This window comes from Pangasianodon hypophthalmus, chromosome 11, assembly GCF_027358585.1.
Source record: "Pangasianodon hypophthalmus isolate fPanHyp1 chromosome 11, fPanHyp1.pri, whole genome shotgun sequence".
Taxonomy (NCBI): Eukaryota; Metazoa; Chordata; class Actinopteri; order Siluriformes; family Pangasiidae; genus Pangasianodon; species Pangasianodon hypophthalmus.
Genome location: NC_069720.1, coordinates 7974999 through 8233881, shown reverse-complemented (window position 1 = coordinate 8233881; position 258883 = coordinate 7974999). Strand labels below are relative to the sequence as shown.

The window sequence follows — 258883 nt, the reverse complement described above, 5'->3', positions numbered from 1 at the left end:
AAGGCACACGTGGGAGAGCAAGTTAAAATAAAAACAAAGCACAAACAAACAAAACAGCAACAACAGCAACAAAATACATGTCAATATGAGAATAAAATACATACAATTATCCTTAGCAAAAAATACATGGAGATGAGCACAGGTTCAGAAAACAGTCTATATGAAGATTAATCTCAATAATTGTTTTATAGTCTACTATCTGAATACCACTACTACTACTACTACTACTACTACTATTATTATTATTATTATTATTATTATTATTATTATTAATAATAATAATAATAATAAACAAACATACAGAGGAAGAAAACTAATATCGGATTTCCGACTGAAAACGTGCTTGAAATATAAAAATCTACCTGTTGCATCGATGCCACTGAACTGCGCGCACACACACACACACACACACACATGAGCATAGAGCCACACAAGGACCCGTCAGCAAAGCCGTCATGAAGGAAGGAAGAAGGTGGGATACACACGTCTGATCGAGTTCCCTTTTCCCCCGACATTTGCCTTTCCTGGTGTTCACACGTCATCGCGTTTATTCGCTGATTTAAACGACAAAAGGCTGTTTTTTCTCTCTCTCTCCCCGCATATCGCCCATCTCTGATCGCACTGATAATCTCGCTTGCGTTTGCACAAGCCGCTCCTTCTGCACCATGTGAGATGAAAAAGCTCCGGCTTTCACGCCAGCGCCGCTTCTTAAAGGCCCGGCAATTTCACCCCGCGTGACGTCATCGCCACGCAAGCGCCTTTAAAATAAACAAATAAATGAAATAAAACCTTCGCGCACCTTCATAGCAAGAGACCCTGCGGGGTGGGAGGGGGCATGTCTGAAAGGCAAGAAAGGGGGAAAGGGGTTCATTCAAAGCTGATATGGGATTCAAACTCATACCCAGTCTCTTTTTTTTAAAAAAAAAAAGGCATTATGATTTCATCACTGTTAAAAAAAAATACTGTACATGTACTGTATATTCGAAGATTTCCACTTACCAAAAAACAGTTTATACCTAAGTCTCACCTTTTCGTTCTTCATCCGGATGTACAGATGTACCCAAGGACTGCTGCTGTAATCATAAAGACTATGATGAACATCCTGTCAACACTCCTAAGAAGAAAAGATGGGGTTTCTGTTGAATTCCTCTCAGTGTTGCTTTCTCCCGTTTTCTCACCGCTATCATTTTTTTTTTACAAAAAATGCATGAGAAGACTAGGAGTTGTACTAAGTGGATTCAGAGAATGTTTTCTGGTTGTTGGTTTTTGAGCCGCAGCCGTTCCGTCCTTTTGAAATCTGCCTGTACCTGTCTCAACCAGGAGGATCCTTGCCACTCGCACACATTTACTGATCCAAAGCAAAATCACCAGGTTTCTGTAAAGCTGTCTCTTGTAAAAGTGCTAAACAAATTGAATTGAACTGAAAACATTTCAATTCAGTTCAATTTTATTTATATAGCACTTTTAACAATGGACATTGTCATAAAGCAGCTTCACAGAAATCCAGATATAGATTGAAATTTATCCCTAATTCAAAAGCCGATGGCGAGGAAAAACTCCCTAAGGGAGAGACCTTGAGAGGAAACAGACTTAAAAGGGAACCCTTCCTCTTCTGGGTGACACTGGATAGTGTGACTATGAGTCATTACTCTTCCACAACTGTATACTATAGAGTCAAGCAGTGCTAAATGTGCTGAAAGGAAAACATTCGAAAATATAGCCAACACAATTTAAGGTTAGCATTGGAGTGGGGTCAGCACTTGCACTGTTTCTTATTATTCATTCGTAAACAATCAGATACACATCACCCTCGTTCCTTCTCTCATTCTTCTCCGTACAACAGCGGTCCTAAAGGTCCAAATATGCACCTTAAATGTGTAGGTCTGCAGATTAAGGGACAAAAGGCTACCTTTGAAGATAGTACCCCAGTGAAAGTACTCGTCTTGTACCCTGAAATGCACAATTTAATACATCTTTTTCCTAAGAGTTCACTCTGCGATCACAGATACGATTTAGGGTCAGTTTCAATAAGACTGTGCTCAAAGTATGTATAATAACACAGAATGTATTACTCAAAAGTTAACATATCAGGTATTTTATTTACAGACAAACACACACTATATTATTATAGCTAAAACAGACAGCGTACTGCTGTCCTACCTAGATTAACATTATCCAAAGAGATTGTAAATATTATCCAAAGAGATACTGAGCAGGTCTCACTCAAGGGCCCAACAGTGCCTCTCTGGCCTGCAGGGGTTTTTAAGTCAAATCACTAGATCGAAACTTACGCTGTAAAAAAATTACTGTCAAATTTACTGGCAGCAGAGTAAAGTACCAGTAAAGTACGGTATAATTACAGCAAATAATTATAAAACATATTTATAGTAAACTACAGTAACATATTTACAGATAATTACTGTGTGTTTTAGTGTATCACTGCATGTGTCCAGTAATAAACAATAAATTTAAAATAAATTTTTTAATGAATATATTATCCAGTACATTTGGTTGACAGTTTTATCCAAAGTGACTTACAAATGAGAAAGGATACAACTGAGCAGTTGAAGGTTAAGGGTGCTGCTGTTGGACCCAACCATGGCAGCTTAGCGGTGCTGGGATTTGAACTGACGACCCGCTTACCTATAGCTCAAAACCTTAATCACTGCGCCGCCACCACTTCCCCTTAACTAGCTTGCACTGATTCAAACACCTCTACCATTGAACTGAATTGCACTAAATGACAAAATTCAGTGCTTTATGTTAGCAAGTGTTTACTAGTATATAACTCAAAGAGGGTTTGTGCTAGTCTAAAATAGCCACTAAAATAAAAGACACAAAAAATCCACTAATTTTTAGATGTCTACACACAGAGAATCTTTACCATTCTCACCCCTGCTTAAAGCATTATGTATCCCACGACTACAGTTTCTGATATTTTACTGTAAACATATTGCACAATTGTAAATAGTGAAATCCTGAAGCAGTATTCTGCTGTAAAATACATACTGTAAATTTACAGCAGTTTATTTTTTACAGTGTACTGCCCCAGAAGCCTGATTTACTGTATAATTTAGGAAAACACATGTACTGGCAGGATTACATTCTTCTGGAGAGGTATAAATTCTTATAAGTATATATGTTTCATAATTAAACCTGTGTCTTTGGTTTTGGTAGCACATTTCTCAACCTGTTAAGACATAAGAGGTAGTGCAGGAGGTGCCTGGGTGATTATTTTTGATATGCATTTGATTATGTAGTAGATATCCTCGTAGGTACATGGTATAAAGCAAATTACCATCATAAGGAAACAATGTTTGAAGTGCCAAAGGTTTTTTGCTAAGTTTTGCTAGGGACTGGAGCCGAGCAATTTAATGCCCTTTGTTACTGAAGGAGGGTGGTACACAGTTGGGGGCAAATTGTTGCCCTCCTGTGGACCCAAAATACATTACATTTATGCATTGTGTGTAGATCTAACCTCTGCCCTAACCTCTTTGCCCTTACACAACTCATAGCACACACACACACACACACGCCACCGGGCGTATACCCCCCACTCCCGCTCAAAGACACACGCACGCACACGCAAGCACACACACACATGCACCAGCCCTGACTAAAACCCCCCATTTACATTGACTCACTAACTAAATTACACGCAGCTAGCACACTCAATCACCTGCTTGTTGTGGGCGTCTGCCGCCCCTCGACCACCCACCCCCACCCCACTTCCTGTTTCCCCCTTTCCTTTGGCAATGTGCGGTAACCATGACAACAAGTATCAGGGAGCCATAAGTACAGAGAAATGTTTTGTCTGAGGCTGTCAGGATATCCCGTGTAAGCAAACAGGGATGCGAGCTGTGGCCTAAAAAAAGCAATAAATGAAAAAAGGAAATAAATAGCAAACCTTTACTAGTGCAAGGTTAACGTTGCTGCAGGTACGAAAACGGAGACAACAGAAGATGAGGCGTGTTAACGTTCATATTTAGAGAGGAAATTACAACTGCTGTCAATTTGAAGCCATGCAGCACAGACCAAGTGAAGCGACAATTAAGGCAGAATAGTCATGTTCCTAAGCAACAGAGGCCTGTCACATTGACGGCTAATCATCCGAGCAATCCCTTGTTGGACTTTTTAGTCAAACCAAATGCCTCTGTAGAGAGGTTTGTTTGTTTATTTCTGTGCATGTCTTTCATACCCAGGATTCTCTGCGTCTAAGGTGACGCTTGTTGCTTCTCTTTTTCCACGTGTTTTGTGTGCAAAATTTGGGTTTCGTGATGATTCATAATACTGAGTTCCTCTAAACAAAAAACAAAACAAAACAGAAATTAGAGAAAATTTTAATTTAACAGAACTCTGTGTCATATCTGTGTCAGATGTCAGATGCGATCCTCAGCTGTCATGACTATTTATATCCAGTGACATAACAGTGTCATTTTACCATTTCTGGCAATTGCTATGACATAATGTAGCTATCATGGTGCTATTTTTGACAGATGTACTGTAATTAGCTATGCTAGTACAATTATAGTGCAATATGTTATGTCACATATTGAAAGCCTGCAGTGGTGCTGTAGTCAGCATGAAGGACCTGTCATGAAATATGTAATAGATTACTAGATGCAAGATAGTCTGTCATGCCATCAAACGTCACATTATCACTGGATATAAACAATTAATGATGGCACATGACCACTGGCATGATGTGTTTTTGATATGGTCATGATGCAGGGTTTAAAAAAAAAAAAAAAAAAAAAACACTCAACACCCAACCTCCCATAATCAACCCAGCCCCAGCACAACAAGCCCCTAAAACTCATATCCAACTTGGTTAATAATTATTATAAATATTACGAATTAACGGAAATTATTAGCAATTATTATAAATCTCAGCGATTCATTCAAATAAAATCGGTCAAAATATTTTAGACAGCTATCAATAACTAGAGCATATATCAAAACCTGAAACTGCTTCATTGTGAACTAAGAGTATGCAGGTAAACAAACTGCCCAGTAATGCCAGGCTAAGGGCACGATCAATTAGCAGTCTATACTCCTGGGTTTAATAATGCTATTGTATATCTTCTGAACATCTTATACTGTATCTCGAAAGCCTTGGGCATGCTGGCCAATGCGGAGCCGAGTCCTTCCAGTCTCTCTTAGTTTAGAACAAAGGTGCTATTGAATGCAGCAGGGCAGTTAAGAGCACCCAAATGGAGCTCAAGTGGGTTCTGGCCTTCTTGACTGAATAGCCAATGAGTATTCAAATCTCTCAATTCATTCTCTCCCTCGGTCTATCTGTCTCTGCCCCATTACATTTTAAAAATGTACCATCACTGGCAGCTGCTAAAAGCTTGGGCGTGGAGTAGGAGGAATATTAGGCAACAAAAAAGGCGAAGCTGTTGTCTTTAGGATCCTCCTGGTTGAGAAAGGTATGGGCAGATTTCAAAAGGGCAGAACATTAAGGACCAAACGGCTGCTGCTCAAAACCCAACAACCAGAAAACATTCTCTGAATCCACTTAGCACAACTCCTAGTCTTCTCACACATTTTTGTAAAACTACAGCTCCACGTCCATGTTCCAAGCCTGCTATTACAGTAAATTACAACTAAGTCTAGATTCTTCGAACAGGGATAATTGGAAGGCCATTATCCAGCACTCATGGCCAAACACAGAGCTTTCTTTCCTGCTTTTAATGTGTTAGTTCTGTGCTCTTTACATTTATTTTTTTTGGATTTAAAGAAAAAACAACATGCTTGCTGTAAAAAAAAACAAAAAACAAAAAAAAACGTACGACGTGCAAAAAGGCTGCAGGAACAGCTCCAGCCACCCCACAGCCACCTCTCCATCATTGCTTGTTAGTTTCATTTAGGCTTTTCCAGAACATGCAGCATGTCTCATGAGAGAAACACCAATCAGTCGGATTCTCCCCCCCTCAGCAAACTCAGCTGAACCAGTGGATAAGGATGTGGCATTAATAACAAAATGTCATAATGGGGAGAAATAGAACACATAATTGCTCAAAGAATTGCTTGCAATTTTAAATTTTGGTTGGGGGGAAATATGTGCCTTCCATATGATGACCTCCTTTAAATAAGCAGATGCAATTAAACGGAAAATGCTCATAATGGTTGCAAAATCCATATTCAACACTGCAGGGTGTACTTAGTGGTATGAATATGTTTGATTATAATAGTGCAAATGGATTCCTGAACAGCTCTCATTATATCTCCAAGGATTACTGAGGTCTGAGGTCTTACCAGAGTCAGAGCATCAGTATTATTTACAGCAATCATTTGGAACCTTGACTTTTCCAGCAAGCAAGCGAGAACGACAAGCATGATCCCAGAGACAGGGCCTTGAACCTGTAATGAAATGTCACACTGTGTGTTTTCAGAATGAAAAGGAAACAAGATGTCTACTGATTACAAGTCCGATGTACTGATGTGGATGGATATTTTGATGGGAAAACAATCTGGCATGTTTGCATGAAAACTGGACATCTGGATAAATAACATCTTGGTCACATTGATTTTACCATTCCACTAAACGCATCAAAACTGAAATAAAAGGCTAAAGGAGTTATAATTTCAGTGCACTTAGCCTTTTTCCCCACAAGATTCATGCAGGCACAGAATTTCAGCACAAAAGAGAACTTCGAGTTGTAATTACATAAATAGCCTTTCAAAAGGTTCAGCCATTTTCAGAATTGTCTTTTTCAGCATTCTTAAATTTGTTTTTTTTTAAACCAAACTCGTCATTACACCTTTTTTTTTTCCTTTCTTTTTTTACATCGGTATATTGGTGAAATTGGTTTATTAGTAACCAATTTCAAATGTATCACGAAGAACCAAAAAGCACATAGAAAAATGATTGAGAAAGCAGTCGGAAAGCATTGTTATTTTATCATAGATTATATGATCGTATACAGTATACGATGTGTTGAGGTCAGTTTCTCTGTCTATAAAAGGCTTAACTTAATAAATGAAGTTCAATTTCAGTCTTTTGGGGTATTTTTAAGGATTTTTCTAATCAAGCAGAGCACAAAACCCCAGCAGGCGTTCTCAGGTTCCACTTGTGCTCAGCCTCTGCATGTAAAAGGCTAACTGAGGACATCTGAGACGCCTGGCCATCTGGGTGAAACACTCGATGCTCCTGGATGCTGATCGAAGACCGGCTCTGTTGTTTCTGCCCGAATAGATGAGGTTATAAAGAGGCTGACCTTAGAACAGTGACTGGGAAACTGCCCCATCAGCCTGAAATTTAGTTTGGGGAAGGTTTTCCTCCTGGGTAATTCTCTTTAATGAATTTAATTTCTTTGTGCTAGAATGCATGGAACCAGCAGCACGGTGTTCATGTGGCTTTTCTGCCTCTATTCGGAACCTATATTTTCTGTCATTGTCGTCATGGTTACTATGAATGAATTAATGACATATTTGGTGTCATATCTTTGTGTGTATTCTAAAACCTCGTCTGAAATACATTGTATTGTCTGCACTGATTTCCCTTTCCCAAACACCAGGATGCTACATATTCTGTGATCAAACTCTCCCTACATGGTGTATAGAATTGCTAATAATACTTTCACACTAAACCTACTTATCCAAGAGCATTATTATATTCATTTCACACAGAATTATGTTCAAATTCAAGTGTCTCATTCCAGATATCACAATCATACATCTAACAGACACACATAATATATTTTTATATATTGTGTGACTATTGTGATTTTCACACTACACTGATGTGAACGCGTGAAACAATATAAGGTCATCTAGCGATTCACTGAGAAGTGAGGAGTTTCTAAGTTTATGAGGAAAAAAGGTCATTACATGTTGGTTGAAAGGGAGACTAGTGTGTGTGTGTGTGAAAGCTGTAATTATGAGGATGAGGACACAGCAGCTGTGCTGATACACTTCTGCTTTCAATGAATCACAATGAAGAATACAGTGACATTAAGTGTCGAATGCCACATGAGCGGCAGGAACACAACTGCCTTCTGCTTAATCACAATGCTGATATTCTGCCAGCAATGGATGGAAGTAATGCTAGATGCAGGATTTGTAGGCTATAAATGTGTTCAAATAATGGTTTTCTATTCTAGTTTCTATAAACACCCCAAAATCACGCGCATAAATACAAGAAGAAAGAATACTCCACATTTTCTTTATTCGGTCTACTGACAATCATAGTCTTTCAATCAATTATTATTATTCTTTTTAAAGCCTGGGATAGATAAAGTCATATGTACCTTTACGTTTAAGTACACATTTTATACTCATGATCAAAGAAGACACCTATTAGCTAAATATCCTAACTAGATTTTCCTATAAACTAGCAATACTGCTATTTTGCCAGCAATGGAGATGAAGTTAATGCAAGGCGCAATATATATAGCTTGTGCAAACAAAAAATCTAACAATAACCATTGTCGGGAAGATCAGATTAAACCGACAGTAGATGAATTATTATTCTTAAAGCCGTGTTCAGGGATCATCAGGGTCTACATTCATCTTAAGCACACAATTACAAGAGTAAACCTATAACAACTAACTAACCAACATTATTAGCCAAACTGATTTTTTTTGAGTCTACTGTCAGACAGCAGTATTATAGCTCTTAATATGGTTTATGAATATTATTAAATTTAATTAATTTTAATTAAGATCTCATACATGCATTAAATATTGGCCTGTTCCATATTTTAGGTTCAGTAAAACCCTTAACAAGCACTGAAAGGAAATAAATAAGAGACAAAAATAACATCCTGCCTTATTAAGCTATTATTCCTGAAAGTCTTGATCAGGGATTTGTTGTTAGGGGTTTATTTATTAAGGTGTATGTACTTTACACATCATGGGAACACAAGGGGTGTGACGTATTCACATATGTGAATTTATATGTAATAATGTAATAATTCATCTCTCAGAATGGTTTTGGCAGATGCATATTTTAAAAAAAAAACACAGGAAACCCTCTCGGACATGGGAGGACACGTGAAACTCCACACAGACAGTGACCCGAGCGCCAGAATCAACCAGGGAGCGTGGAGCTGTGAGATATTTTTGTTAGCCAAAATATCATGCTTTTAATTCCACCGTCAGAAACCAATACATGAAGAGCTTTTAATGTGGTAAAGGTTATTGACTGTTGGTTCTTGCCTTTTTATGAAAGCGATTAATTTGAAGACAGCAGTAACCTGTGAATACATCCAGATTATGGCTTGTTTCATATTTCAGTTATAGGAGACAAAGTAAAACCTTAGCCATAATCACTGGAAGAAAAAAACAAGCAGTCATAATGTATAGACCAATTATTGTGCCTAAAGTCATGGCCATGGATCATTTATAAAGCCATATGTACTTGCAGTTTGAACACTCATTGATGTGTGAAAAGTTAACCTATGATCTCCCAAAAATTTCCTAATTTATTAAGCATATATTTTTATTGATGATGAAAGAGCACATCTACGACTTTTCACAAAAATATCACACATTTATGGGTCCACTGTTGGAAACCAACAGTATATGGACTGATTTAACATGGTTCTGTAGGTCAGTGTTGTTTAGCTATTGCTATGCTATAAACATTATTAGTTTGAAAATGGCAGTAAATGCAATAATAAAGATCTGCATCATAAAATCCTAAAAATTACCACTGAAAGAAAAAAACTCTGGACTTGACCATTTAGGTCAAATCTGACAATCAATGTTTTGACTAATTCGTCTTCTTCTTATAGTAGTAGACAGTTCGATTTTATGATCAGAGTATAGTGCACCTGTTAATTCTAGCCAAAATATCACAAGGTGGATTCAACAGGTTGGAAATGAACAGTCTGTTACAACAGTGACTGTTGTTAAAGTGGCTCTTTAGGTCACTGGCAATTGGTTCTTACCTTCCTAAGAACGCTATTAATTTGAAGATGGCAGTATGCGCTTAAGGCCCTTCCTTCAATGATAGTAAGACTACCACTTTGTTTTCTAATTACCGCTTTAATTGGGGTCTAAATAGAAGCCATAAGCCTCACTGTGCCACAACATTTTGGAAATGGCCTCCCACACAGCCTAATGCTCCCTTAACCCTCTAGCTTTAGTGCACGCTGAAAGTGGGTTAGCAATGAAAAGCAGATGTGTGTTGCGGGCCTGACCTTGGTTGCCATGGGTACGAGGGACAGGCTCGTATTCAACCGCCCGCCCGAGTCCTTGCTAATTGCTGTCGCTATGGCAACGAAGCACCTGATGTAACACTAGGAAAGGGCAATAACCTTACAACAGTCCATTTATTTATAGGGAGCTATTTTGCACTGTGCCTCTCACTCAGAACTGGGAAAACGGACTTGAGAGGCGGATCTGACATATTTAATACCAGTGATGGCAAAAAAAAAAATGACATTCTTAAGTGTGCATTAGACTGATGGGTACCATTGTTCGAACTGAACGAGCATCAAAAGGTGCCTTTCGCCTATTTTCTATAACTAGCACCTTCATATGGCAGTGATGACTGTCTTTATCATGCACAGAATAACAGCTGCTGAAGATATGTGACGATGGAAAAGGAAAGACAAAAAATTAACTCTTTAATTCCATTGGTTTAATACATTAAAAAAAAAAACAAAGAAGCCACAAAAAATCTACCCCAAATAGTTACATGAAGTGTGATACGTCATACTGTGTAAAGGAAATGAGCAATGTGTTCAGCTCCTCTGCTCAGACTGCAGGCTCAGCTGTCGATGCTTTCGGCACAGACGGACTGGATTACTGGGGTTTACATCCTCCGAGCTTTACGAGGCCGACAGCCATTGTGTGGAACCGGCGTGTTGTCGGTGATGGACACGATCTCCAGTCCTCCCATGGTTAACCCTTTAATGGCAGACTGAACACAGAAACAGAAAAGATTGAACCACCCACTAAACGTTTACAGTAACACAATGCTTTTCATGTTGTAATACGCCACAACCTTGCTACTTTATTTACTATCTAGCAGGGCCAGGCCGAATTAGTTGAATACTGGAATATTCATTTGTGATGCTGTTTTTCATTTCTCAATGTAGCATTTGGAAGTTTCATCTTTACCTTCCTACCCCCTAATGAAATTTAATATGTGGGACACCCAAACACAGATAACTTCCGGGTCATATGTCCTAAATCTCTTTATAACGAAACCTATTAATGTGTGTCTCTGCATCATAGTCAATCTAATATAACATTTTTATTATTATTTTTTTTTTACACCAGATCAAAGGTATTATTGCATTGCATGCTATTTTTTTTAAGTTCCCTGAAAGTATACAAGCTATTCTTGTTATACACATTTTTATTTTAACCACAACTTATGTGTCTTATCAGATGCAGTATCTTGGCTTATTATTTGTTTAGACTCATTTGTTATTGACTTTCTGTTTTGTGCGATAGTTTAGTAATAGTAATAGTTTTCATATACATGGTTGATTTCAGTTTATTTGCACCATCACCATTTTACACTATTAATATACTGTTACTACTTACTTGATATATTTTCAACTGTAGAAATGAACATGAAAAATTAGCTTGATTAAGACACAAATATTATTCAGGTACTCAACAAGTATTTACGGTCTGCAAAATCCTGTTCAGGCCACTGGACACTTATTTCTTTCTCAAATTTGTTGAAAGAACTTTAGATGGATGAGGCAAAGTTCCAGACTCCTTCTAGAGTATGGCTGTAAATTTAAATCACTACAAATAATCAGTGTTAAATAATAAATAGTTTTTTTGCCCAAGAAATTGGTACGTTGGCTTAAGAACATCTACAGACCTTTACTCTCATAAAAGATAAGTTTGTGTGCCTTTGAATCTCTCTTGTGATCACAAACAAAAAAATTTCTACATACACTTTTTTTTTTTTTCACCATTTAATAGAAAATTTCCCTTTTAATTAAAAAAAAACATGCACTGTTTTAACACAATTTTCCTTAAACACCAATCTAATCAGTATCAGACATCCGAGAAGAATTAACCATTTAAAAAGCCTTTTCCTTGAATGCAGGATTACATTAACATAACAGAATAATTTTTTCCTTGAATCTTTGTGTGCAGGATTACATTAGAATCACAGAAAGATGAAAAAATGTCCCTAATGGCCGTTATTCTCTATACCCATGGTTCTCAATGCGGGGACCGAGGACCCCCCAGGGGTCTGTGATGTATGAGGGTGAATCACATGATATTACCATCAACTAGTATCAATGCTGTTATGGTTATTATTTAATTATCACAGCTGCAAGCCATAGTTGTATGAAAGAGGTTAGTCTCAACTCCAAAACAAGCATAAATAACCTTAACTTCACTCTAACTGCAATTTTAAAATTTAAACCAGCAAATGATGTTAATATGATACACAGTGTTTCAAATCTAGATGAGTGTAAATGTGCAGGAATAAAAAGCTCTAATGGTGCAACTAGATGAATATGATGGTATATGTCTGCCATCAGACATGGCTATCATATTCATCTAGTGGTGATAAGGGGCATGGATGGTAAAAGACAGTAAAAGAACAGTGGCTACTTTAAATATGCCGGAATGGATGGGATTTGGTCAGTTTGAGAGTTAAAGGCCTTGGTCCTGAGACCAACCGGAGTGTTGATGCCTGTTGTGCCATCACTGCCTTGCCAGAAATTGCCATCATATATTACTCAGAGCTACTCTTAGGGTGTGTAATGAATGTAAATAGACATTAAATTGATGTCAAAAAACTCGACAAAACAATTTTAAATGTATGTTCTCTTGTGGCTGACATGGTGGTGCATTGGTTAACATTACACCTTACTGCTATAGAGTCTCTGGTTCAATCCTGATCTTGGGTTACTCTCTGTTCAGTGCATGTTCTCCCCATGTCTGCATGGGTTTCCTCCGGTTTCTCCGGTATCCTCAAACATGCTAAAAACCTTTCCTGTTGATTGGCGACTCTAAATTAGCCCTTTGTGTGAATACTGTCCCATCCCAGGTGTATTCCTGCCTCAGACCTTATGTTCCTGCGATATGCTCCGGATCCACCGTAACCCTAACCAAGACAAAACGGTTAACGAAGCTGAATGAATGAACGTTCATTCACTGGTTGATGTCAAGCATCATCCTTTCTACATTTTACCTACCAGATAACCATCATCACACTATCCAAACCCCCTGAGGTTCGATTCCATATTAGCCATTGCTGTAGGCCCCACACTGGCATGTCCAGACTAACATTAGCTTTAAAACATTGCGATTCTAGACGCTTCTTGAATATTCTAGGGTGAAAAAAAGGGAGGCATGGAGGTCTTAAAAGCCTGCAGTTGCCTGCGGCTCTGAAGGAGCTCATTATATTCTCGCCCTGCCTTAATGTCCACCCCCCAGCTTACACTCGACAGCCAGTGAACCTGCTGCGGGCAATCAGGTCGACGGTCAGGCTCATATTATTTATTGGAAAATTAGCATTCATAAAAACCGCTTTCCCTTACAGGGCACGAGGGTAAAAAAAGAAAGAGACAGGCATTGATGTCATGGACAGATTATGCTAAACAAAACAAGATTTTGGTTGATAAAACACATTAGATGAACAGTGTTAGCCTCAGCTGCACAATGCATCGAAACATGTTGAATTGAGATGCTGGTACAATTGAGTCAACGAGTCTCTCTTTGCAAGTATAATCTTAGAATATTCAATTGTCAATCTCTGCACAACGGTTTATGTGACTCAAAATACACTAAAGTTACTTTATTATCACCTCTACTTATTCCATTTTTGCCAACTGTCTTTACATCAGGCAATTTTCTAGATTGGTCCCATTGCTATTCTTCTCCCCACAACAAACAAACCGGTCAGTATAAAGCTTTAGGGGTATTTTCAGGTATATTTTAGAAGGGGGTGAAAGCAACAAATATTAGTTGATTAAAGTGTATTTATAAATGTGCACATGAAGTAAAAATGAATCTGATCAAAATGCTAGGGAATAAGAAAAACAAGTGACATTTGATTTCATAAATCAAGACAATTTGATTAAATCAGAGCAGAATTTTATAAAATATGAGTTGTGATTATCATCATTATTTTATCCTTCATTTAATCATTTAAACCACAAAATTACCCTTAACATTCAGGCTGGACAATATGCACAGTATTCTTTTTTTTTTTTTTAAAGATGTGAATTAAAACAGTGTAATTTTATAATGTCATTTCTATTACCTTTGTGTCATTTTATCATTTTGGTCTGCCTTGTTTATCATTTAATGTTGGTACATCTTGTTACTTCCTCCACCTTTCTGTTACTTTTGACTCTACCAGCTACTTTAAATTGTAAGAGATTGTGTGGACTGAATGCTGATCGATCGGTGTGCAGAAGAAATATGGTTAGTTGAGCATTGCTGAATATAAACATTATTATCCAGGCCAACTGATGAACAAGGCAGAAGTAACAAAAACTACCTGAGGCAAATGATTAACAAGGTGGACGGATACTTATATGATAAAATAATGCAGAGATAACAGAAATAACTCAAATGATAAATGATGATCAACTCATAATTCTAAGAACATCTTTCTTTTTTTTTTTTTTAAATTAAAGATTACTTCCATCCTTCTGCCTGACTTCTAGTTTTGTATTTTGAATGCTAAATGCTGATGGACAGAAAGTGGTGATAAATGATGATCAAAGCTCATATTTTATAAAAATCTGCACTGTTTTAATCAAATTTATTAAATCAAATGGCTGTTTACTCATTCATTTAATTCACTTACATTTTGATTAGCTTGATTTTTACTTCTCACTGTATTTGTCATTCATTTTTTATTATTTTTTGTTATTTTCACACCTCCTAGCATTTTTAGTCCAGTGCTAGGCAACTTACACTGAACAATAAAGAGTCGATAGATATTTATCAAGTTTTGTGACAACAGCTTAGTGCTAAATGTGTGAAATGCCAGATGAAATCTGATTGGCGGATGGTAGCCCTGAAGTACACCAAACGTGAGTTCAATCAGACTTACGGTTACTGAGAAACAGCTATTTAAACTTAACTCCGCCCCTATTGATCACCAAACTTTGCAGCCCTCCTCAGAATCTTGTAGTGAAAATGCCTTTTCAAGTTCCACAGTCAGTCCTAAATTAGAGCTGTTTGAGTAAACCAAGCTCTGTCCCACTGGGATTGATTGGCCTGTGGCGGCCATACTGTTTATTCAGAGCCCATAAATAGGACAGTTATGTAGCTATAGTTGACAATGTCTACTATGTTTCTATCATTCAACACCTTAGTATATAGTCAGCACAGGAAACATGTCAGTAATAAATCTCTAATAGGTGGCTTTGTATCATGCTAATTGGTATTTCGACTTCCAGACCACTTAATTTTCAGTTAATTCCTTTCAGCACCACCAACAAAAACACTCACTGCATTTAATTATGCATCCTAAATATTTTTAACAGCTGAGAACTCTACTAATGCACAAACATCTTTAACCAAATCAAATAAAGTCAACCGAGTCAACTCATTTAACGATAAAATTGAAGACAAAAACAAATGAGCATCTACAGTATGAAGAAGGATGTAATGACATTCGTCATTACACAGCGATGCTCACCTTTGGTTCCTTTTCAGGAACTCATTTTGGAACACAATCCTGTTGCATGAGCAGACAAGCTTTTTTCCATACACTACAGAATTCACCCTGCTGTCACTGTCACAAGCCAACTCCACTGGCAGCTACACATGCCCAAGCAATGGTTCACAGATGGTGGTACGCTTTGGATCAGGGGAATTTCACTTTTTTCCCTGTCTAAAACCTTCAGTTTCCCCATCATCCTAATACATCCCTAAGTCTCTGGATCTGAAACAGGGGTCTTCACGATTTTCACGATTAATTTGGTTAATTCGAATCAATGTTTTAACGTGATTTTCAAAATGTTCTAATCGAGATTGTATAATATATATAAATACACACACACAGTCTTCTTAACTTGATAAACGCCTCCTATAGCCTGCGCTACACACATTTATTTATTTAAAAAAAACCACCAAGATAAACAGGGAGCACTTTGCCAAGGACTGAACTCATATATATCACTCAAATATCACTTCAGAGATATGGAATTGGTACAGGTTTGAAAAGTCAGATGCACAAATTTATGTAAAAATATAATGCTGCATTATATCCTAAGCGGTAATTCGCCCAGCAGAATTACGTCATTTCGGCACGTTCAACAGGCGAAGTGGGAAAATTGACGCACCCATGTTCATATTTTGTAAGCAACAATCTAGGCAGCTAACTCGGATACGTGATGTATATTTTCTTTCTCAAACAGCGAACTGTTTAGTCAGTATTTTATATTTAACAAACAAATATGTCTGTATGTTGATTAATCTCAATCTAATACTTGTATATACAGTATAACCCATTTAAAGGGAAGTAGTTTTACTTTGTTTATTTCTGATGCTGTGTGCAGCCATGATGATTTGACGTCACTCTGTAAACGGGGAAGGAACTCGGATTTGAGAAGAATACCCCAAGCTGATTTCTCAGTTGCCGTGGCATTTCATGTCACAAAAGACATGGTCCCCCATTTACTCTGCTGAGAAAGAAGGGTTAACTAAGTTGTGCAAAAATTGTAAAAGTGCCATCGATAGCAAATAGTGCAAACAATGATTTTCTTTCCTTAAATCCTTTCCTTAAATATTCTTTATTTAAAAGAGCCATTGTTTGTACTATTTGCTATAGATGGTGCTGTTACTATTTTGCACATTTAAATTTTCTGAAGTCCATTCTAATAAATAAAAATCTTTGAAAAATTATGCAATTTATTTATAATTGCATTATGTAAGAACAAAAAAATCAAATAGTAATCGAGAATGGTTAAAATTTAGTTGAAGTTGAAAAATATTGAGATTTTTTTGCAATATCGCCCAGCCCTATCGATACCCATCCGACATTTTTTATTAAAATCTGCTAAGTACTAAAATCTTTTTAACTGAAGCACAACAATACAGGCTGAAATCAATACACCTTTTTTAAACTCACTTAAGGTCTTTCACACAAAATCCCACACACTGCAAATATATAATAATAAAAGTATAAATATAAATATAATAATAATAAATCCTAACAAAAATACAAATCAAGTCTCTTTATATGTAAACATTTCCAGTTAAAAAAAAAAAAAAAAAATCTTTTCTAAATCCAATTCCAATATTTGTTACAGGACCATTCCATTACAATTTCATTTGTTACAGGAGCAAATTGAAGTCATTCTTTTTTCTCAAGTATCTGACATTTTTTGCTGGTATCAGACTGAAACTAATCCTGGGTATTGGATCAGTGCCACCTCTAACTAAAACCAGGATCGTCTGCTCATTTGAGTGAATTCTCCACAACCCATGTTGGGGGGAAAAAAAGGGTAACGTTTTATAAAGTATTGAATTATTGAATTAGTATTGAATTGGAGATGTTTGTGCACAGATGATGTCATCAGATTAAGTGAAAAACATACTCAGGTGAAATGTGAACAGCCAAAAATGTTAGCTTCAACTATTAGACTGGAACAGATGAGTGGTGTTACACTGAGTTTCAGTAAAAAAAAAAAAAAAAAAAAAACACACACACAACAATAAGTAGAATATGCAGAACTCCACTGCCAACAAGTGTAGTCATTCTTGTTACTAATTTGTATGTCAGAAATACCTTTAAAATATATTTTAAACAGGAATAGCTTCTATTGAAGAAAAACTATTTCAGACATTTGACCTTGCTGTGACCTTGACCCTGTTTGGATCAATTCCAAAATGCAGTCAGTTCATATGCTGATTACAATGATCATTCCATGTAAATCCTACAAACATTCAACCATTAGTTCTTGAGAGATCACACTAATGAGAATCTCGGAGGGACGGGCGGATGGACAGACAACCAGAAAACATAATGCACAAAATCAGCAAGGCAAAGTTGGAATGAAAGGGAGGAGTAACTGGTGATGAAAAATGGAAGGATATCTGTAGTTTGGTGCAGATCTTACGTTACAAAAATCTTACGTTTTTGTAAAACAGCAGCGGCTTTTTTGGATAACATTTTTAATCTTACTCACACAGGTATGTAAAGACATTTAGGTAACACCAAAAGCAGAGCATTATTTAAAAAAAAATTAATGCAATGTAATAAGCTTCCACTCAGTGTTGGTACTCATTTTAAACACATTATTATTGGCTCAGGTCAAATCTAATTGATGACTCCTGCTCTAGAAGATTAATTACTGAGGTCAACCAGTGGATCCTTACGCTTTGATTTAACAGTCAGTTCTGAAAACCTGTTATGTTGCCATGATTTCTGCAATTAATTTATTCCGATTATAGTGATGTTCTGCTTTACCCTCAGAAACATGTTTTTGACCTTACAATTGGCAGGTATTTGAAAAAGTAATTTTAATGGAAATTAGTTACTGGCAACAAAATTCGAAAACATTATCTGATGTTGGACATCAACAACAGAGCCAGAAACGCACTTGTGGTTAATACTGACTCATGCACACTGTGAATGCCAACCGCAGCAAAACACACCCGACTGATAAAAACAGCCATGAACTGATCCAGAAGAACATGAATAATTTCTAAGTGCTTCTAAAAGGTTCATTCAATATGAACACAAGTACTTTAATTTAAAGGGGTCAGGTCACTTTAAGCCTGAAAGTCATTGCATCATTCCAGTTTTGCAGACCTGTTGAAAACATTATCGTCCAAATATCTGTCAAGCTAATACCCAGCAATGTACATTTAGTTTCTTTCTCCTCGTTCCCTCTGTTTAATCATTCGTTTTACCCAATACCCCCCCCCCCCCCCCCCCACCTCTCCACAAATCCGTGCCACTCAGATAAAGCATCCAACTACTACAGAGCTCTCCTTCCATTTTCAAGGCCATAACTGATGTATATGCCATGTCTTAGCTGATGCTGTGTTGCTGCGGCTGCTTCATGGTTTCTTTTCTTCTTCTATCCAACAAATGAAACCAGTTTTCACTCACCATGTCCTTCAATTCTCGAGCAACTGGTACCATGCTGGTGTGCTAGACAGTATGATGCTTATTTCTGCACCTTGGTTCTGTCCCTTATAGTCCAATTGCTTTTGGTTTTAAGCTTAAGTTTGATACATACAAGGTTATTCTTATTTTTCTACACTCACTTCATATGCTAGGTGTCCTTTCAAATGTAGGTATATACATGATGTCCAAAAAAGTCAGGAATCAAGGAGACTGACACTACATATGCTTAATTTTGTATTTCTTATTTACAACATATAGCTCTACGTGTTCACCCTTACACTCTATGCATTTTCTCAGCCGCTGTATCATGTTTGTTGCTCAATATATTTGCATTAAATCAACATATTCCCATTGGCTCCTGATTTTTCAGACACCATGCAGACTATAATTTCTCCTCTCGCTTCAACCACTTGTTAATAGTGGTTTGCCATTTTCATATAATTAAAATCAACATCTATTTTTTCTTCCCCACAAAAAAAATTAACACCGTTCCCACATTAACACAGTTAATTTGCAAATTACATTTAACCAAACTGTGCGTTTATAGAAATATATATAGAAACGTCATTAAAAGAACCATACTTATTATTTGGGTAACTGTGTCGAAAATAACTGCGGTAAAAAGTTAACAGTTAAGCTAACTGTTAAGCCAAGTATTTACACACAGCAGGAGCAGCAGCAGCAAAGAAAACAACAACTAATAATAGCAAACTGCTATCAAAGGTGAAGGTAAAAAATAAAAATCACATAAAAATATGCATGTTCATTCAACTTTTTAGTGTACTATTTAAACAAATTGTCAGAGTACTAAAATAAAGATTACATTAACTTTTTAAAATTTAGGCCATGGCTGTTTTACATTAATTAACCTGACTCACAAGCAAAGCATAGACTCTGATGAACAAGGGATAATTAAGCGCACGTGTCTCAGTGCTCGCATAACTGAAGTGCTCACATGCAACAGATTCTCTGCAATGCTCCATGCCTGTGAATATGTTTGTGTGTGTAATTTTTTTGCCCATTTTTAATGACCACACTTACTGATACTGCTTTGTGTGCTCAGGTCAGCAAAAGACGACAAAACTGCGGATAGTTTTTAATTTTTTTAAAAAATTTTTATTTATTTTTATGTTCACATAACCTAGGCTAATTAAGAAGACAGGAGATGAGTTTGTGTGTAGGTTAGGTATGATACCTGACTACCGCAACAGCACACTATGCCCCGCCCTCTCAAGCGCTCAACTGACACGTTTCTAGAACAATTTCATCTACGCTAGGTATGATAAATGTAGTATTAATTTATGCTAGGGTTAGGGTTCACATCAACCAACATGTTTAAAAGTTATTCATATGTTGGAATACTAGTTAGTGTCTTGCTATAATTTGCATGAAATAAATCTGATTTATTTACTTTTTTGTAAAACTGGTGGTAAACAAGTTTTTACCATCACTGGGGGCTGTTACCGTGGTAACTCAGTTAACCATCGCTAGGCACAGCCCTATATTTATTGAGTTATATGAAAATTACATATTATATATACACACACACACAGTTAACCTGTTCATACACATCTCAATAAAATCCAGAATTAGCAATACTCACCAAGCGCCCTGGACCAAGTCCTTTGACTAGGACACGCGCAAACGTCACCCCCCTTCGCCTGTGCCTTCTGTTACAAGGAAACAATCACAAAGTAAGGCACTTGTTCTATTAAAGGCTAATAAATGACAGGAGCAAAACAAAACCATAGGGGGTGTGTTGTGAGGGCTTGGGGAAAAAGACTGATTTAGACAATGCTGCTTGTGTCTGCACAGTAAATGAAGGGCTGGGAGAATAAAGTCATGCAGTTATTATCTGTGGAGCTGCAGTGCGGGGTTCTCATTAACTCCCCCACCGCAGACGCTGATGAAATTACGATCACACCACAGAGGTAGCTTAGAAGGTGAAGGATAAGTATAACTGAATGATATTTCTGTCCATCGGCCTAATTGTCTGATTTATGAGTGCATTAACTCAATGTACAGGAAATTTCTCAATAGAAAAAAACATGCACATTTGAAAAAGTTGTCTGAGGTACTTCTGTCTGAGGAAAATCATACCGCCAATAATAGATGGAGAAACACATCCTCTCAGAAGGAGGCAAAAGAGGAAAACAAGCCTTAATCAGAAAGTCCAGTGCCATTGCTGCATAATATATTGTTGGAGAATTGTTATTTATACCACAGAGCTGTTTAGTTCTCAGTTCTGATTGGTCAGAAGGTGTTGATTGATTTTTTTTTGTAACAGAAGCTTTGACAACAGTAGTTTATATTAATGTACTCAATCTAATATATTATTGCTTATATAGTAACAACTTACACAGGGACTTGTATGGCAGATGCACCATATATAGGGATTAAAAAAAAAAAACTTGTGTAATTGTTGATATGGTGATGTATTCTGTGAGGAGACGTTTATTTAGCGTTTACGTTAGAAGCCTCCAGTGTCAGCACTTTGTAACAGTTACACAGTAAAAGTCTCCAGGAGAGGATTTTACACTTTACACTTTCTCTGTAAAATTTCAACCTACATTATTGTCTTATTAGAAAGAAATAAAGAGAGGCTGGGACTAGTGAGGGATCGACGATTTATAGCTGCTATAATTTCATAAGTGATGGAACAGGAACTTGTTTTGCACAATGTTCCACAACATTAAATATATCTACAATATGACAAACATAAGGACGTGTCTTTTTTTTTTGTAACAAAACAAAAAAAATTATTAATGTTGGTATATAGTTGTGGTATAAGAGGAATAAAAAATGTTTGGATTATTTTCCTTCTATTATTCCTCGTGCTTTTTATACTTCTTACTGTTATTCACCTAACGTTTTTTTTGGGGGGGAATTTATTCAGCTTCAGCTTAAAATGCTCTGTATAAACTGCATTCCAAACATATTTCCAGCAAGAATAGAGGAATTTGTTTTTTGACCAATTTTAGAAATACTAAAACACACACATATATATATTTTATTTGATAGTTTCCCTTTTGAAATAAATGAACAGAATATCAGTCAGTTTGAACTCCAGCTGCCACTGGTGATGTCCACATGAGCTCCACATCTGACCAATCAGCAGCTCTGCTTTACACTCACACACAGCACAGATACATGCTGTAGGACCCCTTCTCTCACCCATTCCTTCCTCTTCATTATTCTCCCCACTTTCTCACTTTGTTTTTTTTTTTCTCTTTTTCTCCCTACCTGCTTATTTCACAGGATTTCTTTCTGATTTTCCTCATTTTTCTCCTATTCTACTTCTTTCTCATTCTCTCTCTTCCTTTTTCTCTCTTTCCACCTTCAACAGTCTCTTTTCTCATTTTCTTTTCTCCTTTGTTTCTCTCCCCCCCTTCTACCATGACCTTTACTCTTTTATTTATTTATTTATTTACTTATTTATTTTTTGCATAATGCAAAGAATACTGTATCTGCTATACAGAGAATCATAATCAATATATGCTAATTACATCTACATTATGCAAGCCTATACAACACCCAGTGTGATTTTAATGCAGTGTTTGGCTAATAACTAACCATAAATAAATAATTCAGATAAACTGTGTGAATTTTTTTTTTTTATTTAAGTCTTGAGTAACTTTAAATAGCATATGGCCTCGATACATTGCTAAAAGGAACAGTGGTGCCATCCAGTGGACAGCATACATATTTAAAGTCACTTACATGTTATAAAAAATGTGTTCTTTTTTATTAAATCCTTTAGTGGAATTAATCAGAATGGTCAAAGTGTAAAAACTTAAAGAAACTTAAAAAAATTCACTATAAACTAAATGCACTATTACTTTTCAATATGCAAATGTAGAAAGTGCTACACCTGACCTACAAGAAGATTTTTTTTTCTGTCGTCTAATGAGTTTTTTTTATTTGTGGAACATCCACACTAACCAGTTTAAACAAACCTGGCTGACTAAGAAAGCAGACATTTACACAAATTCTCAGCAAATATACAAGTCTACATCTGCTGTTCTCCTTAATCAGCTCAGTAGCTGCACAATATATGACATTATATTTTATTATACATACAATTATTTGTGTATTAATAGTTAATTTACAGGGAATCTTTGTCTGAACTGCGTGCTGGTTTAGTTGACAGTTAAATAAAGGTTTTAGGTGTGTTCTCTCCAATGTCATTTCCTCTGATCCACTATTCTACGCTGATAAGATCATTCAGTTGTTTTGTATTTTATCCCTGCATTGTACTTCATCTCCTATTGCATGATCAATCTACCACGGGGGTAAAGTGTTTCCTCTCTGAATCTTCTTTGTGATATATATTATATATGATATCTATCGTATTTCGCTCTTTTCCCGTTGTCTTCATCAGCCTGAAAAGCTCTCTGACCTGCCTGTGATTTTGCACTTGATTTGCACATTGTGCTAATTAAAGTGGATGCCAACTGCGGTTTAGGAAACGAGATCAAACTAACAGGGGTAATTTCATCTTGATTGAACAAATCTTACCGCAGCAGCTGAGATGCCGGTGGTCTGGGCAGCAATGGGAGTGGACTTTTTTACATTACGGAAGCCCTCTGTCCCACACGAGGTTCTGGCCAAGGACTGACCCTCACTGTCCGTCACCTGGATGTGAGTGCTGCAGAAAAGAAGGAGAATTTGATCAGAGGTCCTCTTTCAGACCCTGGCTTCAGCTGCCTGATTCTCTAGATCTATCATACACTTATCCAGGTTCCATTTATTAATTCAGCAGATGCTTTCATCCAAAGCGTTTTAGAAACAGAGACAAGGATGCAGCTGAGCAGTTGTGGGTTGAGGGTCTTGCTCAGCTCTGGGATTTGAACTTACACTCTTCTGATTATCCTCGATCTCACATTCAACAGGAGAGCGAAGGTTTCGGGTACATATTAAGATTAAATTATTTTCATCTTTTATACACATGTTGCTCTTAGCCTTTATAGACACACAGTTTTCTCTTATCTTGCCTTAGAATGTTTAAAAGACAACCTCGGATAAGATCATTAAACCTATTTCTGGACATTATTACTCATTTCAAGCATGTAGTTTTCTTATTCTACTGGCAGATAATTTTGCTTCTTTTTAGAAATAAATGTTTGAAATAGGTTTAATAATCTTATATTTGGTTTATTGTAATCTTATAATAGGAAATATTAGATAAATGTGACTATATTCAAGGTGTTTCCAAGATGACTTTTCCACTTGATGTCATTTTTTGCAGTGATTGGGTTGTAATTCTGTACATCATACATTGTTAAACGTTATCACGCCCCAACTTCTTAAGACACAAAACACACAAAAAACTGACTAGTTACATTCAGTAGCTTCGAAAAACAAAACACTGCTCTGCCAGTAATACTACCCATTGTGCAGTATGTGGTTTAGGACACAGCCGTGAATTCTATCTGAATGTGCGCACTAGCAGCCAGGAGATTAATATGCAAAGTTGAGAACGACGCACAACCCATGTTACAAAATGTTTTTCAGGCAGCACGCACGAGCATTTTTCCACCAAAGAGGGACCATTTTCAAAATCTTACATCCTGTAAATCTGAAAGATAATATCCTTTTTTGTCATTAATCTAACATTAAAATGCTTAAACTTTTGTCAGGCTCGAAATGGACAATGATTTTTGACTACATCTCCACATTTTGTTTTTACGAGCAAATCAAATCCCGGTGTATAAAGTATAATTATTCCCAGCCAAGTAATCCATGCAGTTTCAATAGGAAGAGGAAGTACGTCTCATTGTGGAAGAAAAAGTCTCAAACATCATGTAGCATATTTTAAAAGGTGGTACCTAGATGTTACCAGCTATTGTGTTTTGCAAGGTCATTTATACTGGTATTACAGTACATCATAATACATCTAAACCTGAACAAGTTTGCAAATTTCAGTGGAAAATTCAGTGGAGTCACACATGGCCAAATCCTTATGTGCTGAAAATGCAGTAACTTACTTGTTATAGGTGGCTTTAATGTGAACTATTGGTAATTCTTCAAACTTTTTGCCGCCCCATCTTAAACCACTGTCCTGGCCCGGAAAAGGAGGATAAACACTGAGGGGGGGAAAAAAAAGAAAGAATATGACACTAAACTGTGATTATTTAGGCATGCTAGGAAAAATTATGCACATTGTACTATATTGTTAAAATTAGACATGTCTATCATTTATAAATTAACATGAATTATTTCTTTAAGCTCTTTATACACATTCCATGCAGTCTGTAAGTAACTGGTCATTTCTGACACTGAAATTAAATAAGTCCAACATGCATCTTTACACCTAATCTTATTTAACCAAGTAAAGTTAAAAGTAGTTAGCAACAAAAATGCTCCCACCCCCTAAACATGTCATTCTGCAAATTTCTGTATAGTTGGCTATAGGGGTTATAAAGATATTTATCATTAAACATTGCTTATGATATCACTAATATTCCAAAAAAAAATAAATCAGCTTGTCGTGTTTCTGAGAGACGACAAAGCACAAAGCCCTCTTTCCTGAAAACTTACATGTTGTGGAAAACCTAAAGAAGAGTTTTACCTCTCTGACTGTCACAAAGTTAGGACACTGGAGTGTCCTTTCAAAAATAAAGCTAAATAAATGTCTTCTTAATGAAAACGTCACCATATTAACCATCATACACATTTTAAAAATCTGTTTATGTGGAGCAATACAAGTTAGTCAACAACACTCTGACCAATCAGACTTGAGAACTGATATTTAATTAATAATAACAACATAATACCACCCACTATTTGTCTTTATAACCATTTCCACCCTCTTTTACATCCTCAGAACAGCGTTTGGATCCTTCGAGCCATTCTACCTTTTGTAATTTCTAATGTAGTGTCACTGTGGGAACATTAGGAGTCAAAGAAGGTAACTCTGCACTGGTTTCATGACCTACCTGAACTCTTTGGAGCTTTTTGGAGAAGTCGCGCTGGATGTGAGCTCTTGTGATTGAGCTTCAGCTTCTTGTAATCGGACAGAACTTGAGTAAAGTGTGCGCACAACATTTCCTCCTCTGCATTAGAAACAAGCAGACAATTAATACTGAACAGTTCATTGTTGTTGACCAGTTAAAATCTGGCCTTAATGCTAAACATGAGAATATAGAGCTTATATATCAGTCTGTACAGGATTTCACAGAGGTTTTTTTGATTGTCGTGGCCAAAAATGCTTGATTTTGCTGCGGCTTTTTTCAAAATTTGTGGTGCAACTTGCGGAGTTGCTTTTTTTTTTTTTTTTTTTTTTTTTTTGCAGAAAGCTACTTGAATTGGGGAAACTGCAATTGCATGAAATTGTTCTGGTCTTTTGCAGTGATGATTGTTGGTAAATGAGACCTTTTAACTTTACTCATGTTTGACGCACATGAATCATAGATGACTTTGGCTGAATGTGTGTTGTGATGACGTCAAATGATGAGTCTTGGCTCAAATCTGCAGTAATTCTGAAAAATCGCAAGCACCTCCGAATATTGCAGAGTTTGCTTGATTTTGTGTTAATTTCTGCGATCGCAAAATCCTGGAGGGACTGATATATTACGAGAATGTGCGTCATGGTGGCAAAGAGGGTGGCGCTGCCACCTCACAGCTCCAGAGTCCCTGGTTTGATCCTGAGATGTTAGCAACTCTCCTGCACGGGATGCAGCTCTCCAGCTTACTATCACAGCTACTGGTAATACAAGATGAGACAGCAGACTGACTTCAGAAAACCTTCTTCATGTAACACGTTTTTGATACGCAAGTCGTGTCGACTTAGTAAATATGCAAATTAATTTATGAGGTCATCTGGTGACTTGTAGCTTTTGAGCATGCAGTTGATACTTACCCCTGAAAGAAGTTGCCTACACTGGCTGCAGAGGTTCTCTTACTATCTACTCAGCTTTTAAAGTAATTCTCATAAACACTTTTGCCAGTTAAATTATTATTTTACTGTTTTATTAACCAAGTACGTGGAATACTGCACTGCTACGTTAAGTTAATTCAAGTCATTTCACATCACTGCATGTTTAGTTTTCTAACAACAGACATGCCATTATCCAACTAGCAGTTTATAGGATGCTAGTTAGCCGAACACACACACACACACACACACACACAACTTACGTTGTTCTTCCCGATAAATTCAAAGGCTCAAGAAGCTGCTGACATGCCCCTCTTACGAACGACAATAACGCAGAATTTACTTTATACATTTTGCTTTTACGCCATTTACTGACTATCTTAAAACTAGCCACGACTGACAGCACACTTTAGCTTTCCCTAGCCGTTTTCCGATAAATCCCGCCTCCCTTCTTATGATTGGCTAGTATGCTCCTGCTTTCTGGACAAGGATTGGCTAGTATCAGGTATTTTGAGGAAGTCTGTGTGTAATAACCAATCATGGGCGAGTAGACGGGGTTTGTCAGAATTCGGGTTGGAAATAACAGAACGGCATGACATTGCGGGGTCGCGTGTATCTGGAATGTTCCATTCTTTAAAATCAGAGGGGTGGTCGTTATGCCAGGTCACGAACTTTACTATTATTTGCAAACGCAGGCACCAAGTACACTTTAATTTTACACTGTAATACATTAGGCGCTGTTATGTTCTATAAACACTGTAAACAGCCTTTAATATATTAGCTTAAAACTACATTGTATCATTAGTCTCACCCACCATCTCCATAATTGTTAGCCCACACATCCCTAAACGCTCGCTCAGCGTTGCATTGTGGGTACTTTCAAAAATGGCGGCGCCCTGTTGGAGGTATGCTTGGAGACCGTTATGGCAAATTACCTCAGGACCAGGGAGGTTAAAAGCTGCAGTGCGATATGTTTGTTCCAGCGCTCAGAAAGTCAAGACCGCAAGTCCACCGCCGCCCTGGGCTCTACACGGCGCCGTGTGCTTGCAGAGACTTCCGGTCATCTCTCAGGACCCGAGCCCGGTGGAGGAGAAGTTCATGGAGCTCATGCGCCAGGTCATCTTCAAAAAAACAAACAAACAAAAAAAAACAGTTTAGAGTGACAGCATGAGCAGCTTGATATTTTCTACAGTGTGGCTGCTGTGCAACTGTTTACATTTTGGCTAAATCCCCACATTCAGCCCTAGATTGCACTGTATAAGGCGTGATTGTTATTGTTATTTATATATTATAGTGCAGTGATGTAGTTAAAAGGATGCTGAATCCCACGTGACTTCTTCTTTGACCTTAGTTGGGTAGTGCACATTTAAGTATGAAGCCATTTGGGATTCAGCTTTTCAGCTCAAGCACCTAAATCCTGAAGAATACATCACTGTGTAATGAATAATGGAATCACATTTAGTCCATTTTTGCTACAATACAGATATCAGGACTCTTACTATTAGTTCATACGCAATATTTAGTATTGTAGTAACAATAGAAAGCAGACTTCAGTTGACACTAGAGACTTGATAGTGGTGAGATTGTCCACAAACGCTGCTCACGTTGTACATCACGCTTTTTTCCTTCAATTTAAAAGGGCATTTTCCAGGGATTTGACATGTATATATTTATACATGTCTAAAAAAAGTTTAAAAGCCCTTCAGCAACATTGTATAGCTCTGTCCAGACTTCAACCTGCTGTAGCTCTTTGTTGTAAAAAAGTTTTAACCTTGTGCTGTGGGTCTTGTTGTAGATGGAGCTGGAGAGAAGCCTACTCTCGGACCACGAGCTGCGGCTGTTGGAGGACGCCGAGCGCATGAGCCGCAAACAGGATGCCGATTATGATTCGGATGATGAAGAGGGCTACGGAGGTCAAGAGATCGTCACAGCACAGGATCTGGAGGACACATGGGAACAGAAACTCAAGCTATTCCAACCTGCTCTGAGAATGAAAGGTGTGGAGACTCTCTAATGAAATTAAAGGGATGTATTCTATTCAATATATAATTCAGAGTAGCAATGAAATAGGCATGCACTGATGTAATGGCAAATATCTGCTGAAATCTGATACTAATCCACTTACTTTTCACTTTAATAACTGCACAAGCTAGACTGAGCTTTCTGAGATTTGTCCACTCCTATGCAGTGAGAAAACACTGTTTGCTGTTATTCTCTTTCAGCCACCGATGAACCTAATGAAAGACAAAAATGAAAAGTTCAGAATTTTCCTCGTACTCCAAATGTCTTTAAACAGCCAAAAAGTTTCTTGTCTGAAGTTTGCTTTCATTTTGCGCTTTACATTTGCAGCATTTGATAGATGCCCTTAATAGGGAACAGAGTACAAGTCGAGTTTTTTCCCCTCCTTTTTATTTAAAGTATAGATTTATTGCTCAATACGTGTTTAGTGAAGTGGTGGACTTTCAGTCTTTTGAAGACAGACAGTGAATCGACTCTTCAGACAGCCTGCGGAACTTCATTCCTCTGCTTTGGTGCCAGAACAGAGAAGTAGTTTTAGTTCTGCAATGTACTTTTGTCTTGGAAGTAATGGCTCACTGATGCTATTTGTACTTAAACAATTTGATAAAATATCATAAACTAAAATGCAGATCAAATTAATATCAAATCTTTTTGTGTACATATATAATATTTTACACAAATACACACACACACACATATATATATATATATATATATATATATATATATATATATATATATATATATATATATATATATATATATACAGTACTGTGCAAAAGTCTTAGGCATCCAATTTTTTTTTAGTACAAACTTTGTTATAGAGTTTTATTTTATGACTTCTACATTATTGATTCAGTACAAAAACATTTAGATTTCCAAACATTATTTTTCTAGCACAAAATTAAATGTTACAGAAAAGTGTTTGTATGTCAGTAAAGAAAGCAGCATATTACATAAGAGACACTTTTCAGACAAAAAACATAATGAAGGCTGCTGAGTTTTGCTGCAAAAATAAGAAGCAAGTGCGACAGTCAAAGTCTCCAGAAGAACTGTGGCTGATTCTGCAAGATGCTCAGTAACACTTACAGCTCATTTCCTTATAAAACTGCACAAACGGTACCTGAGACTACTATTTTTTTTTTTTTTTTTAAAGCAAAGGGTCGTCACACCAAATATTGACTTTGTTTCATTTATTGTTGTTTACTGCTCTTTATAGTATTTTTTAAATGTAGAAATATTTAATTTCATTATTTTTGAAAGCATCTTTGCTCTACAGCATTTCTTTGCATGTGCCTAAGACTTTTGCACAGTACTATGCGTGTGTGTGTGTGTGTGTGTGTGTGTGTGTAAATACATACATAGATAACTGGCAATTATATATTATCTATCAGTGGATACTGATCCAGCAGTCCAAGCCAGTTTCTGCTTGACATGATTCGTAGGATGGGTCTCCCCAACGAGGATTAAATGATTAAATTAAGTTTAGAGCTAATGAAGTATTTGTTGATTTGATTTTTATTTTTTAGTGCTGGACTCTAGACAACAACAGACATTTTGTGTCTCAGGTCAGGTTAGGAGAGTCTAATATAGGAGAGTCTAATATAAATTTTCAAGTAGTTTTCAAATAGGTTTATGCTATATTGATTTTTCCTGTTCATGCTTTTCCATTTTAAAATATTGCAATGTTTTATTTCCGTTTTAAGGAGAGTAGGAAAGGAGTAATAATATTACCAGCTCGGGAACTGTGGCAGTTGCAAAAGCTCATGTGGATGGTGGATTTTTAAGTGATTCTGTAGTAATGTGCCACAAACAGTTAAAAAAAAAAAACCTAACACATTTTTAATAATAAAGACAGTGAACAAGCATTTCCAGCATTTTATGCTTAAGAGGACTATGGGAGGGTGTAATAATGCTGCGTTCGTGTTGCCTTGTAAGTGGTAATTTGCGGGTTGTAACAATGTCAGTTCCCACCATTTTGCAACATTTTGGACTTAAAATGCCTTTACAGCATCAACAGTGGACAATAGCATTAGCTTCAACAGCAGACAATAGCATCAATAGTGTTAGCAACAAGCTTGCCAGTGGACAATAGCACGTAGCTTAGCAACAAGTGTTATTGATGATGCAAAACAGTGATTAGTATGGTCAGCGTTATAGATTTAGCCATGTATTGTGTCTGTATATGAACTGATCTAAAGCCAATACTGCTATAAACTAATTTAAAAGTTTACACTGTTCACAGGGTGTGCAGCCATGTTGATTTGATGTCACTCTGTAAACAGGAAAGGAACTGGTAGTGGAAAAGACTTCCCCAAGTTGATGAGTAGATATTTCAAATGTGACGGGTGTTTTTGGTGACTTTTACTGGTTGTAGGCCGGGAATTACAAGTTGCAACCTCGCCTCGAACACAGCAGTATATTTTTAGCTGTGTAGTCAGGAACTGCTGGATGGCAGTGGCAAAAACTCACCTGTATGATGGAATTTTTTTAGATGATTACTGCAAACAGTAAAAAAAATAGCAGTATATTTTCAACATAATCCTTTTAAAAATCAGTTTTCTAATGTCCACATGGCTGACATTTTTCACTGTTGAGCTTCTGTTGCTCAAAGTGTTTAAACTGAGAGCATGTGAGAGCAAAAAAAAAAACCCCAGCGTATGTAATCACTTTATAATTATCATTTCCATCAACATTATTTGTAAAGTGTTAGATTTGACAGTTTGTTGTGGGCCTATTTCATATCTTTAGTTCAAAAATTGTATCCTTTTTTTTTTTTTTTCCTCTTTCGGCTGAAAACCAAAAGTAACGTTTTTGACTATTTTTCCCTAATAAATATAGTTAACTGATGTTACTATATACTCGACTCAAGGTAGCTAAGTCAGAGATACAATAATAGATTTCCCAAGATAGAAAGTGAAGGTGCCTCACAAGTCCAGTCCAGTCCATCAATTCGCTCATCTCCCGTTTTGCTGGGGAGAAAAAGACTGCTCTTTTGGTGTATTTGAGTGATAACTCATGCTAGTGTACTCCAATATTAAATTGTAGTGCTTCTAAGCAAAAAGCATAAAGGTCTGGAAATATAATATAATTAGAGTGATATTGTAGCAATGTAAAATCATGTAGAGGCGATTAAATTATCATATCGCACAAGCATACTGGAGTCTTTCACCTTTCTTACATTAATAGAGGTGTCTAAATAACATAAATCATGCCGTGCAGCCCAGGCCTTAGTTAATCCATAAGCAGTGTGTGTCCTGATAAAATAGCTATGCTGTAATTGTTTTCTTCCTGATATAATTTGAACTACAACAGTGATATCACGGGCCACAGATGGTTTTGGTCTTCTTCCCACACTGCAGCCATTTAGAGGATAAATATTAGCGAGCACAACTCGCGCTAAGTGTGTCATACTGAGTCAGTGATCTCCAAACATTTTGTAGCTTCTGACACCACAGATGTGAGCTCGGCTGAGCGCTGCCTGGGAGACAGCGTGGTGCTGCTGGTGAAGCAGGATGTTGGCTCTCAGAAGGTTTGGCTTCTGCCTCAGTTGCCGTGGGAGGCGGGAGAGACGCTGAGGCAGACCGCAGAGCGTGCCCTCGCCAGTCTGCCAGGTAATGTGCCCACTTCCCTTTACACCGTGTGTGCGCGCCAAGAGGAGGATTTAACTCGGTCATTTTGATATGAACTTTATAATGGGTTTTACTCATTCCAAGAGCAAAATAACACCCAGATAAAATATTCAGACGAGAGTACAAATATTTGTGCTGGATATAAAAAGAAGGCAAAAAAATGATCCGATACAAGTGAGCTGCTTTGTAATGGCAGTGAAGACTAACCAGGTGCACAAGGGATCCAGTTGTAGGTGGTTAATCATACTAACACAGTTTTCTCTGATTCTGTAATACATGCATCATTAATTTTTTTTAAGGAATTAACATATTTTCCAGACTATAAGTCGCTCCTGTGTACACATGACACACTCTACTAAATTCCGTCAGGTTATGGAAACTAATCAGAGCTGCTTCTTTATATAACTGGCACAACTACCTGCTAATTACACAATATTTATATGCACATTTTACACTTCAGCCATGTAAATACTTTCTGTTGGCCTGATACAACAGTAACCTCTTTACTGGCAGCAGATGATGTGTAGGAGATAATGCACCTACACATGGAAACTGTTTTGCTGTGTGATAATTAAGTGCATGATTTCATTGTGTTTTTCATTTTAATGTATGTGTTTACTGAGTGTGTAATAGATACATGGATTTCAATTTATGTATCAAGTTTTAAATGATAAAAATAAGCCAAGCACAACTTTAGACTAATGCTAAAATTATAACATGTAGCAATTTGCCAGTTTATTTGTTAGCTTGTTGCTACATTCATTGGCATAACTCACTTTGCAGGTACGATTACTGACTAGTTGATGTTGGAGAAAAACATACATTATGAATTCACTTTTTATTGCCCAGATTTCGACCTATAAACAGCTTTACTCACTATTTCATTTGGAACCAAAAATGAAATGGCATCAGATCTCAATGATTTCCGGGCAAGTTCTACTCCTGAAGTCTACGTCTATGTTGACTTGATCCCTCATCCCTCCAAAGGGTCATTTAACCAACTTCACTTGCGCTAATTAGAGCTAATAGAGGAATGGACCAACCCATAAGATGGCATCGGGATTCTGCCAAGGGGAAGTGGTGAGGGCACGTTGACAAGGGCGTGTTAAAGAGTACTGAAACAATGCCTATGCGTTTGTGTTATCACTTGCACTAACAAGAGAGCTGTGTGTATCATCCCAAATCACTTATTAGAGCAATAAACAGTATGTAAAAATTGTGGGCACCAGCTGGTTTATTTATTAATTATTCGTTTGGGATGTAGCCAGTGTGTTGGTTGTGCTGTATGCTGATTGACTCTGCTGATCCAGTCTCAGTGAGTTAGTAAAAAAGCATCTTGTGTCACAGTTGATTGTGGTTTTTGTTAATTTCAGCCACTGGAAAAAAATTACAATGACATTTAAAGGAATACAGATTACAGATTTCACATTTTTTCCAAATTCTCCTTACTGTCTAATAACCACTATATATACATATATTATATATATTTTCAAAACAATACCATGCGTTTATCAAGACTACTCTGTGTGTATAAGTGTTTATTGTTTAGCTGTATAAGCTGCGTAAGTATAGGGGGAAATTTTGAAATAATGTTAAATACAATAATTAGTGCTTTTGTTTGTTTCTGCACTTAGGCACAAAATTGAACGCAACCTTCCTTGGCAATGCCCCATGTGGATTTTACAAATACAAATTCCCCGAAAGCATCCAGACCGAGAACAGAATAGGAGCCAAGGTGTTTTTCTTCAAAGCCGTGCTCTCTGGTAGCGACAATCTGCCACTGGAGAAAGACACCTTCGCGTGGGTGAGAAAGGATGAGCTCCAGGATTATCTCAAGCCGGAATACCTGAAGCAGGTCAAGCGATTTATTTTAAATCTGTGACATGCTGAGACACTGGACCCCATGTAGAAATGTCATACATATTTATGTAAGACGCTTGCTCTGACTCGGTGTAGTGGGATTGTCACAAATCAGATGCCTCGTCTGCTGATCAGAAATAAAATGTTCATTTTTTTTGCAGCTCCATTTTCACGCTATAATCAGTTATGGCTCTGTGACCAAGCCTGACACACCTGACTAAATAAATCCAGATTTCCAGATGAGTTGATTAAATGAATCAGGTGTGATGGACAGTGTGTGTTGGAGTGAAGCGGGGGTCTTGATCTTGATTGAATTCTGTTCCAGTTCCATAACCACAGATGAAACAGAAGAATAACTTTTCACATTATACATGTATATTAAAGATAATAATCCGGTCTTTTCTAAAGTTCGAAATATGTTCGCTTGTATTTCTTTGTCATGTATTGAAAAATAAATTGAATGTCATCATTCTTTTATAGTAAAAAGCCACATGAAGTTGACTCTCAACCTTCAGTTGTTCTGTCCCGTTGACTCAGTCCATCTTTTTAGATTTTATAGTGATATGTTTTATGTCATTTTTGTGTCACTGATCATCAATATTAATAATACTGATGGAAATAGAGCCCCTGTAACCTTTCCATGCTTGGGCGGTTCTCTTAATGCCAGGTGTGGATGGATGGAAGTCATGTAATGCTGACTCAAATCAATTATCTCTTTGAAATTTCTTTTTGAAAAAAAAAAATTTCACATTGTTACTCTCAGCTCAAACCTTAAACATCATTTCTGTAATGCAAATGTGAATACTTAAATGATTTGTCATGTTAAACATGCTGGATGTCACTGTGGTTGAATTCTGGAAAACAGTAAAAGAAAAAAAAAACGGATTTGGGTCATAGCGGGGTTTTTCTGCCTATAACGTACATTATTACTTGCTATAAACACATACACTATATGGCCAAAAGTTTGTGGACACCTCACCATCCCACCCGTATATCGGCCTTCCCCAAACTGTCACCACAAAGATGGAAGCGCACAACTGTATAGGATGTCTTTGTATGCTGTAGCATTACAATTTCCCTTGACTGGAACTACGCAGCCCAAACATGTTCCAGCATGACAGTGCCCCTGTGCACAAAGCGAGGGCCATGAGGATTGCCAAGGCTGGTGTGGAAGAACTTGAGTGGCCTGCACCGATGCTTTTCTGCTCAGCATGGTTGTGAAGAGTGGTTGAGTATTTGAGTTTCCTGTAGCCTTCCTGCCAGTTCAGTCTGGCCATTCTCCTGATGTCTCTCATAAACAAGGTGTGTCCACATCACTCACTAGATGTTTTTTGCAGCATTCTGCATAAACTCTAGAGACACTGGTGAGTGAAAATCCCTGGTAGATCAGCATTTTCTGAAAATACTCAGACCAGCCTGCCTGTCTAGCACCAACAACCATACCGTGGTCACTGAGATTCCAGTACACTGGGGTAGACACCTAAAGTAACAACAACCTTGTCTAAATATTTATAGACTTGTGTGTGTATGTGTGTGTGTGTGTGTGTGTATGTATATATATATATATATATATATATATATATATCTCCTACGCAGGGTCAAGCGGGAGCCTGGAGCGTATCCCAGGGAACTCGGGGTGCAAAGTGCGGGACACCCTGCACAGGGTGCCAACCCACTGCAGGGCACAATCACACACACATTCACATACATTTAGACTACGGACAATTTGAAATGCTAATCAGTCTACAGCACATGTCTTTGGACTGGGAGAGGAAACAGGAATACCCTAAGGAAACCCCTGAAGCATGGGGAGAACATGTGAACTCCGTGCACACAGGGCGGAGGCGGGGTTCGAACTCCCAATCCCGGAGGTGCGAAGCTAACCACTAAGCCACCGTGTCCCCCAGAATGGAATCTTTAAATGCATTATTTTCTCTTTTCACTTTTGGGGCTAACCAGAATCTAAAATGTTATAACTTTACTCATGGTTGAGATACACATAAAAGAAGAACATATAGTTGTCAAAGTTGTCAAAGTTTTCACCATATAAAGGGTTTTACCAGGCTGCCACACAAATGTTCATGTTGGAAAAATAATGCTTTGTATTATTGAAATTCTAAGCCCTTTCCCTCTAAGGAATAGGCAGATGTTCTTGAACATGCCACTGATTTACTGACCAACTTCCTCTACAAAACCCCACAGGGAGGCAGTAGTGAGTCGCAGAATTGAGGAAAGGCAGTATGAGGACATAAGAGTGATGTTCTGTTTTCCTTACCACCCAGACGGTAAATTCCTCCCTCATCAAACACCTACAGAACATGCTTTTAATATAGCTCACTCCAGAGCATCAAACACTCAATAGCTTTTGTGCTGAATGTGCACAAACAGGGATTAGTGAAACGATGACTTATTGGACAATTCGATTGTGTAGGTGTCAGAAAATTGGAGCTTGACATATTTTAGTCAGCATTTCGGGACAGGCTGTTCTAGTATATATTAACTATACGTTTTCAAAACCACACACAAACAATAAAACAGTATGGTGATGATTTGTGACGGCCTTTGTGTGTGTGCATGTGTGTGTGTGTGACAGATAAGTTTGATATATCACCTGTGTGTACGAACATCTTTCCGAACTCCAATATCTCCATTTTCCACTGAGGTTTTTTTCACTCATAAATTACCAAAACCACGACAGAGCAGACAGTCGACAGCAGACAAACACACCAGAGTGCACTCAGGGTTTAATGCAGCCGTATTCAAGAATTAAATAAACACGTCCAAGGTCAAAGACTTAGTCAATAAAATCAACTGCAGGCTAGTGTAAGAATTCCGGAGGAGGAGGTAGGGCAGAACAATTCTTGATGAAAATAGGAATATGAAATTTTTGGCTTTGAAGTGATCATGATTCTTTAACCAATTTTATATTTATTAAATTCTTACATTAACAGATTGTGGTAGCTACATTTTCCTAGCAGATGTTTATGAATGATGGCTCATCTACATTTTGCATGAATTACTGATTTACTGGCACATTTGTACTGCGATATCCTAAATCCAGAGCACAAATAACCACCATGTGCAGTCATGACTCACTCACCACATGAATTCATTTCATACTTTTAGTTGTTGTTTGTCTACAGGAATTTAATATTCAGTACATAATATTAAACATTTAGTTAGGACAAATCTGTTCGTTCTCACTACAAGCATTTATTTTTATTGAGGCACAACAATCTGGCGTTGCTTCTCCACTTTTTCTTTTGTAGACTCACCAACCTTCAGCTGCATGCGTGTAGTCACGTGGTACAACGTCTACGGTTGTTGGTCATAGCAAATAAGAAGGAATAGATGGATGCTTTTATGAAATCAAACTGCATTGAGAAACGAATCGAGATGATGAATTTAATACGATTTTTGTGTCAAGTACCAGGTAGAGGTAAAATTAAAGGTACTGTGAATCTCAGAAGTTTTGTGGTTTTCTTTCTGAAATGTCCAAAGTTTAAATGATTTGTTCCACGTTCCAGTTCCACGTTGTACTTGATTTCACTCCGGGGCCCTGACACACAAAACTGACGGTGACCCTTAGTTTTTGCGATTGTGAGTCCCACACCACTGGCACTAATTGTCCATGTCAGTGCACTTTGGCACCAACTGAATCAGCATCACAGGCCAGTGATGAGAAAGTATCTGACCATGTGGTTAGCTGAATGAGGGGTAGGTGGGCTAGTTTGTTTGGTTTGTACTTCCCAAATCACATACTACTTCACTAAATACTGTCATAACTAGTAAATATACCTATGGTCACTATAGGTACTGATACTGGTAAACCTTAGGTGGTGTTCTATTTTGACATACTAGTGCTGTAGTATGTGATTTGAGAAGTAGACTTTGTCCTTTAGGGAAATTGGGCCTTCTACCTTTCTTTTTTACATTATGAATACAGACTAATACCACCTCCTGGTATGGAGTAATTATTTTTTTTCCTGACTGGTACAGATCGTACATTATCAGCTGAAATCTTTGTGAAGCTCCTGTTGCTTAACTGATGACCCGCTGTTGTCTTCTGTGGTGAGGCAACAGGAAGTCATCTGTCAGCCATGTATAGACCTAGTTCATTATGGTTCTGTGTTAGCATCAGGAAAGTTCGACTTTCAGAACTACCAGGGAGCCACTGTTGGACTCTTAAACAAGGACCCTGAACTGCTTAGTTCTCTTCTTGGTTATTCGCCAAATGAGTTGCCAAACTGCAGCATTTTGAATTTAATCAAACATTTAAGGTAAGATCAGCATTAAACAAGCTACAAGAATTCATAACTTCTGCCAAGGACTCATAAATTTAGCCAAGGACTCATAATTTTTGTAATCTTAAATACAAAGCATGCATTCAGTACAGTACAGTGTAAACATGTTTTCCAGAGGCATACAGAAAACTTTGCTGGCATGCAAGTTTAATTAGAAAGCTGAAACAGAAATAAAAAAAAATATGAAAATAACATATGACATAAAATGTATTTGTCAGCCTTTTTTCTACATTAAGATCATTCAGGCAAAAAGTTTAGAAAATGCTAAACAGACAGAGAGGATAGGTGTATCACACTTTGACTTTATTGTGGCTTTATTAAAAAAAAAGCTCTATATCAGTGGCAGTACAGCTTCCATTAACAATTCTTAAGTGAATAAAGTTCATCCTCAGGTTGACATTCATTGGGGCCCCCATTTGATGGAGGGTACAAGCATTTGCTTGTTTGCATGCCCTCTAGCTGGCTCAATGGCTTGCTATTCTTGTACACTGTATGTTGCATTGAAACCTCACCCCTGTGCCGGAGCACAGAGGTTGTCTTCGTCCTTTCCTAAGTAAGATCAGACCTGCACTAGATGAACAGCCAGCTATAAGAACACGCCTTATCTTATATATGTCTCTGGTTTTATCCACACAGCTTCTCCATCTTCTCCTTGTCCACCCATTTTGCTGTTTCCCTTCAATTGGGAAGAGCTTAGCATTGCCCTTGTTTGAAGTAAATGCAGTTTTTCATTTTTACATGAATTCCTTTCTAGGGCATGTTGTTAGAGAAGACATTGACAATCTGATACAAAATGGGAACATCAGTGTGGTGTATTTCTTGGATAATGGTAATTTCTTAGATAAAAAATTTTCCTCGCTGTGGCAGTAATAGCCACTGTATGGTCAAAAGGTTATGGGCACCTGAGTATCACATCCATATGTGCTTTTTGAACATCCCATTCCAGATTTAGTCTCCCCCTTTGCTGTTATAATAACCTCCACTCTTCTGGGAAGGCTTTCCACTAGATTTGGAGCATGGCTGTGAGCACTTGCTTATTCAGCCACAAGAGCATTAGTGAGGTCAGGCACTGACTTTGGGTGAGGAGGCCTGGGGTGCAGTCAGTGTTCCAGTTCAACCCAAAGGTTTTCAGTTAGGTTGAGGTCAGGGCTCTGTGCAAGCCACTCAAGTTCTTCCACTCCAACCTTGGCAAATCATGTCTTCATGGATTTCACTTTGTGCACAGGGGCATTGTCATGCTGGAACATGTTTGGACTAGAGCCCTTTGTTCCAGTGAAGAGAAACTGTAATGTTACAGCATACAAAAAAGTCAATTGTATATACATATTATCTATTATCTATAAAATTGTCTGCTTCCAACTTTGTGGCAACAGTTTGGGGAAGAACCACATACAGGTGTGATAGTCAGGTGTCCACAAACTATATTTGGCCATATAGTGTATGTTCCATATCCTGTCCATCACAGCAACACTAACCCAACATGGATGTCTGTGGCTCATGTATGTAGAAATGGGCAGTTACAGCTTTGCTCCGAGTGTGTTTAGCTGTCCTGAAACATAGCATGACCAGCAGTTCATAGCATGACCTCCCCAGATGGTAGCTGTCATGAGATAGGAAAGAGCTAGCTAGTGGGTGGGAACTGTCAAACTGGGCAAAATAGGGTAAAAATCCAACAAAGTGATCTGGATTCTAAATGTGATTTGTATATTTTTAATATGAACTTATTTAGCTATTTTATGAAATAATTTTCATAGCGTACATAAGCTTCCCTTAATTTCTGGAAACATTAATGTCAGAACTCCAAATTTCAGACACCAACCATGTCCACGTCAATCATCTGCCAATTTATGTTGAAGGAAAATTATATACATTTATTTCTTGACCAAATTATCACATTAAAGCACACTGCTAATAATATCTTTTATAAGCCAGACTGGCCCAGTAATGGATGTCTCAGGCCAGTCTGTGCTCCACAGGAAGCCATCCTTCCCATCTAATAAGACCACAGCCAACTGTACCCTCATGGTTTCCTGGTCACAGATGGCTGTAGCATTACACACAGCAGGTTTATGACTGGCCCCTCTCGGTTTGTAGAGACAAAGCAGCTCTGTGTGGTTTGCATGCAACTATGATAAATTCTTCAATCGATTTCCATCTTTACAATCTGCTGTACTAGGAAGGTATAAGATCTTTATCAGTGGTGCTTATGAGCTTTGTAAGGATCTTTGATATTACCACAATAGATTTCTGATATTTAATGTAATTCAATGTATGGAATTACTTAGTGATACTAAATTAGATTAAACTCGATATACTCAATAAACTTAACTGCCAACTTATTAGTTACAGCTACCATACAGTTCATTTTGTAGGTGTACAATTGTTTACTTTTGCTATACACATTTTTCAGCCCCTTCTAGCCCATCCATCAATGGAAAAAGAGCACCATATAGTTGACATATATGTGTCTTTCATGTGACCTGACCAAGATTCATTTATAAGGAGTAAAGAAATCACTTCTATACCAAAAATGTCCTTGAGACCAAGACCACATCTTACATTCATCCATCTAGTCAGTGTCACAGGCTATCTGGAGGCAATCCCGGGAACCCTGGGTGTAAGGTGTAAGGAAATATACCTTGGATGGGACGCCAGTCAACTGCAAGTCACCATGCACACATTCACACCAATTTAGCGGAAATTTAGTGTCACCATGTCCATCTATGAAATCAATCAAGTTGTTTATATAGAGAAAAACTGTACAGTCTATCGTTGTTTGTAGCACTATGTTAGAGATGTAAGCACTATGTTCTTCCACCTGAATCCCATTTCACATTAAATTCAATGACGGCCTCAGCTCATAAACACGGTAAAGCCTGAAAGCTTACATTCTAATTGAGGGGTAAACCAGGGCCTTATAGGTCTTAAGAGACAAGTAAACGGGGCCTGGAATGTAATAAATGGGCTATGAGGATGCACCGTCCTGCACTTTAAAAACCACAGGTGCTGAAATCAGCAGGATGAGATCAAGTGGGGCTACTGAGAGACTACAGTTATTAGCTGACTGGTAACCCAATCCACCTTCATCCTTACGTTCCTTGCAATAGTGTCGGAATACAATGTGTTTTCTCATAACATCATTATCCATTCAGTGTATTATAAACACAACAGGAACATAATCAGGTTCTCGGTTCATATCAGAGCCTTGATTCATTTAAAAATCATCCCAAATTACAATATGCTTATATCCCAAATGCTGTATATTTCATATTGTATATTATTGTACTTTTTATCTTTTGTGTATATAGTTTTTTAATGATCAAAATTGGTGTTTTGGTGATGGTGTTGGCTCTAAAACGGCTCATAGGTGTTCATTTGGGTTGAGATCTGGTGACAGTGAAGGCCACAACATATGACTTATATCATTTTCATCCTTATGAAAGCATTCATTGACTTCTTGTGCCCTGAGGATGGGAGTGGAGTCATCCTGAAAAAGACCACTCCCACCAAGATATAACTGTTTCATCATAGGATAAAGGTGATCAGTTAGAATAACTTTGTATTGAATTGCATGACACTTCCTTCTGGACCCACTTCACTTCTGGATCCACTCCAACTTTGGAAATGGATATAAATACAGGGTGTCCCAAAAGTCTCCATTTATAGGGGAAATTCACACTTTCTAGCAAAATGTCTTCCAAAATTTTTCGTACTTAGTTACGAATACCTTTGACCAAACAAGAACGTATCGAAATCATTCTCATGGCTGGATCGGCAAGATGTCACAAGGTTGCGATGGACATGCAATTACATTCATAACACCAGATGTGTTAACATGAGTTCATCATGATTGGGAGAGACAACTCTGTGTGTGTGTGTCTTCAAAGAAGTGGCAGTAATGTAGAGGATGTTTTGTAAATGAAATGTTACATTTTGCTAAAATGTGTTAATTACCCCTATGTACGGAGACTTTGGACACCCTGTAGATCCAAATGAAGCCAATAAAATGCCCGCACAGCATAACAGATCCAATGGGTTTAATTTGTCACCCTTCTGTGTATTGTTAAAAGCGTAGTATTAGTGTTGGGTTCAAGACCACCTTAGTCAGGACCGAGTCAAGGCCAAGACCATAACCACTGGAGTTGTAGTATGTTTATTGTATTATGCTGGTTGTAGAATCTTCCTAACCTGGCATGAAATTTCTCTTGAATTAACTAAAATAACCATCGAGTTTGGTATTATTATATTATACAGTAAGTACACAGGACATACATGTTATATGTTAAGCATAGGCCATTCTTCTAGCAAGCGCTGCAGTGTAATCTTAACTTATATCATTGCACATGTGCAAACTAAATGAAATATATGAGTTTGCTAATTATACAAAATATCTTTTTTTTTTAAAGAAATACAACAGCATATGTAAAGATTTGCAAATCAAACCACAGTTCCTTTGATTTAAGCACACATCAGGTAAATAAAATGCATTCAAAGCTAGAATTTAGAATAGTTTTGGCTCATACAACTTTCTGAGACCAAATACAGCTGTGCATTACGAGTACTTGTGCGATATTATTTTGAACATAAGAAGATGAAGTATTTTGAAACATAGTCACTTGAAATGTCTAGGCACTATACAGTATAATGTTTAGAGTCTTCTTAGGTCAAGACCAAGACAAGGCCAAATAAAGTTTCGCCCTAGTTTATGACGAGACCGAGACTATTGATTTGTGGTCTCAAGACCAGTCTCAAAACCAAGACTGTCTCGAGTACCACAATACTACAGAGCTTTATACAAAATGAATTGAACTGGATACTTTTATGTTATCTCCATGTCACTCCGGATCATGTAATGAGAAATCAATTAAATATAATAGCAACAGATAATGTCTTTTGAGTTTTTCCTTCAATAAAGTCAGCTCCAGAATTATTAGCACCCTTCATGAAAATGGCAGAAAATGAATAACACTAGCAGTGGGTGATATAAGCTGTACAGGTTTAACACAATAATTTTTTTCCTTAGCCTTTCCTGTTTATGTCTAACATGGTTGGAATCACATGGTTGGAAACAAACTGTTTTATACATTAGAATTTTTTTTAAAACATGGCACCAAATAATTCTAAAAGTCACAACCTGCCTCTTAAAGAAACATTCCATTAAAACTCCGGGAATGTGGAAAGGAAGCAGGCACTGAAGTGCTAGTCTCAGATTGTTAACCTTTGTTAAAGGTTAGAAATTCTTCCAAATGAAAAATGAGCTGTATATTTTTTAAAAATATTGATTCAGTCTAGGAGCATTGCCCTTTTATCCCAATGAGGCTTTTCTAGTCATTCAGCAAATACTTTGCGGAAATACTTGTTTGGTCTCCATCATGGATTTATGGTTACAAATGGTGCAGGGCTACCAGACACACCATAAGGGGATTGAAGACAGATGACAACTTTACAAACTCAAACTTTTAGCAGTCAAGATATACGTTTTCAAATTTTCCTTTCTGGCTGTTACACAGCATCTGTATTTCTGAATTCAATAAGCATAATTGTGTTGTAAATAATTGTGGCGTTCCATTACGCCCCTATCACAAATATATTAAATTAGTGGTTTTGTCCTTCTAACCTTAAATACTTATTGATTAACCTATGTCTTCAACCTGAAACGCAGATCATTTTAAATTGTAGCTATTTTACATATATCAAACATTTATCAGTGTTGTTTAGCATTCAAGATGAGGTCTACAAACCCTAGTTTGATGTCTGAACTTCACATATTTCTATTTTTAGATGTGAGCGTTCAGTTTTATTGCTTCATACACAGCTATATTTAGGACAGTGCTGCTCACATAGTGATGTCAGAAGAGATATTATTGTCTCACACAAAAGTGTCAGTGCTATAAAGAGAGCCATTAAGGCAACATGTTGCACAATTCTAAGTAAATAAATAAATAAATCCGAAGAGAAGCAGGGTTGACTACTTGAGGACAAAGCTGGAAGTGTCACTGGGTGCTATTACCCGTTATATTAGAAGCCCCACAGGTCTGCTCTGCTCTTGCCGTGCTTTTGTGAGTTAAAAAGTCCATCAAAAAGCCATTACAGCTGCAGGGAAGCAAGATGAGTATAACGCTCTTGGCAAAAAAGGGCCGGCAGAAATTGTCCCATCTATCATAATTACACTTATTGCACACTGTGAGGGGCCAGGGACCGAGCCCCTTGGCTGACCTGGTGCAGGTTACATGGAAGCTGAAATCTCTGGGAGGTGTAGAGGCTAAGAGGAATTAGACATGTTTTAGAGTATCTGTGTTAGAAAAGTTGTATTAAATGAGTTATAATGGCTTTGGGGATGCTTCCTTTTGTTTGTGAGAATGTACTGTTTGTTCACTACAACACTCTCCCCTCCAACGATCCCTTTGCAACTATTAAAGCAAGGGTCATCACCTGGCAGACTGCAGTCTGGATACAGACCCAGAAAAGTATCTCAACAGATGGAAAAGAGTACTTGGAAAATCCTGCAGCAGAGCCGATGAATGGATGAAAAAAAAGAGACTCTAATTTTCGAGCTATGTTGCATCACATGCGTTTATGTACATTTTTTTTGCTGAAGGCGGCTCATCAGACCAGAGACTATCTACAGGGGTAGATACATTTGGTCAGAAAAGCTAGCGTTTTCACAGACTTTCCATTTTACTTACTCTCTGTGGTTTGATTAGTGAACTGACAACATGGCTTGTTTACAGAAAGCTTGTTTACAGAAAGGTCACGATGAAAACGTGATATTTAAAGATGACTGGACAAAGAAGTATGAGTTTATTCTCCCAGTGTGATATTCTTTGATGCTAGTCAAAAGTGGTAATGTGACGCACTACTACACAACAAAACAAAAACTTCAAATTGTCTTATTTATAGCAGTATATAGGGTATATAATGGTTAAGCACTAAAAATTAACTGTTGTCACCATCCAGTCATGTTAAACAAGTCAAGCAAGGAATTCTATGTAACTGGATCTTTACAAATTTGAGTTGGATCCGAGAATCTCATGACTCACAGACTAGGTCATGTCCCAATCCTTCTTGTTTTTTTTTTTTTTTTTGGTATAAAATTTTAAAGGCAATTTGGACATAAAGTTTAGTTTTATAAATGTGTGTTATCCCCAGCGTGGATGTTGTAGTCATAACAAAAAGCGTGATACATTGTGCTTCCCTTTGCGTCTGACAGTGAGAAAATGTCCTCAGCGTGAGTCACAGTGGGTAGTGGGCTCAGGATGTGACTGATGTAGATGTCAGCACTGTGCCATGAATCCCTCATGATCCATGGCTTCTTCACCTGCTGCCATCTGTACATCCCCTCACCCGGGGCCGCCCCAACTGAGGGATGCCAAGCATCCATGAAGACGGTTATTATTAATGACGACCACGCACCATGCTTGAAAACATGGAGATGAAATAGTGTGTGAAATCCACACCTGTTTGCAGTAGCAGAGGCGCTGTGGCTCCTTCCCCAGGACAACCTGACCCTGGAGTTTGCCAGGAGGTCAGATTTTATTGGTGAACACAGAGAGATGGGAGTCTAGGCATCAATCTTTGAGCTGACAGCTGGAGAGAACTAGTGTGGGAATATGACTGATGAGAACAACGGTCTGAGTGTCTATCGCTTGAAATAAGATTAGAAGGCTTGATTCAAAACACTTCTCAAAATAGTTTACCTGATGCTAGTCTTTTCAGGTGAAAAAACACACAGCAGTGTTACAGCATTTCACAGCTTTAAAGGAATGATTTGCTGAAAATGAAAATCTACATAATTTCCCGCCTACCCCAAACGTTTTAATTAGCCGAGACACGTTTGGTGTCTGATATTGCTTTAATTTTGCCCTGGAGCTGTTAGTGTAATAAGGAGAAGGAAGAGAAGAAGGAAGAGAAGTCTATCTCAAACAAATATATGGAATATATGTAAATATATGTAAATATCATGTACACGCAGTATGACTTAATAGCTATAATTTAAAAAACATCCATACATTAGCCTCATATTTCCAGTTCCATGACAAAAGATGCTAAGTAGTCAAATATTGTCATTCAGTAAAAACAATAAACATTTGACCAAATTTGGATTTTTTTCCCTCTTAACTATCTTTTTATACAACAGTTAGTTCTGGTTCACTAATCTGATTGGATGATTGGCGTTCCAAGTGTGCTTATATTTAGTATAATCGCACTGGGACGTTTCACTGTGTGTGTCACTCCACTTGTGTGTGTTCAACACGTGACATTCCAATTCTAGCAACCGTCCCACTGAAACCGTTACTATAGTAGAGTTAGGAACGTCATCAGTGGACATGGCAAACGATACATTATTCATGAATATAACTTATAAATTCATGAATATAACTTACATAATATAACTGAATATAACTTCTGAAAAGAAGAAGTCAGTTTCACTAGCTACACCTTTAACGGGAATGTACATTTCAATTTGGGGGCAACCGCTAGTGGAGCAAAAATAAACAAAACATTGGGCCATATTGTGTCCGAAATGTCAGTTACTCAATATTAATTTCTCGTTTATAGAACTGTTGTATAAAAGCAATATTGCACTTGCAATTGTCCAGTTATACTGAATATTGGCACGGCTGTGATATTTAGTATAACCGCACTCTTGCTCATGTGATATTGCTTAATTAGAACATTATTACTGTCTTGGAATATTAGAACTATCTTTGTTTCTGTACAGAATAAAACTATTAGAGATGTCCTGTTATAGGAAGATAATTACTGATGGAGTCTGAAGTGTTCCTGTTACCACTCAGAAGTTGCTTCCTATAATACCACATCCCAAAGTGTTTTATTTCTCTTATACCAGAGCGATTTGCCAGCAATTACAAATTTTTATTTATTAATGTACACGCCATGCTTTTAACGATTTATAGTTACTTTTAATGTTGTAGAACATCCACAAACCAAGTTAGTTCCTGTGAGCACTTATGTTATATCAGCAATAAGCAGTCGTTCTTTCATGTCTCTTTTTTTCTTTCTCTTGGAGTTAATAAGACAGAAAACTTCCGGAAGTTGCAAAGTCCCCCATGATGAAGACTCTTCCATGGTTACATGGTTACCTAAAAAATATATTCAGATTTATAAATGTGTGTGACATCGCCATCATTGATGCAGAAGTGTTTACTAAAGTCCACGGAATATCACTCTTCTTTTTGACAGAGAGAAATTCTCCTACGTTTGAGTGGCACTGGGCTTGAGCTGTGACTGATTTAACTCTAATCCTTCATTTCTCTGGTTCTCCTTCTGCCTCTTAACATTCTTCCATGGCAATGATTAAACATACCCACATCTGTCAGCACAATCTGTTTGTTCTTTCTCAGTGTAGGGAATAGAGGCTCATTTTTGGATCATATTTTTAAAAAGAGAGAAATATAATCATATTATGGAAAGTGATGGTCTTTCACAGCCTCAGAAAGGATGAAAAAAGGAATAAAATAATGATTTAATTCTCCTTTCAAATGAGCAGGCTATTAACAAAGGTATCACATAATCAACAGTGTGACAGTGGATATTAATAAAAGTTTTTTTTTTTCTTTAAAGCCTTCGTAGGCTCACAAATGTTAATGCATTTTCCTGGGCAGGGTGATATTACGGGCACTTCATGGATCATTAGACATCAAAGCACATAATGTTTCTAACCTTAAGCTGTGCAATATTGCAATATTTCATGGGAGAGGATTCATTTTAATGATGCAAAACTGGAGGCTGTGGGCGAAGATGACTAAATTGAACTTTGCTTCTCTGAAGGTATGGGATAATATACTGCATTATTAGACTTACGGACTTGTCATGACACATGGTAGTTAAGGTCATTTTCAAGGGCAGTTTAAGGCCTATTGTTATTATTATTATTATTATTATTATTATTATTATTAGTAGTAGTAGTAGTAGAAGTGGATAGTACTGGGTCCACCCTGGGTAAATTCAAGAGCAGAATTAACACATAATCTTTGTCTATTCTCCTTGTTGTGTCCTCAATTTCATTCGCTAATGTTGTTTTTCTCTCTTTCCCCCAATCTTGTACTCATTAGAAAGGCTTTGTGAGTCAATAGATTTAGTGATTGCCTATATTGGGTGGTACAAGTGTCCTTAAGACTACTGCCTCCAGACTACCAGCTACCATCAAAATCTCACAAAATGCTGTGGAGGTAAAAGATCTGCTCCAATATGCTGACAAAGCGATGTACAAAAACAGCCTCTTGACACCCAGTGTTATGAAGTGTGTATTAAGGAAAGATCACCACATAAGAGGGGAATGATTTCTGATGACAATAAAACATTTGAGTTGGTGCCTGTGTGTTATATTTTCCCCCAAAACACTTTTCACCTTGTCAAAGGAAAGGAATACACTACTGTATCCAATTGACCACTGGATGGGGGACTGGGTTTTATATGAACACCAGTAAAATCAGAAAAAGAGGGATATAGAAGGATATAAAAGGACAGAACTGAAACACACACTCTTAGAGAAAGTAAAAGGTCACATCTACAACTCTATAGGGGTTCTTTGGTTTGACCCATTAAAGATCTACAGTACACTAGAGTGCTCCAAACAGTACTCCTTCAGAAAGTTGTGAACACTTAACTGTCCAAAGGAAACTTGAAGTACCAATTATTCTCTGAGTGTATGAACGAGTGAAGCAGGGAACATGTTAGCAATCATAGATTTTTAGAATGCTTTTATCCTGAATATTAAAAACGTCCTGAATAAAGGACTGAATAATGGCGTTCAGGCTTAGTGCATAACAGAATAATATTAGAATAAAATTATGGTATTGGAGAGGGAGCTTATCTAGTTTGAGAATTATAATAACATGTTATTCATTAAATTAAACCTTATTGTTAGTAATCGTTATTAGTCCCATGTAAACGTAAATCTCTTCTTCAAAGGAGACCTGGCAAAAAGGTACACTATAGAATTTCTGTAATTTCTACAATAAAATGTGTTCAAACCAATTTAATATGTTAATACTGTGTTTTACTGTTCAGTGCAGCTTGTTTGGCATTGTGGAAAAATATTTACTGATTACACTGTATCAAAGAACCTTATTATATACATAGCTAAGTATATAATACTGTTGTGGCTGTAATGTAATACCACAATAAAACATGCAGTACCATTAATTTTATTATAAATCTAGGCACCAAAAACATTTGCCTGAAACAGCAAAGGAACCACATCTGGCTAGATTTTACATTTTTCATTTTGTCCCCACATTATTTTGTCATCCTAAGTTTTGCACAACTTCAGTTATTTTAGCACAACAGGATAAATCCAAACAGTTTAAAGCTAGGTAATGTAAACCTAGCTAGGTAATCCTAAAAACTAAAGTAGTAAGTTATATAAACTCATATAACTTACTACTTCTTGTTTTTTCCATGTGGTATTCAGGACTTTGACCCATTGATTATGTCACATTTCTTATTACTCTCATTCATTTTAGCAGTTTTCTTATTGTGCAATTTGAAATGATTTTTTTTTGTGAACTGAATGAAATGATTGTGTAATGTATAGAAGTGGGATGCAGGATGTGTTTTATTAAAGGCAACCCATTAAACATGGTCAGAAATCTAAGTAGAGGTCAAGGCGAAGGCAGACAACGACAAACTAGAATGATCCATAATCGTAAGATGGAGAAAACGGGTGAGGGTTAAACCCTGGAAATGCTATACATGGACCAAGAAACTCAAACACTAAGGAATTATGACTAAATCACATGAATGCACAGTAAGACATAGTGTAGAGACAAAGATACACAACAACAGGGTATACTGTACACAGACAAACTAATCAGTGAGCTAACACAGAACAGTGGATACAGTAGACTAATACACCAATGACTGGACAGGGGTTATTTAAACTTGTGCTATTGACCATGTTGATTTTCCATGAGTCTTATCCCTTCCATTGATGACACTCCATTGGCTTTGATCTAATACGGATCCTCAGGTTTTACACGAACCTGTGAAGTCTGTATCAGCTCAAGTGCACGCTGTCATTAAAACAAAAAAAGGGACATACCAAATACTAGGAAATTCTGTAATTCATGTTAATATTTCTAACATTCTACTCATCCCAAGTTATTGCTTATAATATAATTTGTAATGAAAAATGTAAATATTATTTATAGTAACTACCTGACTGTCAATAAACTGCACAACCATTTCTATCAAAACATGTACAGTTCATTGATTCAAATCCCATAGACTTTACACTAATTTCAAATTCGTTAAGCACAACACAGTCAGAACGTTTGTAGGTCAATCCAAATTCTTCCTAATGCAGAGTCTTCATAAAACTGCTTTGCAAATAACAGTATAAACCAATGACTAAGCTGCTGAGTGGAAAGAACAGGCCAATTAACTTTGCAGTACAAAATGCAAGGATGAGTAAAGACTCTTCAATTTGTACTGGACCTTAAAATAAAGTTTAATGCTCTGTGACACACTGAATTAACTAATATAGTGTATGAACAAGTTGATGCATTCACATTAAAAAAAAGCAAGATGTAATCAAGAAAAAAAGGCAAAAAATGTAGCTGCCATTAGTGTATGAAAAACATGCAAACAAATAAATTTAAATTAATATGTGTTTGCAAAGCACAATGCTGCTGTCACTTATTGTATCCTGTTAAATAATAATTAATGAAGCAGTTAATGAAAGTGTCACAGGTTCCTTTTCATTCTCAGTTCCTCCGCCTCTTCTGTATTGGCACTGTAATTATTGTCTTAACGTTCCAGACGGACTATTTTTACCTCACAATAATTCCATGGGATATTTTCACTTGCTCAAGAATTTCACTTAAATGTCAAAGTCTGCCGAATTCATCTGGCGCTCACACCAGCTATGTTGAGTAAAACTCTAAAGGCTTTTCTGAGTGTCAGTTTGACATCACCTTGTGTCCCTGTTAGACGTCTGAAATGACACCAGTGTACCATGATGAAGGACATTATGCAAATGCTAAATTCCCATAACCGAAGCATGTCATTGTTGAGTGTCATTGCTGCGGAAGTGTTCGTTATTACTCATGAATCCAAATGAGTCGTCCATATCACTGCATGAATGATCAAATTATGGATATCTTGTGGATATTTAATCTATCTTAGATTGAAAGAGTATTCTTTACTTTGTCCTTGCCAGGGAGCAACCTTATTTCCTCTCATAACTCAAGCTTTCTATGCATACAATAACAGAGTACAGTAGAAGGACAGGAATCTTATAACCTCATCATCTCTGGCATTTATTTGGTCCCAATGCAGAAATTTGAACCAGTGACCTTGCAGTTATAGGTCTGAGGTTCCACTGACATCATGTTGGCTAAATGTTATTAAAACACAGAGCTGATGAAATTCTGATTGCTCAGGGCTCAGAGGGTGTTGCCGAATTTTCCAGTGCTGGCTGTAATTCAAATCACAGGTTTATATTAATGTGCATTTTCTAAAAACGGACTTGCGTAGCAGACATGTCACACAATCTAAGTTTAGTAATGTTGTTGTTCCTCTTTCAGCTGCTACCGTTTTGGGTCACCGCAGTGGATCATGGTCCGAGTATTTTATCAGGCACAGTTTTTACACTGGATGCCCTTCCTGACACAACCCTCCCCAATTTTATCCAGGCTTGGGACTGGCACTGATAGCACACTGTTGTTGGTTCCCTGGCCGGGAATCAAACCTGGGCCGAGGTGCTGAGAGCGCTGTGGCCTAGCCACTAGTCCTCCAGGGACCCGATCTAAGGCTAATAATAACCAAATTAAAAAACATGTTGTGATTAAACCATGAAAAACATCTAATTGTTGATATGATGAAGCTTTCTGTAAGGAGTCCCAGATGCCAGCTCTTTGTAACAGTCAGTAAGTTTTCCGCCACAGGAAAGTCTTCAGGATAGAGGACAGAGTTTCTCGCCACAGGAAAGTCTTCAGGATAGAGGACCGGGTTTCTCGCCACAGGAAAGTCTTCAGGATAGAGGACAGAGTTTCTCGCCACAGGAAAGTCTTCAGGACAGAGGACCGAGTTTCTCACCACAGGAAAGTCTTCAGGACAGAGGACAGAGTTTCTCACCCCAGGAAAGTCTTCAGGACAGAGGACCGAGTTTCTCGCTACAGGAAAGTCTTCAGGACAGAGGACCGAGTTTCTCGCTACAGGAAAGTCTTCAGGACAGAGGACCAAGTTTTTTGCCACAGGAAAGTCTTCAGGACAGAGGACCAAGTTTCTCGGGAACATGACAAACTGCATTTTTTGGTATTATTAACTTGAAGAAGGGAAACTATAGAGTTTGGTGAGGGAATGACCATTGATAACTGCTACATTGTATGTGATATGAGGAACTAACTTATCACAGGACAATCCAAAACATTAAACATAAATATAAATGGTTAAAAAGGATGACATCTCATTCATTGCCAAATGTCAGTGGTATAAGAGGAATAAAACATTATGGCAAGTGCTGTTATTAGAAAGGTTGGTAAATGTAACTCTGCTTTGCACATCACACTGTAGTTAATTATTTTCCTATAACAGCACACCCTGTTGTGTTTTATTTCTTACTTGCTGTCTTTAATTGGTGAATGTCTCCAAATTGCAAAAATCTCTGAATATAAATGAATCGATTACGAGATGAAAATCCAAAAACCCAACAGGCTGTGGCAGAAGAAAACGGTGTGTACATTTGGAGAAAACTATATAATTCCTTTTCATGACTGATATAAAAAGTCTACACACTCCTGTTAAAATGGCAGGTTTTTGCACTGAAAAAAATGAAACGGAGAAACATTTTAGGGAAAGATAGGAAAAATGAAAAAGGTAATAAAAAGTTACCTGATTGCATAAGTGTGCACACCCTTTTATAATAGGGGACGTGGCTGTGTTCAGAATGAACCAATCACATTTATTCTCATGTTCAAAAGTAATTATCCTACAGCTGTCATCAATGAAATTATTCTGATTAATCCTAAATAAAGACCAGCTGTTTCTGTAGGGTTTTCTTAACAGCCTGGTTTCATCTGACTGCTGAAGCCATGGTCTGCAAAGAATTTACAAAGCATGTACGGTATCTCACTCGTTGAAAGATATCAATCAGGAGAGGGGTATAAATGAATTTCCAAAACATTTGATATACTATGGAACACCATGAAGGCCATCATCATCAAGTGGAGAAAATAGAGCACCACAGTGACATCACCAAGAACAGGACATCCTTCCAAAATTTATAAAATGACAAGACAAAAACTTACCACGGATGCTGCCAAGAGACCAACGGCAACATTAAAGATGCTGCAGGAATATCTAACAAGTAGTGATTACTCTCTGCATGTGACAACAATCTCTCATATTCTTCACATGTCTGGGCTATGGGGTGGGGTGGGGTGGGGTGGGGTTGGGTGGCGGAAGCCTTTTCTCACAAAACAATATCCAAGCCCAACTAAATCACCCTAAACCATGTGGCAAAATGTGTTATGGTCTGAAGATACCAATTCCAAAAGATATAATTCTTCCATAATTCCAAAAGGCATGTTTGGCACAAAAAAAAGCACATCACCAAAAGAACAGCATACCCACGGTGAAGCATGGTGGTGGCATAGGAATTTCACTTTTCAGCATGACAATAACTCAAAGCATACATCCAAATCAACAAAGGAATGGCTTAACCAAAAGAAGATCAATGTCTTTGGATGGCCTTGCCAGAGCAAAAAACCTGAATCCAACTCAAAATCTGTGGGTGACCTGAAGCAGGCTGTGCACAGGAGATGCACAATTTGACAGATCTAGATTGTTTCTACAAGAAAGAGTGGGAAAATATTGCCAAGTCATGATGTGCCAGACTCTTACCCAAAAAGACTGAGTGGTGTAATAAAATCAACAGGTGCTTCAACAAAGTATTAGCTTAAGGGTGTGCACACTTATGCAACTATGTTATTGTAAATTTTTTTTTTAATTTTCTGATTGTTTTTCACTTTATTTGCAATGTGAGATTACTTTGCAATTTCACATTAAAGGTGAGAAAAGTTCGGACCTGATTTAACTTACTTCCATTTTTTTACTTCACAAAAACCTGCCATTTTTTGTGTGTAGAATTTTTATATCCACTGTATGTAGGCTCAGGTTCAAACCTGAGTAAAAAAACACCAGAGGAGATCCCATCAGCCCATATAAAGCAAGTCTAGAATTATTGGCACCCTTCATGAATAATAAGCAAAAATGAATCTAATATGATTAGCTTAAACATAAGGCATGTGAATAGTGCAAATTTTATGCACTGTAAAACTACAGTTTCAAAATGATCAACAACTCTGTAATTAATAGTGGGCGATGTGTCCCCTGGAAAGAATAACAGCACCTAGCTTCTTTCCGTAAAGTTTCTAACACAGTTGGAGATGTGTAGCGGGATCCTGACCCTTCTCCAAGCAGAATATTTCGAACTTCTCTTTATTCTTAGGCTTTTTGCCTCTCAAAAATTAACCAGGGTGAAGAGGGTAAATCCAAAGACTGATATAACCCCTGCAAAAAAAAAAAAAAAAGTTGCAAACTAATAAATCTCAAGGTCCCTTCAGTTTTCTGAAATGAGCCTAGTGCTCAGAGATTTCATATCCTGATATCTGTCCCTGTCATTACTGAATATAAACTCCAGGGCTGTCTATGTGGCTGTCAGCTGTAACATTAAATTCACAGTGTTTAGGTTTTATCTATACCTAAAATTTTTACTTTTACTGGTTTTATTGCATTAATTTGGTAACTTTAGTAGTCCAATGCTGCTGATAGCCTGCTAGCATAAGTGGAGTGTATGATAGTGGCCTGGGAAACCATATACATAGTGAAATATATTACTAAACACTATTATATAAAATACATAATATTTATAGTTCTGGAATACATAAATATATGAAATATATTTCTCTTTTGTGTCTCAACCACATGTAAAGATATAGATTTTAAAATCTATTTAACCCCAAAAGAGAAAATCTCATTTAGAGATTCAGTTCCAGCTTTCATTTCACAAACGTCAGTTTGACAGACCTGACATTTGACAGCTAGAATCTGATTACAAACTGTAATGATTAGGCTTATATTTGTTCTGGCATGTAGGTTATTGTTAATGTTGCTTTATGACAACTGTGTAACATTATGACAGCAGTTTTACCCAGCCTGGCTTTACAGCAGAATAGCCTAGGTAAGATTAAAAAGTAAATAAATAAAAAACACATAGTTCCATTTTGTTTTATGAAATAGTTGTGGTTTCGTAAAGTTGTAAAGTTGTAATGTCGTAAAGTATGATTTTTAGTCGCCAGGAATCAACCACAACGACATCCAACAGGTTTTCCCAGACCACCATACATACGTTAGCAGCTCTCATTTACATTTTTAACAGATCGCTACTCTGTGAAACCACTTTATTTGATTTCCTTCACGGTTTCAGTATTATTGTCAGTGATCACTGCTATAAGGGTCATTTCCTGCTAGCATTGCACTGCTGTTGTTTTTGTTGTCACTGCTGTCATTGTTATGCTTTGGCAAAACTACAGTATGTAAAACCAGCTATCCTAATGAAGCCACTCTGAACAATTGTGGTGGCCGTGCTATTCCTTTAAAAATGTCCAGCATTAACCATGTGACCCCCCAGCTGCTACTCCACCCTTTTTCCATAATAGTAGTTAATATAACATATGTCTTTTGGGAGATAATGCATGTGCACTTGCTGAGCCCCATGGTTTTCCACCATAGAAGTCTTCTTAACCATCTGATATGCAAATAAGCAAATCTGTATATTTCAGATTTTTAGGTTTATTTCCTGTACAAAATGCTACACAGTAATTCAGGCATTGCGTCTGCCATTTGTTCATAATGTTCTTTCCCCATTTGTTTTCTCATAAAAGGAGGCGGGGTCTTAATGAATACATTTTTCTGACATGTAACGACTAAGATCCATCAGAACAGCAAAAGTGTCAGAGCCTCACAAAAAAGTCTCCGAATGAAAGAAAACAAATGGCAAACCAGGTTTAGACATGAGAAGGTCTTACGATTGTTTAAAGAATTTGGGAAGTTTTATTTTCAAATTTTTGTACAAGCTTTGGAAATTTTAAGCAGAATATTTGTAAAAATTCACTGGATATTCTGCTTAATGAGACAGAAGTTCAGATATTTATCATACACACATTTGGCAGCATTTCTAAGACAAATCTCTCTTAATATAATAATTAATTAATATAAAAAATAATATAAGTGATTATATCTTTAACCATGTAATCTGGAATCAGTCCAGGATTATATTTCATGAATAATCTACTCAACACAGGATCCTGATCAGTGTATATGGGCTTTTGTTATCTGGAGCAGACATAAAGTCAAATAATTCAGAGAGCAATAATCTGAATTCCAATTTTGTCCTACGCTAGATTGATTCTCCAGTGCCAGTAAGGATGTGCGTGCTGTGAATGAGCAATTTCCATTCACCCACTATGTTCTAGCCAAAACAGAGAGAATTGGTGTATTTTATGTGATTAGCTGAAAACCACACTGAAGCTCTGAAATTGGGTGGTTATAGGTTTCAGCATATACAGAGAATTAATGGCATTACTACCTTTTAGATCCTCTTTCTGTGGTCGATGTTACAATCTTTGTATTGTTCAATTTTTATAGAATCCTGAACGCTGAATGCTTAGCACTTTCCTAAGCTTTATGACAAACTCACCAGGTGGCTAAGCTGTTTTTAAAATCACAAGGGTCCATTACCAGAAATGTATCCCATCCTAATGTCATTATAACTTCAGCAAACATATTTCATGATGTTAACTTGTTAAAATTGTTGGACAGCATATAAAGGTGCTGCAGACAAGGACTGGGCCTTGGGATAGACGCATCGTCAGAGGCTGGCTGACCATCTTGACTATCATGAATGACCACTAATTGCTAAAGAGCAAGAAAATACATTTATAATCTGTTTAAGCGTCAACTTAAAACACTGACTCAGCACTTTGAAGTGCATTATTCTGGCCGTGCCATGTTAGACAGGGAAAAATAAACAAGCAGCAAATAGATTTCACAAGATAATCTGATAAAGTCTCGTCCTTCCTGACATGCTCAATAAATCGAAATGCAAAATACTCCGAATTGTACATTTGATTAGACTGGAAAAGTGCTGACGAGGGTAGTTTTAACCCATTATCAGTTGGTGTGGCCACCACAGAGAACAGCTCACAAGGCAAAGCAATTAGTGTTAGAATTCAGCTTGTAATCAAGTTCAGACAGGGGCAAGGTTTTCATTTCTCGCTGCTCAGGGTGGCAGGGAGCTTATGGGAACTGGGTGATTTGTCTCTTGGCCCTTGTCTGCCCAGATTTAGCGCACTGTTGGGTGTTTTTCAACACATCATGTGCTCGACCTCTTGGGTCACATTCTGACAAGGCAATTCAGTGCTAATTATCTGCCTCACCGTTCGCCTCGCCTATGGTCTATTTCTCTCTTTCTCCCTACAGTCCTGGATTAATTCTAAATTTCCTTCCAAGTCTTAGGTTGGGTGTTGTAGGATTGGTTGTATTATTTGTTGTATCATGGTTTTATGAAGCAGTTTTTTTCCCCAACAAATTTAAATTGTCTAAGTGTTTTTTAAAAAAACCCTGGATGCCTGTTAATAATGTTTACAGGTAGTCCTAAAACCTAATCATTCTCCCATGATTTAAATTTATAAGCTGGAATAGAGATAACTAATTCACCTCCTCTTCTAACAAAAGTAATCCACGTTATTATATTACAGTGATTAAAGTGCATTAACAAGGCTTTATTCTTAGTACCGTAGATGACTCAGCTGTGGAAAAAAGGCTCTGTCTCTGGCGAGGGTGCTGGATCTGGAAACTGAGCTTGTATTTATAGCGTTCCCATGTACCCTTACAGCGTAATTTCCACCCTCAGGCTCCTACGCCATGTGATGTCTCATTAGTGTACTACTTCCCACACACTCATGGTGTTTCTCCTGTAGTGTGCCACTGATACAGGTTGTGAGAGGTCGTAAGTATTGTCAGAAGTCGAAATGCTATTTTGCAGTGCTCACATTTTTCAAGCCGCAGTTCCTAACGATTGCTTAATCCATTAGGGAGGGAATTAAAGCTGTGTTTCCTAAATGACCTTTAATTTTCATAAAGAAAGCATTTAAGATCTTAAATCGTTCTCATTGGTTGTGTAGTGCTCTAGGAAACGGCTTGCTGCACCGTAATAAAAGGGTGTTATATTGAGAGTGTCGTATTCATTGATGTAGCGTAATAGGCAACTATTAAGCAATGAATATTATTCCATAACGAGACACTGCGTTATAAGGAGTTCTCTAAACAGTTTGGCTAATTAGACATGCATGTGATGCATGCAGTGGTGCTCTCAGCACCACGTTTGTTAATTGAATCTTTTATAATTGATGCTCAATTAAGAGGTTTTTACTCTCTTCCTGTGTAAACATTGTTTTCTCCAATAAAGAGTGCAGGTGGTCAGTGGGGTTGAAGCAGGAGGGAATAAACGAGCCTCAGGAACTTGGCAAGGCCTCAAAGTGTGCGTGAGAGAGAGTGAGTGTATGAATGTGTGTGAAATAGAAAGAAAGAAAGAAAGAAAGAAAAAGAAAATGGGAGAGAAGGAATAAATTCTGACCATGTGGAAGTCACACCTAAGGCCAAACCCAGCAGATGATGTGTGTGAAGCTAAGTTTGACCCTCTTTAGCCTTGATGTTGTTTTGTTTTCCACTTACTATAGCAATCAACAAAAGTTTCTGACCCATGGGTCAAGTCATCTGCCATTATGATGCACACACACACACACACACACACTGGTGGCTCATAATTACTGTTGAAGTGGATTTGATCCCTTTGTGCCTTGCAATTAGTACCAACAAGTTTCATTCTCTGGAGAAAAGCATGTCTCGTTGTAAAAGGCCACGTAATGCATTTAGATTAACGAAGAGCTTTGAAAAATAGATCAGGTTGTTTATGGATTAAAATGAATACTGATAACAGTAAGCTGCATCCAAATAACTCTGGATTGAAACATTATTGAAGAAATGAGAATTATTTGGAGAAATAATTATAGGTACAACTTTTGTGCCTTTTGTATGTATTTTTTTTTTCATATGTATACCTAGAAAGGTCTATTTAGTGTAGCAAAACCCCAGAGACACTCCACCCCAGAGACAAGCAATGGTACAGTTTATTTCTCTTTTTTCTGAGAGTGTACAATTATTTGCTACGCAGGATTTCAAATAGGGATTTCAATTTTGTTTATAATTTATATATTGCAACCAGACAACAATCAGCAGAAAATAGTCTGAAGTTTTGCCATGACCTTTCCAATCTCCAGACGTAAGTTAAACTAGGCAGTGTTTGAGACTTGGCAGTTATAACAGATATTTTAGGAAGGACAGGCAAATATTGGAAAGTTAGAACTGAGAGGTTAGGAATAAAGATAGATGCAAACTTTTGAAAACCATCAATGGTGTGGATCTAACCTACCTCAATGCTTATTTTTTTCTCATTAGATGTGGTAAATGTGGCAGAGTTGACTGCTGTCCTTGGAGTTGTCCAGACTGAAAGACTGGGAGTGAATAAATGGGAGATGCTTTGCCAGTTCGATCTGACTGTATAAAGTTTTGATAACAGATTTGAGATCCAGAGAGAGATCTGCCTGAAGGAGGAATTAAGCACCAGCCTTGGGTGTCTGACTCATCCCTACATCTAAAAATGCTTTTAACTGATAACTAGATGGAAGTAGAATACATGGTTAGTTTCTAATGTACTGTTTCCTGTATTGTATATACATTTGTATGACACTTGGTTTTCTCTGGAGTAAGCCTCAAATCAATTTCAAAGCCCTACACAATATTCTAAAGCCAGGTTTACACTCTATGATTTTTTCAGGCAAAAATCACATGCATTGTAAAAGATTTCTCTGGTCATGAGTTGAAATCGGTGGTATTTGAACACATTAATGTGACACGCTCACGGGCAGCTGATTTAGTGCCATTGCAACCAAAGATAGCCAATGACAAAGTTCGGGCAGTGTCAAAATTTTTTCATTAAAATCTCAGAGTGTGACCACATTTACATTTACATTTATGGCATTTGGCAGACGTCCTTATCCAGAGCGACTTACAAAAGTGCTTTGAAGTCTATCAAAAATTGAAAAAATACATTCTGATACTGGCTCACTAGGTCACAAACTAGGAATACCATCAGTCCAAAAACTCTGTTGGAGAGGTAATAGACAAGCGCTCAGACAATCCTTTCTTTTTTCTTTTTTTTTTTTTTTTTGTAAGTGCTAACTTAAGTACTGCTACAACGCTTGTCTAAAAGGAGGATGACCTAGGATTACGTGCAACTCATGGAACAGCAACAAATACGGTCGTTGCAATGGCAAAACATAAACAAAACAGACTACACAGAATGTTTCTATGTATATGACCTCATTTTCTGCACAAACCTGGATTGTGCTGATTGATGACGTAAACAGGAGGTAGTAATTTTCTTTAATCGCAGATCTTATCGTTAGAGGATCTTCAAAATATGATCTGACATGGAGAACACATTTTATCGAACCGTCTGTTATAGAATACTGATGGGGTTTTATTGGGATCATCTTGTGTAGAGTAACAAGTAATAATCTTAAATGACTGCTGTAATTGTGTCTAAAAGTGGCTTAAATCAGGAGACTCAAACAATGTACAGTTTAAGTTTGTCATAGTATGTAACATAGTTTAGGTAACAATATATACAGCTTGCTCAGGAATTTATTGATATTTAATGCACCATTCCGAATGCACATCGGAAATTGGACTTTCTGGAACTAGCACTTTTTCTTAATTCAGATATAAGTAGTGTAAAAATAGTTGAAATAGACCTTTTCATGCCCATTCCTTTTTGGCCAATACCTACAGAGCATCCCTGTGACAAAACCCTGCAGAAATCACATATTTAGCAAAGGAAGAATGTAGGTCTTAATGCAGAAATATGATAATCATCTCTCGGCTGGCTCAGCATCCTTGCTTCTTAATATCTCCCTGAGCAGATGATGTATTTGAAACGGGCTGCTCCCTGACACCTAAATGACAGAGGGTTATTTCTGTCTACTCAGCATTTCCTCCATCCTAATCCCACTCAGCTGCTTGACACTGATGAACTGCGGTTTGCCTGTGTGCGCTAATCTCTGCCAAGGTTCTGACCTTACTTGCATATAGTATAGAGTTCTAATTGAACTCCAGGGTTGTTGCTGTGAAGGAGATTTTCTCCTCAATTTTCTCTGGAGGTGCAGCCTATGTGCTGTAATGGAGGAAGGCAGACGGTGAGGACTTACCACAAGCCTGGAGATAATATACAGTTATACCATAAAAATGAAAAAGTACAAAGGAAATCCTTCTGCACAGACATGGCGCCAGTGGCTGTCATGACTTTATTTCCCATTGCTTCTAATAATGTTTCTGCTTTATAGCTCCATTTTCCTCCTGCGTCTTTCTTTACACATAGGGTTATACTGACTTTTTAGCAACTTTTTACCAATTGTATTAGCAGTTTGGTTTTGAGTAAATGGGTAGGGTAGTATCTTTCAATCCCAGCCCTGATGACCCCATTTCCTGTGCTAATACAGGAGCTTCATCTAATAAGGTTATTACCAAGATGAGATATTATAGATAGGTCGAACCCCAAAATGAACAGTGGATAGCATCATGAAGCCTGGGAATATCTCACATCAGTGTAGAACAAAGTAGTCGGTAGTTTGCATGCCATCTTTGGTTAAGAAGACATCTTCAGAGCCCGACTCAGTGTGGCATGCTTTTGAGGTCTTACAAAACTCCTCCTGATTTACAAGTCTGGTACTGTGGTTTTTGCCTCAGTATAACTGGAAACTCTTTGTGTGCCTTTTTTTTTTAAATGAAAATTTAAATTACACACTAAAATAGTTTTAGTGCATACTAGTGCTTGACTCTTGGGTCCTGACACACCAAGAGGCACCATTTTTGCAGCATTTCCTCTCCAGTGGCACAAGTAAGCCCTTGTCAGCTCCCATTTGTTCGAGTAGATCACTTCCTGGGTTCCAAAAAGAATACAGTCTACCACCCCTATTAGTAGAAAGTTATTTCCTTTCACACAGTGGGAGCATGTACATGCATGAGCTGTGCGTTCTAATGCTTTTCACAGAAGATGAGGCAGTTATTAGTTGATTCCAGTCTCTAGGTCGTCTCTTTGACACCAGCTTTGCATGCCAGGGAATAATTTTTATTCTTTACTTAATATTATATATAGTAGATTTTTATTAATATAGTGTATATATATATTAAGTAAATATGTTATTTACTTCATCCTACCCAAAATAGGTTTTCTGGTGCTCTTAAGTGGTTGCTTCCTCTATTTTTGTTCAGTGTTATTGATTTAGTCATTATGTCACATTTCCCTGCCAAATCAAAGGAGCATTCTGCTTTTATGGTCGTGACTTACCCCAACAGCCAAATGCTTCAGTGCCTAATTTCTCAAGTCTGAGGCAGTAAGTGTGGAAGACTTGGATGCTGTCCTTGGAACTGTTCAGACTGAAAAGCTGGGAGTGAATGAAAGGTGGAAATGTAGCCTTCACCAGCACAACCTGTCTGTATTAAGTTTTGATCACAGATTTGAGATCCAGAGAGAGATCTGTCTGAGGGAGGAATTAAGCACCAGCCTTGGGCTTCTGACTCATCCAGAGTTATGCAATATCCAGCACTGATGACGCTGAAGAGAGTGCTCAATGCAGGAAGATAAAAAATATGGCCTCCCTTGATTAAGAGGAAGTATGTTCCTGTTCATAGTGATGAAGATTATTGGGTAAAGAGTTTGTTGCTGCATACATAATTGTCTCGATAGCAGCAGATATAAAAGTACAGTATACACATAGGGTTATACTGACTAATGACAAAGGGACATTGCTTCATAGAGTCCAGTCTCTCTTAGCTGTGTACTGTATTCATATGTCAGTATTCAGATTCAACCTTTAACATTTACTCTAATGAATATGCTTAACCTTTTCTATAATGTTGCACAGATACTGGATAAATAATCTCACATGGAATATCGTTCCTAATCGATATTAGACAAGAGTTTATCTTGATCTTATTTTGAGTTTATCTTTTTATCATTGTTTTTATTGTTATTATTATTGTCTGTTAATCGTATGTCTGCAGCAACATGTAGTCCACAACAATTTTCCTCTCCAGGACAATAAAGTATACGACTACTACTACTACTACTACTACTACACCAGCAGTGTCAACACCTAAATCTTCTGATATTAAAAAAAAATGTCTTCCTATTATTGCTGCGGCTCCTGCAATTTCCACCCAAATGGGAAAGTAAAAGAAAATTCAAAATTGAGTGAAAACAATTAACTGACAACTTGAAGTCCCTTTCTCTGTTTGACACCCAATTTGATTAAAAAGAACCTGACAGTGCCAGCTTAAAGACTGCTGATTCAAATGCCATCTCTGATAAAGGAAAAGGATCTGGTCTTGTTTCGGTTGGACAAAGTCCTAGTTTCATCAAACTTGATAAAACCATGATTGGGTTTTGCATTTCTAGTCAAAAATAAAAAAAGATTATGTAGACATAGAAATGAAAACAGTTAGGAAATGATGAATATGAATTTAAAGATAATATACTGTAAATTGCTAATAATGCTTTCTATGAAGGCAATATAATGACCTATGAATACATTCATAGCGTGTTATAATAATTTTATAAGACATTTTACACAATGTAAAAATTACTTATGAAAAAAGCATTACATTGTAGAACAATAGTTATAATGCATATACTGTATAAGTAGTGTTCATAACACATAATATCACCAATACCAAAGAAACCTTTAACAAATAATTCAAAGAGACAAAGAAAGAAAGAAAGAAAGAAAGAACAAAATAAAAAAAGAAAAAAGTGTTGAATGTTGGGGCATATAGCCCTAATAAGAGGCATTTGTTGGTGTAGAGGAATTTAGCAGTGAGAGAAATATTTGTAAATGTGGGCTTATTTACAGTTGAAGCAGGAATTTTGAATGTGGGGGCATTTAAGTGTATGGAATATTTGCAGTTGTGGGGGTATTTATGAATTTGGGGGATTTTAACTGTGGTTGATGGTTATATGATGGCTAAAAATGTGTGGGCATTTGATGATGACAGTGGTATAAGTGCATGTTGGGCATTTAGCTGGGGAGAGGGCTTGTGGGTGTGCAAGCATTTAGCTGTTTGGGGGTATTTGTGGGTCTGAGAATATTTAGTTGAGGTGGAAGGTGGGGGTCTTGGTGGAAAGGTTTGATGTAGAAACATACCATACCTGTCAGAGAGGATTCCAAGTCAAACTCCTTTAGGAAGAAAAAAAAACCCTTAAGGATCCATTTTTCTGGAAGTGTAATTACAAAGTAATAAGTCTTAATATAATGACTGAAAACTGAATAAGAGCCAGTAATATCTGCTTTTATGCACTGGCTGTTTTGTATTTAAATCACATTAATAGTATGTTTAGATGAACAAATATTGTTCCAGCACTCACCTGGGATAAATTCACATACTTAAAATTTCTTTTGATTTCATTTAATTTGAATGTATTTATTTCTGTGAAGCTGCTTTGTGATAATGTCCACTGTTAAAAGCACTATACAAATAAAATTGAATTGAATTGAATTGAATGTTCTGTCTCAACTGAATAAATTCTTGACCTACTTGAGTTCAGCAGCATGTTGTCCGGTTCATTGCTAACAGTACTGTATATACGTACATATATCTGTAAAGTTTCCAGAATGGGATTGAGGCTTTCATCTGTCTCCTCTACCTGCCCTACTGGCCCGTGAGTTACACTGAAAGTGCATGTGTGGAAATAGAGTAGTGGAAAATAACACTCATATAACCTTCCTCCTAACACAAGCGTATCCGATGATCTTTGGAAACCTCTTTGAAAGCATTCTGTCTGTGGCATAGTAAGGCTTTTCTGCAAACTGAACACAGTATTTATTTTAGGTTTCTTTTTTAACAAATGAACAAACTTGTTCTGAATGCTTCAACGGTTTCTACTGCAAATGAATGACCGCTTGCTGGATGTATTGATTAAGAGAACATGGTGATTCTTGTAAATCAGAGAGTCAGTTGGTCGCAGCTCGCGTTTTAAACCCAGAACACGTCCTAGCCCTCATTTCAAGGGCGATCTTATACCCACTTTGATCAGCTTATCTCAGAGTGGAATATAGGTGGAACATTTGCACCTCTCTTTTCAATTGGCTGAAGTGGCACAAATTGTGGTTGGTTTAAAAGCTGAGAGAAATTGAGAAAGACTCTCCAGCTGCACTTAGTCAGGATCTTCTCATGGTACTTTGTTGTCTTTCCTCTGTGGCTTTCTGCAGGGCATGGTTTGAGAGAGACATAACAAATGAAGTCTGGCGTTCTCAGTTGTGACAAGTACTGTAAGTGACCTTTAGCTGTCACAAACGGTTCAAGTGCTGATCCTCTACAATCCTGCTGTCTCAAATGATAGGACTCAAGATGTAGTTACATTTTCAGAGGTTTTTATCTTTTTCAAATTTCAAAATTTTCATGTTACAGATGTCAAAATATTCATACTTAGAGCCATAATAACAATCACATTTTCAATTAGCCCCACATTCTGAGTTATTATATTTTTCACCAAAGAAAAAAAAATGCTATTTCTTTCTTCATTCTGTATTTTAAATCTCTGATTTTTTTTGGGGGAAAAAACCCAGATATGAAATGATGTACTCAAAAACAGATGGCTTAACAATTAGTGAAGTGAGGTGAAGTGTAGCCAAGTATGGTGACCCATACTCAGAATTTGTGCTCTGCATTTAACCCATCCAAGTGCACACACACAGTAGTGAACACACACACACAGCCAGAGCAGTGGGCAGCCTTTTTTTTTTTTTTTTTTTTTGCTGCAGTGCCCGGGGATCAATTGAGGGTTCGATGCCTTGCTCAAGGGTCTCACCTCAGTCGTGGTATTGAAGGTGGGAGAGAGCGCTGGTCATTCACTCCCCCCACCTACAATCCCTGCCGGACCTGAGACTCAAACCCACGACCTTCAGGTTCACCTGCGGGTTACAAGTCCGAGACTCTAACCATTAGGCCAATTAGTACAATATAGTAAATAATATAGCATTTAATAATATAGTAAATAATTTGATTAGTGGATGAACATCTAAAAAAAGTTTTAAAAAATCCAATAGAGGAGTCTATATTTGCCAAAATTATCAGATTTTTAGTGAATCTCATTTGTTCGTTTCTCAAGGGGAGAAGAATGACAATTTTGGAAAGTTTAGCAACAGAGCCTGAGGAGATGACCAAGAGTAAAATACATATTTTTGCAATACAGGCCAACAGAATAAACATATCCATACTAGCTGATCAAAAGTATCTTCTAGTTGATTATTAAGAAAATATAGTTTAGAGCACTATATTTCAAACCATAAAAATTTCTTGACTTACAGAATGGCCCCCAGTGTCACCCAGAGTTGTTTTTGTGTGTGTGTGTGTGTGTGTGTGAAGCAATCATAAGCCAGAGTCCACAATACATGACAAAAATCATGGCGACATTGAGGCTTGACACACACAAACCTTAGGAACAAATGGCAAGATGTGTATTAATATGTAGAACAAACATACATAGGTAGGAAGGCATGACACTTGCTTTGTCTTAAATCATTCTCTATACGCTGTATTCTTAGACCATACACTACCCTCTTGGGAAAAAAAAGTGCTTCTCAAGTGTCCTTTGGATAGTTAAGTGTATAGGGCTCTACTTGGGGGGCTCCTTAGAATCCTTTTTAAGGATGATTTTTAACAAAATGGAAACAAAAAATGATCACACAGTACCTCGTGTTATTGAAATGCACCAGAACAGCTTCCCCAGAAGCAAGTGCCTATTTAAAAAACAGATTTTGTACATAATGTGCATCTGCGCTGAAGCAGCATTCTCACTTGGCAAAAAAAAATTCTATCTCCCTCGAGGTGGTTCTAGTATTTCATTTGGGTATGAATAGCATCACTATGTTTCTTGGTGTGATCAGGCTGCTTGGACAAAAAGTACATGATTTGAGATTTAGCAAACATCTCTGATCATGATGAGTTCATCTCTTTCCATTCTATAATTAAGAGTCGTCGTGAATAACACAATTGCCAGAAAAACTGAAACATTGGGATAGCTAGCAAAGAAAACTAGGATGTGAATTTAGTGGGGCAGGAGAACATTGTCTCAAACAAAATTAAGTTGAGGCTATTAACACTTGACTTATGCTATAGGCTAATAATGAATTTCTAATGAATTTTAAGAGTAGCCCTGTAATAGGCAGTTGAGACTCATCCAGCATGGAGTCATACAGCATACGGTTTAGCAGCGTGTTTTGAACAGTTATAACAAAGTACTTTTGGTCAAATGTGTTTGATACAGCATGTGTGTTTCCTGAAGGAATGATATCATTAACCAGGGTTGCCAGGTTTCAGCAATGGGCCTTTATTAGTGCTTGTTGCAGTTCCCATTTTGACCACTAGGTGCAATAATAAATGTATAGAGCTAAATGGGGCACTGGGGCAATAATTGTGCAACATCTAGAAATGCAAGACTACCAATGCAACATCGGTCTTTTTTTTTTTTTAAAACATTGATCATCCTAAAGAGGTAATTAATATTTCAACTGAAATGTATGCAGTTGTTTATGAGGAGTTTATGAAGATTAATATCTGGCGAACTGCTGATCTGCCCCACCTTCCCTATGTACTTATGTACTTGTCACAGTGACCACAACCAACAGAAAACACTTGAGGCCAACACGAGACATTGCCATATCTGTGCTTCCTCTCCTCCAACATAAGCCTGCGAGCATTCAGTGCATTCTGTACTTCCTGGCACTGAAACCAGCAGCCTCCGGCAGCGAGCCCTACGCCTACTCCCAGAAAGCACTGCTCTCTAAACCGCTGTGTGGGAGCGGATATGTGAAGCTGCTACTGAGCAGCCCCATATCTGCTGCCAGACCTCCCCGTAGCACTTTTATTAAAACAATGGTTAACATCAACAAAAATGAATATTCTAAGCATAAGATACTGCAATACTGCGATCTCTAACAAGAAGCATTACATAAGAGCCCGCACTTCTCTAAGTTTAGTAAAAAGCCTACACAAGCTCTTGCTTACAACTCGCTGTTTCTGAGAATGTATGCAATGAAATGAAAACCCTGAATGGCTGATAAAAAAATATTTGTATTTTTTTTCTTTGTGAAAGATCTGCTTCTCTCTGGAGCTCATTTCAGTTATGTGAAGTCCCAGACCTCTGTGCGAACAAGAGAACTGTTACATAATTACTTATCAGACAGACTGGGATGATGAATTGAATATCTCCACTCTTCTTTCCCCTCGGACTCATTCCACACCTAGTTCTGATTAATCCATTTTTAATTAAGAATGACACATTGAAAATCTGGATTTTTCATCCAACACTGCACTTCCTTCTCTCTCTCTCTCTCTCTCTCTCTCTTTCTCTCTCTGTAAAATGGGTCACCAGCTGGAAGGGCACAAATAAAGAAAAAAAAAGCACAAATAAAGCATAAAGACACTCAGTTGTAATTTTGTTTCCTGCAGCCTTCTTTTTCCAGTGCTTCTGTAATAGCGCTCTCAGATCATCAGGTGTCATTGCAGCATGACTCAGACTCAGACTCAGGGAGTTGCAGCTCTTCAGTGCTCAGTAATGTTCCAGGTGTCTTGAGCCCCAAAGGTGACTTACTGCAATTTTTGGGACACACAACATCTGTTTTCAAGAACTTTTGATATATCCTCAAACACAATTTGAGTTTGAGTCAACTCACTGCTCCCTTATTGGATGCTGTAACTATTATTTGATATCGAATCGTGAATGGAACATTTCAAAAACTGAGGGATGCGACAGCTGAACGCACATTTCTTTTCTTTTATCTCCAGTGATAAACATTAATACAAGCTTCTCTGCTAAAATGGACTTTTCTTTCCAACAGCATGAAAACAAAGTCAGATTTGTTTATGCTGATAAAAGCTACTTTCAATTGTGCTTAAAAAGTGCATTTAAGTGCACTTAATATGAATCATTATAAAAGCATATCATTTCAGTGTCATTTCACACATCTTTAAGTATGTACATAATGTATTATTTTGGAACAGATAGTAATTACAACTTAAACATATTTAAGCTATACTTAGGTAATGCTGAAATATATCTTAAATACTTTTAGTTGTGCTTTTTTAAGAACTTAAATTGTACTTAAATTGAATTATGTAATTTTAAAACACTACACTACTGCACTCCTCATGTAGGGAATAAAACACAACAGGGCATATTGTTATAGGAAAATAATGTCAGGATGGTGCGATGCCATCCAAAGTAATGTGGTGCAATCTGAAGCAATTTGCTAAAGATTTTGCAATTTTGTATTATCCTGAAATGATCTGAATCATTATTAAATGATTACTTTTTAATCCGTTTATTATTAGGCTTAAACTACACTGAGAGTCCCTGCGCATTAGCTGTTACTATAGAAACGATACTGGATTAGAATGATTATATAAATATAAACCAGTGATTTGCCTTGTGCTGGAAACAGGCGTAGGCCATTCTGTCCCAGCGATTTGGAGAAAAACCTAAACTGCACCCAGTGGCTCACTTCTCCAAAAAACTCTCCACAGAGGAACAGAACTATGATATCAGGCAGTTATATCAACCGGGAGCTACTGGCAGTCAAGCTGGCCCTCGAGGAATGGCGCCACTGGCTTGAGGGGGCCACTCATCCTTTCACTATCTTTACTGACCACCAAAATCTTGAGTATCTCAAGATGGCTAAACGTCTTAACCTGCATTAACCCCAGGCTTGTTGGTCATTGTTTTTTGCCCGGTTTCCGTTCACCCTCTCCTTTAGACCCGGTTCCAATACTAAGACAGACACCTTGTTCTGCATGCAGCCAGTCCTCGTGAAAATAACAAAGAGCTCATTCTTTCCCCCTGTTGCTTCATGGGGTCAGTCACCTGGGAACTGGACCCCTCCTCAGCAAGTTCCCCGTTCGTGCCGTCCGGACAAGCTGTTCGTACCTGCCAACCTGCAAGCAAAACTTATGCAATGGGCACAGACCTCTGTAGCCACAGGGCACCCTGGGACTCAGCACACATATCACTTGCTACGGGACAAGTACTGGTAGCCCAGTATGTTGGGGGATGTGCACCTAACTGTCTCTTCCTGTTTTGCCTGCACCCAAACTAAGATCCCAAGAAACTTACCAGCTGGTAAGCTCCTGCCTTTAGGCCTGTACCACAGAGACTATGGTCCCACATCGCTGTGGACTTCTTCACTGACCTCCCAGAACCCCAGGGCCATACCGTCATCCTAGTCATTATCGACAGATTCGCTAAATTGTTACACCTCATTCCGCTGCCTGGCCTGCCCACAGCCTTTGTTTAACCACATGTTCAGGTACTTCGGGATTCCGGAAAATATTGTCAGTGACTGACGCACTCAGTTTACCTCTCGGGTTTGGTCCAGCTTTATGGACAACCTGGGAGTGACTGTCAGCTTAACTTCAGGGCTGGGGGGCTCTGTCAAGTCAACTCCGCCTGTGAACTCAGTTCCCCGGAATACACTGCGGCCTACAGACATGGGCGTCTCTGACTACGCTACCCAGAATCCAGCACCACTGACACGTTTACAATCACCGGATCGAGCACACTCAGCTGTTTCCAAGCTCACATGCACACATAAAAAGGTCTCACAATCAGTTTGCGTATCTGCCTCTGACGATTACCAATTGGGCCTGACCCACCCCTGGCTATTGACCTTGATGATGCCTTTTATTTTGGAATTGCCTGCCTGCCTGTTACGCTCATCTGCATCCGTCCCACCTCTCAATTGTGACAGACGCACAGACCAATAATGCAGGAAATGAGTTTTAATAGACACACAGGAGACAGTTATGTGCTTTGAGGAATGTTCAGTGTAAATTCCTATGTCTAATTAAAATATCTGTCTCATATTTCATTGAAAGGGTGGGATTAATTTGGTTTTGAATGAAAGCAAGTATAGGCCAGTTTGAAAGCTGAAAATTCCATTTAACAAAGAAAAAGTGCAAAAAAACCTGGTTGCAAGGATTTACAAAAAAAAATCAATAGGCCTATTTCTTTTGTTGTCTGACATTGGGATACGGCAACTTACCTCAAAATACCTCCTAAAATAATAAAACAAAAGTTCTATTTATATCACTGTTTACAGATATGCTTTTAGTTATTTATTAATGTATACTTCTATTGGTACATTTTAATATTTTATAAAATGTATTCACTGAAGTATATTATAGTATATCATAGTTATAATTGTATTGTTAGATACCTTAATTATTCAGCTATAATTTAATCATACTTTTGTGTAATTGTGTGTTAATATATTAGGGGAAAAAATCATTGAATTTCACTACTTTAAATTAGGGAATCATTTAAAAATTATTTGAAAAATACATACAGTAAAAGAATATTCTAGGTGTATTTGGGTGTTAAAATATATTGAATGTATTGTATGTATCGAAAATATACAATTCAGGTATAGCTTACTTTTAACCTAAACATATTTCTTTTCACAAGGAACGATATATAGAAATAATAGAACATGTTATAATAATCTGATTCTGTCTGTTTTTACTTTTTGTAATTGATGTCCCCAGACATATCTTATTTAAGTCTGTATAATCCATGGCTTGGACAAATATCACAGTCATTAATTAAGTAAGGCATTTTTCATGTAAAGTCGCATGTTAAAGTTCATCCCTTTCCGCATCCCACCGGAAAGGGATAACCCAAATAAACCGAAATGCCATTATTTATTAAAAAGTAATAAATAAATAAATAAATGGACAGATCTCACACAAACAGTTTCAAAAAGATTGGTTGTGTGCAGAACACTGTCATTCCAACCAGCGATGGGAAAAACATATTGTGATGCACTGCTTGATGTTCACATCAAACCACATTCTATATATATTCTGCATTTGTATGTAGGAGTATGACAGGTAGCTGAACACTAAGAGAAAAGTTCATTTAAGAACACTGAGAAGCTCTCAATGTCTCTGTGGAAAAGGGAATTAGATATTCACAGTGATATTTTCTTAATCTGAATTCTCTTTTAACATGGCTGCTAGTGATTTATTAGATAATACAATTTTTAGACTATATAAATGAAAAATACGAGCATGTACCATGGTCTCAGTCATCAAAAGAGACCGATCCAAAGAGAGATAGTCTTGGCCTGCATAAAGGATCAAATATCTTTTGAAAATGCTTTTAAAGTTAAAATCTAAATGTTTTGGACAAAAAACACTTTTGCTTTTGGACAAAAATCCTCCATTGGCTGTGCTAGTAAAGAAGGTAAATAGGCTGTAGGACATAAAACCAGTGGATATTCAAAATGGTTGATGATGTAATGGTTGTTGTCAAGGCGTGACTTTCAATCCATGACCTTCCGAAGTTCAGTGAGTGTAAATGAGCTCTTTTTCCTTAACTTTCCTCAGCAGTGCAAACAGAGATGTCATTAACGGTATGTCCATTGAAGTGTCTCACCACTGGAATGGAGAAATCCTTCATTCTAATGGTACAAAGGTGCTCGACAACACAATCAGTCAGTCTTCTTTTGGTTTCTCCAGTGTACAGCTGATTGCATCTCTTGTAGAAGAGACAATAAACAACTCCTGCTGTGATGCATGGCAGTGGCGTAGCCAGGAATTCATTTCAGGGGGATTAGGAAATATGCTAAATAAAATCACTGGGTGATCTGTAAAATTAAATTGATTGGTGTGACATGCTCATGCATTTGTGGTGCTGGTGTTCAGAAATTAGCCAAGATTAATCCAGTGCTGCTGAAAACTTAGTTCACTTTTTCACTCACTGGGGAAGTACTGTACAAAAGTATAAAGTCATGTGTAATTAGTGTTGGAATCAGAATCATGCCAAGTGCACTAGTGTATACAAGGTTGTTGAGCTCTTGTTGTGCTTACAAACTACTGACTGCAGCAAGTAAGGCAAGGACATAGACAACACTGGTAATATATCACGTTTGCTATCAACAGAAGCAGATACTAAATACAACTATTGCACTGTAAGTAAAAAAGAAGAACATTGCAAAGATAAATATTGCACAGAAATGTTATTGCATTGGAGTCATATTCCAATGACACGTTACACAGGACACATTAAAGTTTCTCATGTCCTCTCGATTAATGCTCATGCCTACCACATCTGTTTGTCACACTGAAATTTCTTCAAAATACACTACTGATTTAGAAACCTTCAATTTTATTTTTTGACTTCTTCTTTGTTATATTTGATGTATGTGGAAGACCTTTCGTATGTAGTTAAACAAAAATGGGCAAAAAATGCACGATCCTGATTGGTTAATCCTGCTTATCATCATAGCAGCTGGTAGTTAATAAATCTGATTAAACAAACTACAAATGTGTTCATTTGATGTCTGGATGATTAAATATAGAGGAATCAAAAAGATGTCTTCAATGACCATTTATAAAATTCATTTGACATGTACAGATATACGGTATATAATTAGCTGTACTCTTTGAGTGTCATATTAACCAGCCACAAATAGGCATTTGGAACAGAAATATTTCAGGTGGGTTAAAACCTAAATTTCCCCCTAGCTAACCTTCTGATGCATTAGGAGTGATGATTAATTTAAAAAAAAAAAACAGGCCTGTGATTAGGACCTATGATTTTGGTGGCTGTGTTAATATATTCGTAAGTGGAACATCTTGAACAGCTATATGCAGAAGAGAAACAGCCTTTAGGATTATGAAGTTAAAGTTATAAGACACTGTTTAATTAGTAGGATGATAAGTGAGCAATTCATAGGAATTCTCCCTATGAATTGTTTTTAGGTTACTGCATCCACTATCTCAATAGTGGACCAATGGTTACATAAAAAAAAACATGCATTTGCTCACTTTCCTGGGAGAAGTCATCGGTTTCAATGCAAATGTGTTTCAGTCTCAGTAGCTGTGAATAAGGAAAGTAATTTTTGCAGTGCTTTGGATGGGAAGAGCAGTACAGTAAGTAAGAACTGGAGTCTGTAGATGTATAATAGATGGAGCCTTTCAAAGAGGAATCTTCTGAATTCACATACATGTCCAAAAGGCTTATGTTTGAGCCAGTGTGTGTTATGCTACATGTATATGCCAGGGCTGGGTGAAATGTGGAGAAGGAAGAAATGAACAGCTGGAGATCTTCAAGTGAGCATGTAACAATGCCAAAAATGTCATCAGTATACCTAAGGAAAAGTATTAGTACATAGTTATAGATTGGTGTTCCTAATAAAGTAGCTGGTGAGTTTACATACATGTAGATGGGTGTCCAAAGGAAACACTGGTGGCTTTTTTGTATTGTGGGAATCATTTCGTTGTTGTGGTTTGGTTCCACTTGTTCCCTTAGTTCCCAAAGTTCTCCTGTCTGATCACCTTTACGCTATGACAAAGCATTCTATCATGATGGGAGTGGTCTCATCCAGGATAACCTCACCCTCACACACAGGATACAGGGGCTCACTGAATGGTTTGGAGAGGATGATAATAATATAAATGACATGTTATGGCCTTCACAGTCACCAGATCTCAACCCAATTGGGATCTCCCAATATGGGAGATTTTGGACAGCCATTTTAGACACCATCATCAAAACATCAACTGAGGGAATGTCTTTTGGAAGAATGGTGGTCTTCTTCCAGATGCTTGTAGAATCCATGCCAATGTTCACTGAAGCAGTTTTTTTCCCTTTAATTTGTCATTACTCCATCTGTATACAATAGTGGCTTTCTGGCATGGGATTTACAACCTTACTCCAAAAGCTTAAGTAAAGTCAGTAGAATTTTATAGCCTCAAGAGCTATAAACTAGAATATCCAAATAAAATAAAAGGAAAAGAGATGTTGATAGTCTGTAAGAGTGTGAATACATTATTTACTAAACATCAGCAATGATTAACTGTTAACATATTGCTTAGAAAGAATAGATTGGCTGACTGATGACAATCACCAGACTGGATGTATAGATTTGTTGACTGTTTGTAGATGTTCTACATTGGACCATCCAAATAGTGTTGCCCAAATCCTTAAAATGCAAGTGACACTAGGTGTGTGATTCTTTTGCAATGAGGAATGAGAACTCTACCATGTAAAGGCACAGGATCTAGTTACAGAGTTTCAGCAAGAACCTGAGATCAGTGATATATTGTTGTGGGGCTTTGTGTATTGTTATTGCTTACCATTTCTGAGTTATGTCCCCCTTTATATATTATGAACGATCTATAGTATACAAATGTACAAAAAAGCTGAGATCAGTGTTATGTTGTTGAGTGCCTTTGTGCATTGTAATAAAAAGTGTTTGCAGAAAAAAATACATGCCATAATAATTGACTGAACAATAAAAATTAAACTGATAACCAGTGATTGTAATGAAACCCTACCTAGCAAAGGAGTAAACAAAATAAAAGAAAACAGAACTAAATATTGATTTATTTAGCTCCATTTTAAATTATCTACAATATAAAGGCATAATATTGTGTTAACTCAGTGTATAACAAGGAAATCTGACATCAAATTCACTTTAAGCTTAGTTAGTGACACCCATAAAGACACTGTCCACTTTATTAGGAACACCTGTGCACCTGCTCGTTCATGCAATTATACAATCAGTTAATCAGATGGCAGCAGCATAATTAATTAACCATTTAATTATGACAGGAGCTTTAGTTGATGTTCACCTTAAACATTAGAAGGGGGAAAATGTGATCTCCGTGACTCTGACTGTGGCATGGTTGTTGGTGCCAGACGGGTTGGTCTGAGCATTTCAGAAACCGCTGATCTCCTGGGATTTTCACACACAACAGATACTCAGAATGGTGCAAGAAAAAAATATCCAGTTCATGGCAGTTCTGCAGACAGAAATGCCATGTTGATTAGAAAGGTCGGAGGAGAATGGCCAGGCTGTTGGAGCTGAGGAAGTCTACAGTAACTCAAATAACCATTCTTTACATCTGTGGTGGGCTGAAAAGCAACTCAGTATGGACATGTTGAAGCTTAAGGCTGCACAGGCTTACTGAAACTGGGCATTTGAAGATTGCAAAAAACGTCCTCTTTTTTCACGGTGTAGAAATTGCATACACCCTGTAATTGGCTACATACAGAGGAACAGAAAATGTTATTTTAATCACTTACCCCATATTTCCAGTCTCAGCTTGACCCTGTTGTCTCATAAAGTTTGGCTAATTGAGTACGGTACTATGCCGTCAGCATTCAGGCTTTAACAAGTTTCTGTTTCTTGTACGTTTCTTGTAATTTCCCTGAGGTGTTTTGTTGCTTCAGGTATGTAAAGAAGAACTCAGACATGTCCAAATACTATCCTTTGCTGTTCACAGACGCAACACCCAAATGGCAGTGTGTGCACCATGTGTTTTGCACTAAAACATCTGCAGTTGTTTACTCCCTCTTATTGGTAGTGGCTGCATGAGTAAATATGTGGGTGGAACCTGGTCACTGGGGGAAAGATATATGTCCATAATCATCCAGTCTACACAATGGCAGAATGCGGCCTGTTGCAAAATGCAATTCCTGGAAAAAAGTTTTCATCTATGCACATTGGCTTAAATCCATTACTATAATAGTAACACTTATAGGTAGGTATAAAACAATTATAGTGAAAATGTAACTGTATACAATATACCTGTTCATGTTGATGGTTAAAAAACCAAATAAACTATTTAACTCCTCATATTATTATTTTTAAAACATCCATATTGGCTTATGATTGCATTCCCTTACAGTAAGGTAATATAAAGCATTTTACTGAGTATGGTAAAAATCAACAAATGTCACAAGGGTTTATGAATTCAGTCAGGTTACGAATCGTGCACATGGGCAACACCATCGGGAGCGTTAGTCAAGTTAATGGAGGGTGCCAAATAAGCAGCAAGGGATTCTTCCAAGTGAGAACAGTACCTCCAGGCCATGTTGTTAGCAGCTGCCGTGTCATGCATGCGTACCTTACTGCCCATGTTTGGCAGGTGTGATATACTGCAGCCAGGACCAAGCTATCACTGTGTGCCTAAAGGCTTGGTTGAATAAGGCCTGAATATTTCACAATGGTCATAACTCCGATTCAACCTGGTGGGGGGGCGTGTACTCTGGATTCCAAACCTCTCTACAGAACAAAGAAGGTGTCAGTAGGTTGAGAACAAAAATATTGACACTACTGATTCTGACACGCTTGCTTTTCAAGACCAGGACTGATACAAAGCTACTATGTTTTCTTTACGGAATAGGAAGTGAGGTTTCCTGCAGAATTGTCCCTAAAATAGCACTTTTACCTCCGTCTCCAGTAGTGCAATGTCGTTCTCAGCAAGCTGGCGCACTGGCTGATACAGTCCTCGCTATTTTCACGTTCTTATCAAGAGATTGCATCAGCCTACCTGCTAGTTTGTGATTGGCATTTTTAAATCGACATGTACACCAGGTATTGCTGCATTGGAAGAAGTGCTGCAAAGTCGAATTGAAGATGCATTCAAGCTTTCCATAAAAATGTAAAGAAAACAGGACGGTTCAGGGTTCTAGGCTTTCTGGGTCTGGTTTTATGTCAAACTCAAAAGCAAGATGTCTTTTTTTCCACTGTGGCCTGCCATTGTGTGGTCTGGTGCTCACAATTCTAATGCTCACACACCTTCTACCACTGTGCTAAGTGACCTAAAAGAGACGATGTAGCTGTGCTCAGGTCTAAGATCAAATCTTTGTAATGGAACAAATGCTTTGCTTTGATCAGTTACTTTTGACCAGATATAGAAAAGTAGATTGTAACCTTCACAGATTTCTTTAGCAGTTATCAGATCTTTGAATACTGATTAAAAGAGTATCAGCTAATTCCAGCTACCAACATATAGTTAAGGCAGCACAATTAATCATATTTTAATCATGACCATGGATTTTGGCTTTTTTAATGAATTGGTGATTTTAGTTAAAGTTATATAGTTGGGTTGGCTAGTGGTTTATCACATGCTTCCCAATTGTGTTTATATTTAGCATTCTAAAGAAGACTCATTTTAATGTTGTCTGTTCAGCGAATATTGTACCTTTTGTCTTTTGACTGTAGGACCGTTTACTGTAGTTATTAAAATCTCACCATCTGGCACTGCCCAGAAGAGGATGGGTTCCCTTTTGAGTCTGGTTTCTCTCAAGGGCACTTCTTTATTCCATCTCAGGGAGTTTATTCTTTCCCACTGTTGCCTCTGGCTTGATCATTAGGGACTGTTAGGGATTTCTGTAAAGCTGCTTTGTGTCAAAGTTGTATACAAATAAAATAAAATAAAATAAATTACATTTTACTGAATATGACCTATAGCCAGTCTGCTTTTGAGTCACAGATTTATCCATGTAAAAGCCATACAAGGTTATAATATATAACATGAAAGTTATTAGTAGCTGTAATTCAATACTGAACATTAATAATCCTGATCATCATTTCAGCCTCTTATTGGGTGGTACCTGTTTGATATATAGTAAAAGAGAGCCATGAAAAGTCGAAATATCTTTCATAATACTGTGTAAGCATTATACAGTGTGCAGTTATCAATCTTGAAATTTGTCATGTAGCTTTTGACAGCTTTGGATTCCCTTCTGCACAGATTTTGCAGCTCCACTGTAAGTTAGAGTGTGACTATCCTAAAAGCAGCAAATGTATTCATGATGATTTATTTATAGGCTGGATAGACAACCTCGGTGTCAGTCCGACAGGCCCAACTTGTGGATTGCAGAAAAGGACTGGGAAAAAAATCCCACTGTGTGTAGGAGTCTGCAAGACACCATGCTGGCTACAATTTTATTGTCAAGCTACAATGGAAATTCTTCTATTTTAATATAGCACTTGGATTTTTTTTTTCTTTCTCCCTGCCTCACACAACAAACTCTCTAATCCCCCAAATACCCAATTAACAATTACAAACATGTAACATCTACAGTATTCAGTTCAGGGACATAGGAAAAACATATGGAATAGGCAACATGAGAATATACACAAACACACACAGACACCATTTAAATTTTACATGCATATTAAATATAATCAATTCTTACTGAACACACTATCCATAAATACCAAAACAGGAATCAGTACAGTGCCCACATGTATTTCCTTATTCAAACATAAAAAACATGCTCATATAGCCAGAGCAAAACTTAATCAATCCCAAAACATACATAGCACAGAAACAACGTTAATAATCAATATTAAACCTGATATACTGTATGTGTATAGACTGTGATCCAGGACTGCAATAGAGGATCACTAGCAAAAGTACCTAAATTAGCCTAACTTGGTCAGTGATACTAGAGAGATTTTATTTTAATGAATCAATTTTTGTAACATCTACGTTGCATGAGAACATTGGGAAGCTTTTCTATAATAAACTATAATATATTGAAATAATATATCTAAACTATTGAGCCTACTAATTGAGATGTGTGTATACACTATACGGCCAAAAGTATGTGGACCCCTGACCATGACACCCATATGTGGTTCTTCCCCAAAGTTTGAAGCGCAGAATTGTATAAGGATGTCTTTATATGCTGTAGCTTTACAACTTCGCTTTACGGGAACCAGGAGCCTCACCCAAACATGTGCCAGCATGACAATGCTCCTGTGCATAAAATGATCCATTAAAACATGTTTGGAGTGGAAGAAACTGAGTGTCCTGCACAGAGCCCTAACCTCAACCATAATGAACACCACTGGGATGAACTAGAATGCAGTCTGCGCCCTAGATGTCCTCACCCAACATCAGTACCCGACATGACTAATGCTCTTGTGGCTGAATGAGCACAAATCCTCACAGCCACGCTCCAAAATCTAGTGGAAAGCCTTCCCAGAAGAGTGGAGGTTATTATAACAACAAAGGGGGACTAAATCTGGAATGGGATGTTCAAAAAGTACAAAACAGTGGATGGTCAGGTGTCTACAAACTTTTGGCCATATAGTGCATATTGAGATGTGATTAAAGGTAAATTTGTTAATTTATTCATTTTTATTTTTATTTCAAATATAGCAAGCATACAATACACAATATTTAGGGGACATGATGGGACATGCAGGGTATTGTCAGCGGCTGGTCCACCTACCTATGTTTAGGACAATGCTGCATTATTTGATGTAAAATGAATGACCACATGAAGACATTACTGTTTTGTCTGTATTGCATTGAAATTTCTATTACTAAGATTTGTTTAAAATGAGAAAGGTTTCATTAAGTCTGCATGAATTGCATAGGAGTAACTGGACTTTCCAGGATAGGATATGCAGTGTGAGGTTCGAGTTGAGGTGGCATTTGGAGTGGCAGTTAGGTTGACCCTGATTACTCTCATCATGATGAATTCACTGTTATAGACAGGGTTGCACCAAATATTAAACCTTGTTTAAAATGATCAAGACTGCATTAAAGCGTCATTTAATCCTGGTGTTAATTAACTTTCAGAAATTAAGGTGCCAAATTGTCCTTGTCCTTGTTGCTGGGGTTATGCCATCAAAAGTACATCTTTTGTAAGTTTAGTATGTATCCTATACCATCCCTACGTCCATTCTCTGTGCCACTTATCCTACACAGGGTTGTGGGGGAGCCTGGAGCCTATCCCAGAGGACTTGGGGCACAAGTTGGGGGACACCCTAGACAGGGTGCCAACCCATTACAGGGCACAATCGCACACACACACACACTACGGACAATTTAGAGATGTCAGTCAGCCTACAACACATGTCTTTGGACTGGGGGAGGAAACTGGAGTACCAGAAGGAAACCCCCGAAGCACGTGGAGAACATGCAAACTCTGAGCATCCAGAGCGGAGGTGGGAATCAAAACCCAACCCCACAGGTGTAAAGCAGCAGTGCTAACCACTAAGCCACCGTGCTCCCCATATCTTATAACTTTAACAATAAAGTTACGTAATTGGACCATAACAACCTATGTACATTTAAAGCTTTACTCTAAAAGTCAATTAAAGGTACACCACATGCATCTTCCTAGGTAAAAGATACACACTTTGGCTACAAAAGATACCCTTGGTGGGAAAAGTACAGTTTGGTACCTTTAATTGGACAGCACATTTAGATTGACTTTAATCCTGTTGCTCAATTACTTTAAACCAAAGTTTGAAACATTCCATATATAACTTTAATAAAGAAGATAGAATTACAAAGACAAACTATTCAATTATTAAAAAGAAACAACCCAAATTTCAAAAATATTAAATATCCACATTTTTTGGTTTATATTTGAGGAAAGAAGACAGGGCAGGAGAAAGGTAGGACATCTAGCTGCTTGCAAACGTACAGTAGACGACAGCTGTGCACAAGGATAATGAAATTTAGTTAATGTTATTAGGTATGTATAAAGCAGAGCACCTTTCTGGGAAGTGCTGGTACGCAAAAGAAGAAGTGCCAGTACTCTATACTCAAATCCATTCATCCTACTTTATCAAACTGTCCTACCACAGCATGCATTTACAGTATAGGTCTTCTTAAAACAACACCACTACATCAGAAAATGCCTTCAGCATTAATATATATATATATATATATATATATATATATATATTAATGCTGAAGCATGAATTTATGCAATAGTGCAGTTGTGAAGTGTTTATGTGCAGAAACCCTTTTAGGACAATTGTTGGACCACTGGCCCTCTTCAAGCACTGCTTCAAACTCAAGTTTAAATAAATACATGGAAAGGTTTTTATGCTAGAAAAAAACCCAGGACAAATTATTAAATTGAATTTTACTCTTATTGATTTCAGGAGTAAAAATGTTGCTTTAATAAATCAGAGATTTTAATCAGAGGTTATGATCAATGATTTGTTAAGCCATTTTTAAAACTAAATGATGCAACAGAATCTGAACTGAAATGAAAGTAAATACTTGATTATCTCTGAACTCTGTTTAGTCTGTGCTTGTTGGTGGGCAGTAAATCATAAATATTCTTTGTTCCTGTGTGAAATTATAACTTATAAACACAGCAGGTGTTGATTCAACAAGAGATTTTATGCTTCGGTGCTGACTTTAGACCCTCACAACATCAGTCGTGATCTCTCTCTCTCGCTCTCTTCCTCCCTTTCTCTCCATCCAAATTCTAACTCTCACTCTCTCTCTCCACCCTGTCTCTCTTTCTCTCTCTCTCCACCCTGTCTCTCTCTCCCTCCTTTCCTCTCCCTCCATCTCTCTCTCCACCCCGTCTCTCTCTCTCTCTTTTCCTCCTTTCCTCTCCTTCCATCTCTCTCTGTTCCTCCTTTCCTCTCCCTCCATCTCTCTCCACCCCATCTCTCTCTCTCCCTCCTTTCCTCTCCCTCCATCTCTCTCTCTCTCTCCAGCCTGCCTCTCTCTCCACCCCGTCTCTCTCTCTCTTCTCCTTTCCTCTCCGTCCATCTGTCTCCACTCTCTCTCCGTTCATCTTTTCCTCTCCCTCCATCTCTCTCTTTCTCCACCCCATCTCTCTCTCTCTTTCTCTCTCCACCCTGTCTCTTTCTCTCTCCACCCCCGTCTCTCTCTCTCTCTTTTCCTCCTTTCTTCTCCCTCCATCTCTCTCTCTCCACCTCATCTCTCTCTTTTTTCCTCCTTTCCTCTCCCTCCATCTCTCTCTCCCTCTCTCTCTCTCTCTCCACCTCATCTCTCTCTCCCTCTCCACCCCCGTCTCTCTCTCTCTCTCTCTTTTCCTCCTTTCCTCTCCCTCCATCTCTCTCTCTCTCTCTCTCTCTCCACCTCATCTCTCTCTCCCTCTCCACCCCCGTCTCTCTCTCTCTCTCTCTCTCTCTCTCTCTCTCTGGCCAGGAGGTGGGTCTTCATGCTCTTGCTTGCTGTCAGTACTCTCAGCATCACTGCGCTCCTCAGCCTCCTCCTGTCATGGACTGTGGAGAGAAAAGCCGGTGCTATTCTTTCACCTTGTCTTCATAACGGAATACTTTCCAAAAGACATTAAGGATTTTTTTCCCTCACTAATCTTTCTCACCCCATCTCAGCATGTACACAGGCGCTCTTATGTAGCCCAAACCGCATTCAGACACGCCGCACATTTTCCCTTATTTTTTGTTTTCCCCCGGATTCGTTAACTCGGTTTTGGACCATGGATGTTGGGCTGTGTTTCGTGGCGCTTTTGAGGATTTTGCTCTTCTCCAGCGTCTTTCACGGCTGTGTGTTCTCGGTGCTCGACTGCCCGCCGGCCTGCACCTGTTCCTCCACCGACATTCACTGCAATAAATCGGACGGGGGGAATTTCTTCCCTCTGCTCGCTCTGCAGGACAGCAGCAACGGCAGCAGCGGCGGCGGAGACATCGAAGACCTGTTCAGAAACATCACCACCATGTAATTATGCTTTCCTTATAATCTCATTTACATCGAAATTCTCATTTTCAGCGCCAACCATAACTAACTCCACTGGCGTTATAGGTTCCTCTGGCGCGCGTGCGAACTTCTCTTCCGTCCTTTTTCTGACAGGTTGGTCACTATAGCAACACATTTAGCTTCCCGCTGTGGGCTACAACAACGAGAATTACTTACATAAAGTAGTTTTATATTTTATTTATGATGAAATACTGATTTTTTTTCAGTGAAATATTAGTTTAAATAACAGTTAAACCGTCAGGGAGTTTTGGTGGGTTATTGACACCGTGTAGCCTGGCGGTGTCGAGGGGAAGAAAATTAGCAGCATCACTATTCGCTAGCATCTGCTTAAGCCAAGCTTGAAAAAAAGTAGCGCCATCATAACAACTGATTTATTACATAAACAACAACTACCTGTTCAACATAAGTGTAATTGGGTAGCCTAATATTTTACCAATACATCCTATAATGGTTGCTAGGTTAAATATCTCATAATTCAGCGTCTAAACTGAACAGTTTGACACAAAAACAGAATTTTGTGTTAATAATAATGAACGCTACGTGCCATTAGTTCCTTTCTTTTTTCTCTCTCTCTCTCTCCACTGCGGAAAAATACTCATCCCTTCTGAGAGCTAACCCCGAGTGATTTCACGGGCTGAATCCCAAATGTCTCTCTGTCGCACATATCATGCACTAGGTATGATGTAGAAACCATTATTACATACCCTTCTTAGTGCACTCAGATAGAGAGGTAGGAGCTGTTTGAGACAGAAGTGTTGCTACTAGAAGAGAGGCTGTGAGAAATGATCTATTTGTCTGTCTGTGTGTCTATCTGTCTATCTATCTATCTATCTATCTATCTATCTATCTATCTATCTATCTATCTCACATTTGATTTAATGTGTTAATTCAGCAGTAATTGCTGCTCAAAGGTCTGGGGCATGCTGGGAATAGTAGGTGTTAAATGAACACTGGGCTTTTGCTGTGTACTCCCACTTAACCACAGCATGCTGATCCATTATCTTTGCTTTCACTTAGGTCTCATGTCAATGTGACTGAAACAATAGGCAGGTTGCACATTTTTACCCCTTTTTTTAAATTATTATTATTATTATTATTGTTACTACTACTTTTTGCATGTGCATCAATCCAGGACACAAAACAGACATTCTATGCCTCCAATATTCAACAAAAATTAGATTAATTTAGGTTTTTTTATGCTAAAAGCAGCACAATGACATCCACACATCCCCGAATATCCCCCTAGAATTATCAAATAGGCATTAAATCTTTACAATGTGCTGAAATAGCCTGACGTTGTAATGCTCTTTTATTAGTTAGTCTCTATTTTAATGGTAACCCATAACTCCTGTATGCAGCCTTTTATATATTTTATTCCACTAACGCAGCAGAACCCATCTGCTGAAAATATGTGCTTTGAGATGGTTAAAATGCACTGTATTACATAATGTTCGTTGTCTGTAGGTAGACTTTGCTTTCGTTCCAATCAGCAACAAGTCCCATATCTCCAGCAAGAGAGCAGAAAGCAGCAGTTTACGCTGCTGATGTATTCAGGACTCTCAGCTGCATTTCAATTTGCATGCTGTCTCGGAGGATTGTAGCCAACATTAGAAGACAAGGAATGCAAACATACATACAGGTCTAGTTTGAGACATGGCAAGTCTGAATAGTGTTTTTACCAAGAATACGTGGTAATAAGTCATGTTGTTGGTGTAGGTTGAATGATGATGATTTTGGTTAAACGTGCAGCTTCAGTGCAGTTCCACATGAGAAAAAAGGATTCTGAGTGTATTCTGTTAGGATGTCTACCTGTAACATATGCATAGACATAAATGCTGACTCTCTTTATTAGGGTTTTTCCAAGAGTACTTTTCAAATAAGCAGAACATTTTGGTCAGTCAGCAATACCATGTAGCATAATGATATTTTATGTTTTTTGTTTTTGTCCTTCTATCCAATGTGGTAGAGGATCCCCAAATGGCTCTCCCCAAATGGCTCCCTGTTGGACATATTGTCAGCTATATATGGTATAGAAGCCATTATTTCATACCTGAGGTAATGCACTTAAATAAGGTGCTCTGAGCCATTTGAGAATCATTTTTTAGACATAGCCATAATGCACGGCAGGGGTCAAAACAAAAGGATGACAGGAAGTCATAATCACCATCACAGCAGGTAGGAAAAGGTCAAATCTAATGTGATGAACTAAAAATAGGAGAATTAGTAAATTAAGGAAGTAAAACTAAGAGGAAAAAAAACAAGGCCTTGGTAAAGACAAACTTGCAACTTTTTAAAATCCATCTTACAGCCGCAGTAACTGTACTTGTGTTATTACAGCAATACTAAGAGATATTTAGAGAATTCCTACATCCAGTAAAGATAAGTGATAGCTATGGTCTGTCATGACCGTACACAATACAATATACCATTCACAGTACAGTATATGTACATGAACATTCATTGCAACTTCATAAAATACACTTATCATCTGTAGAAGTTCAATATTAAACAACAAAATGTAAATCCTTCCATAAGCTTCATTTAAAATTTTGGGAATGGTTCACTGTATCATTAAGGGTAAAAACTGTGGTCCAACTGGTCACAAAGGCATTAAGAGTGGGAATCTATGGCCTACAGATACTACACAATGCCACTCATTTCAGAGTTAGAGAGTGGTTTACTGAAGCCTGTTATTCTTTAGCCAGAGAAGTGCCACTAGCTAACTAACTATGGCTTTGAATGCACACAGTGATGTGTGGAAACACAGACAATTCTTAAAAGTGCTATACAAATAAAATTGAATTGAATTGAACAACATAACTAATGGTGCATTCAAGCCATATCAGAAAGATCGTATTTATGAGTTGAATGCACATGAACGCTACCACAAAGTCATAATTACGAGTGGAAACGGGATTTTCTTTGAGCTCAGAGTTTACGAGTTGGGGGCGTGTCAGTAAGAAAACATGGTGGAATCGATGTTTTCGATGAATGTCTGTAGTTGATGGTAAATTGGTTGAAAGTGAATGGGTGTTTAGCAGTGACATGTCTTTGTCAGGCTTTTTTATTTACAATAAAACAAGCTAACTGCCTGCACAACATACGAGAGCATTGTACAATTACGATATAACGCGTAATGACAAAGTTTACAGTGGCTTCATAAATTGATTAAAAATCACTCCTGATGCACAGTCTTTGTTCTTAATTTTCTAGATGTACAGTTAAAAAACCTTGCTGTATTTTTTGTAGTTAACTTAGAGAAGATACACTGCCATCTTGCTCCGACCAAAGTGACTTGAACACACCTGACGTCGTAATTACGACTTCCCAACTCGTAAATACGAACTTCCCAGGAGGACTTGAACGTATAGTAATTCCCAAAAATGTCAACCAGATGTTGTTACATTTCTTTAAGAGACACAAACATGGCAGACTATATAAATTTCTATAATATATAATATTATTACTATATGATATGACTATATAATTTCAAAATTGCTGGTACAGAAATAAGAAAGAGCGGGAAGCAAACAGGAAGACGCCACTTGTATGTAGCTCCTGAAATTTGGTTTAAGGCAGGACTTAAATTCACTGTTAATAGAAAACTGGATTGAAAGAGTTGGTGTTAAAGAGTATTTTCCTAATCCAACATGGCTAATTCAAGATATAATCCTCACCAGACCAGCTTTGATTGTGCACATTACACATTAAGTGCCTTTGGGTTGAAAATTGAGCTCCAACTTTACTCTCCAGGCATGTAAACATAAATGATGTTAGTGCTGTTGCTTGTTAGCCATATAATTAATCTGGGTGCTCCAGTACTATCCACTAGCATTCCTGATTCATTATTGCAAATTATTATCAAAGTAACAGTAATCTATTTATCATAAAAAGCCACTAGAATGGGTATGCTGAGCATTTGGATGGCAAATGGGAAACTGATTCACCTTTCAGCACAGACAATGTTCACTAAGTTCAAAACAATCTACTCTAATGTTAAGAATAACACCAAAGCTGTGCTCCTGTGTGGATGTCTTTCCCTGAGCGGTTTGATGAATGTCTTGACAAATCACCAAAATGGCTCCCGAGTAATTTAGGCCTTTTAATATGAACATGTCAAAGGAACATTGAAAATCTGTGTGTTATTAATCATCTTTTAATAAATGGCCACATTCTCCTGGGTTAGAATCGGAGCTTGCCTGTAATTTCAACACCATGGACAGCTCCCCCATACAAAGACTGTCTATCTATCTATCTATCTATCTATCTATCTATCTGAATTGTGCGTTGCTGTACAGTATTTCAAGATGAAAGTGATGTACTTGTGACTTGTGAACACACTTTGTTTGGACTACCATGCTGTATTTGAGAATAAAGAGCGATGTGTTAGAATTATAGAGTCTGGCGTGTTGGCACGGCTGAGTGCATTCGTACGCAACAGCCGGCGAGTTATAAAACAATTTGTAAAACTGCAAGTATGTCACATCCCCAGATGTCTACACTTTCGCCTATTCATGTGTTAATTCATCATGTGCCTCTTTAGACATTGAAATGTGGGAAGAAATAAAACTTTAAGAATACTCCTGTCGGAAAATAAATTTTTTATGCTAATTCTTCAGTCCCAAATTATATCTCATTGTTGCAATATCTTGCATGCGGTGCTTAACAATCTATAGAACCAAAGCTCACCAGTTATTGACACCAACCAAAATATGGCTGCTGTCATGATCCAGATCGAAGAAGACACATCCAAACATATAATTTTACTTTATACTTATAGGAAATAACACACACATTTTCCTATCTTTAAACCCAAATCTCAATACTATTTTCTTATCCCTATTAAACTCCCAGGACAACCTGGTGGACTTATATTCCCCAAGCTACAAACCTTTATTATTAGTTTCACTGTCACTTGTAGTAATTACTAAATAATATGCTTAACATGAATAGCTAAATAAATTGATTAAATTTTATTTATATAGCACTTTTAACAATGCACATTGCCACAAAGCAGCTTCTACAGAAATCCGGATGTAGATTTAGTATTTTCAGGTCAGAGTTTAAGGGGTTAATCTCCTATTCAATTTAGGAGGCAAGCACAGTCAAATTCAAAAAGAAAGTCAGGCCCAAGTGCAGTAATTACTGCTCTTGCTGCTGCCTGTAGAAGTAAAAGTTTGTTCAAGTCAATCTTTGTGTTATCTTGCTAACTAGGTCAGGGCTGCCATCTGAGAATTAGGAGGAGCACTGGGGCTCAACTCCCTGGCAAGCCAAGCTGCAGCGAAAACTGTCTGTGCATGTGACCCTGCTTATCCCATGTACCATCACACACACACACACACACACACACACACACACATACACAAACACACATACACACAGACACCCACACACATCTGTAGAGTGCTGGTAGAAGTTGCCTTCATGAGCTCGGCCTTGCACCATTTTCAGTTATAATGACTGAAGTAACAGCGTGGCTGGTGGAAGCTGCTCCTACATCACTATGAAAGACCTTCTATGAGCCATCTGCAGAGGCTCCACTTTTACTCAGGAATATAAATGAAGAACCTTCTTAGGCAACAATCAAAAGACACATTGATAACCTGTGTGGAGGGGAAGCAACCACAATCTGAGAGGGAAGGGGTTACGGTCACAGAATGAGGCTGGCAGGTTTGAAGTAATGTCACTGTGTTTCAAATGAATGTCATTATATACATACAGTGGATATAAAAAATCTACACACACCGTTTTGTGATGTAAATCATGAAACCAAGCTAAATCATGTCAGATCTTTTTCCACCTTTAATGTGATACAGCGAGCAACAAATTTCAAGTGAAAAAAAATGAAAAGAAAGGAAAAGAAAAATAAATTACAGTAACCTGGTTGCGTAAGTGTGCACACTCTTTTATAATGGAGCATGTGACTGTGTTGAGAATGAACCAATCACATTCAAACTCATGTTCAAAAATAATTATTATACACCTGTCATCAATGAAGTGATTCTGATTAATCCTAAATAAAGTTCAGCTGTTTCCGTAGGACTTTTTTTAACATCTTCGTGGTTTTATCCAACTGCTGAAGCCGTGATCCGCAAAGAGCTCACAAAGCGTGTACAGGATGTTACTGTCTAAAGGTGTCGATCAGGAGAGGGGTACAAAAGAATTTCCAAAACATTAGACGCCCTGACAAAGTTGACGAAAAGACAAGAAGAAAACACAGGGACCTACTGCAACATTAAAGGATCTGCGGGAATATCTGGCAGGTGTTGGTCATTCCCTGCATGTGACAAGAATCTCTAATATTCTTCACATATCTGGGCTAAGGGGTAGGGTGGCTAAACAGAAGCTGAGTCTCATGGAGAAAAATCCAAGCCTGCTAAAAACCCCAAACCATGTGGCAAATTGTCTTATGGTGTGATGAGACCAAGGTAGAACTTTTTGGGCATAATTCTAAAAGATACGTTTGGCGCAAAACCAAGACAACTTATCTCCCAAAGAACATCATATTCATGCTAAAGCACGGTGATGGCGGCATCATGTTATGGGGCTGCTTCTCTTCAGCTGGATCTAGTCAAGATAGAAGGAATCACGGATAGCTCCAAATACCAGTCTATTTTGGCACAAAACCTGCAGGACTCTGTTAGACAGCTGAAGATGAAGAGAATTTTCACCTTATAGCATGATAATGACCCAAAGCACAAATCCAAGTCGACAAAGGAATAGCTTCAGAAGAAGAAGATCAATGTTTTGGAATGGCCCAGTGTAAACTCTATCGAAAACCTGTGGAATGACTTAAAGAAGGCTGTGCATGGGAGATCCACTCACAATTTGATTGGTTTGGAGCATTTTTATAAGGAAGAGTGAAATAAAATTGCTGAAGCAAGATGTGCTACGTTGGTAGACTCTTACACAAAAAGATTGAGCACTGAATTACAAGCAAAAGGTGCTTTAACAAAGTATCATTAAAGGATATTTACACTTGTGCAACACAGTTATTGTCATTTTCTTTTCTTTTTTTTTTCCCTAAAACGTGTTTTGTCTTGATGTTTTTCACTTGAATTTTGTTGGTTGCTAAAAGGGTGAAAAAAGATCTGGCAAGATTTATCTTGGTTTTTGTTTTTTTTTAACACAAAAATCAAAAACAACCTGCAATTTTAACACTGGTGTGTAGACTTTTTAGATCTGCTATATGTGCAGTACAACAGAATGCTTTCATTGCATATCCCTTGGAATGAGTAAGCCACTGGAGCCGCTTCTGCTATCTGGGATTCCGAGGATTTGGACTCTCAAACGTCCATTCAAGAGTATAGAAAAAAAGTGTCCACATTAGCAATATCTTATTCAGGAAGTAAATCTCTTCATGTAGCATATTGATATATATTGTGGACTACAAATAGGTGTGATGGGCCACTTTTTATTTACACATTCTAGTTAGGTTAGCCTTGAGACTTCTAAGCCACCCCAAAGTAATAATCCCTTGGTGAGGGTTATTGCAAGACTGGGTGGGTGTACAAAAAAGCACAAACTGTCAGTGCATAAGAAAACACATTAATCTGTTCCAAATGAATTTGCAAAATGTTACATAAGCTGAGGAGCTTTTATTTTTATCCACACAGTGTCTTGTGTTAACTCCCCACAATATACACAGCACAATATCCTCTATTAACTGCAATTTCAGTATCCAATTGGCTTAAATATAAGTTAAAAAGCCTTCAAATTTAACTTAAAAGGTCACTTTTAGTCAACTTAGTCAATACAAAAAAAGAGAGATGATACCTGAGGAAAGATCAGCATGCTGGAATGTTACATGCAGTCTTATACGTGTCTAGGTATAAAAAAAGAAGATACATCCCCCTTATTCTTGCTTACAGTCTAGACAGTTTGGTCAGCTAGGTCAACACACATGCCCCCCACCAGAGGTTTCCTGTGTGCCATACGTACTTCTCTAATTGCTCACAGAGAAAAGGAGCAGTATGCTCACGTTCCAGGGTGAGGGTCATCACATGGCTTCAGTGGCATAGAGGTAGCATGTGTTGCCTTCTACAAATAGGCAAGGAAGATTAAAGGGGCAATTTGTCATTTTTTGCCATGCAGCGTAAGCTTCTGCTTACATTTTCTGACCCAGAAACAGACGCTATGCCAGATATAACAGAACTGAGCTCAGCCTGTTTTCCTTAAAAAGACAATTCTTGAGGTGTATGGAGTTTCAACAGAGGTGTGTGTTTGTGTGTGTGTAGGGGGGAGCAATTGCAATTCGCCTCATAAGAAGCTGAATATTACAGATTGCCCCTTTAACTATGGGCCTCTTTTTAAATATACTGGAAGTGTTTATGGATTGCCGTGTGCTAATAATAGGAAGGTTGTAAGTTTAAATACCAGGACTGCTCAAGAGCCACTGTGACGCTGGATGTATTCATTCTTCATGCATGGTCAGGATCATGGTAGATCCAGAGCCTATCCCAGAAACACGAGGCAGGTACACATCCAGGATGGAACGCTGCTTCATTGCAGGGCAACATGCACACACATTCACACACATTCAGAGCTAGGGGCAATTTAGAGTACGCAATCCACTTACCATCATGTTTCTGTGAGATGGGGAGGAAACTGGAAGAACCCAGAAGAAATCCACATGGATGTGGGAACAATATGCCAAGCTATCAGATGTCCATGACAATATTGCAATGTTGCACCACTGTTTCAACAATAACAACAACATCAAAAACACTGGTGTTAGTAATTCATAGCTCAAATTTTTTACAATTTACTACATGAGGTTACAGAAGTGGTAAAATAGTGTCAAGTAACGGCATGTTTTTTAAAGAGATCAATGTGAATACTTTATGACCCCTGAACACATGGTTGATTTCAAAGGGCCCTTAGGTGCTGTCTACCAGATTACAGGTGCATAATGACATCCCCGCCATGTTGCATTACCTCTATCGCGGCAAATTAGGTTTCAAAAGAACAGGGAGGTGCATCGCTGGCACTGATAGCATGTAACAGCATGCACAACGCAGCATGCACTCACAATTAGGAGCAACTGCGTGTTGCCTGAGCAGCACCTTTCAGTATCGATTTTTTTTTGTTGTTGTCTTGTTGTTCTGAATAATTCCGGCAACATAAGAAGAGTATAGGCAGTGAACGGGAATAGGTATTATGCTGGCTTTTGACAGTTAAAATGGAAATATGTGTGCAAAACATCTGACAAAAAGGTCACATCATGAAATAATCATCGCTTAATTGTTTATGCGTGGAGTGAGAGGGAGAGAGGAGCCGGGAGATTAATATTACATTAAAGTTTTTCTTTGTGGGCTTGTTTTTCAGGTGGAAATGACCAGAAAGGCATTATCATTTACGTATATGATTAACTCACATCCAAACAACAATTAAATCCTAAATGAAAGCCATGAGGGCTTTTTTTTAAACTTACATTATAGGTTTGTCACAAGACTTGCACAAAGACATAGTGTGTGTATGTGTATGTGTGTTGTGTTGAAGAGAATGGGAAAATAAAGCTTTTGATTTGTTTTTCCTGGCACATTATAAAATAGGAAAGACTTTTTTAAAATAAAAATATTTAAAAAATTAAAATATTGACTATAGATTTTAATTTTTAGAATTTTTTTTTAGAATATTTTTGGAATTAAAAAAAAAAAAGAAAGTATTTTAAAATGTTTCTCCTTGTTCTATCACACAAAGTTTAGAAATCAAATATTCATGAATCCAAATATAAAGAAATGTCAGCATGAACAGAGTCGACCTGGAAGTAGGATATTCTACAGGCTATTATCTGATTAAGATGCGTACACGGGAAGCTCATCCTGTTTCATAAAAGATATGATAAAACTCATACTCAGTAATTGCTGAAAGCCAATTAGGATTCAAGTTTGTTCATAGGTTTTGGCCCCAAAATGAATCAGAAATTATGAGAAACAAGCAGAAGTATGAGATATGATCATATTTGAATTATATATATATTGTTTTAAAGCCAAAAGACATGTATGTTATGTATAATAGTAATAAATAAGGTATTTGTATTACAGATGTGTTTGCTCCTGCATCATTTTTGTGAGCCACTGGAGCCCCCTTTCAAGCGAACTTTTCCCCCCACCATAAAATATTGAACTCTTCCAATCCATGAACAAAATTCCTTTGATCTTCCTTTTCTAGGTCATGTAAAAGACAAGTGTGATGTAAACTCCTTATGCCAACACATTTATAATTAGGTTCAATTTAATTAATATTTTCTCTAATTTGCTCTCATTGCTGGCAACACATAATTTTTTTAAAACTAATCACTCAAGGGCTGTAATTTAAAAAATGCAGTCGATAGTCTATTATGAAACGCTCCCTGAGCGGGCTGAGCACCTTCCTCCTCTTCCTCCTCCTCCTACTCCTCCTCCTTCTGGGGAAGTGTGTTCTTGCATGTAGCAGCCCACACTGTGCATGTGCGTAGGTGCTGAGACCATGAAATGAAATGTCAGACCATTTGGAGTAGAATAGCTTTACTAGATATAATAGATAATAGTGTTAAATGCAAAAAAAAAGTTTGGATTTCTATTAGACATTCTTAAAAAGGTTTCCTTTTTTTAATGTTATATATGGAAAATAATATGTTTTGCTTCCTTTCCTGTACTCGAGATGAATATATTATTGTCAAGTGTATAATACAGGACTAATGGATAACTGGATGATAGTTGTATTTTGTAGATTTAATGCTTTCCTTTGATTTGCATTTCAGGAAAGTGAACATTCGACCTCACAGACCGAATCTTAAAGTCGTCATGTACATAATTTCTATAATAACAGTGCTCAACTGATGAGGGTGAAACAGCTGTACAACTTGTTCAAAATGCCATCTCCGAATTTCTCATGGATGATATAAATATGCTAATCCATTATTGCCTTTACTCCAATCCTAGGTACTCAGGTGCTGCTGCAGTGTATTGGGAACTCTCTTCAACCTTTCATTTATTTCCCCCAGGCAAGCTTTTTGCTAGCTAGATAAGCCAGGCTGTTTTTTTTCCACAGACATTTGAATGTCACTGCATATGTGAATAATGCTTTTTTAGTGTTTGCTTATAGACCTTGAGCCATGTTAAAATGAAGAAATTGTCTTAGGGCACTTTTTCACCTGTTAGTCTATTTTCCTAGTCTGAATCAAAGCGCAGTTGATACTGGACTGGAAACATACACATAAAAATGCCTTTTAGTCATTGCTTACTTCATTGCAGTCAGGACTAAATCATGTTCTCCCTACAATTGAACTGCACTATACTCTATAAATCTGCATCCCTCTTAAAGTCATCATTTCCATAATCTCTATTGATGCTGCCATTGATGAGTACAACACCAATGTACAGCTTGTTCAAAATCCCATCTCCAAATTTCTTGTGAATGATATAAATAAAAAAGGTTTTCCAGATTTGCAGCATGCTAGGGGTCCCATAAGGTTCTTGAAAGAACCCTACAATGGAGTTTTTCTCTGTCAGGTGTGACTGGAAATAGAGTATTTTTGACGCTAAGAAGCTCTTAGAAGCTAACGATCAAAAACTACCAATCTAAAGAGCCCTTTTTTTTCCCTGAAAAGGTATAGGATTTGGAAGCGTTCCAAGACCACCTTTTGCAAGCCGTCTCAGGAGGGTTGTCTTTGGTCTTTACTTGAGTGTGATAGATATGTACGAAGAAGGTAAATGCCCCAGGGTTCAGGGTCTCTGCAAAGGCAGGGTCCCTGAAAAGGTAAAAAAAAAAACTTCTCTGTTCCAGATTCCAGATTCCATATTCCTCTGACATTCCCAAGCCAACCATGAGATACAGTCAGGTCTATAAGTATTTGGACAGTGACACGATTTTTGTAATTTTGCCTCTGTACACCACCACAATGGATTTGAAATGAAGTAATCAAGATGTGAATGAAGTGTAGACTCTCAGCTTTAATTCAAGGGGTTTAACAGAAATATTGCATTAACCGTTTAGGCATTACAGCCATTTTTGTTGCAGAATCTCTCCATTTTCACAGGCGCAAATGTAATTGGACAAACTAACAGTCATAAATATTAGGATTATTTTTAATACTTGGATGCAAATCCTTTGCAGTGAATGACTGTCTGAAATAGGGAAGCCATAGACATCACCAAATGCTGAGTTTCCTCCCTGGAGATGTTTTGCCAGGCCTTTACTGCAGCCGCCTTCAGTTGCTGCTTGTTTGTAGGTCTTTCTGCCTTCAGTTTTGTCTTCAGTAACTGAAAAGCATGCTCAATTGGGTTGAGGTCATCGGACATTTAAGAACATTTAATTTCTTTGCCTTGAGAAGTCCTTGGGTTGCTTTCGCGGTATGTTTTGGGTCATTATCCAGCTGTACTGTGAAGCGCCGTCCTATTTTGCAGCATTTAACTGAATCTGAGCAGAAACTATAGCTCTATATGCTTCAGAATTCGGCCTGAAACATATTTTCCATCCTACTTCTATCAGCAGTCACATCATGGTGTCCTTGTAAAGTGCCCAAACTATCTGAACTTGCTCTTCTCAATTCTACTCTACTCAACATTGAGTGGTAAAACTTCCCAGTCTCTAATAATAAAGACAGCTCTAGGTAATACTTTAGTTAAAGGCTGCATTTATAAGGCTGCATGACCTATATCAGGGTGTCCTCACAACTGACATAAAGCCTACATAGACATTTATAAAAGCTTATTCCAAGCTGTCATAAAGGTTGCTTTTGTCAATTCTGATCTCTCTCTCTCTCTCTCTCTCTCTCTCAATTCTGATCTCTCTCTCTCTTTTTTTTTTACATTTTTTTTTTATTGACGAAAGACTTTGTATTCTGACATGTATTGGATTGTTATGACAGCTGATTTGGTACTATGATATGTCAGATTCATCATGGTAATGACCACATTCAAAACCACACCCACTTTAATTTAGTGTGTCAGAACAAATACCCAGAACTCTTTCATTATTATGTCATGGTATTGTCATATTGTCATTTTCTTATTGTCATTGTCATTAAACCACTTTAAAAACCCATATAAATTGACAAATGAATTTCACTTTGCTTAAGGGCCAAAAAAAAAATATATATATACAGCTTATAATAGTAAAAATTCAACTCAAGTTACTTGAGTAAGGGAAAATAAATGTCTGAGCAACTCTGTCATTAGGGTGTCATGACATTGTCATAGATGTTCATTTAAAAAAAAATCATATGAAACAGTCAAATGAAATTACTAGAAGTACACTGAGTGATAAAGACGGTTGTCATAATGTCCTAAAGTAAGTGTCATAACAAAACCTTATGTCACTTTATGTCAACTTGACATAAAAATTAACAAAATTAGTCATTATGATAGTGGATGTCTGTTGGAATAAGAGTTTATACACGTTTCTAAGTTGTCTTAAACACCACTGAGATCCATTTAGCAAGTTCACATTTAATTAATGCTAACTCCTTCCTGCTAGCTTTCCTTTGTTGTTAATAAAAGATTTTTCAAGTGTGCCTTTAATGCACCTTGTTTAAAGTCAGAAGGTGTATATAATGAATGCTGTCCTCCCACCATTAGTACCAAAGGCTACTAGAGTTCTCTCTGTCACATGAGTTTAAGCATTTCCTCCTTCACACTGTATATCAGCTTGCGAGGTAGTCACTGGTGTGCAAATGATGAGCCACTGCATGTTTGCATAAGGATTCCAGATGGGAAGTGCTTTAACCACACTCTACTCCCTAACCCTTCACAGATCTGCATGCTATATAGGCTTTTTGGACTTGTGCCAGTGCAATATGAGCATTTATTTAATTAAAAACTTCCAACGCCGCACAGGGCCCGTTTTGTAGGAGATCTAACATGAAAATGTGCAGCACAACAGAAGGACGGGTAACAGGGCTGAATGTGATTGTTTGTCATGTACAAAAAACGCTGTACACAGCTTGTCTCTCTTCTTTTCTTGCCGTGAGGAGACAAAATGGGTTTTTTGCTCCATAGGTTTAATCACAGGAATGGATTCTGTTGAAATATTTGAGAGATTGGAGTCATAGTGTTCTAGGACTAATACGTGGACACACCAGTGATGTTTGGTCATGCTATTGAATGGGAGAGACAAAAATTGTACTAGCTATCAGTAACTCAGTGTTACTATTATGAAACCATTATGGTTCAGCCTTTTAGCATTGTGTCTCATCATAGGCATAAAAACTAACAGAAAAACACCCATTGAAAGATATACAGGCAGCACCATTTGTGATAGATATATATTTTTTAAATCAAGTGTTTCAAGTCCCTAATAATGTCATGTCTCTCCTGAATAGTAAACATGCGAAACACAAAACTGCACTTGCTGTTAGTCAGCTTTTACGCACACAACACAGTACTGTTGTTTGTTCCTTTGTGTAATTTCCTATTTTGAATCTGACAATGTTTGCTTTTTCGTATTTTGAATCTGATGTTTTCTTTTTCGCATTTTGATTCTGACAGTGTTTGATTCTTCGTATTTTGATTCTGACAATGTTTGCTTGGTAATTATGCTTGCAGTGTAATTACCTGACATGACTGCCACTGATAGGCTGTGCAAATCTACAGTCTGTGCTAGAAAGAAATCAGCCCCAGCATCTATTTCATGCCATTCTGTGTATTTTTACTTATGGCCATTGGTGGTCTTGTTCTTAGTCCTGCAAAAGTTAAAATAATCCACTTTAAGCCATTTGTCAGCAGCAAATAATAAATAGGGGGTATGTTTTTATCTATTGTTCTCCTTTCAACAAAGAGAGGGCTTTGCCCTGCTAGCTCATTTATACCAGATGGTCATGGGATACGCTTTTGCAACCCATATTAAAGATTTTTCTATAAGCCTATCTTAAATGGTCATGGATCCACTTGACCAATTCTAATTTGTCATACATAAGCAGGCTTAATATAGTGTTATTTATTCCTTTGAAAACTGATGTGCCTTGCAGGCATCTCTTGTTTACACTGCAAAAATCTTAAATCTGCTGATCTACACTCTAAATTCAAGGCCAGGCGCGCCCAGCATTATAAAGAGTGCACTATGCGGCATGAGATCAAAAGGGATTCTTGCCTTGACTGCTCAGTTGGTGAACGTTGACAGGGCTCCAGTAGCTAACAACAGCTCGGGAAGACAAACAAATTTCTCGCTGACTGTTGCTGCTGGAATTATTTAACCTCTGAGAAGGTGCTGATGTAAATTACAAGCTGCCTATGACTCTCTGATACCTTGCATTTCCTTAGGACAATTTAAAGCCATTACGTTGATAGAAGGTGGATGACTCTCAGAGGTAGGGCATAACAAAGTACAATTACTTTGCTACTGAATTTAAGTCTGGTTTTGTCTGTAGTAATGAGTAATTCTGCTCACTGTAATCTGCTGCTACGTACACTTTGTACTTATCAAGACAGTTTGCATTGTGGCAGCTAACTCTTAGCGCTTCAATTAATGTGCATTGTCAAAATTACAGTTGAGGTCAAAAGTTTACATCCCCCTTTCAGAATCTGCAAAATGTTTATTATTTTACCAAAATAAGAGGGATCATACAAAATGCATGTTATTGTTTATTTAGTGCTGACCTGAATAAGATATTTCACATAAAAGATGTTTACATATAGTCCACAAGAGAAAATAATAGTTGAATTTATAAAAATGACCCTGTTCAAAAGTTTACATCCCCTTGATTCTTAATACTGTGTTGTTACCTGAATGATCCACAGCTGTGTTTTTTTGTTTACTGATAGTTGTTCAAGAGTGCCGTGTTTGTCCTGAACAGTTAAACTGCCCGCTGTTCTTCAGAAAAATCCTTCAGGTCCCACAAATTCTTTGGTTTTCCAGCATTTTTTGTGTTTTTGAACCCTTTCCTACAATGACTGTATGATTTTGAGATCCATCTTTTCACACTGAGGACAACTGAGGGACTCATATGCAACTATTACAGAAGGTTCAAACGCTCACTGATGCTCCAGAAGGAAAAACCATGCATTAAGAGCCGGGGGGTGAAAACTTTTTGAATTTGAAGATCAGGGTAAATTTAACTTATTTTGTCTTCTGGGAAACATGTAACTATATTCTGTAGCCTCTGAAGGGCAGTACTAAATGAAAAAATACGATATTTAGGCAAAATAAGAAAAATGTACACATCTCCATTCTGTTCAAAAGTTTTGACCCCCCCAGCTCTTTTTAAAGAAGCACTAATTTACCATCAGTAACTAAAATCAGTGTGATTCGAGGCAGATGTTTTCTGTGCATTTCTTGTACTTTTAGTTTCAGGCTTTAAGTTAATTTAACTTGAAGTTTTACTTCAACTTTTACCAAAGGATTTATTAGATGAGTAATTACACTTTTATTCGAGTAAAGAATTTCGGTACTTTACCACCTCTGGTGCCTCCATAAATGATTTGAAAACTGATATTTAATTTACCGGCAGGAGCAGGTTTGGAAACAGACGCTCGCCTCCGTTTCTGGCATGTGATGTCACATCAACTCATTTTAATTTTGGACAGAAGGTGGGCGCGGAAGGAGGTGAAAAGTACAATGCAGAATGCAGATACAGTTCAGAATGGGCTTCTGTGTGCCTACATTTAACGTGCCAATCCAAGCCACAGCTAAGGAGCATTCATAAGCACAGCAGGGAGGCTTAGGTTGATTCCTCACACTGCTGATTACTGATATATGAGAAAAAAATGAGAATGTGCCCCTCAAAGAGCTTGAACGCAAGGTAAAGTGCCTGCATATGTTGGCTTTGATGACCACGCCAGCAGCAGTTTGGATTGTGAATACTTCATGCAGAGAAAAGCTCTTTCTAGAGAGTGCAGTGAGGCCCAGTGGTCATCCGTTATGCTCTTTGTGCTCTGGAAGGCTTTCGTGTTTACATGAATAAGTCAGTGTCTCTACGTGTAATCATATCTCGGTCATTACTCTCTCTGGGAGTCATAGGGGTTTAGTCTCTGTCTGTGAGTGCTGGACCACAACGTTGTCAAATGAATTTACACAGGAGGAGCCTTTGTTTAAAAAAAAAAAAAAGTTGTGAGGCTTTGCTGAGGTGCAAATTAATAGATTTGTCAGCTTCCTCTTATATCACAGAGCGAGAAAACCATAGCTAAGCAGAGTACATCTAAGCAATGAAGTAATATTTTTAATTTTAGCTCCAATTTCCATGGATATGATTCTGTGATATGATACGCCCTGATTTGGGATGACACCATACATGATAGGACTGTCAGCTAAGATATATTACCCATTACTCAAAACATAGACACCGAAAAGTTCAAAGCGAGTTTTCATTATCGTGTTGCAATTAGGTGTGACGTCGCACAGTATGAATGAATTAAAATTTTTAATCAGAGCTAAGTGGCAGAAACATCACACTGATGAAAATACGCAGGCCTGTCTTATAAAACAGTCCATTCACGTGTATATAAGGGTCCTGATAAGCTCAACAAATGTAAACTTACAGACTGAGGCTTATGCAACCACGGACTGAGGGAGTAATGGCCGTGATATCGTTACAGCTGGAGTCTTTGACTTATTCATGTAAACATGAAAGCTTTCTAGAGCACAAAGAACATAACAGGTGACCACTGGGCCTCACTATGCTTTCAGTAAAGAGCTTTTCTTGGCATGAAGTATTCACAAACCAATGTCTACTTCCTTGGACTTTCAGGAAATCAAAATCTGGTTCCAGAGGACCAGATGGGATATTAAATTTGGACAGGCAATCAGTGTAGGTGTCAGACTCCAGTCCAGGTGTCACAGCACTGCAAACTTGGAGGAGGACTTGTGGGCTATCTTTGAGTAATGTTTCTGAGTAGCACCCTGTACACAAAAGTAGTTTTATGACTGTAATGTGCACTTACACTCAATAAAGCAAGGTTTTCTCTGCTAGCCTGTCAAGTAAGCTTATATTAGCCATCTAACTAGCATTGGTGGTGAAGATTATAAAGATTTTTGACTATCACTTTCCTTCAGAAATCCTCAACGTATTCTAACTTGCTGGCTTACAATAAGGTGGAAATACATGTGCATACAGTACTGTGAAGGGGGAAAGGAAACTGACAAGTAGAGAGTTCCAGACATCTTGAAGAACTTTCTAGAGTTCTTCTGTTTCTGCAGATAAAATCCCAGACAGTCTATCATAAGTGTGGTCCATTACTTAATAAAGTATAAAATGTTCTCTCTAACTTTGAAATTTTGGGGAAAAAATAGTGTTTGGAAATATTTTTTTTCTTTCCTACTGACACGATAAAGCAGCAGGCATAAAATAGACCCAAGAATTTTGACTGAGAAGAAAGCGTACAACAAAGTCTCCAATCTGACACTACAAATAATTTCTTTTCTTTAAATAATTTAGATTATGTTAAAAAAAATTCTGGTAATTCATCTGTAGCCACAGTTTTTGAAAAGAGAACAAATTCACAAATGTGACAAAATATAATGGAAATTCGTGGCCTTGGTTGACCAACCATTCTCTGTTGTTGAGGATGTTGGATTTCGTAGGCTAACAGAGCATATTGAGCTATGCTTTTTCAACCAAGGTAAAGAGTGCTTTATATTGCCATTTTTACTGTCAAAAAAAAAAAAAAAAAAATTTCATTCATTAAAAATTACTTTTCGGTTTTGGTTTTTGGCCCAGAGTATCTTGGGATTCAGTTTCAGCCAGGAATTTCATCCCTTCTTTAAAGCTCTTACATACTGGAGGCTATAGTCAAAAGCATTTCTGATAGACTGCAACTTTCAATATATGAACTTTTGCCAAAGCATGCCTTCATGACATGACCAGAGCTTCTCCGATTTCCATATAAAGACTCAATGACAGGGTCACAATTCCATATATAATTCAGTTCATCAGCTAATTACTGAGAGCTGAATTTACTGTGTTAGAAGGTGCAAATCACAAATTTCTGTAGAGCTGTGGCACTGCTGGATCTGAGATTAACACTCCTGGTCTACAGTTAGCTATTTCTGGCAGACGTGTCATCACAACTCATAGCTCTGCATATCATATATTTACCAAGTATTTACTTAGGCTCATAAGACAAATGACTAAAATAGGCATTTCATTTCTTATTAGCGAATTCAGTGCACAAGCAGTCAGTGAAGGTGTTGTGTTTGCTTTGTTTTATTCTGGCTGCAGGTGCTAATTTGACAAATGCAATATATAACCTTGCTCCATATACAACCACACTACATAACTAACTGCATTATCATGCTGGAGGAATTCTTTTCACTTCTTCTGAGCTTCATTTCTAATTAAAAAATGTGGATTGCTGTAGATTGATCCTTTAATCCATCAGCTTTTTGCTCAATAGCTCACTACTCAATTGATTCACTCCTACTACTTCAGCCTCATCACCACCATTCTGAGTGATCTGCAGTCAGGTCCATAAGTATTTGGACAGTGACACATTTTTTTTTAATTTTGCCTCTGTACACCACCACAATGGATTTGAAATGAAGCAGTCAAGATGTGATTGAAGTGTAGACTTTCAGCTTTAATTCAAGGGGTTTAACAAAAATATTGCATTAACCATTTAGGAATTACAGCCATTTTTTTACAGACTCCCTCCAAAAGTAATTGGCTCAAAAGTAATTGGACAATTGACTAATAAGCAGTTTCAATGCCAGCTGTGGCCTGTTTCCTCATTATTTCATGACAGATTAAGGAGATGAAAGGTCTGGAATTGATTCCAAGCGTTGAATTTGCATTTGGTAGCTGTTCATGGGAACTCTCAATATACGATCCAAAGATGCAAGTGAAGGCGGCCATTATTAGGATGAAAAATCAAAACAGACCTATCAGAGAGACAGCAGAAACTTTAAGAGTGGCCTAATCAACAATTTGGTACATTCTTAAAAAGAAGGAATGCACTGGCAAGCTCAGCAACACCAAAAGAATTCCTTCCTTGTTGAAGAAAAACCCCTTCACATCGTCTAGCCAAGTCAAGAACACTCTGTAGGAGGTAGGCGTATCATTGTCAAAGGCTACAATCAATAGACACCTTCATGAATGTAAATACAGACGGTTTACCTCAAGATGCAAACCACTGGTAACACTCAAGAACAGGAAGACCAGATTAGACTTTGCTGAAAAAAAAAAAAAGCCTGACCAGTTCTGATGCAAGATTAAATTGATTTTTTTTCCTTGCCACCGTCGCCCTGCTTGCTCATCAGAGACGGCACACACACACACTTCACTTTACTTTTGTTTGTGTAAAGCTGCTTTGAGACAATGACCTTTGTAAAAAGCGCTATACAAATAAAAATGAATTGAATTGAATTGAATTAAATTGTACCAGAATGGTTGGAAGAGAAGTGAATGGAGAAGGAAAGGAAGGGCTCATGTTCCAAAGCATACCACATCATCTGTCAAACATGTGGAGGCAGTGTTATGGCATGGGCATGTATGGCTGCCAATGGAACTGGGTCACTGGTGTTTATTGATGATGTGACTGCTAATAGAAGTAGCAGGATGAATTCTGAAGCATTCATCCTGCTCAGAGTATATACTTTCTGCTCAGAGTCTGATAGGACGGTGCTTCACAGTACAGCTGGATAATGACCCAAAACATACCGCGAAAGCAACCCAAGGACTTCTCAAGGCAAAGAAATTAAATGTTCTTAAATGTCCGATGACCTCAACCCAATTGAGCATGCTTTTCAGTTACTGAAGACAAAACTGAAAGCAGAAAGACCTACAAACAAGCAGCAACTGAAGATGGCTGCAGTAAAGGCCTGGCAAAACATCTCCAGGGAGGAAACTCAGCATCTGGTGATGTCTATGGCTTCCCTATTTCAAGCAGTCATTGACTGCAAAGGATTTGCATCCAAGTATTAAAAATAATCCCAATATTTATGATTGATAGTTTGTCCAATTACTTTTGAGTGTTATTATTGTACCAGTTTGACCCCCACAACAAATCTAGTCATACCTAGAGCTATTATTGTAATGAAAGAGTAAATAGGCCACATCAGAGGACTTGTGAAAGGAATCTGTGCCTTTATGAATTGAGGAGTTAATTTTCCAGAAGTGCAGTTATGTTAATGTTCATAGCAGGGCTATTTCTTTGATGAAGTTGGACCCAAGTATTTGGATCAATTATCCATTATTAAATTGAAATATTGATTAGTACATGCATGTGCATGTGTATTCACATATGAAAGGGGTGTTCCTGGACATATGTGAATGTCTGCTATGCAATTTATGGAACTGAGCTAACCTTGTTACAGTTTTCTTTCTCTATAGCCAACCAAAGGAAATTGTGAATTACTCCAATGCTTTTAGATGACAACCTCACCTTCACGGATAATACAGAAAGCATTTTTAAGAAGGCCAGCCAGAGGTTGATTTAATTAGGAAGCATAAAGTTTTTGGTGTGTCAAAGTATAAACAAAAAGGTTTATATCAGCCTTGTGGAATGCATCTTTTTTTTATTATTATACTCAGGTTTTGAAACCTAAATATCAAAAACAAAGGCACACTTTACCAGAAAGATTTATAGGCATGGAGCAAAAGCAGTTTGATTTAATGTTCAAGGCTTGTACTAATGCAAGACCCAAGACACCCCTGTCATTCTGAATTTGATCTCACCCTAAAATATAGCCCTCACATAGGTGATGTTTTGGCTGCCTATACTTGATAAGAAAAAAATTACAAGGTCCTTTGATCATAATATCATGAAATTCTTTGCTATTCATGTTTTATCTAACTGTATACAATTTGTGCTGTCTGTTTATATGGTTTTCCGCAGTAAGACCAAACATAAATTTCCAGCATAGCTGAACAGTGGATGTCTTTGAAACAGCTGGCTTGGTGCCTTGCTGCCTTCACTATCTCATAAGTCAGTATCCTAGAAGGCAGTGTTTTGTGAGTTGTAAAGGTACTTGAAAGGAAATGTTTAAAACATGCTTCGAAGGCATCGAGGCATCACAACATTGCCAGGATACTTATGCTAATGTTGCCAACCATAAAAGTTATACTAGATGAAATAGAATACTGTGGGGGATAATAGAACAAAGAGTCCATCTCATCAAAAACCAGACATTAATACATAACTAATTACACATTTATTAGTACACAAATATATCCCTCTACTTGATGGGCTGGATTATGGGATATGGGATATGTTTCTGCCTTCGATTACAGTCTGTGGGCAGCGTTTTGGACACACTCAGTAAAGTCTCTCTTCTATTCTCCTTCATTCATCATTCATTTTCAGTAAACCATTTATCCTGGTCAGGGTCACAGTGAATCCGGAGCTTATCCCGGGATCACAGGGTGCCAGGTGGGAATAAACTGAAACGGATGCAGGTCCATTGCAGGGCACTATGAACACACACATTCACACACTCATTCACACCTAGGAGCAATTCAGAGTCACCAATTCATTTACTGCATGTTTTTGTGAGGTTGGAGGAAACTGGAGAACCCGGAGGAAAGTGGGGGAAAACGTGAAACGGCACACAAACGGTAAACCGAGCTCAGGATCGAACCGGGGACTCTAGAGCTCTGATGCCGTCCTTTATTCTATTCTATTCTATTCTATTTATTTGCTGATACCATGCCTATCTTTGGAAAGATGCTAGTGGAGAAAGCACTTAGCAATGACTGATTTGTCTGCCAAGAGCATTATAACACAACAGCCATGCTGCATGACTTTATTTAATAATTATTCCTTGTCTAATTTGAATCCACCAACGTAGCAGAAAGAGAAGAGTTTCTGTAAGAAGGCAACATGAAATTAACAAGGTAGTTTTAGCCTTTGGTGTCTTTAGTATTCATGAATATACAACATATATCTAACCCTAGTTAGATTTGCCATGGCACGTTTAAATATATTTAAATTCATTAGTAAAGCAATGGTATGTGTTTTGCTGTCCTAAAGCAGCAAATCACATGACCACTTATTCCAGATTATTTCAACTAAATTTCTCCAAACCACCACAATGTGATAAAGCAGTGAGCAGGAACCAAGGATCCAAGTGCTGGTTTTATTTCTGGAAATCCAAACAGTGAGATCTTTTCTTAAAACCATGAGCCAAAATCTAAAATAATAATAATAAAAAAAAAAAAAACCAGAGTACAGATCAGGAAACCTGAATGACAGGATACACAAGAAACTGCTAAAAGGGTATGGCTCAATGGTTCAATTTGTGTTAGTATTCAGATACTTATATGCAGATATGACATGCATAAAATGTTAAAAATCATGAGAAAGTCTAGCATGCTGATAGTGTTTAATAGTTAGATTACTTCCTGTCGTGGAAACAGCATTTTGTCTGGACATGCTTAACAGGAAGAACTGAAATGATTGCAAAGCCGATCAGATTTGTTTAATGGAATACTTTTTCAAATTCATCCATTATAACAAGATTTATTATAAGCCGTTATCTTATAAGGTGTTATAAGGTGTTGTTCTCAGAATAACTAATACATATTTTTTAACATGTCATATCCGTAGATATAAGAAACCTAGATGTATGTAAGTACAGCACGTCAAAGGTGCTGCCCTCATGGTAGGACTGATTTTCCAGATTGTCCCACTGAGTTAAACTGAATATTTTTGCAACACTATGCAGCAATTGAACGTAAGAATCATTAACACCTCAAAGCAAGGGAAAAGGGATTACTCTCACAGGAGAAAGCTCAGAGAATGTGTTTTTTATTTTATCAGGGACTTACGAAGGGGTTAAGGCAGACTGGTGAGGCAGGATTTACAGCTTATTACTGTTTAATACTGTTTTGCTTCTCTTTAGTTCAAACACAGCTCTTAACTAATGTTCTGTGGTAGGTCATGTGAGGATCGGTAAGATTACTTTAGTTATTAGATTTGTAGTCTTAGGTAATCTTGTTATTGCTAATTCCTGTTATATGGATTTAAAAGCTCTAGCCTGATTAAATATTATTAGGCTATTATTATACTTGTTTTTATGAATGTGTAGTAGAATTAAAAGAATCCTTAGCAGTAAAACACTTGCTCAGGGCAGGTTTTGGTTTATGATAACCTACATCTCACTACAACTCAAAGTTTACAGTAATCAAATTATTAGCAGTGCATTTACATCACCTGCAGTATGCAAAATGTATGACATTTGTATTGAAGCACATTTTGTAAATGATAATAATAAAAAAATAAATAATAATAAAAAAGTTGTGCATAACGTGAGTTACAGCAGATTTTATCACAGTGTTGCTGCATCTCTCAATATACTTGCGCTTATGAGTAATTCTCACCCCTGTTAATGAACGTAGTTAGCAAAAACAGCTAATCTAGATTTCCTACCAGCACTGGCAAATGGCTGCAAGCAGAAGAAAGGTTAATAATTCTAACATTTCTTTATTATAAGAAAAGTGCTAACTTCCCTATATGTGAACTCACAGATGATTGGCTAATGTCACTCTGACTGACAGGAGAAAGAGTACTGCCATCCCTTCCACCCAGAGAGCATGGCCGATTTTTGCTGTCTTGGATTTCCGGCCACCGATAGCTGTCGCATCATCAAACAACAATTTTAATAATCTTAATCAATTCTTAAAATTCTTCTTCTTAACCTCTTTTATTAAGTGTGTGTACACTGTCCCAATCTACATACTCTTTTAAGACTAGCATCTAGATCCATCCTATGTAAATCTCATTACGATCAGACTTCCTGATTTCTGATCCTGTTATAGTGTTGCTGAGCTTTCTGTGTTGTGTTCTATAAATGCTCTTTTCATTTATAGTTGTGACAAAGGTACTATGGTAAAGTAGGCTGAACATATTGTATATCCTTACTCTTGTGGGATAAAGAGGTGCAAGTGAGATGTCACGTTGTGTTTTGTAGTTGTCTCCAGCTTCCAAGCCTTGTTATTCTGTACCGGTAATTCTCATCTGACACTACCATCAGGGTACGGGAGTGAAGACTAAATACACAAAGAGACCCGTGAGGCCTCAGCTCTATGATCTAGATCTCAGATCGACTATCAAGACAGCTGATTAAATCATTTCCTCCACAAAGAGTGAGGCTGGGAACATCGCCAGCTGCAGGCCACCTTGTATTGCTGGCCACAGACTATACATTGCAAAACATAGGACTGTTAGGAGCTATCGAGGCCTGCTGTGTTTTCTTGGCAGCCTTTATCATTTTTTAACTTATTATGCAATGTTACAGAGATATTATGAATTATGATTTTCCCGAACAGAAAGCTGACCATGACAAAAAATATTTTAGCGCTTGCCTTTCTGGGCGGAAGACCCTTCAGGTATTTGCATTAAGAAGGACTGTGGGGTATGCAGAATGTGGAAAATGTACCTGCAAACATTAATTAGATGTGTGACCTATTGAGCTCTCTTACTCAACTCACAATGTGACTGCTGCCTGAAGTTTCAAACAACAAAAAATTTCGGAACAATTTGTTGCCTCTGAATTAAAGTGAGCATATTTGCAAACTCTATCATTCACAATAATATATTTACAATAATAGAGATACTTAGCTGTTATTTTCTGTTGGTTTCTAATAAGTAACTCTGAGCATCACTGAAAATGATGATCTAAGCAATCTTACTGCAGGGGACTAGAATTAACACTATAATTAATACTGTTTGTATACATGCACATACATATACACATTTACATTTGGCAGACGCACTTATCCAGAGCACCTTCCAGTTATCTCATTTTTACACAACTGAGCAGTTGAGGGCCTTGCTCAAGGGCCCAGCAGTGGCAGCTTTGCAGTACTGGGACTTGAGCTCTCAACCTTCCAATCAGAAGTCCAGTGGCGCTACCACTGAGCTACCACTTTCCCCATACTATAATTGCTACTGTACAGGTAATGCAAGTCATTACCTTTTTTTCTATAGAAGTTGGTAATATTTTGGTACCTAGCAGTTAATCACATGAATGCAATTCATCAATCATGAATCATATAAATTTGATCACCAAACAACCATTGACAGCACTTTGGATATGGGTTTAGACAATAGGCCTGCAACAAACAATATTTCTAATCGAATAATCTGTCAACATTAAAAAAAATATTCCTTGTTCCAATAATAATAATCCCACACATTCAATGGATCTCTTTATCTGTTGTTCTTCTTTCGGCTGCTCCTGTTATGGCTCGCCATAGCGGATCACTGGTCTGCATATTTCATTTGGCACAGTGTTTACGCCGGATGCCCTTCCAGACGCAACCCTCCCCAATTTTATGTGGGCTTGGGACTGGCGCTGGGAGTGCACTGTCATGTGCAACCCCAGTGGCTGGGGTTAACCACTAGTCAACCAGGAACCCCAATGGATCTCTTTATATAAACTGTACTAAATCACGTCTTACACATAGACATTACCATACCAGTTGAAATTAAACGATTAAATGAATTATGAAATTCCCACACTAGTACATACAGTAGTATAGTTTACTACAATCTCAAAAGCCGCTTCCATGAAACATTATGCAATATGAGGCTAATGTCAACCAGTTAGTCTATAAAGTAGGACGTTCATTTTAAAAGTTTATGCACCACTTGGTTTGTTTACACATTTAACTTGGTTAGTTAGTCTTATTGCAGCTCTAGACAGGAGATAAGTCAGTAAAATAGAGAATGAGAGAGTGATTTTGAGTTACTGAACAATGTCATGCTGTCTTTTTATCATCACATGCACCTAGTGGAGATAATGGAAAACTCCTGTTCTCTATTTATTATTTTTTTCGTCTTTCACTCTGTCGCTTTTTTTTTTAGAAATAGATTTGGACAGGCGGTAAAGCACAAAATACTAAGGAGAACCACACAAATTGCGAGATAAGAAACAGAGGTCAAACAATATGGAAGAATTCACAGTATCATAACTGTACAAGCCAATATAACGTTTTAGTATATAACAGGATCGGCTTATAACTTCACATTTTTCAAAGAGGAAAAATACAAGAAAATACAAGAAAGGCATCATGACGTGAGCCACATTCAGGTCCATAATTTATTGCCTTGTGACCAAACTCTATGAATGTTGCAAAATCTGACACAAGCATTCTTTGTACTTTACTATTGTGAGATAAATGTGTGTGGTGCTTCACAGGTAAGGCTTCCACACAGAGTGACTCATAAATGATTAAAAAATGCATGACTTGACTATCCTAACACTGCCGTAGTAGTGCAGGTGCTGATTATTTGGTTAGATAAATTGTTAGAACATGCATGTAACGATTTGGAAAAACACAATGTGACGCATATTAAGAACAACAGGATCAACACATACTCGTAACAACAGACACTAAGGAACTGAAGGAGGGGGAAGACAGAACCTATATAGGAAACCTACTTAAAGAGAACACAAGACAGGTTTGCACAAGCACAGGAAATCAGGAGGAAGGTCATAAATACGTGGGATTCACAAGTGTCCATGGTGAATGTAACATTATAAGGAGTGTAACGCAATGGCATTATCTACATCTGTATCTGTTTAGTGCTCCACATACCCGTACCTGCATACGTATTATGATTTACACCAAAGTGGTATACAGGTTTTTTTGCCCTCAGAAATACAGGAAACATTGGAAAACACAGGGGAAAAAACGACAGCAGTATAAATGCCACTATTGTCAGCACGGACTATGAATTCTGTTTGTACCTACCTACAATATTCTCTAACAAATTTAGTTTTTTCTATTTCCCAAAGTTTAAACAAACTAATGGCTTAAATTAAACTGCCGCATCCCTGACCAGGCAGTTACTAAGGATGAATGAAGCAACAATGTAAATACAATGCACTGCTCCTCACATTCATGGTTTTTGTTGCATGAGCTTCATATCTGACTGCTTGCTCGCAAGTGCAATAAAATGAAAACCGCCTCCTTGCATGTCCTATAACACCTCAGTACCAACGCACACCTCTATTCTATTAACCAGATGGTCAATGAACCTTTCTGGTGAGATATAAAAAAATTTTTTATTGTTTAGAACATATTGTCTATTCATTTTGAGTAATTAGAATTTGAATGTATGATATACTTCAATGGTTTATCATAGTGTAAATACATTTTTTAAATTTCTGTCTTGTATAAAAATTTGGTGACGATAAGTTTGAATGCAATATCTGTACAAATTTGCGCTAATCATGAATGTGCAGATGTGTATAGTGTAATCTACATGTATTAGTATGAATCATGCGGAGAACAGCCTCCCTAGAGCACTGCCTATCAGATTACCAATGTGGCACATAACCTCTGTTTGTTTTTTGGGTGGAAAATGAAAAAGTGTCTCAAAACATGACTACAAGAACAGATGGAAGGCAGATGTAATTTCATGAAGTAATTCTTAAGAAATTATTCATTTGTCAGACATGTTTGTGCAGCTTGGTTTTATGTACTTACATTAAGGGTAGAAAAGAAATGATAAGAATAGATCAAGTTACGTGCCAGAAAAGAAACAGTAAGGATGGTTCCGGAGGAATTTGGAACTATATTATCATCTGAATCATGGCAGTTTGGCCTTCAGACTTTGGGCCACACCTATCGTATGCTTAGACCAAACCAAATAAATGAAGCCAAACTAGGTGTTAAGGAAGAAAGTGATTCTGACTTCAAAGTGTCAGCTAGTGTTGCAAGCCAGATGTTTAGCATTTGCTAGAGAGTCTGGTATGTTTCAGATTAGCTTGTTTAATCACCATTATCTGCTTCAAACAAAACTCTTTAATAACCTTTAAAGATGGGATTCTGTGAACCTTGTTTCAGTCCAGTGACTAAAAAAACCTTTCCAAAAAAATGTTGATGGTGCCACAGGGTTCAAAAGTTGAAGTGAAGTGAATTATATACGAAGTGCATATACATTGAAGTGCATATACGTGGAAGAGCAGAGAGCCAAGATTCTGAAGCTTGTGGCCAGAAAAGTGTAGAAAAGATATCAGACACTCTGTGTACATCGAGAAGATTACAGATAGAAAAGCAATCACACTAAAGGAAAAACATGAGCTGCAATACACAGACAGTATTGATTTTCATCTGTGATGTGAGGACATAAAAAAAGCAGACCCGAAAAAAGCGAAACCTTCATTGCATTGCTCTTACTTCACTTTGTCTCTTCAACAATAAGCAGTTTTGCTTATTTTTCAATTAAATGCTGACTTTGCATCAGAAGTGAATGTAATTCTGCACTGCATTATATTTCACTTTCATCAGTGCAGTCGTCCCACACCAAAATGCAATCACTGTCCAATCACAGCCATACGTTGTACTTGGGGTGTGGTTGTAATCAGAGAATGGGAGAAGTGCCTTTTCCAGGATGCATTACCCCTCCATATAAAAGAAAGGCTTTATTGTTCCTTCAGTCAGACTACATTGATTGTTGAACCCTTAATCACCAAGTTTGTTTTTCAGAATTACCATTAAAACCTGATAAAAGTGTTAATATTAGTAAAAATACAGTTTACAGCAAGTCCTAGGAGGTATGCTATCAAATTTCTTAGACTTACTTTCAGTAAAGAGTAGTTTTTAGCTCTGCAACATCCTTTTATCCATTTTATAGATAACAGAATGTCATACATGCCAGAAACCACAATCTGAAACCTTGTAGCTTGACTGCATAAATAACGAAGCAAACTTCAGAGTTCAACACATATTTGGGCTGCTTTACTGCATTTGGGGTTAAGGAAAGATTGTTTAAATGTCATGGTTTGCTCACACTATTGCTTTAATGATAAAAATCATGAAGGTATATTGCATTAGATAGTGTTTCAGGACTGAGCAATGGGAAAATTAAAAAACCTGCTTTAGGAACAGGTACTGAGTCCTTCTGTGTTTCACAGAGCAGTGTTTCTATTTTAAAACCTTGGCTCTTATAGTAGCAAAAGTTAAATGAAAAATGTCAAACACTTCACAATACTTGTCTGCTAAGTGACACTGAAGTTTCCAGACTAAATTCATCCAGTCCCCAAAGCATCCGGGAATTTCTCTCCCTGGAAGAGCGCCGCACAATGCCAGGCTTCAGATTGAAAAGAACGTAGATCAATGCCAGCAGAGCACTTCGCAGACAGTTTGTTCTTATTAAATGTTCTCCCATCAAGTTATATGTACCTGAGCCATAGATCATTTAAACAAAGTCGTTAATCATGTTCAGACGTGAGTATTGGAAAAGATAATGGTACAAACAATCATGAAGTTAAGTGTAAACTAGAAGACGTACTTTTCCACAATCATAGCTGAGATAAGGCACTCTTGGATTTGGTGTGGTCTTTTTTTTCACCCCTTGTGTTTTTTATTCCTATTGTGAGCAAGCCAACATGGAGGTTAGTGCAGCAGCAGCTTGTGACCGTAGATTTTGGTGTTTCAGGACAATGTTCATAACGACATAGCCTCAAACAAAATTAAGTCGAGAGGCTATCACACTTATGCTAAAACTAGTATCTAGTGAATATTTAGAGTAACCCCATAATAGGCAGTTGAGAGTCAACAGCATACAGTCATTTGGCATACAGTCTAGCAGCTTGTCTCGAACTGTTTTAGATGCTCAACTGCGTTACACGTTTAACTATGTCCCTGTTGCCCTTGTCACAGTGTGTGAGATAAACACAGAAGAGGTAATATCATGAATCAGGATTGCCAGGTTCCAGCCTCTCAACAACCACACAAAAGAACACTCGAAAAAGGGACTTTGAATGGGAAACAAGGTCACCGTGGTGCACACGCATTTCTTATGTACGGACATTATCCATGCTGTACTCCCCTTTTTCCTCTCTCTATCTTTGCAATATATCTTACAATAGAAATGGTTACAGTGTCTATAAAAAGTATTCACCCCCTTGGATGTTTTACCCTTTTATTGATTTTATAAATCAGTCATGGTCAATATAATTTGGCTTTTTTGACAAAAAAAATTCAAAAAAAACCTCTTTAATGTTAAAGTGAAAACAGGTTTCTACAAAGTAATATCAGTTAAATAAATATATGTAATGTGAAATAAGTGATTGCATAAATATTCAGCCCCTTTAAAAAGACTGACCTAATTCAACAGAGTTCCAGCCAAGTGGTGCTAGTAGTCTCACAGTTAGTGAAATGGGGATCACCTGAGTGCAGTGAATGTGTCTCAAGTGATTGTGGTATAAAGACACCTGTGTCTGGAAGGTCGAGTCGCTGGTTAATCAGTACTCCTGGCTACCATTACACCATAAAGACAAAAGAACACTCCAGGCAACTCAGAGAAAAGGTTATTGAAAAGTGTAAGTCAGGGGATGGATACAAAAAAGGCACTGAACATCCCCCAGAGTTCAGTTAAATCCATCATCAAGAAATGGAAGGAATATGGCACATGTCTAAATCTGCCTAGATCAGGCCATCCTGACAAACTGAGTGACCGTGCAAGAAGGAGACTAGTGAGAGAGGCCACCAAGACACCTACGACTACTCTGAAGGAGTTACAAGCTTCAGCAGCTGAGAAGGGAGAGACTGTGCATACAACAACTGTTGCCCGGGTTCTTCACCAGTCAAAGCTTTATGGGAGAGTGGCAAAGAGAAAGCCATTGTTGAAGAAAACTCATATTAAATCTCGACTAGAGTTCACCAGAAGGCATGTGGGAGACTCCATGGTCAAGTGGAAGAAAGTTCTTTGGTCTGATGAGACCAAAATGGTGCTTTTTGGCCATCAGACAAGATGCTATGTTTGGCGGACACCAAACACTGCACATCACCACAAACACACCATCCCTACTGTGAAGCACGGTGGTGGCAGCATCATGCCGTGGGGACGCTTCTCGGCAGCTGGCCCTGAAAGGCTTATAAAGGTAGAGGGCAAAATGAATACGGCAAAATATAGGGAAATCCTGGAGGATAATCTTATTCAGTCTGCAAGAGAACTATGGCTTGGGAGAAGATTTATTTTCCAGCAAGACAGTACTTTGTAGAAACCTGTTTTCAGTTTGACAGTAAAGAGTTTTTTTTTTTTGTAATTTTTTTTGTCAAAAAAGCCAAATTATATTGACCATGACTGATTTATAAAATCAATAAAAGGGTAAAACATCCAAGTGGGTGAATACTTTTTATAGACACTTACACTTTGCCTTTGTTTGTGGAAATCTGTTAGATTTAATTCACATTATTTGCTATAAAACATTGGCAGCTGTGGAGTATTTTTTAAACTAGTCCGATTTGTTGTAAAAACTGTGACCTGGGCACCAGTTCTGTCTGCTACTCCTTTTCCACTAAAAATGTTCATAGAGTGAGCATGGGGCTGAATGATTCTTGCCCCAGTGGACTTCTGTTAGCACTTGTTGCGATTCCCATTTTGACCACTGCTATAATAATTCTTTGGATCTGGATGGTGTGCTGAGTACGCTGAACCATGATTGCACAATACTAGAAGAGTATCAGTGGATCCTTGGCTTATATCTGTCAAATAGCAACATTAAAAAAAGGCTGGTCACTCAAAAGAGGTAGTTAGTATTTCAACTGAATTCAAATGTATGGATTTGTGAATGAGGACTGTATGACTGGCTGATATATATGGTGGGGGTCTGGCTCAGTGGACTAGCTACCACTGGGTTAGCGAAAGCATTTCTAGCTTGAAAGCACATGAAGTACAAATGCAGCTTTATTTGTACTTCCCACACTGTCTTACAGGTATAGTTACATCCTGAGTTAAGCTCATGCTAATCTCATTTTAAGGTTCAGGGAACAGTTGAATATTTATCATGATATTCCTGTTTTGTGATGGACTGACCTTTTCTTCCCAACTCAGATCTCCGGAGCATCTCTGATGAGCTGCATGCACTACTGTGTGTTGTTAAAAAGGGCCAGGCAATCAACTGCAATTTGGTTTTAAGGCAGGCGGCTTAGTGTACTGCTGAGCTCATATTAGAGTAAGCCCGCCATCAAGGCTCTTTGGGGAAATTACAGGCCTAAGGAGGCTGTCTGAAACCGAGGGCCAGTAAAGCACGGTGGCCTCTCCTGTATTACATTAACCGCAGTGCAACTCATTTGTAAAGTGTCACCCTCTTCCCTGCTGTAAACAGAAACATTAAAATCTGCCAGATCCACTGCGCTGGAGTCTGCTTTCAGGAGCTCGTAGGCTTGCCAAGGAGTGGATGAGCACAGCAGTGTGCACGTGCATGCAACTGAGAAGGTTTTTATTCGGTATGTGGAGTCCGTCTGTCAGCAGAATATGTGATCTCTCCGTAGGAAAGGCTCCTGCTTCTGCCTAGGTTGTGTTTGTTTTAGCTGGAATGGAACGTCAAGCCATTTTATGTCCTCTACCATTCACTGGATCTAGCAGAGCATTTTGAAAGCTGTCGTTTGTACAGAATAAGAATCAATGCAATCATTTTACTGCAGTTGATAACATATAGCATTTGTTGTTGCTTTGATTGTGACCTTAGTGTTCACAGTGTGCCTGGGAAACTGATTGATTTGCTCTAATTACTCGTGTGGTTGTGTGGTTTGCCAGCAATCACTCCCTTAGGCTGTCTACTTCACCCAGGAAGAATTGCAGCTGTTGTTCTCTATTCTGTATATATATATATTTCACAGGTGTTCCAGAGGCTTTTATTTTTGCATTATTCAAAACCACAGGGACCATCCACTGGAGAAATGCACCAAGCATCGATGGAACATGCAGACACAAATATTTCCATCCCCTGCTGAATAAATTGGTGTCGATGGCATTCAGTTCTTTTTTTCTCTGTTCCTTTTGCAGACACATAGAGAACTGGACAGGACTGCAGATCCTGAAGGACGTTGACATGGAGCTGTACACGGGACTACAGCGGCTGTGAGTACACCACTAGCTGAATTCAAATGCACTAGTACAACATGTTCAGTCCTTGTATACTTACTATTACAAAATCGTACTTAATTTTGTTTTCACACTTGAATACCGTGTGATTACAGCCAAGTAGTCATGTCTGTACCCAAGACTGATTGTTATGCTTCTGTCTTGTGTCATTTCGTGTAATTTGTACTTTAATTGGACAATGTTTGCTTAGTCTATCTACTTTGAGTTTCTCCTCCAAAGGCATTTTTGGGGAAAAAAAGAGTGATAGTGTAAATAATCCACCTCATTCACAGTCATAACACCAGTGGCTGTATTTCACAAAAAAATTTCAGCCCAAATACACACCAAAACTAGGTGGTGTTTCACTCTGTGTAATCAGATGACTAGACTCTCACTGATAGGCTGCATGAATCTACAGTCTTTGCTAGAACGAAATCAGCCCCACTTCTTTCATACCATTCTGTGGATTTTTCTTACAATCATTGGAGGTAATATTGCGCTTGTTTCCACAAAAGTCCAAAATAATCCACTTTCAGACATTTGTTAACAGCAAATAATCTGATGTGGATGCCTAATAACTTTATAATTATGTTATGATAATTATTTTATCTTTGAAACAAGCATTTTGTTCTGTGCTTGTCTGTCGAAGATGCTGGCTTATATACAAAATTGATCATTATTCCTTTTTTGTTCTTAAATGGTGTTCATCTAGAAGTCGTTCAGTTTCCTCTCAAGATACCCGCCACTGTGAAACAGGAAATAATATGGCAGGGTGAACCAATCACATTATTCGACTTCCAGCCCTTTCTTTTGAAGTGAACCCCATGCCTCTGTTGAGAGATTGCTATTCTGGACAGCATCCGGGTTTGAAAACAGCTTTCACACTCAACCAAGCATACCGAACCCGCAGTGCAAATGGCATAGCATCCAGAAATAGCTCAATTGTGGAAAAACTCTAATGGCTTTTAAAAACTGATTGGACTCATTCTATCTGCCCTCAGTTACAGAAGTTAAGGGCTGATTAAGGCTGAATGGGTTATGTACTGAATTAAGAAATGCCAAGGTCTTATTAATCAGACCATTTAGAACAGTGGTTCTTAAAGTGGGGTCTGAGGACCCTCAGGGGTCCGCCTTTTTCTAGTTTGTTACAATGGTCGAAATCATAGCCAATTATTATCAAAGTCCTTATAGCTGTTAGCTTGTTTTTAATAGGTTATGTCCAAATGAATCACTCAAAAACAAGCCTGTAAATAATAACATGGACATAATGTGAATAGAAAGCTCTCTTTGAGAAATGAGCTTCATAACTGAATAGTTGGATTATGTTCATAAAGTAAATGTTGATGGGGAATTGATTTTATAGTTAAATGGGTTCCTGGCTGCAAAACGTTTGAGAACCCCTTATTTAGAAAATAACTAGTATATGTAAACCTAAAGCCAAACATTATGACGACTTTAACATACCAGACATCAAAGGTATTTTCTATAGATCTGCTGCAGAGCCATCCTATCCCTCCACTTAATCCCACAACCACTCTCATGCTGGCCGTCAACTCCTCCCACTTCCTCCTCATCGTTTCCCTTTTTTCTCTTGTTCTGTCTTCACCCCAAAAACGGTGCAGTCCTCTGCTTTCTTGTTAATCCCTCACAAGAAAGAACAAGTGAAGGATCCCCGCTCCAATTTGCATTTTTCTCATTAGCGTTGCACTCTTCTCCTGCCCCTGTTGGGCTCTCCTAGTGCATCCTACGCCATGGGGGTGACTCACACTTCTGCTTCTGAGTCAACCGCCAAACCCACTTGAGGTCACTGCATCATCTTCCTTTGTGCCTAATATTCTCCAAGCTCTCATTAGATAATACCAAGACAGACAGAGATGTGATTATTTCTGTATTAGGACAGGTTGTGACAGTATAGTTTTCTGTTACAGCCCAGCCTGATCGATCCATTTCTGACTGGTGGAAATTTGGTACAGACCACTAAAAAAAATAAAGCTGCTCTGACAAATGAGATCCTCACAAGGTCTTATACTGTATGTCGTGGCACGTCTGTAATGGGAACATTCTTAAGAGGCCTTCGAAGCTTTTAAAGTCAACCAAAACTAATTTTGAAGACTAATTTTCTTCGATAAATTGCTTGATATGGTGGATCCACAAAAAATGTAATTAGAACAACAGAAAAAGGTACAGATTCTAGAACAACAGAACAAAGGTACTGAAAATTCAGATTCAGAAATGAAAATGCCACCAACCCTTCACACCCTGGTAATAACAGGAAGAGACAATGTTGTGCATTTCCAACATTTGCATCCTGGGAAATAGTAGGCGCTTATAATTTATGACATCATAACACATGCTTGTCATGCACTCAATACCAATTTCTAATGAGATTCCTGCACCTTAACCAGGATTTACCTTCTTGTTTGCAAAGTCTTCTCCTTCATCTTATCTACCATGTGCTACACAAGTGGACAAATGTTATAAGACATTACAGCCGAGGTAATAAGGGTAATCCTGTAATGACTACCGATCACTTGTTAAGTGTAGTCAATTTCTGCATGATCTTTCTGTAATGAAAGCACTGGCATGACTGCCAATTCATCGCTCTCCAGGAGCCACTATTCATTGCAGCTGCAGCAGGAAATCATCAAGGTGAAATTGTGGCCCCTGATGATACCATTATTCTAATGATTCCCTGAAAATCAGCCTGGCAGCTCCTAATGAACTGGTGGCATTCTCATTTCTGAACGTTTAACCTGCAGTACCCTCTGCAAATGATCAATAACAGAGGGCTTCGGATGAAACAATGGAAAGGACAGCTGTGTTGACGGGTGATATGGGCATGAAAAACATGAATAATCTATCTGTGTCCTTTTATCTTTGGTAATCTAATTGAAACCTGTTTACACATCTTATTTGATATGAATATGAAGTTCTTTCTTTGATGCCAGTTGTGTTTATATTCCCCAGGACTATCACGAACTGCAATCTACGAACGATTCAAGCGCGTGCATTTGCACAAAACCCTCACCTCCGTTACATGTGAGTATTATCTCAAATTTGCTTTTGATTTTAGATTAATGCAAGCATGACTACATTTTGGTTAGTAATTTAAATCAAGCAGAGCTGGATTGGACATAGTGGCAATTCATTTGGTCAGTCACATTCTAACTGGTTCTCTGGCTCATGTCTATGCGCCAAGTGGGCGGAAACAGCCTCCGTTATAAGCAATCGGACAGGCTGAGTTGGAGTAGCTCATCAGCATTTAATGAATGGGATAAAAGTCATTTAGAGGCTGTCTTCACTTGAGTCACAAATGGAGCAGATGGACATGCTAATTGTGGAGTCGTTAAGGACGAGGATGGGAGCTTCATCAATGCAGATTTAAAGGGACTCTGAAATGCCAGGGACTGAAGTTGCACGCTTAAAGTGCACAAAAGTGTCAGAGTCACAGTTAATGGGCGCCAATGCAGACAATAAGGATCATTAAAATGTTACGCTTTGAACTATGTGAACTTTTTAGCTCCACATTGACTCTAAGAAAATTACAGCCAGAGTCACAGTTAATCTATTGTACTAAATGACACAATGCTTTTCCTGTTTGTGATTGTGATAACACATTTAACTTTGATATGTTTGACCACAATAGACCTTTTATTAACACATATGCGCTTAGTGCTTAATTTACTGCTAATTTAGCTTTAAACTGTAATGATTGAGCCCACTGGCAGTGCATTAGACTTTCAATCAATCCAACAATCAGCGGTTTTAACTCTGCTTGCGCACACCTTCATGGATCGGCGGATTAGTCGATTGTGTTTCAATAACAATTTTTAGCCTTCATGTCCACTCAGGATTCTTCTTGTACTTGAGTCGTTTGGTGTCCAAAGCCTGATAATTGCTGCTCTGTCATGGATGTTTTTGATTCCCCAGCTCCTTCCAAAACCCTTCCATTTCCTTCAAAATGGACAAAACATCTTACATTTGTATATTTCAATTATATACATTACATTAAATACAATTATTGTTCTGTGGTGTATTTAATATATTTACATTTTTGCCTATGTTTTTTTTTTCTTTATTTTGAACTTGCTAGGTGTAAGTTTTGACTTTAAAAAGATATAATTCCAAATTACGGAAAAGATTTTTTTAAATAAATCACAATTCTAAATACAAATCTCAAAATTTCAAAACTCAAAAATAAAAACTTTATGTAAATTAGGCCAAAGGATTCCCAGGGATAAGTAGATGCGTTCAGAGTGGTCAGACTCAGAGTGGTTTTGGTCACAGTTGTGCATCTAATTTTTGTTATGCTCTACTGAAATAGCTAAAAAAAAAAGCAGTTTTAAAAAATTAATGAATGATGAATGGTGAAATAGCAATTCCAAATAAGCATCTAAATTTTACTGTTAGCTGCTAATAATTGCCAGCAAGCTAACTTTAATATAGCCTAACTAGCTAAATAGTTATGTTGGGCAAATACTAAATATGTTGGGCTAAATAGTTACGTTGGGCATATACTCAGAGTCATTGCTGATGCTCAACCAACATAGAAAACTAACTATGTAAGTAGAACCTAAAAAGTGTCTGCTTTTCCCTGGGAATCCTCCAAAAAAATCTGATTTGATTTTATAAACCTAAAAAACATAATCCATAATTTAAAATTTTGTTGTTTTAAAAAACAAATCTTACCCCTGGTAAGTTCAAAACAAAGAAAATAAACATTTCCAAAAATGTAAATTTATGAAATACATCACAGAAAAAAAGTCTTATTTAATGTCATGTATATAATATAAATATATAAAATTCATATTTAAATAGTTCTGTCAGCTTCTAAGCTGCTTACTTCCACCTCACACTAAAGCAGGATAAATCTGAAGGGCCCGTTGTCATAGGGGAAGAGGAAAGGTCAGGTCCTGCTGGGGGGACTGAAAAGTCTGTCCCTCATTAACTCAGTCCCGGCCTACGTAATGCTTTGTCTGAAAATGTCACTTTAGAGAAACTACTTTCAATGTCACCTCGTTCAGTCAGGGCCAATTATAAAGTGTTTACCCCCACCTGACTCAGCCGCCCTACTCCCGCACGACATTGTTCCTCACGAGAACGATTTCCAAGCAATTTCACTGAATTTAGATTAGGTTTTAAAGTATGATGATATCTACAGTATACAATGAGGGGAAAAAAATCTACTTGGCATTGTTGCTGTTGCACTGACAGTGACATGTAGTAATGAGTTTAATACGCTATGACACCTGCCATAACAAAATCAGAGACTCAGGGCACAAAACTACAAACCATCACCACTGCCCTGTGTTACTAAAGGTTTTAGTAACACCTGTGTTACCCTGTGTTACAGGTAAAAACCTGTGCAGTCTTTATAATACCTGGAAAAAATACGCATACTGATTCACTAAGGGGTCTATGGAGGATAATTTTTCACATGAACAAAATTACATGTCTATTTCACAATCAGTCTCATGTTCAAAATTAATTATCATGCAGCTGTCACCAGTGAAGGGGTTCTGATGTCCCCCGAATAAAGATCAGCTGTTTCTATAGGATTTTCCCGACATCTTCTTGGTTTTATCTGACCGCTGAAGCCATGGTCCTCAAAGAGCTCACAAAGCATGTATAAGATCTCAGTGTTGAAAGGTATTGATCAGGAGAGGGGTATAAAAGAATTTCCAAATCATTAGATGTACCAAGGAACACTGTGAAGCCCGTCATTAACAAGTGGAGAAAATGGGACATCACAGTGACATTACTAAGAACAGGATGTTCCCCCAAAACTGATGAAAATCCAAGAAGAATACTTATCATGAAGGCTGCAAAGAGGCCTATGGGAACATTCCAGGGGCTGCAGGAATATCTGGGAAGTGCTGGTCACTCCATGCATGTGACAACAATCTCTCGTTTTTTTTTCACATGTCTGGGCTATGGGGTAGGGTGGCTAGTTGGTAGCCCTTTCTCACGAAAAAAAAAAAAAACAAGAAAAAAACATCTAAGCCTGCCTTAATCACCTTGAACCATGTGGCAAAATGTGTTATGGTCCCATGAGACCAAGGTAGAACATTTTGGGCATAGTTCTAAAAGATAAGTTTGGCACAAAACCAAGACATCTTATCACCCAAAGAAGAAGATATACCAATCTAATTTGGCACAAAAGCTGCAGGTCTCTGTTAGACAACAAAGGAATGGCTTCAGAAGAAGAAGATCAACGTTTTGGAATGGCCCAGTCAGAGCCCAGATCTAAATCGAAAACCTGTGAATGACTTGAAGAGCTCGAAGGCTGTGCACAGGAGATACCCCTCGCAATTTGATAGATCTGGAGCGTTTTGTAAGGAAGAGTGGAATAAAATTGCTAAATCAAGATGTGCTAAGTTAGAAGACTCAAAAAGACTGAGTGCTGTATAACAAGTAGAAGATGCTTCAACAAAGTATTAGTTAAGGGGAGTGCACAGTTGTGCAACTGGGTTTTTCCTTTTTTCCCCTCTAAAACGCTTCTGTTTGTTTTTCACTTGAATTTTGTTGGTTGCTATATCACATTAAATGAGGGAATCTGATATGATTTATCTTGGTTTCAATTTTAACAGGGGTGTGTAGACGTTTTATATCCACTGTAGATTAAATTAACACCTACGGTGTAATTTACTAAACGTAAACGTCACTATGGGAGAGCGATTACATGCACAATTTAATAAAACAGAAGGGCAGGTGCTAAGTTTCAGCCAATTGCAGACCAAATTATACCATATGCTATATCTTCATAATAAGAAACTTTATTTTGAGCTACTAAGGTATAATTTTGATAATCACAGATTCTCAGAATGATGACATTTGCATCTCTGACAACAACGAGCATTCAAAGAGAGGCTGTAAAGGTTTTCATTCACATATATCTTATTAGCAGAATAGTATCTGAGTATTTCTAAACTGAATATCCTGCTAAAAAAGTTTTTTTGTTACAAAGGAGTGATCATGCAGTATCACATGTCAACTGTGTATACTGTAAGTTAACTGTAACTTATTTTGTTATGTGGAAATGCAGCAACTAACAGCCAAAATGCTAATAACTTTCTGTATCTCCTTTAATGAGAGTGAAGTAGACCTTATAATGTGAAAGTGTGTGATATTAGAACTCTTGAACACAACCCAACTATCTGGTTTGTGTCAGAGGAAATGTGGTCATTTTAGGCCAGTGGTCAGAGAGTAAATTAACACAGCGACAGCTATTGAGTCCCTTTTTATGGCACTGCAGTGATCGTTCTGCACATCAATAGAAGAAATACTAAGGATGTGAGAGAATGTAACTGTAATATTTTTGGCTCACATCAACCTGAACTGTATGAGGTGCTAAATCTGCAGGGGAAAAGGTTTCAATGACCTTATTTTCTGCTCCTAAGTGTTTTTGACAGACTCCAGACACCATCTGGGATGCTCTGTGTATCGTCCAGTGACAACGGAAGCAAAACAGCTTGGGTTTTCAGTGTGTCCAATTTATAATTGATGCATGGGGTTTATTTAAGCAGATTTGACCAATTATTTTACTTCTGAAGTTCTGGGAATGGGTCAAAAAGGAGAGTAAAATAGTTTGACATTTGTGAAAATATAGAAGGTCTGGTGGTTAATGGCTAGAAAATTGACTCTGTTTTTATCTTCTTTAAATGCCACTGATGGTTTCTTTTACACTCGAGACCTTCTTACTACAGACTTGCTGTCCGTTCAAATTGTTGTTGTTTGAACTGGTTTCATGTCAGGCCTCCGGCAGACAGTTAAAGCAGAAGAAAGCAAGTGTGTTCTAGGCCGTCATCAAAAGACCCCAGTGTGTAAACACACAGTCTGTGTTTAGCCGCTGCAGGGTGATGGGCTAATAGCTGCAACTGCAGGAGCAGGATACAGTGACCGCTCTCCCACAGGAGGACGTGTCACCCTGCTGTGACAGTGTACTTGGATCAATAGCAGCTTTTACACGTGTTACACCCATTCGCTGAACCATGCATGAGCCTCTGGGGATATGCTTATTCCCTGTAGCTGATAAACTCGGAGACGTCTACGCGCAGGGAATCCCCTGTAAATTTGCTTCTCCTTCTTTGTCATGTCGAGGCGACACATTCCTGCTTTTTTTCTGGTTTGAAAGCTTTCAGCACGCTTAGCTGCTGACTGAACAGTGACAGTCGTGCTGTAATTGACAGATGAGTCAATCCCTCCAGATCCCATTCTGCTGGTGGCAGCGTCGGCTGAAACAACAATGCGCCGTTTGAAGGTCTAGATGAGATGAAGGCGGGTTGCCTTTGACAGACGGCCGCTGGAGCTCTGTGTACACAGCTTGGAGAAGGTGACGGCAAGAATACTGCGGCTCAACTCTGAGACTGGGAGATAGATTTTCTCAGACCTTGGGGAGTTGCTTGCAAAGATGTCTTCCATTCACACCTTGTCTGATCACCACTGAGGTGGGCCTTGTTCCAGCCTGCTCATCAGACTCTGGCTGGGAGTCGATTTTTTGTGGCGCGGGGAGCGACGCGCCTCCTGCTTGCATCCTGTGTGCTTTTTCTTCTTTCTGTCGATATTGGACATCTCTCTTTCCATTTTGGTCTAAGCACAAGAACTTTGTCAGCACCCTAAGGGGAAACTCGACCTTCCAGTAATTACCTTGATTGAGTACATGAGTCTAGCACAGGCAGTTGTTTACCCATTTTTGCCAGTTGTTCTCAGCATACTGTCCCCAGTCATGCATTAACAAAACCAGTCTGGGATAAAAATAACATTCTCTAGTGTATTATGACCAATTGACACTGCAAGTGTTTATGAATTGCCTTATACCTATGTCACAGCATAGATAGACTTCCATGTTAACCAATGTTTTAATTCATAACAATGTACATTCAAATCACACAACCACATTTTCTATGCGATGTGATTCCAAGTATAAATTGATTCTCCGCATATCCTAGCTTGTTAGGGAGCTGGGGTCAGGGTGCGGGGGCCCAACAGTGGTAGTGCTTGGTGGTGCTGGGAATTGAACTCTGAGCAGTTGGCCAGAACCTTAACTATATCCTTAAACAATGATCACCAATAATCTCCCACAATGCCACGATTGTGTTTGTCCCATAATGATATTTATTGCACCAACACGCGGAACCAGAATAAATATCTCCCTCTAATGTTCCATCCAGTTTGTTGTACGTGTGGGAAATTAAAATTTCTGATGAATCAGCGTTCCTGGTTGTTCCATAAAACTATCACACAATGCTCATTAGCTTGTAAAATGTTGCCTTAGATAATAATACAGCTGCTACGGTCCTGAGCAATATTTGATCATTTAGCCCCTTCATCTGTGTGGCACTGTCATGGCTAAAGTAGGCTTAATTGCAAGAAATCCTAACACTGAAGTGCACTGTTGTTCTGTTCCTGTCTATAGTACTTGCAGAATTCGATGTGGATTGTATGGATGAAAGACTGACACTATCTATATCTGTGTAGTGCTTCAAGTATAAGTATCTGTATGTGTATTTGGATTTAAATCCAAAGTGGGTGTGGCTTAAACCTTTTTTTTTTTTTTTTTTAATTAAATATGAACCCTAGCACTATGCCCTCGGAAACACTGGAAAAACCCCAGAGATAGAAATACCAGCACTCTCAGCAGTTCCTCAACCTCAGCTACATTACTCCAGTTTTATAGCATAATTAGTGCATTAGAGACGTGCATAGGCCTGTTTTTTTATCCTGTTCACCAAGTTATTATTTTTGTTCGTACCTGGCCATGATATTTCGGTTGGTCCTATTTCCCGAAATATAAACAAACGAGTAGCCTAATTTAAACCACCTTGATCCCAAACATGCAGGTATAAGGATGCTGTAAGTGCATCACACAGCACCGTATGTTCATGGTAATGAATCTTTCTTTGTCCCATGAGCTAACTATCATTAAATCAGCTACAAGACACACAGTATTGCCAATTATGCAAAAGATCATCAAAGCTCTATGAGTGGAAACTCAATTGTTGCTTCCATAAGGACCTTCAGCCCTTGAGGATGTATGGTATAACTGGGATTCAGATAACTCAGTGGACATGTATGTTTATCTGTCATGTATTGCCCTTTGTAATTGCCTGTCTGAATATAATTTTGAATGCAGCACCATGATTTTTCCTCCACATGAAAATCCTTTCCCTCAGTATGCTGGCTTCATCTGTTAGTGCCTTTTGTGAGTGTTTACCCAGTAATCAGGTTTCCTATTAAAGCAACAATCAAGGATTTCATTTGAATGCAGCAGTTGCCCTGGTGGTTCATTTCACGTTTTATTGATGTCCAAAAAACTGGGGGAAAAACCACTACTGTTTAAGCTAAAATTAGTGTAGAGTAGGTATAATTTGTAAATGAGGCATATAAGGTGCCTGTTTTTTTCAGGAATCAGGCAGGATTTAAACTAAGTAAACTAAAATTGCTTAATAAATTTCTGCTTATTGTTGATTAGGGATTGCACTGCTATAGGATTGTTACATCTTTAAGCATCTGTGCCATTCTGTGGAATCTTAAGTATTTTCTCAATCAGGGAAACTGATCATGCGTGTTGAATTCTTGAATCTGATTGGTTAGTAGATTAATTTTCTATAGCATCTGGATAAAAAGGATGATATGTTCTACATTTATAAATTAAAATTGCAATCATTAGCAAATTACTGTGGTCTAAGAGGAATAAAACCCTTTGGGATGTGCTTTTATTGGAAAATAATCAACTCTGGGCTGGTAACAGTAACTCTGCTTTGTGTCTGGCTGCATCACACCACGGTGTCGTTGCTTATTTTCCTATAACAGCACACCCTGTTCTGTTTTATTCCTTACCTGATCTGTGCATCTTATAATTAAATCTAATTCAGCATTCTTCTGTTTTAGAAGAGACCCATAATATTTTAAGAGTCAGAGTGACATCTGCTCGGGTCTGCTGTGCTTGTGGAGACTCTGATGAGCTCTTGAGACATTTCAGCCAACACCACGGAGGCAGTGCCAGAGACATGGAGGAGGCAAATCTTTGTCCTGTGCAATATCACAAGCACATGCTGCACATATACGGTCAGCTTCCTGTATCCTCTTCTCATGAGAGCTCTTTTCTTAAACCAAGCTAGGATAAAAACATAAAAGACTTGCACTACTTAACAGAGTGTGATATTTCTGTCCATCAACAAAAAGAAAAAAATTTGAGTGAACATTCCTTTCTTCAGAGAACTAAAATAGCCTGTTGTTACAGCCATATAAGAGCATACCTCCATAGGAGAATATGATTAGCTCTTCTTGACCCATGCTCAGGTTCCTTTGGATCCTTGGCTGGTGCCTTTCATTGGGTGAGAGCATCAAGAGCAGCTCTGTAAGGTCAAGATAGCCCGCTGGTTTGAATTTTGCACGGGAGTGCTGCTTTTCTCTCAAAAGAGAGAACTCTGCCAGTCCCTGCTGCCATCTGCCCTCCTCTTCCAGTTCATCAGAACAGCTCAAGATGGCAGGCCCAGGTGCCAGGGCATAGCAGCTCGGCAGATGACAGTTTTGAGATGCTGCTGAGAGGTGCTGGCCCTCCTCCAGATTGAGCTCACGGTAACAGCTCTTCCTTCATTATTGCCCTCTCACACCTTCGTTGTGCATGGTGTCAATCTCTTTGAGCTTTGGTCTTGCAATCAATGCCTTTGATGGTGCAGACTAAAAAAGCAATGGGAAATAACAATTCAGCTGCAGATTCTCGCCCCTAGGACCACATGCGACCAAGAGCTAAGGGCTTCTGTTATTGGTGCAGCAATATTAACAGATGAGAGGTTGAATTGATCCGTGAGTTTAATATGGAGGAGCCAGTGGAGTGACGACCTGCTGGGAGAGACCAGCTGGAGGAACAGTACCTTAGATGATCCTTCATTTACCCAGACTCTCAAAGCTACAGATCATTCATGTTTAAAATATTTTTATTCTTTGTTCCCTCCAGGGTTCCATTATCCCACTACCACCGTCCACCACCACCAGCACTGCCACTTTCTATCTTTTTAAACATCTCTTGCCAGGATTATATCTCAAAGCGTGATGTCCGACGTCCTAAATTCATCTCTTTCAACCGTTTTGCAATCATTGAAAGCCAGTTCCATCAAAGCTAGGCAATCAGACGAACAAGCATTTGAATAGCGAGTTGCTTGTCGGTGTGCCCTTTGGAAAATGCTCCCCATTTCTTGCCATTTTCCAGCAGAAAGAGCAAAATTATATCTACCATATGTGACTTCATTTATCATAGATTGCTCGAGCTGCGATAAAGCAAAACTATTCCAACAGACATCCTATGTGCATCCTGTAAAATAATAATTGGGTGTAATAAAGAGCACGGTCATTCAGTTCAACAGATAAGCATGGTCAATCAGTTCTAACACTGAACAGAGTACATCATCAGAAAACATTCCTAGAAAATAATTTTCTGTTATCATACTTTCAACGTCAATATTAAATCCTTTTAGGGGCATTCATTTGAGTGCACACACTCCTCAATGTGAAAATTGTCACTACAGTGGTTCTGTAAGAAACATGGATCTGAAAATCTGTAATGAACACGTGGCAGGCGAGTGTTATCGCATCATAAAAAATAAGATCCAATCATGTTCCAGTATGCCCCGGTTTACCAGGGGCAGGATGTGAGTGTGGCAGGTCAGGGGCATTTCTAATTAGCATAGTCATAGAATATAGATTTCTTAACACTGTAGGCACTTCCTTAACTTTATCTGTTTTTCTTTTCTGAAACCGTGACATCAAGCAATCAAGTATTATTCAATTTAAAAAACAGAACAAATGTTATGGTTTTGTGGACAGGAAAATAACACAGATTTAGTTATTGGAATCTTGTTCCTGCACTGCAGAAACGTTTTATTATTTGACTCCTATAGATCGATTTGCACTTAATATATCCTTAAATGCCTGAATTATAATAATAATATTCAATAATTTATTCAAGCTTCCAAATGCAGTTACTCAGGTCTTTTTGAGGCCGTAATAATCTGCCCTTCCCTACTCATTTTTATAATAGCTGATTTGCACCAAATACATACAGTATTTTCATTTGAACTAGCAATAGAGAGAGATATGGTAAATTTGCAAGAACTACAAAGAAAGAGAAGAAGAAAGACCAAATATGAGAGCACTATTTGTCTCACCCTTTAATAGCCCATCAGTGCAGATCAGCCTGTGCTCGACATCAAAATACTGTTTTCCTTCTTCTTTCTGGTATGATGGCAAACCTTTTAGGACTTTGTGTGTTGTTTTTAAATTTAAAGCAGATATCTGCAGGTATGAATAATAGACAGCTGTATGACTCAGCCTGGGTGCATTGAGAGGCAAAGGAGCATCAGTGGGATGGGAGGCGCCACACCTGCACCAAAGCGCCTTTTCAAACTTAGCTCTAGCCATTCTGAAGAAATCTTTTCAGCCCTTGAACCATAGATAGGCAATTATTCTGCAGCTTTATGTTTACCTTTTTCCAAGGTTATCTGGTAAGATTTTTTTTTGTGCTGTTATGTAATGACAGAAAGACGACGTTTAGTCAGTGGTTCAGTGTGGGCAGTTTCACTCTGGCTGATTCATGGCACAGTCACATCCTTTTGGAGAATTGTTTGAAGAGGCTTTATACATAATTCTCTGCCTGATCAAGTATGAATGGGCAGAAGGATGCATTTGCGTCTCACGTTGTCGGAAAGGGGTGAAACAATCTGAACCGCAATTTGAAATGGTTCATTCAAAGGTTAAGTTCAAAGAGATCTTTTCAGACGAATTTCTCATTCATGATGAAAATTTCAAGTGCCTGAGTACATCCTAACTTGAACCAGCGCCAAGCTGTTGAACTGTAGTAGCAACTCTAAATCACTTGGCAGTAATTTTTTTTATCCACAAACTGATTCACTAATGAGTTTTGTTACACCTGTGCAAGTACAGATGGAACAAGATTATTTTTCTCAATGTGTCCTTATTATAGTACTTATTATATAAGGAATAAGACGTGATGGGACGTGCTGTTGTAGGAAAATAATCAAGAGGGTGGTCCGATGCCACCCAATGTGAAGTGGAGTTACTGTTAGCATACAAAAGGTGATTATTTTGCTATACTGCAGCAATTTGCCAATGATAGCAATTTTTAATTGGTCAATAAACAAAACACAGCACGATTTTTAATCATTTAAAGTTACACTGTCACAATTTTCCCTTCTCGGGGCATGGCTTGGTCAAATGCTTTCATGGAATTTTGTTTTGGCTTAATGTCATGTGTTTTTGTTTACATTGCCATGTGCTCTTGTTTCTGTTCTAGTCTTGTCTCCGCCCCTATTCCCTCATTGGTGTGTTACCCAACTGTGTCCATCTTTACTGTGTTAAACCCTTAATTAGTACTTTTTTATGCATTTCTAACATTATGCCCGAGCCTTGTTTTCCAGTGTCTTGTTTCTTAGCTCCGCAACTTCTTGGTTTGTCTCTTGCTTGTTTTCGCGATTTATGAATATGAATTATCTTGTTTTGATGTTGCCTACCTGTGCTCTGATCCAGACTATGAATTTCAACGATGACATTACACTAAATAAAACACGCATCGAGATTTCGTACGGTAGCTACAGTACATTTAATGTTGCGGAAAATTCACAAGACGAGTTAGTTCCAAGTTAGTACAAGTTAATCTCTTACATTATAACAGCTATAAACAGTTACTCCCTCCCTCCCAAATGTTAAATAAATGTCTCCTTACAGAAAGCTTCACCACATCAACGAATATAATTTTTTTATTGATAAATAACGTTTTTAATCTGTTTGTTATTAGACTTAGATTTTGTGGAGGTCTGCTATACAGGTGTATGAACTGTTACTATGGAAATGATAAACATATTAGAACAAATGCATTAATATAAACTTGTGATTTGAATTACTGTCAGAGTAGAAAATTATTCAGTACCTTCTGACCAATCACATTCGAGAATTAAATAGCACTGTGGTATAAAGTATAATATTATACAGTACTGTACAAAAGTGTTAGGCGCTCTAATTTTTTTTTAATGACTTCTGCATCATAGGGTCACAGTAGCAAATAGTACTTTTCTAACCAAAATAAAATGTTACAGCAAAATATTTGTATTTCAGTAAAGAAACATATTACATAGACCACGTTTCAGACAAAAAAATGGCTGTCAGGTTTTACCTGCAAGAACAGAAGCAAATGTTGAGACGAAAAAACTTATCAGCCAATGTCCTTATAAAACTATACAAAATGTACCTGAGACTACTGATGCATTTTTAAAGACAAAGGGTTGTCACACCAGATATTGACTTTGTTTAGTTGTTTATTGTTCTTTAATATTGAAATTAATATTCAATTTCATTATTTTTGGAGGCATCTTTGCTTTTCAGCATTTCTAAGACCTTACAGCAGGCCTAAGACTTTTGCACTGTACTGTATATATTATATCTCTAGCACACATAAAGACTGAATAATATAGTAGTCAGTTAGTTAAAATGGGACAGCACAGATGGCGCAAGGAGTGGTATTGCATCAGGTTATTGAAATACACAGTGTAGCCGCCACGGCTCTTACTGTGGCACCGAGCACGGTCTCAGTTCTTTTTTTCTCCCTATTTGGCATGCAAATGCAGGGCTAGTCATTGTCCTTAGCATGGATCAAAAGGACTCTTCTCTAATACTTCTAAGACCTTATTAGTATGCATGGCCGAATAAACAACTATTAAGCACTAATAGATTGCAGCATATCTAACGTCTATTTGTTTGAATAATAACTGTTAGATAATGCAGCTCATAATGAAGATGTGGGTTCTCACTTATCAAGTCTAAGTGCAATCTGACATGCTTTCCTGGAGAATCTTCCTTTAAAGTGACAGTTTAATTTTTCCAGTGTTCTATGAGTTCTCTAATAGTTGATCTTGGTAGCTATGGTACATTCAGAGCTGTCCTTACATATGCGTTTTGTAGTAAATTGCCATTTTTATGTGGTTTATTGTTGCATGCCTAATGTATCGATCTACTGTGTGCAGTGGGAGGAAACAATCATTCAGACACTTTTGTTTGTGTTATTTAATATACTTCCAGTCCATATATTCACTTCAGTTCATTTACACACATAATGTCCTTTGACTTTGTACTTATGAAAAAAGTATGTATTCATAAGCATAATCAATGATATATTTAAAAAACAAAATTGATAGGGAAAAAAGTGTTCCAACACTGTATTAAATACAGGGTGTTCAAAAAGTCAGGAACCAATGGGAATATGCTAAGCAAAATCCAAAAAAAAAAATATATATATATATATATATATATATATATATATATATATATATATATATATATATATATATGATATAGCGGCTTAGAAAATGCGTAGAGCGTAAGGGTGAACATGGAGAGCATGTATTAAATAATAAATACAAAATTAAGTATATGTAGTTTTACTTTCATTGGTTCCTGACTTTTCAGACATGTTTATCTATACAAACCTAATAAACATTCAGGTAGCAGACGATGGAGATGAAGGAGATGAAGGGGAAGCTTCCAAAAGTTCTCAGGAACAACATTATTGAACAACAGTCGAATAGAAAAAGCTACAGAGCCATAGCAAAGACCTTAAACGTCCCTGCCATTACACCTGGTTTAATAATATTCAGGTGGAAATTTCGTGGAAGCCACACAAGATTTCACAACATGCTCTCAGACTAATGATAACAAAGCTAAGAGAGAAGCCAACAGCCACTTGAAAAGAGTTGCAGGACAACTTGAAAGCAGCAGGAACAAGAGTTATAGAGAGAACAATAAGCAATGAACTGCACCACAATCATGTCGTTCCTACACCTAACACAAAACTCGTCTGCTAAAAAAAAAAGCACAGACAAATCATTTAGACAAATCAGAACTCTTTTGGAACAATATACTTCAGATTAAACAAAAACAGACGTCTTTGGCAATAATTCAGCTCAGTGAAAAAAAGGTTGAGTGAATGATCCCAAGAGCACCATACCCATAGTGAAGAGGTGGGAACATCATGATATGGGGCAGCTTCTCTGCAAACAGTACTGGAATATTACACATCATCCAAGGAAACATGAATGGAGAGATGTACCAGGACATAGTGGAGATTTTAATCTTATTGGCCAAGAATTTGAAACTAGGGAGAAGATGAACGATTTAACAAGACAATGACCCCAAACATACAGCCAAAATAACTCAAGACCTTCCATGGCCTAATCTCCTGACTTGAATCCCATTGAAAATTTATGGAGGATTTTTAAATTGCAAGTCCAACAGCGGACCCCTGGTCATCTTGGGGAATTGAAGAGGATTTGCCAGACGGAATGGCCAAAATTAAACCACAATACTGCAAAAAAGTTAATTACTTTTTCCAGTAATTAATGTCTGGAAGCTGTAATGGCTAATAACAACTTTGGAATAAAGTAATGTTGTTAATTTGTTGTGTCCAAATACTTTTTCTCTTTTATATAATACTATATTTAAAAATGTCTTAATACTTCTTTCCCCTCACTATATTGAGGTATGTGTTCACTTTTTAAACACGAGCATTGCTCATTTTTAATCACACTGCATATATTTATCCAAGACAGAAGAATATACAGTATGAATTAAAAATTCATGATATCAGTAATATAGTAGCAAGTGTCATTTTCTTGGAGCACCAGTCACCCTGGATTTTTGCCCTGTAATTTTCTTTGCTGGAGTGAAGTAAATGTCTGGCAGTTAATCCAATGATTAATGGAACGGGTTGAACGGATATATGATGGAGCGGATGGAGTTGTACAAATGTTACCTTAGCTAGCTAAATTTCTGCAGTACATAAACAAAAGTCCAGTGTGACTTTTCCTCCAGAGTTCCTCCATTTTGTTTTTTACACACTGAAATCTACTCTTGTTTTCTAGATTAACTGCTATCATAAGAAGATCTTTTACTTCTTGTGTCCTTTCCCTTTCAAGTGAATTGGATTTCTACCTGGTCTGACCCTTGTTTAATTTCCTGATTCTGTATACTTACTGTATACATACTATATATAGTCAGAGCTGTTTATGCTTTCTTAGACACCTAGCAAGACACATCTGTGGCATTGTCATGATTTAAACTTCCAATCTCTTGACTTTAGGGTGCCAGGAGTGTCATTTCCTATGCTCTGGTCTGCTGGGGTAGTGCAATAAAAATGATGGAGGCTAACGGGTTAGATAAACTCATCAATAAGGCAAGTTTCAGAAGTGGTGGTGGAGTTGAAAATGGTGTCCAGATTGATAACAGATAACATATTACAGATAATATCTCCACCACCTCCAGGGCATACTTGTCAGTTTGTGGAGTACCTTTTAGTAAAGATGATAGGAAGGAGTGCAGGAGGAAGTCATTCCTGCTGACAGCTATCAGACTGTACAACTGTACTGAAGCTAGACTTGGACAATATCAGGATCAGTGGGTTTGTAGACAGTCCAGGGTTGTTAGCCAGTAAGCGAGAGTGGCAAGGAAAATCCCTAAGATGACATTAGGAAGAAACCTTGAGTCGAACCAGACTCTCAAGCAGAGGGTTTATCCTGGGCCGCATCAACATTTTTGTGAGCCATAATGCAAGGCCATTCATTTTTCTTTTTTTTGACATATTTCCTATTTAGTCGATTAACACCAATACCTTAGGCTCTGAAAGTACAATAGGAAACAGGAAAAGCTAACAGAAACTATTCAACTTTATGCAATATTAAGTCTAGGCCATAACATTTATTAAACTGTTTAAAGTTTAAACTGTTTTAAGATAGTGAAAATATCTAATATTAAGAAAGACATTTAAGCACTTACACAGGTATCTCTTTGTTAAGAACATACAGTACATGTCCTTAGTCTCCCGCATTCACTCTACACTGGCCAAAACATTTCAGGAATTCAATTCGTTGATTCACACTAAAGGCCAATGCTTGACGTGTTTCTGAATGTTTTTAGATGCCGATCTGCAGATAGGCAACCATTTTAACCAGAGTTTCAGCACTGAGAGATGCGAGCCGACACTACGGGGCAGGTGTGAAATCTAGAAAATGTTGAGTAGAAGTAGAAAGTACTCTGGGCTTTTTCAGTATTATTTTTGCAATTTTTGTGCAGGCTGACACTGGATAGTGGAATTATAAATCATGACAGTATAGAGGTGTAGAAGAGTAAAGGCAAATGGTAGTAAGTCTATTGAAAGGATGTTCAGGATGAGCATATTGTGCATAAGATTCTTGAGATGAGCAGAGGGCAGTCTTTATGATTAGAGCAGCAGCTCATATGTACAAATGTAAGGTATGTAGACGTATCTGCTGAAGCAAAAGTGAGACTTGGGCATAGATAGTTTTTGGTAAATGCAATCTTCCCAAAAGGATATCCATGAGAGATTATCCACAACAGCAGAAGGTGAGTCACAATCACTGAAAGTTCCAAGCAGAAATAAAGCATTAGAACTGTGCAATTCTTCAGCATTTATTCTATGTTCTGTCCAACCATCCATCCATCTGTCCATCCATCCATTCACCTACCCAACCATCCATCCATTCATCCATCCATTCATCCATCCACCTACCCAGAAGCATCCAATAATGCACTCCTGCCATGCTATGTGATTCCTATAATTAGCACTGAATCAACAGATGTCCCTAGCTGACACATTTAGCTGTGAGTAAAGAGTAATACCAAAGCATTGCCTCTTCTGAGTCAGTAAAGCAAACAGCTGCCATACAGAAACATTCACTCTGACTTCCTATAGCTCTCCTATAGCACATGGGGATTAATGACTCCCTGTGTTCTGCTCCACACCAGTGGTCCATAATGAGGCAATGATTACAAAAATGAAGCATATTTTTGTGCCTACTCAAGCTCCATATTAAAGCTGTTGTCTTGAGTGTTCCAATAGCTGCGGCAAATTACCATGCACTGAATCTGTTCTACAAAATGACTAAAACGGCCTCTCTACAATTATTACTAATATTTCTTTTTCTAAATTAGTTCTCTGTGTTGAATGGTGAATTTACTGCAAATCATAACGTTAGCCGCTGTAATAAGCCTAATTATTTTTGAACCTCTCAATGCCTAAATGTGCCATAATTAGAAATCCAAGAGCAAGAGAAACAGGTTGGTAGCATTTAGACTCGGAGACCTCTGACCTGATTATCCTATTATCACTCTGTCACATTGTCAGTTTTTCAATTTCAATATTCACCGGGTCCCTAACTTCACACTGGTTCTTCACATCAGATAGCAAATTAATTTATTTCCTAATTTATTAACTTCCATCTAGCAAATTATTCTTTTTCTTTTTTTGCTGACATTTTTCTTCACAGTGGTGAGAGGTGACCTTTTTAAAGAGCATCTCCTTAAATATGTTGGTGGTTTTGACAAATAAACCGAAAACGAGACAAGACTGAAGATTTTTCACGTTTTGTCTAAATGCTCGGTGGGACACTCGAGCACTCCACCTTAAAGGAAATTCTGTAAATACCATGGGCTTCACATCTGTCGCAACCATGTTTCTTCTCTCAGCCCTATAAATAAAATATTCATGTCACCAGGCAATTGTCTGATTACAGTGCTGATGTTTCCTTCACTTGGCTGAGCTGCTAGCTTGAGGCTCAGGAATACACTGCAGATGATTCTCGCTGCTTAGTCACCTGCTTTGCTCTGACGGACTGGCCTTGATCTCTGAAAGGTGTTGATTCAGTGAACCTACAAAAATAAACTGTTCACGATGGCTACCTGTGCACATTGTGGGTGTGATGAGTTGACAGGATAGAAAGGAAAACTGACTGCTTGATAGCTCTGCTGTTAGAAATGGCTTTGTTTTATATTATGATGTTGCCATATATAATATATATATATAGCTAGGATGCATATATGTATGACTTTGAGGCTGAAGATGTCACCCCAACGTCAGAATAATCCCACCATCACAAGTGACCACTTGTTAATGCAGTGCTGCTAAATACAGCTTGAACATTTCCCTTCAGCAGGTTCCAGAAAAGAGAAAAATCAATTTCATGTTGGGATTTATGTAACATGGTTTGATAACCCCTGTCAGAAATTCTTGAGTCAATAGCAAGCATCAGAATACAAAAAAAGGTACAGCCCAGACTTCCCGAGGAGTGAGAAAGTGTGTGTGTGTGTGAGTGTGTGTGTGTGTATGTGTAGGGGGTGATGACACCAGAGACCAGCGCAGAGCCAAGCAAACTCCTCCCACTGCATCAGCTTGCATCGGCTGAGCTTGTTGCTATGGTGACGGGTCTCAGCAGTGAGCCGTGCTTGTTATAAAACTCATAAGAGTTCCCAACGACCCTGAAAATGAGCCGGTCATGTAGTCAAAATAGGCTGTCTAAAGGCAGCCTTGCCGCCTCTTCCTTCCTCAACCTTCCTGGTACTATACAGAACCACTTCCGATATGATGAACTAATATTTACACATGCGTAACCCAACCCACTGCTTCTGGATTGACTGTCAGCATCAGAGAGCCATTTCAGTGGAATAAAGAATCAGTGGAATCCAGAATAAGTTTGGATTTAGCGTTTGTAAGTGCAGGCCAACATGACTAAGAACAATTAGCTTCATGTGCTGGATTTAATAGGATTAATTGCATAATTGCATGTTGCAGGCAGACCTGTCTGTTAGGTAGGAACATGTACGTTGTTGTATTCACAGGAGGAAAATGCATGTTTTATTCAGTGAATTAGTAGAAGGATGTTAATTGCTTGTTTTCTGGTGGTGAGTTGTTTGCTGTTTTAACGCTGTATTCTCTTCGTAAGGAATCGTAAGGATATGACGATTCATTTCGTTTCTTGATGCACCGATCACATTTCCTGCAACTATATCAATCTCAATCTCAATAGAAATAAAAATAATATTCAATCATTCACATTGGTGAAAAAATGATTTTGAATGTAAAAATAAAATTAATCTAATGATGTCAGTGCCCTTACAAGAAGCTAGCTGTGAATTCAGAAGAATGAATGACAGCAAAAGCAGAACAAGCGTTTCGTAAATGACTTCCCAGTTCGAAATCAAATATCTGGGGTTTTTAGGGTAACTCGAATAAATCATCAGCAGTGTGCAGACACTGCAAATACAAATTTCTCCAAGAAGCTTGAACTGCCGAATCAAATTTCTCAGTGTATTGAATTGAAATAAATAGTCCATAATGTACTAATTGAATGGAAATCCACTGAATTGCAAATTAAATTGATTGACTTCAAGCCAAAAGATTCAAAAACAAAAAAATAAAGGGGGAAAATATTTCAAATATTTTATATATTTCTCATTATGATATTGATAATTGCTTTTACTAAATTCAGGCATGAAATTGTCTTATTCCATTGACACATCATTTTGTTTATTTAAATCATTTATTTCTAGAAAGAATTGCCAATAGAATAAGAATATCTAAGCTTGAAATTAGCAAAAGCAACCTTATATTTGTTTAATAATATCATAAAGATTTTTCTTCTAACATTTTTTACAGCATCATTTGAGGTTTACTTCTCAAAACTCTTTTTTATAGTCCATAACTATTTGGACAGTTGACTGAAGACTAAAAGGTAAAAAGCATCTGTGAAAAGCAGGAGCTGGAAATGTTATGTATAGCTTTCTATTCAGTATCCCATGGTCCACCAGGCATAGATAACCAGGTAAATAACTTCCATTTTTGTTCAAAGGAGAAGCTTTCACTCCGTATCACGAACATCCATTTGCTAATGCCCCTTTACACAAAATATGACCCCGATGTCGTTGGTTAGAAGCCATTTATGAGTTCCTGGTCAGCTTTTTGGCTTTTATAACCCCTAGCCTTTGATTGCCTCTTGAATTTGCCGACTGCGAAGCGCTCGAGTTCTCCTTATTGAGTTGGCGAAGCGGCTTCGTCCCTCGCAGCTGTGTTCCTTTTCTCTCAGCTCTTCTTGGCAGTGATGGAGCCTCTCCCTGACTTCCTGTTGCATAAAGCCTGCCTGGCTTTTGTTAACTCCTTTAGTAGCACATGGACTAAGGCTGTTGCACATAAAAATTTTAGACTTTCAGTGCTTATATATATATATATATATATATATATATATATATATATATATATATATATATATATATATATATAAAATATAAATTGAATTAAATTGAATATATATATATATATATATATGTTCACAGCGAGTGGTTTCCATGTGATGAGAACTCCAACCAGAAGTAGGGCATCAGGATGGATCAGGCACGTCCGGAAAGCAGAAGGGGTCAGACTCAATGGTATCTCAGGAATAGCATGTGTAGCTTGACAGAGAGAGAGGGGGAGGGAGAGAGAAAGGGAGAGACAGAGAGAGAGAGAGAGAAAAAGACACATTATTAGGTATGCTTATTGTCACGTAATGGTTAAGGACAATGTACATTCTGCGCAGACTGTAAGCAGGGACTCCAGCAAGACTAGCTATGACAGCATAACTAAAAGGGAGAGCCAGAAGATAACACAGACACACACACACACACACACACACACACTCCACTTAATGTTGGGCCCCATCTCACCATCCCGTTGTCATGGACGTTTAAATAGTTCTACATGAGCATGCTCTAATTAATATTTTGTCTTGTCTTACAGAAATCTGTCCAAGAACCCACTTACCACTCTCTCCTGGCAGCTCTTCAAGAACCTTCAGCTGGTCGAACTGTAAGTTCTTTAAGGCACTGACTTGTGTCTTTTTTGTTGTTATTATTATTTCTATCATACAGGTTTGTATCATACAGAGTCAAACAGTTGGCGAGATTTGCAGTGATTAGCACGTTTGACTTCACAGTCACCATGTAGTCCTTGGAAGATCCTGTGATTTGGTCAGGATGTGTGAACCTGCGATGTGTCATATTTTTTGCGGAACATTCGAGACAGATATCAGAGGTCAGGATGCTCAACAGCACATGTCCCACAAATCACTGTGATTGTTTAGTGTTTGACAAATAGTGCCGTTTCCAATTAGAGATGTTTGATTGTACAGCAGCGTCCATATGTCTAAATAAAAGTCCTCCATTAACTAACGGCAAAATTGCAGTTTCGATTGCTGTCTGCGATTTATTGCGCAGCCTTTCTGCAGACGCACACATTGCTTCAGTCTGTTATTAATTTCATATTCTTTTCCTTAGTCATATTGCAGTGGCCATCTTCACATTTCTAGCCCGACCGCTTGCTGATTAAGGACAATTTACTATGCATCATTACGACACAGCTAATTTGCTGGTTGTACAAGCATCATCAGCACTACAGCTCACCCATACAAATGTGTATTTTCATCAGATCTTGGAGCTTCAACACACGATCATAAGCAAGCAAAGCATTCAAGCTACTTAATTAAGACACGGCAGTGAAATGTATTGGTTTTGTCTGCTGGGAGCCTGACCTCATTTTCTTGTTTGTCATGAATATTTGTGCACTCTGTTGTTAAATAAAGCGTGCAGTTTGTTCGTAGTTCATTGAGGGAGGCACTGTCATAGTGCCATGCCGGAATTAGTAAGACAATACAGCTCCTGGTGAATTAACATTCTCGTGCCAGCCAGTCACAACATGATGATTACCAAAGATCTCCTTTGTATTCAGGGCCATAAAAAGGATCAAAATTTTAGCAAGGTCCACATTGCAGAAACATGACCCACTTCATATTATACCACAATAACAAATGTGTACTACTACTAGTTTCTAATTATCCATTATGTTATACTTCTGTTTAGGCCTGTAACTTTTTTTTTGTTAAACCAGTCTGGCAGGAGGAGGTTAATGCAGACTTCAACAGGGGTGAAGGCCATATATTTTTTTTCCTTTGGTTTACCATTTGTTTTATTTTTTTATAATAATATATTTTTTAAATATAATTAATAATAATAATAATAATAATAATAATTACAGCAAATTGCTATTATTGGCATGCTAATAAAATAAAGATTACAAATGACTTTTTTTAACTTCAAAGTGCTCAGTACTCACAGACGTGAAGTGCTCTCACTCATGACAGACTGTTCATGCTAGCAAACACCTTTGTGTGTGCACAATTCACGGCACCTTTTGCTCATTTTTCTATGCTCACTGTTGTGCGCTCAGGTCAACCACAGTGTTGCCATAGCCTGGGCAACGATGTGCAAAGTTTTTTAGTTGAAATTTTTTAATGTTCACATAACCGAGGCTACTTAAAAGCATAGGATTAGATTAGCATAGGCAAATATCATGCTTAGCCTATACAAAAGGCACAGAATGCCTCGTGCACTCAAACAGTTTCAACCAGCAAAGCTCAACAGATGCATTTGTAGAACAATCTGATCTACAGTCAGGTCCTTAAGTATTTGGACAGTGACACGATTTTTGGGATTTTGCCTCTGTACACCACCACAATGGATTTGAAATGAAGCAATCAAGATGTGATTGAAGTGTAGACTTTCAGCTTTAATTCAAGGGGTGTAACAAAAGTATTGCATTAACAATTTAGGAATTGCAGCCATTTTTTACATAGTCCCTCCATTTTCACAGGCTCAAATAACTGGAGAACTGACTTATAAGCGGTTTCATGGCCAGATGTGGCCTGTTTCCTCCTTATTTCATGACAAAGTAAGGAGGTCTGGAGTTGATTCCAAGAACGGAATTTGCATTTGGTAGCTATTCATAGGAACTCTCAATATGCGGTCCAAAGATGTGTCGATGCAGGTGAAGGAGGCCATCATTAGGCTGAAAAAACAAAACAGACCTATCAGAGAGACGACAGAAACTTCAAGAGTGGCCTAATCAACAATTCTTATGCACATTCTTAAAAAGAAGAAATGCACCGGTGAGCTCAGCAACACCAAAAGACCCTGAAGACCACAAAAAAATTCTTTCCTTGATGAAGGAAAACCCGCTTCACAACATCTAGCCAAGTCAAGAACACTCTGTAGGAGGTAGGCGTATCATTGTCAAAGTCTATCAAAAGATGCCTTCATGAATGTAAATACAGACTGTTTACCCCAAGATGCAAACCACTGGTAACACTCAAGAACAGAAAGGCCAGATTAGACTTTGCTAAAAAAAAAAAAAAAAAAACTATAGAAAAAAGCCTGAGCAGCTCTGATGCAAGATTAACTTGCACCAGAATGATGGGAAGAAAAGACTATGGAGAAGGAAAGGAAGGGCTCATGATCCAAAGCATACTACATCTGTCAAATATGTGGAGGCAGTGTTATGGCATGGGCATGTATGGCTGCCAGTGGAACTGGGTCACTGGTGTTTATTGATGAATTCTGAAGTGTAGAGAGCTATTTTTTTGCTCAGATTCAGTTAAATGCTGCAAAACAGATAGGATGGCGCTTAACAGTACAGATGGCTAATGACCCAAAACATACCGCGAAAGCAACCAAAGAGCTTCTTAAGGCAAAGAAATTAAATGTTCTTAAATGTCTGATGACCTCAACCCAATTGAGCATGCTTTTCAGTTACTGAAGACAAAACTGAAGGCAGAAAGACCTACAAACAAGCAGCAACTGAAGGCAGCTGCAGTAAAGGCCTGGCAAAACATCTCAAGGGAGGAAACTCAGCATTTGGTGATGTCTATGGATTCCCGATTTCAGGCAGTCATTGACTGCAAAGGATTTGCATCCAAGTATTAAAAGTAATCCTATTATTTATGATTATGTTAGTTTTTCCAATTACTTTTGAGACTGTGAAAATGGAGGGACTCGGTTAAACCCACTTAATTAAAGCTGAAAGGCTACACTTCAATCATATCTTGATTGCGTAATTTCAAATCCATTGTGGTGGTGTACAGAGGCAAAATGATGTCACTATCCAAATACTTATGGACCTGACTGTATACTAGATACAGTAAATCTGCTATTAATGTAGATCACATAACCAGTTAGTTCAGTCAGTTATGTTCAAGTGTGGGAATACTACTGTCTTGCTATGATTTGCATGAAATAAATCAATAAAGGAACTTGTTTTGGGGGGGCTGTTACTGTGGTAACTCGGTCAGCCCTCACTCGGAACAGGCCTACTTCCACTCTTACATAAACTGTTCTGACTCAATTTAGACTGTTTAATTTTTATTGAGTCAAATATTTTGCTTTACAGTTATCTCTTTCTCTTTCTGTGTGTGCTTGTCCTCATTTTCTCTCTTGCTTCTCCTCACTGATTGCTGGAAAAGTATACATTAAAAGTGCCCTGTATCCTGCAGCCAAAGCAGGGCACATTAGCTAACATTACTGCAACTAGCAAGCTGATTTGGCTAGCAATGCTACTAGTTTGCATTTTATAAACTGACCATTGCTCTCATAACCACTCAAATTTATATGTTCTCACACAAACTCAAATATTCATATCAAATCTACACTATATGGAGAAAAGTGACCATCACACCCCTGAAGTCAGCTGAGAAGTAATAATTAGATTGAATGAATGATTGGATGATACTACAGATTGGGTCTTGGAATGTGAGGTTTTTCCACATAGTCTGTATATACACTACATTCTGCCTCTACATTCCCATATGAAACCTGTACGATTCATATACAGCAACCATATATCTTCCTTACTTAAATCAGCCAGAATTACCTTCTGTGTTTCATGCAAGTCCAATACATGTCCTATACAAAATCAGACCAATTATGGCCACTTTCATATTAAAAAGCACACATACAACTTGTAGGGGATTTTTGGGTCATATATGAATACTGCATAAAACCTTATATGAGTTTTACATGACAACAGTATGCAAAGGTGTATGGTATTAGTAAAAAATAAAGGAAATTACTGATATTCATATACAAATCATTTAAAGTTCTTATACTGAATCATATGCTAGTCTAATTGAAGTCATATAGGATTTATTTATATTTTGTGTCATTTGTTTATATGTATTTCATACAGATTTCATATTGTTTTAATAGGGAAATTGTGTGTTTGCTCTTCAAGCTTTATATGTTTTTTTGCTTATATTACAGCAAGAATATTACTATAACTCTACATATAATTATCATACATGATTTCAGTCAATATTACAATATCTCTGCATATACTAATCATATATGATTTCAGTCAATGACTTACACATATTTGCAATGGAACACTTTTATTTCAACTCAGTCAAAGTGACAATCAAATTATACTCCACATGAGAAAAAACAAAACACACAAAAAAGCAACAACAGAATACCTTGAGCAGTGAACACAAACTGTCATGGTCATCAATCATCAAAGCGCATTAAGGTATCCGGATGTTTCTGTGTTTTCTTCTTTCCTCTAATTTCAGTACGTTTGGCATTGATGGCTGCCAGAATGCTGTAGGGCACCACATGAGGCCACTTTTGCAATGTTGCTCCTGTGAGAAATGAATAAAAGGCAAAACATTGCTCTTGTTAGAAAGCAAGGTGGCCCACAGTTAATGACTACATATCAAGTTAAGACATCTCAACAGCAGCATGGGGGTGGTGGGTGGTCTAGTGTTTAGGGATCTGGGCTTCCAAATGGAACCCCAGAAAGTTGTGAGTTTGATAGGGATTGCCACGATTGTGGCCCTGAACAAGAGCATAAACTTACTCCCAGTGGATCACTTTGGATATAATAATAATAATAATAATAATAATAATAATAATAATAATAATAATATACCCCATAGTGCTGCAATATAATATGGATCAAAGATATTCAATCTACATAATTACAATTTTCTGAACTGATCTGAAACTTACTGTAGATATCATCCACTTTGATTTTGTCAAGAGCCTGACGTTGTGGCTCAGAATCCCTGGATGTTCCTCGAAGATTGCTCACGAGGAGCACATCAATCGGGAACACTGCTGTCAGGAGTGTTCTCACAAAACAGGAGGCGGAGCCAGTCTGTCAACGAATACATTAGATCCAGGAGAAATTTCCACCTGTTTTAGGAAGAGTACGAAAACAATTTATTATGCAGTGTTGCCAAGCGCTGCAATAGTTTTATATAGATACTGATTACCAGATGGTTCACTGAAAAGTGCAGTATTCATTGACTAATTAAAGTACTACACTACCTGTTCTGTGGATACTGCTTTCAGTGGGGGGAGGGCTGGGGGGAGGGCTGTGGGGTGGGCTGTGTAATACTCTGTGGCAAACCCTGTCCACTTTCCAAGTCAGAGCTGACCGACGACGTTGACGAACACTGAGACTTCAGGGCCATTTTTACATCATTAATCAGATTTGGTAGCTCTAGCAACAAAAATAAAACAAAATAAGATATGATAAAACAATCTCTTATACCAATTTACCTACTCAACTACCTCGTATGTGTACATATGGAAATGCAAGCTGATGAATTCAATGTCAGTGGTGCATTTTACAAAGCCATGTAATACCAAATGTTATAGAGGTTGGATAAGTTTCAGGTTTCTTGTCATATACTTGATAAAAATGCAGTTACCAATAATTATTATCATTACCAATTTTTAAATTGTTTGTCTCAACTTTACATACCAAGTTAAATAGTATTATTCAAACAAAACGACAGTTGAACAATAATTTAAAAGTCTGAAGTGCAAAGACAGTAAAAACAATGTAAATCACAATAGTAAAATAACTGCAATACATGCCTCTAATAAGCATTGTTCTTAATTTTTCATTGTCATTTCTCAATTTTTCGTTTTCCTCCTCCATTTCTTTCAGCTTCTTCTGAGTCTTTGTCAAGGTTGTGGCTTGATACTCATCAACAATGATTTGGGCAACATTTCTCTGTGGTTTGGGAATCACTGTCCTTTTCCTTTGGGTCGGTCAAGGAACAAGAAACAAGTGTAGGATTTCTTGACCTAACATGAATCCAGTGCAAGTGGATAAAAAGCTTTTCCATGAAGGTCTAGAGTTCTCAATGTACTTGTAAAGTCTGAAGAGCTCTTTACTGAGACTAGACCAAACATCAATGGAGAAATCCATTAATTTTTTCAAAAACATTCATTTAAGCTAGAGTGGTATATCCAGCTACCAGCTATGAAAATGCTCTACAATGGGCTATACAATGGAAGTGTGTAGCCCATTGCATCATCACAGTAATGCTTACTTTTACAACTACTAGGCTAAAAATGTTATTAAAAGTGTATGACCCTGGAGAGGATATGGAGATGACACGTATTTGTCTTCTTAGATGTTTGTCTTCCTACCTCTATAAATGTAAACAGATTGACGTAAAATGACTGTACAGTATAGGATGCTAAGTGAGAGAATCTGAAGGGGATGGAGGCAGATCTCAAAGAAGATCTTAATGCCATCCACATTTTGGACATAGTCAGGTGCAAAAACAAGTAGGTTACTTTGTTGTCTTGCTATGTACACTTCCTTTGCATAGCCCATTTGTCACTGCCAGGGTTTTACTGTTCTAACTAACAATAGGACTTAGGTTTAAGAATACCAATGATCTTTTTTGAAGTATGCAAACATTTCAACTCGGTACTTAAGGATATGGTGTGTGATTATATGCTTAAAATTCATTCAGTGCCAGTTGAACACAAACAGTCTTACCGGTGTATTCTCAACATCAGTTTCATCTGAATCTGTATATCTTGATGGCGGGACTGACGCCCTTTTCTTAGGCAGTGGCTTATTCCTTTCATCAGACTCCAACCCCAGAAATTCCTTAATTTTAGCATTAGTATGAAATCGATTGTCTGAAAAATAGTTCAAAGTGGGAGGAGAGATCAGATTAAGGCACTTCACAGTAAAGAAAACTATATTTTAAATTTACTGCATGTAATTATTCCTGTGCATATTATTGTCAATGGTACGTACACAACTGCCATAACAACTTTACACATCACAACAGCTTCACATTATTTATTGGACCTGACAGTGTAAAAAAAAAAATGCATTACATAGGTCTACTTACTGCTCACAAACTTGATAGAGGCCATGTACACTGGGCAGCCATGTTTTGGCTTTTTCCCTTTCTGCCACTCCATGTGTATATCCATCGTCATCCACCTTGGTGTCATCATATTTACGTATGGCATCGGTTTTCATATCGGTTTTTTAAGAAACAGAAAACTTTAATTCATTGTTTACCTGGATCTTTAGTCTATGATTAGCTCACCTCACCTCTTATCTGACGAGTCTTCGAGTCTGAGGCATTCGCTCATCACCTGACAGCCCCATAAGCTTAACCAATGCAGTCTGAGCCAGAAAGAGAATTGATTAGTTCATCTCTCGAGTCTTTCGAGTCGTGCGTTCTTTTGTCACGTGACATGACAGCACTGGATAGAGAAATTAGTTAATTTACAACCTTCCTTACAAACGGGTGCATAGTAATTATTATTATTATTATTATTATTATTATTATTATTATTTACAAAAACAAAAAAATAATGATAATAATAATAATAATGCCCCACAAAATCAAGATAAATGGGCAAAAATGGTATCTATTAATTGTAAATCTATTATGGCTGTCGCGATTACATTAAATGTGAAAATGAATGAAAACTGCCAAGAGCGTGTGTGTAAGACGTTGGCGGGTTATTCAGAAACGCGGCACTTCACAGACCGGTGCTGAACTTCACGCATCATTCAGGTAGATGGCAAGACTCAAGAGATGGTGCAGCCAAAATCAGGATAGCAAAAGAGGAAAGAAAAGCACGAAAAAGAGGAGAGAGAGCGAGACAGGGAAGACAGCTAGTCACCCAGTTTTTCCAAAAAATAAATAAATAAATAAATAAATTTATTGTTCCTCGTTTTATGTTATGATTCTGAAGCTAGTCTCTATGAAGCTGTTTGAAGTAACATAAAATAGAAATTCTCTCAGTTACTCACCCCCATGTTTATCCACTGGAAGTTGTAACAATATTTCCATGCAATCGAACAATAGTAATGGAGCAGCATTCATAAAAAGATGAAAAATCACCAAGCAACAATAAAAAGTGATGTATATTCAAGGATTCTGCAGCACTGAAACAGTTTTCTGTGAGGAATCGATCGAAATGTACGCTGTAGTCATGTAAATCTGCTGTAATTATCACGGGGGAGTTGATGAAATGAGTGTTATAATAAGTGTTTGTGAGTGAATCGTTTGAGTTGGTTGGTTTCAATGAATTGGAGAAACCCACTGATAAAACTAGTCTGAATGATTCATTCACGAATAGAACTGATTTTTCTCGAGTTCAGCGATCCTGTCACTGTTTGTGTGTGCTGGTGTGTGAAACTTCTAATTCACTCAGTGAATAATAATAATAATAATAATAATAATAATAACAATAATAATACATTTCCTCGTTCTTGAGGGATGGGGCCTTGGGGCCTGGAGTACAAATTAGCCAGGGGGCCCAGAAACCCTAGCGGCACCCCTGCAGACATTAGCCAAGAGGATATTGCCCATGCTCATGAGGCTCTTGAGCTTTATGTTAAATCAGTTCAGTCTTTGTACTCTAATGTGCATTCACTCCTGCATTTGACTACCATTGTTGAGAATTTGCGTCTTCTCTGGGCCCAATCTGCTTTCATGCTTGAGAACTATAATGGCTACTTGCTCAAGCAAGTAAAAAGCAGTAATGCAGTGCTTCAGCAAAAGGGTAGCATGGTCTCTACGCATAGCTAAGGCCTGCTCGTCTAATGCTGTCCCACCTGAAATGAAATCATTCCACACAGAAATGACCTCCAGTAAACATCATGTAAGGAACTATGCTAGGTATGACAGGGTGGCTGCACTTGGAGTGCCAAAGATTAGGCTGGTGTCTGAAAATGATATGAATGCACTGCATGCATTGCTAGATGTACCCGGGACCTCTACTGGCAGGTACTATTACAGAATAGTTGTCAATGGAGAGGTCATTCACAGCCAAACATACACAAAGACAAAGAAAAGGAACAACTCTGTTGTGATATTGAAAGATGGCAGTATTTTCACGGTTTCATACTTCCTCTGAGTCAGTGATGACCAGCATCACCTATATGCAGTTGGCAAATTTGGAAATTGTACAGTGCAGAAGCTAGTTCGAGGATGTACTGTCAAAATATCACTGACCTTTATGAAGACTGTTCATTTTCCTACAGGATTCGAAAGAGCAGTTGACAGCAATGACATTGTGAGACCATGTATTTACATTAATATAATTACGAACAGTCTGGTCCTGTTGTTTGTGAACAAATCAGGACATCTTATTGTAAATGAATGAAATGTATGTTTCTAGATCAGTGATCTAAAATGTTAAAAATTGGCTGGAATATAATTGACAGAAAGTCATTTTTGTATATGTGACATGAACTCTGTTGGTGGTGATATGCATAAGAATTACTTCGACATTTCGGAAAGTTTCATGTTTGTAGGTTAAAAATAGAACTGTTGTATATACTAAACTTAGTGCTGTGATAAAGAAATTGTCACAAATGAAAATGAAATCTGATGATGTAGGATTTGAAAGGAAAACTATATTGATATGTGAAATATGCAACTGGATCTTGTAGAATACACTCTAATAAAACTTTTTGTCATTAAAATGTGCGCTTGTGTGTGTAGTTTAAATGTTGTGTTTCATCTAAGGCTGAAAATCAGTATACAGAATATGACTATGATTGACTATAGACATAGTGCTCCACTTAGGACAAGATAAGAGCAAGGGCATGAGTGAATCACAGCCTTATACTGATTGGTAAACTGCACTATGTTTTATACACGTCTCAAGAGATGTGGTGGACATCCATATTAGCATTCATTCCCTATGTTATTATATCAGGCTTTAGTCAAATGCAGGACATATATAGCATATATGATTGAAAATACATTAATATTATGCATTTTTTATATGTGGTTTTTGCAGCATATAAGTCCCTTACGATATTCTGTTGGAACATATAAGAATCACAGGTGTTTTTAACAAAACGTTGCCATATGGGTTATCAGGATGTTGCGGTTTCGATATTAAATTTGACAACTCGAGTTGCTAACAAAAAACTAATAGCTAATTACAGCTATGTTTTTATTTCTGGCGTGTTACATTTAAATGGTCTCGTCTATGGTCTATGTTTATGGTCCATTCTTTGCATGTATGTATGGTTGTTTGAAAAAATGAGCAGTATTTTTGAAAAGAAGTCATTTGTGTGAGTTTTGATAATAAGTCATTCGTGTGGAAAATATGTGCCAGACTAGATTTTTGCATTCTCAGTGAAATGTTGAAAGTAGGGTTGTTTTTTTTGCCGAACCTGAAGCCGCCATCAGTCACAGTGAATTAGGCTTATTTGCCAGGTGGGTGTTGCAGTTTGTTTGTAATTATTTCAGTGAAGCTCAGCATGAGAATCGCTGATAAAGTGGCCACCTGCACTCTTAGACCCGCCTGAATCCGGCACAGTCCACTTTATCTTTACTGACAGAAGAGGCCCTGTCAGTGCTCTAAGCTCTTAGGCACTATATGCGTGTTCACATCTGAAGGATTTGATGACGCGCCATGATGGCTAAAACTGCCATCGGAATACTGGAGCTCACTCTAGGCGGTTAAATAGCCAAGTCCAAATGCTACACAAAAGAGGGGCCAATGTGTTTAATGTTTGTGAGAGTTTTTCCGGATATATTATTAAAGAAAACTATGTGAGGGAAAAAATAAGTCTGAGATGCGGCCCTAAATAGGACATAGACCAAGCAACATTTTTCCAATCTTCAACTGTCCAGTTTTGCTGAGTCTGTGCCCACTGTAGCCTCAGCTTCTGTTCTTGGCTGACATGCGTGGTCTTTTGCTGTTCTGCTTCAGGGTTCAATGTGTTACGCAATCGGTGATGCTTTTCTACTCACCACGGTTGTAAAGAGTGGTTATTTGAGTCACCATACAGTCGCCTTCCTGTCAGCTTGAACTAGTTTGCCATTCTCCTCTGACCTCTCTCATCAAAAAGGCATTTCTATCAGCAAAATTGCTGCTTGCTGGTTGTAGCATTATGGGTAAACACTTAAAACTGCTATGCATGACAATCTGTAGTTCTGTAGATCTGTAGTTTCTCGAATACTCAAACCAGCCCATTTGACACCAGTATCCATGCCACCTTCGAGGTTACTCACATATGCTCACATTTTTCCCCCATTCTGATGTTTGATGTAAGCATTAACTGACCTGTATCTGCATGATTTTATGCATTGTGCTGCAGCCATATGATTGCTGGTTGGATAATTGCATGACCGTGCAGATGTACAGGTGTGGTCAGCAAGTGCACATTATGTGCACAATGTACTGAATATATATCACCATATTGCCATTGTCCTGGTCTGCGCCTTCAGCTTGAAGCATGGAGCACTGCCAGAAAAATCATTTCTCAGTATTACTCCTGTTATACTTGGGCACATCGCCAAAAGTGGTCACTGGAAAAATATGACTTACCCAGCACAACATGTCATTCAGCACAGTTATCTATTCCTGGGTCCTTGGGCTGAGAAGCAGTTATCCTTATAGGACCCTTGTTTTTATCGAACACTGTGTGTATAGCCCTATTGTACTTGGTTTCTTCATTTGTCTTTAAATGTAGAAGAATTTTATTAACTCTTCCATTTTAAAAATTTTATTTGCAGCCCTGTTTGGTGAATCATGCCTAACCAAGAATTGCTAGCACACAAAGGATTACCCTCCTGTACTTCAATAAAACGGATTTATTGCGCAGACAGATGATTGATTGTTGTAATTTTACCATTTTTTTGTCTAGTCCAGTCATCTCTTTTCATCCTTTACCTCTGTTTTATTTCAAATTATGCCTCATTTTCTCATTACCAGCTCAAAACCGAAGGGGCATAAATGTTAATCTGATCCTGCGAATGCAGTGATGTTTCTGACGAGTTGCTCTGGTAGTTGCAAAAGAAGACAAAAGAAAATGCAGAGAGACCTGAGAGCTCACTTCAAAGCCGGGGTTCTTTAGACTATGGCTGCAGACTAAATCAAGCAAATGGCACACTACAGATTCATTCAGATTGCATGAAAGGGTTTGCAAAATGATGGAGGGTTTGAAAACATACAGTGAAGTACTGTCTTTCAGTCCCAAGCATAGAGATTAGTGGAAGGGCATCATGCTGAGATGAAAGCCCATGTATAATCATATACAGTGCAGTTTGCAGTTTCTCTTCATTCTGATTCTGTAAGTTGCAATGTTGAATTGTGTTTATTTCTAGGTTAGTAATTGCTGATGTATAGTGACTATCCAAATACTTGTTTATTTGTTCAACATGCTTTATTGGAAATTACTCTTATTTGCTATACAATAGAATATTGGATGCAGCAGAATTAATGATAATAGAATATTGCAAATCATCAAGCCACCCAATATTTGCTGGAAAATATAATCAGGAAAATAAAGAAAATATTTATGTTTACAGATCTGTTATCAATGTAATATCATAATCATTATAGGGAACTGAATTAGTGTCTAGACCCCTTTTTTTTATTCCAAATTATTCTCTCTCCTGCTTTTCACACTTCTTTTGTTGACCTCTAAGCCAAAGATAAAACGGTTTTGTCCTCTATTAGTGCTGGTGCATAAAGTCAAAGTACTTCAGAGTCTCTAAAGGTTTGGGTAGTTTCAGAACAACTCATTGTTGAGTAGTTTGATGTGACCTTTTTTTTTTTTTTTTAACATAATTCACTTTTATGTGTGTGTTGAATAATTTCATGTCAGAAGGTGGTGATTATTTTTTTTACAGCGTGGCTCTGACAATAGTACTTGTATGGCGGACACACTGATGAAATAAATGTGTTGTTATTTTACAAAGAAAACCATTAATTATAGATATGGTGAAGTTTCTGTGAGGAGACATTTATTTCTGGGGTGGTAACAGGAACAGTACGTACTGGGCTGCATCACACCTCCACGTCGTTGATTATTTTCCTATAAAAGCACTCCCCAAAGTTTGTTGTATTCCTTACTTATGTAACATGTTGCACCTTATCACCGTAATGTAACAATTAACCAAGTCTTCTATCTGTCCTCTGCTTGACCTGACTGTGTGCAGGCGACTGGAGGGGATTGTGTTCAGCTGTGGCTGTGAGATTCGTTGGATCCAGCTGTGGCAGCAGAGAGGGGAGGCAGGTTTACACACCCAGCAACTCTTCTGCAAGACCGGCGCCAACAAGATCCGCCTGCGTGCAATGAACATCGCTCACTGTGGTATAAACCCCTTATGAGCACCTCTAATAGTCAGGGAGCTGTTACGGTGGTTGCTTTGATATCAAGGCAAATGTAAACTGTATATCGAAAATGAGTCACTCTGTACACAGTGCGGAAAGGAACGGATTTAAAAAAATTTAATCTGGCTAGGTTTAATCTCACGCTTGAGGTATGGCTAAAAGTCTACCAGTCTGTACCAAATGTGTGCCACTGAAAGTTCATGCTCATGCAGTTTTAAGTGCAGGTTTTTAACCAAGATGGCCTTAACTGCTAAATCGGTGGTATTTCCAATACGGAACAATATGGTGATACAATGCAATGCAATACAATACAATCCAATACAATATCACCACAACTGAAGGTATTTTCACAATATATGATATTAATGTACAAAAAATCCAAAATATCCATATATCCAGAACATATGACATTTCTGCAGTGCTACAGCTCTGTCCTTTGGTCCTCACGGTTCAGTTTAGCAACTGGTTTGTACAAAAAATGTCACTCACGAAGCAAAATACACAGGAAATTTGATTCCTTTCTTGCGCTTCTTGGGTCACTTCAGTCGAGCCCCTTTCTCACTGCAACTGAATTGTGCTAGAGTTCTCTTGGAAGCAGAATGAGATATATTTTTTGGCCTGCGTGTGTTTACTGTGGTCTCACCTGCCTAAACAAACCACACAGAGGTTTTCAAAACAGGGATCCAAACAGAATAAACACTGCATATGTGAAAGTACGCTAAAGCATTTACCCTTGAAACAGTCTAGAATTTCACTCAGTCGTAGTGAAAATGTAGTTTTTGTCCAATCTTAAATAAAATCTAAACAATCTTAAATTAAATCCAGAAAGTTACAAGTCCAACCAGCTGAGAATACGTTGTATCTCTCATCTCCCCGTTCAACCCTCCCGAGTGCCTATAGATTATTTTTTACAAGAATCCTAACACTGAGCTTAATCTTGTCTTCTTTCTAATGCAGACCTCCCTGATATCAGCGTAACACACAGTAACCTGACGGTGATGGAGGGAGACAACATCACAGTCAGCTGTAACGGTTCAGGTTCTCCATTACCTGATGTGGACTGGACCGTGAAAGGACTTCACTCTATCAACACACATCAGGTGAAGGCCACTCACTTGCTACATGCTCATAGAGCTCATAGATGCTTACATACACATATACTGATAACCCTATTATGCTATCTTGCATTTTTTTCCCTCTGCCCTCTAGTCAAACGTCTATTGGCCAAACATTCACTCCATCAACCTCACTCTCGTCAACGTAAGCCGGGACGACAACGGCTTCGTCCTCACCTGCATCTCTGCAAACGTGGTCGGGATGACCAACATGTCTCTTCAGCTGGCTGTGCAGTGTAAGTGCCCCTCACCCTTTTGGTGTAATCATAATGACTCCAACATTTCTGAGTTAGATGCCTTTAGGGAAATCATTTTATTGGCACTGTAGTATTTAATTCAAGATGTCAAAATGTTAAAAGCTTTAGCAGTATTATTATATTCAAACAGTCCCGAAAGGTTGTTATATGAATTATTATATGAAATCAGCTCAGACTTAGCATTATGCACTTCTCTTCTTGCTTTTAATGCTGCTGGGGTTTTTTTTCCACCACACATCCTTTTTGGCGAATTCATAAAAATTCTGCAAAACTGTTTTGCATTCACATAATCTCAGTTTAGCTGCAAACGACATAAATTGCGGTTTCCAGTATTTACCATCACAAGAATAGACAGCATAAAATTACACTGCATAATAACTGCCACATAATAACACAAACTGTTAAAATTCAGGGATGCTGCCTGCAATAAACGTCTGCCCAAAGCAAATATTGTGTAGCTGCCAAAACAATACTTTGGTACATGCATGAATGTGGTTGTTTACTACTTTCCGTAACTTTCTGAATCTTTTTTTGCTTTTGCTTTTTAATCCAGTGTATTTACAGTAACTACTGTTATCAGTCTGCAGTATAGAAATTTTGACTCACACTGGTTTAATTCCCAAGACTGATTTTTTTTTTTTTCACACATCACTAAAGATGTTGGCCGTTTAGGAAAGCAGAGGATATGCACAGGAGTCAGTTGTTGTGACAGGCAGCTGTGTAATTACATGCATTAGGAGATCACTGAGTCATCTGAGCTTATCTGGTGGGAAATCTTTAGCGAACGGTCTGTAACTGTAATCTAAGCTTAGGACGGGTAGGTGTATTTGTGCAGTGATGGGTGTGATGATATTATGGGCTGATATTAACTTGATAAAAAATTCTACACCACAGACCGATAACAGTGGTTACTGTAAATACACTGGATTAGAAAGTAAAAGAAAACTGTCTGAGAAGAAGTTTTGGAAAAAATGTCAGGATGAAGTCTCTGGTTTAAATGGTAACAGTGAAATTCACACTTACTCTCATGTTGTGTTCATTACTGTGCAATTTTATGCCTTATTGGCCCATGGCAAAAATATTACTGTAATGTACATATGACTTTTTAACATGATGTTTGAGAAATTCAGTAGGGACTTAAAGTAGGGAATCATTTTTAGTGTTGGTAAAATAGATCAGATCAGAACAGGGTTAAACAATCGACATACAAACGAGGGTCTACCTGGTGTCTTTGTTCAGGGAAATTGTCCTGGATACAGATATCATTACCCAACTTCCCTGGAGAGCCAGTGGTTAGACCACAGTGCTCTCACTGCCGTGGCCCGGGTTCGATTCCCAGCCAGGGAACTATCCCCAGCCACTGGGATTACGTGCAACAGTGCACTCTCAGTGCCGGTCCCAAGCCTGGTTAAAATTGAGGAGGGCTGTGTCAGGAAGGGCATCCGGCGTAAAAACTGTGCCAAATCAAATATACACAGACCAATGATCTGCTGGGGCGACCCCTAATGGGAGCAGCTAGAAGAGGAACAACGACCGATATCATTACCCCTCTTCCACTAACACAGGGTTTAGGAGAACCGAGAACTGTGTTTTCTTTCCACTGGTTTGGGAGATGAACAGTTGTGTAGCTGCTCAAAGGAAGCATCAAAAATTTAAATAACTATCTCTACTTTGCTTTATCATTATTAGGCTACTGTAATAGTTACTTTAACAACTGTGTTAAGGATTTAAATGTGTCAGTAGCAGTAAAACATTCATATTGGTTTATGAATATTTCTGTTCAACTGTTGATTTAGCCCATGCAAACACATGGCATGGTTTGTCAAAATCGTTCACCAAATACTTGCATTGTCTTGCAGTTGAATCTCAGCTTGCTAATGCAGTGGACACATTGCCATATCTTAGTTGCTAGCAGCAGTGCACCTACTATGTTACAACATCTGTAGGAAACATTGCTCCAGGGTCCCTAGTTTGATCCTGGGGTTGTGTTACTATTCTGGGTTCTCCGATTTCCTCTCACCTCACAGAAACATTCCAGCAGCTGGTTTGGATACTCCAGATTTCCCCTAGTTTTGAACGTTTGTTTGCATAGTGCCCTGTCATGGACTGGCACCCCATCCAGAGTGTATTCCTGTCTCACGCTCAGAATAGGCACCAGATCCACTGTGACCCTGACTGAGACAAAGCGGTTAATGAATGAATGATGATTAGCAATGCATCTCCTACATAGTTTATTGCAATTGCCTGTAAAATGGTTGTTTCTTCCTCTGCCCACAGTTTGTTGGCTAGAGTTTACTTTTTTATTCCAAAGCTGTGTGCTGCTTACATTTTTTTTTTTTTTTTTTTTTAAATGGTACTCATGTAAATTGCTTGAATTGAGTTAATGGCAAAGAAATTACCATTCCTCAAAGCTCCACCATCAACAGTTCCCCAATTTTCAGCTGTCTGGTGTTGGATTGGAACCAAATTTGCAAATAAAAAGCACACGAGATTTCCAATTATTCTCTAACACCTCCCCATAAAGTGGAAATCAAGATTAGATGAACTGTGCTTCACTCCGACACTGCTGACGACATCATCCTTACAAAATCTTTACCTTACATCCTTAGTAAGGTATCGATTGGTTTAAGTGCCTTTAATTGAAACATAATGATTAATTATTTGCCATTCCACTCTTAGATAAGCCATATTATATGAGATAAAAATCTTTTAATGTATCCATGTGCCTCCAGTAATTGTTGAACAAAGAACAATCATCCCTGTTCTGATTTTTATGCAAAATACATGATAAAGTAAGGGAACAGTGCCCATTTTTGTGCAGTATGTTACTTCATTTGAAACTGAACCTGTTCATTCATCTTTAATAATTACTTTATCCTGGTCAGGGTTGTGGTGAATCCAGAGTCTATTCTCTGAATACTTTGAATACACACTGAATGCAACACCAGTCCATCACAGGGCACCATGCACACACCCGTTCACACCTAGGGATGATCAGACTAGCCAGTTCACCTATTAGCATGTTTTTGGGAGCTGTGAGGAAACCAGAGAACCCAGATAAAACCCGCGTAGACAGAGTGAGAACATGCAGAATTCCACAAACATTAATCCAAGCTCAGGATCGAACCAGGAACCAGGAACCCTGGCTGTGTGAGGCAGCAATGCTACCGGCTGTGCTGGCTTTCCACTTTTGGAAATGAACTGACTCTGTGAAATGCTTTGACTCAAACCTTGCAAGCATTTCTTTGCATCAGTACCATATATACATATATATAGAAAAAATCTCACACTGTTTCCCCTCAAGAAATTTAAAATGGCGACAAGATGGCAAATGAACTGATAAGCCAATTAACAAGAAAGCACCCCGAAGCTTTTATGTAAGTGTAATCAGAAACACTTAGTAGGCAGGGAAGGTGAAAAGAAAGACACCAGTTGTAATTTAATTACAGAAATAGATGTGCCATTTTGGGAAATGCTCCATGATTGGTCGTAGGCTTTCAGTAACACACTGTACACTGTGTGTGTGTGTGTGTATGGCTTTGTGCTGGAGAGCTGAGCCCAGGATGTGACCCTACTGAGTGTCCAGTCTGGCAGTAGTTTCCATAAGAGCCAGTATCTCTCTCCACCGAAGACATTTCAGGCACTAAAGAAAGAGTGTTCCGCTCAGGAGACATTATGTTTAATAAATAGCACATGAATTTAAACCGCTGCATAGAGGAAGCCATTTAGTTTAATCGCCGCCCTGATGAACGACATTGACAGTAAAATGAAATGACATCTCCGACCCAAGGAGGCGCGCTCGGGATGTTTAGCTGTGACAACACAATGCAGAGTGCTATTGCTTTCCTTGTTAAGGAGTGATTGTGGAATGACAGTGGTAGATATGAGTGACTGAAGTGTGTGATTACATGACATGCAGCAGCTTCAACCCCCAAAGGTATTGGTGTGTCTGTAATTAGGAATTATCTTAAGCAGTTATGTATCTATCAATAGAGCGACAATGAAACTATTAGGACTGAGCAATGCATTATATTTTGAGGTCGCATTGATAGCATAATAAGAATGATGTGGGGCAAACTATTACACACACTTAAAGACAGATAGGCAGTTATGATTTCTCTTTTTTTTTAAGTCCGTAATGGTCTACTGAGTTCATGTTGTGTTTCCTCTGAATACCGAACACGATAAACAGAAAAACTGTAGCCCTTTCATTCAAGCCAAAATCAATAAATTGACAGTTCTGTCATTTCTACTTCACTTGGAAAGTCGACTGTATTTCATATGCGCTTTTTCAATAACTGATGATGTATTATGGATGTGTCAGCAAAGCGGGCTGAAGAAAACTTCAGCTCAAATGGAGATCAAACCTCAGGGGCATTTCACTCTGTGTCACCTGACCAACTACTACATCTTTTCAAACTGCTGCTCCTGTGACCTCATAGAGCAGCTTAGCATACTCGGAGTAGAGCACTAATGCTGAATACTGTATACATGAGCTAACAGACTCCCAAGATTATCATGTGATAATCTCATTCTTGTCATAATCTCGTGATAATCTCTGATTGACAGGGGAGAGAGAATTGACATCTTTCTTGGCCAAAGATCAGGGCTAATTATACTCTCTTGGGGCATCACTGGGATTCAAACTTGCAACCTCCCACTGATAGGGCAAATAAACAGGCCCTGAAATACTGTGATTCCAAATATTAATTCATTCATCTTCAGTAAGCACTTTATCCTGATCAGTGGGTTCAGAACCTATCCCAGGAACAATGTGTGCAAGCTAGGAATACACCCTGGATAGGATGTCAGTCCGTCACAGAGCAGATCCCAAATGAAGATCGGTAATTTGCGTGTGAAATCTGATAAACTGCTAGCGCAGTTAGTGGGCATATTCTGAGTGCTTTACAAAGAATAACTGTAAATAATGCCACATGGAGATTAAGTTTTTGCAAGTGTTAATGGTTCTCAATAGCAACACTGAGTTCTGCTCTAAAAGATACTGAAATGCCACACGTCTATATAAGTGCTGTCAAGGACAACGCAGATTAAAGGTGTCGAAAAACTGTTCAAAATAGGATACGAACGCGATAAAAGAGTGCCGACAAGAGTGTGGACGGTTCGCAAGGTCTGGGTAAAGAAACCCGTTTCACGAACTGTCGTTAAATGCTGTTGGCAGCCCCTTCGGCATGGTGGGACAACCAGAGAAGCAGATCAGGGCCAAGAACGGGTGTAGGAATCCAGAACACATTATGCAGAATAGGACTGTCTGAAATTCATCTATTTGATAAAACTATGATGGTCTACGCCTATGCATCTTTCAGATAAGTTAATATTTCCCGTTTTGTAAAATGGCTGTGTCTGCTGGGTTTTCACAGTAAAAGCTTCCAAATATTTATGGCTAATTACAGACATTTAATCTCATGTAGAGTATCGCAAGATATTAGTTAGATCCTTCGTGCAAGCTTGCTAAGATGTCGGATAAGTCAGGCGCACAAAAAGAAAAGAAAAGTTCTGTATGTGTAAGCAATATCGAATATCGCATTAGAATGAGTTATAGTTCTATAATGGATTACAGCTGTTTACATTTCGCAGGTTTTGTGTGTGTGTGTGTGTGTGTGTGTGTGTCCTTGGGGCACATTCTTAAATGGTTTGTGCCAGGCCTAGGCAATATGCATCAAGTGCATGGCTGTTGGCATCGTAGGTGCAAACGTGTGGCAAATATCTAATATGAAATCAACTTTAATGCGGTAATATTTCATAATTTTGAGATACTGAGACATCATTTTGAGAATGTTTTATTTTGTCTTCATAAAGTGACTTTCAGGCTGCAGTAAATCATACTAAAGGTGTTAAGGTAATCTATTTGTATAGACCCTGTACTATTTTGTACTTATTGTTTAGAAACACTCCAAATCACCTATTTTTTTCTCGGTGTTGCATATTTTTATACACACAAACCTTTTGAAACTTAGAGCCTTCGGTTGTAGTGGCACTTGTGGACCAATTGTCAGTACACCGACTACATAGCTGCTCGTTTTATATTTTTCTCTTTTTCCTAATCTCATGATTTTTTAGAATCTGGCTCTAGTGCTTTATTGTCACCACAGCAAACATAAATAACACAAGGTGTATTATGTATCATAAACTGTACCGAGATTTTCTGATTTTATTATTATTTTTTATACATCTATGGTGTAATCTTGATTTTTTTTCCTCTCCTCTAAAGAGCCACTTTATTTCACCTTGAACATTATACTGCAAGTCTGCCTTCACTTACTGCTACTCAACAACCAGAGATTTTCTTTTTAGCTGAGATGAGCTGTGCTATAAAAAATCCATAAAAGGATACTGCAGCTATTGTAGATTTGGAGGAGGTAAATGGATCTCTCTCCGTGTGTTTGGGAGCTTCAGCAGGACTCTGTAAATAACACCCCATATAGTCGAGAGGGTGTGTAAAGTGAGTGAGGGATGCTGCAGCATGCTGATTTCAAATCCCTAAGCTGAGCATCATTTGGTTGGTGTTGGGCAGCTCCCGGCACAAAGGGAGGCATATATCAATCATCAGCCCATCAGTTTAAGCCTTTGAAAAAGAAAACATCAAATCAATTCAGTTGCGGGCGAGAGCGATCGACTGGCAGTTATGATGTTCTCTCATTCTGATGCCAGATCACACGCTGCCTTAATCTGAAAAATGAGCACTAATGTACATTTTGTGACAGCAAGATTACATTCTTAGATTTAACACCCACTTTCCATTGGAGACCTAATTTAGCATTGTTCAGTGGCGCATATTCAGCCGAAAAAGCTTTCCTTTGCTAGATTGATAAAATGTTGAAAGTTTTAATACGAGGTGGATTTTATTACTCTTTCAAGGCTTTTTTTTTTTTTTTTTTTTTTTTTTTTTTACTATCCAATAATGGCTATGATCTTTGTGTCCTCTGGGACTTACCTCATCTCTTGTCTTGCAGTTAAGAACCTGCATACTCGAGTATATTTAAGAGCAATACATATTTAAGAACAATACAAATACACAATATAATACTTGTAGAGGAATTCCAACTTTAAATTTAATTAGTGTAGGCAACATAGAAATATGAAAGCAGATCAATCTAGCAATTTGGTGGTGCATGAGCATGCTTCCTCATATTTCAGGAGGCTTAGTAGATTAGTCAGTGTTTTTCCTAGCATCACTTGAGGATTATAATAAAAAGGGACACTTGCAGAAAATAATGTAATAAATTGTAATGTTGCGTGATTAGATGTCGTTGGGAAACAGGCAAAGGAAATGAAGCAGAGATAAAGTCAGATAAGTGTAGGTCAGTATCAGCAGAAAAAAATTGTGGCACACCAGCTTGAGAAATCCAAATACTGTGATTATGCAACAGCCCCGAACCTACATGCACTCACTCTTTTTCCCGGTAAAGCAGTATAACAACAAAAAATCATTTGTATACTAGAATATGATTGGGTCTTCTGTTTGATGATGCAATAACAATTGTCTGCCATATGTTCAATACAACATAGATTTTCCAGTGGGCTATTTAGGGCTTCCTGTTTCTTAAAAGAAGCCAGAAAAATCACTGCTGTGGCATGTTTTGCACTTTGATCAGGCTTAGCACTCACATTCTCTAATAGTTTATGTAGTAAAGTGTCCATATAGTAATAGTTCATGTAATATAATTTATAGCTTAGAGCAGGTATCATAAAATGGTGGACTGCGGTCCAGATGCAGACCCAGCAAAATATTTGAGGGAACCAAACTGGGTACTTGAAAAATTAATGTAGCAGAGCCAATAAACATATGAGAAAAAAAAAACTGTTCGTAGTTCAAAAACTTTAGTTTCTGTACCCCAAGCAGATCCTCTGTTGTGTCTCCTGCAATCCCCTGCATTTATCTAAATTATTTAACAGAAGGCAGCTCAGTAAGAAAGGAAGGAGTTTTCACAGACTTTCATTTACCCTCTCTGGTCTGATTAGTGATGTGATGACATACTGTAGGTTGTTAAAAAAACAAGTTTTTAACAGAAAAGCGTGCATTTATTCTCCACTTCAAAACAGGTGTCTCATCTGTTCAGAGTCTGTGGCACTAGTTAAAATTGATAACGTGGAGCACCATTGAGCAAATCAAACCACTTCAAATCTGCTTATATAAATTTTGTGCAGCTGGACCTTCACAAATTTTAGCTGAATACCGTCTGATCTAAAGAAACCTCTGTGTTTACTCAGTAATTCTGCTCCTCTCTCTCCATCAGTTCCGCCAGTGATTATAAAGTTGGAGGAGCCGGAACGCAGGCACCACACTTGCATCGAGTTCACCGTGCGAGGTTTCCCTCATCCCACGCTACAGTGGTTCCACAAAGGCCGCGAGATCCAGGCCCCGTACATCCACACTGAGATGGAGCTTTACCAGGACTACCTGGAAGGCTGCCTGACTTTTGAAAACCCTACACACCACGATAACGGGAACTACACACTGGTGGCCACCAACTCGCTCGGCTCAGTCACCAAAACTGTCTTCGGCCATTTCCTGGAGGCGCCGCCATTTTTGGAAGAGGATGGTATTTTATTTTGAAAATCAGTCTCACATGTAGACGTGGTACTTTTGACAGTGGCAGTGGTTAGTTGTTCAGATACTGTGTGAATAAACTGATTACTTCTTGTAGTAATCCATACATATAGGTTGTTATCTTTATCTCATTTAACATGTTTTTTTTTGTCTCTTTGTCTTTCTCTGCGGTAAAAGGAATTATTGAGTACGGTGAGTGTTTCTTTGGCAGTGAACATTTTCAGAATCATGTGTCTCAGCAATTTAAGACGTGAACTTTCTTTGACCCTTGTGATACTCTTTAAAATCTATTTAATGATCAGTATGATGATGTTTCAAACACTAAATGAGAGTCATTAACCAGCTATTCAGTGCTCCCTCATGTGTTACTATAGTCTTTATCTCTAAATCAGATTTTTTTTAAAAACAAAGTTCTTCCTGCTGGCAACTAATCTGCCTAAATTTGATGAATGACACATTTTCTATTGTTCTGCCACAAATGTTGCAAGTGAGCAATAAGAAAAGTAATAGTAACTATTAAAATAGTTATAGCCTCTTTCCTGTCATCTGTCTGCCTATACAGAGGATGCTGATTATGCCTTAAATCCATTCAATCGCTGCTTATTAAAAGCTGCTTGAGACTGGCGCACCACAAAATATAGAAAGGAGAGTGAAACTGAACAAAGTATTTAAGCCCAGAGGAGGAAGGCCTGCACTTCCTGTCAAAGCTGCATAGATATCACTTTAACCCATGGCGCCTATTCCATTATTGGACAATTAATTAGCTTGGAATTACCCTTTGATCTCGAGTGTCGAACTCGCCAGACTACAAAATGCACTTCTCTCAAGCCAAAATGAACCTGGCTCCAGCTTGTGATTGCATTGTACTTCCTTCTCTTTAATAAATCAGGGACTCATATTAATTTCCACAGCTTCCTGTGAGTGCACTTAAAGTCACATGTGCATAAAATTATTCGCCTTAATACCATGACATTTTCCTTGTTATATAATGAAGGTTTTAACAAAAGGACAAAGCCAGATATCACTTGCATATCGTATCATGACACCATTTAAGAGCCTGCTTTTTTTTTTTTTTTCCTAGGAGACCCTACACCTGGGAACGATGTGAACAGGCCGGACGAGGACTCATTCGGGGTGAGACACATGTTACGTTTATGTGTTACATTTATTTACAGCTCAGCACGTTAAGCGTTCTTTCCTACTCACACCCCGAGCATTTTCTATATTCTGCTCTGCGTTGACACCATGCTGTTCTTAATTACCCGCTCCGCTGCTCCCTCTGTTCCTGTAGATGTCTATAGCTGTTGGATTGGCTGCTTTTGGCTGCGTGTTTCTCATCGTGATGTTTGTGCTGATCAACAAGTACGGCAGACGCAACAAGTACGGAATGAAAGGTAAGAGGAACTTGGTTTGTTTTAATTTGCGCTAAACCAGATCAGCTCCTTGTTATGTCTGTGAAATGAATGAAATTGATTTCTTGTACTTCTGTAAAGGGTTTCTAGTAGGCAAGGCTTGTTAACTGGCTCAAAAGAAAGCCTTCGAGAGCTGAAAAATGCTTAGACATATCAGAGGAAATAGGTTATCTTTCATTTAAAATAAAGCCCAGAAATCGAACTTGCCAGAGGTTTCTCTTCCACGCCTTTCCACGCCTTCCAAACGCCTTTATTGGCATTTGGACGATGCTGAATGTTGATATTGCTGTGTGAAATTTAGACGGAGTTCAGGCTTTTCGTTTTCACATCTGCGTTTTCACATCTGTTGAGTCGGGTGGCCTGGTTTGGTGAAGGCAGATGTTTCTCCATGCACAGTCTCACCCGATTTCTTTAAGTTTACCTTAGACCTTATATCAATATCACAGCTTGCACCCAAGTGATTGCTGAGTGGCTGCTGGATTAAGAGGCCCTGGCCTTATTCAGACCTCAGAATTATGTATGGACTTGTGGTGCTTTATTAAGTCTAGTACCACTGTTTAAAAGATTGTTGTCACAATATTTCATCTTAAATGAATGTCTTGGACCACAGGTTGCCAGTCCTGCTCCTGGATTACCCCCTGTCCTGCACATTTTAGTGTTTTCTATTTAAACTCAGTAAGGTCTGTTTATTAGCTGAGTAGCAGGGGGTACTCTAGGACAGGGGCCATTATTTAATGAACTGGTCAAGTCCAGTTGTAATGTGAGTGTACACAAACTCCACCAACAGTTTCCTTATTTATCAGTTTTATCTTTGGTCTGTCTGTATGATCAAACATATCTGGTCTATCTGTGTGTAACATAATATTTTTAAAAAATGCTTGATTTGCTGGTAAATAATCAAAATCATTATACTCAGTATTTTTAGTAAGTGTAGAAGGTAGAATAGTATAAGTAATAACAATAAAAATAGAAAATAATGTTGAAAACCCAGCTTATGCTACAGAAACCTCAAACCTAAATATACATATAGATAAGAAGGTTTAGTGTCAACACGTAATTTGTAATTATGCATCAGAATGCAAAGTGTGGATCATAATAATGCGGACCTTAATCAGTTCATTAGACCTTCATTTGAATAATAGGTACATTATTAAACCATAAACCATAAACTGACCTGGATGCAAACTTTTTTTGATAGATGAACTACATGCCTAGGCTGATCAATGGCTTTTGGTTATCGGACCTTATTTTTAAAGTTATTATAAGGTTATTTGATATCCATAATAAAACATATCAGATGCAATTTTATTTTATTTTGGTAGTCCGCTGATCTTTTAGCATTTTGTTTATATGAAATAATGATTTGCCTATTCGAACAGGGTGGAAACTTGGCTCACTTCTATTTATAAATGAAGTTTTAATTAAATCTGACTGCAGTTAAATCTGAGCTATTCAAATTCTAAAAAGAATAAACACCTAACTGTAAATAAAGTTCACGTAATTGCCTGCAAGTGAGACTCGAAAACGGTTTTGTTTGCTAGCTGATTATGGCCTTTTTTTTTCTTTTTTAAATAGAGTACACTTCCGTAGCTGTCTTTTTTTATTAGAGGCTTCACTGAAATGTATTTTTTCTACGGTCTATGTTTACTTCTTTTCTTGGATATTGGATTACTCTTAGATTTCTCTTCCTCAAATCTTGGATAGCCTCCTTTTATTGGCTCACACCTGTTGTTTATCACAACACCTGTATAAATTAGGGTGTTTTTTATGTACATGAGATGGATAGGAGGGTAAATTGGGACGTGTCGAATCCATATGACATATAAATTAACCAGTGGGTGGAAGCTTGCTTCTAATTTGCATTCAAATCACCAAATTTTCAGGCTTAAAGGATGTTTTTTGTTTGAAAGGGGACAGACTATATGCAATTAATCTATTCAGCCAGACTGTGGCTAGAGAGTTTGTTCATTTCTGTCACTAAACGTGGCCAAGAACTACCTATATTTATAGAAAGGCGTCCATTCGTCATACACTGCAAATGACCAATGACCAAACTTTCCCTGAGCCCACTGGCAAACACGTCTTGTTCACTCACGAGCGCTTCAAATGAAACTTTGTAATAGCTTTGAAAGGCAAGATACTGTGTGACTATATCTTGTTCTGAATAGCTCACAGGGCTACAGTGTTCAAAATTTATTTTCTCATCACAAATAGGTGCACACAAGTGCATATAAACAGAAGTGTGTGCAGGAAGCCAATCAGATTAAAACCTTCAGGATTCTGAAGCTTGTGGCCAGATAAGTGCACAGTGGGTATAGACTGCCTGAAGCGGAGGTTGAGACTAAAATGTAGTCAAAAAAATTATGTCCCAAGATTGCTACTCGATATAAATAGCAACCTTAGAGGTGTGAATTGTATGAAAATAATCTAAAAAATCAAGTTAAACACTTGCTTGGAACAAATCTGAATATAGAAACCATTCCCTATGTATCTATCAACATGTCTTTTTTACTTGAGTAGCCAAATCTCAATATGAGCAGTGGAGCTTGAGGTCATTTACAAAAATCTTTGTCTGAGACTTTCTCATAGAGGAACAAGGGGACATTTCAGTGTCACCTTTATATCTACTCAGCATTGATAATCTTAATTGCTTACTAAAATCATGAAAAAAAAAAACCAGGACAACATGAAAGTAATCTTGAGCAAAATTGCAGTTGTTGCTTGGCTTATCTTGGCAAAGCCTTCATCCATCTTTCATCTTTTCCTCTCCCTTTAAAAAAGACTGCATGAAATGAGCTTCACTGCTATTTCCCTTAATTTTTTTCCACACCCATCAGATACCATTGTTCCACAAGTTGTGATGCATTCCTGTTCAATCTGCAGAATATGAGCTCCTTTTTTGTGTTTTAAGTGGAACGCCTCATTATTGCACTTCATCATGATCGAGGTTGAAGAGCCATAAAAGAGGCGGCGTTCAGACTGTGACGTTAATATAGAGCCTTTTTCAGCATCCCCTCACTCCAATAATAGACCCACTTGTCCTGTTTTTTCTCCTCACATCAGCTGGAGGTCTTAGGCAGTCATTACCCGAGGCTGTATGAAGCCGATTTGTGCCTGTCTCAGGCGCTCTGGGGCCCTGGTTTTGGCGACTGGAGTTTGATCACAGCCTATTCCTAGGTGCCAAAGATAATCACAGTGTGTACACAGGGTGTGTGGCAGTGTATTTTTTTTTTTCCTGGTGAGACCCCCAGATTGCAATTAAATCGCTGCAGGGTTGCATGCAGCTTTACATACGATTGATTTACCTGCCATTCAAACATGGCTGCTGTCTAACGTCTACCATTTTAATGATTGTGCTGCTGCTTTAATTCTCTTGTACTGAGTGCCTGGGGGTTTGATTATAATAGCAGCTTGTATGTGAGTCATAAGACTAGAGAGGAAAAAAGGTGTCCATGCTTGTCAATAACAGTATGATCACTAAGATTATCCTTAGAAGGCTAAGTACAGGAAAATGAGTCTTGTTAAAGGGATTTTTTCCTTCATCGTAGCATTCATTTCTTATCAGACTTTTCATATTATTTATCTAATATTATATATAATCTTATTTTGCTTAGGATATATTACACTAAGTATGTCTTGGGGATGAAATACACAAAATATTCCTAGTTTAAAAGCTTTTCATAGCATAGCGCTGTTAAATTCTCACATCTGGTCAGATGGTATCAATTATTTTCTATAACATCAGCTCTGACAGCAGTGCTGGCTGTAATTCAACTTTATTATTTCATAGTAACAGCTTATTCAAAGGGACTTGCATAGCAGCCATTTGACAGAATGTAAGGCTAATAATAAATCGCTTTTTTTTTTTTTTTTTTTTTTAATCAGAGGCAAGTTGCTGTAGTATAAGAGTAATAAAACACTTCAGGATGTGCTGTTTTTGGAAAATAATCAACGTCGGGTTGGTAACATGATGTTAGACAAATATTCTTCACTCAGAATTGTTATAATGTTTGAATCAGCATCTTAACTACATCAACTTGTATAGAAAAACAGCCTTAGCAATTGATATGTAGGTATTAATACATCCATGTCACTGTTATAAAGCCTTATAGTCATTTAAAGCAGTAGTATATACAAACAAAACCTTTTTCTTTATGGGATTGTGTGTAGACATTTCAGTATCAGAATAAAGAGAATGTTGAAGGCTATAGCTAGCTGCTATGGTTAGCTAGACAACAGGATTGTCCAGATTAAGCCTACAGCTTTGTCTTGCATTGTCACAGGTACTTAACTTGCCTTAGTTTTAAGTAACCTTGTAATTTACACAAATCTGCTGGGAAAATGTTGCTACAGTGTGCTAGCTGCTAGTTCTCACTTATCTTCCACCTGCAAAATGAAAAGACTTAGCAGAAGCTATGAATTTAATTTGTACTTGTTTAAAAATGTTTTTTAACAAATTGATTTGAGCCAAATTTCATCAAAAGTGACAATACTGGTTTAAAAACTAGCTCTTAAACATACACTTTTAATTTTCATACTGTTTGGTATAATGATATTCATTTATTTTCCCTGCTGGTTTACTCATTATCCGTACTCATTGGTCTTGATCCAAAAACATGTCACGTTTTACATTTGTATATATCTTCTTCATGCAGAAAAATCTATTTGTAAATCTGGCCTTTTGTTTATATTGGCTAATAAGCGTGATCCTGGCGAACTACTGAACATCCTGTTCATCCAGAGTCCAGAGAGTGCATAAAGCAACAAGAAAAAAAATTCAAACAGGACACAGGCTAATTAGCTTAATGCACAATCCTTCAGTATATTACACTGATTTCCTCCCATATGGGACGCTTTGCTGGAGTGCTTTCCATATAATTCATTTCTACCATTACCAGGGTCGGATATTATTATTTTTTCTTCAAGGAGCTTCAGGCTACGTCTTTTTTATAGGCCTAGTGTGGGCCACCGTTTTGATTGAATTAGAATCCAATCCTTTGGCCCTGCTTCTTCTCTTTAATTCAATCTCATTGCTTGATCATTGCATGATTTTGAAGTTGTGGTCATAAAATGGCATGAGAGTTTCCTTTATAGCTAGCAGAACTAAGACTAGATAATATCTCAAGCCTGGAGTAATATTGCAGTCTCAGGAAGCTGAGCTTTTTGTCCAATAACTGTGGAAGCAGAAATTATCTAATAGTGACTCACGGCTAGAACATTAGGAACTGCGAGATGGTTTTTCAACAATGGACAGATGTTGCACTTCAATGCTAATATTAGTAGGTGAAAGAGAGCCTGATGATGTCTGTACTGACCCGACGAGACCATTATTTTATTTCAGCTATGTTTTTTTTTTTTTTTTGCTTGTTTGTAAGGGTGTGCAGTGTGTCATTATAGACATGGGATAGAGAATTGAGTAGGATGCTGAAACTGTATTGTTGAGCTGCCCACACTAGCTCAAACATGTAGTGGCCAAATATTAAAATAACAGTTCAGGAATGAAACGCATACAAATATAGCACAAGTGTCCTTGATCAGCCAAGACTTATTTGGTGCCTGAAGATTCTTCTTTAGTTTTGTACTGGAGCTACAAGACTAATGTAGCTAACAAGTATGCGATGCTTATAGCTATTTACATTTACAGATTTGGCTGGTGCTTTTATGAAGCAACGTACAATTGAGACAGGATGCAACTGAATGATGGAATAAGGGCCTTGCTCAAGGACCATGGCAGCTTGGCAATGCGGGGAATTGAACACACAACCCAATCAGTAACCCAAACCCTATATGTATGTTTGCTCACAATTGGCATTGTTCAAGCTGCACACCTAAATCATTAAAAACACTAGTCTCAAACACTGTTAAGCTGTTCAGTACCTCAAATAAACTCACTTATGATCACTTATGATGTTTCAGATGATTGCTTTAAGACTACATGGGAAGCCGGGCTTACTCTAAAATTTCATTAAAATGTGGCAATGAAATGTTTACCAAAGTGTCTATGTTATTCACGATTCTTGGTGAAATTCAATATTTTAGCAAATCAAATGATCAAATATTTCACTGCAATATTACACTGTTCATTCATTTAAAGCAAAATGTTTTCGGTGGTCAGCGCAGCCTGCATGAAAATCTCCTTTTACTACATCATTTTAAGTCCCGCCCCGAAGCTGTACTTCTCTGGGAGTGTATAGGAGTGTGGGTGGGTGGGTTTCCACAGAAAAACTGTGCACTCTTCACTTGTCCTGCCTGGACACATTAAGTTGTTCCGTTATGATGATTCGATGATCTCTCAAAGGGGCAGAACCTCGTAACCAAGCACTGAAACAGTAATGAACATGAATGACATCTCAAACTTAAACATATCAGAGCCAGTCTGAAATGCTTGGAGCCGCAGTAGTGCATAGTTGAGTTACCTAATCCAAAACAATTTTACACCCTTGTATATCTTATCTTTGGAATTTGTAAGTATGGTAAATAAATTGTAAGTATAAAGTTCTGTTTGATTACTGAAATTTGTTGTTTATAGGTCCAGCTAGCTAGCTGTGAGTACCTTCTTCATCTAGCAGCTTAGCTGCCTTTTGGTGTGAAAAGGCAGACATTGCTAATGTTGTCAACTTGATTTTAGAAAAGTCTTTCGATTCTCATACTTATGATGAAAGACTGACAGTTAAACAAGAGGGCAGACCAACACCCGAGATTTTAATTCAGAAGTCAGGGAGCAAAAACAAGTCCTTTTAGCTCTCTTGGTACAGGAAAATGATTGGCTGACATTCATGTAGGAGGTGTGGCCTCAAAGTTAGAAGGCTGCGTATTATTGCATTTTTTTAAATGCACGTTATTCTGTTATTTTATGAAACTACTTATGTATAACATAGCCAAATTGTGCCTTTTGAAGAAAAGTCTGTGTTGATTTGAGACTTGCTTGTTAAGTTATACAGTAGTCCTGTAAATCTAGTGCAAAACTAAAGAAGCAGAAACCAAGCATGACTACATTTGGGTTAAGGGCGAAACTGTGTGGCTGAACTTTATTGATGAGAACCATTTTCTGGTCAAATACTGTAAGCATGTTTTCCCTGTCCTCACCAGGCTTCTCAGCATCATATCACTGCTGTCATGCGAGGTTAGCCAACTCTCCGCTATAGAACTGCAAATAAGCCACAGGCTATTTTGCACTCACCAGTTAAGCAAAACATTTCCTGCCTGAGAGTGGCTTAGTGTCAGCTGCTGGTACAGTACACACAGAACATGGCAAGCCACTCACAGAGACGCTCGCTTTTAAGGCTAACGTGAAAAGTAGTTTCATCAACAGATGGGCAGGAAGAAAGAGGCAGAAATAAACTGACTGCACGGTGGATAAAGAAACAGTTCTGCATTTGGCACGTCAGCGTCACTAGATAAATACAGCTTTCTCTTTGGTGTTGTACTTCTCCATTTTGCAATTTTGAAAAGATAAGTGCCTCACTTTGCTGCAGGTGGATATTAGACCGAGCCTCTTCTTTCTTGATTTTGATCCTGTCTGCTTTTCTGCAGTTACAACACATTGTGAGAATTTCTAGTGAGATAAGAAAAGTGCTCTAAAATGGCAATAAAAACAGTTGGGAAGGACATTGGTCAGGTATTCAGACTCAGCTGAAGTGGTTTGTCATGACTGTAAGAAGAAATACCGTGCCTGCACTGAAATAGTGCCAATTGAGGTATTATAGCTGACCCATATCACATTATATTATCATTATGTCTCCTAGTCTTTTTCCAGTCTTCAGCTACTGCTTTCAGTGAACCTGTGTCACTGTAGCCTCAGATTCAGGAGCAGTTTTCTACTATTGTAGCCCATCCACATCAAGTTTTGACATGTTGCGCATTCTGAGATGCTTTTCTGCTCACCATGGTTGTAAAGAGTGCTTATTTGAGTTGATATACCTTTTGTCTCGGCTCAAACCAGTCAATAAAACACTTATATTAAATAAAACGAAACACTCTCTGTGCTTTGAAGTTTGCCCCATCCTTGATATCATTACATTTAGTATATCATGACATACAGTATTATTAGTCAGAAGGTGTTTATGCAACGCTTTAGATTGTGTATTTCACAAATATCATTTGGACAAGGCTGTAAAACCTTCTTAGTGTCTCGTATAATTACCTGAATTCCCCCTAATTTAAAACATCAATAGATTTTTAATTGGCTATAAAATCCTCAGCCTTCAAGCGATAGCCTCACTCTGCCTTCAAAAACCAGTCTATTAAATGTTCAGCTGCATGTAGGCTTTGTTAGTCCTTCAGTCTCAGATATCTTTGTCTCTGTGCTACAGATCACAAGTCAAATCAATCAATAGAGCTTTTAATGGTTTTCCCAGGCTCACCTATAGTTCTGTGCTTACAATGGAGCTTAATGAAATGTGAGCATTAATAAATGCTTTTGACCTGCCCAGAAAATGAGATTGCCATATTTTCTGCAGGCAGTCATTACAATCCTGTGAAGCCAATATAAATGTTTTCTTTTCACTAACATGCACAGTCTGCTAACAAAACCTCGCTCTTCGGTGCTGATCTTCCTGAGGATGTGCTGCAACTGACCTCATTACACGAGAGTAGGGGATGCTAGAAAACAGTCTCTGAGCGGGTGTCAAGGCCGTCCTCTTCATCCTAAACGTGCGTGAAATGGAGATTGAGGTGTGTTGCGTGGTGGAGATGAGTGGTCATTACTGGCTGCTCAAAGGAAGCGCAGTAAATCAATTTAATGACTCCAAAACGGCCCGATCTCCACTGCCACAACACCATTAAACATGATTTAGAGTGGCGTAATGCACACATGCTTTGATAATGATGGGCGTGATGATATGCAGACAGCTCAACACCACCCTTCGGAGATTTACGCCTCGGTGACAGATGCTGAGAACGAGTTTGTCAGGAAATTAATTTTTTCACACCCTTTTCACATGATGCAAAAAATACCTTTTACCCATTGCTAAGATCGCAGCAAATGTTACAGAACGCTCCCGTAATGGCTAATTTGCGCACACCCTCTGGGTAAGATTCTCAATGCGAGCGCATTTGATATTATTTTCGTGTTTGTTGCTTCGGTAACTTGCTAAAGCGCCGGGGAGATCTGATAAGATATGAACACTTTTTTTTTGAAATCGAAACCGTAAACAATGCCAAGAAGAAACAATTAATAATCAGCACACGTGTGAGTGTGTATGTCTCAAGCTCAGAGGTTTCTAAAGCATGCTGACACCACCTGTACACTGCATTAAAAACGTGGGGGCTGTAGCGGAACTGTCATCTATAATAGCCAATTTCTGTGATCATCATGGTATGTTGTCACGGCTGTCACAGAAGATGTGGCTGCGGCCGGCGAGAGTGCTAGAGGGAGTGAGAAATTCTTTTTATGTCCATGCTACATCAGGACTCTCCCACACACTCCTGGCTGGCATGCAGTGACTGGCCACTTGATTTAATGGAGCCACTACAAGCCTCGTTTATCGCAGCCCTAGCCTAGGCGACGGAAAACAGAGATAGGCATTCACCCATCCATTCTGCATCTTTTTCTTTTATGAATCACATCACTCAGTGTGCTTTGTTAGCTTCTTTGTTTAAATGGCATGCTAGCATCTACAAATCGTTCATAGCATTGTATTTTTTCTACTGTGGCGTTCTAGTATTTTGTTGTAAAGTCTAGTATATGTATTTATACCATAGTGGTGCTGATACTGTGGTGCAGTGGTGCAGTTCTGCAAGGCAAATCCCACGTACATATATAAATGCGCTTGTTCTAATACACTATCGTTTCTATAGTAACAATTCATCATATTGAAAACATTGTTATTTAACACAGAATGACATATAGCCATTGATATAGTGAAACATGAAGGTAAGGAGGTGTGTATTTAATATTTATCATGAAAGGAGTCTCCAGTATCATTGCTTTAACTTTTCTACCACAGGAAAGCATTTGTACAGAGGGCTTTGCATTTTGCAGTTTATCTCTAACCTTTGTTTTTTTTCCAGAGAAAGTGAAGGAATGACTGTTTAGAGTTGTTATAATGTAGATGATTTATTGTATTATTTTGCAGATGTTCCGCAACATTAAATGTAACTGTAAATGGATAAAAAGTATAATATGTTGTTCATTAATAATAACTAATTTATAATGATAACTAATAATAATAACTGCTTCATTTAACAGCAGGCCGCAACAGACCACCCTGTCACCCTGATTTTTCTCCCTATAATTACGTTCTGTCAAGATTTATTCCTTACATATAATAAATATATATTTCTGCATAAGCAAATTTACAGATTTATAGTTTTGCCATGATGCCTTTACTCCATGTGACCCAGGCTGTGTACCTTAGTTCAACCAGCTGTTGAGAAAACATGAGGAAATGAAAATAACATAAATAAAATTGAATATTCTGTCCATTAATGCAGTATGCGTGCCACACAAAACAATGAATAATGGTATAATTTCTTGCAAAAGTTACAATTTATGTAGAAAGAAAGAGAAAGAAAGACTTTCCGTTTGTTAACGGATGATTTGTGCAAAACGAAACATTGTACTGGTAGAATTTCTTGCAAATGTTACATTTTATGCAGGTTGAGAAATAAAAAACAAACAAACACACAAATAAATAAATTCCATCTGTTAAGGCAACAATGTAGTGGTATAATATCTTACAAAATTTACATTTTATGCAGTTGGATTTTAAATAAATAAATCAATAAATAAATAAATAAATAAATTCCATCTGTTAATGCATTATTTGTGCCACACAAAACATTGTACTGGTGTAATCTCTTGCAAATGTAAATAAATAAATAAATAAATAAATAAAATCTGTTAATGCAAGATTTAGGCCAAAAATATTCAACGTACCGGTGTAATACCTTACAAAATTTACAGTTTATGCAGATTGAGAAATAAAACAGAACATTGTTGATGTAAACATAGTGCCAGGGGACCAGAATTTTCTGATATTTATTCTTCTTTTATGTTTTCCTATGTATCTGGTGTTGCATTGCAGTGTTACATTATTTAACGTTTGCCTATACAGCTGGTGTTCATGATGCTGTATGTGTAACCAATTAGTACACAATTAACCAGTATTATCCGTCGCTGGAGCTTTTGGTTCTGGACTAGTGGCCAATGTATAAAGCACAAGTTCACTTCACTGGTGCAAAAACTTCTGGTACTTTCTTTCACAGTAAGGCTCTTAGTGATGCTTTGCATTAAAATGGCAGAGGATTGTTACTTGTTGAATTACAGAGCACAGGGGAGATGGTTTTTAAAAGGGGCAGTGTAATTTAATCGCTCATTAATTCTTGCTTTCATTTTAATTCTCAGTTCTAATTAGTTATAATTTGGCCCTACGTGCAGGTCTTCTTTTCTTCTCCCACTTAGAGCTATGATTAGCACTTGTAGTAAAAGTAGTTAACTAACTCAAGCAACCTAGAAAACGATGCCAGTTAATTTAAGAAGCTAATATGAGCGGGAAAAGTGACACAGCAGAGGTCAATTGAGATGTCAGTCAAGGAAGTCAGATCAAATGAAAACAGTCCCCAGCTGGGACAGGAAAATAGGACACGTCAAATAGCTTACATGGCCACATAATAATGCTCCAAATGAACGCTCCTGGATTTCTTTATCACATATATGCAGAATTTACCAAGTAGCAGCCTTTTTTACTTTTCTTGATTTCAGTTATTGACATTTTGTTAACATTGTATTGACTTTTAGTCTGCAGGAGAAGCAGTCCATACGGTATGTGTGCAAACACAAATTATAAATCTACCACGCTCTGAACACAAACTGTGCTCCTAAAAAAGAACACGACACCCTGGTACAGGGGCGGATGCAAATCACTGCTCATATTTAACACAAATGCTGTAGTGTTTGTTGAGCACTACTGTACCAAAAATGCTTCCTGAAAATAGCTCTAATTGTTAAATCCCAGATGTGGGTGGAAGTCTTTTTTCTCTTTTCTCATATATCACAGAAAAGATGTCATCACACAGTGATTGTGTGTGTGAGAGGGCTCACAGCTCCTGACTTTTCTCCCTCAGGGATCAAACAAAAGGATTGTACTGATTGTTAGTCGACCTCTTTTTGATTGGTCCCTCTCCTCCTCTGGGAATACATGAACAATTCTGGCACTTTTTTATGTCTAAGCGCTTTCATTTGCCTCATTTTGATCTTCAGTGGGGTTGAATTATAATGCACATTACACAGGAAACTAAAAGATGAGACGTGAAAGGAAGAGAACGAGTAGGATAATCATTTTTCATAATCAAGATGGTTAATAAAAAAATGGGTGGTTGCTTATCGTCTTGTCTCTTCCTCGGAATCCTTTGAGGAATTCATCCCCTTTTTAGAGGAGAAGGAAATAGCCGAGTGTTTGATGGAGTTTTTGGGGAAATGAGCTGTAAGCTTGTGGCTATTCAGAGCACTACTGCAAAATTTCTTCTTATGTATTCAGTTTGATTTTTGAATTAAATCAAGAGCAATACCATACAAAAGGCCAAGATGCAATCCATATCTATACATCTATGCATCTTCCTGATCATCCTAAATGATGAAGTCATTATCTGGACAACTTAATATCTGGACAAAAGAAAACAATGGTCTTTTTCCAGTCTTCAACTGTCCAGGTTGGGTGAGTCTGTCCCCTCTGTAGCCTCAGGTTCCTGTTCTTGGCTGACAGGCGTGGACCCTGATGTGATCTTCTGCTGCTGTTGCCCATCCACCTCAAGGATTGATGTGTTGTGCATTCTGTAATGCTTTTCTGCTCACCGTGGTTGTAAAGAGTGGTATTTATGTTACCTTTCTGTCAGCTCTAACCAGTCTGGCCATTCTCTTCTGACCTTTCTCATCAATATGGCATTTCCATTCGCAGAACTGATGCTCACGGATGGTTTTTTTGGACGTTTGTTTGTTTTTTGCACCTTTATCTGTAAACTCTAGAGATTGAAATCCCAGGAGATGAGCTGAAATACTTTGAAATGCTCAAACTAGCACATCTGGGACCAACAACCATGGATGGCCTTCTCTAGGCAGAGATGCAGTTGTGCCATATTCTTTCCATTTTTTGATAATGGATTTAATGCTGCTTTGTGGGGTGTTTAAATTTTGGAATGTTTTATACAGATTTTTTATACTTATGCAATCAAAACTTATTTTTTATTTGTATATAATTTTGCAAACCATATAGATTTTTCTCTCCACTTTAGTATTATGGGCTATTTTCTGCAGATTCATGACACATAATCCCAATTAAGTCCATATCTATTGAATCCTTAGTGTTATAGTTAGGGTTCATATATCTTTACATATATCCAATATTTAAAGATTTCAATATGATTGGACAAAAAAAGACAGACATATCTGGTATGTACATCATGTACGTTTATGACATTCAGAATTGAGGGAGCCACTTGTGAGACAGTCTGATCAATTCTCAGGCTGAAACATGTCGATTTTGCTTGGTGTTGGAGAGAAGAAAAAGACATCTCCTATGGAGACACCCTCTGACTTCATGCTCGGAAAATGTGAAAAAAAATTCCTAAAACTGAGAATTGTTACTGAGCAAGCTCCAGGTTTCCAGCTCCAGAGTTTCCAGAGTTTCATTAATCAGTCATAAGCAACAAATGAAAGAGTATTTTATTTCTTCTCAGTTAAATACCCTCTCTTTTATAAAAAATATTTGGAATTTTTTTAAATGTGATTGAACAAGCTTTGTTTATCTTTTCAAGCATCTTAATACCTTTCTTGCTTGTAATAGGATGGTGGATATGAAATCTTTCATTTTGAAACATGAGTAGTTTGGAATGAAGCCGCTTTGCTAAGACACTCTACAGTTCAGACGATGAAGATATTTGTCTTGGTTTATGCATCGCAAAATAGACCACAGAGGCAAAAAAAAAAAAAATAATTCCAAAAAAGATTGTAAAGGAAAGCTGGAAGGTGTTCATGCAAAATAAGATGCAAAAAAGGATGCTGGCCAGGGCTTTATTGAAACAGCAAACGAGAGCTGTTTGCTTTCTCTCAATACAGATAAGCCTAAGGCAATGTTCCACAGCCTCCACACTGAATATTTATATCATCACAAATAGGCTAAGGTGTGAATGTTTTTGATTTTTTTTTTGGATAGGCCAGTCTGCATTTAAGGACTTTAAGTTTTGCCATTTTTGATTATTCAAGTGATTATTATTTACTACATTGACTATTATTTGCTACATTTATTTACGTCTATTCATTCAGCAGACACTTGGTTCGACGTAGCTTACACATGAAGTAAATACAATCCAAATATAGAGCTATGACAAGAGCCAATTTTGATGCAGGAGTTACGTGACTATGCTTGCCTTTCAGAAATAGCACAAGACGGCTGGATGAGTTAAGAGAGGAAACTCCATTTCAATGCTAAGAGCTAAAAGATACAGTAAGTGCAGACTGTACGATTGAAGGACAAACATAATGAAGGAGATTAAAAACTAAAATATCACGCAATATGCAACTTCTGGCACTGTCATGTGGTAAGATAGGGGCAAAAGAGATCAGATGAGTCTTGACATGCTTCTTGAATGTTGCAAGAGTCTCTACAAGATGGTAGAGTTCAAGAGTTGTGTTTCAGCACCCAGGGACCATGTATGAGAACTGTTGGAGTAAGACTTTAAACCATGTACCCTGCTGAAAAAGTCCCGCTACCAAATCACAGGCCGAAAGGGTCAAGCTGGTAGACCATCTTTGCCAGCTAGATAATTATTTTCCAGCTTCCCTATTACTTTCCAGCTTCCCTACTGCAACAAATTGTTTTTTTAGGAAAATAACATATAAGGAAACTGGAAAATAGCTTACTAGCAATGATGGTTTACCAGCTTGAGCAATTCAACTTGTGTTTTGGTAGATGAGAGCTAGCTAGATCAAGTTAGATTTTTCAGCAGGGAATACAGGAAATACAGCTCATTCACAGACCTTACTGGACGAGAGGGAGTGTATGAGTGAGTGAACTTCCCTTGTAAAAGGAAATCCCTCTGTTGTAGTTCTACAGAGTTCCTAGATGATAAACCAGTAACCCTTACAGGTAAGGGTGTAGGGCGGAACCTATTTTTTTTAAAGGTCTAGTAGGATCCTCTATACTTTTTGTGTTTTTGCTACTGCTTTCAGTCAGTAATAGTGTTTGTACTAAATTAGTGAAGCATAGGTAGGATCTTGCCTGAGGAGTATTATTTGGAAAAAAAAAAAGTCCTTTATGTGGTAAAAAAGCAGTTCTTAGTAATGGACTATCACACCCTACTATAGTGTTTCCTCCAGCCATCTTTCTTCAGAACCATCTGGATGTGTGAAGCTGATTGATGATTTTCCATGATTTCTGGAAAAGCTTGGGATATCAGTAACATCTCTATGGCTATGATCAGTCAGGTCCCTCTGGATGGTTACAATCCTTTACAAAGTAATGCTTAAAAGATGACTGATTTGTGTTTGAAACATGCTTTCCATGCCTCTTTTGTACACCATGTTTGATAATGTGGTATAAACCCCAAACCCCCCACCCACCTCCGTTACTTAACCAGATGTAGAGAAATAAATCTTTTGGACATGATGTATTGTCTTAAATTATACACGTATGTAGAAAGTATTGTATGATCAAGTAATTAATGAAGCTGTACTGATAAAACTTGCATGGAAATTGACTTGACAGCAGGCTTGCATTTATTTAGTTCAAAAGACCCGTCTAGATCTGGCTTGCTTTGTTAAGTGAAATGGAAACCTTTACTGTTTGCTGTTAAGTAATGCAACAACTTAAAGATCAGAGACATTCGGATTATAACAAACCTTATGCGAGCCTTTACAAGTCCCTTGTTTTAATTGCTTATCACCTCTGTACAGTTTGCAAATGTGAGGGCTTAAGTGTGTTTGTGTGTGTGTGTGTGTGTGTGTGTGTGTGTGCGTGCTTCCCACAGTCTCAGTGCAACCCAGTTAAAGGACTCACAGTGATCTAGCTGCATATCTTTTACTACAGCTCCATCCTCTGAGGCAAAAAAAATGCTGAGACAATGGTTCCTGCAGCCACCTGCACTGCTACTTGAGTAGACTCAAACAATAATTACATTTGCTTCGGCTTGACGACTGATTGAGCCCATTATCCTAACCCAGATTCAGCATGACACTGGCTCACCTCACCGATTGGATCTGCTACAGCTGTATTTTCAGACCTTTCCGAGCAGCGTTTGGCCATGTGGGTACTGGGAGATTTTATTTGGCCGTGTGTGCATGTGCTGTGTGTGTGTGTGTTTTTTTTTTTTTTTGCTTAAAGATGTCAGTTGTAGAACATGATCTCATGGATGTGAGATAGCATTAAATGAAGAAGAAGTGTGTCTTATGAGTGAACTGTCTTCAGTCTAAGGGCATTTTCACACTTGGTTCAAATACAGATGTCTGGGTTTGGTTGCTTTCACATTGGAGAATCTCTTCTAAACCATGGATAGATTGCACAGTTCTGCAGTTACTTTCGTGACACTTTCGTGTTTGCCAAATAGTAGACACTAGGTTCATCCATTTGTTTGGTACAAGCACTCAAGCGATGAAGAACAGCACTTTCTGGATAAAAGATTTTTTGCGATGTTGTCAGTGCAAGCACTCACACCACAAAGGTGAGCTAATTACAGCACTCCAGTCCTATGAAAGTGTCGCTTTTTATATCAGTAAGCTGACCATAACATCCCTTTCCGCACCATCACGAAAATTAAACAGGAAGCAATGTGACAAGTCGAAACAATCACATTAGATGGCATGCAGTGTTGAGAGCAGATAGTTTCCACACACAATGTGGACCGCATCACGGTTCAGTGGACGCAAGCTTCAGACCACCATTTTTAAGAAGACCAAGCACTGAGTTCTGAAAAGCTACTTTGTTACAGTATCTATTGTTAAAAGTGATAAACAAATATAAATGAATTGAAATAAACCACTTACATCCTCCTGATTGTGGGACTAGCCAGGTTCGTCTGAAGCGGTGTGTGGGTCCAAGGCTGACGGAATGTAGCTTGTATATAGAGTGTGTATATAAATCAGCCATAGAACTGAATTAATCAGCATGCAAATGACTGGATAGCAGATAAAGGAGAGCACACCATTCAAAAGCCATCTCAACCGACCACCTAGTGGGATCCCACTGCACCCAGCTTTAGTAGCAAAAGCAGTACACGGTGGGAACATGGCAAATTAAAATACATGCACAGAGTAAGTATGGATGCCATATTTATTCTGTGTAATACAGGCTTAAATGGTAAATGAAGTTGTAGTACCTGGTATTGATCTGGAAATATTTGCAGTTCTGGCAGAACCTAGCTGCAATCAGTTTTAATAAAAAGTGTAAGGCTCACAAACATTCAAGTATGAGCATGAAAGTGAACCGGTGCATACATGACTAGGATAACTGAGCACACAAAGGACAAATATTTCCCCTTAATATTTTTATAATGTAATGGTACTAAAGGTTAAGCCGTAAAAAGGCCAGTACAATTAAATGATAAATAATTAAATTCTCTCCAGTGGAATTTGCACCAGTGTCCTCAGGCCCTCCTACCTGAAGCCTTTTATTTTTACAAGACACATGATTCACATGATTGCACATGATTCAGTTAACTGCACATTTGTGAGGATCTCGATTAAGTGAATACTGCAAAACAGTTTCAGAGAATTAATTGCCAGTGGAATACCAAACAGTCAGGCATTGTAAGGACAATGAAAGCTATAGACCTAAGCTTTTGTTGGAGATGGAGTCCTGGAAGTTACACAAGACTGTTTAATGTTTTCCTAAATGCAACACTGATCTCATACTACAGACATTTACATTTAGAGGAACTTTTATCAAAATGAACATGTGAAATCCATCCAAGCATCTATAGCTGTCATGCATGCAAGAATGTCATACATGTCATGTGCTTTCTTGCCTATGATTCCACAGAACTCTACAACTGATCTGACTGAGCACTCACTGATTAGTGCCATCCAAAGAGCTACACTGGCCTGACCTACTGTATATCAGCCCATAAAAAAAGGTGCCTTGATCATGGTGGTTGGTCCTGGTCCACATTGTTCTGGTCCCTAAATATACATTTTTTTTTAAAAAAATTATTTTATATTAAGTTTGATGCCTGATGGCTGGAGAAAAAAAAAACATCTTGTATTGAACATGTATTAAAAACATGACCAACCTCCAAACACCCATTTAACATCTGGAATAATAATAATAATTATATTATATTATATTATATTATATTGTATTATATTATATTATATTATATTATATTATATTATATTATATTATATTATATTATATTATATTATATTATATTATATTATATTATATTATATTATATGTATTACACTTTTTTCATTTCTGTGCTACCTGGGAACTAGTAACAAGCTATTGGGAAAACAGATCATGTGTAGATTGTATCAGAAGAACCATGTGGAGTTTTGTGCTGGGGAACATTTTAAGAAAAATGGTACTAATGGTACTCCCTTTCCTGTCCCTTTTTTAAACCTTTAAAAATGATTAATTTACACAAATGTACCATAAGTAGTTTTTAGAGTAAAGCTTTACACTAGACTACACACACGTTTCTAGGTAAAAGATGCATACTAAAGGTACAAAAGGTATACCCTTGAGGGTTTCACCCCAGCACACAAGCAAAGGTACAGTTTAGTACCCCTTTTTCCCATGCAGCTAAAAATGCTAACGATGCAAACACTAGAGCTTAAAAGCTCATGAGAGCTCATTACAAAGAAAAAATCGACAGTGAAGGCACGCTTGACCCTCAGTATGAGCCCAAATTCATGTGATTATAGTGTTATAACGTGGATTTCATGCAGTTGAACGGCCTAGTGTGCAGCCAGCAATGCTAATGGTATAATATTAAATAATGTATTTATAACTTAATGTATAGAAAATAGCCCGTGACTCACTTTCAAATTTCACTATCTATCTTATATGAAACATGAATTATTTATATTGTCCTATGGCGTATGGAGTGTAAATGTATATCATTTGTTATGCTACATCATTAGCCTCATTAACATTAAAGAGAGGATTCTTTGCCCAAATAGCAACCAGAATTCAAAAGCTAAAACAGTTAGAAAACATCAAGAACAAATGCCCTTCTTGGCCTGCATGGCAACAGAAGACTGTAGCATATGCTCACATTTCCAAAAACCTCAAGTGATATTTATAGTCAGAGGAAATAACAGCATGAAATGCACATATCATAACATCCTGCTGGTTCAGATGGAGCGTTACAACACCTTCTCTCTTTAGATGTGCACCGCATCCAAGATCATGACAATTTTAAAAACGACAGCGGCATCCAAAAGCTTTTTGATTGGCATTGGCATTGCAGTCAGACTTATTTCATGCCAAAGAAATGCTACATGCAGAGTGAACCTGCCTTAAGCTCTCAGCCTGCTAAATAAATAAAAATAAAGCTTGCAAATAAGTTTGCCTAGGTTTTGAAATTGCCGGATTTTCAGAGAAACAAAGTAGCAGCCCCTGGCACTAACTGTTCCAAACTGCTGAAGACGGAGTTTTGCTACATTTTGCATTCTTAAAATTCATAAAGAGAGCTGATGCAAGAACAAACAATAAATAATATGAAAACTGCAAACACTTGCACTGTCTCACAATGGAATCATGTACCTGTATTTTGAAAAATGATACAGTTCCAGTGTGTATTGTCACCAATCAATTGGATTATACCAATTCCGAGATCATGCATGCTACAATTACATTTGTATATTGGATAAACACGTGAGTTCCTGATATGTGATGAATAAATATTTGATTTACTGAAAGGATATAGCAATAAACAACTTACATGAAGCAGCGGCGCCTAAAGGAATTAACTGAATTAAATAATTTTTGGTCAAATCAAATAAACCTCTAGGATAAGAGAGAGAGAGAGAAAGAGCCAGTTTAGGTTCTTTAAATACGTACATCTTGTTCTCATCACTTCTTTAAAAAATAAGTCAGAACGTTCTCTATTATTTCACAGGATATGATTCTTGATTTGAAATGACGATCCTTCCTGCCTACAGATCAAATACATATTCCAATGATAATGCCAGTGAAAATGAGCTTTCTGATTGACTGAGCCTGACTATGCCTCTGGAATGTGCAATGTAAAATCCTGATGCATGATTTCCTCCCTGCTATTTGCAGAAATAGCTCCATTGGCACCATATTCGTCTACAGTTTAAACACACAATCTCCTAGACCTGTGTGTATTGTTGTTGTGGACCTGGTATTGTGGCCTTTGAGTGTGACTCAGTGAAGGGAGTTTGCTCCGCTCTGCTGGAGCAGCTGAGTTTCAGGGCATTTCCGAGGTCTGATCGATGGCGGCTTTACAGTGGCCAGCACAACTATCTCATTTTTTCTCTCTCCTTCCCTCTGAGCTGGTAATAAAAGGTAAATGTTTAATGCCCTGAGCTCAATCGGCATACACCACCCAGCTGCCTAGAGCGATGCCGTATTATCAAGTTTCTAGCACCTTTCTGTTCTGCTGGCCGGCGAGTGACTGATGGCACCTGAATATAACCTCCATCACTTTAATGCCGGCGGAGACGAAGGACTCGAGTCACACTTCTGCAAGGAAAAAGTTCTTGCTTTCTAGCAACTGGATATTCTTACAGAGCATTTACTGTATATTGCATGTGATTTCGCACTCCCCCTTTACTTATATACTTATATTTAACCCTCTTTAGTTACATTCGACTCATTTTATTTATGCTTGACTTCATTCTTACACTTGTCAGCACTCTCTCATTAAGATTTTATGATGCACAGCCAGTTATTAACTATGCCACTTGAGAAGTGTAACACATGCATAGATGGAGCTCTTGATATTGGTTAATTTCTGTGGTTAATTCAGTGTAGGTTTAATTTAGATAGCAAGGTTTAAGAAATTTCATTTTGAATTCTTTTGCCGTTATTCCTTCTGATGAAAGGTTTATATATTTTCACCTTTGTTTTTATTCATCTCATTTACTTGGCACACATAAGGCTATTGCACAACACTTCTGAGACAAACCATTACCGGCTGAAATGCATGCATGCCAGATTTAGATTTTATGTGAACAGATATGTGCTCCTTGCCCTCCCTTATGTCTCAGATGCATTTTACACCCCCATAAACAAAATGAACAATCGCACTGATGGAGAAAACATAAATTTTTCGAGGCCTCCTTCATGAAGGATCATAAATATTGATGTCCTCTCAGGTCGTCTAACCAGAAACAGAGGAACGGTTCGTAAAACAGTAAACTGAAAAATACTGTGTACTATAACATATAACCGAGGTATTTACCTTGTGCATGATGTTTACAGTCCGAGTTAGAAATAACACTCAATTACATTGATTCTGCAAGACCAAGAAATGTGCTGTTTCTTCAGGGAAATAATATACTAGACGAAACCAACAAAAAAACATTTTTTTCACAAATGACTTTTTGTTTACTAAAAAGCGGAATTACTAGGAAGACCAACAAGGACTGTCTGTCCATCTTATATAATTAAAATTAAGCCTAGGTGCCCTAACTGTAGGGCACTAGTAGAAAACATTACCATGTTGATTTTGATTTAGTGTGATTTAAAAGGCTACCCCAAGGACGTGCAAACGTTTTACAGTGAGGGACCTCTCCACAGACCACCTCTGTACAGATTTATTTTTACAAATAAACTATTTAAAAAAAATTAGGAACAGTACTTAAATGTGCACAATAATAGCGTGGTTATTTATTGGAGCCAGAGAGGTTTTTTTTAATGATTATTAAAAATACTATCCACTATTTCCATGAAACCCATTTTCATTAAAATAGTCATTAGAGTCCATTTGACATTATTTATAGTAGGGATGTAACTGAATGCATTATTCGAAATGAACAGACACACTGTTCTAAATATGAATAGGAGGCTTCAGGAGGCACACTTTTTTAAGAAAGCTTGCCAGAAAGGTTTACAGAGCATCTGGTTTTTACATTCATGCGGGCATGAGCGAACAGTTGAATATGAAATATGTGAATATGACAAAGAAAAGAAAGCATAACACAAACATGTGACACTGCGTGTTGCATTTACAGCATGCTAAGTAACTGCCTGTTCAGGGTCACAGTGGTTTAAATTAGGCTACTAGTTTGTGTATTTTTTGGGAAACAACCAACTAAATTCATTATGAATTAGCTTAGGCAGGTACAAACAAAAATAATATTATTTATTAAAATAATAATAATAATGAGCAAGAATAAAATTACAGTCTTGTGCACTGTGAACTGTCAGAGCCAGAATTCACAGACCAGGCTGAGAGCTTCTGTGGACATAGTGGTAGGGTCAATTTTTGATAAAAAAAACCCAAAAACTTACAATTCAGGCCATATGCACCTCAGGTTATAATCTGAATACAGAGACCCCTAATTTATAAGCATAACAACTTTGATAATGGTGGGTTGTGGCTTCCACCAGTGTAACAAAATTAAGAAATCACAGACTCCCTAGTTATGCTTTATGGACCCCACTATGTGAATCATGGGTTTAAACCACTAACAGTGCTTTTACACCCTAAAGATGGATAAGTCACACTGCCAACTAGTTCAATTATGAATACTTAGATTTAAAAAATTTATGTTAAATTAGCAAATAAGATTCCCTCAAACTGTGCAAATAACCTTGAATTAACCAATGTTAACCAAAGTTAGGACCAGATTTACTAAAAAAGGGTTGTATACTTTCTTAATTGAATTAAGGGTAAGGCTTTTGACAACTGGATAGGAAACAAAAGTTGCAATGTGCTAGCTTGCATGCACTCCAACACAACCACAAATTCAGCGGTACACTATAAATTAATTTGTTGTTTTGAATGATGGGAAGAGAAGACTATGGAGAAGGAAAGGAAAGGCTCATGATCCAAAGCATACCACATCATCTGTCAAACATGGTGGAGGCAGTGTTATGGCATGGGCAGGTATGGCTGCCAATGGAACTGGGTCACAGGATGAATTATGTGTAAAGAGCTATACTTTCTGCTCAGAGTCAGTCAGATGCTGCAAAACGGGTAGGACGGCGTTTAACAGTACAGATGGATAATGACCCAAAACATAACGCGAAAGCAAACCAAGGCCTATGAACAAGCAGCAACAGAAGGCGGCTGCAGTAAAGGCCTAGCGATGCATCTCAAGGGAGGAAACTCAGCATTTGGTGATGTCCATGGGTTCCAGATTTCAGACAGTCATTCACTGCAAAGGATTTGAATCCAAGTATTTAAAATAATCCTAATACTTATGACTGTTAGTTTGTCCAATTACATTTGCGCCTGTGAACATGGAGAGATTCTAATATCTAATATTCTAATATTTATGATTATGTTAATTTGTCTAACTACTTTTGAGTCTGAGCCTGTGGAGGGACTCTGCAAAAAAATGGCTGCAATTTTTGTTAAACCCCTTGAATTAAAATGGAAAGTCTACACTTCAGTCACATCATGATTTCTTCTTTTCAAATCCATTGTGGTGGTGTACAGAGGCAAAATTCTTAAGGATCTGACTATAGATTTTAAAGCACAACCAGACTAATAACAACAGTATGGTTTATGTGTTCCCCTTGTTTAATTAAGCCAGTGAGAATTGTCTGGCAATATTATTAAAGCCAGGAATTGACCACTGAGTTTTTATTTATTTATGACGTTATTTGCTATGAATACAAATACATGCCGTTTGCTTCCCTCATTTAATTAAGGGTGAGACCACTCTGAACTGGATTCTCAATTTTAAGGCCACCCTGATGAGAGCAGAGAGGAACATTGAGTGCCACGTTGCTTCACTCCTGGAGTTACTCGGGTTAAGTGGTTTTCTCGAGGGCAGTGACTGGTGCGAGGGTAAGTGCTGTAGAACTGTCATTTCACTAGGACAAGGTCAGAGTGCTGTAGAGCCCATTTGAGAAGTTGGACTATCCTCTACTCATCAGGCTGCAGCCATGCGGCATCACGGAGAATGTAAACGAAGCAGGAAATGGTAGGCATGCAATTTCCTCTGAGGTTCCTGAAGATTCCTAACAAATTCAAAGTACTTACACTGTAAGAGTCATTGAAGATTGCATTATACCACTTATTAATAGCCTGAATTTTTTTGTCTGTATCAATTTATACCAACATTTTGCAACAAAAATTCAGTAGGCAAAAATGATTAAATTTTTTTTTCTCCAGTTTCTATAATTGGTTTGTCTCGCCATAGTTATATTGTCCCCTGTGAAGAAGCTACAATTTACAGTTGTGCTTAGCAGTAAACATAGATGAGAACCTGTGGGTTTGCATGAATCAGAATGTGCCTCTTGGCTACAGATTGCATGGAAATCTTTAAAATGGTTACAGAATAAATGTGGCAAAGGTGGGGAGGACTTTCCATTTAAAGTCACTGTCAATCTCAGAGTGGTCCATCAAAAAGATCAATCAAATAACTGACTCGCTGGAGTGTGTTTTTGAGAGAAACACTGGCAGGTCACAACATGATAAACAACATATGCAACAATGTATACAGTCATTATATTATGCATTATATGCATTATTTATCTCCTAGAAAATTTTTGTAAATCATCTTCTCTCTGATTTTCTCTCTGAAAAAACAGCCATCTTGAAGAATATTTGGAAGTGTGTGTGTGTGTTTTGTACCATCATAACCTAATCATAGAAATATTTCATATTATATTACAGTACTACTGAATGCTTGATTCTGATTGGTTATAAGCTGTTGATTAATTTTCTATAACAGCAGTTCTGACAGTAGTTCCTGCTGCAAGTTTTATATTAAAATGCTCATTCTAGTACCTGTAATACTTTTCTATAGTAACAACTTCGCACTCCACATCATTAATAATAATAATAATAATAATAATAATAATAATAATATAGTGCAGTATATTATACATAGTTTATATTTTATACATTATACACACTGTATATTTCACAATGTATATTATTCACACTTCTCTATCATGCACAATATTACCTATATCTATTTTTAACTGACTGTTTGATTTGTAATGTTAGAATTTCACTCAATTTTTATATCTTTTTTTTTATATCCTGGGCTAACTCTATAAACTGTGATGCATAATGGATTTGGACTGAGCATTTTGGAAAGAGTCTCGAGTAACTTTAGCTGTAACTTTAAGTTTGCAGAAGGAATGAACGATTTTTTTTTTTTTGCTTTGAGGTTTCTCTATAACATGACAAGCTGTGTTTCATCTTATTAACTTCCTGAGAGAGGAAAAAAAAGAAAGGCTGGTGGGGGAACTGTAGCTACTATAACATAAGTGATACTAATTTGTTTCATGTTATATTTCATGGACATTAAATGTAATTATAATGGGAACATATGTATGTTATTCATTAATAAATGAAAAATTGTCATCATTCTCAAATGTCAAACTGTCACTCCATTCCCTCGTTAATTATTTTCCTATGAAGACACACAACGGCATGGTTTATTCTTTTGCTTACGATGATATGCTGTCACATACCTTATTGTCTTCAGTGTCCCTCTGAAGTTTGTTTTAAATGTTCTGTCTTCTGTCCACAGGTCCTGTAGCAGTGATCAGTGGGGAGGAAGACTCCGCCAGTCCACTTCATCATGTCAATCATGGAATCATCACGCCCTGCACACTGGATGCCAGTCCCGATGCCGTGGTGATCGGGATGAGCCGTATTCCTGTGCTGGAGAACCCGCAGTACTTCCGGCATGGACACAACTGTAACAAACCAACCACCCGTGAGTCAGCTATACACCACTTTCTCTTTATTTATGTCCAAAAGTGGAACTCAGCTCATTCTTTATGTGCTCAACTTCCAGTGTGCATGCACATTACAGAGATTATGTTCAGGTCATTAAAAGTTTTTGCCACTGTTGGTCATGATACTGAATGGTGCGGCCAAGACATATTCTACTACAGGCTCTCATTGCCTAGGCATAAAACTATTATGCATGTCAGGAACAGACACACTTCATTTATCTTTTATTGAAAGACATTAAGGCAACACCATTCATGCCTCCTATATTTTTATTTAAGTGTTTCAAGTCTCTTATCATGCCGTGTCTCTTCTGCATAGCAAGCATGCTAAACAGAAAAGCTGCACTTGCCCTTAACTGCCATTAACAATTTAAAATTTAGTCTTCTATCATTTTTCCCTTTGTTTATTTTGTAATTCTGTTTACTTCTAGTAGCTCATCCAAAGACATTTTGAAAATAAAAACAAGATTTTAAAAAATTATTATCGAGAATTATCGAGAAAGTAATCCACCATGTTCATGTTTGCTATTGTATTTCACACGCACATGTATTTCACATGCTGACGACGGTTTATGGGTGTGACAGCAATAAATTAGCCCCAGTGGTTGTCCCACCAAGTGTCTTTGATAGATCTACAGTTTGGGCTAGAAAGAAATCAGCCCTAGTCCTTTACTTCCCATGTGTGTTCTATCTTATGACCATTGGTGGTTCTGTTGCTATTTGTTCCACCAAAGTAAAAATAAATCCACTTCAAGCCATTTGTAAACAGCAAATAAGAAAAAGTAGATGGCAAAAATTGAACATTGTTTTTTTTTCCTTGAAAGAGAGGAGGAGCTTAGCCCCTCTAGCCCATTTATGCCAGCTGGCTCTAGTCGCTTTTACATTCCTTCACCTGTTATTTCGCTCCCACCTGTGTACACACACCAATCTTCAAGAAGGACCCCATGCATGCTTTTGTGTCTGTGTTGCTGAAATATGAGATGAAGATATTGATTTTGGAGTTTTTCAACTAGGAATTTATAATCTTGTCAATGCTTCCTTGGCACTTGCATACTAAATGTCATAACGAAGGAAGATGAATTACTGTGCAGAAGTCTTAGGCACTCTAAGTTTTTTTTTTTATACAAACTTTGTCTTAGATGTTTATTTGAGGGCAGCAGAGTGGTGCAGTGTGACAGCTCCAGGGACCCGGGTTCGATCCTGAGCTCTGTGTGGAGTTGTTGTGCATGTTCTCCTTGTGTCTGTGTGGGTTTCTGCTGAGTTCCCCAGTTACCTCCCACTTCCCAAAAGCATGCCAGTAGGTTGATAAACTAAGATAAATCACCCCTAAGTGGGAATTAGTGTGTGAAAGTGCGTATGCATGTTGTCCTGCGAAGGACTCGCATCCCATCTGAGGTGTATTCCCATCTCACACCCAGTGCTCCCGGGATGAGATGTGGATGCGTGACCCTGATCAGGATAAAGTGGTTACTGAAAGTAAATGAGTAAATATTTATTGACTGTCTTCTGCATTACTACATCAATACAAAAGAGCAATTTTTAGATTTACAAACAATATTTTAAAAAATATATTTTACAGAAAAAAGTTTATATGTCAGACAGAAGGGAATACTGGCTGTCAGGGATCTTTGCTTTACAGCATTTCTTTCTTTACATGTGCCTCAAGACTTTTGCACAGTACTGTAGAAGCATACTTTAATCCTCATTATTCACTTGCACTGAAATCTGCGCACAGTTGTTGTTTGCATTTGGCTTTCTAAAGGTCAAAAAACACACCCTGATGTAGACTTTTGTGGGCGTTTGCCCTAGTCATTACACCAATGTATAGTGTCATTACTAAACTACGATATGTAGGACACGGAGGAAGCGCAGCTTCGATAAGCTGAAATGTCTCCTATTAAAAATAGATGACTCATGGATGGCACAGACCTGCTGTCACTGCAAATTGTACTGGCACAAATACCACCCTATTGTTGGCAAAATGGAGGCTCTTGGCTGCTCTTTTGATCATTGGTGCTGCTAAGATTTATTTTTCGCTTTGCCGAGTCCCGGTGGCCTACTCATCTGTAGGCCTGGTCCTAATGGAGATTCTTCATTTAAATCCTTTCAGATAAATCAGAACAAACTGTCCTTTTGCCACATAGAACCTTTTTTGATGTTTGTCACAAATACAAACAGTAAAAGGAAGCCAGTTCATTGAGAGAGATGAATTCCTTTTTTCTTGCAAAAAACACACACACACACACACACACACACACATTGCTATTCTCAGCACACTTTGGCGGTCTGTTCACTGTGAGCACTGTGATGGCCATGTGGAGATCTCAGAGAGAAGGAAGAGATATTCAAATTAAGCTCTCATGAATAAATTAACACACTATTCATTATAGATTGTATAAATTCTTTATGGCTCGTGGCCATTGCATGTAAACCCTCATGAAAACGAGAGTGTGATATTTCAATGACACTTTCTTAAAAGGAATGCACGTTTTTGTCTTCTGCCTCTAGATTTCAGTAAGTCTGTCAGACTGCTGTTTAAAATTAGAAACACATTTGGCTCAGTCTGACTTGACTTGGCTCAAAACACACAGTATGTTTCACATGGTGATAAAGTGCATTATCTGTGGACCAATATTTTCATCCGGATTTTGCGGGACTATTTTTTTTTTCTACTTGGCGCTCTATCTATGATGACTGCCTACTGATAATTCTTTTAGACTAAAGCTGTTTCAAAAAAAAAACATTGCTGACTGAGCCATAATTCATTGAAACAACATAACAACGGTTACTCAGAACTCTAAGATTTGAACTAAATGGAGCGTTAAAATATAATTCCAAACACAAGAGGGAAGAAATGTCTGGTCATTTGATACATATAATGCCGGCTATCTAAGCTAGCTAGCTAGCATCTAACTGGTTAACCAGCGATCTTCCCTGCGGTAACTTTGACCTGAAAGCTGCTAGTACTAAAAGCAAGTAGAAAGCATATCACAAACTCCTTATGTTCTTCTAACAGAAAACATCATTAGAATTTTCTTCGTTATTAGATGGTTAGGTTTTAATGTTCTTAAATTCATGTTTCAAAGAATTTTGCTTATGTAACATCCCAAGTTAGACAAGAAATAACATTATGTATTTAGTTGTATGTACCTCCAAGTAAAATGTGGCAGCATATGAACCAAAGGTTCCTTGAACTGTAACATTCAAAAACGTTATGCTAACATAAAACTGTTAGCTGGGTTAAAAACATTCTTCCTAGGAACACAAGTGTATTCATTTTATTGGTGGCATTAAAAAAACAACTTAGTTCTAATAAGTAATCCTTATGAGCAAGTCAAAACTGGGAAGCTTCCAACCACCGAATAGCCCTCCAGCTAATAGTAATTCCTACTCAGAAAGTCAGCGCAATTAATGGAGAATTACTGTAACCTACATTCTACATCCCTTTTTTGAAAATAATTATACCAGAGCGATATTTAATTCTTCATTCTAGTTGGTCAGAAGGGGTTAATTAATTTTCAATGACAACACAGCTCAACATGGTTTAGATTAATCTGCTCATTGTAACGTTATCAATTATATATTAACTATCACAAGGACTTGTATTGTGGACACACCATATAAATAGTGTAAAAACGTGCAATTCTTGATATGGTGAAATTTCCTGTGAAGAGATGTTTATTATTTTATTCATCATTATTAGAAGGAGCCTCTAGTGTCGAAACTTTGTAACAGTCAGAGGTTTTCTGATTCAGGAATGGCTTATGGAGGGCTTTGTGGTTTCTTTGTAAAAAGCTACACTTTTGGTCTTGTTAACTTATTTTGAAAAAAAAAAAAAAAGATGCTGATGAGGGAACAGGAACTAAGTTGTTCCACAAATGTTCTACAACATTAGACGTTACTATAAATGGATAAAAAGTATGACGTGTCATTCTTGTGTAAAGCTATATCTTTTCAGATATGGGGAAGTCTTCAGGATGGAGGGGTTTGTGGTTTCTTTGCAACATGAAAGCTGCATTTTTGTTCCCTTACTAACTTCAAGAAAAAAAAGCAGAAGTGATAACATATTGATAACAACTTGTTTTGTGGTGTTCCGTGGCATTAAACGTAACTATAAATGGATAAAAACTATGACATTTTGGGCTTTAATAAGTAAAAAAATAAATAAATAAAATAAATTAGTGTTGGCAACTTGCTGTGGTGTAAAAGGAAAACCAATCAAGATGTGCTGTTATAGGAAAATAATCAACTTGAAGGTGCTAACACCATCAAACCACTCTGTCGTTGATTATTTTCCTATAACAGCAGCTCTTTGTATTTTATTCCTTAAATAAAGCACCAATTAAACAAGTCTGTTCTGGCATTTTAAAAGCTACTCAGGAACTTTTTACATTCATACAGAAGCCACATAAGCACTAGCTTACTGTGAGGTCTCAGGAATACTCTGAGGTGGGAAGTAGGAAGTTCTGAAAATATTGAATTCCCAGCTGTCATGAATGCACTGTTCAAAACATCATCACGATGTGTCATAAACACACTTATATGCTGTAGCAAGCTTCTTTGAGCAGAAAAATATTTCCAGCTTGTCAGTCAGGTGTCATTTATTTGACTCCATGCTGAGTCTCCATGGAACAAGGTTGAAATGAATTTTTATTCTGGATGTCTGGTTTTCTGAGACATGGCTTTCTCCCCTCAGAGTCTCATTACAGATATGACCATTTTGATCTCTTCAGTCCAGACAAATTAGAAAACAGTAAACATTCATTCATTTTGTTTGATGTTTTAAGATCAGACATAACATACCGTCTGACGTGTAAATTTGTATAAACTTCTCTAAATATAACTGGCTTATTTGGGCTCATCAAAGAATCATCGTCCGCATCCCTTGCAGACATCAATGCACAGACAGAAGCAGGTAAAAGCGGCATATTTATACTCAAGGTCAAAACTCAAACAGGCAGAGGTGGAACGCAGACACAACACTTCTGGGAAATATACTACAAAAACACAGCACTAGAAAAACATGGAAACTTCGCCATTCATTTTACCCATTTCTATTTCATACCCGTAGAAAAGAGAGAAAGAAAGAAAGAAAGAGCTAGAGAGAAGTACTGCCAACGTCCAGGCACTGAGCTCTCCGCGTCTGTCTGGAGCTTCATTTCCCGTGTTTTGCCTGAGGCCAGACCCCAGGGGCTCTGCCTCTCTCAGAGGAACTGCCTTTTATCCCAGCTAACTCGCTAACTATCCTCAGAGTCTTCTCTCTTCTCAACAGTGTGTCATATGGGACCTTCTTTAATAGACTGAATATTTAATAATTGTTAATTATTAATTGTTAATATTGCTGGCAATCAATCATTATTTGAGAGCTAACCGGATAAACTGGATTTCTTTTCATAAGACTATACAAAGAGTGTAAACAGACATGACACAACTTTATGGCGGATTTTGAAAACAAAGCCACTCACATGTAATTTTTTTCCCCAAGAAATTCCCGTGAATCCTAAGCTGTTTTACTCATAGTCAATGAAAAAAAGTCAACATCCTAATTTCGAGTAAATTATCATGTGACAAAAACACCTTTGGACGTATTGCACTTGTTTTATCATTATGCACCCTGACGAAGCCAACAGACAGGAATCTTTTCTCTGTCTGTCCAGTTGTAGTCATTTGTTCATGATACATTATGAAGGCACGTTTGCATTTGCCAGAGGTCCACAAGCTTGTCTTCTATCTATACAGTCAAGTAAAGTGTTTGTATTTCTCTTTTTCTTCCCTCTCAGCTGTTGCCTGAATCAGTGATCCAATTACATCACTTACCATCTCACACTATAATGTATTTAAAATTACCAGGAGGCCTTAGATCATTCTGGAAGAAGATTAGCAGGCTAAAGATCAGAAATCACTTTTAAAAGTAGACAATTTTGAAATAAAAAAGGGATTAAAATCAAGCTAACCGGCTGTATGCCATTAATAGAAGCCCAAGCTAAAAAAAGAATGTTTTGGAAAGGAGCCTTTGGAAATGTCATTTCATTTTAGTTAGTCATATCTTTATATCCTTGTTAACTTTTGTCTAGAAGAATATGATTTCTTTAAAATCAAACTTACTAAAATTCACCCCATCGCACCTGTTGAAGTGGAGAAAATTAGGAACACAGTGATTATTTTTGTTTTCATGATGACCAGCCTGTCTATGGACTGTCTGTTATTCCCAACCTGTTATTCAAGGTAACAACTGATAAGGACTTAAGACTATTAGTAAAGACAAGAGGACAAAGACATCAGCACCTGTGGATGACGTGAATCTAAATAAACGTGGACCTCACCACAGAAAGCCTTTTGTTAGGAATTATAATTGTACAACTGCTCTGATCCAGAGTGCACTTGACCTCATTACAGCTACACAGTGAACAAAATAAGAAAGTGATCAAGTCTTGTCAATAATGGCATCATGATGAGTTGTTCTTTTGCTAAAGATAAACATACAGTTCAAACCATTGTGTTTTAACGTCGATTTTGGTGTAATTATTATTTTGATCGTGGCATTATGTTGCCTTTAAATCTTTGGAAGAAGTGTGTGTTGGGAACGGGAACAGGGATGGCAAAAAGGAAGGTTAAGGCAGCCCATCCTGCTCTGTGCTGTCAGGTGTGTTGTGAAATGACTCTTTCAGAGGACGGGACAAAGCCAGTCGACCACTTAATGATCAAATAAGTGAATATAAATTAGGTATTTGAGGCAGAAGTGGAGGTTTGACCCGTCCTCGCGTCTCCCCTCTTAGACACCTACATTCTCTGTGCATGAATGATGAACGCAATAACAGCGGCTATGAGATGCCATTCACAGCTCGAGTGCGTTCGCCCTCTGTTGTCAAAGATTTGTGGGCGGAAGTCAGAATTCTGACAAGGTGGTGTGAGAGACGAGTCATGTTGGGTTTCTGGCTGAGGATGGACTAGTGTGGTGCAAAAGTTTGGTGATTTTATGCTGTGACACAATCCAAGCTGTGAAACATTTCTGTCTTCTCTCATTAATAAAGCATGGCTTTTTACTGTGTAGGAAAGGAATTCATGTGTTTTGGGGAATCAGCCATTATGTAGGATATAAACTGTAGATACTGTTATGTGTGAAAATCCCAGGAGATTAGCACTTTCTGAAATACTCCAAGCAGCCGATCTGGTAACAACAACCACGCCATGGTTAAGTCCCTGAGATCATTATTTTTTCCCCATTCTGATATTTGATATGAACATTAACTGAATGTCCTCTTGACCTGTATCTGCATGATTTTTGCATTGTGTTGCTGCTGCATGATTGGCTGATTAGATAACTGTTTGAATGTGCAGATATATATATATATATATATATATATAGAGAGAGAGAGAGAGAGAGAGAGAGCACACTACACTCACCAATCACCTTATTTCGAACACGTATACACCTGCTGTACACCTGCAAACATGCAATTATCTGATTAGCCAATCATGTGGCAGCAGTGCAATGCAAAAAATCATGAAGATACAGGTCAAGAGCTTCGGTTAATGGTCACGTCAAACATCAGAATTAGGAAAAAAATTTCATCTCAGTGACTTTGACGATGAGATGGATGCAACAGCAGAAGACCACATTGGATTCCATTCCTATTAGCCAAGAACAATTTTCTACAATATATAGTTCTGAAAACTATGGGCTGTCCTGAACCGAAATTTTCTTTTGCATGTATCTTAACCAGACGTAGTGATAGAATTTTAAAATCTGATGCAGTAATGTCCAAGGTCACCACACATATGATATATTCTATAGAGTTTTATACAGTATCTTCATCCATACTAGCTATTTGTGAGTGTTCTGTAAGTGTTCATTTAACACTGAAGTCTGCAGTGGACTGGTTTTCCAATATTGATAAAGTTTAGACTGTAATGAGCCACTTGGAGGTGGAGGTGTGAAAGAAAATGTGTTACTTTTGCAAGCATTTTCCAAAAGCCTTTGTAACTGTTGATTTTACGAGCCAGAAGAATTCACAGTTCTTCTTTTCTTCTTAATATCCCAGCATGTTGCTGTGCCAAAAGCATTGGCAAACATTAACATTAATAAAACATTTAAAAACTAAGAAATTATAGCAGTTTTGGTTACTTTTGTGAGGACATGACTATCATTTAAGGTAATTAAAAATTAAAAAGCATATCAAATTTATAATTAAAATAGCAACTACAATTACAATAACCTTTAATAACTGTCACACAACTGGACAAAGCAGTTGTACATTTTAAGCTCATATGAAATGCCTCATTTACATTTTTATACATTTGGCAAATGGTATTATCCAAAGTGCTTTACATGGGAGGCAGCACAGAGCTGAGGTCACAACAGTGACCTTTTAGCAATTTAGAGATTTGAACTTACTCTGAATTTTTAATGATGAGCTATATTGTATAGGCTACAGATGCATAGACATAAAAAAGACAATCAGCAACTAACCAAAGTCATCTACAGTTATCTACTTGGTAATCATATATGTGTGGCAGCTTGGAAATACCCTTCACGTGGTCCAATTTTGACACTTTCTTTTATATAGTTCTAAAGATTTTCCTGATCTGAAATATGTATGTTTTTTTTTTGTTTGTTTTTTTTCACATATCTCAATCAGAAGTAATGTTACTGTTTAACATTTTGAAAAAGTGAAATGGGGAAAAATTGGGTTAAAAGATTTCATTCCAAATACCCCCAATTCCAATTCCAAATACGCCACACCTACTTCAACATTTATAACCTAATCTGCTCATGAAAAAAACCATTACTTATAAAGAATTCTAAGTTTACAGTGTGAAATAAGTTCTCACTTTGAGTACATCATCATCTACATCAGCCTGTCTCATCACCTGATGTAAAAGTCAAACTAAAAATTGATTAGGCTTATGTCCATTTTGAGATTTTATTATATATATATATATATATATATATATATATATATATATATAATGTATATATGATGAAATTTTATCAGATAACAACATAGATAACTTCCTACATTAGCCCCTTAACATACAAATGTGATCATCACGGTCTTTAGATCATCACTACTTTATGTTCTTTGTGTCCAAGAGATGTTTCTAGAAACATCTGCTAACTGTCTAACATCAGTTTGTCAATGTAGACTGTTTCTTTCTGTCAATAAACTTCCGCATTTATAGAAATTTACAGAAGACATTTATACAAATAATAACTATGTCCTGCTGACTGGTGCATTGCTCATATTGCCATTTCGTATAGATCTGTTTCTGAGGCCTTTTGCTCTGTTAGATCACCCTGCTACCGGAGAAAGGCTATTATTCGTGAGAATGAAAACTGCAGATTTTTGTTACTGGCTCTAATAGAGAAAAAAATAGTGAGCAAAAGTATTTTCTGGCAGATAGGAAAAACTTCTGGCTGGTTCTAACAAGATATAGGTCAGAAACACAACAGTTAAGGCCATAATGACTGGCTTAAAAGGTTAAGTACAAAGAGTTTCAGGAAACTCACACATTGTAATGAATTTTAATGAATAATGTAGACAGACAGAGAGTTTGAGATGGACTTATGATGCAGCGCAAGATTTTAGGCAAAGTACTTCATACTACATATTATAAGGAATCTGTCCATCTGTCGATGGATTTTAGTCCAAGGTTGGTCTAAATTTGGAAATGGTGTGTGAATGGGCAGGACAGCTCTGGTGTGAAGACTCTTAACAGCACATTTTGTGCTTTGTGGAAACATTAAATAAAAATTTGTGGTTTTAAAATGAGCAGTTTGTGGAAATGATGTAGTGTGTTATATATAAAGGTTCAGTACAATGAAATATAATTTATATAGCTCTTTTAACAATGGACATTGTCACAAAGCAGCTTTAGGGACATATGGATACAGATTTAGATCTCTTCTAGAAAATTAGAAAAGTCACATTACTTATGGTGAAACTGAGAAAAACAACAAAAAAACAAAAAATGCAACACATCACATTTTACTTTCATAAAGTAAGGTCATATTTGAGGACGTGTTTATATCCAGAGGCATCGATCGTATGCATGAGGATAGTTTTCTTAGAAACGCTAATATCCAGCACTATAATGAAAATGACTGAGTGCTGATGCCTAAATGGCCCCAAGTGAATTTCCACAGATGGTTTGAAGAGGCTTTTTTACAATTGACTCTCATTTGCATTTAGGTTTTTTTTTTTTTCTGAGGGCACTCAGAGGAATGCAGAAAACACATCCAGTTGTAAGAGTGAATGAAACCTCCAGAGCTCCATCTGCACAGGAAGTGACCTTTCACACAGTGTGAAAAACACACCCACACATATACATCATATACTCACTATCACACACATGCATAGATACTCATGCTTGATTTGGCAACTACTAACGTGTAAACAATGAATATTCTTAGCGAGAGCTCATAAATGGGTAATGAGAAAAAAGCTGGTAAAACTCTGCAATGTTCCTGGGTATTATGGGTATTATGGTCAGTCTTTTGAATCTGAGTTTGTCTGTCTGTCTGTCTGTCTGTCTTCCTGTTCAAGGTTATATGTTTGTTTACTGGTATAAGACCACACATCTTTCATAAAATATTGTCTCTGCCTCACTTTGTCTCTCTCTTTCTCTCTCTTAGATGTCCAGCATGTGAAGCGGAGGGACATTGTTCTGAAGCGGGAGCTGGGAGAAGGGGCTTTCGGCAAAGTCTTCCTGGCCGAGTGCTACAACCTCAGCCCTACCAAGGAGAAGATGCTGGTAGCTGTCAAGGTGCGTAGCGTCTTATTCAGTCAACCCTGTTCTCAGGTTATATGAGATATTTTAAATTTTTAGTAAAAGTAGAGTAATACTTCCCCATGTCTGTGTGAGTTTTCTCCGCGTTCTCCGGTTTCTTTCCACCTCCCAAAAACATGTCCATAGATAGATCAACAGTAATTTGGTCCCGGGTGTGAAATGTGTGTCTGCATGGTGCTCATGGTGTATTGAATTCAATTTTATTTGTATGGTGCTTCTAACAATAGATATTTTTACAAATATCCCACTTTGCACCCAGTATCCTCTAGATCTACCATGACCCTGAGCAGGATAAAGCACTGAAGATGAATTATTGAATACAGCAATACTAAAACTTCTGATTTTTTTAAGCACAAACCTTTTTATGTTTGGCTAAATTTCTCTACCAGCCTGAACAATTAAAAAAAATTTTACAAATTCATATTACAAAAAAATATATAATTTTGCCCTGTCAGTAAAGCTAAAGTAAAAAGATGCCCAAATGTGTGAAGATCTTTCCCAGTTTATTTTGATATCATTTATTACATGTTTTATTTATTACATGAAATGTTATTACAGTGTTCAGTAAGTATTCAAGAATAATGTTCCCCCAATGTAAAAAAAAAATACCACATCTACTATAAAAATGGCTTTAGAACAATGTTCCCAGTTAGACAAAAACAATTATGGAAATGTTCGTGTTAATGCTTACATACTGTATGATGCAGCAATGTTTGCAAATGTTATATAAAAAACATTTTAAGTACACCCAGAAAAGAATTAGCCATGAGTCACAGTCATAAACACCAACCACAGGCATCTCTTATTGAAAATAGTATTCAAAATAGGGCTCTCCTCTAAGAGTGTTTAGCCACTCTATGACATTGAATGAGATACATCTATGAAAAAAAAATGCATTGGCTGGCTTCCCATGTCTTGGTAAAGGATGTGTTAGCCTTCATCCTCCCACACTGGGAAACCAGTGGGTGGGAATTGGTAGCCAATAACTGGGAGAAAAGTGAGCACTAAAGAGGTTTGCTTTAAAAGAGATGAACAGAACAGGAGAGTTGAAGGAAGTGCCTGCTGTTTTCAGTTGTGACATATCAGGCACTTTACTGGTACACTTCCTTTTGCTGTATCGTGTTCAGGAAGAGGTCACAATTTTTGCCCTCGATTTGGGACTGTTAAGGCTTGTACGACAGCTATTCAAATTCATTTTTCTCCATGGAATGGCTGAGTATCTGCAATACCGGACCATTTCTGTCTGACTTCACCCCAATTTATAGTTCAGGCATTTTGATGGATGTTGGGTCGTTAGCCGTTTTTTATAGAAGGCACAGAGGTCTGTTGGTTGTATTGATTTTTGCATGTTTTAGGTGACATATATCTTCTTCCAAGTCTGCAGTATCTCTTCAAGCATCACTACTTTGTCTTGTAGAGCATACACTGAATTTAGTTACATGTCCAAATGAAGCCTTCAGGGCCGATCCTCTCCATTACCTAAGTGATATCATCAGACCTGTTTTCTTGATGGTTATATTTTGCTGTGCCAGCAATAATATCGTCTCAGGCTGCTTTTTAGGACCTGTAATGATGTTGAACACGCGCTCTCAGCATCTGAACTCTTTCTTTTGATTCAATTGAGTGAATTAAAACCAATACAGCATGAAGATAAACTGACAGACAAGTGCTCCTCTGCCCCCGAGGTACAGTACCTCGCTGTGGAGTGAGGGTGAGACAGATTCGCAGACAGACAGCACACACCGCAGTGGCACCGTTGATGGGGTGTCTGTTATGCAGGGCAGGAACACTGTTAAGGACATGGCACTGAGCTACAGGAAGCTAACAGATTCACTGACAGGGGGGATGGTGTGCCATCTGTAGTGTTAGCGCTGCTCTCCATCTGAACATCCACGTGGCGTGTTTCAGAGAGTTTCTCATCGAGTCAGATCGGCCCATGTGCTGTATGAGTTCCAGCTATTTTTTAAGGATGGTGTAATTGATTGGATTATATTTCAGAAAGATATATCCAATACCCAGAGTAATGGAGCGTGGGAGGAAGCTGCAGGCTATACCGAGGAATCTCTCTGAATGTCTGCAGAGGATAGGCTGAACATTTGTGGCAACGTGAGGACCCCGTTTTCACCTACGCAGTCAATGCTACATGTTGCAAGGTCATTAAAGAGAATTCAAAAGGCTCATTCAGATTTCATTTATATGAGCACTGGCACATTAAAGCGCACTGCAGAGGGAAAATCGGAGGGTTTGGTGATTATTAAGGATCTTCCCAGCCAATCAGAGCACTCGTGATAACCACAATGGTGCATCATTAAAACAGCATATCCGTGTCTGATGCTATTTCACAGATCTGTCACAACATAATGCATGAGCTTTGAGCATTGAGGTACTGAATATCAAACCTACTTTAGCAGATTAGGATTAGATTCATTACATTCATTGTAGGGTCACATTAAAATGTCGAGTTCATCTGTGACTTTGTAGTAATATGATACCTACATAGGATATTGGTTGTGATATCAGATGAGAGGGCTAAAATCTAATATCTATCAATATCTCAACAAAGAAAGTATTAGGGTTGACCAGTGCATTGTATCTCGACGGCATAAGAATAATGATGTGGGGCAAACTATTACACACACAAACACACACACACACACGCACACACTTAAAGGCATACAGGCAGCTACTGTCATGATTTCTAATTTAAAACTCTTCCAAATTCAAAATGTTCTACTGAGTTCTGATGTGTTTCTTCCAAATATCAAACACAGTAAATAGAAAAGTAGCCCTTTTGCTCAAACAAAAACACTAAATCTACTTCGTTCAGATTCATTACACCCATGATTGTCTTTCACATGCGCCTTCTCAGTCACTACTGATGAAGTGTTATGGATGTGTCAGCAAAGAAGGATGAAAAATATCAGCCCAAATGGACATCCAATCTAGATCCAGAGGGCGTTTGACTCTGTGTAATCACCTGACACGGCTGTCAATGATACGCTGCATGAATCTACAGTCTGAGCTAGAAAGAAATCAGCCCCAGTCTCATGTCTTCATACCATTCTGTGTACCGTTGGTGGTGCTGTTGAGCTTGGTTCCACAAAAATCCAAATTAATCCATCTTAAAACATTTGTTCATAGCACATAGACTGATGCGGATGCCAAAAATAAAACCTTATATCTATTTCCCAACAGTATTATAACTGCTTATTAAGGATACATAAAGCACTATGACCATTGTGCACGGTTTGTTTTGCAATCTGGTGTAATCAACAAAATATCAACTGAATGCACAGTTGATAGTGTGTAGTGTTCTTGTTACAGTTTGATCGTATGATTCTATTTCTTAAACAGGGTGAGGTTTACAGAACAGGACACAAGTTGATTTAATTCCTAAATCTGATGTATACACCGAGTGCCTGCATTGAAAATTACAAGTGACCAAATTCCAAATGACATTTTATCTTATAAACCAAACTGTAATTCTTTTCCACTTCCTGCAGTAAAGCCCTCAAACTTCATCGGCTGTCACCTCGATATCCCTCTGTTCAGAGGCTGGTATTCAAACAGAAACAGGAAAAAGGCGTGATTCTGATTGGTTAATGCTGTTTCTCATCACAGTAGCTGGTAGCTAATAAAATGTGACTAAACAAACTCAGGAATGCATTCGTTTGATGTTTGCGGAGGTTAAATATGGAATCTCAGTGATGCATGCTGTATGTGTGCTTTTTTAACCATCCGCGAATGAGCATTTGGAACGGGAAAATATTTCATGGAACCCGAAATCCACCCCCTAACTACGTCACTGTTCATGTGGGGTTTTTTGCCAGAAATTGGATATGACAACATATCTAATTCGAGCCATTTGTCTGAACAAAGTCAGCATTGCATTTGACAGTCCTTCTGCACCCACAAATGGCCCAAAATTAAATTGACACAATTATCCCTTTATTACAGAAATTATAACTCATTAGCCAACATGTCTGATCAAGAAAATTGGCCTAAGGGGAAATTTTTTACAGTGATTTTTTAAAAACTATTTCTTCAGTTGACTTATTGTATTATATTAATTACACTCATAGATGTACATTCGACTAAACACCATTATTTTATTTATCCTAATTTTTTCATCAGTGTGAAAATGGGAGTTATTATGTAGAGAATTGCCTCAGGATAGGCATCAGTAGCGTTTTGTAGTTTTGTTCCATTTTTTTTCCTAAATTTAATTCAGTTGTTTCTCTTTCACAGACCTTGAAAGACCCGACTCTGGCCGCCAGAAAAGACTTCCAGAGAGAAGCTGAGCTACTCACCAACCTGCAGCACGAGCACATTGTGAAGTTTTACGGCGTGTGTGTGGACGGCGACCCGCTCATCATGGTGTTTGAGTATATGAAGCATGGAGACCTTAATAAGTTTCTGAGGTGAGATGCCTTCCTTTAGAAAACGAGCGTCGGGAACAGGCAGTGCTAAAGCAGCAATGAAACTTCCCATCAATGAGATGCTCAATATTGCTGAAGCAAAGTGCTGTTTATCACGCCAGCGGGATGCTGCCACTTGTGCCAGAAGTGCATTTTGATGATTGCATCTGTCCTGAGTAATTTACCGCGACAAGTCAGCTCGCCAGGTTACGATGCAAGTGTAAGGAAGATTGCACATGGCGTACACATAGAGTAATTGCTACTCACGTCTCACATCCTGTGTAGTATGGCTGGAGAAATCATTTCGAAAAAAGGTCTTATTACTCTGCTCTTGCATGACAGTTCAACTGTGAGGTATTTTGCAGCTCACACTGCTCTCGGTCTGAATTATCCCATCATAAATATTCACTGTACATGTAGCGTACAGGCTAATTCCGTTGTGTCTATGGAGTGAAAATATCCATGCTACAATTCTCAGCTGATCATATCTAGAGAAAGTGCTCTTTGGAGTTAAATGAATATTGTTAAACACGATAACATAATTCAATTGTGAATTAAATGGGATACATTTCATCTCTCACACACAAAGACTTCCTATCGACTCGCATTCTGAGATGCCAAATAATGAAATTTTTTTTTCAGAAATGCAGCAGGCACATGGAGCTAGTCAGTTTTTGTGGGCATAAAAGAATAGTGCGATGCTGGTCGCCGATTCCAATTAGGCCTTACCTAGACACTGCGTGTGTGGAATAAAGCTGGCCTGAAGAGAATTCACTTTCCAGCTCACAAGACAAGCAGGAGTGTGTTTTACATGCAAAATAGCTTCTCTGACTTGAAGACTGCTTGATTGTTAGATCTCCAGCACACTGGAGAAGGGGCGTTTACCCTGCAAGGGCTATCAGAAAGGCAGAAATTACGCTGGAGCACATTTAAGCAGACACCTTATGCAAATCTGTCTGCAATCATCAGAGCTATTCAGCAAGAATGAAAAAGGGCCCGGCAAATCAACAAAGTCCCGGACCCTTAACAACACATGGGTTCTGTGTAGCAGGAAACAGGGATTTTACTTCACATTGAGCTATTTCAAAGTTATAGCACGTTCACAGATTCAAGGGGTTGCAGCGATTGTAGGGCAACTTTTTTGCATAGTCTGACCTTTCACGGCAATCCAGGTCAAGCCTTTTGCACGTTTATGCCTTGCCTCTACCTCTATTTATAGAAAAGCTGGAAAAATACCAGCCTTGATGAATCTGTAGCAAGTAGAATGAGAATCTTTCTGTTCCTGTTTTGTTCCTCGGTTCCCCAGGGCTCATGGTCCAGACGCCACCATTTTGGTGGATGGCCATCCGATGCAGAGCAATGGCGAACTTGGTCTTTCTCAGATGCTGCACATTGCCACACAGATTGCAGCTGGCATGGTGTATCTGTCCTCACAGCACTTTGTGCACCGTGACCTGGCCACACGCAACTGCCTGGTGGGAAACGGCCTCCTGGTGAAGATTGGAGACTTCGGCATGTCCAGGGACATCTACAGCATGGACTACTACCGGGTGTGTATCAGTTTCACTATGGCTGTTTTAAATGGCTGTATTCAGAAGATAGTGTAGTGAAGATACCGAGATTATGCACATCAGTATTCAGACCTTAGTCCAAATTGCATACTAAAGCACTATACCTACAGAATTATGTGAGAGTTGTGTACACAGGGTGGAGTTAGCTGAATACAGAGGCTTGTCACATTTTTGCACAATTCTTGATGTAACCACCATATGACTTTATTTGTGGCTGTAATTAATTAATAGTTCCGTCCTTTTAAAGTCAATAAAAACATTTTTCCCGCATGTAGGACATTGGAGTAGACAGCCTGTTAGTCAGAGACACTGCTTAACTCAAGGATCCAATTTTAAAAAAAATAAAATTATGAATTAGTTTAAAGCACTGTACTAAATGAGCTCTTGGTCAGCTTATCCTTCAAACCATCAGCATGATTTTTTTTACAGGAAATAATTTGTTAAGCAAATGAACAAAAACAATGTCATGACAAAAACATTATTAATTTAAAAGCTCAAAATAGTGAAATAAAAGCATGATAAAATAATCTACATCTGAATTCCCCCTCTCAGTGTGAGGTGTGATCCCTAGCTGTTTCCTTCTTCAGTCTGCATTTTCTATCTCCCAGTTTTTTTTGGCCTTACGACAGGCGCTTGTGTTTGAAGCTAGTCCTCTAGATGCTATTGATACACCCCATCTGAGATGCTTCTACTCAAGAAAAGTGTGGCAACCTCGGAGGCGTGAAAGTCAACTTAAGTAGCTACGTAACCCGAGTCTGAATATGACTAACTGCATAAATATTGACATAAATTTTGTACTTAAGTCCCTGACTCTGAATATGAACATAAGCGAGGGTGCAACTTTTACATATAGTGTCAGATAGTGTGTTAATAATCCAACTGTTAGCTCAATGAACTTGTGTATACATCTGAATGGGAATAAATTTATTCAGGTCAATGTATTCAATGCAAGAATCACTGCTTCACAAATCTGAATCGCCTGGCATACATTCTGTGCCAACATGGCAGGTGAAAAAAACGGTGCTGTGAAACAAAGATCGAGTTACGCATTTTAAATCGTTTAAAATTAATTGAGAATTTGGAGGGCATCCAAGTAACCTTTCAATTAATGCAAATTCTTCCTTTCACCTTCTGTTCAATAAGGACATTTGCAGGACATTTCGCTGAGACTGACTCATTTACCACTTTGTGATCTTAGTATTATAACGGTCTGACTGGTTGAAGAAGGAATGAGAGATAGAACGTTATGATACGAAGGACTTGTTAAAACTCAAACAATATGAACGAATATCTGGATAACATGCTGAGCTAGCATTAACTAGCTGTTGAAGGATTGTAAGATTCTCATTGCCATGGTAACGGTGACACAGAATGCTGCTCTTCACATGTGTGAAAATTTAGTTGGGATTAAATGAAATGTGAATGAAAGTGCAGATTTTGACAATTAAGCCAGGTTTAGGGTAAATATCTAAACAATTTTGGAATCTGCTGTTAGAAAGAATTTATTCAGATACGAATTTATATGGCATTATAAAACCAAGCAGGAGTCACATGGGGAACAAATGTTTGCCCTATAATTAAACTGTAGTTTATTATATTATAGACCAAATAATATAATTAATTTGTGTTATTACGTCTAATTATTTTGTGTTGAATTTCAATTAGTATTAATACACCTGCTCAAACCTTAGATCAAACCTTGTGTTTTTAATTAGCTTTAACATTCCTAATTAATTTGAATTCAGAGTTCATTTACTTGCACACAGATTACATTTGTGAAATGTTCTGTCCTTATTAAGTGAAGGAGGCCTGTATGTAGGCCAAGCAGGAAGTGGAAAGTTCATATTGCACCAGCTGATAGCATCTCTCCAGCACACACATGCTGCGATATTGACACAGCTGAAAGATTAGAAAATCATAACCACACTGGACATATTCACTGCATCGAGTGATTATAAACAGGGGTTCTGCCAAGCACACAATCCACACACCACTAGTCATATTGACATTGGCGCTCCTGCAGGGCTCGAGCACCTGGCCACCAGAAACTAGTGAAAGGGGGAGGGAGGAAAAAGATAGCGGCCTTTTCACCAACAGCCAATCCAAACGCTTTTGTGCGGGTATTGAAGGTGCTGCATTGATTCCCTGGCGTTTAATGGTGTGTCAAGTATCCAATGTCTGAGGTCTTTTGATAAATGGAGGGAACATTCAGGGGAAAAAAAACACTAACAAACTGGAGCCAGAAGTAATAGTGCACAGTGTCTTTACTTCACGAGTCAGGGTCTGTTTGCATGATTCGCAAGTATAGGGCTGTATTCAGACCCGGAGACTTAAGTACAAAAGTTATGTCAATATTTACGTGGGGAAAGTTATGCTTATTCAGAGATGGGTTATGCAGCCCAATTCAGATTATTCCGATTTTTTTTTGAGTGGAATCATCCTAGAGAGGGTTTTCCAATAGAAGCTAGACCACCACCTTTAAATACAAACACTTGCCTTTAAACTGAAAATAGCTTTTTTCTTTGATGTTAAATGTAATAGGATGCATCATAAAAGCAAGAGATGATTTGAAAAAACTGAAAATAGAAAAGACTAGTACAATGATATTGATATTGATAAGGATGAGAAGATTGCAAGCACTGAAGTAAACATCTAACAGGAGTCTAGTATATTGGAAAAATACTGCTGTTATAATTATTTTTATAATAATTATAATAGTTATAATTATCATATTAATCAATTCAAATTTAGTTTAAGTTAACAAAATGGCTTCCGCTCTCATTATTAGTCAGTATATAAAATAGCACTTGATCCAGCACATCCTAACATTTTGCATTTTATTTTATTTATTTATTTATTTATTTATTTTTCATCATGCTCTGACATGACGTCATGAGTCATGAGATACTAAATCAAAGTCATGAATTCATAATGTGTGTGCAGGATTTAAGCTATTTTGTCATGCGTTTAACTCACTATTTTGAGCCTGTGTTGTGTCGATGCATCTGAGGATTGAATATTGATGTGTGCAATTTTGGTATTCGGTACTAAACAACTCTGAGAGTATGCACTTACAGAATATATACTGATGATGATAATGGTAGTGGTGGACTTAAATTGATTTCGGGGCACACACTGAAGAACTCAGGAGTGATAACCTAGGAATTGTCAGGAATCAGAAAATAGAAAGCAGGAGGCAGTAAAACAGAATGTAAAAAGAGAGCTACTGTGAGAAATTCACACACACACAGGCACATTCATCATGAGAGCCTGCATCACATCCTGTATTTGCAAAATCAGTGACCCCAGAAAATAACAGTACAAGTTCAGTTTTGCAAATCATGCCAGGATTATTGTTGCTCAGGCTTCAGACTGCCTGTGGCGGCTGTTGATAAACAGGCGAAATGCACAGCTCAGCCATGTCAGTCATATTGCAAAGAAAAATCAACGAATATCTTGCAAGCTGGACCCAATGTTCTACCTGTCCTATAGAGTTTATAGAACAAGCATTGCACAATGTATAAACTTGTTTTCCTGTTTTCCCCCTTCGTCTCGAGTTTAAAAAAAAAAAAAAAAAAAATGCCTATCGGCTCAGTCCAATCTGCTTCATCTTCACTTAAAAGTGTAAATGCCTGGTGAGTGGCCCTTGAGGAACTGTAATCCATCCTCTGCCATGCTGCACCACTTTCCACGCCACTAATCCAATCTCACCTTCCACCATGCAGCCACGACTAGCCTGTAATCCAGTTTACACGCCAGTGAAAGGCAAAGCACTCCAGAATGTCACTGAAAGGAAATTTGTGAGTAATTGCAAGTGAGATGATTATTTTTTTAACACATATTTGTATCATTTATTTTTTGAGGTGGGTGGGAGGAGGGGTGGTTGTTGTATTAATTTCCTACCCTGCTGGGCTAATTGCTTTGGCCTCAGCCACAAAGCCCAAGGTGATAGCGCTATCATTTGCATGCCTGTTTAACCGGTTTTAATTCGCCTTCCTTAAACAGGGATTCAGATTCATTTGCACATGTAGGGAGACCAGTGTGTGTGCCACCGAAAGGTCATTTAAAATCACCATCCTAACTTAATTAGTTTGCTTAATCCGGCGAGAAGCGACCCACAGAAGCTCACACTCTACTAAGGTGAGGAGACGTGCTATAGTGAGCGCTGTGCGATGGCTTGTAAATGAACACGTTTGAACAATATGGTTCCAGAATTATGATGAAAGCACCTAATTAAATCTGGCAGAGGGAGATATTTACAAAGCAAGTTCACATTTGTCTGCACAACATTAAGTTTGAGTAGCCTGAAGTAACAGCAGACAGCAGGAGGGATGGGAATTAGAACAGAAACATCATACCAGGGTCCAGTAATAGCCATTAGAGATTTGAGAATATTCCCGCCTAATGAGAGCAGAGTGTTAGCTTGATTAATGTGGTTTAGAACCTTCTGTTTCATTACAGATTTGGCCCCTATGGCTGGAAGTGTCAGTGTTAAGTTACATTCATCCAGGTGTGCAACCTATCAACATTGTACAATAAGGCATTGCCATTGGTGGATGATTTTTTTTTATTTGTCCAGGGAGTTTTTATGGGTGTGGTTCTATCGAGTTCTTTCGCAACCCTTCATCATTCTTCTTCTCTCAACTTCACTTTCGAATATCACCTCTAATCAGCCAGTATCAGACTATATCTTTTTGTTTACTGCACAACGAGCGATCCGGGGCACGGCTCATCATGCTGTTAGCGAGTGTGACGCGTGCTGGCTGACTAACCGTGGAGTGTGTAATCTGTTCTCCTCCAGGTGGGCGGACACACCATGCTGCCCATTCGCTGGATGCCACCCGAGAGCATCATGTACCGGAAGTTCAGCACAGAGAGTGACGTGTGGAGCTTCGGCGTCATCATGTGGGAGATCTTCACCTACGGCAAGCAGCCGTGGTTTCAGCTGTCCAATAACGAGGTGCTGGAGAATTTCACGCATACAGACATATTTAGAACCTAAGTGTGATCTCTGAGGAAGACGAGAGCAAACATAGGCAAAGACTGCCACAGGGCCGACAGAGTTCTTAGTAATTCAAATTCATCCTAACCAGTATTGAAGTCTGTAGTTTTATTGAATAGTACGTTTCTAGATGTGGCAGGTCCACATAAAATCATTAGAAAATAGTCTCTTTTCTTTTATCCTCTTCAAGAAATCCAGATACTGTGAATATACAAATTGAAAATGGCCCCAAACTACTTGCACCTACTGTCCTTCCCTGGTAAAGCAGTGTAATAACAGAAAAGATTTGCATACTACAATGTGATTGGCTCTTCTGTTTGATGATGCAATAACAACAGCATTTGCTCAGTACAAACTTAGATTCTCCAATGGGAATTTTAATGCCAACTGTTTTGTAACAACATGACTGCTGTTAACATTTTTTTCCCCCTTTGATTAATCAGAGCACTCAAAATCTCAAGAAAGGTTGTGATAAAAAAAAGGTCAGACCTTTGTGTAAACTTTATTGTGTAATGTGCATTAACATAGAAGAGTACAGAAATAGTTTATATAATATAGTTAACAGTTTAGAATAAAGGTCATCAACCGGTGGACCCATCATAGCGTTTCAGCAGACCAAACTGATAAATGTAGAAAAAACTGGCTGTAGTTCAGCAACTCCAGTCTTCTAAACATGAACCTGCTTCTGTAGCAGATCTTCTATTGTGCTTTATCTAGTCACATGCATTTATGTACATTATTCAGCTGAAGGCAGCTTATTGAACTACAGGGCTACAGGGCTAGAGACCTTAGGTTACAAAAAAAAGAGAGTTTTTATAGACTCTGATTTTTCATTTGATTTACTCTCTCTAGTCTGCAAATTGACAACATGGCTTGTTTAAAAAAAAATCTGATGATGAAAACAGGATGTTTACACACAAATGGGCAAGTTTATTCTTCTGATTCAAATTCAAAGCAGACGTCTCATCTGTTCAGAGTCCATGGTGCTAGTCAAAAGTAGTAACATGAAGCAACACTATGAAACAAAACATAACCATTTCGAATTGTCTTATTTATCGCCAATCATTAATTATTAAGCATTAAAAGGTAACTGTTTTCACTATTCAGTCAGTTAGTTACTTATGGAGGCCTTTCTAAGTAAGGAATTGTATGGAACCTTTACAAACTGAACTTACTAACCCCTTTTCCTCCTACAGGTGATTGAGTGCATCACACAAGGGCGTGTTCTGGACCGGCCTCGTCTTTGTCCCAAGGAAGTTTACGACCTCATGCTGGGCTGTTGGCAGAGAGAACCGCAACAGCGACTGAACATCAAAGACATTCAGAAAGTCCTGTATGCCTTGGGCAAAGCTGCACCGGTCTACTTGGACATCCTTGGCTAACGCTGGTGCGCTTCGTCAGGCCTGAGGCCAACACAATCCAGGAGAAACCAAACGGCCCCTAACCTTACTGCACCACTGTAAAATCACCTACATGTCGGGGATGGACTTAAGTGCCTGCAACACCATTTTTTTTCAATACACTCGAATAAAAAGTACAAAATATTTAAAGAAAACTTTTACATTTTCTTTACTCGTACAGTATATAGTGTACAGAATTCTACAAAGCTAAACATTTTCCTAAAAACTGATCAATAAAAGACAGCGAAGTTGTGTAAAAGATATGTTGCCTTTGAAATGGCAACCACGTATCTAATGAACAAAGCTTTCCAGTGTTTCATTTTATAAACGTATATATACATATATGAATATATTTTTTATTTATTTAGTTTCATTCTTGAAGGTATGGGTGCCTGTCGTGTTTAGCACTGTTGATAGATCTTCATTTCAAGATGGACTTCTGATGTTGTTTTCTCTGGCACATAGTCGGCAAAGCCTTACTAAATTTCCGTTACTCTAGTTAGCATCTGTTTTTTGTTTTTTGTTGTTGTTTTTTTTTGCTTTTCCCCCTTTCTTTTTTTTATACTCTGCCATTTTGATTTGTCAGTGACGAGTGCTTGAGTGGAAAAAATCTTTAGAATACTAAAATATAGGTATATTTTAATTGTATGTGATTGTACATACTGTAAATTTCTATACTGGTCAGCTTAAATTATTTTTTTTCTTTATATGTTTGTTTTTGTTTTGTTCTTTGGTTGGTAGCATCGATTTTCTAAACACAGCCATGAGAGGGCATAAATATTGTTCAGTGTGACCACTATTGTATCACTTTAATCTCGCGCTCTACAGTCAAATCATTTACAGTTTGAATCTGCTGTAAGACAGTCAAAGGCAAGTGAATGTTTGTGGAGGAAATGTCAACTATCTGCAGAATCACATTCAATGGTAAACTGCTTTACTTTCGAACTTGCCAAAAACATAAACTACAGTGCAAGCTTTGTGTCACTATTCTATAATGACACCCACCTAAGCAATGTTTTTGCGAATCTTCATAGTACGTGATATCAGTGCCATTGCATCTGAAGTTAACGATCTCATGGTGTTTGTTGTCTGTAGCGAAACAATTCTGTGTTCTTTTGCAATGGGAGTGTTTGTAGTTATTTTACACCAAATCTTTCACAGCGTCACTGTTTTGACAACTTCCGATTCTCTTGCCTCTTTGCAGTACCGGAAAGGTTTGCTAAAGACAAATGAAAAATGTATGTTTAGAAGATGTATTAAATAAACATTCAAATATGGTCAGCTGGAAAGACTTTTATTTCTTGCCGTATGTTGAACAACGTTTGTTTTCAACTTAGAGATTTCCTAAGGTTATTAATTTCTAAATAATTTCCATTTCCATATTTATGTCGCATTTTTTAACAGTGCAGCTTTACAGAAATCCACTGTTGATCCCTAGTGAGTGGGCCTGAAGCTAACAATGGTGAGGAAAAACTCCATAAGAACATTAGGAAGAAATCCTGGGAGGAACGGACAATCAACTGAACACCGGATAGAAGGATTACAGTAGGAAGAGTACAAAAGGGATTAACAGAGAGAGTCAGCTCAAAGAGAGTAAAGATTTATGGAAACTGTCATGTGAATATATTGAATAAGAAATTGCATTTTGATTAAAAAAAAATTCTAATATATGGCAGTAATTATATCAGGGGCCGTCAAATGGCATACCCAGCAAAGTATTTCAGTGGCTCAAACCGAGGAATATGTTAAAAATGAATATGTTATGCTTTGTTACTAATGATTAAACATAAGAATGAATTGTTTGTATCTTCAGTTAGTAGTTAACATTGGATTAAACATTGGCACACTTATGGAATGAACAGATACGCAGATAAAGTACTAATAATAATTAGTACCATACTAATGCATAAAATGAGTAGCCTAAAAAAATGTAACAAGCATTAATGATGAAAACTTTCAATTTTGAAATTACAGAATAGACTAGAAATAGAATACTAAGTAAGGAAATAATATGATGGGGTGGTATGATGCGGCCCAACACAAAACACAGTTAATGCTGCTACTGTTGTCGTCCTGAAGTGTGTTATTCTGCTTATAAATCAGCAATTTGCTGATGAATCTTTTTTTTTTCAGTTATTAACGAATGACATATTGTGTTTTTTAAAATCTATACATACATTTAACATTGTGGAATGTCTGTGAAACAAGTTAGTCAGTCAACAACATGTTTATTATTATAGTCTATGTAGAGAAGCCACCATACAAATTGTTACCAAAAAACTGTAACTTATTTCCTTTTTTTTCCCCAAATGTTAAGTTAGTCTAAGCATACACTAAGGATTCAGAGTTCAGAGCAGGCTAGCCTTACAGCAAGATGATTACGTAGATCATAATTAGGAATGTTACTCTGTTAATTCATGCACTCTTTATTATTGATGTTCAGTTAGAATTTTATCTTATTTATTGTTGCCTTTTTCTAATCAATGTGGAAATGACTGTTTCCTGATTGACCTCCCTGTGCTATGGTTTTAGTCTCAAGAGTAGTGGTGGAAAGAGGACAAAATGCACTGACACTGAAAGAACTGCTACTGTAGTAATATTTCACTTGAGTAAAGTATAAGTAATGATCAAGAAAATTACTCAAGTAAGACTACCAGTTGTCTGGGTAAAAACTACTGGAGTAATTACTGTACCATTTTTTACATGTCTGTAATGAACACAACTAATCTAAAAATGTTCTGTATCTGAGAAATGCATATTTGAACAATTATGTTAACTAATCACGTGAGCAATGCTGAAAGTGACCACCACCTCCATTATAAACAGTATATAAAGAAACTTTATACTAGCTAATGAAATTGTTGTTGGGATTTCAGTAGCTTGCTAGGTTTGTTAGTTATCACTACTGAAATCACTACTGAATATTAAAGCGATATTTTAAGTTTAATACAGAGTTTTCACACTGTAAAAGATCTGACTAGCAAGTCTAGCTCACTCAGTTAACTTGAACTTAAATGTCTGACCTGTACATGTTTCCGCAGGTCGGATTTTAAGCAGTGAAATGCTGATATGTCCATGGGTTTTGGCTTGCACAATTTACAGATCATTGTTATGTTGTATCTGTTGAAGCATTTGAAACTGAAGATAGCTGATAAATTGGCCCAGGGATGCTCATTTATCTCCACTATGTCAGACATTGCTGCTTACTAAAGCATTTGGCTTCTGAAATATAGACTTTTGGCAAGAAACTGCTTTATTTTGATTGCATCTCAAAATTGAATTATATTGAAATTTGCCATTACAGTGAGCCATGTACTCAAATTGAGTAGTTTGTTACTTTTCACCTCTGCTCAAGAGCTATGGCTTAAAAACTGTACATGGTGTACTGTATTCACTTCTACAGAAAACTGCAATCATTATTTTCGGGTAAAACTACTACTACTGAAACCGCAGCATGTGTACATGAGTCATTAACAGCAATAATGTCTTAATACTAAAACCCTTCATTACTAATAGCATTTCTGATCCCCATAGCAAAGTGGTAATCTATCATTCATTCATTAGTAATGAAGTGTAACACATTATTCATTTCAGACAGTTGCTATACTCCTTCATCATCGTGCTCTTACATAGTTATTGGGTTACTACGGAACCTTATTGTAAAGTGTTACCCATAAGGCTTTGTGTTATTCAGTGTTCAATGAGAACAAACATATTTTGAATTTGTTAAAATTGCAACATTCCTGAAAACCCTTTAAATTTTGTAAATTAAAAAAAAAATGGCTGGTTCCTGAAAATGACATTTTTCCAAATCCCTAAACTACAAATATAAATGAATTTGATGTCATATATGTAATAATGTATGCATGTATTTATATGTTTACATATAATGTAACAGTTGGATTTAGGTGTAGAGGCTCTATTTAGTTTTGTCAAAAACTCACAGAATCCACAGACAGGGTAGACATTAGGTTATGAAACATAAATCCATACTCCAATCTGGCTCTATGTGTGAGTAAGCTCAACCATCTACCCAGTGTGTATCAGCTAAGTGAATACGTGGGCCTTTCAGGGGTCATCTCGTTGGCCTTTGACCTCTATCCACCGATGGAGAGCCATTGTGTGCAATTAGCTCTCAGCTGTTTCTGTTGGAAATTGGAGTGAAGCCATTTTCAGTTGCTAACCCACAAAGGTTGAAATCAGGCAGCAGCTAGAGCTATTTTGCTATATGCCTTCTATTGATTATTTGATTACATATCCATATGTAAAAACCCAAACAGTAGGTCAGTAAGAGTCTAGGGATGTGGAACTAGATGACCTGGAGACTAGCAACTGGAGCTGCTTCTGAAAAATGGCTCAGAATTGCAGCTCTAATACGAACAAGGCTCATATGCACAAAGGCACAAGAGAGCCAGAGGCAGTTGTATGAAATATAAATAACTAGAAAGACTACGAAAACAGAACAACACACTGCTAAAACACACTACATACGGGTGAGAGTCAGGGCAGAGCTGGAGCATGAACTGAGGAAAACAGGAAAGTAGTGTGACGTGTGAAAGATCATACGATTACGCAAGATACGGTTTTATACACATATAAACATACATACGTACATACATACATACGTACATACATACCTACATACATACATATATATATATATATATATATATATATATATATATATATATATATATATATATATATGTTTGTATGTATGTATGTATATACATATATTACATTTATCGATAAACCAAGTGCATTTTAATTGAGGTCTGATATATATATATATAATCAGACCTCAATTAAAATGCACTTGGTTTATGGATAAAAAGTTGAGAGATGCTTGACAGCCACCTGTCTGTATTACTGGCAGTGATGAAAGTTTTGACGTTGGATAGAAAATTACATGAAATTGGAGCAGCTTACAAACGGTAATGATTTTCTGTCATCTCATAACACACAAATATATTCAGAGATTCTAAAATTGACTGAAGAAAACAACAATATTCTTGGGCTGATACTTGTGTATTTTTATTATTACTAATTTTAGAATTTAACGATGAGCTAATGTTATATAATATTTTGACATATAATATTATTAGGAAAAAGGCCTGGGAAATGGTCAGAATGGACGCAGAATGCTGAGTGTAGTTCTCGAGGTCAGTGATGTCTGACTAGCTCAAGCATGGAAGATATGACTTGTTTGTAGCTTCAGTAAATGAAATGAACAGTAAGTGAAAAGCTTGTGTGCAGAAAGAAATGTAAATATTTCTCCACTAGCATATCATACATAGCTGAACTATTTCTTTGAACTGGTTTATACCATATATACGGAATGCTCAGTTGTGATTGGTCAGAAGGTTTTGATTAATTTTCTTTAACATCAGCTCTAACAGTAGCTCTGGCTGCAAGCCAAGTTTTTATTAATGCAAACGTTCTATAGTAACAACTTACACTCTACATAATCAGATTAATTAACATAATCATAATTAAAATATATCTAATTGTTGATATGGTGACGTTTTCTGTGAGGTCTAATGGTTAAGCGTAAGGGTGAGCTGCAGTTTTTAAGTTTTTTTCTGACATGGGAGAGTCTTCAGGACAGAGGAGTTTATACTTTGTGATTTCTTGGTAACATGACAAGCTGCATTTATTTGTCTTGTCAATTTCAAGAGAGTGAGAAATAGAGAGGCTTGTGGGAGGATGTCTGTTTAAAGCTGTAAAAACATAAATGATAACAGGATTTTCCCTGTTTCATGGATGTTCCAAAACTTTAACCAGAATTCACTCATATATGTTCAGTAATCACTTAATCCTGACCAGGTTCGCATAGCCAACCTGCATGTTTTTGGGAGGAAACCAGAGAACCAGGAGGAATCACACAGGGAGAATACACATAACTCCACAGAGAGAGTAACCCAAGCTCACGAATGAACCAGGGACCCTGATGGCAATGCTACCCAATGGATAAAAAGTACAATGTGTCATTCTTTATTTAACGAAAAATTTAAATCTTTGGCAAATTGCTATAGTATAAGAGGAATAAAGCATGAACTGGATAATAATCATTGACAGGATCGTATGCTGTGTCTGAATGAGTGATGTTACCACAAAGAAGTTGACATTTACTTATTTAGCCAATAAAAAAAAAAAAAATCACAAAGTATTTTAACTTACCCAGATTTCCCAAGTTACAGAATGGAGCACTATCAATTTAACATGCCTTTCATTTACAAATAGCAAAGAAATTCACAGCTTCAGTTAAATACAACCCAAAAAGAAATCTTATCTGACTTGATGTGATGGCCAGTAACACACACACACACACACACACACACTGAGCTGGCAGAGCGTGTGGGATGAGCTGCATGTGGATTGTTGTGCCTGTTGCTGTCACTGCGGCACAACATCCATTTGCGGCATTAGGTGATGCTACTTAGATTAACCTTGGCTTGCAGAGTCGCTGTTGCTAGAAGCTTATTAGAATTCACAATGCAATGGAGATGAGAGCTGCACAGGTGGGCTGTAGCACTCAGGGTCTCAGCTCGCTGTGTATGTGAGACAGCTCATTGCCAGCGCTGTGTGTGTGTGTGTGTGTGTGTGTGTGTGCGCTGGCTGGGTGTAAGTGAGACAGCTCGTCTGGGCTGTGTGTGTGTGTGTGTGCTTGCCGTGTGTCAGTTAAGTGGGCATGTGGGGATTGCAGGGGCGTCTCATTGGCCTTTCACCTCTACTCACTCTGTCCTGCGATCTCCTCGGGGGAGTCATTTTGTTCCTCTTGGGAATAGGAGCGATGTGCTTGTCAGTTCCTGACCAATGAAGGGTGAGATAAGCGAGCAGCTGTGGAGCCATTTGGTAATGTACATTCTATTGATTATTGGATTACATTTATCAAACATGGTATGTAGGAGAAATTCTGTAAATTGCACAATCCATTCACATAAAAAGCCACCCAGCCCTTTATATGCACCACTCCACAGGAATATGTACAATGTCCCCTACCTGATCCAGGCTTGACTGTGGCATCATTCGTTGTCAAGAAGATTCATGGCGCCCTTTAAAGCTGCATTATACAAACAACGCAGGCTGACTGTGGCTCTGTGATCGTTTAATTGGCCTTTTGATCAAAGTGAAGCTTAACATCGCAGTCATTTCATCATCATTTTTGCCATCGTTATCGGCACTCTGTCCATTTCAGCATCAATTAGCCATACAAAATGTAACACCATTTGCTTAAAAATTGTCATTGTCTATTAAGTTTCATTGCACATTAATGCTGTGCATCCAGGCTTTTGCTTTTTCTGTTAATGAGTATTTCCATAGCAGTCAGTATCAATAGCGTTTTTAAATTGTTCTACATCAGACAAAATATGAAATGAGTAGTTTTGTACATCTTTATCATGGCACAGTGGTTCTCTTTCTCACACAAGGCTACTGTGCAAACCTCACCAGATGTTTGTGGATACTGTGAGTACAATACCACCGACGTTCATGCATCTGAGTGTCTCTGTATGTGTGTCTGTGTGTGTGTGTGTGTGTCTGTTAGCAGTTGGAAACTGCAGATACCTGCGGACACTAACAAAGGCGCCTGCTCAACTGATCAGTGTGCTCTTCACATCTGCAGCCCCCACGGAGCCGTGTTTCCTAATCTAATTAGGCGGGCTTGCCTTTATTTTGACTGTCAATCACAAGCTTCTCTGTGAAGGTCACATCTTCCTGCAGAGGTTCAGAAAACAGACAGCTGAGCAGAAATACAGAATTGGTTAGTACTCAAGCCTGGTGAGCTGCCCTGTCTGTTTTTGGAATGTGGTAATGTTTTAGATGTCAGTGTGTCATGATCGGAATGACAAGTACGAGTGTAGGGAGCAGTAGGGATCTTTATCTGTGCACAATGTTCCTGTGTCTAATGTTGCCTTGCACGAGATATGTGCAACATTCACAGTGACGTGACAAATATTATATTACACATATATCTTTCATTCATTCATCTTTCTTAGGGTGGTGGTGGATCCAAGAGTCTATCCTGTGTCAAATGCTGCACTCAGTAAATATGTACACTCACCGTCCACTTTATTAGGAACACCTGTACACATGCGCATTCATGCAATTTTCCAATCAGCCAATCATGAAGCAGCAGCACAACACATAAAATCATGCAGATACCAGGTGTGAGCCTGTGCCCACTACACAGATTCCTGTTCTTGGCTGAGAGGAATGGAACCCAATATGGTCCTCTGCTGTTGTAGCCCATCTGCCTCAAGATTCAATGTTTGGTCCATTCTGAGATGCTTTTCTGCAGACCATGGATGGAAAGAGCGGTTATTTAAGTTACTGTAGCTTCCCTGCAAGCTCGAACCAGTCTGGCCATTCTCCTCTGACCTCGCTCATCAACAATGCATCTCTGCCCACAGAACTGCTGCTCACTGAGTGTTATTATTATTATTATTATTATTATTATGTTTGCACTATTCTAGGAGATCAGCAATTTTTTGAAATACTCAAACCAGCCCATCTTGCACCAACTACCATGCCATGGTCAAAGTCACTGAGATCACACTTTTCCCCATTCTGATGTTCATGTGAATATTAATTAAAGCTCAAGACCTGCATCTACATGATTTTATGTGTTGCACTGCTGCCACATAATTGGCTGATTGGATAATTGCATGAATGTGCAGGTGTTCAAGAGTTCCTAATAACATAGCTAGTGAGTGTATATAAAATATAGGAATTGGAGTTCTATGTGGAAGAAAGTTTTTTAAGTGTTTTTAAGTATTTTTCTCAGGGTGTTGAAGCATCACACTCATATATACATTTAAAATAAATGTACGTCTGGATCACCTCCGTGAACTGACTGAACACTAAAAAAAATTGTACAATCCTTACACCACAACACAGTCTTTGATTATTTTTGCTCAGGCCTGGTTTCATTCTGTACACATGGTATCTGAACATTTTGAAGCTCATTGACTTTTTTCTAAGCCGCACGAGGTCACTTGACATGGCAAAAAGATGCTGTGGCTTTTTAGAAGCCTGTCACCTTGACAGTGGTGTCAGTATGCAGTGCTGTCATTATGCAGTCGGCCTCGTGTGCAACTGGGTGTCTCTTGCCCCTCCTTTTATGTGCGAGTAGCCCTCACTGTGAACCGAGTCATTTTTCATTATGGCCTGATGGGTAGAGCGTACCGTTAGCTAGTCAGAACTCGGGCTCGACCGCAAAAGCGCTTTTCCGTGTTCTTCCACTGACAGAAGCCTGAATAAATGATATCAGCACAAATGCATTTCTTCTAATAAAAAGTTGCATTCCTATTTTTCACCGAGGCATCAATAGTAATGTGCGGTGTTCTAATGCGTCATGACTCACTAAGTAGCCTGGGGTGTTTTTGAAAAGTCTGGAAAGTCAGATAGTTTTTGGCAAAACCCCACTTTGTACGTCCTGCCTCACAGCCATCCTGCTGATGATGTATAAAAGCTTTACTGTACTCCCTTAAAACTCGTACAGGTAAATAAATGTGCACGCTTGACTTGTTCTCTCATTGACCTATACGCTTTGTGTCCTCATCTACACTTACTAAGTGCATATCTCACAGCGTAATGACTTTAATGAGAGGAGGTTCTGACAACGGAAATACACTGGGCTTCATTGCCATGCCATCACTATTTAGCACACTACACTTGACTGACTTTCTTAATTAGAACTCGAGGCAAGCATCTGGGTTTCCCCACCTCAAAAACGAATATCACTCATCTGCTGCCACCCAATCGATCACTCCATCCACCTCATATTGTTGCCAGGAGCCGTTAATGCATTGCAGGCACCTGCACTAATTGACCTGTGGAAGATTTGTAAATGATTACTTTTCCCACTAATTTCACACCAAGATGAGCACATGATTAATTAGACTGGGATTTTTGTCTTGCACAATTCAATTTACAGATTTGATGCTGAAATGCTGTTTTGCACCAAAGCTAACATGGGCCATGCCTACTCCCTGCAGCAATGCTCCCTAGACACTTATAGATTCCAATACTTTTTTCTTCCATTTTTTTAGGCTTTTTAATATTTCAAGGAGCTAACAGTCTGACTATAAAGTTTTATGCTACCCAACAACTTATTTTTCAGTAACTACCTGGAAAGCATTGTGGGGGATTACAGCATGGCTTTTTTCTTTATACCTCATTAGACCTTCCTCTAGCTGCTGACTGTAAACTCCAGATTGTAAACAGTCCTGTCATACTCACTTACTTGTTTGGGGGCTAAGTGCTGAAAGTGTATAAGCACACTTTTAATTACCAATTACTTTCATTGGACAATGTGTGCTTAGTCTATCTACTTTAGGGGAAAAAGATAATTGAGTAAATAATCCACCTCATTTGTGTTCATTACACGTGGGACTGTATTTCACATGCAACCTCTCAATCACTGACATGTTAGGAAGTGTCAGTGAAGCAAGCTGAAAAATATTACCCCAAACAGAGCTCAGATCTATGTAGGAGGAGTTTCACTGAGTGGAATCACCTGACACGACTGTCACTGATAAATAAACAGTCTGGGCTGAAAGGAAATCAGCCCCAGCCTCGCTTTTTAGTACCATTGGTAGTGCTGTTGTGCTTGGTTCCACAAAACTCCAGAATAATCCACCAATTAATAGCAAATAATCTCATGTGGATACCAAAAATGAAACCTTATACTGACATCTTTTTTATCAGGGGGGCACTTAGCCCTGCTTGCCCATTTATACCAGCCATCTCTGCTCCTATCTATATACCACAGAGCTGTGAATGTGAACTCCAACATGATGTAAAATGATGAAAAAAATCTTTGCCTTTTTGTCATAATCTTATATCCTGCAGTGAGGACATAATACATATTACATAATACACTTCTTACGTAATACAACAATGGATGACCCCCATTTCAGCAGCTATTTATACAAAAATATGGAATATACAATATATAAATAAAGTTCTACAGATAAAAAATAATGCAGTCATTTTTATCTATCTTCCATCATGATTGCAATGAAAAAAAGCAATATATTAATGAAGTCATTTGGAAACTACTGGTCTTGGAATGGTGCTCATGTTAAATGTTGTCCTCTGGTTTGCAGGTGCTATGTCAGCAGGCCAAGGTTTCTAAAGGTTTCTAAAGAGCACCATTAAAGTGCACGCAGGAGACTGTGTGACTTGTAATGAAGAACTCCAACAGAGATGAGAGAACGATGTGACTGGGGATTTGACATATGATCTGGAGTTGCTCAATTCAATGGTGCATTGAAAAGGCAGTCCTTTGTGACCTTGTCAGTAACTTCAGTGGTTGGCATGAACCAAGTAAGACTGGCTGATACCATGGGTGGTGTGCCATTAGCCCTTGGAACTCATAAAAAAATTTCATTTCTTTTGAATTTTCAACAGTGAATCTAAGAAAACATGCACTTAAAATGTGGTAACAAGCAACAATCTCAATTTTTTACAAGGTTTCTTTGTGAAAAGGTCTGCATTTTGCTCCCCATAAAAACAGAAGTTAAAAGTTAAACAGTTAGAAGTTAACTGAAACAGGGCTGAATCTTTTAAGCATATATTTAGCAAATATACAAAGTGTGGTTATTATCCATGCTAATTGTATGAGGACTTTGAGGACATTCTAATGAGTTTCTTATTTTTTAATTAATCATTTACTTTCAGTCTATAATTTGGGCAAGATGGCTGTACATCTTTCATCAGCTGATATCACAGTATCATTGAAAATACAGAAAAAAACGATGAGAATGTTTGAAAGAACTTTTCTTCTTCCCATGATCTAATACATGTACAAGTTTTCATTTATTCATTTCATTTATTCATTCATTTTCAAGTATTCATGTACAAATTCAAATACATGCAACTTGTGGAATATTTCAAATATTTTATAGAGGTGAATTTCAGTAACAGGAATAATAATAATAGTGAGTAATCTAGTGAATCTAGTGAAAAGTGAATTTTCTTGGACACAAATAAAATGTTTTGCCTTTTTTCATAAGATATAATGAATGAATCATGGAAAAGAATGTTTCAAGCATCAGATGTTAAATGGATTTGCACAAATAATTTGAACTATTTTAATGATTATATTTCAAATCACAAGATTGTAACGTGTAGATTGACCGACTGCTATGTAATGAGTGTGTGTAGCTCTCCTGAGCGCCAGCACTAACCCGAACCAGCTGTGGCTCCTTATGTTCTTCCTGCTAACTACTTCACACTTGTTTTAGTAAGTTGGTGGAAAATACACTTGTAACGAGTGCATTAAGCTTGGATTGGATTTGGATAAAAGCGTTTGCCAAACGATTATGTAAATGAAAACAACGTCCAGATTATATCTAGAACCGTAGCTCTACATGATGAACTTATGATAGAAGTGACGTTCAGGCGACGTCCAGATTTGGTAATATACAAAGACGTCGAACTTATTACTTACTAAAACAAGACATATATTAATAACTTTGGACTTTGCAAATACTCTTGTGATATATTGTATATTTTGCATATTTGTCAGTGGTACCCAATTTAATCTATGCTGATATGCAAAAAGCACATTTTTCTCTTCCAAATTCGGATGGTAATGTCACCTTGTCAGTGTCAGGGAGTGTGTGAACATAAAAGTATTCAAAATAGCTCATGCTGTAAACCATTAATGGAGCCTCTGGTTGGGAGTCTTCAATAAGTCATGCCAAAGTGGTTGCAGTGATGAAAAAAAATGTCTTTTAGAGCTTGAACTTATAAGTAGGGGCAGGAAGTATTGCTTCTGTACTCGCATTTGCAAAAAGCTTTTTTTCCCCAACTGTCTGAATTTCTATTTCTTGGGAGAATAAAATGGGGAAAGAATCTGGAAAAAGACTAGTTTACAATAAATAGAGCCTTTTGACCCATTTGACACTATATGCTATATACTTCAGTCCTTGTTAACACTGTGACATGAGACAAAGATTACAACGGATCAACTATTATTTTCACTCAAATTTTAAAATAAAATCTACAATAACAGATTATGGTATATAAAAGATGAGTATCTACATCAACACATCTTCACTACACATCATCTACCTTAAAGGTAGTCTAGTGTGTGTTTGCAATTGGCAGACACTTTTTTATCTACTCACAGCTGAGCCACTAAGGTTCAGGGCCTTCCTCAAGACCTCAACACAGGCAGTCCTGTGTGATACAACCATCATGGGCAAAATGTATACATTTACATAACTGTACATGCATTGTGAGGAAGTGTGAGCTTTCTGGTTTGAAATGAGCAATAAAATACCAACCTGCTCTCTTTGCTGACAGCCAGACATCAGCATACCCCAAACAGATTGTGTTTTCACACCACACTGAATCCTCAAAATAAGTCTCTGAGTGTCTCATTAGTGAGGTGTCACACCTGCAGACATTGCCGCAGGGGTGAGCAATGAGAGCTCGCACAGATGAAACTTCTTCAGAAGACAACTAGGGCACTTTCAACCCCGACTGTGTTTAGTCGAAACAAATTGGGTTTATTAGATTGTGTGAGCAGCAGTTTAAGACCAAAGGTCTGAGTAGCTGTGAAAAAGCTTTCCCAAGATGTCTGACGATCTTGGCCTATAGCGAGACATTTCATGTTCAAAATAGCGTTCAAGCTGGCACATACTGGTTCAATAAATATGTAAAGAATAAAACATGATGGGGTATGCTGTGTAATGTGTTGATTATTTTTCCTATACCATATCCTGAAGTTTTGTATTCCTCAGCAATTTGCCCTTTTTTTATTAAAAAAACAACACATCATTGTACATTTTATCCATGTTTAGTTACATTTAATGTTAAGGAACATCCACAAAACAAGTTAGTTACAAAATGCAGATTGTCATGTTACAGAGAAACTACAAAGTCTTTTCTATCCTGAAGACTTTTCTGTGGTGGAAAACAGCTTTACTTCTGATGGTTACAAAGAGCTGACACTGGACTCCTTCTAAATGTTAAATAAATATCTCCTTATAGAAACCTCCACCATGTCAACAATTATACATTTTTCTTCATTAAATATGAACACATTTTTATCCATTATTTAGATTATCAAGCATCTGTGTGGCAAATGTTTATTTAATCAATATTCAATACCATCAGTACACTCAATAACCCACAAGAGGATTTCACACTCGTATCCATCATGCCAGTCTTAAAGGTGTTATTTGTAATTTTAAGTGTTTCTAGAACTGTTGTAGAACTGAATAGCTGAAAAAATGTTCAACTGTGAGTTGCTTTATTGCTATGCAAAGCCAGTAGAGTTCCTTAGTTTCTACCTGCATGCAACCTTGGGATGACCTTGGAGAATCATCTGTCCACTTATCACATTGCTAAACTGTATATTTCTACTGTGTGGTTTGGTAATCATACTGTTCCAGGTTTAATAATAAACTATTTCCTATTAAACAGCTCACATTTACTGCAATTTGACTCTTGTAGTACCAAGAAAGAGAATGGTAGATATTGAGAAATGACCTACCGGCTACTTTACCACTTTTACAAGTAAATTATGGTACTATGTAAACTGTTCCATAGTGAAAGAGGCTTATCCAGTGCTGTTAATTGTTGAAAGACTGGAAAGTGTCCCTAGCCAGCGCTGAGGGACAGTGAGAGATAAATGAATCTTTTACACACTTTGAAGTTGGCCCTGTGGCGCTCTTCTGACAATTTTTTTTAGCTGTCCTTTTGACTGTCAGCATTGTTGATGGAGTTTTTTGGACTGCCTTAGGCATTGGAGATAACAAAGCTCTCTCTGTGACCACAGGCAGGAGTGAAGTACACATGCACAGGGTGTGTGCACAAGGTCTGCATTGCCCGCAGTGGAATATTATGAGTCAGAAAACTGGAGGTTAAAAAAAAAAAACTGTATATTTGTGATATTTGGATGTTGTGAATCCTATCCATCATCCCAACCTTAAAAGAATAGTTTGATGAAAAACTCAAAATGTAATAGTTCATCTGAGACATGTTTTCTAACCATAATCTATAAAAATGAACAAAACATTATCATGTGAGTGAATATGTTAATGTTATGAAGGAAGCCATCTTGGAGAACCAAAATCACTTTTTCTTTTCCATTGCTCAGGTTGCTCAGGACAAATGGCAGTCAGTGACTGATTATTGGAAAGAGCGGTGATCAGTGATTGGTCATTGGAAACAATGGTGATCAGTGATTAGTCAATTTAAACAGTGGTGTTCAGTGATTGGTCATAGGAAACAATGGTGATCAGTGATTGGTCATAGGAAACAATGGTGATCAGTGATTGGACATTGGAAACAATGGTGATCAGTGATTGGACATTGGAAACAATGGTGATCAGTGATTGGACATTGGAAACAATGGTGACTACTGATTGGCCATTGGGAACATAGGCTTATGCAAGTGCAACTCAGCCAGCCTTTACACAATGGTGGTGATCGCTCAACTCCTATAACCAGCAGCTGTGATGTGAGCTGAAGAGCCATGCAGAGTGCAGAACAGTTGCTAAGATTTGCTCAATAAGTTGCTAGATTTGTCGCGAGGCTCTTTTTAGAAATAACGCCACTAAAGGGGTCTAAAAAGTCACCAAATCTAGTTGGCAACACTGAAGGTGTAACCATTCAAAGTTCATTCACAGTTAAAAAAACATTCACAGTTTAAAAAAATAATCACTTTTATCCTATGATGAAACACCACTCTCCAGCACCATCTTCAAAACTGAGGGACTATGTTTAGGAAGAACAGTGTTATTCTATCCACCACAGTTCCACTACAGTTCCAGAGATTTGTAGAATCTATGACTGTCATGTTTTCCCCTTCACATATTGGGTCCATTGCCAGCAAATACCATGTAATTGTGTTCCTTCCTCTGCCGCGGTCCTGTCACTGGTGCATTGCTTGATTGTGTTCGTCTGTTTTGTATTAGTTGTAGATTAGTTTGCCTTTGTATATCCTCTGTGTGTCATGCTTGCAAGGTTCTTATCATGCTTTTGTTTCGTTACTGTATGTCTGGACCTTGATTTCCATGTTTCCAAGATCTGTTTTCTCCTGGTTTAGATCCTTGCCTGTTTTCCGAGATTCTGATTATGGATTGCCTTTATTTAAATTTATCTTTTTGATCTCTGCTATAGACTCCATAGCACATTCCGAGTTTCTCATTTCTACTCACTGCACATTGCATTGAAGCTGTTCTGGTGAACACTTTATGTTGGTTTTTGCTTTAATTTGCCAAATGTTTTATATATATATATATATATATATATATATATATATATATATATATATATATATATATATACACATACACAATATACATATATATATATACATATACACAATATGTATATATACACACACACGTTATTCAGAAAATTTCATTATTATTGTAATAATACAAGGAAAGTATGTTACAACTGAAAACAGTAGAGTCTTAACACAGCACAAAGCCATAATTCCCAGATAATAATAATAATAAATTTATAAATAATACAGATGACAAAAACTAGTGTTAGGGATATGAGTATAATGGAATTACAGTGTGTGCTGCTATTCAGAGGGATTTTATTCGCATTAAGGAAACTAGTTCTTTTTCCATCTCTTAATGATGAGCCTGGCTTGGTGCTCACAAGAGCAGACGTTCCCTTTATCTAATTAGTATTGTGCTATGGGCTATTTGTGTCATCTTAAAGAATGATAATTATGTGTCACCTTTGCTGGGCGCGCTCAGTGGAACTGATTAACTCTGACACTTTGCACACTGCTTAACCTTCAGGACTGTTTGTAAAGGAATAATGCTTTTTAGCTTTAGCTCTATAGCAGAATAGATGTGCTGTGACTCTAGCTTCAAACAGTGAATATACAGAGGCAACATTAACATTCAAGCACATACGGTCAGGTCCATAAGTATTTGGACAGTGACACAATTTTTGTAATTTTGCCTCTGTACACCACCACAATGGATTTGAAATGAAGCAATCAATATGTGATCGAAGTGTAGACTTGAAGCTTTAATTCAAGGGGTTTAACAAAAATATTCCATTAACCATTTAGGAAATACAGCCATTTTTACAGTCCCTCCATTTTCATAGGCTCAGAAGTAATTGGACACTCGACTGATAAGCAGTTTTATGGCCGATTTCAGATTTCAGGCAGTCATTGACTGCAAAGGATTTGCAGTCAAGTATTAAAAAACATCCTAATATTTATTATTGTTAGTTTTGTCCAATTACTTTTGAGCCTGTGAAAATACTTATGGACCTGACTGTATGTATTCCATGATTTTCATTTGGAAATATTGCTGAAATATTGGATTTAAGGGGTATAATCTGTAAGCTGTGTTAGGCTATTTATATAACCAGATACAGTTTAAGACATGCTGACCAAACAGAAAAAGCATGTGCAATAACTTTGACACTTTTTTAAGCTTTACATGCTAATATTTCATGATAAATACTGGCTTAGGGTGCCAATAATTCATACACATCATAGAAGTAAGGTTTTTTTCAAACATGAATCCTAACGTTTCAGAGAAATATGTGATTCCCTGTTCGAAATGTCAGTTTTTCAACCATTGTGCTATTCAGACTGCCATCTCTTTGACGAGATCCATCACAATAAAGCCTCAGCTGCACTTCTGACATCTAGAAATGAAGGCAATGTTCTGTCTGTACCTCCCTTGGAAACACGGCCAGACATTATAGGTGATTTGTCATCACTGACAGGTGTTTTAGGCAGCGCTCAGTCGAGCCTTACTACCCTCTGTTCTCTGACACACACTGGGCTGCACTTCCAGGCTCAACTTATTTCCTCGCTCTCACGCTGCAGCCGAGCATTTTCATCCCTGGCTGGATTGTATCCCTGGAACAGAGCAGCCCTGAAAACAGGACAGAAAGCTTGGCTTAAAGGCAGACAGACCAATTCATTACATTTTGGGTGAATCCAACAGTGGCTCATTACCATTGATTTTGGTTGGACAGATCGACATTAATAACAACACAGTCGCAAACAAACTTAAGCCAAGAAGCTATCACACTTGACTCATGCTATAAGCTCCTATATAGTGAATTTTTAGAGTAACCCCATAATAAGCAGTTAAGAGTTAACAACATACGGTCATTCAGCATACAGTCTAGCAGCTCATATTGAGTGGTTTTAGACGTACTTTTAATCAACCACGTTCAATACAGCAGATGTGTTCCCGTCTGCATTGTAATAGTGTGTGAGGTGCACACAGAAGAGCTCATATCATTAACCAGGTTTGCCAGGATTCAGCAAAATCTCCAGCCCTACTACTCAAAAACCACACAAAAGACCTGAAACTAGACCAAAAAATCAGGCATTGGAAAAGGGAGACACATTTTTCTTATTTTCCTCAGCCTTTTAATAGGAAATAATTTCACCGTGTTGTACATGCATTTCTCGTATACTGATATTATCCGCTCCATAAGGAGCATTGCTTCTCCTTTCCTTTCCTTCTTCCTTCTAACTATCATTACAGCAGAACATTGCACTGAAATTTAAAACTGTTCTTTTACATAAATCACTATCTAAATGTATCAGAAAAAATAGTATTAAACCTTTTACATTTGGTGCTCCATAGTTCTGATAACATTTATGTAATATTTATAAATGTTCCTACGTTTACATTTACAGCAAGTGCAAGTGCAGCTTTTCTTAAAAAACATAAGGAAAGTAAATACGATTCAAATCAAATACGATTTGAGATTGTGAACCAGTTCCATTTTTCAGTGAGCATGCTCACAAAACTGACACATGGGACTGCATTCAGAGTTGGCAACTTCAGGAGTTATGTCGATTTTATGCAAGTTTACATGGGGAAAGTTCCTCATATTCAAAGTTTACGCACATACTTAAGCTGATTTTCTGACAGCCTCATTCAGATTATTATTTGCATGTATTTCCCATGCTGTCCATGTAATCCAAGTAACTGTAATTCCATCTGAGGTCTGAATACTGATGTGCACTGATGTGATAAGGATATTTCACATATGGATAATATGGATATGGATAATTAAACACCGAATATAGCTCTTTCCCTATATGAATATTTGAAAATAACAACTATCAAGAAGTCTTGTTAGAACAGATTATATGCTTTCTAGTGTGTAAAACTGGATGAGATCCCAACAAAAACAAGACAAGAATTCTAACATTTAGGACATAGACTCAGGGAGTTCAAGTGTTTCCAGGGTGCGAAGTTGCTCTGACAAGCAGGACGGACTAACAGCATGAGGCTATAAATTACCAACAATTATTAAAACTATAAGAATGAACTACACCTACAAACAGAATGACCAGAAACAGGCTCCCACCACCTACAGCTTTAAAGACTGGTCTATTACTGTATGTGTATTATAATGCAAATAAAGCATTCTGGCATAAATTTAGCAGACTGTACTAGAACAAGAAAGCAGTGTGTGTCGAATTGTATCAACAAAGAGTGTATGTCAAATGTCCACAGAGACGGATGTTTACACTGCATCTGATTTCCTGTTGAGCAAATCACAAAGCACATCATGAACTAACGCAGCTAAGAGCAATGAATAATAATGAGAGGGAAAGAGAGAAAAATATCATGCTGGACACAAAATAAGCATAATATTTCCTTATTAAATAAATCATAGGAAAAATCTGAACCAGTGCTTGCTATTTCTCCCATTTTGTGTGCATCATTCATGAAACAAGGCAGGCCGCAGTTACCTTTATTCTCCAGAGTAAATGATTTGTGAATTAAACTAAAAGCACGACCACATACCGTCTCACACAGGCAAGTCACAGCATCGGCGTGATGACTGTATCTGGATAAATTCTAATGAAAGCACTCATCAGAGACTTTAGCGAGAATGAGGACAATCAAGCATTTAGTATTCCAATCCACGACCACTGAATCCTGGTAATATTCTCATCCAGAGGCTCGGCTGTCTCTGTATGAGCTTGTCCTGTGGAATTTGTAATGATTTTGACGACACATGTATCCCTTCATTAACGGGAAAGGATGTTTTGGGATGCATAAATACAAGCATGCTTTGACCCCAACGCCTTATGTGTCCAATTATGAACCACCTTTTGGCTTGCTCCTGGATGAAAACTGGATGAAAACAGGACCTCCAAAATCACATTTAGAAAAAAGTGGTAAAAGGTCCAGAACTGAATAATAAGCAGAAGCAAAATGTGCAGAATAAATCAAACCGGACATAATATTATTACCAATCATTTAAAAAGAGCAGTTAAATTGCCTGTATTTTTACAAGAGGTAGCTTGCACAAAATCTTAACAGCATGGAATTATGATTGTTCTTTATGAATGCACTGCTGCATAAACTGAATACATGTAACAGCCTCTTATAAAAATACTGTCTGCAGAACAAAATGTTCAAATCATCATATGCTAGCTTCACTTGACACCGTTAAGGTACTTAATATATTTTTATTCTTATTTTTATATTCTACAGTGATTCTATAAAGTAACAAATTTCAAAATGGCTCTCTATTATTATTATAATTATTATTATTATTATTATTATTATTATTATTATTATTATTTGTGGGAAGCAGGGCAGGGAAAAAAGTGTTTCTGTGTTGTCTAAGATGGCTGCCCTCATATCATTAACATGCAGCTACGCTGTAAAGCGATTTTCACTGTGTTCCAATCAACAAGTCTGTGTAAAATTGCTAATGAACTGGATGTTGTTTTTGAGGCAGATATTTTTAGTTACAGTGCATAAGCCTTTTTGTTATAAAAGAACAAAACAATATGATTACTGAGTCATGAAAAGATGAAAAATGCTTTATGTTCCTGGTGTTCCTGATGTGCTGTTCTTTGCCCTGGTTCTTTGCATCTGATAATAATAATAATAATTCACATTCATAACTGACGGGTCATAATTTTCTGAAAATTTATACACACATGTTGTCATACACCAGCTCAGATACAGTAAGTCAAACATCATCGCACCCCAACTTCAGGCTTGAAAGAAGTCCAAGTACACAGCGACAGGCAAGAAAAGGCAGCCAATCAGGAGAGAGAGTGTATAAGAGTGCAAACAAAGCAAAAGCGAGTGAAAGAGTGAAAGACTGATGTTATACTATAAAAGGAAAAAGAATTCAGGGCTGATGGAGTTTTAGCTTTTTTGCTTTGCTGAACAGGTAAGTCATTTATTTGTCCTCTAATTTGGTGGGAAGCTAGTGAATGATAGCTAATTTATCCTTATTGTTTGTATCAACACCCAGCTAAAAGGTTGTTGTCCAGGAGAATTCATATCCAGCTAGTGACTAATAAGAGGAGTGTTTTATCAGGACTTATGTCAGGTGAAAGTGAATAATCCAGGTAGTCTACTCATCCTTGTCGTGTAACATTGATTGCTCTGGGTTTTAGCTAGCCTGATAATCCAGCTCATGCCTCATGTTTGGGTGGAGAACAAAATATACCACTTCAAGTAATAAAAAACACACACATCAAAAGCGACCAGAGATGATAGTTCTTTTCTCTGTGCTTATTCGTATATTAGTTAGTTAGCTGAAGTGGGCTCATACAGATTGACGCAATCCTACAAAGCATGCTGTGATTACAGTGGAGCAACCAGGAGGTTTGCTTTTTCACCTGCTACTCAGTGACAGTCACATTAATGAATATGCTAAAGGTTGTTACTCTTGTAATGCATCTGTAACACTAAAGAAACACAGCAGATAATTATATTCTCAGAGCTGCGATTAATTGGTACGTATCCCTTACCACATCTAAAGAGGTAAACTCACTTGTTCCAATGAGTTTTACTCTCACTTACATCAAGTTGTGTAAATGTAAATTGTTTTGCCAGACGATTTCTTTAAAGCAGCATGTTATGAGTTGCCTAATTTCTTGACTAAATTGATAATCCCACTAAATTCACTAAATAGGAATGATACAAGCCAAAACTTCCATTATACTGTATGTGACTTAATGTTTAGATGTAATATTGTGACAAACTAGAATATATTTATTGTTAGAATGTCTGGCTTTTATATAATAATAATAACCTGACATATTAGCTAGATTGTCATCTCACCATCGAGCTTTTTCCTGTGACAGAGCATGTTTTAGGTATTGCTGGCTAATGCGTTGAGTACATTATAAATTGTATGCACATAACCTGATTTGCATGGATGCCAGATACTTGGAGACAGAAAAGCCATACTGTGTCCTTAATGTTTTTATAATGAGACCATCTGGTGTGGATTGCATACCTCCTTTCTGGTTGATATACAATCCGTGTTTTTTCCATGAAATGTTTAGCTGACTGTTTTTGGAGTGATTAATGCAGTTCTGCTGCTGGGCTACTTATGCCATGATAGAACTATTTTACTGCATCTTCATAGACAGAAGTTGAATCTCATTTGGCTGGAGCTTTGCATTATGGAAAACTGACTTTCCAAGGTGAATCGTGAATCCTCACTATGAAGTCTGGTGAAGTTAAACCTAGCAAATACAATTGCTAATGAGGAAGCAATGCAAAGTAGGCTTTCTAGTCTTAGCCTGCAGCTTGGTTCTCATCACCGCTCATTTGCCACTTCCAGTTAAAAATACTGAAACATTGTGCTTTTTTGCCGCCGGATAATGTAGCTTGAAAATTATGTGCTTCTCTGGTTGTCTCATCTAATGAAACACTATGACACTAACTGATGTTGATACAGTGATACAGCTATTATGTTCTTTCAAATATGGATTCCAGCCCATGTTTCAGGAAAATGAACTCAACCCAGTCTTTCTAAACCGCCCAACTGGTGAACTAGTGTACTTTATGTGAGATGTGGGACTTTTTATTGCTCGTTTTGTGTATGCACATCAGCAGTTAGGGCTGGCTTAGGTTCTGTCGCCTGAGGCATGTAAAACCTCTCTGTGTGACTTGTTCTTTGTTCACAGTCAACTGTTTCATGGCCTGTTTCTATCTCCTGAAACGCTCAGTCTGTTTCAACGGGAAAAGAGCCCTGCATGCCAGGCTTAAGAAGACATTAGTTCCTCCTTATACTGCTGAATGCATGCCTGCAGAACATGATCTCATGAACCTTCCACTTCTCCCATTCCAGAGCCCAATTTTTTATTTTTTGTAATCAGAAAGATAAGCTGTTGCGTAACACTGCATGATCGTTCCGGACAAAATCCTTGATTCACGGAAAATGTTACAGCTGAAAGCAGTTCTTTCATCATTAGTTCCATCATTTCAACAAGACGGATAGTACCTTTTATTTGAAGCTACCTAACTTGTTGAGCTGGATAATGCATTGCCGTGCTAAGCTAACAGTAGCTAGCTATGCATACAAACAGCTCAAGGACTGCTAGTATAAAAGACCTAGCAGGGCTAAGCCCCCACTTTCTTTCAAGGATAAAAAGACACCAATTTAATGTTTCATTTTTGACATCAACATTAGATTATTTGCTGTTAGCACATGTCTTAAGGTGGATTATTTTGGATTTTTGTGGAACTAAGAGCAACAGCACCACCAGTGGTCATAAGAAAAATATACAGAATGATATGAAGAAGCAAGTCTGGGGCTGATTTCTTCCTAACACAGACTATAGATTCATGTAGCAAATCAATGAGAGTCATGTCAGGTGATTACACAGAGTAGACTAGAGACGGCTTTGCTGTCATATTAGCTATATACAAGTGCTGTGTAGAGTAGAACAAAATAGCATTCTCCAAGGCCTTGCTGCACTGTGTTTAGAAAGATTACAACAGTGTACAAGATAATATTTCAAAAGAAATGTTGTAGCAGGAACAACAACCTGACATTGTTTCTTTGGTGAACTTTTTTCAGTCATCTACCTGGACAACCACAAGCAAGCTCATGGTTTGTAATTCACTAATGTTAGCTGGGCTTTTTCAAAAAAAAAAAAAAAAAAAAAAAAATCAAACATGCTGTTTTCCAAAGAACTAAAGCATTGTGCTCTGTTTCATTTAACTAAGAACTTTCTTATTTCATATTCTGATCTATATAACCTCCTGTGCTAGACAGCTCAGCACAGAGATAAGCTAAAGTTAGCTATCTACATATGGTTCACTTGGGCTTAAGTGGCTTTAAGTGATTCTGTTCCATGTTCTACAGGAAGAAAGCAGATTCTTCCATCCATCCATCCATTCATCCATCCATCTTTACTAACTACTGGTAAGGGTTGTGGTGAATCTAGAGCCTATCATAAAAAATGGCTACAAAGTGTGAACACACACACACACATTCACACCTATCGGCAAATTATAGTGGCTAATACACCTGAGGTGAGAGAAAACAATAAATGTGGCATTATAGTTTTCTGTAAATACACATTGTTTTCTTTACACCCCATCTAGTGAGGATTTAAACAGTAGTTCTTTGTATAAACAGAGCCTCCATTGTCTGGAGTAATAATCCTACATTATGATACAATTAATTACGATGCATCCATGAGTAGCAGTGGAGCTCTCAGAGGACATGTGGGTGTAATTGTAATTGCACGATCAGCAGTGGTCCTCAGATGTTGTTAAGGACATCTCAAACACTGCTGTACTGAATGTCAGCTGCTGATTTACTGATATCGAGTCAAGATAAAGAGATTTTAACCTTTGCTTAATGCAGAAGTGCTGCACTGTGACAGATAAACAAAGTGTTCTGACTCACATGGCTTTTTGTTTCTTTCTGCTGAGATTTGTAATTATTGTCAGGGCACAGTTTTAAATGTTAAAAAAAAACACATTCACATTTGTAACATCTTTTGAGGTTTCTCAAAGGAAATTATTAGCAGCTGCTCCTGAACTGTTTGTGTATCATAGAAGTTAAGATACACAATGTTTAGAAATGTACAGAAGGCACCAAACTTAATCCTGAAGTGCTTTCCAAATACTGGAATAAAACATTATGGGGCTGTGCAGTTATAGGAAAATAATCAATGACAGGGTGAGACCCAACACGAAGCTGAGTTACTGTTACCACTCCAAAGTTGGTTATTTTCCGATTACAGCACATCCCAAAGTGCTTCATTTCTTTTATATCACAGCAATTTGCCAATGATTATACTTTTAATTAATTAATGAACAATATGTTGTACTTTTTATCCATTTAGAGTTATATTTAATGTGGCAGAATCGTCCTCAAAACAAGTTAGTTCCTGTTATCACTTACGTTACAGCAGTTCTCTGGATGTTAAGGAGCCTCTCTACAGACTCATTCTATAAATGTTAAATGTCTCTTCTTCAACATATACATCCATCCATTTTCTGTACTGCTTATGCTACACAGGGTCGCAGAGAGCCTGAAGCCTATCCCAGGGAACTCGGGGCACAAGGCAGGGGACACACTGGATGGGGTGCCAACCCATCACAGGGCACAATTGCACACACATTCACAAACTGCGGACAATTTGGAAGTGCCAATCAACCTACAGCATACATCTTTGGACTGGGGGAGGAAACAGGAGTACCTGGAGGAAACCCCAAAGCATGGGGAGAACGTGCAAACTCCACACACACAGGGCAGACAGGGGATTGAGCCCCCAACCCTGGAGGTGTTAACCACTAAGCCACCGTGTAAACCTCCCCCATGCCCACCATATAAACGATTATATTATATTATGTAATATTATATATTATATTTCTTTGCTAAACCACTTTTTTTAAAGTCTGTTTACTGGTTAGATTATGACAGACAATGTGGATAGTAACAAGACTTTGGATGTTCAAATCATTTTTACCAGTTGTTTGATTTGCTTTGCCATTATTTTGCCGTTTTTTTTCTTGTGTTCCTTGTCAAACATTTATTGGTTTGTTTGTTTGTTTTAATAGTGTATCGCTACTGTTTAGCTAGTTAACTTGTCTAACTGCTCCTCATATCTGAGTGACCTTGCTCTCTTCAGGTGTCTGTTAGCTCATATGTACAGAATTGTGCAGTTAGTGCTCTCCTCCTAGCATGTTCAGCTACACAATGACATTGCATGAGCAGCTCATCAAGCTTCATGAGTGTTGTAAAAAGCATTATTTTTTTACCCTGCTAAGCTGGTAGCTGGTAGCAATGGAGGAGACAAAGCTAAGAGTAAATTGGTAACTAAACTGGGGAAAATGGGGCAACAATACAAACATTCCTCAATCAAAGCCTCATGTATGCTTACATATTTTTAACGCATCCAGAAATAGCCATATTTTTATTTTACTCACACTACCAATCATTATAATGGGTGTAAATTATTGAAGAATATAGTTATAAGAAAATAAAATGCAAATTTATTAAGCACATTGGATTAACAGCCATATTTAGCTATAGAGTGAACACAGGATTTTCAAACACAGAAATACTCTTCTAGATTTTCATGTAAATCCATTCATTGGAACTCAGACTTTCTCTTTGGACATGACTTATTTTAACCTCCATGTCCTCAACCCCTGCAGACCTGACCTCTATCTTTAAAGCTGGCTGGCACTGCACCAGTGGGATGGATCTAGGGTGGGGAGGAATGATGAATAACAGATGTATCTTGCTCCTGCCATTTGTCATACACCTGCCTGGCTCTGACTGCCTAGACCTCGACACTGTGTCACTGTCTCGGGCTGGATGGCCACAGTGTATCATGCCATCTCAGCACGGCTCGGCTCTCCAGATCCCTGTGCTTCGATTGAGTCATATTTCTCCTCCCAGTGCTAAACAAAAGAAATCTGGACAGCTGGTGTTTTTCTTTCTTTTGCTTTTTGACTCACGGGCAAGGTCAAATAGATAGATGCGGCAGTGTGGTTTTCAGAGTAAGCAGCTCCAGGGTAAGACTGTAATGGCTGAGTTATGTCATCCCATAGCGCAGGCTAGAATCTGAACTGAAAGCCACTAAGCACAATGCTGCTTTAGCTTGAGATTTCCAAGCTTGTGTAACACTGCTAGGGTGCTTGCAGTATTTATAGAATATTAGAAAAAAATATATTATATATATATATATATATATATATATATATATATATATATATATATATATATATATATATATATATATATATTCAGTGCTGTGCAAAAATCTTAGGCACATGCAAAGAAATGCTGTCAAGCAAAGATGCCTTCAAAAATAATGAAATTAAATGTTTCTACATTAAAAAAATGCTATAAACAGCAGCAAACATCATTCAAAATAAATGAAACAAAGTCAATATTTGGTGTGACAACCATTTTCTTTTTTATAAAAAAAATAGTCTCAGGTACAATTAGTGCAGTTTTATAAGGAGCATCTTGCAGAAGCAGCCACAGTTCTTCTGGAGACTTTGACTTTCGCACTTCCTTCTTATTTTTGCAGCAAAACCCAGCAGCCTTCATTATGTTTTCTTTCTGAAAAGTGTCTCTTATGTAATATGCTGCTTTCTTTACTGACATACAACATTTTTGTGTAACATTTAATTTTGTGCCGGAAAACTAATGTTTGGAATTCTAAAATGTTTTTATACTGATTCGATAACATAGAAGTCATAAAATGAGAAATGAGGTGCCTAAGACTTTTGCACAGTACTGTATATATAAATATATCGTTATGGTATATTTGCAGAGGTGGGAAGAGTATTTAAAATCTGTACTCAAGTAAAAGTACAAGTACTTATGGAAATATTTACTCAAGTAAAAGTAAAAGTAACAATCTTAATAGTTACTTGAGGAAGAGTAAAAAAGTATCTGATGAAAAAACTACTCAAGTAGCTAGTTACTAGTTACTTCTGATCTGATTGATATGAAGCGAAAACCCTGAATTTCAAACTACTTGGAGAGCTTTCACACACCTCTCCTTGAAAGTCTCTTTGTTCTACTTATATAAAACCTAGGTTGAAGTAAAGTAGCCTATCTCAGTCCTGTGATGGGCACATTAACATCACATAACCTGTCATTTGCAATAAAATCTCAAACACACCCAGATGTTTTTCTAACACTTAACTCCGTCTTTATTTTCACATTCACAACACAAACTTGTCAGCATCTGCATTTAAACAAGCAAACAGAGAACAAAAGAGAAGGTGTGTGTTTGTTATTATGTTTGTGTATGAACTTGTTTGTGTGTTTGCGCTTCAGTATGTGGATGTTTATTTGGTCATATGTTCTTTCTTGAACAATCAGTTTTTACAGAATTTTACTGTTGAACTTCAGTAGTGCCCATAGTTGCCAAATTACCATTAATAGGGTTCAAGTAGGCAGAATTTTGACACTTACCGCTATGTGTTTTTTCAGGGTGGAGTTTGTTTTGGTGCACACAACATGCATCGCATTATGAAACTATTCTTTTTGTCATCTTGGACTGAAACCATAGACTGAACTTGAGGCCACGGGTCTCGCGCACGTCTTCCTCTGCTTCAGCCATCATCTTCCAACTAAACGCGCGCTAAACGTAAGCGGGAGATGTGTAGCAGCCTCTCCAACGTCTCGCGAGACTTGCAAACAAGTCATACAAACTAATTATTTTAAAAATCTCGTATTTATTACCATTTGACAGTAACAGAGGAACGCAGCCAAATGTAGCGAAGTAAAAGTAAAAAATTTTTCACTAAAAATGTACTTGAGTAAGAGTAAAAGTACACATCTTTAAATATACTCTAAAAGTACAAGTTACCCAAAAAATTTTAAATGTAACGAAGTAAATGTAATTCGTTACCCACCTCTGTATATTTGTGACCAGCTTTAAAAACACACGCACAGCAATTAGAAACATTGTATGTTGATAGTATGTTTCGAAGGCAAGTAGAAAGTCACTGATGTCACCTCCAGTTGTTGGTTATTTAATATGCGCAGTCACATTAGTAGAAGGCAATTACGATTTAGAATGTGTGTGTGTGTGTGTGTGCATGTTGCCCAGCGATGAACTGACAACGTCCCGCTTCTTTGGGCATCTAATAAGCACTCATGTATTTTCAACATGAAAGCTGAGGTTAATCTGCCACTTTCAGGCCAACTGCTACTATACATTATGCACCTAAGATTGAATTTAAAAAAGAAAAGAGGGAGTTACATAACGCCATCTCACATAACATGATTATCCACTTTACCATGTCTTCCTTCCTTCTTGCTCTCTAAAAAACCTTTGAAAGAGTGGTTTTTTTTCTCCTGGCTTTGATGGCCTGTATGACAGTGTTTCTCCCAGATCTGGAGCATGTAGATTTTAAGTGCATCATTTTCTTTTTCAGCTGTACAGAATCTGCTATAAAAAAAAAGTCAAAACAATTTGCATTGATTATAAATGATGCAGTCTGTAATTTTAAGAGTAATGAGCTTGCAAATGCTTGATTGTGATTCTAAATTAGCATGAACATGAAGACTTATCTTTAACACTGTAAGATCTATTTTGCAATTGCAAGGTGACTATCTTTAGATGTACATTGAAAAATCATGAGGCTGATGATGAAAGAATGTGTCATGAAGTCTGTTTGTACGACCTTCTGCATCATGCTAAATGGCTGTTATTAGCGTTGCATCTCTGTCTGTTATGCAGCTGTCTTCAGATCACAATCTAAACATGTTTATATGCTTGATTATTATTTAAAGAACAGTAACATATGGTATTGGACAGGCTTTTTCAAATCGTAGACTGAACTTTATGATATAAGTGGGATCTTTACACTCTATACTTTAACATTTGTAGTACTGCATTTATGTTGAAGTTTTCTTAAACTGAGCTACTTGAACAAAGTGGCACTTTCAGGCCGCGGCTCATCGGCTCCATCGAACAACAGGCGGAGTGATTAAGCTGTCGGCATTTCTCTGCCTGCTCAAAGAAGCGTTAGTAGAAGGCAATTACGATTTTGATTAGACACAGTGATAGTGCAGGCAGCTAAGTGTGAGGGCTATAGCGAAATGGTGACCACAGGAGATAAACTCAACTCCTTAATGTGTCTTACGACTCTCGCAGCAAAATCATCACTGTAGAGTGAAGGCCTGTGGCTGCTCTTACTGAAGAAGTTCCGCTGATGTCCAGTGTACACAGGACAAAGTTGTATGTCTCATCTTCTCTAAATGATAGAACCCATGTTTAGTTAGTAGTCTTTCTAGAATGTCAGCCAATTAAACACATAAAATCCTATTTTAAGAAGATTTCTTCATAGTAGTTGTGTTACCCCGAGTTCACAACAGATGTGTCTCAGCAGCATTTCTGTTTTGGCAGGAATGTAAGGAATAACAGCCGATGGACTGTGCTGTTAAATGAAATAATACAGGCTGGATGTCATGCGTGGTGCCATACAGTGACACAGCGTTACTGTATGGCCATTAAATTTATTCATGATCATCATTCTTTTTAACAGTTTATAGTTACAGTTAATGTTGTGGAACGTCCACGAGACAAGTTAGTTCCTGTTATCCCATACATTATATTAATGATAAACAATCACTCCCTCACCAGCATCTCATTTTTTCTCTCTTGAAGTTAATGAGACTAAAAAAACACAGCTTGTCATTTTACTGCGAAACCTGGAAGTGTGAACTCTGTCCTGAAGACTGGGAAACTTTGCAAAGCACTGACCCCAGACACATCTTCCATTAATGTTACAGAAACATCTCCTAACAAAAACTTCGCATCAACAATTAGGTTTTTCTTTCTTAAACACAACACATTTTTAAAAATCAGTTTATTATGGAGGACGCTCAACATACAAGTCCCTGTGTGTGCGCTGTTACTATAGAAACAATAACATATTAGAATGAGTATATAAATATGAATGTATTGCTCATGTTACAGCAGGAACTACTGTCCAAGCCATGTGGTTATACACCTTACCTTGCGCAGTGGTGCAGTGGGTAGCATTGTCACCGCACAGATTCAGGGTCCCTGATTCGACCCTGAGCTCAAGTTACTGTCTGCAGGCAGGGGGATTGGCTATGTTAATTACCCCTAGCTGTGAGTGAGTGTGTGAAGGTGTGTGTGTGTGTATGGTGCCCTGCAATGAACTGGTGTGAATTCTCCTGTCTTACACTCAGTATTACCAGGTAGGCTTCAGACCTACCACAACCCTGACCACGATAAAGCAGCTACTAAAGGGGAATGAATGAATCTGTTAATGAACATTAATGTTACCGTTTGACCAGCCAGTGAGCACAGGGGAGAACAAGAATCAGCTACATGTCCAGACTGGCCTTTAGAGTGTTGGTGTGACAAAAAGCCCTGATTAATTTGGGACAGTTCCAGGTTTGTGAACCATGTCCCAAAGATTTCACAATCAGTATGTCCTTTGTCTCCATAGTTAGACTTATTTTAAGTTTTGATTGCAGCCAAAATAAATATTTTCCATCAATATAATTGTGAATAATCCTTATAACTAAGCTATCACTCAGTGACCCATCTTCTTGGAACTGTAGCTTATTTTAAAAATTTTAATGCTCTATATTTTAATACTGAATTCTTCCAGTCTCATTATTAGTATACTGTACATTGCACTATATTATACCATACTACTTGTATGGTGATTCTCTGATTGAGGTGCCCTTCAACCCTAGTAACTCTTTTCAACGTTGAATCTGCATTTAACTATCCACAAAGTGTGTTATATACTGTGTGTTAACCCATCTCAGACAACAATCTCCTTTTTATAAGGGTTTTTGCTGTTGGCAAATGGTTGCATTTTGCTCTTACTTTAGTAACAAGGTTGAAAATAACAAGGTTGATGGGGGTTTTTGCATTGCATTTGTTTATTAGCAAATAAACAAAATGTGGTTAACTAGCAACCATATTAATTGCATAAAGACCTTAAGGGCATTAGAATTATTTACTTTTTTTCAAATTAATAATTTATTCTCAGCCCATGTTTTGGTGAACAGGGTAGTACTTTCAAAGTGACCTTGTCAGTCAATATCACAATATGATTGTAATTAAATTGGAAAAAATGAGAGGACTTTTCTTCTTCCCATGAGCTTCAGGAAATTCAGATGATTTTCCTCCTGTTGAATGTGTTGAGTAAATATTTCATAGTGGTGAATGTAGTCAAGTAACATTGAAAGTTAAACTAAAATGTACATTTTTCATAACCTAGAATGGATAACTTGTGGGGAAGAATGTTTAACATTAGTTGTTAAATGGATTCACACATTAATGCAAAACTAATAAGATTTTTTGAAATATTTTAATGATTATCTTTCGGTAAAATATAGTCACCGAGGGCTAGGGTAGGAAAAAAGTTTCTAATTGCCTTGGAGGTTTTATTAAGGTTTGAAGTTATTTGTCTGAATGCACATAGGTTGCTGTAAAGGATGCTTTACTTTAGTTTAAAATTAAAGAGTATCTTTCATTTACATACACATTATTAAAAAAAATATGAGTGGGACACAAATGGCACCCCAGTCACTTAATCACCTGTCTACTGCTTACTACATGCTGTGGATTATTGCAAGATAAAATCTCTCTTAGTCTCTAAGTGGAAAAAAATGAACCTCTATTCTGTCTACCTCCAGTTTTATCTACAAAACAAGACTCTCATTTATGATGTCTCATTTACTGGTATTTATTGCTGTTGAAATCCTGTTACAATATACAGCCTAAATATTACAGCAACTGTGTCTAAGTCAACCCTAGTTACTGCATTTGAAGGTTCTTTATTGAGATGTTTTATGACTTAAAACACTCAAGACATGTCTTATCTAAAGCATGCTGTGTGGTTTAGACTATACCTGCCACTGCCACTTAATTCTTCTCAGACTTTGTTCGGTGATTATTTTAATTATTTGTTGCTTGTTGTGTTCTATGTGAAATATGTAAATGTATGTACAATACCCTCTCTTTCTCCACCTGCTGCTGAAGCATTTCATTGTAATTCATTGTCTTTGGATGCTCTCAACATTCATATGATATACAGTATACTGTATAAAACTTGAACTTATGTTTCTAACTATCGCAATGACAGCAACAGCCTCTTAGTTCCAGTGAAGGGCAACTGTAATGCTACAGCATACAAAGACATTCTATACAATTGTGTGCTTCTAACATTGTGGCAACAGTTTTGGAAAGACCCATACACTGCTGTCAAGTGTCCACATACTTTTGGCCATATAGTGTACGTTGGATGAAATACTTTAAGGAGTGGCATGTAGCATTGCTGCCTCACAGCTTCCTGGTTTGATCCTGAGTTCAGGTTACTGTCTTTGTGGATGATATCCTGTGACCATGTGGGTTTCCTCTGGGTTTTCCGGATTGTCCGTAGGTGGATTGGTGACTCTAAATTGTTCCTTGGTGTGAATATGTGTGTGAATATGGTGCCCTCTGATGGATTACTATCCCACCAGCGTTCCCGGGATAGGCTCCGGTTTCACCATGGCCCTGACCAGGATAAAGTGGTTACTCAAAATGAATGAATGAATACCAAGCTAGTGCATGGTTGTCTGTGCTGAAACAGGGGAGATAGTTCGACCCTGCACCGGAAGCCTAGCAGGAAGCCTAGTTGTGAATATGTAGTTCAAACGAGAACCAGCTGCATAAACAAGACATCCTATAAAAGCATACAAACACACTGTAAAAGGTTTTTTTTTTGTTTGTTTCTTTGATGATGTCTATAAAAAATAAAGCCTCCAATTTAAGCAGAAATTCTCGCTTGAAGCTTGCACAAAGACATGATGAAGTTTTCATTGACACTGTCAATGGAATTCGTACACATTTATGAAGCCTGACCTTCAAACTCATATGTGGTTCTTCCCCAAATTCTTGCCACAGAGTTGTAAGCACACAATTGTCTAGAATGTCTTTGTATGCAGCAGTATTAAGATTTCCCTTCACTGGAACTAAGGAGCCCAATCCTGTTCCAGCATGACAGTGTCCCTGTGCACAAATCAAGGTCCATCAAGACAGGGTTTGTCAAGGTTGGAGTGGAAGAAAACGAGTGATCTGCACAGAGTCCTGACCTCAACCCCACTGAACACATTTGGGATGAACTGGACTGCCAACTGCACCCCAGGCCTCCTCTCCCAACATCAGTGCACGACCTCACTAATGCTCTTATATATGAATGAAAAAATCCCACACCCATGCTCCAAAATCTAGTGGAAAGCCTTCCCAGAAGAGTGGAGCTTATTATAACAGCAAAGGGGGACTGCGTCTGTTTAACAAGAACATATGGGCGTGATTTGACAGGTGTCCATATACTTTTGGCCATATACAATAGTGTATATTGTGTAGTGCTGTGACTGTTAATAGTGCCTTGTGTCTGTAATTGTACTATGATATAATTATAGATATCTACATTTTAAATTTCAGATAGTCAGTAAGGGATTGCAGATGTTTTTTTTTGAATTGGGACTTCTGTACAACTCATTTGAAAATATGGCATCATTATTACTAGCCAAAATGTAATTAGAGATATCTGTGATATCTGTAGCATCTGTCTAGTCGTAAATGAATTAGAGATATCTGTAGTGTAAAATAATTAAATGTTAAAACAGTGTGCTATATTCTCATGCGAGAGTCGAGAATTAAACTGACAAGGCTAGGCCAGGAGTGTCATTTTAGGTAACAGGCCACATTCCTCTATGTCTATTTCAATTCATTTACAGTCCAGAAGATGATTTTAATTTAAAACAATTATCGGACCAGTCCTCGCCCACATACTGTAGAATAAAACTTGACCTGCTTTGCCTTGCCCACCCCCCCTTTTTTTTTTTAATTGGTCAGACATCTCTTAATACCCAATTTACCTGAATGTAATAGGAAATAAAGTACAGAAACATTTGCAGTCGTTTGAGCATTTGTTAACTCTTTAGTTACAATTCTTCATGAATGAAAAGGTTCAAATAAATATGCAAAATATTTTTTGTTGTTTTTTCATTGTTTGTGAGCATACAGTTTTATTCTCATTGGCTGAGGGACCATAATGCAATGCACCCAGTTTTAACACTGGAAAATGGATGGAGTGTGATGCTTCCCAAATAAAAGATTGAAATAATGCCATAAAGAAATAATGCTTATATTTAGCTGTATTACCTGTAACATATATCATTCGTTTTTTAAGGTTCCCTGTGCTCTGTCAGCTCTTATGATTTATATAGATCACTGTTAGCTATTAGCTAGCTATTGAAACAGATACAACAGCACAAAGGTATATATGATACAAAATTATTTCTTTTCTAACAACTCTTTTTTATCACAGAGCCTGTGGATGTTCTGAAGTTTTCTCAGAAACCTTTGTATTTCAGAATGAAATTAAATACAAATTATTCTCTCAGTCACATTCCCTATACAGGGTATGCTCTCTGTTTTTGTCTCTTTAAAAGTGCACTCACAATTATATTCAAATCAGGTTCCCAGTTTTGTATTTTAAATGTTAATTCAGCTTCTCTGCTGTTTGTGTCCATGAGCTGATAACTACATCAAAATGTTGAGCAATTGATATTCTCTTATGATGGTGAAAAGCACCAACAATTCATTTAAATAATTCAGTGTCTAAGAAATCATGCAAATGTGTATTCAAGAGCTCTCTGGTTTAGTAACAACACTATTTGTGCTTGTGTTTTTCCAGCTACTAACAGTTCGAAGGGTGACTCCAATCACATACAATTATCACACTTCCTCTGTTATTTACAACTGGGAAATATTAGCAGGAAATTACTAAAAACAGCTAAATGATCTCATTATTTATGTGTCCTTGTAATTCAATGGACCAAATTTAAAAAAAAAAAAAGTCTTAGAGAGAGCAACGGCACAACTGCAACCAATTACCATTGCTAATAATGTGATGGCCCATGAGATTAAGGCAATATCATTACTGCATATTGCATCAAACAAGAGTCAAAAACTGGATATGGGTCATGTGCTCATTCTCTCAGAGAAAGTGCATCACAAATATCTAAGTATATGCTTCTTAATGTGTATTTATTCAGTTAAAATCAAGTATTTCATTTACATTCATGCTTTAATCTTAATAAAAGCTTCACTTAAGTATTTGCAGGCGTTATCTCGTTATGGCTAAAAAGATGTTTTTAATGGAAAATAATACACCTCTTTGGTGAACACTTCCAAAATATCAGCTATTCACAATAACCAGGTCATCCACTAAAGACATTCTGGGACTGAACAAATCACTAGTCCAGGCATCCAGGACAAGTATGTTATGTATCCGGATTATCGTTTTTTCATTCACAGTTGCCTGGCAGAAAAGCAAGTTCAATATGCTGTAGATATAATTAATGAACAGCAGCGTTTATTTTTATTTATTTATTTGTTTTTTTAATCACTTGTCCAACAACCAGAAAAAGAAATCTCTTCTTATTGATTTGTAATGTAATGAACTCCAGTTGGTTCACATACAGTATTTCTCAGGGGTTCGAAAAACACCTTGATTCTACTGTATGGCTTCTCTTTCCTTAAAATCACCACCTGCTGCACTACACACACAAACCAAGGACGTGGGCTGGCTGTGGGTAGGACTTATTATTACAAGGCATGTTAATTAGCTTGAACAGACACCTGACAGTCTTTCCAGAACCAGGATGTGAAAACAGTGACAACTGTGTAAAATACAGTACACTGCAGAACAAACTTGTTATGTACCTCTAATGCTTGCAAAACACACAGTCACCTCACATTTATTGAGCGAAAATTAAGATCCTAGCTCAAATAACATCAAAGAGAACTATACCACTCATAGCTGAAATGCTAGTCAAAGACTTTCTGCCTTTTTTTTTTTTTTGAAAGCTCAACCGCAATGCTTCATCACTACAGACATTATCAAGGATAAAGACTTTGGATACACAAAGCTGCCCCTCCTAGAAATTCAAGTACCTGCTAATTTTCCAAAGTCTTTATTAAGTTACATAATTAGCTCTTCAGTTTTTTTTTAGTTAAATTACATTATTTAGCCACTTTTTAGCCTAGTTCATCTGATCTTTGGGTAAGCATAACACAGGACTGGGAGGCACACCAGAGCTTTGACTTGCCCAGTGGACTAGCTAATGAACTGCATATTACTCTGAATATATCCATATGTGCTTTTATCATACATTATATCTGTTAATAAATAACATCAAATGCACTGAAGCCCAGCATGTATTCCATCATGTATCCAGCTATGGTACTTTTGTCTCAGCAACAACCAAGTCAGTGCAAACTCATTATTCCTCCTGCACCTGCACTAATCTGAGATACCCATTCTGACATTTGCTAAAGCTCGAAAAATCGTGGAAATCCTACGGTTCCTTTTTCAAACGCATGTTTAAAAGTGACCCAGAGGCCTTGGAGTGAGATTAAAAACTCATTTTCTGATGCTTATGTGAAGTTGTTTTGGCAACAGTTTCAGTGTAACGGCTCTGCAGTCATTCAGTGAGACTCAGAGGACACCCACGGACGTCAGTCAAAGAACCCGGTACTGCAGGTTTAATGCTTTGAGGAGTGATTTGGGAGCAGCTCTTCTTATCCAAGGCTCTTATCATTTACTTAGGGAAAGGTGGCATCCTTTATTGAGGGAATGCAAAAGTCCCAAAAGATCATTTTAGCAACAGATTTGGTGCTTTTCTCCCTTGCTAAAGGTTAAAAAAAAAAAAAAAAGATGATTAGATATAGGTACAAGTTAACCTTGAGTGAGGATTGAGGCTCACCAGGGTGAATGGGTATAAGTGGATTTGGCTCTTCCTTTGCTTCATTCTCAAGAGAGCTAAGTTTAGACCACTGCTTCTGCGAATCCCTTTGTGTGAAAGATGTACTGTGGTCCACCTAATTAGTGCTCTGAATGAAACAAAGAGGACTGCACTTCAGAGAAACCTGACCAGCTAAGCCAGTTTACGTAGAAAACATTTATTTATAGTCTTATGAATGTCAGGGATAAGAGTGTCCTGTCCTAAAAGCTTCTGGATGTAAGATTGGGAGATTTTGGTATTAACTTCTCTTGGTGATGTAAACTGCTTGCAGGAAAAAAAAATCATAATATGGGTTGTGTTGCACCCTTCTGCTGAACTGTGTGCATTAATCAGACAGCTGCAAGTGACAAGTTAATGCGTTCAATTAGAATTTAACACTGGTCCCAAACCACATAATGCACACTAAATATTATGTCTAAATGGCAATGACACCATTTGTGTACTGACACAGTATTTAGTAGTATGTCGTTTGGGATGCAGCCCAAGTCTCCACAATTTGGAGGATACAATTATCTGTTGCAAAGGTGCCAACAGCTATACTTTAGGGGGAAAAAAGACTACAACAGTCAGACCAATCACAAATAAAATTTGCCCAGCAGAAAAGACAATTCACTGAAGGGGAAAGGACATGGGACATGAAAGATGCACATTTTCTCCTGCTCCTGGTATCTGTTGCATATGATTTATGATTTAGCATTTATGCTTTCGACCCCTTCCTATGGTGATATGGAAGAAGACTGAAAATCATGCTTTAAAAGTATGTCATAAAACATAAAAAAGATAGCATGGATAACAAACTTCTTTTATCTAATCTGTGTATTTTGTATTCTGTTACAATTTGTGTGTTTTTTTTTTGCTAACCAGCTGCTGTTAAGTGGCTAGTTCACTACTATCAGCTCTGTGTGAAGCCGGACATCTAAGGCTGATGTAAGATGTATGCATCTGAACCCCCTACCAAGTCTGACTCAACAGCTCTTGCTGTGAATGACAATTATATAATTTCCATGGTGGCTCAGAATGGCTCAGCAACAGGAGGTTTTAGAGAAAATTTTATTCCCCTGACTAAATATGATGCACAGCAGTTTTAACCCCCAGCTTCTTCAGAAGCTCCTAAGAGACTGACCCCACTTTCTGGCCCCAGCTTCTCTTTGTGTTTGAGAAGGTACATCAAGAAATACTGTGTAATGACTTATGTAGACGTACAATTAAGCAATATTGCACGAGCAAGGTTTTGCGGCTGAAGCTGCAGGCTGAGAGCCGTGCCGATATTCAGTATAATTCAGAGTGTGATATTATACGACAGTTCATTATACAAACAAGAATTTAATATTTAGTAAGTCACATTTTGGACACAACATGGCCAAATGTTCTGCTTATTTTTACTCCACTAGCGGAAAAAGATCGTGCAGAAGCCACACTCACTTTATAGATCGCTAGCTAGTTCACACTGATTTGTACATTCCAGTTAAAGATGCTTCTGGTAAAATTGGTATCCCTTCTTACTTTTCATCTTCATCTAACCAGCTTTCATATTTTGTGTCTAAATACATTCAAAAGTTATATTCCTTAAATGTATCATTTGTCATGTCTGCTGAGGATGTCGCTACCACTAATGTAGTTACAGTTTCGAACTAGGAAGTGAAATTTTACACAGCATACGCAGACGAAACCTCCCACTGCAGTTATAGGAAATATAAGCACTCCTGGGACGCCCTCGACCAATCAAATTAGTGGACCAGAACTAGCTGTTGTATAAAGGCCAATAAAAATATACTTTTGCATAATATGACTGGAAGTTGTACCTTGTGCCTTTCAGAACAAGTACAAGTACAATGTGGTTCAAGGCCAGAAAATACATTCACAGTCCCCAGATCTCTCTGCATGACCAGTTCCCAAATCCCTCAGAGCCCTTCCATGTGGAAAAGAGACTCTCTTGAAAAGAAAACTGTTGTCCACTCAATTAGCTTACCCAAAAATAGACTCTCTGACTGAAGCAAAGATGGCTGCACTCCACAGAAATATATTAGTCCAGAGCTTGCATAAACTTCACTTGCTTTGCCAGCAGCAAAACCTGATCTAACACAGATCCTGTGAATTCTCAGGGGATAGAGACCTTTCCGACCATTTTGACCAGAAAAATGATTGACAAGCAAAAGGTTTTAAGTGCACAGAGTATTTCTGGTGAATATTTTTGGTGATTGAAGCCCTCAATCCCAGTGGAATTTAGAAGGTATTTTCGAAAGGAAACAGCGTGATAATGATCTGCAAATGATGTGAGCCAAAACCGGTGGAGATATCAGTATTTCACTGCTCAAAATCCAACCTGTGGAACCATGCGCAGATAAGCCACTAGCTAGCTGAGTGAGCTAGACTAGCTAGACAGTATGAAAGCTCTGTATCAAACTTAAGATGTTCAGTAATGATTGCATGATGTTCAAACTAGATTACTGTCAGCCATGTTGAATCTAAACATCACTTAAAGAGAACCTTCCAGCAATGTAAAGTAAGCTAAAAGGTCTCAACAAGCAATAGGCTGTGCTGCGATCAAACAAAATTCCACAAGAATAAGAAAAAAAGTTATAGAAATATATAAGTCTGAGCCATTAAATCCAAATGGAGAAAACTTGGAACAGTGGTGAGTCTTCCCCGAAGTGGCCAGTCTTCCACAACAGGAAAAAACAAAACAAAATTTCAATTGTTTAAACTATGGATTTTTGCTTTTGGTTGATTTTCTGTGTAATATTACACCATCTTTGCTCCTCGACTATAGTGTATGTCAGCCTACTGTGTACATTTGTTCTGTGAATTCAAACAGCGGTGTAAAAAATGACACCAAACTGAGCTAAGAAAAGTGATTGTACCATAATGCTACAGCAATCTGCAGTCACACTAACCCACCTCAGCATGTTTGTTCAGCAACTGAAGAACTGAATGTGGTGTGAAGCAGATGTTTATAAGATTTTTTGCTGACATAGACTTAATTTACTTGTTAGCTGTATTAGTCTTCAGTGAAAAACGAATGAAGCAAACTTCAGACCGCAAAAAATATCAGCTGATTGCATTTGGGGTAAGTGGAAAATTGTGTAAATTTAATTTTTCGCCAAATTATTTCTTTAATAAAGACATATATGCAAATGATATCCAGGATTTATTATCATGCATTACAGTGAAAGTTGAAAAAAGTAAGGAAATTTAATTTCATGCTCAAGAGGCCAAAAAGTGAGACAAGATGAAAAATCCACTGATGGCCTGTTGTCAATTTTTCATGAAACCCTCCATCCTCTGAGAGTGGAGGGTGTGAGAGGAAGGTGCTGCAGCAGCGTTTGATCATGGTAATGGAGTCCGTTTATGAAGCCGTAGGTGACAGGGTTAACTCCCTGGAGTGACAAGTGAGCAAGTTTGATGTGATAATATGCTCTTGAGCCTTTTGTGCCAGCTCCGTCTGCCATATGCTTAGACCTTCACTGGGGAAATTGGTGCAGATGGCAGAACTTACTGTTAATTCGCATCAAAGGAGGTTCATGTGTGTGGGGGGGGGGGACAGGGAGCTCTATGTACACTGCCCCTGTGAATCAGACTCCATTAGTCAGGAACACCAGAGTCAGCATGTGTCCCCAATCCTTACTGGACATCATACTTTCATCATAGAGAAGGCAAAGGCAGGAGTGGATTGTGACTTCTGCAAGTCTTATAGCAAGTGACTTGCTATATATATAAATCCTGGCTCCACCTCCACCCTGACCCAGGATAAAGTGCTTACTGAAGATGAATAAATTATTTTTAAATAGTAAGTGCACTGTGGTTTTGTTTTAAATGTAATAAAGTAACAGGTGCTGTATTACTATAAATAATGCTAGATAAAGATAATGTAAGATAAAATTAAAAAAAAACATAGGCTACCTTTACTGAATGAGTTTTTTTTTTAAATCATTAAATTGGTTACTCATTCTCATGGTTTTGAAAAAATATCAACTAATCCACGACCATTTTAAGAGCTTTTTGATAGCAATAAAAAAATTGCTTTTATACTATATATTTGGCAAAGTGTCACATCTTCTGGGACTCCATCTCCCAGAATCCCCTCCTATCAAGTTCCCCCATGTACTAATCACACTCATCTGCACCTCATTTAGTACTCACCACATCAGCTTTAAATACTTCTCATGTTTTGCGTTTCCCTTCATGCTGACACTGTGGGTTTTTTTTTTTTTTTGTGTGTGTGTGTGTGTGTGTGTGTCTCTAACACTCAGTTCTTTTTGAACTCTGCTTGGCTATTTCACTTTGATTTTTTTTTTTTAATAAACCCCATTATCTGTTTTAAACTGTATACATCTCTGATATTCTACCTAAGTCTGAAAATACAGTGTTTGGGATAGTAAAGTTTTGGTTTTTGTGTTATTTTTGAATGATCATTGGGATGGTTTTGTCACTCAGACCTAGGAGTCCTCAAATGCTCAGCTATATTTTCAAATTGTATTCTTCCTTTGCTTGTACATTGCATCTGCCAATTTACTACAAATGCAAATGTCTTCTGACAAAACTGACCCCAACTGTATTCATTTGTTTAGTCACTTGATGCTGATTCTGTGGTAAACGCATAATCAAACATCCCAGATAATGAAACTCATTATACGAGCTGTGGCTGGGAAACTGTCATGGAATTACAAACACAAAACATGAATAGCAGGAGGCGATTAGCATAAATATGAGCAGAAACATGGATGTTTTAAAAACTGCTTTTACATTTTATTTTATTTTATAAATAGTTGCAAACTATGTCTTATTATCCAGAAACTACAGGAGAAATAATGTTAAATGATTACTTAATTAGCTAGATAAAGGTACATTTACCTGGCCTGTTCATAGTTCTTCATATTTTTGCTTCTTAGATGTATTTTTTATGTTTTGCATTATGCCTTATAGAGTTAAAGGTAATTCATAATTAAGGGATTTTAAATCATTTCATTAATGTGCAGTGATCTTGAAGGAATATATTTTGGAATAAAGTTGTTCGTCCCTCCAGTACAGTTCCATAGACTTGTAGGAATTGTAAAGTGAATGTGCACTGAAGCTAATCTGGCAGCTCACGGTTGCCAAACACCATACTGAAGCACTTTAATTTGGTTTTTACTTGCTGTAGGTAAGTAAGGTATGTATTTACATATCATTTTTGCTCATTCCTAAAAGCCATAAGCCTATTACTTGTTTCAGAAATGGCTTCATATGTGAATAAGCAAGTATATTTCATTCCAACTCATTACATGTCTTAATGAATGATTTTTAGCAAGCGTACTGGTTCAGTTCACAAAATGATGAACTTATTTATCAAGCATTGTAATGTCCAACAGCTATAACACTGGCGAGGGACTCGCAACTATGACTGGATTTGTGAGTAATGTGTTTTGCTGAGTGAAACAAGACAATATTCTTGTAATAGATACAGTACATTACATTTAGAAGGCCATTACTGTGATTTACAATATGTTTTTAATAGTGTTCAGGTGGTTTGCTCTTCAGCAGAGCTCATCTGCTACACTGGCATGAGAAAGCAGCAAAGCTATCCGAATGCAAGGGATGAGAGATCGAAAGGCTTCCTGTAATACCTAGTCCATTTTATAAACCAATAAAGCATTCAAAGAGATGCTCACAAAACAGAACTGTAAGCCAGGGTCAAGTGCTTAATCCCAGATGATGGACTCCTGCTACTAGGATTTTGTCCAGAGACAAAAAGGCAATTCTAAGTCCAGTAGTGTTGTAGTGTTAAAAGTGTCTCTAAATATATATCTATAAGAACTATAGAACTTCAAGGACAACATAT

General features: G+C 37.7%; 3 protein-coding genes across 3 annotated transcripts; 2 read left to right on the top strand and 1 right to left on the bottom strand.

Moving 5' to 3' along the window:
• Positions 1–10572: 10572 nt before the first annotated feature.
• mrps11 (mitochondrial ribosomal protein S11) lies at positions 10573–27403 on the bottom strand. The gene is given in 7 exon segments (XM_026930274.3): positions 10573–10876; positions 20640–20690; positions 20692–20706; positions 23555–23684; positions 25024–25122; positions 25975–26091; positions 27176–27403. Coding segments are annotated over 7 exon segments (609 nt in total). The 5' UTR covers positions 27265–27403; the 3' UTR covers positions 10573–10768.
• A 370-nt stretch (positions 27404–27773) lies between these two features.
• On the top strand, positions 27774–35308 carry mrpl46 (mitochondrial ribosomal protein L46). The gene is made up of 4 exons (XM_026930844.3): positions 27774–28028; positions 28708–28909; positions 32375–32545; positions 34198–35308. The coding sequence occupies exons 1-4, from the start codon at positions 27798–27800 to the stop codon at positions 34443–34445; spliced, it is 852 nt and encodes a 283-aa protein (XP_026786645.1). The 5' UTR covers positions 27774–27797; the 3' UTR covers positions 34446–35308.
• A 48654-nt stretch (positions 35309–83962) lies between these two features.
• Positions 83963–216759, top strand: ntrk3b (neurotrophic tyrosine kinase, receptor, type 3b). Its single transcript, XM_026930256.3, has 17 exons — positions 83963–84201; positions 117897–117971; positions 120942–121013; positions 141604–141672; positions 154937–155091; positions 156069–156211; positions 156321–156462; positions 164739–165044; positions 165230–165244; positions 166134–166186; positions 166344–166446; positions 192089–192277; positions 202933–203063; positions 207336–207508; positions 208812–209055; positions 213878–214036; positions 215275–216759. Exons 1-17 carry the CDS (start codon positions 83963–83965, stop codon positions 215458–215460), a joined length of 2454 nt encoding a protein of 817 aa, XP_026786057.1. The 3' UTR covers positions 215461–216759.
• Positions 216760–258883: the final 42124 nt, after the last annotated feature.

Excerpts from the sequence above, each read along its gene's own strand:
- mrpl46 (XM_026930844.3), top strand. The coding sequence starts at position 27,798 with ATGGCGGCGCCCTGTTGGAGGTATGCTTGGAGACCGTTATGGCAAATT. Across the intron at positions 28,029-28,707 it reads TCATGGAGCTCATGCGCCAG|ATGGAGCTGGAGAGAAGCCT; the intron begins GTCATCTTCAAA and ends GTCTTGTTGTAG. Across the intron at positions 28,910-32,374 it reads ACCTGCTCTGAGAATGAAAG|CTTCTGACACCACAGATGTG; the intron begins GTGTGGAGACTC and ends AACATTTTGTAG.
- ntrk3b (XM_026930256.3), top strand. The coding sequence starts at position 83,963 with ATGGATGTTGGGCTGTGTTTCGTGGCGCTTTTGAGGATTTTGCTCTTC. Across the intron at positions 166,187-166,343 it reads CGGACGAGGACTCATTCGGG|ATGTCTATAGCTGTTGGATT; the intron begins GTGAGACACATG and ends CTGTTCCTGTAG. Across the intron at positions 209,056-213,877 it reads ACAGCATGGACTACTACCGG|GTGGGCGGACACACCATGCT; the intron begins GTGTGTATCAGT and ends GTTCTCCTCCAG.